General features: G+C 43.5%; 9 protein-coding genes across 14 annotated transcripts in view; 6 read left to right on the top strand and 3 right to left on the bottom strand.

Annotated features, from left to right (window-relative positions):
- The window catches only part of cc2d1b (coiled-coil and C2 domain containing 1B), a 32,998-nt gene extending 13,044 nt beyond the window's left edge, over window positions 1–19,954 (top strand). The window contains exons 9-27 of one of the 3 annotated variants that reach the window (XR_013965058.1): window positions 521–599; window positions 2,721–2,771; window positions 3,310–3,464; window positions 3,814–3,886; window positions 4,168–4,307; window positions 5,545–5,674; window positions 6,152–6,324; window positions 6,978–7,103; window positions 7,208–7,266; window positions 7,545–7,661; window positions 8,493–8,566; window positions 8,725–8,783; window positions 8,878–8,929; window positions 9,394–9,493; window positions 11,143–11,233; window positions 11,521–11,643; window positions 12,660–12,709; window positions 12,827–13,040; window positions 19,830–19,954. Coding sequence is in view for 1 of the 3 variants with exons in the window: in XM_080778343.1 (XP_080634469.1) it covers window positions 521–599; window positions 2,721–2,771; window positions 3,310–3,464; window positions 3,814–3,886; window positions 4,168–4,307; window positions 5,545–5,674; window positions 6,152–6,324; window positions 6,978–7,103; window positions 7,208–7,266; window positions 7,545–7,661; window positions 8,493–8,566; window positions 8,725–8,783; window positions 8,878–8,929; window positions 9,394–9,493; window positions 11,143–11,233; window positions 11,521–11,643; window positions 12,660–12,671 (1,614 nt within the window). In the remaining 2 variants the exon portion in view is untranslated. Of the gene's footprint in view, window positions 1–520; window positions 600–2,720; window positions 2,772–3,309; window positions 3,465–3,813; window positions 3,887–4,167; window positions 4,308–5,544; window positions 5,675–6,151; window positions 6,325–6,977; window positions 7,104–7,207; window positions 7,267–7,544; window positions 7,662–8,492; window positions 8,567–8,724; window positions 8,784–8,877; window positions 8,930–9,393; window positions 9,494–11,142; window positions 11,234–11,520; window positions 11,644–12,659; window positions 12,710–12,826; window positions 13,787–19,811 lie in introns of those variants that run through there. The other 2 variants (XR_013965059.1, XM_080778343.1) reach the window with 2 other exon arrangements.
- Window positions 19,389–27,313, bottom strand: mppe1 (metallophosphoesterase 1). The gene is made up of 9 exons (XM_080778344.1): window positions 26,728–27,313; window positions 26,442–26,550; window positions 26,215–26,318; window positions 24,888–24,968; window positions 24,178–24,286; window positions 22,147–22,224; window positions 21,694–21,816; window positions 20,449–20,589; window positions 19,389–19,991 (listed from the first exon to the last, which is right to left on the bottom strand). Exons 1-9 carry the CDS (start codon window positions 26,967–26,969, stop codon window positions 19,806–19,808), a joined length of 1,173 nt encoding a protein of 390 aa, XP_080634470.1. The 5' UTR covers window positions 26,970–27,313; the 3' UTR covers window positions 19,389–19,805.
- A 3,657-nt stretch (window positions 27,314–30,970) lies between these two features.
- On the bottom strand, window positions 30,971–37,716 carry LOC308325554 (cathepsin Z). The gene is made up of 6 exons (XM_080778087.1): window positions 37,572–37,716; window positions 36,862–37,025; window positions 36,050–36,229; window positions 35,543–35,693; window positions 32,771–32,936; window positions 30,971–32,347 (listed from the first exon to the last, which is right to left on the bottom strand). The coding sequence occupies exons 1-6, from the start codon at window positions 37,709–37,711 to the stop codon at window positions 32,234–32,236; spliced, it is 915 nt and encodes a 304-aa protein (XP_080634213.1). The 5' UTR covers window positions 37,712–37,716; the 3' UTR covers window positions 30,971–32,233.
- Window positions 37,717–48,848: 11,132 nt separating this feature from the next.
- Window positions 48,849–173,035, top strand: piezo2b (piezo-type mechanosensitive ion channel component 2b). 2 transcript variants are annotated; one of them, XM_080777958.1, is made up of 54 exons: window positions 48,849–49,545; window positions 62,929–63,024; window positions 72,323–72,448; window positions 80,277–80,319; window positions 86,532–86,694; window positions 88,510–88,810; window positions 89,666–89,879; window positions 96,451–96,622; window positions 100,318–100,425; window positions 100,764–100,805; window positions 101,998–102,127; window positions 103,106–103,311; window positions 103,448–103,678; window positions 114,056–114,176; window positions 115,015–115,208; window positions 120,917–121,065; window positions 123,176–123,349; window positions 127,024–127,265; window positions 130,978–131,138; window positions 131,620–131,796; window positions 132,408–132,536; window positions 133,359–133,559; window positions 133,991–134,195; window positions 135,612–135,713; window positions 136,082–136,247; window positions 138,559–138,802; window positions 139,799–139,913; window positions 140,122–140,275; window positions 140,632–140,721; window positions 142,024–142,172; window positions 142,596–142,664; window positions 145,218–145,321; window positions 147,260–147,380; window positions 148,354–148,428; window positions 151,090–151,256; window positions 152,186–152,379; window positions 153,555–153,731; window positions 155,164–155,784; window positions 156,194–156,452; window positions 156,889–157,068; window positions 157,513–157,728; window positions 158,598–158,697; window positions 159,044–159,176; window positions 159,367–159,514; window positions 159,671–159,885; window positions 160,544–160,702; window positions 162,067–162,214; window positions 163,834–164,022; window positions 164,833–164,922; window positions 165,234–165,403; window positions 165,588–165,704; window positions 166,952–167,031; window positions 169,702–169,906; window positions 171,233–173,035. In XM_080777958.1, the coding sequence occupies exons 1-54, from the start codon at window positions 49,482–49,484 to the stop codon at window positions 171,483–171,485; spliced, it is 8,859 nt and encodes a 2,952-aa protein (XP_080634084.1). In that variant the 5' UTR covers window positions 48,849–49,481; the 3' UTR covers window positions 171,486–173,035. The 2 variants fall into 2 exon arrangements, with proteins under 2 accessions (XP_080634084.1, XP_080634083.1); XM_080777957.1 differs by having other exon boundaries at window positions 127,003–127,265.
- On the top strand, window positions 109,933–111,252 carry LOC308325332 (serine/threonine-protein phosphatase 2A 56 kDa regulatory subunit epsilon isoform-like; the record flags this gene model as incomplete). The annotated part of the gene is made up of 1 exon (XM_080777820.1): window positions 109,933–111,252. The coding sequence occupies one exon, from the start codon at window positions 109,933–109,935 to the stop codon at window positions 111,250–111,252; it is 1,320 nt and encodes a 439-aa protein (XP_080633946.1).
- LOC308325331 (kelch domain-containing protein 3-like) lies at window positions 168,129–169,280 on the top strand (the record flags this gene model as incomplete). The annotated part of the gene is made up of 1 exon (XM_080777819.1): window positions 168,129–169,280. One exon carries the CDS (start codon window positions 168,129–168,131, stop codon window positions 169,278–169,280), a length of 1,152 nt encoding a protein of 383 aa, XP_080633945.1.
- Window positions 173,036–174,108: 1,073 nt separating the features above from the next.
- On the bottom strand, window positions 174,109–178,654 carry napgb (N-ethylmaleimide-sensitive factor attachment protein, gamma b). The gene is made up of 12 exons (XM_080777959.1): window positions 178,362–178,654; window positions 177,809–177,876; window positions 177,152–177,236; window positions 177,048–177,065; window positions 176,905–176,935; window positions 176,703–176,812; window positions 176,524–176,590; window positions 176,361–176,431; window positions 176,199–176,277; window positions 175,817–175,896; window positions 175,452–175,581; window positions 174,109–174,676 (listed from the first exon to the last, which is right to left on the bottom strand). The coding sequence occupies exons 1-12, from the start codon at window positions 178,415–178,417 to the stop codon at window positions 174,530–174,532; spliced, it is 942 nt and encodes a 313-aa protein (XP_080634085.1). The 5' UTR covers window positions 178,418–178,654; the 3' UTR covers window positions 174,109–174,529.
- A 217-nt stretch (window positions 178,655–178,871) lies between these two features.
- Window positions 178,872–190,520, top strand: rab12 (RAB12, member RAS oncogene family). 2 transcript variants are annotated; one of them, XM_080778707.1, is made up of 6 exons: window positions 179,297–179,967; window positions 181,214–181,274; window positions 186,104–186,242; window positions 188,454–188,543; window positions 189,842–189,946; window positions 190,172–190,520. In XM_080778707.1, exons 1-6 carry the CDS (start codon window positions 179,736–179,738, stop codon window positions 190,277–190,279), a joined length of 735 nt encoding a protein of 244 aa, XP_080634833.1. In that variant the 5' UTR covers window positions 179,297–179,735; the 3' UTR covers window positions 190,280–190,520. The 2 variants fall into 2 exon arrangements, with proteins under 2 accessions (XP_080634832.1, XP_080634833.1); XM_080778706.1 differs by lacking the exons at window positions 189,842–189,946; window positions 190,172–190,520 and adding an exon at window positions 188,641–188,934 and having other exon boundaries at window positions 178,872–179,967; window positions 188,454–188,596.
- A 4,467-nt stretch (window positions 190,521–194,987) lies between these two features.
- mtcl1 (microtubule crosslinking factor 1) lies at window positions 194,988–285,759 on the top strand. 2 transcript variants are annotated; one of them, XM_080778359.1, is made up of 18 exons: window positions 194,988–196,583; window positions 203,048–203,272; window positions 205,632–205,790; window positions 247,476–247,535; window positions 248,654–249,018; window positions 249,550–249,880; window positions 250,017–250,532; window positions 250,925–251,146; window positions 254,369–254,521; window positions 259,031–259,132; window positions 259,704–259,979; window positions 261,638–261,847; window positions 263,210–263,377; window positions 268,785–269,084; window positions 273,713–274,054; window positions 275,658–275,737; window positions 276,341–277,865; window positions 283,507–285,759. In XM_080778359.1, exons 1-18 carry the CDS (start codon window positions 195,642–195,644, stop codon window positions 283,804–283,806), a joined length of 6,276 nt encoding a protein of 2,091 aa, XP_080634485.1. In that variant the 5' UTR covers window positions 194,988–195,641; the 3' UTR covers window positions 283,807–285,759. The 2 variants fall into 2 exon arrangements, with proteins under 2 accessions (XP_080634485.1, XP_080634486.1); XM_080778360.1 differs by lacking the exon at window positions 254,369–254,521.
- Window positions 285,760–288,358: the final 2,599 nt, after the last annotated feature.

Raw genomic sequence — 288,358 nt, 5'->3', positions numbered from 1 at the left:
CCAGGGAGGGAGAGAGAAAAATAATGCGACCGCCCTCTTCAAGAAGCAAGCAGAGCCTGTTTTGTGTTATCCTGTGTTACCCTTTAGCCTTAATGTCTGACTGTACCACATGCTGTTTACATACTAATAATCAATATAATAATAATAATAATAATATAATAATCAATCAAAAACTATAATCTTAAATTGTATCAAAAGTCAAAGAAGTACAAGTGACTTAATTCCCTAATTTTCCATTGATTAGGCTAGACTCATACAAGCTAAATGTATAGAGAAGGAAGCTTAATTTTCTACTGTAAGTGGAAGCAGACTTTGTATCTGTCTCTGAGTAGGGCAAATATGTGACTTGTCTCAGGAATGCAACAGCAGACAACCTGATGTTTGAGTCAGTGTCACTGTCCCTCGGTGAAACCCTCTTGACTGCTGCACTATTCTCCCAACTCTTCAAAACATTCCGTCAATGTAGGCAGACGACAAAGACCAGTATTATGCATGGCATTCTGTCTGTTCCCTGTCACAGAGGTTTGACGCAGTCATCCAGGCATTGGAACAGGGACAGCGGATCGACTTGAGCGGCCTGCCTCCCTCCCCGACACTGGGTAAGAATGAAAGCGCACTAATGTTTGGTTTACTATCACTCCAACGCACAGGAGTAAACAAAGAGATGACAGGAGGACACATTGCAGAAGACCAATGAAACCATGTCGGCACGAGTTGTAGATAGATACCTATATTATCCCGCAGGGATAATAAAGGTATCTATCTACAACTCATTGTGAAAATACAAAGGAGGTCATTCTTGGCCATAATGCTAGATTAGGCTATATCCAGACATCCAGTACATGTGTGCTATTCCCATGGTGAAACCCCCAAAACCACTGCCCGTTAGGGTCACGTTGTTATAACCTGTTGCACCATCCACCACGACTTGCCACCTCGAATGGTGTGCTCATCGACGTGTGAGGCCTGCGTGTGATTTTTAAAAGTTGAGTGAATCAAAACGAGAGCTCTTTACTTCCAAAAGAAGTGGAGTCCGTACACAGTAAAATCAGGAGTGATAATTATGAGTATTTTTCACACATTTAACACTTCAGATTTTGAGCCATGTCAGCTTTTGCTGTGATACAAAAATACATACATAGTTTTCGCTTATGCTACCTTTAAGTCTCTAAATTCTGTTCTTAATTATTGGAACATACCGGTATATATATTCTATAGACGAATCCAGGAACGGGTCTCATGGTCGCAGCTTACGTAATTATATATTGACATTTTATTTCCTTTAGAGGATAGCCCCTTGAGATATATCATCTCGTTTTAGAGGGGGTCCTCGGGCACAACACAATGAATACAGTACATAGACAAAACAATACATTAAACATGTCGACACGGAACAATACACTTACAACATCAACAAAACATAGATGCTCTCCAAACCACTCAAACACTACATCAAGACCAGAAGCTGCCCTGAAACACCTAACAAAATACTAATAGTGATAATAATGAAAAAACAAAGATGAAGATAAAGCTAAAAATAATAATCAAGCATTAAAGTACACGCCTCTCTCCAAAAATCTAAAACAAGTACAAATGGGTTTCAGGTCTACAAGCAAAGAAGCCTTGAAAATATTAAATGATGTAATTGATCTCAAAGAGACAGACAAGTTGTTCCAGTCTGATGAAGCTTTAAAATGAAAGCATATTTCCTGTAGGCGGACTCGACGTAGCTGCGACTGATGTTAGTCTGCCTCAAACATTACTCTTTTACCTGCTTTTTACTAACACTAACATTACAAAGATGCCCAGAACATTGGGATGGACCTGTGTAGTTTATGGCTGCTCCAACAGTAGTGGCAACATAAACAAATAAAGAAACGGTATGTCAAAATATCCACCACGGTGGCTGAGACCAGAGCCATAGAGTAATGGTTGAGACAAAGCAGTGAAAGATACCGGTACATAACGTCAGTCTTACCCAATACCCAATCTTTCTGTTTCATGAACACAAGGCTGCTGTACTATACATCATACTTTAAATGCTTAGTATGAGGTATAAAATACAGCAGCCCTGTTGTAGATTAAATAATCTTCCAAAGATGAAGGAATGACGAAGTATTGAGAATTTATTAAGAAGATTCAGCAGAGAAATAATATACAGAGAGTGAGGAACAGGCCTCCTTGCCCTCCGGGCGCAAGCCTCCTCAACCCCATTCTCAGACAGTCCTTATAGTCATGTAATGTCCAACATTCCCATTACAGTTCATAAAACAGAAAGATTGGGTATTGGGTAAGACTGTCGTTATGTATCTTTCAGGACCTTTCACCGCTTCGTCTCAACCATTACTCAATGGCTCTGGTCTCAGCCACCGCTGTGGATATTTTGACATTCCGTTTTTTTATTTTTATGATACCACTACTGTTAGAGCAGCCATAAACTACACAGGTTCATCTCGATGTTCTGGGCATCTTTGTAATGTTAGTGTTAGTAAAAAGCAGGTAAAAGAGTAACGTTTGAGGCAGACTAACATCAGTCACTCTGCCGTTCACTATAGTAGAAGAGGTGCGCCTGGTGAGGGTTTAAACCCTGCAGCTACGTCGAGTCCGCCTACAGGAAATACATAAGCTGCGACCATGAGACCCGTTCCTGGATTCGTCTATAATATGAAACTACAAAGTTGACTACATGTCATACTGTGCTATGTTCTGCTGCCCTCTAGGGGAAATACAGAGTTCTGCCTCGGTGATGGAACCTGCTGCAACACAGCCAGGTGACTACAAAATACTACAGTAGTGTGGATACGTATATCATGTTTGTGTGGGTTTCATTATATTCTTTGACATCTTTTTTTGGTTGGTTAACCTGGAATTGACCTCCGCTATGGGTTCCTCTTGCAGAGTAAGACATTACTAGTTTATGGCATTTACACATTTTGGTCAAGAAGATAATCACCACAAATCAATTCCAATATTTATATATATATGTTTTTTTAATGAATTTTGACTCACAGACACAGTAATTATGAATAATGTCTTAAATTCACGGTTGATATATTAACCAGGGGTAATAGACGTTGTAGAACTAAATTTGAAACTCAGGCTTGTGTTTATTATTTTCTGCATAAATTGAAAATCCATCAGGCAGAAAGGCTGATTGTAAATCTGGGAGAGGACCACTGCATTATTACTCACTTCCAGCTTTTAGTTGTAACACTATTAATATGTTTACATAATATATTTCCAGATATACAGCATAGTGGAGATGTAATGGTGTGTATTTGTATACTGTAATGTTTCTACGTCTCTCAGTCCCTTCTCTACCCGCTGCTACGTCGGTCCCTGCTCCTCCCAGCGATGTTCTGGAGGCCCTTGAACAGAGGAGAGCTAAGTATGTGGAGGCGTCTGCCCAGGCCAAGGCCAGTGGAGATGAGCGCAAGGCCCGCATGCATGACCGTATTGCCAAGGTAAAGACACAAGTTTTACTCTTTACTGGCCGCCTCATTTATCATACCCACATTAACCTTGACATCCCTGTTTTGGACAAATGTTCTTATTATAAATAAAGTGTTTGAAAAAAGCTTTTAGATTTTAGATACGCTATTTATTTTATCTGTCATAGGACAAAGTTATTTAGAGCTTACGTAAGTGGTTAACTTCTTCATTATGTGGCATTGAAAACACTGTTAATTGTTCTGTAATTAAATAAACAATGTAAGCTGCTAACATTGTATCTCTGGCCTGGTATTATTTGTTAACCATATACATACATAAGTAGCAGTGGTAGAGTAACTTTTCCTTCTCGCTTTATGACAGCAATACCAGAGTTCTATCCGATCCCACAAAGCAGGGAAATCGGTCAACTTCACAGATCTCCCTGTCCCTCCAGGTAAGATTCTCTAGTGTTGTGTCTGTGTACATACAACGAACCAGCATATATTTTCAGTAACATTTTTCATGATGTAAGCTATGTTGTGCATATCTATGTGAATTGGTTGATTGACTGAAAACTTTATTATTCAGAAATGTAAACTGCATGTGGTACAGTAAGACATTAAAGCTAAAAGGATAACACAAATATTTACATGGTGGTCCTATGTATTAAATTAATCAACATAGTATATAAAATGAACACCATAATGCATGTCCTTGTTGTCTGTGTTCTACAAGGCTTTCCACCAATCCTGGGCCAGGAGGAGGCGGGAGCGGAGCAGGGATTCGCCGCTGTGCTAGAGGCAGCCAATCAGCTTGCCAACACCGACGCTACAGAGGTTGGAGATGAGGACGAAGAAGAGGAGAAAGAAGAGGAGGTGAGCTTCTGTTTTCAACTGTATAAACCAGCGCCTCACAATCCGAGGCTCTGAGCCATGCATACGATTCTATGGCTTAACAATATTTGGGTTAGCCAACATGCACGGCCTAATTTGTCCAGCCATAGAGCACCGAAGTCCTGACGTCACTGTCAGTAGAGGGCGTCAGTCCCCAGGTTCGTGTACTTTTTATTTGCATTGTAATCTCCATAGGGGGATTTTAGATCGCCTCATGTAAGAACTGTGTTTGAAAAATAAACCGATCACCCCGGCCTTTTCACTCATATGGATATGAAGCATCGACTGAAGGTGGAAATGTATAAATATACCCAAAGAGTAACAAAATAAGCGTTAGAAACGAGTCAAACAACCCAGAGACTACATTTCCGTGTAGGCTGGTGGCTGCATCTGCCCGTCGCACAACAGAAACTGAATGTTAATTACGTTTATTTTAATTTTAATTTTAATTTTATTGACATTTAATGTTTCGTGTTTAGTACGAGTCGAGTCACCACCAGCTGAGCTTACGTCAACGAGGAATCTCAGGAACGCAATGTGTTGACAGCTGGGCGTGACGTACCGGTATATTAGCAGCGACATTGCCTTCATATGTAGTTTCAAGGCTTTTGCGGCCACATTAATTCCATTTTCTCCATTAACAACGCACAGCCACTCCCCTGACAGAAAGGCTGGGGTGGTCGGTTTATTTTTCAAACACCGTTCTTATATGAAGGGACCTAAAATCGCCCTATGGAGACTTCACTGCAAATAAAAAAATACATGAACCTGTGTATTGGCGCCCTTTACTGAAAGTGACGTCAGACTTCGGTGCTCTATAGCTGAATGGGTAAAGAGGCAGCCTGGGAAACAGAAGGTCCCAAGTTCCCTATGTGTCGAGGAGGTGTTCATGAGCAATGCACTTAATTTGCAGCCATCAGTTGAGTGAAGCAGTAACTGAGGATGAATATGGTCTACAAAGCCATGTTGTTGTAGCTGTCCAGTCATGTAGTTGAGACAGTACAGTAACCTGCTGGAGGGGTAATAATGACCAGATGAATAACACATCTCCTGATTACACAATTCCCAGGCAATGGCTGTAACTATGGGAAACAAGAGTTCTTTCAAAATGACCACTCAATGAAAATAATATTACATCGTCCTATATGTGTGGCAATCACTTACAAATGGGAACCATGCTTAAAGTGTTAAAAAGGCCTTCTGCCTTGTCCTCTTGTAGTCTAAGCCTCCTGTTCCAGACAAGCCAAAGAAGCCCATGTTAGCAGTGCCTCCCACAAGAAGCGTCCAGAAGAGGACCCCCTCTTCTTCCCCCGACAGAACCACCAGCAGGGAGGGACTGTCACCCACAGGTCAGTCCCCAGCGCAAGCATGGAAAACTGCCATTGCAACCAGCCTGGCGGCCCAAGAAAAAAACATTGTGGCAATTGTACGTTCTGCAAACCACAGATACGTTCAATGTTGAAGTTTCCGAACCAAATATGTGCTGTATATCAAAGCACTATGTGAAATAGATTACCATATAACTGATTCCCATGCTATCGATAAGCTAATGGGACGCCACTAAGTCATCAGCGTGGCCATTACTCAAGCCCACCTGCTGACACTGCACCTGCCTTGTAACATTGAGAGTGGTTTGATTCTTGGTTTGCAGAAACGTACGATTAATGCCAAACATTTTTCTTTGGTGATTATGGTTGTTAAATGAAAAAAATAAAATAACGGTTTCCTAAATGTACTTGTGTTTTGGGGGACATAAGGACATGTTTTCGTGTGTTATGATGACACAGGTCCCTTTTTCACCCCGTTAACCCCTTCCATCCCTACAGCCATTCAGCAGGTAGAGTTCCTGGAGGGCCGTAGGAAGCAGTACATGAAGGCCGCCCTGCAGGCCAAACAGAAGAACGACATGGACCAAGCCAAGCAGTTCCTCCGCACGGCCAAGGGCTTCGAACCCATGATAGAAGCAGCACGCAGCGGTAAAGCAGTGGACATCAGTAAGGTGAGAAGAACACCCCTGTAGTAGGTATTTAAACCAGTGGACATCAGTAAGGTGAGAAGAACACCCCTGTACTGTAGTAGGTATTTTGTGATGTTTAATTTGTTTGTCAGTGACTATGTGATTCTAGCACTAGATTCTAGTCATCGTAATAAACTCGCTGAATCTCTTTTAAATTCCTACTGAAAACGCACTTTTATAGATTAGCCTTCAGTGACAACTCCTTAATCTTTTTTATTTTTATTTTTTATTATTGAATTGTTTTCTGCTGCTTATTATATTTTGCTGATGACTATTGAAATGTTTCCTGTTGCTTCTTCTCCTGTTGTTCGTAGTCTGTATGGCATGATGTGTAAAGCACTTTGTGATAAAAAGTTTTATTTATTATTATTATTATTATTATTTTAATAAAGGATACAGAAAACGTAAAATTCATCAAACTAAGTATTTCACTGAGCATTTTTATAATTCACAAGCTTAAAAATGGAAACTTAGAGGTTAAAATACAAGGGGACAACATTAGTAAACACTAAACGGTAAGGTAAAAGACAAGATCAGGGAAAGCATGAAAGCGATGTCTTTGCCTTCAAACCATGCAACAGTTACGATGAGCCACATGAATTGCAACCCCTTCTTAACGCTGATTTGCATCGTAGGTGCCGTCGCCCCCTGGTGATGAAGATGAAGAGTTTGTGTTGGTGCACCACAGTGAAGTGCAGCTCTCTGAGAAGTCAGAGGAGGTCTACACTCAATTGACCGAGATACTCAAAGAGCAGCAGGAGGTAAACCCACCGTGAGGACTTAGAGCTGACCACCAACTCCGGGAGCAGTAGATGAATTCAGTGTCATAATAAAAGATGTCCTTTTTTTCATGTCTGTCTTTTAGAAATGTTTGACTATCTCCAAGCAATTCACACACCTGGGTAACATCACAGAAACAACAAAGTAAGACCCTCAATCCTTCCGTTTGTAATATTACATATTTCATAATATTAACAATATCCGGTATGTTACTGTATGTACTGTAAATAATAACGTAATGACCCAAGACAATGATAGTATGCAGCTGAATGATATCTTAATGAAGACATTTTGTGTGTGTGTGTGTGTGTGTGTGTGTGTGTGTGTGTGTGTGTGTGTGTGTGTGTGTGTGTGTGTGTGTGTGTGTGTGTGTGTGTGTGTGTGTGTGTGTGTGTGTGTGTGTGTGTGTGTGTGTGTGTCAGGTTTGAAAAGCTGGCAGAGCGCTGTAAGAAAAGCATAGATATTCTCAGACTGTCCCAAGCCAGAGGTCTGGATCCGCCTACACACCACTTTGAGGAGAGGACGTATAACACTGTCAGGTTGGTTCTTGTCCGCCTTAACTCACAACCCACCAAGGACGTGCTTTTTTTTCTCTTTCTATTCATTCAGAAAGAGATCGCTCTATACCAGTGGTTCCCAAACTTTTTCATGTCAAGGACCCCCAAAATGATTCTCATTATTTGAAATGATATGCCAGGGACCCCCATGAGAGAATATTTTTACGGCTCCAGCAGTGATCAACCTGTTTAATTTCAAGGACCCCCGATTTGGCTACGGAGCCCCATTCAATGGCATTTCTATCTCTGGGACCCCCAATTTATATTGTAAAAGCAATGTTAATGTAACTCTGAGAGTGTACAAATGGGTCCATTTGATTCCATTTGTGCACTCTCAGAGTTACAGACCCATAAGGGTTCCTAACATTTAGCTAGGGACCCCCTGGAACTCCCTCAAAGACCTCTGGGGTTCCCCAGACCCCACTTTGGGAACCTCTGCTCTATACTCCCGGCCAACAGCGTCTCCGTTGGTAGGAGATCAACCAGAAATGGTCGGTCCGTCAATGAAAGCGTTCCCCCTCGTCCACTTGCATGTTGACTGAAATCTTAAAACCCTTATATCTCAGATTATTTTCCCAGATTGCGTTTCTGATCAAAACGTCGATGTTCACGGCTCATATGAAAACCGCCGCTGGTCACGATTACAAAACTCATGCCTCGGGTGGTCCATTAGTCCATGAGAGAATCCCTTAATTAACTGTAGATCTGCTATTTTCAAAAGCTTAAAGTTACCAATCTGTCCACACCAAATTTGAAAACTTGTTTTATATGTCTGTCTGTCTGTCTGACTGTCTTCCTTTTTTTGTCCCCCAGAATCTTCCCAGACCTGAGCAGCACTGAGATGGTGGTGATGATAGTGAGAGGGATGAATCTACCTGCTCCCAGTGGTAATGCACATGTTCTGATCTGTGTAATGCCTGAGCACCATGTTGTGCACCATAGATCCGTTGCTCTCAAACTTTTTAGTGTCAAGGACCCCCAAATTCATATATTGATATAAAAAAATAAGTAAGTATAACTCTGGCTTTACTCTGTCTGTACCCAGGTATCCAACCAAATGACCTGGATGCATACGTCAAGTTTGAGTTCCCCTACCCCAGTACGGTGAGTGAGTCAACACAAGTGGTTCATTCCAGAAAGCCTTTATAAAAGCCAAAAAAGATGTTTAACCTCTTATTTTGTGTCAATAAACCACCAGGAGCAATCACAGAAGCATAAAACAGCTGTTATCAAGAACACCAACTCGCCAGGTAACATAGGGCACTTGCTTGATGTTTGTCTTCATGCATTGTGGGATTTTATTTATTATTTCCCCCCAGAAAGGTACATTAGGGTTGCAAAACTTGAAACTACTGATTTTTTTAAATATATACCGGTAATTGTTTGAATTGAGTAGAGAGAAGCCTATAGCAGTGAACATATGGGGGAAACATTTGGAGAATGGTTTTTGTTGTCATTCATGTCATGCTGTAAAATGACATTTACATTTTTCCATTTACATTAGTCAGGCGGGAAATTGACTGGTGGTGATAAAAGCATGAAATTTGGCACAGACGATCTTCATATGACCGTAGTCGATAATCAACCTTGTGCCACACAGAATTCCAAAATACAACTATCGTATTAAAATTATCAATTTCCCACCTGACTTGCCGCCAAAAAACTAGTGCTGTGGAATCCCACAGCTTCTTATTGCTGTTTTTCTCTGAACTAGAATACAACCAGAGCTTCAGCTTGTCTATCAACCGCAACCACCGAGGCTTCAGGAGAGTGGTGCAGAACAAAGGCCTCAAACTGGAGGTGCTGCACAAAGGGTGAGTAATGAGCCCTTCCTTCACACTGAACACGCTGTGGTGGGCAGGCACTTTACCTTTGTGCCACCCGAGTATGAAAATTATACCTTTATACCATCATTCATTTAATTAAGAAACATCAATTTGTCTGTTAAGCTATTGATGGAACCATATAACAAACATACGCTACACATATTGGGCCTCATTCATGAAATCCTTCTTACATTTCTGCTGCAGTCTATGTACGTAATATGATGCTGGAATGCAGGACAATAGAACTCCCCTTTCCGCTATGCATTTTGGGTCAGAAGTTTATTAATCACCGTGGGGAAAATGCATCCTTTACATTAACATATCCTAACTATTCTATCTGCTGTCCTCCATTGGGAATGGACACAGTTATCAAGGCTGCATCTTCATCAGATGGTAAGACTATGAATTGTCTTTGTGTGGCGTTCATGTGATCACCAATTGGCATAAATGCTATTAGAGATTAATAGCATAACTACCACAGCCACGGGTGGATATTGTGGCTGCAGTCTGCTGCTATCCTGCAAAATGAAGAAATATTGTAACAATTTGCCAAACTACGGCTACTCTGGCAAACACGCTGAGACGTAATTATGTTCAGGTCGGAATGCTTCAATGAGTCAAAATCATTTTGAATTTGCATCATGTCTATAAACCCAGTTATGCATCGTTTACAGAAAAAGAGCAATAGATCGTTGAGCATGCCTTTTCTTTATATTTTTGAGGCGTGCTAGCCCCTCCTAAGGCCAGCTTTCTGGGTTTGTGTAAACACAAACATTGGCTTGTGATTGGCTGATCACCCCATTTGATTGGCTGAGCAAAGTACATATTTAATAAAAGTGAGAGCGGAAAAGTGAGGACACAAATTATGATTGGCCAGAATGTGATGATGTATGATGATAAGAGCGTCCCTCACTTCACACAGGTGTGATTTCTGTTATTTATTTGACAATGTTTGAGTTAGTCACAGAAACATTTAGTTTGAGGTTTGCTTGATTTTGCATAAAAGGCATTCGAAACACCTTCACACATATTTCCTCCAGACATAGCTGCGTGTCTCTGAGCAGAGGTTTTTGGGTTACCAAGTTCGAACAATTAAGCTAAGAAGAAGAATGATTAATCAGACTGTGTTCGTGTAAATGCTCACAGAAGTGCTTTTAAATCAAATATGATGTTAAGCTCGTAAGAAAGTGCTCCAGTAAAGAGATCCAGTAGAACTAAAAGACACGTCATTTTATGCTTTGTTGTGTGCAGGTGTCCAAGCAAATAGCCACGACACGTTGTGAGCTTGTAGATCTGATATTATCGGTACACTGAGTATAAATAGGGCATTTCAACGCCATCACGGCCTGCCAAAATCAACAGGTCCCAAGAACTCTAAACTGGAGCTGTAATATTTAGTGAGACAGTGACTGTGTGACGTACTGTACCAGTCTAGGGGCGTGGCGTGTGACAGTGACGTTGATTGTGTGTGTGTGTGTGTGTGTGTGTGTGTGTGTGTGTGTGTGTGTGTGTGTCTGTGTGTGTGTGTGTGTGTGTGTGTGTGTGTGTGTGTGTGTGTCTGTGTGTGTGTGTGTGTGTGTGTGTGTGTGTGTGTGTGTGTGTGTGCGCGTGTGTGTGTGCGTGTGCATGTGCACCAGGGGCTTCTTGCGGAGTGACAAGCCTTTGGGGACGGTCCACGTGAAGCTGGACAAACTGGAGACACAGAGCGAAGTCAGGGAGATCGTGGAGGTGAGTGGTACTTTTGTACTGTAATAATCCAACAAGGAGTGTTTCTCTGAGAGTTTTATTGAAGAGTTGAGAGGAAGAACTATTTAAGTCCATACTAATTATCCATAATTAGTAAATTATGCATAAGGGGTCAGGACAGATGGGACTTTTAGGGGAGGAGTCAGAATATAGTATGGACTTAAATGATTCTTCGTTCGTTCGATTTTACAGTGTAAAGAATGGCGGGGTCTGTGGCCTTGAAATGAAAAAGGTTGTGAATCAGTTCTATGACTTGTTCCCCCTCCCAGGTAATGGATGGTCGCAAGGCCACGGGGGGTCGTGTTGAAGTTAGGGTCCGCCTCAGGGAGCCTCTGAGTGGACAGGACCTCCAGACCGTCACGGAGCGCTGGCTAGTGCTTGACCACTCCCAGGTAAGAAAGAAGACAATTACTCATTTCCATTTATGATTTAACTCAGTCCACGACAAAGATTCACAATCCCCCGACTTTCAACTACAAATTCTTAAAAAAGGGGGTTAGCAACTTGACAGACCACACCAAGCACAACGATTGGCGTCAATAATTCAATAATTAGCCCAGTATGTGATTAACAACCGACGGGCTGCCCCTAAACTGGACAGTGACAGACACATCAAGTCTGGGAACAGAGATATTTTAGCATTAACAACCATAACACTTCAATCAGTTATATTGTATATGTATGTTGTATAAGAGTATGAAACAAACTACTGTCCGTACCTTTCCTTCCTCCCATTTGCTCGCTCTATTTTTCTATAGATTTTTCTCACACTGTGTGGCAGGGTAAATCAATGTCAGAATGATTCAGTCCCCTCGTTACTGGCGGGTGCAGGCTTTAGTTCCGACATACTATTGATCCGAAACCTCAATCCTAACCTAACCCTAACCGCAAGCACGGGAGCAGCGCATGTCGGACCATCGCTTTTTCGCATCGCATCGCATGTCCCCCCGCTTCGGATCTTCGGTGTGTCGGAAAAGCGTGCGTACCCCGTTACTGGCTGCCTATTTGACCCTAAATGCACAGCGTTTAAAATTGGCCCTCAGCCCATGTCGGCCTGCTATCCAATACAACGGCAAAGTAGTTACTAGCTATTGTTATTCAACAAAGGGTAAATTAAAGCCTACCCTGGAAGCATTTCCTCCTGGCTTTTTGGGCTCTATACATCAAGACCAGTGTCTAGCAAGTCATTCTCAAGTGACATTAAAGTAAAATAGTTCCGTTTCTCCTGGTGCATTATATGGGTAATTTAGACAGCTGTAATTTGTCTCCTCGACATTCATTTTATTTTATTTTTCAAATGACTGTGTAGTGTGTAAAAAATGGAGTTAGGAGGTTTCCTCTCGACAGCAACGAAAATTATGTGTATGGAAGCACATTTCTAAGTTCTTATTATGTTTTGTTATTCCAGGTTCTTCTTTAGATGCTGCTGCAAGTAGAAAAGTGAACATTTATAAACAGGTACAGAAGTGAAATAAAAAATTCTTCCCCACCCACCTCCCCACTTTGAAGGATTTTTTGTGTTTAGTGTTGAAATATCAAACTACAAGTTGAATGGTCCAACCCTTTATATTCCAGATGAAAGGCGCTCAATGAAAAACCCTCAGAGGAGGAGGACACTGGACGGAAGCAGGGATTCTAATGAAGAAACGTTCTGAGGTTAGGGATGTCTTAAAACTTTTGCACACTTTTTTTGAAAGACATCAGTCCACAAGGAGGCGACATGGAGCCATTCTACTGGAGGACCAACTGTGCTGGTGTGCCCAACAGAATTGCCCAAAACATTGCCCTGGTTGGTGAGTCACTATACCGTCACTGTTGGACAATGCTAGTGTGGCCTTCATGAGAAGGGCCTCTGTGTCAAGCTAGGCTGATCCTGCTGACTTGCTCAACATAGTTTATATCAAAGAATATATATATATCTCTCACCTGGGCATTCATTGTTGCCCGAGATGGATAATAGGGCAACAACGAATATGAGGGAGAGTAATTTGTTTATCACATACCCATAGCTTTATTTGTCCACAATCAAAGAGGAAAAAATAACATTTGATCACTTTTAATGAATACATTATCATTGCTGTCAGTGATGAACTCTCCTTGGCAAATATATTCCTGCTGGGATTCTCTGACAGTGTGGGGAGAGAGATGGCTCAGAACACAGATGTGCTGCTGGTGTCTTGCCTTTGTTGGTATGCAGCCATTCTGTGTACATTGAAGGTTGTGTAAAATAGTATCTCCTCTCAGTCATGCGTTCTACCAAACCATCCGCAGCAACTGTGTTAGGCGGCCCGAAATCTATCCATGTTTGACATGGTATGTTCCTTCAGAAAGGAAATCCATCCATGTTTGACATGGTAGGTTCCTTCAGAAAGGAAATCCATCCATGTTTGACATGGTAGGTTCCTTCAGAAAGGAAATCCATCCATGTTTGACATGGTATGTTCCTTCAGAAAGGAAATCCATCCATGTTTGACATGGTAGGTTCCTTCAGAAAGGAAATCCATCCATGTTTGACATGGTATGTTCCTTCAGAAAGGAAATCCATCCATGTTTGACATGGTATGTTCCTTCAGAAAGGAAATCCATCCATGTTTGACATGGTATGTTCCTTCAGAAAGGAAATCCATCCATGTTTGACATGGTAGGTTCCTTCAGAAAGGAGCTAATTTGTTTTGACAGTTAAAACAGTGAGCATTAGGGGTGACAACCAAAATAGCATATCCACAAGCTCATAACACGTTGTGAACTTGTAGATCTGCTATTTTTTCCACTCAACACTGGCACACTTTTTGGCAAGGTGATTCTTCCATAACTCCTAACTCTCTCCTTCACTCAAGGTAAATAAAGGCTGGGTATGTGATAAAATACGGCTCTGGATTCTAGATTTGCACCTATGCACTAATACCAAAGTAATCACTTTTGCTGTAATATCCTGCATATTTGAAATGCCTTTAGCTGCCGTACTTGTAACGATTATAGTCATAATATATGGTTGAACGTGGGAGCTTCCAAATAGTTTTTCGACTTTGTTACTAGGTTTAACGACTTTATATCTTCCGAAAAGAAATCCACACAATTAATTTACTCGTCTTCAGTTGAAAAGAGAAGATGCTTTGGCAGACATGGCAATCCCAACAGTGTTTACACTGAGCTCTGGATAGCTATAAGCCAAGTTTTAATAATTGAAAAAAGGTACTTAATAAGATGTGTAATTGTATTATAATTTAAGGTGTACCCCACTGTTTTGGCACCAAATCACTTTCATTAATTTTTCTTCTCACTCTTATGCTAAGCATCACCACTCATCAACGTTAGTGGTGACTTATCTTGTACATTATATCTTGTACATTGTTAAAACATATTAAATTACAGGTTTACACTGTATAGCATATCAGAGTCACAAGATTCTGAGCAGTTTGTTTGACCTTAGTTCACGTTGAAATATTTGTGAAAAATAAAACAATATAGAACGTTCAATTTAAAGCCATAATTAATACATCTGTTTTGAACCACTTAAGCCCTTTTTAAAACCAATACCTCCATGATGCAACATTGCTACTACAAGGTTGCTACTGTTACTTTAGGCTATTATTGTTTAGTTGTCACATTTTCGTGTTTTTCCCACGCTACTTTTCCGTTAACTTTCAAATAGTGGTTTGGAGAAAACGGTCCCCAAACCCAAAATCTAATGAGGTTTTATCCAGCTACTGGTTTAAGTGCCAAACATACTGTAGCCCATGTTCTGATTTCCTGTGTTGATTCTTATTTCCTGGTTCGCTATACTTGTTTACAATGAGGAATGATGTCGGAGGGGAAATGACTCAGAATAAAATAAAATGCTACCATTAAAACAATTGCAACTCTTGGATAAAAGGACATTGCACGCCTCAAATAATGCCAAAGAACGTAACGGAAAACAAATTCTGAAACCTAAACTGTTCTTTGCCTTCATTATGTTACATCGTTATCACACAGTGGAGAGAGGACAGAGGGATGAGGAAACTCAACTCAGGTAGAGAACTTGATCACAGTAGTTAACCCACTGTTGCGAGTAAATGTCTCCTTTTTTCCGTTTCCTACATTTAAAATATATATTATATTATCTCAAATGAAGTTTAAGTAGTAGTGAAAATGGCAGATCTATGCTTGTAGATTGGCTATTTTCATTAGTTTGGGTCCCGGGCGAACATCTAATGTCTCTTTTGGATCTCGAGCTAAAACGTTTTGGACCACTGAGTTGACCCATAACCTGCTCTGACACTTAAACTCTGGTTTCATTTCATCAACAATTCAACACACATATCGCAGGGTTCCTACACATGTCCGAAAAAGTATAGTTTCCTACACATGTCTGAAAAAATATGTTGTGTATGCTGTACAGTATGCTTGATTATTCAGGGCCTGAATGAAGGGAGTCAGAATGCTTGCACACTCCGGAACAGCAAAATATAGAATAATCAGTTCCGATATACATTTGAGCGTATTTTATGTAATTGTAGAGCCTCTGTTAATTAATTTCACATTATGTATATGTTGTGGAGCTTGATCCATGGACATAGTTGAGTCATATTACTCTGGTGCAGTATGTTCGCATAAATCACAATGAACATGGATCGTCATCTGAGAAGTATGGATATTATACATAAAACGTAGAAAGTATAGGAACCCTGTAATCAGTTTGAGTAACATTTCCCTCCAGAAGGTCCGTCTATTTCAGTTACTCGAGTTCCACTTGGGTAACTTTGCGTTGGCTCTTCTGCTGACATTCATGTGATTGTCTTGAATGATGCTGATTAATACAAGTGGAGAGATTCCTCCTCAGTTGTAATGACGTCTCATTCTCAAATAAAATGCTGGACTTTATATATTGTGCAATATCATTATTTAGGCTCTTTTGGACAATGATTAAGTTACAACTTACAATGAATACATGTAGGTATTGCTCACTACTTGAGTGGTGATATTTTAGCTGCACATTGTTAAACCACGTCACATATCCATCGGTAATCCGGATTACAACATTTATTTTTGGCCCCGTTAACGGCAGGTTGCCAAAGATGTCCATCTGTCCATCGTTTTAGACAAGCAAAAACAAAACACCATGGAGTACTGTATGTATTGTAACAGTGTGAATAATGCTTTATTTTCCCTAACCCTGTTTTTTATGCTGTTTTGCAGTGACTTATTGCCTAAATCAGTGGTTCTCAAAATGGGATCCAGGGACCCACCAGGGGTACTCAAGTGTATTCCCAGTCACTATTTCAGCAGTTGCAAGTGCTCTTGCTGGTGTGAAGGAGTTAATGATCTCACAATGTGTTGCGCTGTTTACCTATATTCACTATTTGTGGGGAAAAAAATATTTTACATTTTTGAAACCTTTTGGTTTTTGACATGCCCAAAATAGGGATCAATCGATTATTTTATTAAATAACTGATTAAATCAATTATATTGAACTGTTGCACCCATATAATTAACATGTGTGGCGCTGGTTGGCCCTCCTTTTCCATTCCCAATGAATGACCCAGTTAAAACGGTCCAGCTCCTTCCTCAGTGTCCTGCAGGCTCTTTGATGATGCAATTGCTATGATGATTGAAACTAAGACTAGACTAACATGTTAGGGAGGGACTAGTGGAGAAGAGATCCAGTAGAACTAGAAGTCATTTTATGCTTTGTTGCGCTCTGAAAATAGGTCTACACGTTGCAGTGCGACGCGTTGTGAGCTTGTAGATCAGTTATTTTCAGCATGCAACCAAGATCTCAGATGGGTGAACCAATAGGATCCACCGTCTGCCCCTCTAGACCAGACAACAATAACAATGTAACTTTCCTGCTGTCACACAACGCTTTATTACTTAAAAGTTCATCAGAAATGTAAAACATTTGGCCACAGGAAACAATTGGCACAGAGTCATCAATAAATGAATGTACATTTCAATATGCATCCTAAAACCATCCGAGCACCCAGCAGCAATCTTGGTGCATTATCAGACATCAAGAATAGAGGGTATGCACGGATGTTATGCGGCAAGCCCATACATCCAAACAAAGTAAATTCGTTTAATGCAATCTGATTGCATTAAACAACGTTAAAACTTGCCAGTCACATTATGCATCCGCATAACCTCTAAACTAATTTTTTGTTTTGAATGTAAAACGTGCTTACATCAAATCAATAAATAATATCAGTGTGAAGAGACACACCAACATATTTCTCTTTCTGGCCATGGCAGCGTAGCCACTTAAACCCTATATAATGTACAGTAGGTACATAAATGACCCCCATGGCTCCAATCGATGGTTCATGTGGCTAAGCAAAGGAGAACAGAGGAGACACAAATACAATAGTATTTACAAATACAGTAGCTTTCAAGGTTTCTCTTAAATAAATTCTCGATAGTTTCCCTACATCAGGCTGCTGTAGGATAAACCCGAAGTTTAGACACTTGGAGGAATGCATTTAAAAATCAATATAGTATACTATTCTGACAATACTATTTATGTAGTAGATACTACCTGAGTTTCTTAAACAGGCTAAATCAAACGTTGAAAATTATTAACAATACCGTTTGACTCAGATCTGCTTTTTATGTCACCGTTAGTACCTGCAGTGATCAACTTTCAGTCCTTTAAAATGAAACATTAAAATATATGTACCAAGGTGTGCTTCATTAGTGCTACAAAGTGTACAATCAAGGTAGTCTTAGGTCGCATTCACACCTGCTTTAGTAGACTCGATGCGAATGGGCGGAGAAGTTGCATCATTCTTGCACACTTAATTTGCTGCGTTTTCCTTCACACTGGCTGTGTCAAACCGCAGTAGGGAACCACATCAGAGAACGTTAGTGTGTTCAATTCATAAACTATACAGTGAAATATATGGTGTTCAAAAATATAGTTTGAGTAATAGTTCAGACTTAATAGGATGTGAGGATTACGTGGATGTAGTGTGTTGCCGGGGATTGTGTGTGTATGCATGCATGCCCAAAAGATCAGCGCGCACTGTTCTTTTGGGCACATTGTGGAGGCACAACGCAAAATAAAAAATTTAACGTTTATCCTCATTCAACCACATCTATCCACGGTAACCTGACATCTTTGCGCTGCGTAAAATATGGCCTCTCTGTCTACAACTGTGTTTACTCCTGACATTTCATTTCCTTTATTTGATGCGATTGCATTCACACCTGCAGTGAATCGAAGTCAGGTGTCGCTTTGAAGCAAAGCGAAACCCCCGTTTTTGGCAAACTACAATGAGATTGTTTGATCCGAATCGGACTTCGAATGAGCCTTCACACCTGCCAAACGAAACGCACTCTGACAATATGCAGCAGGATTGCAGTAAAACATTCTGGTGTGAATGCGACCTTAGTTTTACTTAATTTGATTTAAAATGTCCTGTTTATAACAGGTTTCTTAAACTTTACATAAAGTTTGTTTTCAACAAGGCAATTCAATGTGCTTTACATTGTAAAGCACATTTAATTGCCTTGTTGAAAAGGTAAACTTATTTTGCCTAGTGTCAAACACCGTTTTACAATGCCATTTTTGCAGATTGTGTTGAAAATATACGTTTTTAAAATATACGTGTTTGTCAGACCTTTGTATGTGCATTATGTAAAGTGCCATTACTGTGTGTACATAAAACTCCATAAAAACCACATTGCGGTGAAAATAGCCCAATCTACAAGCTCACAACATGTCACATTGTGATGTGTTGTGAGCTTACTATGATCAGTCTCATGACCAGGTATGACTGGAGGATATTCATTTGAGAGTTTGTTCTTACAACCCTGGTTGGTTGGTGGTACGTACCCCGCCCCCAAGTAGATTACCAGATAAGTAACCTCGCCTCACCAGGCTTTCCACCGCCTCGGAGGAAAGCCTGGTCTCTGTTTCAAAAGTCCGTATGATCCCGCCTGGGGCCGGATGATGTGGTTACGTCATGTTGTAGTATTGTTTTGTAGTCGGGAACAGGCGGCGACAACTTCCTTTTCCCTCTCAATAAAAGCTCTCGCTTACGAGAGCTTTTATTGCTTTTAGTTGTAGGCAAACCATTGCCTACAACATGACGTAAGCATATCATCCGGCTCCAGCCCGGATCATATACCGAAATGAAATGGTGCCCAGGCTACCAGATAACCAGTTCACTGGTTATCTGGGACAGAGACTGGATCACACCAAAGCAACATAAAAGGATGCGTGGAGGCTAGACTCCTTTGACAGTAAATGGACAGCGACAGCACTCGGAGGCTTTGGGGAAACTCCCATTGTCCACGCGTTCCCAGTCTAGTTGACCCGCAAGCTAGACCGCACAACACAAGCCCGTGCCAAAAGAGCCAGAGAGAGGGCCATCGCATTTCAAACCACCCTATCCCTGACATTTTGATTAAGAGTAGAGTAGTCATCGAAGCTAGAATAATATCCACCTCAAGAAAAGCCAGCGTCACATCAGGAGCTGAAAGTCAAGTGTATCCAGAATGAAGCTGGGGTCACTGACTGACTGTCTCCAGTTGGAAGGATGGCATGCTGATCTCGGGGTATACGTGTCTTCATTACAGATACTTGTGCTTTCCCAGGAGACAGAGGCTGGCACACTGCAGCAGGCCTTTCATCCACAGACAGTGGGCCAGGACCAGGAACAAGACGCCGGCGCCGGCAGAGCAGTACACAGCGATGACCGTACTCTCCTCTGGCATGAAACACTTGGACAAACTGTAGCTGCTAGCGGAGACGGAAGCCTGGACAGGAGAGGAATCGAATAACGTTAGCAAGTGAAAACACTTAAGCCCCATCTACCTGTATATACAGTACTACCGTCTTATACGTCACATTGTCAATTTCTAATGGTCTAATTTCAGACCGACTTGAAGTTAATGCCTGGGAGAAGATGGATGGAATATCATGAGTCAAGCGTTAAATGGAGAATCCATCACTTTGACAGTACTATGTTCTTCTAAATTTAGAGGAGCCAATTATTTCTACACCATTTATTCTCACAGTTCAGCGTTCTATCCATTAATGCAGAGATGTGTAGGGAGAGAGTGGCGCGTGGCACGTCAGCTAGGTCAGGAGGTAACAGGGGGTGCATGGCCAAAAATGTTTGGCATAGACATTGACCGCTGGCATAGAGCCTATTCATGAAAAGGAAAGATATCTGATATCAGGACAGAACATGCTGACAACTAATGTATTCACCAGTATGAAGCTGGGGTTGTTGCGGTTTCTCCAGTTGAAGGACGGCACGCTGATCTCAAGGTACTTGTTGTCGTGGAGCACCTCACAGCCGCTGTGCGTGTGTCCACTCAGAATGAGACGGGGCTCAAACCAGTCCAGCAGCTGAGAGACGACACAGAGACACAAACGGTTTAACCACATGAACCCTAATGGCAATTATAGTCCATCTACAGTTGTAGATCTGCCATTAGCAACGACGGCTACGGCAGTCCGCTCCGGCAACCTGAAATGGATCAGTGCTCGATACATAAACCTGCTTGCCGTCGCAGCCTTTTCAATTACGGCAGAACATACACTACACGTAGTGTCTACAACGTCATGTCATAACCATGTTTATTGAAATTATAGCTGTCATACATTTACACCGATTGCTCCATCACCTCTCTTATGCTGTGTAATGTGTTGCATGCTCTGAATGAAAAAATAACAGATTGCTGCAGCACCTTCCTCTTTCCACTGCTGAACATGTCCAGTGCATGTAATCTTTAAGCAATATCGGCAAGTTAGCTGACGTGCGACTGGGTGTTTTTTTTTTAAATAACGGCTATTATTGCTATAGGGTGGCCGCAGCCAGAGGCTATGGCTTGTTGGGGGTGCTTGGTTTGTAAACCTTTGGGAGCCCCTGCTTGTAGTTAACAGAGGATATAAACATTTCCAATCAATGGCATACAATGCAAATGCATTGTGGTGTAACGTTAGCCTCGAGTAGCCAGCCTTTATCTGCCTTTGCAATGCATATTGCCCCAGGCAGATTAAGTCTGGCCCCTCTCAATTGTGGGAGGACTTAACGGCCGAAATGGTGACAGGCGACGGCCAAACAGATTCGTCTGGAACCAGGCTATAACCAACTAGGGCCCAGTATTCAAATATGACAAATCTAACACTGACTGAGAGGGACGAGACTAATATCCGTCAAATATCTGTCATTGCAGTGCATATATTAGTATTGCTACACGAGGCTAGTGTAACGTGGGGCAAACTCCTGGGGGACCCCGGTCAGTGAAATATCCAATAGGGTTTAAGTGGTTAAAATCAGATCTTAATAGGAGAACAATTCATGGTTCATATATTAATATTTTACATCATACGTTCGTTATGGCTTTGACCATGGCTGGCTCTCAATATCAGAGCCGTCGTTTCATTTTAACAAAGGAAATTCCCTTTTCATGACATAATTGTGGGGTGTTGGCATTACTACATTAATACCTTATGAGAGGCCTCTTTAGACAGCACGTCATACTTCTCTCTGAACAGCAGGTGGCGCTCTTCGGGCGATGCAGCATCTTGTCCTGTACAGGTGGCATCACTCACCCTGTACAAAGGATAGTGCTGTGGAACAGAGTCAGACAGTCAGGGGAATGGTCAGTAGACAGTATGTTGTGATTCCTCTGTACATTGTGCTCCAACAAGATGGTCCACAGATGTAAGGGTGCCTGCTATTGGCTTTGACTTCCTTTTTTATGTATACAACCTGTTGTTTTTAATGTTACAAAGAGCTCCAGACCGCGTAAGTTGCTCTGTATGGCAGCAAGGGCTTACTCTCTTAAGAAAGGCAAGAGGCCACACCACGACAAACAAGATTTAGAAAAGGTTTGGGAACTCAGAATTGGTAGGCACTCTTATCTCCATTACAATGTGTGACTTCTGTCAAAAGAATACCTGTAACATGATGGGTGGTGTAGGCGGATAGCTCTGTGAACCATCACAGCTCTCCTCTGTGCTGCTCGACTGTACTTTCTGCAAAACGACAAAATCAATAGTGTGACCGAGGAAGGCACTGCCGAAAGCCTGTGCCCCAGAAGGCCATTGGAGACCTGAATGTCTTTGTCAGAATTACTGAATGACATCTCATCAATTTATAACTTTCTTATCTCCTCACAATTGTCTTCTATTTCCTAGCTAAAAGATAAATGGGGAAGGGAACTGGGGCACAAATGAAGGGCCACGGTGAGTTAAACTTTCCTGATACGATGACTCTTGTATCGGGTGTTTTTTCTCTCTGTCAGACCACACACACTTTCTTTCACAAAACTTGCTCCTTGCTAGACATCCTTTGTTGTTTCCATGTCCCTTAATTTCCATTTTTGGTGCGTCTCCTGTTTACCAGTTGTCAGGTTGTCCTGCTTTTGTTTCCCTCATAGCCAGACGTCATATATTGCTTCATTGAGGGGTCCTTACCCCACCCTAGCATTAACATCTTCTTGGCAAAAAGATACAATGTTCGTTCTTCTTTAAAAAAATACATTTAAAATATTTCACTGAATTTTGGACCCCTTTCTCTCTTATAACTGTTCATTTTAATAGAATCTAACTGCGATAGACATTTGTCTTTGTTACCCCCTGCTTTTTCTTATTTTCACTTCCTTAGAAAGTGTTATTTTTGCTTCCCCAAGGACATGTGGGAGATGGGGGGCAGGGTACTGTATGTTTCCTCCAGTTGGGGTTCATGACATGTAAAAACAAAAAGGAAAAAAAATCATAATCATCTTTGATGTGTGTATGCCAAACTGTAGTGCATATCGAGTGTACTCTCTGAATACATCTTGTTTAAAGGTGATATAGGCAAGTTTTCAGCCAAAAATCAACATATTTATCTATCTATATTTGTGGCCTTATTCCCTCTATCTTCCCCTATATTTTGATGCTGAGCTGCTGCCCTGTAGACATACACTCTCCCTTTGTCTCCCTCTATGTGTTTGTATCTGTTTATATCCACTGTTGTTTATGTCGCGGGACGGAAGCGTCGTGTTGGGAGGAGGGTCTGTGTGGGGGGTGACGCGGAGTCTTAGCCAATTGCAGCGCGAGGCTGTGACTGTGTGATCGACCCAGCAGTATTATAATGAAAACGCAATGCGATTTCATTGCAACTTGCAATGAAATCGCATTGGTGAAACTAAGATATGGGGATAATATTATACTTGCAATTTGCAAGTATAATATTATCCCCATATCTTAGTTTCACCATTGTTCATGTGAAATAGTATGTTTATGATGTAATATGTAAGCCTGTTGAAATTATGAGAATCGCTATGTATAGCGCATGGTTTGGTGGTCCGGCCGGCTTGAAGCTTGCATTCAACCCGTGCTCGCCAACGGTGACAAGCCGTCGCTGATCATCATAGCGATGAATAACCGTGGACAAAGTAGTTCACATGAACGATGCTGTAGTGGCTGGGGCATTTGAGGGGCAATATGTTTTATATGCACGATTACAAATGAAAGATAATTGAATTGAGAGCCAGTGAGTCTGCTCCACTACTTCCTACTTCCTCATTTGCGGGACTCGTCGTGTCAGTCTTGTGATATTGTGATTACGCTACAGTTACCCTTAAAAAAACATGTCAACTCAATGTCATTGTTGTAACTATGATATCGATAGAAATTCATAATTTTTTAATGTCATATTTAGCCATACGAGCGCAATATCCATAGCGTCCCTCCCAGCAGCAACAACAACCCCATAGCCTGAAGTGACCTGGCTCAGCCAATAGAATGACGGGGGGAGGGGGGTGGAGCTAGATTTTAATTTGTTTGGAAACACTCGATCAATTCTGTGTACAAACACTGAAAACTTGCCTATATCACCTTTAAGTCGATAAACAAGTCAATAAGTCGGGCATCGTGGAGTTTGTCAGAAATGCTGACATGCTGTGTGCAACTGTTCTCCTGAATAATAGAAGGCATTCTTACTTGCAGAGAACAGCTGAGATCCCTGGAGAGTTTGAGCAGTTCTTTCTCCACAGACTGACATATAGGACATCCGTCACCATGTAGTGCCACGCTGTTCACCAGAAGAAAACTAACAGAAAGCACAATATCACAAAATGTCATTCATACTAGCAAAGCCTTGTGAAAGTGAAAAATGCAACAAGTCTGTTATTTCTGGCAAGTAACACGGACGTATGCAACAAGGCATAACCGCATGAAAAGAACCCCCCACTTCAGAGACTTTAGAGACCCTTTTCTGAGGCAAACATTTCATTTGACAAATGCCTTCTAAATAAGTAGTTCACACTTTCAAGATTTTTCAAAAATGTTCAAAATATCTGCTAATAGCCAACACAAAAATCTATGATGTGCCATTTTCGATTTTAACCAGTTTAACAATTATTTTATACTTTGGCTATTTAGAAATAGCAGATCTACAAGCTCATAGCTCATGCCCAAAGTGACGTGCTATGAGCTTGTAGATCTGCCATATTTGAAAAATCGCAAAACTTTGTGCAAATAATTGAATACATGTTTTTATGTCTTTGCTTCTCTGGGTCCCTGGCTGGAACACAATATTTTGAGATTGGGCTCCGCAGCCAAATACATAATTTCGGTGGTCAGGTCTTAAAGTGGGTAAGCAGCGCCGGGCACGCTAGTGTATATAAGATTTACTTAGATTTGTTACTCACTTTACTCCCTTCTTGGTGACGATCCTGGTGGTTGTAGCATTGAACACCTTCTCAAAGCGCTGTATCTTGAACCAGTCCATCCTACAGCGGGGGGAGCAGCACAGTGTGAATAATATAGGCCTACCTTTTTCTTTCCAAACCTGCTGTGCTGTCTATTTTTACAAGGGCTCAGCATGATCACCATTACATAACGCTGGGTCCATTTTGTTCCCTGGTGAAATCGAAGGCCCATTTTTGATACGTGCTAATCTTTGCGATGGAAATGTTCGCATATTTAGTTAGTTCAGAATTATGCAGGTATGTTTGGACAGTAACAAATGAAGATTGTTACTGAGTGTTCTGAAAAGTGTTCTGAAAAACTTACATTTTGTATTACAAAATATTTATATATAAATGAATGCTGCCAGAGAGAGATAGAGAGATGGATAGATAGTCTGCCAGGTAGAAAAGAAACCAAATGGGTGTCTTTTCCGACCAGTCATTGGTCCGACATGCGGAAAATGACCGGAAGGTTGGCGAACATGCTTTAAGGTTGGCGAACATGCGCTGCTCCGTGCTTGCGGTTATGGTTAGGTTAGGGTTTGAGGTAGGTTGTCGTTGTCGGACCAATGACTGGTCGGAACTTAGTACTGCAGTGCACCCCTCAAATGTCCAAAACTGACTTTTCAGGATTCAAATTCAAAAGCATCAAAAGTAGCAGCTATAAACTCAAAGGATATGATACTTGTGATGTTATTGTGTAATGCTGTAGTGTAATTAAAAGACCTTTGGAATACGTGGTGTTTAATGACATCTTCCAGGCATTCATTAACTTTGTGTGTCTAGGAATTTGAGTTTGCAGTTAAACAACCTAGAGCGCAGGCAGAATTTAGATCAACATCGATACTGTCAATGTCACTTAAAGTTAAAAAGCCTGGAGAACACGATTTAATAGGACAAAGGATATTTCACCCAAAGGTTTTTACTGAAACCCCAACTGAACGTGGTGGGGTCTGGGGACTCCTAGGGGTCCATGTGGGGATTCCAGGGAGCCCCCAGCTAAATGATTGATAGTTATGAAATAGGAACCAATTTTGTACACTCTGAGTTAAATGAATGCTCGGGATTTTAGATAAGAATAGATTGGAGCTAACCTGACTCCGCCAGCTGGTGGCAGAACTTGTAAATACTCAATTATCAATACTGCCTGCAATCTGGTGGAGTCAGGTTAGATTGGAGCCCCCAAGATAAAAAAATAAAATAATAATAATAATAATAATAATCATGCATTTCAGACTGGGGTGGTCCTTGAAATTAAAGGGATCGGGAAATCAGTGGATTAACATACTCGTAGTGGAAGCCGATGTCATGATTCCCAACCAGAACAACCAGTTCTGTGTCAGGGGAATGTCTGAACATCCTATGGAAGCGTCGCACATCATCCTCCCAGTCCTGCAGAGTGGGTGCATAACAAACACAGGCAGCATTGTACCACAGGCTGCCCACACAGCCATATTTACAAGCAGCAGCATCATGTGGGATTGACTCTGCAGCACAGAGATAAAATACCCTTACCTTTGGTGAGCTCCACTTCCCTTCGTCAAAGATATCCCCCAAAATAAATACGATTTCGGGCCTTAGCAGCCACAGTGCGGTCTGGAAAGCCCTCTCCATCTGCCATTCCCTGTGTGTGTGTGTGTGCGGGGGGCACATGACACATTGCAGTGTTATTGTTTACAAATCAAATTCCATCTGCTTATGTGCTGCAGCTGCATTGAACAAATAAACGACGGATGATATGGCATTAAATAAGGCTACATGATCAGTAAATACGAAATTGAATGAACGGTCATTAAAATACCTTCGCAGCTTGTCAAACCAATGTCCCCCAACGGCTCCGAGGAGATGGGTGTCCGACAGCACCATCGCACGGACACTGCTGCTGGAGCCCTCGGCGGCGTCCCGCACATGGTGGCCGAGGCTGGGCCAGGCGCACTTCAGTATGGTCGGGAAATAGATGAGGTACTCGCAGAAGACGAACACGCCACAAACGCCCGATATCAGCACGACCACAGCCACCCATTTAGCGCTGCACCTCGGCATGTCTCTGTAGTCGCTCCTCTCCGGATTATTTTGGGATGATGGAGGTGGTGGTGCCCTGAACTAGAACGAACCCTGCTCTGGTGGTGATGGTGACCGGCGGGCGTTTCATCAGACATGCTTCTCTTATTCAATCCAATGTGTGGGTTTCTTTTTTAGGATTCCGATGTGATGCTGATGATCGATCATGACATAATGTCTATATTTACAGCAGCACCGTTAGTCCACCGTGCGAAGAACCATCTCTGTTTTTTAATCGGTTAAAGAAATGTCACATTCTTTGGCGGGTGTGTTGTCTGTCCACAGTGTCCAACACTGCTCTCTCACTGATCAGCCTGCTCGGCAGGCAGCCTGCTGCCTGAGCCAGATGTGATTTCGCAATCAGACTCTCTTCAGTTCAGCCTGAGCCTGGGGTTTGGGTGGGTCCGAGGGTCGAGTTGGGTGGGGGACTCCACTAGCCTGGCTAATAAAACAGATTAATATCACAGTCACACAACACTGTCGCCGGCAGGCATTTTTTTTTTGCCAACGGCTGATTCGGTCTGGCTTATTAGCCAGGCTAGGACTCCACGGGTGCCACTGCCAACAAGTTGACATGCCGAGGCAGAGAAACAACAACAATATTAATACAAACCCCTCGTCAACGGGTTGTTGTTGGGTAAGTGTATTATTATTAACACAGGAATGTGAAACTTCTTCTATACTATTATCCCAACTTGAAAAATGTTAAGGATATTGCTGTCTTTTTTGTGTAGGCCTACTGTTTGTTAGGTATTTTGTAGTCATCCTTTTGTGTCAAATCATAATGCCTATGCACATTTGGTTCACTTTATTAGTTCCCCTTTTTTTGTTTGTTTAAAACGACATAGTCATAGCCATTATTTAAAGAATGTGGTTGACGTTACGTGTGATTGTGTGAAGAAGACAGCAGCCATGCACATTGCAACAAATGACATTATGGTTAAGAGAAGAGAGCAAGCTAATTAAGTAATTGCCTCCCTGGAAGGAATAAGACTGTGCCAGTGTGCATGGTTTCATTGGAATTTGGAAATGCAGTGTATGATTGTTTAGAACAATGCCTGCTGTTCTATAGGCATGATGAGTTACCTGCTGAACCAGTTGGTTTTCAAAACAATGACTGACTGACTGACTGAGGCTGCCACAGTGAATGGCTTCACCAAGAGCAGCTTAAACCATGTTTGACCCCTAGCAGCCCACAGGGTTGGGTCATATATTACTTATATAATATAGTATGTAACATGTTACTGAATCCAAATCCAATTGTCATTTGTTTATATAATAGTAACATAATCCCCTGGATTACAAAAACAAATCTAATTTAAAGGACCACTTCACCACTTTTCAACCTATCTTCATATAATAGGTCCTCACTAATAATCATGGAAAAAAAGGCGCAATTGTTTTCTACTCTGTCTCATAGGAGGGCTGTGGGGAGTTCAGAAACCGTCTTCCAGTGATGGGGAATACAACCTAATAGAAACTGCAGGCTTTCTAGTTCTGAAAAGTTGCAATGCGAAAATGGAATTTATCGTTCTCACGATAATGAAAATCAAAAAGATAATTGCAAAAATTAAAAAAAGGTGTGCCTAATGATGATGTCACAGAAGACTGTTTCTAAACTGTCCACAGCCTTCCTATGAGACACAGACTGAGTAGAAAAAAATCGTGCCATTTTATCATGATTATTAGTGAGGACCTATTATATGAAGATAGGTTGAAAAGTGGTCCTTTAATCTGAATACAAATTTGGATTACTGCAAAGTCAAATATTAGTTAAAAATAAATTTGAGCGTCACCATTCTCTCATAGTAATGTATCTTTAAAATCTCCATTTTGATTTAGCATATTCAACATTTACAGGTGGTCAAATTTCCATAACACAAACTGCAGTTGGAATGTGTGTATCCATGTGGTGTGGGATATGCTGTAGGGCCTATTGCTCTTACTTTTGAATGCATTCTTGTTGCTGCATTATTAAACTGGGAGTTTTCTACTGTATGCAAGTGCAGCAGAAATTATTTATCTGCCAAGTGTGTAGCGGACCCAGCTGGCCAATTAATAAGGTTGAAGACTGACTAATGATTTTAAGTTGCTTTATTAATGAATCAACGTAGAACTAAAATAAAGAAAAACATAATATGCATCATAAATCAGACAATAATCAAACACATCCAACATATAAGCACAAGCTGTTCACTTAAACCATATTTACATAACCAATAAAATCCATACAGTGCAGATATCAAATGCAATAGTAACAAGACCATCAGACCATAATAAACAATACAACGATTTTCACCTTGTCCCCTTTCCAGCTGGGTGCTAATTGTTGAGTCAGTGTGTCCATGGTTTGTTCCAACTGAAATGTACATTATGATTAGAATTATATTACACCTAATGCTTTGTAGATCTGCATTTTTACAACTATCACAAGGTCACTCACTTCTCCTTTACGTTTATACATTCCATCGCCTTTCCTTTGGCCGTCCTTTCCATCCTTATATTCAAGTCCTTGTGTCTCTGATGCTCAACCATGGGGAGGACTGTTTTAAACCAGTCCCCTCCTCCACAGCTGAGTTACCTGGGTTCCAAATCACCATCCTAAACTAGAGCCATGTCAAATTAAAGGGCCAGCATGTCAATACTTCCTGAACATCACAATAAAAGGTAGACTGCGGGTCCATTACAAAGTGGGTACACTTTTTATATTGCAGCTAGCACCTTTCAAAACAGTTACAAAGTGCTTCTTCACACACAATACAATGTAGACAACAACAGACGAAGAAGACATAAAAACATTGGAGATAAATTATAATTAGATGGAATAAACATTAAAGGTAACAAGAAAATGTGTTATAAGAAAGGATGTAAGGGCCGATTCATACTCCTATTTTACCGCTGTTTCGGCGCTGTAGTGCCGAAATGATTTCGGCTCGTCAGAAATGTTCAGTAGCACCGAAGAGCCGACTTTAGGACGGTACCCGCCCCCCCGAACCTCAAATGACGTCAAATTGTAGGCTCTACAGCGCCGAACCGACTTTTATTCGGCTCTAAAATAGGAGTATGAATCGGCCCTAAGACTCTGAGTCTGTCTCCTCTTTGTAGCCAGGTATACAGACTACAGAGTAGATGATTTACTTAGTTTTGGATGTGTCACAGTGATCATGGTATTCTCTGTTGAAGGCCAATACCAGCAACATGCAACAAGCCCTTAGATGGAACCCTCAAGGCACAAGAAAGAGAGGAAGGTCAAAGAACACCTGGCGCCAGGGACCTTGACATCAAGCAATGTAGCCTGACATGAAAACAGCTGGAAAAGAAGGCCCAGGATAGACGACTCAACGGCCTATGCACCATGAAAACCTGCGATAGGCATAAGTAAGTAAAGTATTCTCTGTTTAGTATAGCATTCCAATTTGCTCTGGTTTTTGGTTTCCAAACTAGTGAAAATAGACGATCTACAAGCTCACGACGTCTTGCACCGCATTGTAAGCTTATAGATCTGCCATTTTCACTAGTTTGGGTCACAGCCAGGGAGACATCAAATGTCTCTTTTCTTTGGTTCTCGATCTGATCTGGTTTGGGAACCACTGATCTATACTACTCTGATCTATACTACTCCACTAATTGACTGGATGGGGGAAACTGACTTTGTTGGACGTATACAGCAGGCTTTTTATGAGCTGTCATTGGTAGTGGTATTGCAGTGCAGAGGTTCTCAAACCTTTTTGTCAGTACCCCTTAGTGATTTCTTCATCCAAGTAGCCCTGACATTTTGCTTAGAAAACTAATGTTTTGAATGAGTGATACCCACCTTTTGAAGAATGTAACATTACAAATAAGAAATTACGTGAGAGAATTGCAATTAACCCCTCTTGTCAGCATATTTTAAAATGGCCATAACATTTCAGTAAGTACAGTTTTGTACGTCAATATGTTCACCAAACAGTATAATAGCAAATATGTATTTCTGATTGATGTTTTTATTGCAAATTCAAATGAACATATATTTGTAAATATCTGGCAAAAGTATAAAACACAGAGGTTAGGCTTATTTCCATTGTGGTCCTCCTCATTGCTTTCTATTCAATAACAGTTGTTTTTGATTTAATGTAGTTTAACACTACAGATCAGCAGGATCACAGTTTGTCAATATTTTATCATTAAACAGAACAGTGCATTTTACTTTTCATTTTGTCTAACAAACACTAGTGTAGTCAGCTTAAAAAAAGAAGAAGCTTTTTTCTTCATACAAACCTCTTGGCATGACATCACAAAAAAATAAACAGGTGGGACAAAGCCTCAGTTCATTTTGGCTGCAAGTGTTGGTGATGGCAGTGAAGTAATACTAGCAAAATAATTCACGGGGTACATGTACAAAGGATGAATTGGCAATTATTTTCAAAATGCTACAAGAAACAACCAGTGTTCTTTAACCACAAAGGTAAACGGCAAAAGGCCTGCGAGTCACTAAAAATCCTAAATTACAACTACAAACTTTAAGTTTATGTCCGTTGTCTCTCCTAACAGACGCCATTGTAACATTGTCCGAATACAATGAAGATGGAAGCACATCTACAGTGTCTAATCTGGTGCAAATAACTTTAACATTGTCAAAACTTACAGCAGGTATCCTACCCGACACCAAGGTTTACATTTCGTGGCGAGACGACCTCCATAGATATTGTAATTTTATTTATGTATCTTTTTAGAATCAATAGATGAAATAAGGCCTGTCACGAATGCATTTTGAATAATGTAATGTAACTTCTTGAATACTTTCCAACCAGCAATTCAGATTCAGAATGTAGATTTGTATCTCCCCACACCCAACCCCATCCGAACCTTGTGCAAAACGTATGCATTCAACTGTGACCATATAATTCAGATGGCAGTGTTCTCTGATGTCCTTCAGATAGTGACAAGTCCCACTCCAGGCAGGGTGAGTGAGCCCTCTCCCGTCCCAGTCTATGACATCAGAGACAAATGGCCACTGTGTGAATTTGGTCAATGGGTACCAGATACTCTGGTCCTTAGACTGACTGACAGACACTTACACTGATGATTTGATGAGCTGTCCTATATCAGACAGACACTCTGGTCCTTTCAATGTGGCAGTCTCAGGCTTTTATGTTTCATTACAAATGTTAAATGTAAAAGAGGGGAAAATGATTTCTAGCATCTTATGGCCAGCTGATTAATAATCTGATGAATAGATCCATAACAAGATTATTTGAATGTCCATCCTACGTCACAATAGGATCTCCGTATGCACAGCTCTTCTCAATGGCCAGGTTGTACCAATTGCCCTTTCCTCCCTTATAGGCACTGGTGACGATTCTAGCCCAGCCATGTTCTCCCTGAAAGCATAAATAATCATCTTTTAACATCAGTCCGTCAAAACAGTAAATTGTACAGTAATAGCAAATTGACAAAAACACCACTTTTGCTTTTCTGTAACATTCTTTTCTAATTCTATCCAAAGCCACTTGAACAGCAGATTACATTTTGTTACAGCTTTTACAGCACTGGCAGTATAGTAACTGCCGTATTTATACATAGTTGCGCGGCGGTGTCCCATGCCAAAAATGACTAATCTACAAAGCAAGCATTGCAGTGTGACATGTTATGAGCTTCTAGATAGATCAGCTATTTTCGGTGTGTGACACCCAAGTATATCAAGCTCTTCAGCTACAGTCATGTGTGATTTAACCCCAGTCTTCAGACAGGGTTGGCAGGGTATGGTTAGAGACTAGAGTCTATATATAGAGAAGCAGACCGACCCAGAACTCTCCCCAGGAGTTCCTGATGATCCAGTACTCTGTGCCGTCCTCCGCCACACCCCAGCCAGCCACTGATATGATGTGGTTCATGAGGGAGAGAGGGTGGAACTCTGCAAAGATCCCCCCAGTGTAGGCTTCTAAACCAGACGTGGCCATCACGCCACAGCTAAGAGAGAAAGAGAGAGAGAGAGGCTTGCAAGTTGTGAAGATGCGTGAATCATCATCATGAATCACCACCACAACACTTGAATGATCACAAATTGACCAAATTAGGATGGTACACTGACGATCATAACACTAGTGTACAACCTTGTATGGTGACTAGCAAAAGTTGTAGTTGTAGACACAAAAAATAGGCTATTTTACTTATGGTTGGATATGAAGCATCACATCATGCAGAAAAGCCATCTACAAATGGACTATATCTCCCTTTACGCATGCATCCAAAGCACGGCACTCCCGCTGCACATAATCAGCATCATGTCGCATTGCATTGGATTTGTTTTCGTTCTGTAGCACAGTAGCGTTGTCAGTTCTTGCTAGTTTAATACCAAAACAAATTATTAAATAAATAAAACCCAATCACATGGTTTCCTACTGTATTTTATATTTTATTTTTATCACCGTTTAAAATACAGCAGATAACTGAAATTAGCTGTGACTCCACAGCTCGTCACAACTGACTCCCTGTCACCACACAGTCACTGTCTGGCACACCATATATAATGTACTGTATCACACATATTCTACTACTGCACTGTTTACTTTAGTTTTTTGTCTCCACCAGGCCGAAGGCATGGGGAGAGAGTATGTTCATTCAATATTATTACAAAGATTTGAGCACTATGTGGGACTCTCTGGAACTGTTATTCAGTGGTTCAAATCATACCTTCAGAACAGGAAATACTTTGTCTCTATTGGAAACTGTGTGTCCAAACAGATGGCTATGACCTGTGGGGTTCCACAGGGGTCCATTTTAGGACCCCTCCTATTTAATTTATATATTCCCCTAGGACAATAATTATGCAGATGACATCACAAATCTACATATCAGTTACATCACCAGACTATGGTCCTATTGATTCCCTCTGTCATTGCATTGAGGAAATCAATGAGTGGATGTGGCAACATTTTCTTCAATTAAATAAAACTGAGATAATTGTTTTTGGACCACAGAGACAGAGTGTTATTTCTCACCTTGAATCACGGTCTCTTATACCCAAGAGTCAGGTGAGAGATCTTGGTGTAATCCTAGACTCAGATTAAAAATGTAACAGTCATATCAAAACTGTAATTTCATCTGCCTATTATCACCTTAAAAATATTGCAAGAGTTAGAGGAATTATGTCCAAGCAAGACCTAGAAACACTTATACATGCTTTTGTTTCCAGTAGACTGGATTACTGCAATGGTCTGCTCACAGGACTTTTAAACAAAGCGCTTCGTCAACTCCAACTAATTCAATGCTGCTGCTAGAGTCCTGACAAAAACTTGAAAATATGACCATATTACACCAGTCCTAAAATCCTTACATTGGCTACCAGTGTCCCAGAGAATTGATTTTAAAATGGTATAACTTGTCTATAAATCTGTTTGTGGCTTTGGGCCCAGCTACATCTGAAGCCATATGAGCCCTCCAGAACCCTTAGGTCATCTGAGGCCTACTGATAGTTCACCCAATAGCTGGAACAAAACAAGGTGAAGCAGAATTTCACCATTATGCACCACAAACCTGGAATAACATTGCAGGTTACTTAGGAAATCCCCAACCATAGCCGTTTTTAAGTCCAATTTAAAAACGTATTTATTTAACATTGCATATCCCAGTGATGTCTACTAATAACACCTGTGCTCAGAAGGGCACTTTTTCAATATGACTTGTGATTGCCACCTTTCTATGGTGTGGCTCTGTAGGAGTCTAGCCAACTAAATGATAAGAGCGCTGGGTCTGTGTGTCTGTCTGCAAATATTTAACTTTTATTATTATGGAAGTCAGTGTGGGCCTGTGATCAGGCTGAAACCTTGCCCAAATATGGAGATATGGAAATATGTCATAGAGTGATACTCAACCTGTGGGCCATTTGACCGCCTCTCGGCTGCTGTTTTAATTTGTCAGATGACCATACCGGTTGTGCTTATAACCACACGTTGGCGGCCAACATGGAAGTGCCTCGTCTACAACAACTGCGTAAATATATAACTGGACTACACCACGACGGAGGCCCGCCGTCTCAAGTGAACTTGAGCCACGAGAGACACCACCAAGCGAGTTGCCTTGTCGAACGTTGCGAAGTTCGATTGAGCCGACTCTGGCCCGTTGGAGTTGCGACTCGATGGGCAGAAAATAGTGAATTGTGTTCTGGCCGAGAGCATTTTCCCCGACTGCCACTCAAAGTGGCTACTGGCCGATCACAGCGCGTCCTTGCACAAGTGCACTGACCAATCGAAGCACGTCCTTGCAGCAAGTGGTATAGACTTTCGAAGCACCCGTCATAGACGACTGACGTCACAGGCTGGCTACATAAAGTCCAAGATCCACATTGGAACCATGCTGTTCCCACGGCCATGTGGAATGGATCCCATGGTCATGTGGAATGGATCCCACGGCCATGTGGACTGAATCCCACGGCCATGTGGAATGGATTCCACAATCCACATGATTAGATTTGTTCCCCTTTTGTACATGTAAATACATGTAAATACATGTAACATGAAAAACATACATACATACACGTAAATAAGATTCCAGACAGATGAGCTGTCCTATAGTACCTGATGGGTCCGTTCGTGTAGATCTCAGCCTTCATGTGGTCCCTGCCGAAGACCTCTCCATAGTCTCCCACCTTCCACAGCGTGTAGTTCTTCACCACAGCGCACGCATCAAAGAAGGTGCACGTACCACACTGGTTGAAGAGCTCACACTCTGTAGTGTAGACACACGGAGAAGATTATTTATAATGGGAACCTGCGACACGTTGTCAGGCTGGATTGCCAGCCTATGTGCCCAGACCGCTAGGCCGGCCCGGGCCAACATATGGCATTTTTAACCATAACTGTAACTACAATTATAATAACTATAACTATATGTTGCATCCACTTGAAATGATTAAGATGTTTTTTACTAAACGTATATTTATAGTGCTTGGTGTGGAGTGGACAGCCCTTGGCTCTTAAAGTCTATATAGGCTTAAATACAGAATATATATTTTGTCACAAAATCAAAGCATGTGACATGTCACGAACCAACCCACGCAATTAAAATAGTTACGAGTAGCTCACTTTGATTCTTGGCCTGGTAGTTATTGCAGGTTTCATCAGGGATGCCGTGTTGGTGAGCGTAGGCGTACACCCTGAGGTGGTCTCCTCCGTAGCAGGAGCCCGCCCTGCCACAGTCGATCACATTCTGGACAGACAGGTAGGCCGAGGGCCAGGCTCCTCCACGCTTGATATTGATCCGATCTAGGGCCAAAATATCAGCGTTGTTATACACCAAAAGAATGACATGTAGTTCAATGTTAATGTTATTACCATTAAAAAGGTAGGGTAAGTGATATTTCTTTGTTGAAATACTTGTTAAATCTATATATTCATTTCTGATATAGTAATCATTGCTATAAGTGTTTGTATAGTAACGGGGTTCTGTCTTCTCTTCAGCTCTTTAGTAAATGGAAAATGCCGTTTAAGGCCAGGATGCCAATTATATCCAACCGGCAACCAGGAGGATTGTCTTTAATGTATGAATGACCCGAGCAAAACAAATATCTCTTGTGGATAATAAAGACATATCGTTGCTGTCCATTGCACCCTCAAACTGTCTGCTAAAACAGCTAACTCCACCACCTCTCCCCCTCTCATGCAAGTAATTGACAATAAATAAAGTCACAACACCATCTTTGAGAGGCAGTATTGCTTTGTTTTCAAAATATAAGGTTTTCTACATTTCCTGAAAAATGTATATTTTTAATTTCCTGGGAAAAAAACCACTTGTTTGTTTTAACCAAACAATACCCTCTTTAATTAGAGACTGTAAAGAGACATTTATTCATGCAACAACATATTGTGCCACTATTTATCTAATGAACTTATATGACCTGCCAGTGCACTGGTGGCTCCCATGGCCCAGCATGAGCCACAGTACTGAGGAATGTGTTGGTTTCTTGTGGCGCTCACATAGTTCTTCCCATCGATGTTTCTCCAGTCCCAGGAGGAGGGAAGATCCGAGACATTTACGTATTCATGTGGCCTGACATATGTCCTGCAAAAGGAATGATATGTGGGTTATATAGGCTGAGGAAGAAATGCCACTTGACAGTTTTCAAATCAGCCTCATGGTGGCGCTACAACAGGCCAAGTTGTGTCTCACACACACACACACACACACACACACCACACACCACACAAACAGACACCACACACACACACACACACACACACACACACAAACCCAAACAAACATGTTTAAATTACTCCTAAACATTTTGCCAAATCAGTGTCTTGAATGAGATGTGCTGTGAGTTTGCATATCTGCTATTTTCCAGCATAGGACCGTTGCACAGTGAAGTATAAACAAGGCTTTAGGATTTATAAGTCGTTTTTAGAATCCTCCTTCTCAGGACTCAGAGTAGCCCCACAAGCATGCCCAAATGTAGTAAAGTTTCTGACACTTTTATGACTTAGCTAGGTCCAATCATAAAAGCTTTCGGAGGGTTCCGAGAGGGGCTAGACTCAGAGCTATGTGGGTTCAATGATCTAAGGCTAAGCTGAACAAAGTCAACTAATAAATCTCCAAACTGCAATTTACCTGACATAATCTGGTCTGTTGTCCCTGATCGGTTTGTAGCATGAACCGGATATATTCTGTATTCCATTGCTCTCCGCATATTCCCAAATAAACGATCCATAAAATAACAACAATAACACAGTTATTACTAGCGACGCCATGTTTGTTTATCTCTCCTCCTCTCTTACATGCCTACAGTGCCCCCTATTGTTTGGCATAGAACATGTCACCAGAAGTCATCTCAATCACGATTTAATTATTCCTGGCTTTCTGGTTTAATGATTCCTGGTTTCAACCTGCAGAGGCCAGTACAGCACTACTTTTCTGCACTCAGAAATGTGACTTGTGTGAAGTTACTAGTGTGCATGATGTGTCAGAGTTCCCCACCTCACATGGATATAATGCCACTATGTATGACTTCTCTCATCTGCATTTTACCATTTTTCATGTCAGAACATTTCTCAAGTGGATTCTATTTCTAACTGTTATGAAAGGTCACACGGTACCACCATGTCAAAAGTGCCATATCAATATCAGCTTGAAATGTACATTGTTCTAATTTTGTCTGCATATCTTTTTCATTGATAAATTCCAATTTAACTTGTTTATCCTCTATACTGTGTGCATTCTCTCACCTGATTGTATTGGCTGATGAATGAATATCAACATCCTAATACATACTGCTGTCATACAAATTATGACAGGCAATCGTGCTTTCCAAGGTGTGATTTGGGGTCCTAAGGATGAATACAAAATGTATATCAACATCTTAAAACCAGAGAGGGGACGTGAACCCACAATTGGTTTTAAAATGTCCCCCAGAGAGGACGGGCCTCAGTCATACTTCATCCATAGGACCCCAAATCACACCTTGGAAAGCACGATTGTCTATTTCAGTGTTTTTTGACTGGGACCCTCCAGTATTAGGATGTATTGGGATGTTGATATTCATTCATCAGCCAACACTAATTTAGCTGAATGTTACTCCGATTTGCTGAATGTTTTTCTATTTTTGCCGTTTTGTTTTGTTTTTGTATTTTTTGTCCTATAACAAGATGCCTAGAATAGGGATGTTAGGGTTCAGGTCATTAATGTAACAAATTAAGATGAAATAAATAATCACCTTCACAGCACTAGCACCAATACCATATTCATAGTAAGTTGCCCTCAGTTGAATTTCCAGCAGGAGGCATGCCTCCCTCCCTCCATCGTTCCTTCTGTGTAGTGATTTTATGACAATTATTTGGGGTTGTGTGCCTGTATGAAAAAGAACTGGCTGATAGGGCTGCACAATATATCGTTATCGTATCGATATCGAGGTATGAACATGCACAATATCAGTATCGCAAAAAGGCAACGGTATCGCGATATAGATATATCGTCGACATATCGATATATCGTCTTTATCGACAATATATCGTCCACTTCTAAAGCCAGCCCTCTATTTTAGCCTGTGCCCCTCGGAAAATAAACCATCACTGGTTTGTCCCTCTGTCCTGTTGTAGCCTGGCTCCAGCCCTGCATCGCTAGCCAGGTCCATTAAGAAAATATGTTCTGGCGATTCAGGTCTGGAGTCTCCCGACGACGGTGTCAGCTAGGGCTGCACGATATATCGTCATCGTATCGATATCGAGATATCTGCCATATATATCGTGATATGAATTTTTGTCCATATCGTGCAGCCCTACTGGCTGACAATGGGTGGAATAGCTATGATAAAGGATGGTGCAGCGTTGATTCCAGTTGTGTTTGCAATGCACATGTGAGCTGACTGGGAACACAAATGACAGCAGTTCCCCCATATCTGTCCAAATTGAAAAGTAGCTGCAAAATAGCCAAAGCAAGCTCATCATCAGTTGATGTAAGTCAGTGAATGTAATCACACACTTTCTGTCCCTCTTCTCATTTATTCATAGTTTATATGTAGTTCTTCCATGCACTCCAAGTGGAATGCGTTTCCATGTCTTTCAGTGCAATTTTAACATGTTCTAAAAACATCTTGGGTGACCTCCTCAACCCTCTTGATTAGACCCATTTTGATAGATGCCGATGCGTGATGTCCAAGGACATTGTGGACTAGTGTCCCACTTTCCACAAACAATTTGCTGCTGTTTTGCTTTCCTTTTTAGGCACATGTGTTTTCCACTGTCCCAGGCAATGTAGCAAAGCCAACCCCCCCGGGCTTCTAAGAATTAGACCTACAGTTGTTGTTGGTACAGTAGCTGTCATCTTCACTTCAGGCTGTTCGGAATTTTCCTTTTCAGTTTCCAGGTTTACTCTCCGTACATGAACAGTTTCCATGTCACTGACTCAGTCACTATTGCACCTGTTGACTCCAGTGTGGCACATTACTGAAAAATACATATTCTTCTTGCATTTTCCGCAATCAAAATGACTTTCTGCTAACTGATTCTCTCAGACTTTGCCCCAACTCGTATTATTACGACCTGATATTACAACCTGACCTGTGTGTGTGTCTGTGTGTGTGTGTGTGTGTGTGTGTGTGTGTGTGTGTGTGTGTGTGTGTGTGTGTGTGTGTGTGTGTGTGTGTGTGTGTGTGTGTGTGTGTGTGTGTGTGTGTGTGTGTGTGTGTGTGTGTGTGTGTGTGTGTGTGTGTGCGTGCGTGCGTGCGTGCGTGCGTGTGCGTGCGTGCGTTTCACCATGATGGCCACGGTATTGGCAGGTAGAGAGGCCTGAAACTCTCGATTGTGTGATGTGAAAACATAATTGTGCCATGACAAAGTTTCCCCAGGAGGGATTGATTGATTGATTGAAATATTTATTAACAGTTTGCAGAATTACAGTACATTTCAAGCACAAACTCAATACAAAGACTGTTAACTGTGAGTGGATGAACCAATTAAGCATTACACTTATTTACAAGAGGGTTCACCTTGTTCAATTCATCAAAACATTCAGAGACGGACAAATAGACACTTCTATATAGTCAAAGAACAGAACAGGAATTCATCATAAGGGAGGTAAAAAGGGAAAAGAAACATATACAGTGAGGGGGGAAAGGGTTGGGGGTTGGGGGGGGATTCAGATTTTACGGGGGCCGGTTTCGAATTGCAGGGGGTGTAATCTGCCACTATATGAGTATTTTATTCACACTGACATTTAGGCCTATGTATTATGTATGTACAGTAACAACTCTGGACCACTACCTTGTTATTTCCATAGACTTGTTTTGTTGTTCCTGTAAACTGAGCATGAACACAACAATCCAGTGTTTCCTGTCACATAACCACTAATGTACAGTTATATCAGGTTCACGTTATCTGTACATTATTGGACTCATCTCTGACAGACAGTGGGATGAAAAACGGTTCCAAATGTGATTACTGGTTCCTCAATGGTAGACCCTAAACCTGGGCAACTGCTGGACACCGAAACCTGAACACGGCAATACGCTGTGCATTGTCAGCACAATAACCATGCGATGCCAAGATTAGTTCTACTTTTATACTATTTATGTATTTATTAATTCATATTTTCACGTCTGCTGGCAACGGTTGTCATCTTATAACCTTAGCAACCTGAAAATGCATTAGTAGGTCTTGATCCGTCCAACCCACATGAAAACAGACATCTATGGCCCAGCCTATAGGCTTTTGGGCTACAGGCAGGGTGACTTTGCACTCAGCAGAAAAGTTTGCTCGCATTAAAAGTCACTTTCCACACAGAAGACTAATGCAAAGCCTAATGACCTGTTGGGATTTCATAGTACATACGGTATATCTTATTGACCAAGCGTTATATTACAAGTATCAAGTCCAATCAACTGAGTGTTTTTGCATGCAGAAGCACTATTGCGTTAAAACTTCCAATTAAATTTGATTAAGCGCCTAACAATCATTTCACAGGAATACCATCTCAACCACAAGCACTCACCGGTTGCCGTACATCAGAAATAGCTCTACAAGCCAAAGGAGGGCTTCTGTGTTTCGGAATGGTTGGGTTTCACACCTGATGTCCCCTAATTTAGCACAAAGATGGGCAAAACGTCATTCTACTACCCTACCACCATACTGTGGAATGCCCTGACGTCATCCATTAAATTACGTAACGTGAGTCACTAGCTGGCTTCTTTCAAAACGGCCCTGAAAAAGTATACGTCAGAAAACTACACATCCCCTTGACATGAGAGGACATACAGTACAGTTTTTCCTTTTCTTCCTGTGTAAACTATTTGTCATTTGTTGATGACAATGACATTTTATGTAAATGTGTTAATATTCCATGCTCTGTTGATGAATTGAAGTATAGGACCACAGTGGAAACAAGTGTCTAGGACTTTCATCACAGTGTTTTACTGTACTTCCATGCTTATTACATTTTTGACTAATAAAGTATTCAATCAAATTACCCGACTACATAAGTGTACTCCAGACCATCGTTCCTATGTATGTTGATCCGCAGTCCGCACCCGGGTATGGTACACTAGTGTTCAACTTCACACTAATCAAAACATCTGGCAAGTAGTGTGTTTCGGAGCAAAACATTTGCATCTTTTGTTGTGAGCTTGTAGATCAGCTATTTTCCAGAATATTTATCTGTGGAACCGAGTCTAAATGTAATCCCTCAAGTCCCACATTCAAAGTACTCGTCACTGTCAGGCTGGGGGGTCCCCAGTGGAAATATGATTACTTTGGGGAGTCGCGGCCTGAAAAGGTTGAGAACCACCCCTGTAGACATTTAGTGGATGATCTTATCCACACTTGAATGAATTTGAGGTTGTCTGAGTGTGTCACTCCCGGGTTCATAATCTAGCCTGTCATGTTGATAGAGATCAAATACCAGATGATACATGGAGTCAAGCTTGGCACAATTAGGGCATCCTGCACCATGAATCATTGCTGCAGGATGGGCCTCATGGCTCGGCAAGACTTACTTACTTACTACGGTATCTCATAGTCAGTGGTGGAAAAAGTAAATACTGAAAGGTAGAAATACTCTGGCTGTACCAAAAGTAGAAAATACAAATTTTGCAGAATTAAAAGTTAAGTTAAACATACCTGCCCATGGGACGTGGCTCAGTGGTCCAGGCACCTTGGCTGGTAATCCAGTCTGGCAGTGTGCCGTTGTTTCGACTCCCGACGGCCTTTACTGCATGTCACCCCCCCCCCCCGCAATCTCTCTCTCCATTTCCTGTCAGCCTACTGTCTGTCCCTCCATAAAAAATGGCAAAAGCCATTTAAAATAAAACATACCTCAAAATTGTACTTGGGTACAGATTAGTAAATAGATCTCATTGTACCTATAGTTTACTTTACACCTAGTGCAGTAGCTAACCCACTTTCAACAAGTCGCCTAGAGTAGACGATGTACAAGCTCAGGTTGCTGCTCAGTGTGTAGATCAGTAGCTATTTTGCCGTGCAACACCGTCGTCCGACAAAGTATAGTAGAATATGGCTTAAGTGGTTTAAGAAGGCTGTTGCGTTGTCTGATGTAGGGTTGATGATGAATGGGCCTGGGTGGGTGGATATGACCTTTGACGTACGGTAGATGGACATCACTGTCGTTTTAAGTTACTCAAGAACTCCCTGTTCAGAGACGGCATAGCACAAACAACACTCTGTAATCCACTGGGTCGGGACCCAAACACTGGGTCGGGACCCATTTATGGGTCCCTTAATTTTTTTTTGTTTTAGTTTTTAATAATTATTTCAAAACATTTTCAAAAAACATTCCCAAAAAACGAAAGTTTTTATGAAATCATTCTAAAATCTAAGAAATTCCATAAATTAGAAAACAAATGTTTAAGTAGTGTAAATAGCCGAGCTACAACGCACCGCTTCGCTCAGAGTTGTGAGCTTGTAGATCTGCTATTTTTTGGGTCCCTGGTGAATGTATTATTTGTCTTTTGGGTCACGGGCCTAAAGAGTTTGGGCACCACTGCTTGACATGCATGCTTACCTGAGCGGCAGGCCATCAGCCAGTGATTGGGACTTTTCAGCCTTAAGTTATACCGTACAAATCAATTGTGTTTTTTGTGTATTAACAACTATTTAAATTGTCTGTAAATCTTTGAGGCTTTTTGGAAAATGTTTGCCTATAAGTCATTATAGGAAAACATTTTTTTCTGATAATCTGATTTACAATTAAAGAGGACATCTTATTCAGACTGTTAATGACAGCATACTGTATTTGTTTGCTTGTCTTACTTTGTCTCTTTCCACATAAGCTGTAATGGCTTTCAGAGTCAGCAGGAACTATACGCAGATTAGTATTATTATATTTCGGCACTGAGTACTTTAAAAGTGACATCTCACTTGATGTGTGACATTCCTGACAGAGGGAAAAGTAACTGAAAAGACCACTTGTAATTGGTCAACATTAGCTGAAAATACCATATATACACGTTCAAAATGCATCGTGTAATGAGCTTGTATGTCAGCTATTTTCGGAAAAGAGATTTGGTGTAGGTAGAAAAATGCAGGAGACTTATAGTATAGACCCCTTGGGGGAAACTGGTCAGACTTTAGTATAGAGTTTAAGTGGTTTTAAGCAGGGACACCTAAAAAGTGCATGGAAAATGCATCCATTGTAAACACTGAACACGCGTGGTGTGGATTTCACTTAAGATCAATGTTGGAGCAATTTGAGCGGTAATCTTATTTACACTCACGGTTTCCTTTCATTCCACACTGGTCAAGTCTGGAAGCGAGATCTCCACCGAATTCACATGAAATTCAGTCTCTAGAAATATTTTCCCTCTTTTGCATGTGTATTTTAAGTGGCAGGATTTATGGCGTTGGATTACAGTGAACATAAACAGTACCGTGTTGATCCTCATAACTATGCTAATTTATTTCTATGAGATCTTTCTTGCAGACATGACTATGTAACGAGTCCAGGGTATATTATGATGTTTAGAAAGACGGACAATGTATGTGGTTGGACCTGCCAGGTCCTTCTAACTTAATTGCCAGTGTTTGTCAGAAATCCAGACAGCAGTGGGCTGTGTACGCAAACAAATGTCTATTACAGTTTATCCTTTGTGAGTTTTTAAGTCTTTATTTTATGAGAGAATGGGCAGAGCCTTCAACATTTTGTAAATCATTACTTAAACAATCTGAAGGCTGAGATGGACACAGTATAAGGACAGAGTCGTTTTTACCCACGTGTCATCAGAAAACTGAACTCTAATAAATAGGCTGTGCAATATGTGCAATAATATACTGTGCATTATTATGGGTCTGTGCAATCATATAAATATTCTGTGCAATATATTCCATCATCATGCAGATTATTGTTGGTAGCATATGTACTCTTTTAGTTTCATTTCAACATTTATTTGAATGCGTGGCTAGTGATTCAGGGCTGGAGCCAGGCTAGATGTTAAGTACTTGCACGCCACATTTGGGTGTAGCACCCATCTAGAGACTTCTGCCTGGTTGGCTTCAGGGTCCAGCATTTACTGCCGTATTGGAGAACAGACTCTACCGTTGAATAGAAGAAGCTGAGTTTGGTTTGACAGGGGAGTTTGGAGTTCCATACACTGGCCATGACATTCAGGGCCCTCCATGCAAGTGCATTCCTCACTTTAAGATGCTCTGTTGAGTTGACCCATGAACCCAGGTACTTGAAGTCCTTGACTTCCTTCAGAGCAGTGCCTTCTGTTGTTGTCAGAGGAAGAAATGAAAACTTCAGGCATTCAGACGAAGGCCAACCATGGCACTCTCATTTTGAGGGCGCCTTTCCAAGACAATAGGTTGCTAAAAACAAACTATGTTGAACTATTTGATGAAAAAAGAGGCTTAAAAGCATCGTTTCCTGTCACTCATCATTAACGTGATGATTAGCATGCATATATTAGGGTGAAAAGATCCAGGAGGGAACTTGTCCAACCATTAAGCACATACGGAGTAGGCCTACTTTGGTTTGGTCCATTTGGTCCAAGAACTTATCGATAATGCCCCCCACTCTCAAGGAATTGATGAATAATGGATCAAAGACAAGTGGTTGCTTAAGATACCCATTTATCCAAAGGATTAGACAGAAATAAAAATCAAAGACTGTTCGAATGATTAGCCTATTGATTAGCTGGCTGCCAGTCCGGCACCATGGCGACTTCTATGGCCAGCCACAGCTGTCATAGATCCACAACATCATAGCCATAATGTTTCCAGGGAAAGATTTTGCTCTGAGCCAACCGTTGGCAGTAAATTCCTATTCCTATTTTCCCCCTGTGCAGCATCCTAAATGTTTGTTTTATTTACTTTTATAAACCGTGTCCATTTCAGTGATTAGGCCAAGCGATGATTCATTGGGTGTAAGAGCTACTACAGTACATTTCCATGTCTAGGTGTGGCGGTGGCAGTAGTCCACTACATTTTGTACTTGAGTAAAAGTAGCAATACTCTGTTACAAGTAAAACTACCAGTCATCAAAATGTACTTATGTACAGTAAAAGTACAAACGTATTGCCATCAAAACAGACTTAACTACTACAAATAAAAGTGCTCACTATGCACAATGTCCCATTTTGCAAGTTTCGAAATATAAAATAATTTGAAAATAGCAGATCTACAAGGTCACAATGTGTCGCAAGGCGACCTGAGCTTGTAGATCAGATATTTTCAAATAGCCAAAGTAAATAGGTCTGAACTTAAGTTGTTAATGTATGTTTTACAGAGCTTTAGTAACTAAAGTTTTCAAATAATTGTAGTGGACTAAAAATAATGGCCTCTGAGATGTAATGCAGCAAAGAAAAAAAGAAAAAAAAACGTAGTCAAGATTGTACTTACGGTAAGTACAGTACTTGAGTACATGTACTTACTTTCCACCACTGTCTATAGGAGCACATGCAGAGGAGCATTTGGCACAGACAACAAGACTGCACAACACCATGCAGAGTCTCCTTCCTACATAGCCTAATGGGCTTCACAGGAGACCTCTGAGGGGTTTATCATTTCCTCGTCAATAAAGTCATTAAAAAAATCAAAGCGTGCAAATAATTCATCATCGATTGTTTCTTATGTATTTAGTCCGTGTTAATGCTGCATTACAGAACGTGGTCTTCGTCCGTTGCTCTCAATATTATGGGGACAAGTAAACATGACGTCAGCAGTCGATCATAAATCTGTAAATGTGATTCATCGTAAATGCCAGCTGATTGTTTGGAACTGACGGAAGCAGTGTATAATACATTAATCCAAGTAGAGCTTTGTGATGTTAAATATTTCCGTGAGGAGGACGTCGTGCTAGGCTATATCTTACTGTGTTATGCCTGACCTGTTGAATCGTACTGTATGTTGTATTTGTGATTCGTGAACATTTATTTTTTGATCAGTAGTATATTTTGCAGCATGTATTTGCATTTTGCAGCTGGTACAATACGTGCAATATGTGCAAAAAATAATTCTGTATGACTAGGTTTTAAACTGAAACCTACTGTACAAAAATAAGTTTTACTCTTATGTATACCTGTACACAATATGTAACAACAAAGTACAACCTTGAACCTTGAATTCCTCTCCTCCTAAATCATCCTCACTTCTATTGTATCAGCCACTACACATTTCTAAATATATTGTCATACTAATACCAGTGGTTCTCAAAATGGGGTTCTGGGACCCCCAGGGGTCCTTGAGGAGTTAAGGGACTGTAATTCCGAAACTGTACTAATGGAACCAAATGGATTTGGCTCCATTTGTACACTCTCAGAATTAGGATTTTATAGATTACACTCCCAGAGATCAAATGGAGGTCCAAGGCGGAATGCTTATCAAACTTGAAATTAAAAAAAGTTTGAGAACCATTGCTCTGAACTACAGAGAATAAACCTGCAATCCTGGCAGGGTTGTGCCATTCTGTTATGGACCATGTTGTTTCTATACCAGTGTTACTAAGTTATCTTGTTTGTAAGTAGCCTTGCCAGCCAACAGTTCCCGAGAATTGTCGCCCATACTGTGGGTCAGGAGCCTATCTCCTGTTTCCTTATAGTGTGAGGCAGCTTGCTGTACAAGTAGCCTATACACCCCCCCTGGACATGATGCTAGTAGGCCCATGTCACAGTGATTTACCCCCAATCCAGCCCTGGATGCTGATTGCCAAGCAGGGAGGCAGTGGGCACCAGTGTTATATGTGGTCTTTAGTCTCAGGCCGGAAACTCTAACCACAAGGCCACTGAGCTGTGTGTACTATAGTCTAAGCATAGTCTACAATTTGTACTGTATATTGATGAAGTGTACATTGTATTTAGTATACTCTAAATTGTACCTCCATTTTATGTTGCTTATAAGTTATATTCATTTATTGAGTCACCTTAATTATATACTTCTAAACTGACATGCCCACATATAGACTGTGCCCTTCTTTCCTTGTTGTTGTTGTTGATGATGTGATTGATTGGTGGGGTGGGTGGAAGAGGGTGAGTATGCTATCTGTGTATATATGCATAGGCTACTATCTGTTTCTGTATGTACAGTATGTTTCTATATGTATCTTGTTCATGTTTTATGGGTCCCCCTTGAAAATTATATGCTGTATCTCAAGGGGCTCTCTGTAATACAAATCTGAAATATGAAGTAGCCTAATTATTTCTAGAGCACTGTTGCTTCAGTGTAAACATAGGCAATACAATAATTATGATATTGAGGTACACAGTCAGTATTACACACAATTACGATCCTATTCCCTGGAGTGTTGTGTCTCTTTGACACCCATAGGTGTCGCTGTACCTCTTAACTCCCATTAGAAGCTGTAGATCTGACTTGAATGGAGAGGTGTTGTACTAGTGAAAAGTGAAAAGGTGACTACACAAAAGGCAAAAGTTGTTCATTTATGCCTACTTAAATGGCGAATGTTTATTATTAGTAACTGGGCAACGAATAATTTAATGAATGAATGAATGAACAAAAAATAAATACCATAACCATAATCCAAAGACACCTGTAAATGTATAATTTACGTCATAAATTATATACCATTTATGTAATTTACAAGTGTCTTTGGATGGTCTATGGTGTGATCTATCAAGCTTTCTCCCCACATGATTATCAATGTTGTAGGCCTATATTTAATTTAAAATTGTCTCTGTTGTTATTATTATTATTATTATTGTTGCGTATCATTTCATTTTGATTCCAATTCCAATGACCATTCCAATTACCAAAGGGGCTGGACCACTCAGACGAATTGGAGGCTCACGATTGGCTGTTTCCAGATGTCAATCAACCAGGGCGGTCCTCTCTACAGTTGTGTGTTGGCCAGAAGTCAGAAAGTCAAATTTTATCGATGCGTCAAAAGAGCAGCCGGACTCCAGAGGGAGAGAGACACCGACCGACAAACACACACAGAGAGAGAGAGAGAGAGAGAGAGCCTGCTGTTCTGTTACATTACAAGGTAGTGTGTCAGACCACCGTTCAGTTTGGGGGGAGTCTTTTGTTTACGAACCAAATGGACTTGAGAAGTTGCCAGCTGCGTTTTCCTTAATTGTTTTTAATCCCCGTTCTGTTCCTAACAGACAGTAACCTACCGCTATACTCCCACACCTGATGCAATCCAATTAACGCCGTGCACTTCATTGTAGCCTACTCCGTCAACATGCCGTGAAGAATGTATATTTATCTTTTATACGGAATTAATAATAACTTCTTAAGACATAATGTTTGTCACAGTGCAAACCGGTAACGCAAAATATAATGGCGTGGGAAAACGTGTTACGCGCACAGTTTGCCAGCGTGGTGGAATAGTTGTTGTTGCCACAAATACAACAATGACAATGAAGCCGTCGGGAGGAGGACATCTGGACTGATGTGGTGGCCGTGTGGAAGACACCTGTTTGCTGCCAACTACTGGCCAACTCCTTGACCGTGGACCAGTACAGGACAGTCCCCTCAGTCCCCTTATCCTTGACTGAGGACCAGGACAGGATAGTCCTCTCATCCCTCCACCTGGGTTCTGTGCAGCCGCCCTAAAGCGATGGCTTCTGAGGTGGTGTGTGGACTGATCTTCAGATTACTTCTTCCAATATGTCTTGCCTCAGGTGAGTTTTGGGATGCACCACAACTTGACACCCACCTCTATCTATGCACCCCCAAAAGAGGTTGATTGTGCTTTGAAAATGTAAGGCTGAAACGTAGTCTACCTCGTTGATAGGACTAATTTTCGAAATATAATAATATGCCCTAAGAATAATAATATGCCCTAAGAAAGCAAATTGCAGTAGTTCAGCAGGCTATATAGCCCATTGCTGTGATTAAATAGCCTATAATGAACTACCACTTAAACGTAGTATTATTTTATTCATTTTTATTAGAGGAAAATGCATTGCAAGACAATTAGACAAAGCACCATTAAAGCTTAAATGTCAAGAGTCAAATAGAATCTCGTAATTGCACTTTGCATGGCATGCCATCTCAGACCACATTAATGTATGCAAATTGGTAGACTGGCCAGTAAAACATTTTATGATAAAAAAAGGCATCTTTGTTTGTTCTTTCAGGTTTCAATAAGTCTTCAAAAACAAAACAAACTGATAGGCTATTGTATTAGCTTAACTGATAGGTATAATGTGTTAAAGCCTATTGTGAAGTTTACAACATGTATCTGTTACAGTTTATTCAACACATTTTAAAGTCTGTTCTATTCTGTCGGACAATTTGTTGAATTGCACAAGTGTCTGACAAAAGTAAACTATAGTTAGGCCTATTACTGTGTGTTACAATCCTGATAGGAATAGGGAAGGAAGGATTGCGACATAAAGTTGGAAAGTGAATTGTTGTTTTATTGTTGGCCTTTGATAGGCTCTTTTTCAAAGTCAGAGTTAACAGTGTGTCATCTGATCATATTCTATTATTCATATATTATTATAATAAGTATTAAATAAAATAGCTCTAAGTGTTTGTTCAGTAACATGGGTCTCCCTGGCTGTCTCTTCAGCTCTTCAGTAAACAGAAAATGCCTTTTCAGTTCAGGATAACCATTTTGGTGAATGTTCCCCCCAGACTAGTGGGCATTGGGATTCAAGCGGTTAACATGTTTTGTGGCAATATGTCTTTTACATTTAGCCGAGTGTTCTTTAATACCAGTAGTGGACCTTCTGGCTTCAGCTGCTGAACTGTTGAGTGGACTTGAGTCTACAATTTCATTCTGTTTTAATTTGTTCATAGCACGCTGCAACTTTGTTAAATTGTTAGTAGAAGAAAATATATCTGGCTTGAATATTTGATAGTTATCGACTTGAGTGTTGCACACATCAAAATCAGAAGTGTTAATTAACTGGTCCGGTTTAACCATCTCAGAGTTAAATTAATTTGACTGTGCAGCCAGAATTAGCCACTTTGACAGTTAAAGTCAAGCGGTCTCACTACCTAAATAAGAAATTAAAATCTAATCCTGTGGGTCCACATTGGAACAGCTTGTCTCCGGTGTGAATCTCGGAATTCATGTGGCCACAGGCTGGCCACATGAGGTCATGTGAAGCCACATGAGTCATAGACTCCATACGAGTCCATTTAGCCTATGTCTATGATGTATGATTTAAATTCGGCGCGATGCAATTCCATTATGAAATGCCAAAGAAAAATATAAAATGTGATTCACTGGTCAAAAAAACAAACTAAGCTTGTATGATTGGAGGATGAGGGGAGGGGACGTACGTTCCAGGGAGGGTCGCTGACCCTGGAGTTTTAAATTGGGGAGGAGGTTGTTTGTTTGCAATCGCAGGGAACCTGACAAGAGAGAGAGAGAGAGGAATAGGGGAAGCAGCTGTAGTGTGGAGGTGAAAGTGGTGGTGCTGGGATGCAAAAAGCATAGAGGCTTCTGGATGGTTTGGGCATGGTATAAATAGTGCCAGGTAGGGCGGAGTAAAGGTGTTTTAAGCATTATGTTATACTTAAGCTATTTTTGAAAAATCGTGAAAATGTGGCTTATTTCATATTTATTCCTTCAGAGAGAATGTTTTTAACTCAAATCTTTGCTTCTTGGGGGAGATCCCTGGAACAACATATTTTCAGATGGAGGTAGGCGGCCACTGTAGGGTTAGGGAAACGTTTTTCTGAAAACTATCATGATTTAGAAGACATTTGTAGAATCAGGTCGAAATGGGTTAAGGTCTATTCATACTCCCGTTTTAGGTGATGAGGTGACCACCAAATAAAGAAGTTCATAAGAACTATACTCAAGAGAGGGTGGATCGGATATTCCTTTTTTCATTGTATCTTCAAGAATCTGCACCCAGCTACAGAGACTACTCCACAAGACTCCCCCTGAGTAGAGCGAGCCTTCTCGCTCTACTCAGAGCGAGTCTCAGTTTTTGTTCAACTTATGAGGTGACCCTTTCGGTGGTCACCGCTCATCACCGAAAACTGGACATGAAACAGATTGAGAACAACCACCCTAAAGGTCTATTCATAGTGCAGTTTTCGGTGAAGAGGTGAACACCAAAACGGTGGTTAGTAAAAACAGAGAGGTAGGCCTTAAGAGTTGTGTCACACCTCGATTGCAATCTCGATCATCTCAGAGAGGTTTACCTCTGGTGTAAAGCTGTCATTCGGTGGTGAACCACAATTGAAACGGATTAGCGTACAACCACTAATAAGCTTTCACCGTGGTGTTGTGGTGTCTGTATACGACCAGCGTGAGACTGACTTATGGAGACGACTAAAGCAGAGTACTTTGAAAAGCTAACAGCATCAGCCCAGGGTGCTTTCTAAAGATAAGCCCCGTAATGCATCGCTTGAAAGTCAAGACTCCTCCTTTTATATTTCCAAAAGGCAATTGTTGTGAGGCCACGCGTCGTCTCCATTAATTCGTGGAAAAGTCGTTTTAAACGGTATGAATTAATAATGCGGGTTGTGAGGGGAGGAGTGGAGGCGGGCGGCGGAGGAGGGAATGGCCTTCCTGTTATCGTAAACATACCTTTAATATTTTATGTTTTTTCAAAGTGCAAATGAGCACAAGTCATTCATTGGAAGAGTGTAAGCCGACAGGATGAAGAGGCAGTCAGTGGGAGAAGGAACACGATGCAAAGTCAGATCATCAGTGTTTATTTATCCATTTGTATCACTGAGAGTGTACATATGTAACCAAATGGAACATTATGGGTCCATTGGGTTACATTTGTGCACTCTGAGTTAAATTAAAGGTGCTCTAAGTGATATATTTGTTTGTAAAAAAGAAAAAGAAAAAAGTTTAAGCTCTATATTCCCATAGTGATCATTGCTACAACAGTCTCTGTTTCTGTAACAGGAGTCTCCCCATCTCTCCAGCTCTTTAGTAATCAGAAAATACATTTTCAGGTCAGGGATACCAATTTTAATCCAATCAGGAAGGAGAGAGAAACCTCACAAAGTCGTATCAGCTTCAGTTTGATAGTTTTCCAGTTTCAAATTTGTCTGTTCATCTTTTGTTTCACTGCTTCCAATTCCATGCCTGCCTGCCTGCTAGCCTGGCATATACAGTAGATATTAATCTGGAATCTCTTTGTGGAACCTGCATTTCTGAGGGGCGGATAAAAGCTTCTGGTGATTGGTGCCTGACAAGTTCGGGGGCAACAAAATCCAATCCCAACCAAGCGGGGCCACACTAATCTTAATTTTTAACTGTCACTGGATTCTTCTGGTTTCCAGGCTATCTGTGTGCATGTGTGTGCGTATATGCATGTGTGCGTACATGTGTGTATATAATACTGTATGAAATGTTCAGGAACAGACTGCAGTTGTTAAGGTCACAGGAAGCGTTGAAGCCTCTCCCTCATAAACTCCACTATCTCTATACTGATATTCCTGTCACCAGCATCCATGGATGGTGCATGGTGGTCAAATGATTTCTGGTTGTTACATGCAACATGTACAGCGCTGACTGAAGTTTTAGATGGTGGATGTTTTAACTGTGTGCCGTGCTGTAGCCTACAGTTATGTGCATATGGCTTCAGTTACATGTTGAGGTTGTGAATTTTTATATCAGTGGAATGGGCTATGGTTGGTATGCCACAGCAGTGGGTGTGGGTGGGCCACATCCCTTAATACATTTACTTTATTGAGACAGATGGAAAGCCCAGGGGACACAGGAGAGAGAAAGAGAGAGGGTATTGTGCAGTTTGAGACAGACTGGGGGCTGTTTAACTACTGTTTCATCACAGGCCACAATTGTAATTTTTTAATATACATCTTGCCTCATTATGGCGGTCATTGATCACATCCTCTTCCAAGCAGAGTGTCACTAATTATGATGAATTTTCCATCAATATTACAGTATGATCTCACTAAATAGTCTGCAGAAGTACAGTAGATCAGCAGATCCCTTTTCATCTCTGTCAGACCATTTACTGTACTGTTTATCCAACCCGGTCTCACCCCAACACTGAAATAACACAAATTGGCAATTCCGTACATACACTATTAGAAAATCCCCAAAGACGTACATATTACACTGAAATCCTCCCCATTAACCACAATATAGTTTTGGACCGCGACAGAGGTCGACAGAGGTCGACAGAGGTCGACACCACCGAGCGAGCTAAAGTGAGCGAGTTGCCATGTCGAATGTTGCGAAGTTCGCTTGAGCCGACTCAGCCCTGTTCAAGTTGCAACCCGACACAGAATTGTAGTAAATAATGTTGTGGGAAGCGTTATAAAAATGCAATTCATTATTTGCCCCAACTGAGATAATGGGTTAAAATCCACACCTCCGTCGCGGCCAAAACAGTAGTGTAATATGAACAGATTTTGGGGTATTTTGCCGTGTTGGGTGAGATAGGCTGCTTTATCACACTGTCAGAGCTGGTATGAGGACTTCACGTCTGTAAGGGTCCATTTGGAACCTCCTATAGGAATCATTAAAGGGAACCGTTTAGGTATCGGACCGTTACTTTAAGAGGGAATTGTCAAGGAACCGTAATTGTTCAAATCCTATAGGATCCCAACTCTAGCTAATACTGTTTCCATGACTAAAACTCAGTAAGTTGATATTTTTCTACAAAAAATGCTTATTCAAGCCATTATTCTTGTTTAGTTCATGGGCAAAAGGGATAAATACATATTTTCATTGGTCAAGGGTATAAACCTGGCAATTAGATCAATTTATTTGCTTAGAATATCAATTTTTCCATTTCTTTTTCTTATCTGTTGTCCAATAGAGGGCATGCGCGTGACATCATCATCATACCCGGACGTTGTGCGGGAACACCTACTGAGTGGCAAAAACTACTTTCTGGCCTTGACAGCCCATACATCCATCCGAACAGAAACGTCCTATCTCATTGCATTAAACAACGTTAAACTCACTTTGCCACTCGATTTGCCACTTACTTTATGCATGTGCATACCCTCTATACTGCTGCATTTCATTTCAACCTTTATTTCGTTCTCGGAAAACACACTGAAGGCTGGGACCCTCTTTTCCAGCACAAAACACGAACAATAATATGAAAAAAGAAATAGAATGAAAGACATAAAATTAATACATTAATTTAAAAAGAAAGTATATAAGTATGTATTCAAATTTCTTAGTTTTCTTACTTTCTTAGTGCTACAATGTTGTCGTGTGTTTCTATCTCTCTTATAGTGTTTTTAGTGAAAGAGTTGTTTGGTGACGTTACAGTACATCCTCTGTGTCTCCTATTTGACCATCTGACATCACCTCTATTGAAAAACTGGCCTGTTGAGATCATGTGTACACAGTCCCTCCAGCCCACACGCACACACACACACACACACACACACACACACACACACACACACACACACACACACACACACACACACACACACATACAGTCACACTCTCCATATCATCTGTCAGGTGGAAACCTCATACTGTACTGTATGTCCAAAACGGTTACTTTTCAGGATTCATATTCGAAAATAGCAAAAGTAGCAGATCCACAACCATATCACAAACACGGCTATTAGCAATGGGTTATCATACAGCTGGAGGACCCCTGTTTACTCAGTGTCTCTGTTCGAACAATGAAGAGTTTTCTTTCCAAAGTCACATGTCCCCCATTCACCACCTAAAGCCTGATACAGTATACTAACTTGGTCGTGCAATATTTAGATATTTTTTGCCATTTTTCAAACATTCTTGAAAAACCTAAAAAATTGAGGAAAACATCTTGAACTGACACCCTGGCAAGCATTGGAATTGTAGGTGTCACGATATGAGGTTCACGATAACGATATTTTAAAAATAAAAAAGCTCCCCCCTGAGCTTTTTTCACATTTTTTTGTTAACTACATTGCAAAAGTAGCATTACTTTTCATGTAAAATTACTTAATTTCTGTGCAACAACTGTAAACATGCTTTCTTGTGTAGAACCTAGCTCGGGTTAACATGTACAAAAAAAAGCTTTCTTTATGTATTAATGAGCATCAACGAACATCACCTGGGCACCTGGGCACAAGTGACTGCATGGAGTCTGTCTCATTTCTCTCCAAATCACTTGAATATGATGGAATATGATTAAAGCTCACATTTCATATCACACACACGCCATCATTTACTAGCCCAGATATTAAATCGATTAATATCGTTGGGATTCACGACGATACTCTAATTAATATGGATATATCAATATACGATATATTGTTACATGCCTAGTATCTTCATGTCGCAGGCTTCCATTGGAGCTGCAAGTGTGAACGTAGATATGAAATAATGACTTTCAAGCTGTTTTTTGCGTGTCGTTGATAAAGAACGGTGTGTGTGTATGTGTGTGTGTGTGTGTGTGTGTGTGTGTGTGTGTGTGTACAGTACGTGCGTGCGTGCGTGTGTGTGTGTGCGCGTGCGTGCGTGAACGGGGCAGGACAGCAGGCTACAGCACTTTATCCAGCAGATTAAAGCCTACCGTTGAGGCACACAAGAGGTGGCAATTGACGCGCAGATGCTTGGCCTGAGGGCACATCATCAGCTCTGAAGCACCTCACCCCTAGTGTGTGGAGTTGTGTGTAGTGCTGTTTGTAGCTTATCACAGCACAGCTAGGGTTAATGATAGATCAGTGGTTCCCGAACTGGGGATATTATTTAGTGGGGTTCCCCAGATGATAGCTTAATGTTTAACATTGTTTTCTCACCCAACAGTATAAAAAACAACAAAGTATGTCTGTTGGTTAGCTTAGTTTGTATGTAAGCATATACAAGGCATCTGCACATTTAATGACATTTAAGACAGTTTTACCAAATTGGCCAAATTGTCAAATATTATGTAAAAAAGAGGAAAACATTGTGATTTATTTCTTTCTTCACAACATTCACCTGCGTTACACTAAAGGTAATGCCTCGACTCCTACAATTCCACAATAGTGCTTGTCAGGGTGGGGGGGGGGGGGTCCCCAGACAGAACTGTATTTGATCCTGTGGTGACATTCGGGTGTCATCACCAAGCAAACAGAGCAAACATCATGATCTTTTCAAGAATCTGTCCAGTTATACAGTATGTCAGTTCTATTGTCCATGCAGCTGTTTGCATTAGTATACCATCTCCACAACACTGGTTTACTGTACACATCAACCATGTCCATCAGGGCTGTCCTCCACAACTACAGACATCCTTAGTTGACGGTGACAGTGATGGGGAATTTAACGACTAATTGATTAGTTCATTTAATTAACAAATCTGTAATTGTGTTTACTGTTTGCCATGTACAATCATGCAGAGACCAGACTCTCCAGGGTTGCGAGGTTGAGAACATTCTAACGTTGATTTCACAACGGCTACTGGCTGCTGGCCTATTGACTGGCAGAAATAAAGTATTATTAGTATGCAAGAGATGTGTTCATTGTTTTTCAGGGTATACTGGTAATTTCTTCAGCTTGGGGAAATAGCATGACAATGACTTATCAAAGTCTTGGTCAATTATTTAAGACCAAATTGTCAGATTCATTCATTATTCAAATTTGAAAGGACAAGTCTACTGTTCATCAATGTTAATTGTGTGTGTGTGTGTGTGTGTGTGTGTGTGTGTGTGTGTGTGTGTGTGTGTGTGTGTGTGTGTGTGTGTGTGTGTGTGTGTGTGTGTGTGTGTGTGTGTGTGTGTGTGTGTGTGTGTGTGTGCGCGCGTGCATTCCTGAATCTTCTGAGTAAGTGTTTACTTGACAAAAAAGTCTAGACACACACCATCTCTGCAGTACAGTGAAAGAATCTTTCATGAATTAATAAATGTCTTTCAAGCAGTGATCACACAGTTTAAATTCCCCCGCTATCTCTCCGTGCCGGGTTGGGCCAGGCACCGGCTCGTTTTATCTGCTCTCATGACATTTATCTTTTCTGGACCCACTCTCTAAATCGGCTCGACTTATTTTCAATACCAGATCTAAGGGCGGTTGGCTCTCTCCCTTTGCACTGGGGCTTTTGTGTGTTTGTAATAATAGTGTTTTTGCAAAAGAAAAAAGGACAAAGACCGTGATTCACGAGGGCACCGGGGGATTCTGCTGTAATGTGATGTCTCCAAAACAAAGGCAGTTTATTTTCATTCCTCGTGTAAAGATCCTCTAATGGTGAGTCATCCAGGGAGGCCAAATGGTCAGACTGTGCTGCAGTCTAGTGTAGATGTTAGACAATGCAGACAGATACCCAAAGAGCTCTGGCTTGGGCCTTGAAACACAAAGCAGATAAATAATGGCTGTGCGCGGTAGAAGTCTACAGTTAATCTAACTCTTGAGAGTTATAATTAATGGATACATGAACACAGATTTTACTGTGAACTTCACACTGGCTGTAAAGTTTGAATATTTGTTTTTGTTTTGATTTCATCTTGACGGTGATATGTGACATGATTTCAAGTAGCCTACCCCTCAAATACTGTATCTATACAGTACATAGTACTTAGCTGAAATGTGTTTTCATGTTTTTAACCTTGTCCAAGCCATGAAGTAGTCTATCCGTATACAGTATGTGATCTCCTGTCTCACAAGTTCACAAGTTGTTCACAAGTTCCTTCTGCCTAATAGCCGTTGTGCTTTTCAGTGGTCTACGTGTGGTTAGGGAGAGAACTGTTGAAAAGTTGGCGTAGGGCTCGGGTTCCATGCAGCTAAAGAACATGAGGTAGCCAAGTCATAATGTCAATGAATAGGTCTATTGAACTCAGTAAAGATAAATAATGTGTAATTCTTTTCTGTAGTTGAAGGCTACGGTTAGGTATATCTCGGACGGATGTGGCCGGTCTCACGGTCCTGAAACGGGCAGCGTAGCAGCGAACCAGGTTGTAAACTCCATGCTTGTTGATCTAACCTCGCTGAGAGATCTGTGGTGTCAGACCTGTGTGTGTCCGCGTCTGTATGAAGTTACTGTGCTGCTCGCCCTCCCTGCCAGTGTTGCCAGATTCTGCAAGGGATGTAAGCAACCAGGTCTGTGAAGAAAATCAAGCCCAAAAGAAGCGACTGCTATACAGTAGGCCACATAAGCACTTTAAACCTATATGTATCAGCTATTTGAAAAGATCGCAATTGGTTGTGAGCAAAAATTGGAAATGGCAGATATTAAAAATCACACCTGAAGTGAGCGGTGCAACTGTACCGTGTGGGGGTCCCCGGAGGGTCCCTGCAACATCCAGACCCCCAGGAACTCACCCAGGGGAGAGGCCTGGTTCTGGTGAGCCTTCCCGTGTCTGAAACGGTTCGAGAAATGACAGAGTTACAGTGTTGCAGCTTTCCGTGCTCGGACAAGGGGACAGACACGGGACATACACACATTGCTACTTAATGGAGCGGTTAGGCACCGCTCAAAAACAATTTAATTATTGAATACATTTTTAGCATCACAAATCCTGTACGGGGGTCCTTGTCGTCCGTGGACAAAAACACATTCATTTGGGGGTCCTTGACATGAAAATGTTTGAGGACCACTGGTTTAAACATTAGGAAGCAAGCCTAAATAAGCAACTACCACTTCAGAAACAAGCCCAAAAACCTGCAACTGCCAATAATGTACAAGCAACTTAATAGTAAAACAATCCCAAAGTTGCTTATAATGAACAAACATGGCAACACTGCTCACCTCCCTGCCCTCTGCCTCCCGAGCTAAAAAATACTGAAAGGAAGCGTTGAAGTTACCGTAAGAGGCGATCACATGCTGACTGCATACCGGAGGTAGTTTATGAACATCAGGTTATATGGGATGAGTGGACGGTAAATTAGCCTCCATTTTGGATGTTGGGTTGTGGTGCAAATCTTTCTTTTTATTAACTAGTGCCTTATATCTGTCTCCTGAGATTGTATATATCCTGTTAACTCACTCGGTGGTACTTATCTCTTAACCACTTAAGCCCTAGCTGTTTAAAAAAATATATATTGAAAATGGTAGATCTTCCCGCTTGTAAGGAGGCGCGATATGATGCGTTGTGCTTGTGGTCTTGTAGAACTGCTATTTTCTCGAGTTTGTAAAATATTTTAATTGTATTTAGCCTATTAATGATGTTCTCAAAATCAGGACAACAGTTTGAAAGTTAAATGATAATTCCAGGAAGGGAAGGCAAGGCAAGTTCTTTTGTATAGTACAAGACAATTCAATGTGCTTTACATTACACACATTAAGACAGGTATATATTGTCACTATGGCATTATATTAACCTACTTAGGTGGTCTTCTAATCTAAGGCACTGTTTCCCAAACACTGCTGGCTCCCTTCATTTTTTTGTTTCCTACATTTTAGTTGTAATGATTATTTCAAAACATTTTAAAATAATATTCCCCAAAAAATGCAAAAACTTTCATGAATTAAAAATAAATTCAATTACTTTTTTTCTGTAATAATTTCGATCTACAAGCTCACAACGCGGTACGAAGCGATGCGTTGTAAGCTTGTAGATCTGCTATTTTCACTAGTTTGAGTCCCGGGAAAATGTCTAATATCTCTTATTGGTTTTTGGGAACCGCTGGTCTAAGGTTATCTTAATGTTATCTCTGCTGTTGCCTTCACTGTTACTCAGCTGAATTCCTGACACTGTATTGATTGATGTACTGTACATGATGTGTAATATGCAGGAGGCACCAGATGGTTTGAAGGCAGCATTTAACTGGTAATAACACTCATCTTGGCTGGTAGTCAATCAGACTGAGATAGTGTATAAGTGTTCACAAATCAATAATCAATTACATTTTTTAGTCCTGATGTGTGCACTTGATATTTGGCACCAAAGTCATGTGAAAAGGCCCTGAGAGAGGTATGGATCAGGTATTAGCATAGTGGACACACTTTAGGATCTATAATCTGGAGCGATGCTAAAGTCTGGACACGGTTGCCTGCTGACACATTTTGGGTCTGAAGTCATTTTCTTAAAGTTTATATTTGAACAAATATATTTAAACAAATACAAATATAACCCGGAAATGGGCTTCAAATGGCGGGTTTAGAATATAGGCCTTGTGGACTGTGAATTTCCCTGACAAAACAAACAAACAACTGCTTTGTTGCAAAGGTAAAGCTACAAACCTTTTTTAGTAATATACCAACAGGCTTGAGTGTTCTGTATCATGGTGTGGAAAGTCTTTTTTCTAGTCGTACAAAGAAGGCCTTGGTAAATCACCTGTATGCCAATGCACGTAAATGCACCAGGCTGTCACTGTGACCTGAATATGACATTTCACATTCCCAAACCGTGTTGCTTTGTTTTAATATAAAGCTGTGGCAACCAAAAGTCATATTCCCAGTTTTCACAACTAATATTAGATGGGAGAGATGTGTGACATCACTCTTTTCCAAGATGTGGGCTTACAGTATATAACTGAACAAGTTATACTAAAGCAATTGTTCCATGAAATGCTCGTAAATCTTTTTTTTTATATGATATGTGATTTATGATGGATTATCCCACTGGGACTCTGGGAGAGCTAGAGCAGACCACAGCAAAATATGGAGTGATAATTTCACTGTAAGAACATAAAAATGTAGCCTATACAGTATGTAAGGGTCCATTCTTAGTACACACCCAGTTGAATTAACACTGAGGATTTTATGCGGTTGATATGCTTAACTTCTTTGTTCAAATCACGTTAGGTCAGATGCAGGTTTGACTAGGCCACAACGTCATGATTTTCATTTTGTAATGAAGAGATGTATTTTTTTTAATCGAGTAAATGTCACACATCTTTAGCCTTTTTCTATGTGAAGACTAAACTAACCTAACAAACCTTGTGGTAACCTCATTATTAATGTGATGAATCTCTGGTAATTCATAATTTCTTATTACAGTACTGCAGTCTTTGACATTTGGCAAAACACTATGGTGTAATGATGGCATTTTTACTACACATGGCTGCATTATTCTAATCATTTATTGTTGGTCTGTGTGTCTGTCTGTGTTCCTGTCCAGAGCTAATCTTGCAAGCCGCTGACACTGCACAATATTTTGTACACACTGTGGCCACATACGTGTCATAAATGTCCCACGTTTTATACCATTGGAAATATTGAACTTTTATAATGGAAGTCAATGGGATTCAGTCTAGGCTGAAACCTTCCAAATTTGGTGTCATCAAATGTCATAGACCAGCCACATGAAGTCCGAGATTCACAATGGAGCCACACCGTTCAATACTGGAACACATGCATGGGGGGGGGGGGGTATTGTCTTTATTCAGTACAGTGTGAGGAAAGCTGAGACACCGTATAAGGGACGGAGAAAGGGGCTGGTGGGCTTCAATCCAAGGCCAGCCGAGGTGCATGTTGGTTCAGAAACAATACTGTTGTTATAGTATTTCACCACAGGCAATAATGATTCTGTCAAATGTTGGCATACCGTTACCGGTAGTTAATTAATCCAGCCAGCCCAGAAAAACAGATACGTTGGCTGGCCGAACATTAAGGTTAGAAGGATGTCAGAATGTTGTGACTTGTGATTAGTGAGAGCAGACTCTGGGCTGCAGGAATGCTAATGACCTCCTAGGCTACATCATGCAAGGTTAACCTTATCTTATAGCAGCATTCATCTACTTCATTATACTAGACTAGTACTGACCTTGCCTCAGTTCAATTTATATCGTGCAGAACTCATAATGTAAATAGAATAATATTTGAACCTGATGTTCCTATTTGGGGCATGTCATTATAGAAGAAATTAAGAAAATAGCAAAAACAGCTGATGAGAGCACTTTGCGATTCGATGCATTGTGAGGTTTTATATTGGCTATTTCTGCGAATTGCCGTACAACAACGTTCACAGTGCTTAGGTGGTTATATGTTCATTTTGATAATTTATTCTTTCAATTCTATTTTTGTAATAATTGCACACAATCATCACGGTATGCCAGCATTTCCCTTGTATGGAGTATGGACACACAATGACGAGAGGCCAACTGGCTGCTCGTTATTAAGAAAAACTGTTATTTGTTTGATCAATGATGACTGTTTAATGTGTGTGTGTGTGTGTGTGTGTGTGTGTGTGTGTGTGTGTGTGTGTGTGTGTGTGTGTTTGTTTGTTTGTTTCTGCAGCGTGCGTGTTCAGGTTCAATGGCCTGTCCTTGGTCTACCTCATCTATCTGCTGCTCATCCCGCTGTTCGCAGAGCCTACAAGCACAACAATGAAGGGTAAGTAAGGCCTGAGGGCACACAATTACATATTTGTTGTAGTGTGCCCGGGTAGAGTTCATGCTTCTGCTTACATAATGCAAATATCAAGACGAGTTTTAGTAGACTTAGGGCTCTATTTTCGTCCGAGCTTTCTAATGCCACTCACTCACTATCCTGTAACCCCGGACGGTCGTTGGGACGGTGGTTTGGGCGTTACAATAATGAAACCAATCACCGTGCCACATGCCATTGCCTTTAAGAGATCCATTATCCGTTGCCCGTTATGCCAAGTGCTATATTGCTTCATGGAAGAGTGATGCGTTCCTGTCTTGAAGTTTTTTTAACATTTCAAAGTGCTCTGTAATCTACTAAATTCGAGCTTTCATTTGGTACAGTATATAGATCGTAAGTGTGTTGCGTCTCTACGAAACGGTATCAAGCGAAAAGGAAGGTTCGGGAAATCGGATTAAACCCCATTTGCTGCGCGATGGGGTGATGGAACTGAAGAGCAAATGGAATCACGCACAATGCATGACACAAGTCAAATAACTTCTTTGACTAGACAATTATATAAACACAATGGATACAAGGAATTGACAGGCACTCACTCGCATAGGAGAATAAGGAGAGATGATGCAGCCTGACTCCGCGGACATCTTCTTGCAGGCGCGCGCTGCGCGCCGCTCTATACCCAACTAATTTGGCATATGGCTTACAGGTGCTTCTAAACACCACTATGCGTCTTCCCAAATGTGTGTGACCAAAATAGCAATTAAGGGGAAAGCGTGCCAACACACCCATGACCACACCTCTAGGCGCAAATACCAGTGTCGGCATAATCAATAGCGGGTGACACTAGACCAAAATACCATTTAGGGACAGAGCAAGCTCCTATACTTCTAATCTTCAGGCAGCGGCTGACTTGCGGGTAGCGTCGTGGGTAACGGCGGGGAGGAAAATGGAGCCCTAAATCTACATTTGATCATGTCGATAAAAAGGCATTTACGCTGGCCTTGATTTCACACTTGGTTACTGATGTCTTCTTTTATCTAGAGCTTGTAGATCTGCTGTTTTATACTGATAATATCTGAAAACAATGAGTGAATGGTTTTATGAATGAGTAACTACTTTTCTGGATGGGGAGCAATCATCATAATGGGTTCATCAATTTCTCCCCTGCACCGTCATAACACATGAATGTAAAAATGAAAACAAAATGTAACTATGTTTGCTTTAAACCCAGTTCTCCCCATAGTTATTAAATGAATAACTTTGCTTATGCTAGAAGCCTGTATACGTTGGTGTCAGTATTTAATAGTTATTAAATGAATAACTTTGCTTATGCTAGAAGCCTGTACGTTGGTGTCAGTTTTTAACTGAAAGACTCTCAAGAACTTTTCTACACAACAATACATCACACACCACACTCACATTTACAGATGCCCTACACACACTTGTCACGTTGTTATTTTCTCCCCTTGACGAAATATATCAATATATTTAGTCTTAGTTTTTACTTTAGTCATCATAGATTCGTTTTTATTTAGTTTTCGTCAGTGAAAAGAGGTAGTTGACGAACATTTTTTGTCATAGTTAAGTCGCATAAATGAACACTGCTGTACATAGGGTACAGAATCGTCATAGTGTACCAACCGTCACAGGTGGGGTGATAGTGTACCAACCAGTTTCGTTAGCTAGAAGTGCGACCATACCTGAATTTATAGCAAAGGCGGTTCTATAATGCCTTGATAGGATACAATGTATGTATGTACTATGTACATGTATGTATGGCTCTGTTTCAAAAGCACTCTTCACGTTTTTAGTACCGTTTATTTATTTATTAACTGAAACCATTTTTGTTCATCTCCTTATGTTCATCTCCTTATGACAACGCAAAGTCAACATTCTTTTAATCATTACTTGAATCAATATACTGTGTGGGCAAGGTGCATGGAGAAAAAGGTTCTCACAGTGCAGTCTACGGTACATATCATTTAGTAAATTATGTCAGCTGGGAAGCCCACAGAAACACACGTGTACAACAGAAATACAGAACCACTGGTACTGGCACAGCATTTGGGGTGTATTACAGCATGTCAGGATGGGCAAAACCAGTCGTCGTTCAAACAGTTTAGTATTACATTTAAAAGGAAAGCCACCCATAGATGTGGCTGTGATTGCACCCAGAGCTCTATATTTGCACGCATTTGCTAGAGGCTTAACAGGTTTTGTGGGAGCCTAAGAACTCCATCTTCCAAGGAGATCAGCCCAAATATTTATACTCTATAACAGCTTCCCATAGTCAGTTGCTGGATTTATTTTCGTTATCTACAGACACTCTTGCCCAAGGCCTTGATCACCAGAGATACTGTAGTGTAGATAATTTATTATGTACATACTTTATACTGTAGACTCTACAGTATAAAGTATAATTCAGCCTTGTTTTACTACAATATCAACCAGGAACCAATCTGTAAGATAGTCATTGAAAGAGCATTTTACAGACTATGGTCACATAACAAGCTTTAGAAAAGCCATGCTGAGTTATGACTGACTATAAGGGCTTCTTCAACTTAAACCCTAGCATCCCTATTTTGGGGAGAACATCCGGCAAAGAATAGCAGCTTTACGAGTGTTGTGAGCTTGTAGATCTGCTATTTTCGGCAAAGAGATTTAATGTAGACTGAAAAAAGGAGGGGTTCTAGTATAGAGCCCTTGGGAATCCAGTCAACTAAGTATAGTGTTTTAAGTGTTTATCCTGTATATTTTTTTAATCTATAATCCTTCAACATAACTTTAGCCTCAACCAATGGCTACAGAAAATATAAATCACCGCTCATCTGGGAAGGTTTTTGAAAAGGTCCTCTCTCTTTTACGGGTGATAAATGTGGGCTTGTGGTTTTCGAATAGGGCTTGACGATAGTTTTGCTGCGTCGGTATGCAGCTTCACTTCACCTACACCGCAGAACACTAAACAGGACACCTCCCAGACCGCTCATAATGTGGGCTTCAAGCAGTGTTTAATAATACATAAAGCCATATCGGTGGGGAGGAGGATCATCCAGGCCGTGGGCTGGATGTCTCTCTGCTGTGCTCGTCTCTCCAGCTGAAATAACAGTCGGGAAGTGAAGGATGGGGGAGAGACAGCCGGAGGACAGGACAGGAGAGAGAAAGTGGACCACTTATGTACTCATCAATAGTTAAAGAGAGACATCCTCGAGTAAAGCAGAACTGTCATTGATACTGTATAGCTGGCTGTTGACTACAATACTGTGGGACAGATTCTTGGACATTTTAAAAAACAATGATTTGTGTGTGTGTGTGTGTGTGTGTGTGTGTGTGTGTGTGTGTGTGTGTGTGTGTGTGTGTGTGTGTGTGTGTGTGTGTGTGTGTGTGTGTGTGTGTGTGTGTGTGTGTGTGTGTGTGTGTGTGTGTGTGTGCGCGTGCGTGCAAGTTTCTTACAATAATTAGCTGTCATTATCATAAAATATTCCCTCTTTTTATCCCCATCTCTCCAACAAGAACAAAACCAGTTAGACAAGTAGTGGCTTAATTAAAATGATGTAGCCAAATTACAGCGGTAATGTTGAAGTGTTTCACACTGCATATAGCTCAAGGTTAATTTTCCGTAATTTGGCGTTTTAAACTTTTATAAAGTATATATCCACCCTCTCCTATTTTTTAACTTTTTTGATTGCTCGGATCGTCCCTATTTCTTAAGGTTAGTTTGTGATGGCTGATTTGACATTATAACGTGACCGTCCACGTGCTTTGGACTTGCTTATGTTTAGGTAACCTCTCCAGGTTTTTTTCTTTGCATAGTGTGATGATGGCGAACAAAAGAATAAATGTGAAGTTTAAACTGCCACAGGCGTTGGTTATGGTTATAATTTTGCTGTTTCCAGCTGTGGGAAGCATGCCAGTATATATATACAGTACCATCTGGCTGTGTATTTATTTACTGTATGTCACATTCCTGGGAGAGAATGGACTCATTTCACTCAGTGCATTAGTTTGCAGTCTTAATAGGAGAAGGAGAAGCCATCTATTATGTGTGTGTATTAAATTGTATGAGGCTTAATTTGGCATTTGACACAATGTCGTTGACAGTTCCCAGTTTCGTAATAAATCGTGATATAAAAAATGTAAATCATTGACTTCATTAATTGAAGTGAGCGAACAAAGGCATGACTCCATGTTATCTGAATAAGAAATCTGGATTTATATTTTGAGACGGAGTCATTTGAAAGTAAATTGAGCTCAGTCATGATAATTACACCTGTAGCCACACTGACAGACACAACCCCTAAACATGCTAATTTGAACATACAATATGCACCGACACACTGGATAGTCTTTATTTATATCAATTTTAGAATTAGGAGAACCGATTAGGCCAGATCCTCTTGACTCATGTACTGAACTGCGTTGATGGTCTGCTTCATTTTGGCTATTGAATCTCCAGGGAACCAGCAGGGCTGTTAAATTGGTATTGTTAATTTAAGACAGATGTTGGGCATGAATAATTCATTAAGGGTCATTTCCTTTTAAAAGCCTTGTCAGTTCATTAAGCCTAAAGAATGCATCAGTGAAATTGGACAGGAACATCTTGTGCCATTATTGTTTGGGAGTTACTGTCTGATATTATAAAGACAGTATTTAACCACTTAAGCTCTATTCGAAAACAAATTCTAAAATAGTAGATATACAGTACAAGCTCACAAGACGCCACATTGTGAGTTTGTATATCCGCTATTTTTAACTTGCTAAAAGTTTTAATGTTTTCTCCTATAATGACGTTATGACAAAATAGGAAAGCCAGGGTGAAAGTGTTTCCTTTCCCTATAATGTACATTTCCAGTGAACATGTCAATAATCTAAACTCTCATAAACAATAAAGTCAATAAGCGATACAGAATTGCTATTGCCGTTTTGAATTAACTAGCCGAGGCCTAAAGACAGCAGTACAGTAAGGAATAGATGTCAGTGATTTTATATGAATTCATAAACCTCTTTATTTTATGAAGTAAATTATTTTATCTCAAATGGAGTAATTTAAATAAATTCCAAGTTGCGAGGGTCCACGCAACTTTAAATTGCACTTGTGCTGGTAAGCCCGCTCGAGTTGGATAGATGAGGATTGTTGGTTTGTTTGGAAAAAGCAGTCATTGCTAAAAATAAATAAATAAATTTATTTTGAACAATGAACTCTTTTGGCATGGTTTAAAAGCACTCCAGGGACACAGCAGTTTGTGAGTGAATAAAGAAATAACGGGCGTGCTACTAATTCAGGACGAGTGTCATAACCGAGACAGATGCATTGGCCAGACAGTAAGAGGAAAACAGGGTGCCAGTGCAGTCACATTGTACAGAGCCATAAGGACCGATTTGGACACGAGTAGCTCTCTAGTCCTCATACCGAATCTTTACAAGCATTCTTCTCTTTCTTTGCAGCCGTGGAGGGAATTGCTGGGGGAAATTAGCTCAAATTGTTTTCACTTCAACATTTAATAAGCATGGCATGAGCTGGTGTTGGGCATTTGATAAGGTTACAACGCGGATAGCCCGCACTGCTCAGCGGTAGCGTCTCACTCTCACCTTGGCCAGGAATCGGATACGGTGCCATATCGCAGTAAAACTCTTTAAATGCTCCCCGCAAGGATGCATTAAATTTACGAGGCTCCACCAGAACAGAACCGGCGCGGTGTGGAGATGGAACAGAACTGGAGTGCTGGAGATGATGCTCTGTGAAGAACAATTGAATGCCCGGCGGACCCCAAACCACCGTGTCACGGAGGCCCCTGGGTAGCGATTAGCGAATGCAAATTTTTGTTTTGTTGAAAGGACGGACGTTGCGCCGTAAGGAAGCCAGCGTCACTTCCCTTCCAAAGCAGAGGGCTCTTCCAAAGGGCCCTTCCGTGCCCTGGGGATGAGAATGTTCATTTCCACACTGTGAGGAGGTCGAAGAACCCTACTGTAGTGAATTATCACCATAACAACTCCTGAAATTATCCCAAATACCTTTAGGTGTGCTATAAACAGGCCATGTGTTTCGCAGCTGTCGTGGTTTTCTCACACCCGTCTATGGATGAGGGGTGACTGGGCCGTGAGGAAAACGGTTGCGTTCTTTACTCCCCAGCAGAGAAGGAAGGAAACCAACTCAATTCAGGAATTCATGTTCAGAGATGTGTATGTGTATGTGCTTTTCCTGTGGTCAGGACCCGTCTGATTGACACTTGTATGAGTGAGCACTTTCCCAAAGCCAGAAGTCAGAAAAACAAACCTTTGCACGGTTGGAATAACATCAGTACAATGTTTATTATGGACTCATGGAATGTATGTTTGACTTTTAATAATGACCTTTGTTTTATTGCCAGTACCTAACTAACTACTACTGTGTAATGTATGTAGCCATATCCCCAGAAAATACCCAAAGGTACTTTTCCCCAACTTTCTAGGTGAAACAGCAGCAGAGTTAAGGTTGACAAATAGACATTCTAATTATCGGGGAAAACATTAAGAAATTATTCCTTGATTAAAATATTTTTGAGTGGTGCAACCACTCCAAGGAACAGCAATGTCCGTCTTAACCTATGTGACTATGTTACTATCTTAACCTATGTGACTATGTTACTATGAGTACCAGTAGGGACAAAAGTGGAGAGAGAGAGAGATAGTGCTGCACTAGTGGAGAGAGAGAGAGAGAGATAGGGGGGAGAGAGATAAGGGGAGAGGGGAGTTGCACCACTCAGTTCACACGGGTAAATTATTTTACCAGAGGGATTGAACCTGAGGGAAAACAACCTGAATTCAATAAAAAAGTTATTAAGTTAATTTGAGATGAATTGAGAGAGATTATGCAGATGATGAATCAATTGATTGCCTGATGTTTTTATTGACAAAACGTGCATGTACATTACCACATATGTATAGTACACATTGTGTACATCTTGTCAAAAGCATGAACACAAAAAACATGATGGCTTATTTGTGGTCCTTTGAGTGCATATGTATAAAAACCCAGTGGCCATGTGTTTTTGGACGTTTTAGTGGAGACAAACAGAAAAATGGGAGGTTCTCCATGTAAGTGAGAAATGGTTGCCATATTTTGATATTTTGTAGAAAGTTACATTGACAATCTTAGAACAGAGCTAACCACGGTATCTAGAGCAGTGCTTCTCAAATACCCCATTTCCACCGGGGTTGAACGATCCCTAAAAGTTGGTTTGGAACTGGAACCAAAACAATACTTCTTCTTGCCCTGAAGTGGGAACTAAAGTGGACGTGTCACTATTCAGGTTGGAAGATGCATGCAGATGTGATATAAACCATCATAACAAAATAAAGAACAGAACCAGTTCTAGAACCAAAGTTATTTTGGTGGAGAAGGGGCCTAAGTCGTATCTGGGGAACCCCAGGGGTACATGAGGGGTTTCCAGGGAACCCCAGGGGTACATGAGGGGTTTCCAGGGAACCCCAGGGGTACATGAGGGGTTTCCAGGGAACCCCAGGGGTACATGAGGGGTTTCCAGGGAACCCCAGGGGTACATGAGGGGTTTCCAGGGAACCCCAGGGGTACATGAGGGGTTTCCAGGGAACCCCAGGGGTACATGAGGGGTTTCCAGGGAACCCCAGGGGTACATGAGGAGGAGTTCTAGATCGGTTATTGAAAAATCTTGAAAGAAACCTCTCCTATTATGGGGGTCCATGTGGCACAAAATCTTTTCAGATGGTGGTTCATGGCCAAACACATTCCTGTTTGAGTACCACTGTATCTCAGTTCAGAGAGAGAGAAATTGTCACATCACATGTATTTTGTCAGTGTGAGAAGAGAACAGAAAGAGGACAGGACAGTGGAGTGAGAATCAGAAATCAGGTTAAATCGAACAAAGTAGATAGAAATAACTTCAGATTATGTACAGGTAGCGTATGTGGAAGCAGGTATTGTGTTGATGACGATTTTATTGCGTTGTCTACATTGTTTTCACTGACAAAAACAAAGTAAAAAAACGAAACTATGATGACTAAAACTACTAATAAATATATTGACAATTTCATCAACAAATAAAAGAAGAGAACACATCCAGTAGAACTTAAAGACAAGTCATTTTATGTTTGGTTGTGCTCGGGTGTTGCACTCTGAAAATATAGCAAATCTACAAGTGTGATGCGCTGTGAGCTTGTAGATCGGATATTTTCAGCTTGCAACCAAGTCTGAAATATTACTAAAACTAAGTGGGATTTTATTCAAAAGAAAACTAAATATGGGATTTATTCAAAAGTCTGACTAAAGCTAAATAAAAAATAGCTGTCAAACTGGTACAGCTGGTATTTTGATATCAACACTGGTATACACATGATATTTATATATATACACAGTATATATATATATATATATATATATATATATATATATAAATATATGTATATGTGTGTGTGTGTGTGTGTGTGTTGTGAAGAGGGATCTCATCAGGGCGGGCTTATGGCCGATTCATACTCCTATTTTACAGCTGTTTCGGCGCTGTAGTGCCGAAATGATTTTGGCTCGTCAGAAATGTTCACTAGCACCGAAGAGCCGACTTTAGGACGGTACCCGCCCCCCCGAACCTCAAATGACGTCACATTGTAGGCTCTACAGAGCTGAACCGACTTTTATTCAGCTCTAAAATAGGAGTATGAATCGGCCCTTAGCCTTCAAGCATACTCTTCAGCAAGGACAGATTAAAAAGCCTTTATTAACTAGACAGGGCTATCACATATTAAAACAATAAAAAGCCACCGACGCTATAGGCCTTTTAATCCATCCTTGCCCAAGAAGCCCGTCCCGTCCCGACGGGACCCTTCTTCTTCCCTATGAACTAGTTTTTAATTTGATCAACTCATCACCTGGAGGAGTCGCCACCTGTTTGTATCTCAGAAGCACTCGGCTCGCCTCTGTTCTTTGGTATATTATGTGTTATTTTATTTATTTATAAAAACTGAGCAGTGCAACTATACTTTATTGTGAGAGTTACTGTACTGTATACTCTGTAATGTACGGTACAGTTTTATCATTAGTTATACTTTTATCAGTGTGAATGGCCCTTTGGGCTGCTCAACAGTGCCACTTTAGGTCACCCACCTATTGCAGTATAGGTATTGCAGCTGTTAATATCCCAAACGGACAGACATAAGGAGTACGGACATTGAGACACACGTGGCCAGTCATTGAAGCGGTGTAAATATTTAGTAATGTAGAGATGCTCTAAGTATCGCTACGCGAGGCTAGAGATGTTCAACACTGACTTGTGTTTTTGTTGCTGTGCTCCCCCTGCAGGCCACACGGGGCGTCTGCTCATGTCCCTGTGCTTCACCAGTCTGACCTTCCTGCTGCTGCAGGTGGTCTATCAGATCACCATCCACAGCCTGCTGGCTGCCCGCTCCATCCACTCCCACTTCAACTGTGAGTACAGTAGTACGCTGCGCACGCACGCACGCACGCACGCACGCACGCACGCACGCACGCACGCACGCACTTGCTGCTGTCTGTCTGTTGGAAAGTACTTTACTGAAGTAAAAGTATCAAGGCTGCCTGCAATGTAGAAATACTCTGTTACACATAAAACGTCCAGAATTCAAAGTTTACTTGAGCAAAAGTACTTAAAGCACCAAAAGTAGAAAGTGTGTCCGCCCGACTCGACACCGGGAACTGAACTGTGGAACGCATGTGTCGAATTTGAAGTCGGTTCTCGAGTTACGTGTATTACAGCCATACACACGTACAGACAGACGTACAGAGACATTTAAAGATAGATATTATATTTTGGTCTGAAGTTCTAACTTTTGAGAAACGTCAGCAGACAAAACATTTTCTTTATGATAATGATATGATCAACTGGATTCTTAACTGCGCATTCTCAACTGTGGCTTATTGTCACATTCTTCTCAATGTTTACTTATGTCAAAGGTCCTGTTAATACTCTTATATATACTGTAGCCTGGAGCCCAGCCAACTAGAATAGGATGTGTGTGTGTGTGTGTGTGTGTGTGTGTGTGTGTGTGTGTGTGTGTGTGTGTGTGTGTGTGTGTGTGTGTGTGTGTGTGTTGACGAGGAATTTCCATCATCAAAGCTCATTTGAAGCTAATTGAATACACTAAATTAGTCTAGACGGGCCTTGGAACACTGAACCATGCTGTAACCATGCTGTGATCTGTGGGCAACATTTGGCGGTTGTCACTTAGATCCTCTCCACACCTCCACCTCACAACCCCCGTCTCTTCCTGTCCATGTTGGGAGAGCAAGTCCCCCCCCCCTTCCCTTCTCACCTGTTCCGTCCCACCCCCCCCCCCCCCCCCCCTTCCTCTTCCTTTGTGTGTAAACAAATGGTCCTTTGCTTATTCACCTCCCCATCCTGTCTGCTCTCATTTTGGTCCACCTTGTGGGTGGGGCTAAGACTGTATATAAAGTATACCTCTGTGATTGAATTGCTTATGCTTCTTGGGAGGACCGGCCTGCGAGCCAGTAGCATCCAGTAGCCAGTAGCATCCAGTAGCATCCAGTAGCGAGCCAGTAGCATCCAGTAGTATACTGAGTGCACGTTAAATAAAGGTTTACAAAGGGAACTTGGTCTCACGCGTTTAGTGTCAGATTTCCTGCCATAACAGTGTGTGTGTGTGTGTGTGTGTGTGTGTGTGTGTGTGTGTGTGTGTGTGTGTGTGTGTGTGTGTGTGTGTGTGTGTGTGCGTGTGTGCGTGTGTGTGCGTCAGGGGGGCAGTCAGACAGATATAGTTTGAAGCCACAAGGAAATCGGGATTTCCTGAAAGTTCATATAATTGTTGTGGCGCTGTCATTGGGCCCAAAAAAACCCATAGCCCCATAGAAGTGGTCATGAATACTTTCTGCTTCCAGTCACTAGTTTAAAGTCTCATTTCTAATGTCATAATATTCTTTTTGGAAAATTATGGTCCCATTTATTTAAAAAAATTCCATAAAGTCGCGTATGTTCTGAGGGGCGTGGCTACCGTTACAGTCTATGATCGGGATTCCCCACCCACTCGAGTCAAAATAAAAACCAACTAAGAAGAAGGGGGGAAGTCCCGCCTCGTTGTCTGGGCCAGCCAATGGGCCAGCTGGGCCCAAACGGATCTAGAAAGATGGCGACTTACAGTGCAAGGACTGACAGGCTTCATTTTACGTTCATGTTAGAAGTTAGAACCGGGGAACGCTTTGTCCATATTTTTTACAGTCTATGGTGTGCGTGCGTGTGTTCGGGGAGGGGGGGGGGGGGTCGTGTCCATTAAAACCACTACTCAGTTAAGACATTCTTCTTTCACTGACTGAATTCAGGAATTTTGCGTTATATTTTTAGATGAGTTTAGAAAATGACACATTGACATGCCAATAAATAAATAAATAAATCAGATTTAAAGTGGTTAAAAAACAAAATAAATGCATTAGCTTCAGACTGTGCCATAAGGTGCAGTTTTATGATAGATTTATCATATTTCACGATTTAACAACCTTCCTCCTTGTACCATAAGTATATAGCCATGTAAAAAAATAAGTAAAAGTAATGAATTGTGCTGCCTGCTAAGAAAACAGTGTGATCTAGCGACTGCGTGCATGTTGGGAAGGTGTTAATAGTTGGCTGTGGGCTGCTCATGAAACTCAGTATCAAAACCGTAAAACACAACCGATGTCTAGACGGGACAGCGGCTGACCTTGTGTTTTAATGACACGTGAAGTCTCGTAGTAGCAAAAACTCATTTCCCAGCGTAGACACAACAACAGCCAGCTCTCCTGAAATGGCAGAACGCACTGTATCACCTCGGGGCAAGCAGGCTACACGGGGCCCGCCGCTCTCAATGGGCAGGCTAAATATTTGGTATAAGGATATTTGGTAATAAAGTAAATATTTATTACCCAAAAGGTCTCAACGTCGGATGAAGTCATGGTGGTGTAATTAATTAGAGCGCCTAGTGTGCGCCTAGGAGGTCAAAGGGAGAGAGCTGATCCCATAGGAAATTTTAAAACCAAAAAGTGGCAAATACTGTGTCACTTAACAAGTTAACGGTACAGCGTTAAATCAATACGCCTCTATCAAATGTGGGGATGTTAGTCAGCTTGACACATGGAACATCGACAGACATGGAATACACTTTTATGTTTGACTGAGGTCCAGATGCTCTGTAAAGGCTTGGGTCTTGGAGGCCACTGCACCGGTGACTGTATGTCAATATGTGATACTTTACAGCGATCCTGGCTGTCATTAGACATTTAATGAAGCACATGCTAAGGAGAGAATACATCCATCACCCAGAAAGGCTTCATATTGACTTGAGCCACATTGAACAGAAAGAAAGAAAGAAAGTCCTTTTAGGTTTGATGGCAACATAATAGTTTGTTTAGCAGTCTTCAAGGTGCAAAATTGGAAACAATGTTGCTGCAATGATGCTACAAAACGTCCCACTGTGTCAGAATAAACATAGAGAGCATCTTCTGTAACTCTTTAATCCCTTTAAGCCCTATGGTGAATAGCGAATATAATGTAGCTGATCAAAGCTCACAATTATGTTACTTGGTGCGGAGCAGTTAGCCCTATAGTAATAGTGACCATATCACGCACGCACGCACGCACAAACAGACAGACAGAGGCCAGGGAGGAGAGCTTAGTACAGTACAGTACAGTACAGTACAGTACAGTACAGTACAGTACAGTACAGTACAGTACAGTACAGTACAGCACCACTCACTTAACACATGCTCAAACTAGGGACACCAGGTTGAAAGTGTTCTATAAGCAGTTTTTGGATCTCCACTCCCTGAGCCTGAGGCCTGAGTTTGAGTCTATTTTTATTTGGACCGTCCCACAGTATGTGCAGCGCAGGAAATCAGACATTACCCTTATTTGTCCTCCTACTTCACTCTCCAGACTAAATTCTCAGGTTTCCCCTAGCTGATATCGAATCCCCGCAACTACACGCTTTTCCTTTTGGCAGACGCGTGTAAACAAGGAGCTGCACTGTCGCGCGGGAGATGCTTGTCTTCCCTCCAGATAACTGTGCACCATTTCCTCCGTGTCTTTATTCGCCAGAGCCAAATAAGCCATTAGGGCAGTAAACCGAGTTGAGCGTGAATGAAACCCCTTCCAAGAAAACCAACATCTCTCTCTCCAGCTGTTGTAGCGGGTCACCAGTGATACGTCAACCAGAGGGAGCCCTGCTTCCTTTAGGAGGCGCACATCCCTCATTCCTTTGTGCTGAGCTGGGGTCAAATAGAGGAGTGTGTTTGAAAAACCTCAATACCTAGTGGAAGGAATTATGTCACTTTAACGCATTAAAACAACATTTAATTAGCTGTCTAACATTTTAGTGGATCGGACTGCTTGTATTTGTGAGACATGAAGCAACATAGAGGAATGGAATTAGAACTTTCATCTACAGTATGCTTTCCTGTGATTCTCATTCAAAAGTCAATGCACGCCTGGCTTCTCCATGTAGTCATGAACCCAACTGGACCATGCATTTTCAGTTCTGCAATTAAGCACTTCCAACCTGGTGTCCCTATTTTAAGGCACGTCATTATAGGCAAATATAATCAAAAGTAACCAATCCACAAGTTCACAGTGTAAGCTTGAAGATCGCCTATTTTTGCTATTGGTCGCACAACAAAGTCTATAAGTGATTTTTTATTTACCCAGGGTAGTAGCTGAGCACAAGTGCTCATTTTCAGCAACGCCCTGCACATAGAGACACACAGACAGACACACATTAAAACCTGGGAGCTGACCAGTACAACCACAGTCTTATACTGTTGGCCACTAAGCAGCTCCACTGGAGCAGTTGGGGGTTCAGTGCCTTGCTCAAGGGCACTTCAGGCACTTGTGATGACAATCACTTCCTGACCCAGATTTTTCCTACCTGTCCGGGGAATCGAACCGGTAACCTTTCGGCAACAAGGGCGCTCCTCTAACCCTTAGGCCACCTTAGGCCACCGCTCCTCTAATACTTAGCCCATCGTGGCTTTGGGTAAATTGGGTACCAGCCCACCTTTACAGCCATTCCTTTATTTCCAGCATGCTAACCTTTACAAACTGACCTCACCTACACCATATACTCAATATCCCTCAAATGTGACACATTCATTCAGTGCACCCTCCCTGCACACAGAGTTCACCACATAAAAAATCTGCAGGGCAAAACACTCAAGGTTTTGCAGTGCATGCGTGCGTGCATGCGTGCGTGTGTGACATACAGTACTGCTGCGCTGCCCCGGCAGGTCCCCTCCTCTCCCCTACGGAAAAGGGCACTTGGCAACGTGCCCCGGAGATAGAGAGAAGAGAAACAATGGGATTGCGTGGAGAGAGAGCGTGCTGCTGCGAGGTTAACAGTCCAGCGAGTACAAAGGGCGTTTTACGATGTTCACATCACATAAACTCTGAGAGGACAGGTATTTTCAATGCCTGGCTGGGAAAGAGAATATGGCCGCGAAAAAACTGAACGGAAGTCTTCCCCTTTGCTCAAACTACACAGTAATGTCCTGAGTGTTTGTTTAGAGTGTACAAACGAAACCAAATTGATTAACTTGGTACAATTTAGGCTTCAGACGTTCTTAATCCAACACGATTTACAGCAAGCACGGAAAACACAAGGTAATACATCAAATGCATAGAAATGGTAATCTAGGATCATAGGTAAATCAAGAACCTATCATCAGTCTAAACAGTATAATATCAAAAAATATATAATCTGTGCATTGAAACTATACACTATAGGATACCAGGTCTACAAATGACCTGGCATATGTCTACTGTACATAACATGCTATCTAAATTGCATTTTAGCCTTTGCATAAGCCTGCAAGGTTGTCATGGCTAGGGCAAGTCCTACGGCAAGGTATACATTAGGTACATTGTACTCTTGTGAGTTTAGTGCAGTCAATTTTTATTTCCGGATGTTAGACATATAATGTAAAAAATTAAAAAGTTGAATAAATGTTGATTCACTTGTGCCCGAGGGGAGAGAAGCATTCAGTTAAATTGACAATCAGGATATTACAAGTGCAGGATATTACAAGTGGTGTGCCCTTCAGTGCAGTGTCAAGCGCAAACGTTCCAAAATACCCCAGCATTCCTTTGGATATTAACATTCCAAATAGGGCACACTACAACAACAATGCGTAGCTCTCATGCTACTATGGTATGAATGGATGGGACTGCCCTGCCCTGTCGTTACCCTCTTTGGCATTCCCATGTGTGTGATGTCAGTCGTAGGTTTTTCTGAAGCTTTCATTGTGCACCTGTAGGGTTTAGTTTGGACTGGGGAAAGATAGTTGTTGCAGATGTTTGGTTCAGGCATTCCTGAAATAGCTCTGTTTTAGCCCTTTGGGTATCATGCCGACACTTTGAAGAATTACTTTTATTATTTTGTATTCGTCTTTGTCAAAGCCATAGCCTTTTCTTAGTGAATAAATCAGTATTTTAACCAATCTGTGTGTAGTTTTGATTGAATATTGATTGAATACTTTATTGTCCATTAAACATTCAACACTCAAACAACTGGACAAAACAACTCCACAACAATAGGAAATATCTCTCTCTCTCTGTCTCTCTCTCTCTCTCTCTCTCTCTCTCTCTCTCTCTCTTTCTCTCTGCTCTTCTACTGAGACATTACATCTTGTGGTCACTGGTCAGGTAGGACCACTATTGTTTGGCAAGAAGTGTTGTATGACCTTCAAAGGGAAATACCTCACCTTCCCAAACAAGCTCTAACAATACCGTTACCATACAATGTTTTGATAAGAGCTGGTTTTATTTTTCACGTCGTCGTTTTTGTTCCGTGTCAGTGTGTACATTAGAGCCACTTCAGATATAAATTACCCTGTTCCAACACTTGGGGTCTAACGTCCGTGTTGATTCACGCTCGCCTGCATCAGGAGAGGGGGCTGCCGTCATCGTAGCGTGTCCCGAAATCTTTCACGTTCCGCCTCTGTGCAATGCTCTCTCTCTGCCTCTGTGCAATGCTCTCTCTCTCTCTCTCTCTCTCTCTCTCTCTCTCTCTCTCTCTGAAACTGCTGCAGCGCTGTGTTTCAGAGCAATTCAACAACCAATTAGGTGCCTAATAAACTGACAAAACAGCCCCGCCGTATTGATTTGTCATTGAGTTTGATATTCTCGAGTCACAAAGGGATGTGTTTTCCTTGGCAGAGGAACAAAGGCTAATCAGGGCAGTCACTGGCAGTCCTCTAAGGCAAGCGGAGGAGTTGAATACCTGGAAATGTGTCTCTAAGCATCGGCCTGACGTTCAGGAACACTTCAGTTAAGGCCCAGCTTCCCGAGCCATGCTCAACGTGACATGGTTCATTCTGTTGTTTTTTTTCTCAAACTGACCGTCAATAACACGCAATGGTGTAAAGTAACTAAGTATATTTACTTAATATACTTATGTACAATTTTGAGGTAATCCAATTTTCAATACTTTTACTTCTACTCCACCACATCTCAGAGGCAAATACTTATTTTTACTCCTTACTTACTTACTTACTTACTTACTTACGCCTACTACCCCTTCTGGGGCATAGGCCGTCAACAAGCGATCTCCAGGCATCTCTGTCTTGAGCTGTTCTCTCCAGCTGGTTCCAGGTCATCTTCATGGTCTTGGTGTCTGCCTCCAGGCGGTTTCTTGGGCGACCCATTTTCTGCTTGCCCTGCGGGTTCCATGTTAGAGCTTGTCTAATGATGGTGCTTGCGGGCTTTCGTAGGGTGTGGCCTATCCATCTCCATCTGCATTTTCTTATTCTTATTTTTACTCCACTACATTTATTCGAAAACCTTTTACAAGTTGTTACTTTGATTATTATTATGCATTTCGCCCTATATACATTTCGCCCGTTTGAAAATAGCAAGCTCACAATGCGTCGCATCGGCTTTTTTCAAAATATACACATACAATGTATACATTTGAAAACTTGAAATAGGACATTCTTCATAGTGAGTAGGCTACTTTCTACTTTTGGTACTTTAAGTACATTTTGATGCCAATACTTTCGTACTTTTACTCAAGTAGAGTATTTCCATATTGCAGTGTTGATAGTTTTACTTAAGTTTGAGAACTTGTTTTTCAAACTGACCGTCAATAACCTGTGTATTTCATATTCGGTTAAAAGTCACATGCACATTCCTGCGTGTCATTGTCCTCTGCAACCAAAGAAACTGTTATTGTCATACTCAGGATGCATTCCATTGCACAAAGTGATGCCTAATCAGTAAATATCTTCTTGTTGTTTTGTTCAGGCTCGACGTGGGAAAAATCCATACGACAGATTGGCTTTGAGAGGTAAGACATTAAAGTGATGGAGCCCATCCCTCAGCACAGCAGTACTGTATAGCAGACTGTATGTAATAACAGCATGGGGAAATGCTTGATTATAATGCCACTCCATGGCTGTTGTCTTTTAACCCTCCTATGCCCAGCTTTGTGTGTTCATGTGTACCAAATAACGATGATTTGATTGGCTGAGCATGGAATGTGATGTATGATGATGTATGACGATAAGAGCGCCCCTCACTTCACGGGTACAGGCTTTAGTTCTTGACACTATTGTTGGTCCGACAGTCATTAGACAGACAACCTATACCTCAAACCCTATCCTAACCATAACCGCAAGCACGGGAGCGGCGCATGTTCGAGCGGTAGTCCGACCGTTGTTCCCGCATGTCGGACTAATGCTTTTTATTACCATCAGATCCCCACTTCACACAATGTGTAGCAGAGTGGCTCAGTGCCTCTGCCTGGTGACCTAAAAGTCTAATATGTACAGACTAAAGGTCCTTGCAAACTGGACTGGGGGAAACCGCGGAAAAATGCTGCTGAAAAAATAAAATAAAAACGCAGCAGTGTGCAGGGACCTTTACAGTGAATAATAATAATAATAAGTCTGATTATGTAGTAGAGTGACATCCGCCCTTCAGTGTCTCTGGATGCTAAATAGAGAGTGTGCGCGACTGCGCGTGACATCATCAGAAGTTATGCGGGATCGCCTACTGAGTGACAAAAACATCCAAACAGAAAAGTCATATCTGATTGCATTAAACTACGTTAAACTCACTTTGCCACTCGAATTGCCACTCACTTTATGCATGCACATACCCTCTATTGTTGCTGTGAGGCAGAAACCTTGTCTCTCCATTTTCTCCAACTTACATAATTGGAGTATTACACAAAATAAGTGAAAATAGAAGATGTACAAGCTCACAATAGTGTTTTATTATAAGGAGGTGAGCGTACCTGAGGTAATGCCAGCTAGTAGTCTACCAGCTAGCGTTAGCTATTCATTATTGTCTTCTAATCTCCGTCCATTTCGCGGGTGAATGAGACTGATTGCATAGCATACCATATGTCCTTCTGATTGATTTTTGAAAGGCTGTCGATGTTGCTATGGTTCATAAAATTGCACTGAAAGTGATCCAATCGATATGGTTTACGACTATACTGTAGTTATAGTATAGCCCCCCACCCCCAGTGTGATATGCATTAGATCCCCGCCCCCCACCCCCAGTGTGATATGCATTAGACGCCCGTCCCACCATTTGATATGGTTTTTATATACACTGTAAAATCCTCCCATTTGGTTCCATTTGTACACTTTCTGAATTGTAGTCCTTCTTTCCTATGAATTATTAATTGAAACTGTGTGGGTTTTTGGATTGATTGATGAAAACCAGAAAAGGTTTTCTTTCCTAGTCTAAAAAACCAAAGTGTTGCTGCTGGTGGATTACATCGTAAAAAATACATCACTGTGCAGATTTTGGTCAATTGAGCGTGAATTCTTTTCCCCTAACTGTTTCAAACACTGTTTCAGTTCAGGAAAAGTGATAAAACTCACTTCAGTCACCCCTGTGAGTGCAGGCAGGCTCATGGAAGTAAACGTCAGCAATTATGCGCCAGCTTGCTAGGACTCATACTACATTACTCACTTACATGGTTGATAGACTGTGTATATGTTACAGTAAATGCGAGAAACCAGTACAAGTGAGAAAAACGGAACGGCGGCACCCGTTCTTCCGGCACGGAATGCCGTGGGCGAGTCCGGGACGGGTCCTTTTGAGGCAGGGCCCCCCCCAAGGGAGAAAAAATAACCCCCCGACCCCCGGCCGATGGGAGAAATATCATAACCTATAATATAATAATATCTTTCATTTTTTAAGTAAAATAAATAAATAAGTTTGCCTATGTCCAAGATAGAGACCATAGATTAGAGCATAGACCATAGAACCGCCAGGTTGCAAGGTTGCAAGTGGTTAATAACATTAAACACCACTTTGCACATGTGGCCACACACACACACACACACACACACACCAGCCAAATCACTTGACAAGGCTTGTAAATGCTGCTAACCTGCTCATACAGCGTTATGTATGTGGTTTGCCTTGATGAACGCTAAACCCGATTATGTCCGACGATCAGTTGACAGGCCCTATTTTTCAAGGCCCTTCACTGTCTGCAACTCTCGCCCTCCCGTCTCTCCGTCCATCCCATATCCCATGATCGTATCCAATGTGGTTTCCTGAGTACGGGAATGTCCTAAGTTAGCCACGTCCTTTTTCCAGTACTCAAGAGCCATTCGCAAGCTACATAGTGCGCTGTAAGTGGCGGATGTTGGGGCCATAAACAATTTATCCCTTTCGCATTTACACTACCTGTTTGTGTTGAGGAGCGTACTGTATACCCCTGACAGATCTGCCTATAGCCATAAGTGCTGCTCTTCCCTTCCGTCAATGGCTGTTTTCAGGCCGAGACCTGTAGGAACATAAACCCAACGTTTACAGTAGAGTAGGGCTGCACCATTATTATGGCTAAAATTATGTTCAGATGAATACTGCAATCACAATTATTGAGTATGATTGTTTTAGGTGGAAAAAGATTATCTTTGTTAATATTTGTGCTTCTCTGTGTCATATATTTGATCAAATACTGTAGTGTGTACTGTTATTGCTTCATGGGTGGAGAGATGGGTTGTACCATTTTAAATATGACACCTACACTTTAATACTTGTGTAATGGTGAGGAGACACGGGCAAGTTACAACTTGTTTCCAGATTATATCATTGTGAAACTTAAAATCAAGGTTTTCAAGTAATTATGCAGTAGAGACACACAGTCTCATGTCTAATGTTCCGACATAATGAGAATTCCCAGCTTGTCCGTGTCTCTACAAGTATGATCGACTCCCCATGGCTGCAGACGTGTGGCTGACCTTCTCCAACCTACGAGGAATACCAAATATTTACATGGTTGATCTGTGTGAACATATTCTGTGGTCTGCTGCGTATTTATGTACACTGGAATGGACACACAGGCATGCCAGATTTTTACTGCGTTGTTGAACCTTCTGGAGATTTTATTTGGCCAAATTCAGTAGTAAACATCTAAAAGTGTTTTCTGCACGAGCACTCACCCGGGACAGCGTCGAGGATAGTTCACAGCATCGTCAAGGATTCTTCAGAGCCTGCTAAATAGCACTGAAGCTGTTTTCTTTCTTTTATACATTTATTTATACATTTTGTCGGAGGTGATTGATACTCGCAGTAATTACCCTGGTGGCCTTTCAGCAGCGAGCGGAGGCATTCCCCTTCAGTGTTAGTGTAATTTTCTGAAGCGATAATGAGCGGAATCTAGGAGTTCTAAAGATGTAGCTGGCTCGGGCCCTGGCCAGCGTTTGGAGGGATTCCATCACTTTGATCCATATGAGAACAAGATGCAAGAAGCTGCCATGATGATGGCTATGGCAGATGACTGCAGATCTAATCTGGAGAGAGAGAGAGAGAGAGAGTGGATGAGGAAGGTGCTTCTGAAATACCCGTACTGGAGCCTTCTGCATCTAATTCATCAGAACTTTCTGCAGTGCTGCTAGGTGCCCACATTATAATCCCAGCGGCTCCCATGACTCACCACTCATTTCCTCTTAAGATTTAAACCAGGTTTCCACTTGGTTGTTTTGTCCCTCGATAGCACATGGGACCGTTAAATTAGTTCATGTGTAAAATGCTTATGAACATATTTTGTGGTGTTGTGTGCATTTAAACCACATGAGCCCTAAGCATGTTTTTCTGGGCATGTCATAATAGGCGAACATTTGGCAAACATATCTACAAGCGCACAACGTGATGTGTTGTGTGAGCTTGTGTATCTGCTATCTTCTGTCAAAGAGATTATTCAGGGCAGGAGGAGGAGGGGGCCAAGGACTGGAGATCAATGAAGTATATTGGGTTTAAGTGGTTAAAGGTTTTAACCATTCAATGCTTTCAAACAATGCCATATTTCAGTTGATTATATATAGTGTTCTGTGATTATATAGATCAATTTAATAATAATAACAGTCATGCATGTGGATTCCTTTATATGCACTACACAACTTATGCAACGCTAGGTGCCCACATAATAAGTCCGACTGCATGACTGGTTCCATCCGACCACTCATTTCCCCTCAGATCTAAAGCAGCTTTTCCACATTGTAGTCGACCCCCCAGTGGCACATAGCACAGCTAAATCACATCATGTGCACAGAACGGTTATGACATTTATTCTGTGTAAACATTTTGTTTATGCTTTTTAAATGTATTTATCACAATGACTTATTTTGCCCTCAGCGATGTATCCAGGTCCAACCAGGATGTTTCTAGGGGTCTTATGATAGAGTTATTGCAATTTTATTCACAGAATCCTCGTTTAAAAAGTGGGACACACCGGTTGCATCATTGCTAATCTCTTGAGACATATTTTATTTCTTATTTTTCAACGAATTGATTCTCCAGATTGCATAATTGCAGATATCGATGTTGTCTCAAAGGACGAATAATGGCCGACATGTTGGCCAGAGAGAGAGCGATATAATCCTTTGTTTATGAGGAGTAAAAGTGTAGGTGTCATAAGTTTCTCTGGCCTGGCCATCATTTGAGAATGTGATTCACAGAGCTTCACAACAATAAAGCAGCAATCTTACAGTATGGAAACAGACGGCCTTGATTAGATTAAGCCAGTCAACAGGAGCCAAACAGAACGAACCATTTATCTGAGTGTGCGTTTTCCATTGTGTTGATTAGCGTCGGGTTTTCAACTTGTTAACTTTTACGAGCTTAGTATCGACTCGCTGGCCAGACTGCGATGGGCCAGTTCTTTGAAGGCAGACCATCGGTTTACTGCCGCACACTACAGTCAACATTTGCTCAACGTTTGCTCCGGCAACCTACGTCACATAAACACCCCACCTGTTTTGTTTATTGTCACTTAGTTCTATTCGGAGCTCAGCGTGAATTAAAGAGAAAACACTTTTTGGGGGCATATAACAGGATACTGTGCACTTGTGCAGATTGTTGTAAAAAACATGAAATAGACATCGGGTTTGGATCCTTCGAGGATTTATTTTTAACAGCGAGTCTGTAAGCCATTTTGAGGATGATTCTTATTTATTTTAATCACAAGTCCAATCACAGCATGTCGTAAAGCCTGTCCTCAAGCGACACTGGCCTGACTGGTGGCAGAATGAACCATATGAAGCAGTCCTAGCAACTGTCTCTATGCCACCATAACCATATGAACCCTACAGCAGTCCTAGCAACTGTCTCTACGCCACCATAACCATATGAACCCTACAGCAGTCCTAGCAACTGTCTCTACGCCACCATCATTTGGTTTCCTGTTTGAGGAAATATTTATGTACTTAATTGTAACACTACTCAAAGAGCAATACTCCAAACGTGTTATTTACCCATGGTCATACTTCATGGCTGAAGTGGTTTGGTGTAGACGAGGGGACCAAGTACAGACACCCAGTGTACCCTGGTCAACAAAGCAATGGTCTAAATACCAGTACAAGATGTGCACATAGTCCCCTCTGTGTAATAATAGTGTTGTGAAACAAGTCAATTTCATTGATATAAGAAAGAAGAGAGAGGGGCCTGTCTTTGTTGTACAGTTGTGCATTTGGATTGCTTGATGGTTTTTTTTCCTTCCAAACGTTCCAGATAGCTTTTTCAGACATTTTCTCATAGCCATTCCATTTGTTGTTTTGGTGCAATTTCACTAATTTAACGGGCATACATTAGAGTTACGTGTTTGATACATGTGAGTTTGATGTGGAAAACGGGCGGAACCCCCGTATAAAAGTTGAAAGACGTAAAACACCATATTAAAAGAATGGGAGAAATCCAGATTCCCATGCAGTGGTGTTTACAGTAGTAATTGTTCCAAACGTCTATGGTTGTGATCTTATGTAACTACGTGTATCCTCGCAGTTTACCACTTCGCTAATCTGGAGTGAACATTCAGCACAAATGGCCGATCTACAAGCTCACAATGTCACAACCCGCACGTTTTACTTTTATAGTTAAATAATAATAATAAAAGCGTTTGTTTATAATTCTAGATGGAACAGGAACTCCAATGGACAATTGGCTGCTGTTTTTCTACAGCAGGCAAAGTAATTCCTATTTCATTGTAAAAATGAAATGAGTAACTCTCTTTCTTCTGTCTCGTCTTGTCTCCAGTGTGATTGGTGCAGACGCGGGAAATGGCATCCGCGTGTTCATCCCCGACATCGGCATGTTCGTGGCGGGCCTGGCCACCTGGCTGCTGTGTCGCAGCTTGGTGCAGAAGAGGCCGGCTGAGGACATGGCCCAGTACAACGCTGACTTCCAACCCGAGGACCAGGTGGACCTTCATTTTGTTGTCATCCAGTACACACAAACCACAATGAAAACTCTCTACGTCTGTCTGTTTGCTTTCTGCCTATAAATGTGTGTCTCTTTGTCGTGTGCGTGTACAGTAAGTACTTTATTTGTATGTACTGTACAGTATGTTTAATGTATCGCTGTCTACTTATTTCTGTCCGTCCGTCCACCCAGCCCATCACTGTATTTCTGTCTGTCTCTCCTTCCATTCCATCTCTCTCTTCTCTGTTTCTCCCATGTCTGTATTATACTGACCTGACTTCACCTCATCTCCCAGAACATGTTCTGTGCAATGGCCCATTCATTGGCAGCATGAAAGCTTCCCTCCCATGCTTCATAAAAACTCTGGGAAGTTAGAAACATGGAGAGAGCAGAGTGCTCTCCATGCATGAGTGTTCTCGTACGGTGATGACCTGGAACCCCCCCCACCCCTTCTCCTAACCCCAGTCCCTTGGCACATCGTTACTGTCCTTTTATGACTCGCTAGTAATTAAATCCACATTCACTTTTCACTCCCGACTGTGGCACTCCTCCTGGCACAGATGGCACGGCTCCCCTTCATTGATACACTGCACGAGATCATCATTATCTTGTTGTTCTTCTGTTTTCATTTCTGTCGGTTTGATTTGGACCCCTATAGGAAATATTTCAATGTGTAGTTTGTTTGAAGTTTGGCTTGCCAGATCAGTGTGCTTTGAATGTTTTGACTAATACATTGTTAATACATTGTTACTATTTGACAGCCGGTTGTTCGGGTGTGGCACATTGCTTGGCTCCCGGTATTGCTGCTTTCGACGTTGTCAGGGGTCGTGTCAATTTATAGCATACGACCGCTTGGAATGCGTGGCTGTTTGGGGACGGGGGTATTTGTTCCCAACAATACAACATAAAAACTAAGAAACAGTAAAGTGCAGGGAATCACATGTGAGACCTGTGAGAGACTAGGTGGGGTACTTACAGTCCATGTAAATATTCTATCTAATATAAATTATTATTATAATTGTTTTATTCATACATTAATGCCCTTCTTCATAATTCAAGAGTGTAGTGCAAAATTTGCTGATCTACACGCTCACAAAGCTACACTTCACGGTGCGTTTGTGAGCTTGTAGATATGCTATTTCCACTAATTGGTTTTTTGTTTTGTTTTTGTTTAAAAAATGTATCCCACGACTTTGCAACCCATTTTTTCACCCAGTGTCAATTATCTAATGTAATCCTGGGTGCTACACTTCCTCTGCCAACCTGGGGGGCTGCTCTTAATGTTTAATTATGCAGAGCAGGGAGAAAAATGTAGCAGAGCCGAACACCAAGAAGAAGATAATAATTTGTCATCTGACTGAACTAATGTTTTTGTTCATATAAGGTTTCTGCCCGACAGCGATGATATGCTAGGGCTGAAGCACATCATCACCTGGCCGTAGGGCGCTATAAAAGGTTTCAGTACCATGGACAGTTCTGCCAACAAGCAGTGCACCATCAATCACTGCATATTGCCTAATTTAGGCCTGACCTCGAAATTAAAAAAAAATATTCGAAATCCTCCAGTTTTTCTCACCTCCCGCCCCCCCCTCTGCTCCCAACTCCACACAGCGCAGACAACACTGATGTCACCACATTTGGAGTGACGCCCCTCTGCACTCTTATTGGCTGGGGAAAATACAACGTATGCCAGTTCTCATGCATGTCTCGCCCAGGTGTTTTGTTTTTTTTCTCCTTTGAAAACAAAACGCCTGCGTTCTCCGAGGCTAATGTACCTGTCTGTCTGCCGTGACATGAATCCGTGTCCTCCAAGGAGGAAGAGGAGGAGGTGGATGAGGAGGAGGAGGAGGAGAAGCTGAGCCTGGAGGACAACAACATCCTGCTGGAGGAGGACTACGAGGCCTCCGGGTACGAGGCCGGGGAGGAGGAGGAGGCCGAGGAGCTGGACGAAGATGAGGAGGAGGAGGAGGAGGAGGAGGAGGAGGCCGTGGAGAGCACCAAGATGAAGGTGCTGCGGCTGGTGGCCGGCGTGGCGTCCAGAGTGAAGGAGATCATCGGCAACCTGATCACCACGGCGGGACAGGTGGTGGTCACCACCCTGCTGGGGCTGACCGGTCAGTGGTTCCCAAAGCTTTTAGCTCCAGATCCCAAAGAGTAATCTGACGTTTTCACGGAACCCAACCTAGTGAAAACGGACGATCTACAAGCTCACAACACTTCGCATCGCGACGTGTTGTGAGCTTGCAGATTGTCCGTTTTCACTACTGTCTGTGAGTTGTTAAAATCATTAAACATGCTTTGTATATAAATAATAATGTATATAAACAAAAATAATAATAATTGGTCCACTGACCAATTATTATTATTTTCCGATCCAAATCTTATCCAACAACAAAAGAATCATTGTTTTGGGTGGGAGAGGTTAAATCTCATCAAATGGTGGTCCGTGGCTCAAATGCAGACTGAATAATGGACAAGGACAGCATCATGCTAGCATCATTCATGTAACACTTTACACTAGTGTAATCTGTTCAGTTTAGTCATAGTCACTGAACTGTTTTAGTTTTAGTCGACTAAATATTATGCGATTTCTGTTGACTACATTTACAGTTGATTTAGTTGAATTTTGGCGGGCCTTGATGTCGTCATAATGGCTGATTTTACACTTGGTTACATGCTGAAAATAGCCGATCTACAAGCTCACAGCGTGCCGCACTGTGAGCTTGTAGATCTGCTATTTTCAGCATGCAACCAAACCTAAAATGACTTTTCTTTTGGTACTACTCAAGGTTCAATGTTCAAGGTTGTACTTTATTTTTTACATCTTGTGTTCGGGATAGTTTGAGCCGACGAAATCAACACTAAAACTTCACGTCACCTCACAGGCATCATGCTGATCAACACTAAAACTTCACGCCCCCTCACAGGCATCATGCTGATCAACACTAAAACTTTGCACCCCCTCACAGGCATCATGCTGCCGTCGCTGACGTCGGCCGTGTACTTCTTCAGCTTCCTGTTCCTGTGCACGTGGTGGTCGTTCTGCCGCACCATCGACACGCTCATCTTCAGCTGCATGTGCGTGCTGATGGCCATCTTCAGCGCCGGACACCTCGTCGTCCTCTACCTGTACCAGTTCCAGTTCTTCCAGGAGTCCATCTCGCCAGATGACAGCTACATCAGGTCAGCAATATACAAGCCTTAATCACTTTGGTTGGCAATTAAGTTGAATAAAGAGGTGGTGCTTCAGCGGTGGGATTCTCAGTGGACTGACTGCTGATTCCAATATCCAGCCAGCATATTCCGGATTTAAAAAAAAGGTCAAGGAGGACAGAATACTGACTGTTTCACTTTTTTATTTGGCTCATATTGCAATAGACAAAACGCTTAAGCATTTTGGCACATAGCCTAAACTCACTGAAGAAGTATTGTCTTCCTTGACCTGAAATTTGACGTGCTACCCTTTTCTACATCTTTTTTGGAACAGGTACAGAAATTCTCTTTTCAGCAAGAGTCAGATTTTTGTTTCCAGTAGAAACAATGCAAGCGCCACCTCTATCTTCAACCCGCAGCTCCACCCAAAGATTTCCTAACCTCCTTAGATTATTGCTCTTCTGTACGTTCTAGCTTAGTGAGCTCTATCCAAATATGTTGTATTTATTCTTTCAGCACTAGATACAACATTCATGATTGATTTGTTGTGAGCTGTCGCTTGGGTTGTGAGCTGTCGCTTGGAGTAAGTTTCTGACACTTTGAACCCAGTAAGACCTGTGGCCGATTCTACAAAATCCTAATTGCGACCAAAGGTCGCAGTTAACTATGGAATCGTGCATTTCCCGTCAGTCAGTCAGTCAGTCAGTGTATCACTCAAAATCCCCATACATGTGGAAAGCCCCCATATATGGTGCCCAGGTCTCGTGACATCACGTGACATCATCGGGGATAATAGTAAATCAGGGATCATAGTAAATGCGACCTGCTGTCACAATTAAGCCCATATATGGAGATCCCTGATGTCATCAATATTAGTACAGTATATGGATATATTTCAGCACCTGTTCTGACATTCCATATGTTGATCCTTCCCCATCCATTCTTCCTCTTCGATGTCTCCCTTTTGACTGATACCTACCTGTCCATTTAAACTCTAGACGGGCCTGACCCAAAGTTATTTGTGCAGCCGCACCCGTCAACAGGCCCGAAAATCAGGCCCGGCCCTACCTGGGCCCTCATCAAACCCTGTACACTCATGACACCGCCCCCGCTGCCACCCTTAGATCTCTATATGGAGCTGATCTGTTCTGACATTCCATATGTTGATCTGACATAATCAAACCCTGTACACTTGACTCAAGACATGCTTCATATATGGCCAGTGACACGGCCAGTGACCTCGCCTTTAGGGCGAGGTCGCTTCTCGCCCTCCAGGCGTCTTACTCAGTGGTGCTCAAAACCTTTTTCATGTCAAGGACCCCCAAAATTATATGTATATTGAATATTTATATATATTTCAAAATATGAATATATAAACTGAACTAAAAGTAATACACAAGTTTACTGCTCTAGTGATCTGTACTTTTTATTACATATTTGACAACTTACAAATGTGATGAAATGTTTTAGTTGTAACACAAATAGTAACATATGTACAGGTACATACATACAGAAATGGCACATTATACAGTAGGACAGGACGTCAGAGTAAAGTTTTTATATTATTGCATAACAGCAACACATTGCTCAATGAGAGGACAAATCATAGAAGGTTTTAGCACAGGGATGGATATGCGAATCTCTAGGCAGGCTTGTTTAAACGGCAATAAATATTTATCATTGTTAAAAACAACAGGGCCCGTAGAAAAGGCAAACGCAGCTGGTGAGTCCATGTATCACTCTCTCTACCAGACGTGATTCATCAGCATAAGAGGGCCAGGATAGTGGTGGTGTTATATTATGCATGAGAGCGGAGCCGTTTGTTGGCGCTTACACACGATGGGCAGTCTAGTGACAACGGGGCACTGGAAAACAACGGCCATGCTTGTCCACGCTCTGTGTGAAGAACGTTTCCTTGGATATCATAGCAAGGAACTAAAGACTGGCTCAGTACTTCATCGAGTGTCATGCACCGAAAATAGGCGATCTATTAGGCTCACAACGTGTTGCAACACAAAGCGATGTCAGCTCTTAGACTATTTTCGGCGCTAATTGAGAACTAGGCTCTTGATACCACTACAAAGTGTTATGTTGACAAAAAAATCCACAGAAGCATGAAATTGCAGCTTGAAAGATAAGTATAAGTAAGCAGCCGTAGCTTACTGGGTAGAGTTCTAGTAATCAGAAGGTCACTGGTTTGCCTCCCAGTCAGCCGATTATAGAGGCTATGCGTGTGACATCATCGTACCCGGAAGTTATGTGGGAACGCCTACTGAGTTTTCAATGACGTCCTGCTGCCTCCTGCATAATGTGACATTTATAAACAGGTGGTACGCAGGAAGGTTGAGTGATGTCCAACGAGCGCTTCCAAACTCCCAACGCTCCATGCTGCTCAATGTTTTGCCACTCAGTCTAGATGAGGGGGGAGGGGCGTGTTCCAGTGAATGAAAAGTGATGCATATGATGTGCATACTTTCTATACATGTCGAAGTGTCCCTACACATAACCCCTAGTGTGCCTCTGAGCAGCTATCAGCTGGGTGAAGCTGGAACTGAATTTCCCACAGAATTAATAAAGATCTACATTCTTCTTCTTCGTCGTCGTCGTGACTGATAGCCCTGTGTCCAGATAAACTGAGAGAGCATGCAACATCATATGTACAGTATAATCATGGATCTAAATTGCTCTCTTGCTGGTCATAGCTGCTCATGAATTACAGTACAGCTTGTTCCTGAATTGTACCACATTTAGCTACAGTATTACAACAAGACTTGCGATGATGGTTAATTGTGCTTTTTGGAACTCACAACACAGTTTTCCTGATTGTTGCCTCGCTCTCTCTCTCTCTCTCTCTCTCTCTCTCTCTCTCTCTCTCTCTATCTCTCTCTTTCTGTCTCCCTCCCTCTCTCTGTCTCACTCCCTCTCTCACCCTGTGCTGTGCCCTTGGCGTTTGTGGAGCCTTATTGATTTTATGGGCTCTCATTTGAAAGCTGTGCTGCAGTGTGTCAGGACCAATGCCATTACGTCTATGTATAGCTTTAGACTGCCTTGGATAAACCCTGCTGGTCCCAGCTACTGAGTCCCAATCTCCTGTTAGAGGGCCAAGATGGCATCGCTGATAAACACTGATTACTGCGTTGCATTGACAAGTCGACCATCGGAAAACAAAGTCGTCTCGTTCAGAGTTAATGGGTTCCGCTCATGCTGGCACTTAATTGTGAAAATACTGTAGATTATGATTAGGAGAAATATCTAAAGACACTTTATGTTCAAGATTCAAGATTAGTTTTTAATTAATTGTTACATCTCATACTGTAGGCTACTGTAGCAGTACGCAATAGTAAAATGTTTTGGTTTTGGCTCCTCAAAACTGTAGCTGCAATAACAAGTGTGTGTGTGTGTGTGTGTGTGTGTGTGTGTGTGTGTGTGTGTGTGTGTGTGTGTGTGTGTGTGTGTGTGTGTGTGTGTGTGTGTGTGTGTGTGTGTGTGTGTGTGTGTGTGTGTGTGTGTGTGTGTGTGTGTGTGTGTGTGTGTGTGTGTGTGTGCGTGCGTGCGTGCGGCAGAGAGCTAACAGGCCTATAACATGTTTCTATAACATACTACTGTAAATCTGGAACGTTTGCACTTCCATGATGTGGCTGTTCCTATCTGATGGCTCAGTAGATGAATAGGCCGTCTATGTCATACGTTAACGTCCACTTTCCACAGCTCCGAGGTATTTCTGTCTTCCTCAGTGCAATATGTTGATAAAAGTAGCCCTCCCTCCCTCCCTCCCAACATCCCATGTTTCCTATTCCACAACACCCTGGGCTGGTCAAGAAGGAAACTCCACGCCATAAATACGCTATATCCCTTATTGAACAATAGGCTCGGTTCAGTGGCTTTGCCCTAATTACAGTGGTGTAAAGTAGCTAAGTAGGCCTACATTTACGTACTGTACTTAAATCCAAAGCGCTTTACAGAGATTGTGGATTACATTCACCCATTCACACACACATTCATGCACCGACTTGTTGCCGTATATTGCCGTATTGATACTTTTACTTAAGTAAAGAATGTGAGTACTTTTTTCCGCCACTGGTAACACCCCAGGCTGCTCAAGAAGGAAAGTCCACACCATAAATACATTTGGTCCCTTATTGAACAATAGTCTGGGTTCAGTGGCTTTGGCTTAATTGTGGCTGTTGACAGTGGCTTGGCCTTGCCACGGGGACCGGCGTTGAGTGAGAGTGTTGAGACGCCTGGCTTCCACATCGCTTCCTGACCCGACACGGCCGCCAGTGTTGCCAGGTTTTGTCAGAGAAATAAGCAACCAGTTCCATGAAAACCAGCCCAAAAGAAGCGACTATTAGGTTACACATGAGCACATTTAATCTATATGCTTCGGCATATCTACAAACCCCCGAAACAGAGCTGCTACATTAAAAATCTTGAGAAAATGAACACAAATCTTGCATGTGGGCACAAAATATTTCCAGATGGGGGGGTGGGGGTTTGCAGCCAAATACATAATACATAGTTCATTTGGGGGTCCTTGACCACCGGTTTAAACAACTGGGAAGGAATTGGGAAGCAAGCCCAAATACTGTAGGCAACTACAAGCAAGCCCAAAGAACCGCAACCCACAACTATACCAATATTTACCATCGACTTTACAGACAAGACAAGTCCAACGTTGCTGTAAGCGACCTGCTTGAGTCGCTTATAATAAGAGGGCATGGCAACCCTGGCCGCCACCACCTCACAACAATGGAAGTCCCCGAGTCATGTGACCTGCCACCAGCTGCTGTGGGAGAAGCCGTTCAGGAAGTGATGTGTCAGGAGGGGGGCGGGGCGGTGACTCCTCCACATGGCATGCTGTTAGTTAGAACACCCTCTCTATCTGAAGCTTTTCCCAAACAGTGGCATGTCCTCGGTACACTTCCTGTACAGTGCACGACCTTTCTTTGTTTTACCGGAGAGGAAGGCGACAGCGTCATCTCACATCCTGTCAGACGGTGTTACAACACATTGTGGTGGCCGAAACAAAAAGTTCACATTTTCCAGTTGCTTAAGAAGAGTTTAGGTAGGTAGAGTTTAGGTAAGTAGAGTTTAGGTAGGTAGCTTTATTTTGTCTCCCGAGGAAGACATTTGTCTCAGACAAGGACCTGTGTCTCCGCAGAGCAGCGCCACATACATCTTTCTTGCAACATCAAGAAAGGGAGGGTTGCAGGTGGGGGGGTGGAGGTGTTTCACAGAGAGGGTGGGGGGGGGGGGGTGCAGGGGGTCATACAACACAACACATTACAAGTGCCAGGTGAGGTGCACACAGGTGAAAACAATCATTATCTTACTTTGGCCTGGTAGAGGTAATGCCGGCCTTTCAGAAGTATTACTGTGCATTTTCTCTAAGATTACATGATGGCATTGTTTCTTAAATCGACAATACGTTTTGTACTGTAGATGGACCTTCCATGCGGTCCACCATGCTTTGCTATATAATATTGTACAAGGCACTTTCTCAATGAGAACAATCCTCTCACGGTGACTTCATACCAAGCCGTTCAAATGATCAAATCTGGTCCATAGCTCTAATGCATTGCATTTAGAGCTCTAAACAATTACTCTCGACTTCCGCCGCTCGCATGAATGCAGACCAGCCTCTCGTCTTTAGCGTAAATAAAAAGAACGTTTTTGCTACTCACCAAAACAAAGGCGTGTTGTGTCATTAGAAAGCATACTTTCCTTAGTGGGAGCACTCTGAGCCCCCCACCACACATATAAACGGTACTTTTTGGCCAAAAGGGGATTTTGTTTCCACCGGAAAAGAAATACTTTTAGTTACTCCACTGCGCCTTCTACCGATATTGCCAGAGAACTGCCTCATAGAGAATATTTTTCTTGCTGGCCAAAAAATACCGTTTATACGTGTGGTGGGGGGCTCAGAGTGCTCCCACTAAGGAAAGTAGGCTTTCTAATGACACAACCCAACCCGCCTTTGTTTTGGTGACAAACATTGGTGACAAACATTATTTTTATTTACGCAAAAGACGAGAGGCTGGTCTGCATTCATGCGAGACCCGGAAGTCGAGAGTAACATAGCTCTAAATGCAACGCATTAGAGCTATGGACCAGAGCTACATTGCGCAGAGCCTTTCCAGTGAGCCAACATGCACAATAGTGGTTCAACCCAAATGGAATGCAACCTTAATTAGTATCATTGGTAACACCTGTGAAGGAAGTAAGTAACTATTTATGTAAATACGGCTGCTTTGAAAAAGGTCTATTCTGTGCTTAGATTTTTATGGAGGTAAGCACATTCTCTCTCTGGTTGAGAGGGTCTGTGGGGGGGATAATATCACATTCTCTCTCTGGTTGAGAGGGTCTGTGGGGGGGATAATATCATTGCATATCATTTTAATGGACATCCTTGACATGAAAATGTTTAAAAACCCCAGATGCACTGTATTGTCCACTTGAACCCCAGCATCCCTATTCTCAGGGGAAACATTGGCCAAAAATAGCTGATCTGCTGAGGATTTGAAGTGGTTAATGTGGTCTTCTGTCTGTCTGTCTCTCTGTCTCTCTCTCTCTCTCTCTCTCTCTCTCTCTCTCCTCGCAGTGTGTTTGGAATCTCCACCATTGCTCAGACGGATTGCCTCAGGACATGGAAGCTTGTGGTGAACGCTAACCTGCGGTGGCACCACTTTGTCAACCCCATCATGCTGCTGCTGCTCTACTACACTCTGGCTACACTGATCCGTCTCTGGCTGCAAGAACCCTTCGACCAGCCAGTGAGGACACTATCTGTCTGTCTGTCTCTAGTCTCGCGAGCCAGGCTGTTGCCTCCCACAATTTTCAAATGCTTCCGTCATACGGTCTGGTCTCCGATGCCCTGCGTCCTCCCCTAGATTCCGTTTCGCACTGTAAATCAGATTGAATTGAATATATATCTTGCTGCTAGGCGGATTTCTTTTTTTAATTTTATGTAAAACATTTATATTTTTTAAATATATCTTCATGAATGGAAATGACGAACATATAACGGCTTCCTTTATCGGCTTTCAGGACGTGTAGTTCCAGACTGTATACTACCAGTAAGACGCGCAAACGCGGGAAGCGAACGCAGCTCGTACATATTTGGGTTTTGGACGTATAGCTGCTTTGGGGACTCCTTATATGGTTATGGCTGAGTCATGGTGACGTAATCACTCAGCTCCATATATGGGCACAAAAGCGGGACAGACAGACAGACAGACAGACAGACAGACACACAGACAGACAGACACACACACAGACATGATCTGCTAGGTCTCATAGTAAGTGCTCATTGCATTCGCAATCACTGCGTTCGCAATAACATTCAGAGATTGTTGAATAGTAGTCTGGCTACGCGAGACTCTTTCTCTGTCTCCAACTCTCCATTGCCATTCTCTCTTCGCCTTTACATTTCACAGTTGGTCATCAAATAAAACATACATAAAATGTTTTACGCCAATGTTTACACACATACATTAGAAACCTAGTATTGAACCTACAGTATTACAGATGAAAGGTATAAAATATCACTGCATACATTTGAGTGTGTGTTCTGAAAGAGCAGCATTGTCACCAGTACTACTGAACTATCAAGAAAGAAGACCCCTGTATTCTAAGGTCACTATCTTTTCTCTCCTGTAATAGAGTTATAGATTAGTGTTTTTATAGAGGGGTCGATGGAGCTGCAGGGGCTGTATGCATTATTGATCTCTCCGCAGGAAGGGGTGTGTGTGTGTGTGTGTGTGTGTGTGTGTTAGTGTTGTAGTCGAGACCACCTAAAGCGAGACCAAGACAAGACCAAGACCTAGGAGGGTCGAGACCAAGACCAAGACCAATAGCGATGCGAGCCTATGGGGCCGAGACCAAGACCAAGACCAAGACCTGGAGGGTCGAGACCGAGACCAAGACCAAGACCGCTGCTAGCCTAGGGGGCCGAGACCAAGACCAAGACCAAGACCTGGAGGGTCGAGACCGAGACCAAGACCAATAGCGATGCGAGCCTATGGGGCCGAGACCAAGACCAAGACCAAGACCTGGAGGGTCGAGACCGAGACCAAGACCAAGACCAAGACCGATGCGAGCCTAGGGGGCAGAGACCAAGACCTAGGAGGGTCGAGACCGAGACCAAGACTGCCGCGAGGCGAGACCGAGTCAAGACCAAGACTATTTTTCCCTCTTATTTGATAGGTAGTATTATTAGGTACAGATGACGGGAAAACGTGGATGTTGTTCCTGACGTCTCAGAGTATGATTTTCCACAAAACTTGCACTTTGCACTGTGCTTTTTCCCCCCATTATCCTTGCAAATGTAATTTTTGTGTTCCACAAAGCAGCTGAACAGCTGAATTAGCCGACATCTTATTGACCAGTACATTTGTTGTTCCCCCAAATTAAACCATGTGCATTGCGCATGCACTGAATTAACCTGTGAACTGTGACCTCACCTATCACACTGTCCGTCACTGTCAGTTTGACAGTTTCCGACCAAAACCTTTCAGATTAATGGCTATGGGCTATGGCTCACCTTCAAATTAAAACAATAGTTTATTAGTTGGTTTTGGTTGCTGCTGTTTGAGCCTTTTAGTAAATAAATCGGTAGTGAACCAACAATGTCAATGAGGCATGCATGCATGTTATACAACAAAGGATTTGCACATCGTTTTTATTATAGCCTGACAAGACATGATCACATAAGGTGGACGATGGATGGATTTTAGTTTACTTTAGGTATAGATGTAACGTCAGGTAGGTGGTGGTTCTTTACTCTTCTCATGATGAAACTAAACCGAGGCGATGCTTCATAGTTCATACATATGTCGCGGTCGCGCTGCACGGCTGCAGTGCAACGCGTTGTGATAGTTGTAGATTGGCTATTTTCAGATCAGTATTCAGATCACCGCTCAACCTCGTTTATTAAAACGACTACAGGCTACAAGTTACAACTTACAACACAAAAAGAAAGCTTGCAGTCTTGCACTGTTGGTAGAATATATTGAAATGAAAATGCCAGGCTGTATGCCGGGCGCTGCATGCGTATTGCCGTCAATGCCGTGCGTAACTCTCCGCCTCCCGGCCGACACTTTATTTATTTAAGCCCATTGCCTGAGGCTGATATAATTTCATGATAGAATGATCATAATAACATCAACATGTGCTCTTCTTTGGACCTGTATGAACGTCATGCAGCGCTGTTCTCCTTAACAGCTGTCTTTAATTCATTAATGTGAATGGGCTCCTCGATCTCACTCTCTCAGTCCTTGCGATCGGGTTGATATAATAGAACGTTTTGCATCTCGTCTCGAGTGGTCTCGGTGGGGGAAGAGACCCGAGACAATAAGTCCGAGACCAAGACAAGACCAAGACAAATGAGGCGCGAGACCGAGACGAGACCACAAGACAAAAAAGGCGAGAAGCGCGAGACCGAGACAAGACCAAGACAAATGAGAGGCGAGACCGAGACGAGACCACAAGACAAAAAAAGGCGAGAAGCGCGAGACCGAGACAAGACCAAGACAAATGAGAGGCGAGACCGAGACGAGACCACAAGACAAAAAAAGGCGAGAAGCGCGAGACCGAGACAAGACCGAGACCACGAAAATTTGGTCTCGAGACCGGTCTCGAGACGAGACCATGTCTCGAGAACTACAACACTAGTGTGTGTGTGTGTGTGTGTGTGCGCGTGTGCATGCAGTGTATTATCTTTTTCCCATTTTCTCTTACACTTTAGAAGACAATAATAATGAAGGATTTTGATGTAAATCCCGACCTGACAGGTTTGATCAATATTAAAGATAAGGCTTTACAAAGCAGCTTACTCTGAACAAATTGTCTGACCAGTGACCAGGCTAAATGACCTGTCCGTGGTTCCCAAACCTTTCAGCTCACGACCCAAAAGAGAAACTTGACAATTGCCCGGGACCCAAACTAGTGAAAATTGACAATATATAGGCCGCGGAAGATTAAACTAAATTATTTTATTTTTACCCTGTCGTTTTCATTTCATGTCACTGTCTTACTCCCATTAACATTTTATCAAGTGCCTTGAGTTGATAGCTTTCTTCTGAAGTCATCCTACACGTACATTGATTGAAACAGTCCATGCACACGAGGCAGCCCACACACTCTCTGGCCGAGCTGATTAAACACATTGTTTCTGGAGAGCGTCATTTGTGTTCAAGAACTGAACAGAGATCCCAGTGGGGAAGATATATATCGCCTCTGTCGGGTGGAAAACGCACATGTCCAAAACTGTAACTTTTCAGCCTCTGCAGGATTCTACTGAAAAACAGCAAAAGTAGCACATCTGCTACTTTTCATACTTTTGTGTGACGCTGCATTATCATCAAGTATAGGGAGATGTTAGAAAATGGAGTTAAGAGGTTTCCGCCCGACAGCAGACGATATCTGCTCTGCTGTCTGAAGTGTAAAGTGTCTATCTTTGTTTTGTCAGGACGGAGACGAGGGAGAGGTGAACGAGGGCGTAGGAAACGGAACGAGCTCGGCTGACAAGAAGAGACAGCTGTGGTGGAAGGCCCACCAGGGCACCGACGAGAAGAATGTAATCATATGCACACAACATGCACACACACAAACAACCCTCCACACACATACGTACATACAGTATAAACATGTGCACACACACACACACACACAAACTTTCTGACCTTGTTCCCATAACCAGGTCCGTACAGCCACCTCTTGAGCTTTAAAAGCTTTTAGCGTGTGTAGACACACTGATGAGTGATGCTCTCGATCTACAGACAGAATAGTGCTGTTGTTCTTTGTTCCTGCTTATCGAGACGAGGCCTCCCGTCCAGCTCATCAATAACACACCGCGCTCTCTCTCTCTCTCTCTCTCTCTCTCTCTCTCTCTCTCTCTCTCTCTCTCTCTCTCAGCTCCTCTCCACCACCACACAGGACGGCTTCAGCACCATCGAGGTGGGTGTCTGTCCACTCTGTCTGGACGTTATGCCTTCAGAACATGCCTTTCTGGATGTTAGTTTGATATGCATTAGGCCATGGCCGCCCCCCGCCCCCCATCTGATGCCATGTTTTAATATCTGAGATGCCTAATACACTGTAGGATCCTCAGTGTACAAATGGAAGCAAAATGGTTCCATTTAGTTTCCATTTGTTCACTGAGTTCTGAGTTAGAATATCGTAAGGGCTTATTTGGCCTTGTTGAATCAAGATATAAGGGCTGTAAGGTTTTACACCTCACATTCTTAGCCTATAGTGAGGTCCAGTGCGCCAACATTATTTAACCTAGATAACTCTCTGTTAATTAACACTCTGGACTTTAGTGCGTAGAGTAATTCAATCCCCTTTTCTCCGCAGTGCATGGCTGAGCCGAGCCCCCAAATTGCTTTTTGTGCAAGTTTTGCTTCATAATGAATAATCTAGAATACAATAAAATGACCTGCACACAGTCTACACACTGTCTTGCACAATAAGGACAAGTTGATTTAGGCAACATCCTTAAATAAAAAGAGACAGTAAAGTAACACAAACTACTAAATAGCTGATCTACAAGCTCACAACACATTGTTGATGTGACCCAATGTGAGTTTAGTTATTTTCACTATTTTGGGAACAAATAGGAGACACCATTTTGAAGTTGGTTAATTCTGTCTTATAAATATTTGACCAATAGTATTAATAAGAGTATTAATAAGAGCGTGTGACTAAATAACAACTACATTGGATCCATTGGAACACGTGGTTTTCTTTTTTATATTTTTTCTTTTTTATAATTTCCTGAAAAATAACATTTTGGACATACAGGCTTTCCTGCCTGACAGCGACGACATTAGAAATGAACCAGATTTCCTTAGTCGCCTTAATCGCATCGGTCGGGTGGGGGTCAATGCCTCAATCTGGCCACGGTAGCCTTTGGCTAAAGACGCGCAATCGCACTTTGAAATTGGCATTGCTGTGTGTGAAACGCTTATTGTTAGCTCAGGGCCACTGTCCAAGCGGTCAGCATTCATTCAGTGAGGGCGGTCAATTTTGACGAGCTCTTTTCATGCTCCACTAAGCATTTTATTACCAGCGTGGTTTGGTGTGTTACGTCTTAGACAGCATAAATGTGATAGGCTCAATAATGATTTGTGTTTAATGCACTGTGCAGGGCGTGTACCCTTCCAACGGGACGTCCTTTGACCTGCTCACCACCACCACCACCACAGAGAACGGACCGGTCTGCCGGGACCTCTACTCCACCCCTCAGTACAAAACCGACCGGTCCACGGGCTCCACAGGTGACTTGTCCAGAGGACCACATTGCATATACTGTCGGACAGAAACCTCTTATTACCCTCCTATGTCCAGCTTTGAGGGTTTGTGTAAACAGTAAACACAAACATTGTTTTGCTACCACCACCTATGACTAGTGTTTGTGGAAAACGGAAGCTAACGGAAGCGAAGAAATAGGTACCAATATTTTTTTTTAAATATTTTTGAGGGGCCGACCGACTGCACCTGGTGAAGTGGAACGCATGTGTCGAATTTGAAGTCCGTTATCGAGTTACGTGGATTACACACTGACAGACAGACAGACAGACCTATATACCTATATATGGAGTTCTTTGTCAGGCATGCCCAAATATGGATATCAGAACAGGCCAGCTCCATATATGGAGCAGGGGCCCTGTCCAGAGGCCGGGCATAGGCCTTTTTGGGATGGTTCTTGACAACCGTGGGTCCGACCGTCTCGACACCGGGCACTGCACCCCCTGTGATGGGGTGGAACGCGTATATCCAATTTGAGTCGGTGGGGTGAACGGTTCTCGAGTTACGTGGATTACAGACATACAGACGTACGTACACACAGAGACTTGGTGCATTTATTGCGAACGCAGTGAGCACTTACTATGAGACCTAGCAGATCATGTCTGTCTGTGTGTGTGTCTGTCTGTGTGTCTGTCCCGCTATCCAAATATGGAGTGTGTTGCATCAGCAATCACTCAGCTCCATATATGGGCACAAAAGGGGCCAGGTCCACTCAGCTCCATATATGGGCACAAAAGGGGCACCATATAAGGAGTCCCCAAAGCAGCTATACGTCCAAAACCCAAATATGTACGAGCTGCGTTCGCTTCCCGCGTTTGCGCGTAGTTTGTTGGATGATGGGTGAATGGATGGATAGAGTTAAGAGAACACACTGGACTGGACTATGTGTGCACTGTGACCGTTCAGCAGCATATACTGACACCGTGTCTGTGTGTCCACCACTGTAGAGAAGAAGGAAGATGGCTGTGTGTATGAGGTGACTCTGCCCCCGGAGGAGGAGGAGGAGGGCAGGGCGATGGAAGGAGAGGAGCAGCAGCGTGAAAGTGCAGAGGAGGAGGAAGAGGAGGAGAAGAAGGAGGTCCCAAGTGCTGTGGTCACTGTCTTCCACTTCATCATGAAGCAGAGCTACATCTGTGCTCTCATAGCCATGATGGTCAGTGACTTCACTCTAACTCTATACAATCACTGCCTTATGTATATTTACAGTATATTTTCTCACCCAAAAATAATCATATTTTAACTGGGGATGTGTGTTTTTTTATTACTAATCGGACCTTGGTCCTCCCCAGGCGTGGAGCATCACTTACGTCAGCTGGCTGACGTTTGTCTTCCTGATCTGGTCGTGCACCCTGTGGATGGTGAGGGACCGGAGGCGCTACGCCATGCTCACCTCTCCCTTCATGGTGCTGTATGGCAACCTGGTGCTGGTTCTGCAGTACATCTGGAGCTTCGAGATCCTGGAGCCTGTTCCAGGGTTCTTCCTCAGCACCAAAGTTCCCTTCAGCGACCTGGGGACCAAGGTATCACACTGCAGAATGGGAGGGTGGTTGTTCTAGTATGGGGACCTGAGGACCAAGGTATCACACTGCAGAATGGGAGGGAGGTTGTTCTAGTATGGGGACCTGGGGACCAAGGTATCACACTGCAGAATGGGAGGGAGGTTGTTCTAGTATGGGGACCTGGGGACCAAGGTATCACACTGTAGAATGGGAGGGAGGTTGGCAGTCAAAGATTGTACTAGCGGGGTACCCGATGTTGCCTAGTTTATTGTGAGGGTGAAATGGGGCACAAACAAAGTAGTACTTTGAGTCTAGCTATGTCCAAAATCACTCACTCATTGTCTCCACCAGCTTGGCTGGCAGATTTATTTCTCGTTGAGTTTAGCATCTGCCAGGCTTTTTCGTTATATATTTATTTTAATTATATAACTTTTTTTATTGCTCCCCCGGTCGATCGTCGACACACACACGTGTGCTGTTACGTATCCTGTTGGACTGTGACTCTGGATTTTTTTTACACAAGATGGTGTTGTAGTCCGTGAAATAGTGGATTAATCCGATATGATTAATCAGCAATGATACTCCAAAATCATAATAAAATGACTCTGGAATATTCAAGCTATTTCAGCGCATCACATCAAAAACGTCTCGTCTGAAGACGTGAGTTGTTGGACCGCTTGAATAAATGAAATGTAATAGAATTCCCTTTTGCATAAGCAACATTCAGATATACAATAAATCATGAATCAAATAAACTCAATCAATGTAATAGATTGTACTATCAAAAGGAGTGTTTATTAATATCGATTACTGGTTACAATGGCATAAAAACCACATAGCAATGAGCAAACACGTCATGAATGAAAGAAGGCTACAGTATGCAGCACAAGAATGGAAAAGAGGGTAGGAGGAGGAGGAGAGTAACGCCTCGCAAAGAGAGAGAGAGAGAGGGCGTTCTAGTCTTGGTGGGTATAGAGTGGCTGAAAGCCTCAGTGTATCATAGTCTAATTAAAGAGAGCTCTTCTTTATAACTAGACTACATTATACACCTAAGATCCCTATCGAACCAAGTGTCGTTTTGAGGCTAGATGTTCAATCAGTCCGACCCACCTGATTTGTAAAATCAGCCTTTCCACGGAGGTCCTCAAGCGTTCTGCATTTGCCAGGAAAAGTTCACTTGGTCCAGATGCAGCGCGCGAGAATTTACTTTTCTTCTTAAGTTAAAGTATAACAAGTCATCACTGTCTCAGAGTAAAACTCGCATTAAACTGGTATATTAACAAGGACTGCTCTTAAAGTCCTATAATCGCCGTTTAGACTAGGCGGTTGTCCTCAGGCCGGCTGCCTGTCTGTTGTCCTGCGCGTAGGCCAGCTGGGTGCTGCCTGCCGGTTGGAGTGGCCTCTCCGGAGAGCTACTGCGTAAAAGCGCAATCGACTGCATGTACTCGGGCCAGCCGTGCGTTGATTCGATCTGCTCGCAGAGCTTCGCTAGAAAAGAGCCATCCAAGTAAAAGCTTAGCCAGCCGGTGATGTGGCGACCTGCTCCTTAGAGCTATCGCCGTGAAAGAGCCTTCATAGGCGGCTATCCTGTTCGGACCCACTGCATGCGCATGGGCTAGTTGGGGTTGGTGCGACCACTCTCCAGAGCTATCGCAAAACAAGAGCGTCGTGTCTTAGTTGACACCACATTATATTGGAAAAGGGGTCTGACTGTTTCTCTTTTCCCAAAAACTGGTTTAAACCGGTTCTTAAGCTACTAACTTAAAGAACACAGTCAACAGTTCTTCATTAACAGTTTTACCACACGGGAAAAACATCCTGTGGTCATTATTCATTCTTATCTCCGTTGACCATCTCGCCTCTCGTGCTAACACAGATGCGCGCGTCGCGCACACACACACACACGCACATACACACACACACACACACACACAATGCACACAAATGTCCACACTCAGCGTGCATGTCTGTTGGTGTTCGCGCTAGTTGCATGTGCCATGTGGCAGAGGGTCTCCCTGTTAGGGTCAGCATTTGGTCAAAAAGTCAACCTTGTGGTCACTTCAGATAGCGTGACAAATTGTCCGGTCTGGGTTTTGTCATACACCTGTACTCAGCAGTGTTAACAGGAAAAACGGATCTTTGGTGCTATGTCATCCTTTCATTGTTCAGCACAAATTGTGCCTTGTCAATTAACACCCCCCTCCTCACGCTACAGTGTTGTCGCTAACATATAAACACCATCCCAAAAAATCAAAACGTCCTTCCTTGGCAGCAAGGGCCTTGAAGGGCAGTGAATGAGTTTACAGAGACCTCCTGCCGGTGCGACAACTCATCATTGTGGATATCTGTCCACTACCGTGTCGTCTAAGAATGTCACAATATGGCTGCCTGGATTTTTTTTGCCGAGCAGCATTTCGAGCTGTGGGCTCAGGACACAAGCTTGCGGGGAACCGGTGTTGAGGACGAAGTCTTGCTTTCCTTCAAGTCTTGGTGCAAGGTTGTGCTTTTATTATTTTTTTGTTCTAAATTCTACACAGCACACCGAGTCATCTCAGGCGGCACACAGTGTTGTGAGACCTCGGTTAAAGAACACGCGGGCGCCAGTGTTTCTTGGCCTTCTTCTTCCACCAGTATAGCTTACTCTTCCCTTGTCTGCTCACATAGCTCTTCTCAACAGCCTCAACAGCAGTGCTGTCGTCGGTGGATTCGTTCTGCGATTCAGGGTCAGCTTCTACAGGACCTTGATCTCCTAGTTCTTCAGCCATAGTTGAGTTTTATTTCCTGATCTACTCTGAGAAATCTGTAAAACGAAAGATGCATGTGGTGTGCGCCGGCCTTTATGGACTGAACATGCCTGATGACATAAGCACACATCGGCATATGATATGCCATATACGTGCATTTTATGTGGACTGGACATAGCTGATGTCAGTACAAATCAGTGTTGTTATGCAACGGTTGCTATGGATTTGTTGTATGTGACATCAGACCAGAAGTCGATCAACGTGAGGGAGGGAGGGAGAGAGAGAGAGAGAGAGAGAGAGATAGAGAGAGAGAGAGATATACACACACACAGAGGGAGACACAGAGGGCCTGATTCTTCAACGCGTTTACGCTGATATAATGACGTGAAGCTAGCGGAAAGGCATTTACGTGGATTTCCCACATTAATTTGGAATTCATGGAAATGGCCGTGAACTTGACGCTCACGTAGGTTGGTCGGAAACTCCGTAAAATCCCACGGGACCTCTTTAGGTGGCGGACGAATTTACGGATATATTCAGAAGGCTTTAGTCTTCATGCTGAATCAATAAATAGTTCCCAAATCGCAGATAAAATATGTAGGCATGTGTCCCGACCCTATAACATTGTTCAGCACATAAAAAAATGATATATAAAACTTGCACTTGTATGCCTATGCATGCATTCTAGAGGCAAGTCCCATAAGGAAACTGCCCCTGCAAGCGACACATTTTTATTTATTTATTAGGATTTTTCTATAGCATGCGCGATTGCGCTGCTCACTTGACAGCCTTCTCTAGGCTACTCGCAGTGCAACGTGTTGTGAGCTTGTAGATCGGCTCCCGTGGACTCACGCATGTTAAAAAACAAACTCACAATTATAATAAGAACATAGGCCTACACTTATCTGCATTCTCCACTGTACGAATCCAACATTGTTTAGTGTGTGTTAGTGTTATTTAGTGAGTCAGTTCTCTGACTGTCGGTGTGTGTGTGTGTGTGTGTGTGTGGGGCGGACAGCAGCATGCGGCCGCTGAACAGAGTCCAATCTGGGTGAAATTTACATTGGAAAATTAATATAACGGCGCGGTGAGCCCGGCAAGGACAGAACACGGCCCGGCCCGACTGTTATATGGTCTATCTATGGCATTCTATGGTTCACAGACATGCCGGTCTGACAGACAGACAGCAGTCACGACGAGGGCTATAAATCCACATTATGGCATCAGCGCGTGCAATTTGGCCAGTCAGTTTTAAGCCAGCTCACCTTAATTAATTATAATATGGGCAACGTTGTAGCTGTGTAGGCTATATGCTGTAGGCTAGCTACTACATTGATCTCATCATGAGATGAATCAAGTTTGCCGTGTCCCGCGAATCATTTTAATATGACGACATCATGAAATGAATTTACATCTGATACATCGGATATCTATTTTACTTCTGCAGGCGAGTGTTCTTTCTTTTTTTATAACCCTGCAGTGCATTCATCAGTATCATTGCCGAGTTGTATATAGCATTTGGTCGTGTGGTGAACAGTACAAATTAACTTCTTTCTCATTATGTGAAAGTAACTGTAACATATCAGTTAACTCTGACATTTAAGGATCGAGTGAAGCAATGCGTGCCAAGTTGGCAAGTTTCGTTTATAATTATTTTTATACATATAACTCGCGCTGTTTGCTTGAAGATCTGTCCGTGCAGAGAACCTCCTGTCAAAATTAACTACTCTACAAGCTCATCGCGCTGTTGTATAGAATTTAAAGTTTGGGAATCCTCTGTGCCGGCTATGATGACGTATTTCGAGATTTCCTGTTGCCTTATATGGTGTAGAATGGGCGTGGATGTTCCAACTAACCAGGCGACAACAGGCGAATCGCTTGGGGAAAATGCGGAAAGGATACACTCAGCGATCCGCATAAATGAAGTGATTACACCAGCTTCTCTGAATAACACGTCATCTCAACGTAGCTTGATCGGACGGATAAATACGATATCTGTTTCCGCCACAGTGCAACGGTGGCGTATTTCTTTTTAATGAATCAGGCCCAGAGAGAGAGACCCATGCAGGCTAGGCTCGTCTGACTGGGGCAACCCCACACTTTATTTATTAAGTTGAAATAAAGAATGTCTTAAAATAAAAAGCATACATTGCTGGCCTTATATATGTATATTTATTAGAAAATTAAATTTCACGGGGCTCAGTGGCACATTCGGTAGTGCTGTCGCCTCACAGCTAGAAGGTCCAGGGTTTGATTCCCGGTGTGGGCGCCGGAGGCCGTGTTCTCTCCTCCCCAGTAGGACGTTGTGCGTGGAGGAACACGTTTTTCCAACCTTTTCCTTTCCCCTCCATCAGGCTCCCCAGCTAACCAGGGGGAGGCAGCATAGAGACCAGGATTACTGCATGTTTGTTTTCACTGGGAGAACATGCAAACTCCGCACATATGTTTCTGAGTCTCCTTTATGTCGTGAGTTATTCCTTACTTCAAAGGAAACCGTTTTTATTGTAAAAGAAATAGTGCCTCAAATCTTATCCAACCTTAAGGGATAGTTCACCCAAAAAATTACGAATTGCCCGGACTATGTTTTGCACCATGTCCGTCCGTCTGTCTGTGAATAGCTAATCTTCGCCACAGTTGACCCGGTTCACTGTGAAACTTTGCATTTATTTGATCACAATGGACTGTTTGTGCCATCCTGATAATTCTGTATCGCACTTTTGTGAATTGTATCTTGAATTTATCAAATAATTTAAATAAATCGTGAATAGCTAATCTTCGCCACAGTTGACCCGGTTCACTGTGAAACTTTGCATCTTGGCTATTAACTGCTACTTCTAGGACTGCTCACAATGCACGCCCACAACAAACATTCCTGACCAGAGTTCCGAGGAGCACTTTTTCTAGTTCACTACTACTCTCTCTAGTTCAATACTACTCTCTCTAGTTCACTACTACTCTCTCTCTACTTCCTATATAAGGAGTTCTAGTATGGGAATGTATAGTGAACCCATCGGCACATTTCGGACACTGCTGGCGTCACCATTAATGATGTCACTGCTGTCGTGTGCCAGATAAATGTCTGCATTTTTCTGTTCAGAGCAATGCGTGCATGCTGTATGGGTTTACGATAGCGTCCATAGGTTGTACCCTACTGTTCCTTGTGGGATGAGTCCACCGTACAATATGGACACCACTGCAAGATGGCCTAATTGATGGTTAGATGCTTCTCTGTTATCTGTGCCATTGTCTCAATTCAGTAATATTGACAATAGGATAAATAGATATTAGCATCGAATCGAATACGGTCCAAGGAACGGATCAAAGCCTTGTGGTTCGCGGAACGGAAGCAATCAATATCGGGAATGTACCTTGAGTGACCGGAAACATTTTGTACCGTATTCTGTTCTTAATGGGAGTCGGATGATTATATCGGTAGAGGCTCTTTGCAAACGAGCTGGAAGTAGAATAGTTTACACATTATCCCAACATAGGAAACACTCATTGCACGGCACACACACACACAGAGGAACCATGTCTAAATCCATCTCAGCGGCCATGATGCCTGTGTCTGTGGGCAAAGTGGACGACTCATCGCAGAAGCCAGCCAGGAAGGCCAAGCAGAAGGGGAGCTCCTACCAGCTACGCTCCCAGCGCAAACCCGACGAGCCCCTGCCGAGGGACGTGCCGGCACCGGAGCAGCTGGAGCTGTTCCTGAGGAGGCTACAGCAGTGCTGCAAGGTGTACAACTTCAAGGACCCAAAGTTGGACCTCAAGATGAAGGAGAGCAAGCGCTCGGCGCTCATCAAGCTGGTGGAGTGCGTCACCGTCGGCAAGGTGACGGAGCAGGCCTACCCCGAGGTGGTCAGCATGGTCTCCTGCAACATATTCCGGACGCTTCCGCCCCGCGACAGCAGCGAGTTTGACCCGGAGGAAGATGAACAGGCGCCCGAGGCTTCCTGGCCGCACTTACAGCGGGTGTATCAGTTCTTCATAGAGTTCTTGCAGAGTGAGGACTTCCAGCCCAGCATTGCCCGGAAGTACATAGACCAGACGTTTGTTCTGCAGCTGTTGGGGCTGTTTGACAGTGAAGACCAAAGGGAGAGGCACTGTCTACAGATAGTCTTACACAGAATGTACCGCAAGTTTGTGTGGCTGAGGGCTTTCATACGAAAACAGGTTAACAATATTTGTCTGCGTTTTATTTACGAGACGGAGCACTTCAATGGAATTGCTGAGCTTCTGGAGCTCCAGGCAAGCATAATCCAAGGTTTTACTCTGCCCCTGAAAGCGGAGCATACGCAGTTTCTGGTCAAAGTGTTGATTCCCCTTCACACTGTCAAGAGCTTGTCGATCATACACCAAGATCTGGTGAGTTGCATAATACTGTTCCTAGAGAAAGACCCAGCACTGACAGAACCAGTCGTCAGAGGCTTGTTGAAGTTCTGGCCAAAAACCTGCAGTCAAAAAGAGGTGTTGTTCCTCAGCGAACTGAAGGACATCCTGGAGTTCATCGAGCCCGCCGAGTTTGTGAAGATCCAGGAGCCGCTCTTCAAGCAGATCTCCAGGTGCGTCTCCAGCCCTCACTTCCAGGTGGCAGAGCAGGCTCTGTACTACTGGAACAACGACTACGTCGTGAGTCTGATCGAGGCCAACTCCAGCGTCATCCTGCCCATCATGTTCCCCAGCCTGGACAGGATCTCCCAAGACCATTGGAACCAGGCCATAGTGTTGCTGGTGTGCAACGTGCTGAAGGCCTTCATGGAGATGAACAGCGCCCTGTTTGCCCAACTCACCGCCACGTACGAGGAGCGCCAACGTGACGAGACGAAGGGGAAGGCGAGGACGCCATAGGAGACACGGGGGACGTTGGAGGACCCGGAGAAGTGGAGACCATAGGATGGGATCTTAATCTCAACCTTTTTCATTTCAAGGACCTCCAGATAGATGATTATCATCTTTCATGCAGACTCCCAATCTACACTGTAAAATCCTTTTGTACAATTTCAGAGCTACAGACCTATAATTCTTATAAAGACGCATTGGGGGTCCCTGGGCCTGGACCACACACCATAACCCTGGACCACAGGCTGGGAACCAGTGGCCCCTCCAACAACCTCCCTCTATCAATGCCATGCCATGTGTGCCCCACCCCAGATTCAGTGAGAAATGGACTATTTGGTTGTTTGATTTCTTTGTTGCTCTTTCATTGAAATGAATGGCTTTTTTTCTGCATTGTGCACTCACCACCTCTATTATTATTTCACTCTAAATAAACAGTTTTTTTTACCCTCATATGTTTTAGTTTTGTTTTAGTTTTTCCCCTTACGGTAATATTACTGTGAACGGAAAAAACAAACATTCAAAAGATCACACTGGTGTGAAGTGAGGGGCGGCCACTGTGGCTGCCACATGACATCACGGGGGCATGATGAAAACGGGGGGCTACATAAAGCAAATGTAACAAGTCCATAGATGACGTCATGTCTGAAAGCCAGACGTTGGAGGGGCCTCAAAAATAATAATAGTTTTTATATCCAGAGACTCCCGTCCAGGACAGGCTTCAGACGCGCCTCCTCAGGAGACTTGGCTCAGATCTGAACCCATTTGATTTGGCGTTCGGAACCCGTTGCAACCGCATGCCGTTGCTGACGTCGACCCCAGGCAGGGTGCGAACCCACAGCCTTCCCCATGAAAGGCATATTCTCTAACCACTGAACTCGCAAATGATGCGTATCTCGGGATCCACATAGAAACGGCGTGGCTACAATTGGACAATTCAGACTTCATGTTGTCTATGACGTCATGTATCTCTGATGTACTGTATTCCTCTGAATCTGCTTAAGGCTTCAGCGCAATCACAGAGTGTGAATGATTATTAAATATAAATATTTTAAAAAAGTATAAAACATTTGAAGAAACTTGAAGAAAGTTATTGGAGGTACTATCTAGTGTCAGTTTGGGAGATCAGCTGGACACAGAATGAAGCGTTCTGTCAGTTGGAAAATCCCAATTGAGGCGACGTTCGCTTTATGTTTACCAAAGTGAAGCGATTCAACACAGGGGGTGCTAGGCTTTTGCAGAGCCACGGAATAAAAAGACCAAAACAGAAAAAAAAGAAATGAAAAACAACTTGTGTCGGGGGAGCGGTGTTATTAAAAGGCATAATAATAATAATAATAATAAATTACACTTTTCATGCACACGGAATCAGAGTGCAACGTAGTTAAAATGTATATAATAATAAACGCTTATAGCACCTTTTATGACAAATGCAGCGCAATATGCTTTACAGAGAAATAAAAAATCACACCTGTGTGAAGTGAGGGGCACTCTTATCATTATCATTATCATCATCATGACGTAAAATAGACAGTATATTATTTGCTCAGACACTGAAATTTCTCCATTCATTGTCAATGTGGACAGACACCAATAGCTGGATATAGGATGGGCACACATAAAAGCATTAAAACAATAGCAAAAAACACAAAGTAGCATTAAAACAATGGAAAAAAACATAAAACGGAATAAAGGCAGAACCGTGATACATGGAAAAGGACAGAAAACTCGACCAGTGCTTTAAAGCTCATGTCTACAGAGGGTGCCTGTCTAAGGTGTAGTGGGAGTATATTTAGTACTATGACATGACGCAGCTGGAGGATGGAGGCGCTACTGTACAGTATGTCCTCCCGGTGGGGGCTCCTCACTGGTAGCTGAGCCAGTACAGCACTGGTTCTACTGCATGTCCTCCCGGTGGGGGCTCCTTACTGGCAGCTGAGCCAGTACAGCACTGGTTCTACTGCATGTCCTCCCTATGGGAGCTCCTCACTGGCAGCTGAGCCAGCACAGCACTGGTTCTACTGCATGTCCTCCCTATGGGGGCTCCTCACTGGCAGCTGAGCCAGTACAGCACTGGTTCTACTGCATGTCCTCCCTATGGGAGCTCCTCACTGGCAGCTGAGCCAGTACAGCACTGGTTCTACTGCATGCCCTCCCGGTATGGGCTCCTTACTGGCAGCTGAGCCAGTACAGCACTGGTTCTCAACATCCAGTCTCGGGAACAGTGGGCCAAATTGACTCTGAGAGTGTACACTTGGAACCAAATGGACCACTACACTGAGGGTTCATTTGGTTCCATCTGTACACACAGTTGCAGGCCTGTATCCATTTGTAGCGGTATTGATCCCCAGGCTGGACATTGAGAACCAGTACAGCACGGTACAAACAGCAGTGGCAACACAGAAATGTGTTGGTACTGGGATGTTTAATTACCATAACAACTAGGGGAGAGAAAGAAGGAGTAAAACATAGTTGTCAACTCTGAATAATTAATTGAGTGGTCTAGCCCCTACCACTTACCGTACATTATAATTATGCTAATTATAATCGGAGGAAAACTGTGCAACCGAAATGTCAACTAGTAATTTTGTGCAATGTTTTTAGATTATGGGTTTGTCTAAGCATGCATTTACTATCTGCAGATGCTGTGTGTGTGTTGTTGCGCTGAGGATTTATCGTGTGTGTGTGTGTGTGTGTGTGTGTGTGTGTGTGTGTGTGTGTGTGTGTGTGTGTGTGTGTGTGTGTGTGCGTGTGTGTGCGTGTGTGTGTGTGTGTGTGTGTGTGTGTGTGTGTGCGTGTGCGTGTGTGCGTGCAGATCCTGTGTCTGCTGAGTTTCTGGCTGCTGTTAAGGCAGACTTTGATGGAGAGACAAGACAAGTTAAAGGAAGAGGAGACGTCTCTGTCAGATGTCCATGTAGAGGAGAGCAAGAAGAAGGGTAGGGGAGCACACACCACAGCATGCACTGCAGTATATACACGTGGAAATCCAACTGGCTTTGTACATTTTAACCTATACATTATCATACGCCGGGTGTCACGCAAAATGTCTTTAAGACCCACTTTGGGGCTGTGGTCGATTCCGTCATTGTGTTGGACGTCCCAAACTCTTCTCCGTTCTGGCTCCAAAACTGTGGAATGCACTTCCCATTGCAGTCAGAACTGCAGCATCACTCCCAATCTTCTGCCGTAGTCTGAAAACCCACCTTTTCAGACCCTATCATGGCCCATGGCACTTACCCTACCCCCTTAGATACTGTAGCATTTCTGTAGACTTAAAAAAATATTTTGAATGCTTGTTATCCTGCCAGCCCTCGTCACCTTTCTTTTTATGGTTGTGTCCTGCACCAGTACCTAATTTGTAACTTCTTAGAAATGAGGTAGCTCTAAATTTGGACGTGTTTTGTCTTCTAATTTCACTGGCAACCCAGCCTCCCACATTCTTACCCTGACCAATTAAGCATTAACCATGCCAAAGCCCATATCTAACCTAATGCCTAAACACAGTCCATGTTTGTACCTGAACTTGTCTCTGGCTGTTTGCGCAATGCATCATGGTGGTTATGAATGATACTGTCACTTCAGAAACCTCTACCTTTTGTTAATGCCCTGGTTCCCACGTGAGAGATGAACATACTGTTCTGTTGGTGCATATGTGTGTGTGTGTGTGTGTGTGTGTGTGTGTGTGTGTGTGTGTGTGTGTGTGTGTGTGTGTGCGTGTGCGTGTGCGTGTGCGTGTGCTCATGTGCGTGTGTGTGCGTGCGTGCGTGCCTATAGAGGAGGGGGAATCCGATGAGGAGAAGGAACAAGACATCATGGAGGTGCTGGGAGGGATGGTCATGGCTCTGCTGGTCAAGTACTGGGTCTACATCTGCGGAGGCATGTTCTTCTTCGTCAGCTTTGAGGGACGCATCGTCATGTACAAGATCATCTACATGATGATGTTCCTCTTCTGCGTGGCGCTGTACCAGGTACAGTACATGTACAGTACAGTACACACACCAACACAAGCATGTGCTGCACTGTGTGTAACTCATGTGATGATTTAGGCAGATCTGGTTACTGCAGCGCAAAGTATGGCCGCAGAGTCTCGGGAATGAAACCACACTGACATCAAAGTGTGCTCATAAAACAACGTTATATATGATTTTAATGGTTGTAAATGTATGTATTGTAATGTTGTGTTAATCTATTTAATATCCAATAATGTATCCAATTAATAATAATAATAATAACAACAACAAGAAGAAAACCTTGCAGCTCTTCCTTATGGCAGGTGTCTGTTTTTCAGTTTACATAATTATCTTTCGTAATAATATGTTGGATTCACATTAATGTGTATTAGTATTTCTACATATTTAACCACTCAAAACCTCAATGCTAAATTTGACCATTGGCTCTGTGCTTGGTCTGCTCTTTCCCCCACTCTACACGAAATCTCTACAGTTCAATTCATTTAATCATAAAAAAATTAATCTGTTTTTACATGCGGAGACTGCTACTGTCCAGGACAGGCTTTAGACGTACCTCCTGCAGGAGACTGGGCTCAAATCTCAAACCATTTGATTTTAAGAACCCGTGGCGACTGCATGCCCTTGCTGACGTTGACCCCAGGCAGGGTTTGAACCCATCGACCTTCTGCACGAAAGGCGGATGCTATAACTGCTACACTAGGGAACTTAATTCATTTTTTATGTGTTTTGCTCGTTGAGATAGCACTAGAACAAACACACGTAAATGTTAAAACAGGTATGCAAACGGTGGGAGCTCATCGGCCCGGGGGCAGAGACTATGAGTAACAAACTGGTTCTGTCAGGAGCGTGCACCTCATGTGAGCCGGCAACTGCAGGTTGGCATGCAACCACTGCTAATCTGCCCTTGAGCAAGGCACGCACGCACGCACGTACACACACACACACACACACACACACACACACACACACACACACACACACACACACACACACACACACAAATTACGATAGGGCCACAGTACTGCGGGTGAATCTGACCTCTCTGGTGACAGACATAATATAAATACATTTTGTTGCTGTCGGGTGGAAATCTGTCCAACACTATTACTTTTCAGGATTCACATTCACAAACAGCTAAAATAACAGATCTGTTTTTAGCTTGTACTGTAGATCTGCTATTTTGGCTACTTTTGCCTTTACAGAAAAGAAAAATGTGGAGATAAGAGGTTTCTGCCCAATAATGGCAACGAAACAATAGTGTATGTAAATAATCGCATCATACTGTATGTACATATTGTTCAATGTTTGTCAAGAGGATTAAACATAATGAAGCCCAGGGCTTATTTCCATTATGGTTCTGGACAGTGTGCATGAGGTACAGTAGGAGGAAGATGTATGAAAATGTCATTTTGGTGTAAATCGTCTGTTTTTGAAAGTTTTTCATCCAACGAGGTATACTGTATAGGGCTTAAATCAGGGGTCTTCAACACTGGGGCCGGGACCCCTAGGGGGTCCTCAGAGTTACTACAGGCGAGGCTGCCAAATCTTTGTCCAATAGGATAGTAGAATTGTTTTACATTAACCATCCCTACCATCGCTATTCTAAGGAGAACTTTTGCCAAAAACAGCAGATAGGCTATTTTTTGGGAGCAGAGGGAAACGAGCAGACCAGTGAAAGGTCAAGTTTACTAAATATTCACCATATTCACACTGCGACCATTTTGCTATTAAGTTAATTAAATAATGCCACCCCGACGACCCGTGTGACATTTCTTCCCTACCCACAAATATAACATGGGAGCAAAATAGACAGTCTATGAAGCAACACAATGTTATACAAAATGTAGTTGTCATCTCTCTCTCTCTCTCATATAGGCCTAGGGCATCCTTGGGCTGAAAAACTCAGGCTTAGGTGGAACAATGTAGAGTCTCATCTCGTCGGCTGAATATGCAAAGTCCTGTAGTTGCATGTATACACACACACGCACGCACGCACACAGAGCACAGCACAAAAATACATGTGTGCATGCACACACGCACACCCAGGGTCAAAATGCTCTGAGGCGTTGAGGCACAATGTTGTCCGGCTTCCAATTTCGATTTCTCAATGATGCTGACGTTGACATTTTTACAGAGCCCATAAAGTTGGTGTATAACACTCGACTGTTTTATGTCCGCAGTCACCGTAAAACACAATGCTCCTAAATACAAAATGTCCTCTATCCTGCGTATAACACCGTGCAATGTTGTACATTAAAAGGCTGTTAAAATCAAAGAGAACATATAGGTCACGTACTGTAGCACGACATCGTCCTATCCAGCACAGATTTATTTTTACATACAGTAGTGTTACGCGGTGTCGCTAAACTATGAAGACTCTCTAGGGTTTGTTGCACATAAAAGTCAATTTCTTTGATTTTAGGTTCCTCTTCCCAGCCTTGTAGCAGCCATAGTAAAACAACAACAACAAAGACATTTATAGAGAAGAAGCATGTAGCAGCAATACTGTCAAACAATGACCAACGATAATATACAGTAGTGTGCATGTTGTGCTTGGTTCCTTTATCAAAACGTTCAACGTGTGTGACTGTGTGCTGTGTGCGGTGGTGTAAAGTAGCTGTACATTTACTCAAAGTACTGTATTTAAGTACTGTTACTTAAGTACTGTTACTTACTAGGCAAACATTGTGCTTTTACTCCACGGCAATTATTTGAAAACTCGTAGAATTTGATTATTATAACAAAACAGACCCTATGTACTGTACTGTAAACTGTATGTATTTCGGCCAATTCGAAAATAGCTGATCTGCAAGCTCACAATGCATTGCATTGAAAATAGCCGATCCATTACGGGATGATGTGATGGTGTGACTGTATACCTGGCTGGTGGATATCTCTGCTTAGTGCTTACACAACCAGGCAACCAGGATGTACTGACTGCACATTTGTTGTTTGTTTGCGGTCTGTATTGTGTGTGTATTGTGTGTGTGTGTGTGTGTGTGTGTGTGTGTGTGTGTGTGTGTGTGTGTGTGTGTGTGTGTGTGTGTGTGTGTGTGTGTGTGTGTGTGTGTGTGTGTGTGCATGCGTACACACGTGTGTGCGTTTCCAGCAGGACCCAGCTGCTATAGTGGATACAACATGTGTTTCCTATCAGATCCTTTTCTGTCAACATCTAACCTTGCTCTGTGTGTGTGTGTGTGTGTGTGTGTGTGTGTGTGTGCGCGCGCCTGCTGCTCTGCCCAGCAGTTCTTGCTTGATCTGAATAGTCTAAAAAATGATGTATTTTTTCCTTTCTTAACCACTTTTCCTAGGCGTCATGAGGTCAAGGAAAGATGTGAAGGATAAGGCGTTTTTTTTGATAAACTTGTGAAACGGGACATCCCACTACTGTACACCATATTGTGGTGTAAATGCCTTTGTACTTTTCCTCGAGTTACTTACTTAATACTTCTTCCTCCCCTACATTGCAACTGGTGGGTCAGTGATGGTGAGAACAGCTAATCAAAGATGGACCTGCTGCACACCCTCCATACTTGCCATCTGCATTCTTTCCATGTTATTTGATGTAGGCAAAATAAGCCTGGCCAAAACCAGCAGAAATCCCATCCTTCAAAAAGAAAAAGAAAATATACAGTGTGGCAGCCTAGCTTATGGTCTAGTCATACTTCAAATTAAAATGAAATGGGAGTCAAATTGGTGTCTTTCACCCTCCTGCAGTGCACTCAAACATAAATCCTATTGATATGATTAATTGTATTCAAGATAATATTACATGCGTAACTTTTTCAAGTGATATGTTTCACCAATTGGACTAGTTACATCATGACGTCCTATTGCTTTAAGAACCATGCACTTTGTATACTCTTGAAATGTTGACTTGATTTTGCTTTCAGGAGGTGGTCAGAGAGATGTGGTACCTCAATGAGGTGTTAGGTTTTACTCAAGGAGGCATTTAGTTTGCTCCTACATACCTACATACCTTATATCCTCCCATGACCTCCTTCTTAAGGAAAACAAACACTCCCCCATGCACTGCTCTTTGGCCTGTAGTCGGGGGTGGCAGAGAGCAAGTGGGGGGCATGGTCTCACGTTCAAGTCAGAGCCGGCCGGGCTCTGGCAAAGAGTTATATAGCAATGGAGGTGGGAGGCTGAGTACATGAGGGTGGGAGGCTGAGTGCATGAGGGTGGGAGGCTGAGTACATGAGAGTGGGAGGCTGAGTACATGAGGGTGGGAGGCTGAGTGCATGAGGGTGGGAGGCTGAGTGCATGAGGGTGGGAGGCTGAGTGCATGAGGGTGGGAGGCTGAGTGCATGAGGGTGCGCGGCTGAGTGCATGAGGGTGGGAGGCTGAGTGCATGAGGGTGGGAGGCTGAGTGCATGAGGGTGGGAGGCTGAGTACATGAGGGTGGGAGGCTGAGTGCATGAGGGTGGGAGGCTGAGTGCATGAGGGTGGGAGGCTGAGTGCATGAGGGTGGGAGGCTGAGTACATGAGGGTGGGAGGCTGAGTACATGAGGGTGGGAGGCTGAGTACATGAGGGTGGGAGGCTGAGTACATGAGGGTGGGAGGCTGAGTGCATGAGGGTGGGAGGCCGAGTACATGAGAGTGGGAGGCTGAGTGCATGAGGGTGGGAGGCCAAGTACATGAGAGTGGGAGGCTGACTATATATGGTCATGCCTCACATCACGTGACATCACGTGACATCATCAGATCCCTGATGTCATCAATATTAAGCCCATATATGGGAATGCCATGGAGATCCCTGATGTCATTAATATTGGCCAGCAACTCTCCATCTGACCTCAAACCTCCAGGTTTGAGGTCAGCTCCATATAGAGCTGACCTGTTCTGACATTCCATATGTTGATCCTTCCCCATCCATCCTTCCTCTTCGATGTCTCCCTTTTGACTGATATAGACTATCCATTTAAACTCTAGATGGGCCTGCCCCAAAGTTATTAGTTATTAGTGATTGCAGCATTAGCATAATGTTTGAAAAGGCAGTTGGAGCACGGTGCACTGTGACAAATAAATAGTGTGAACGATGCATTATCATGACTGTTAGTAGTTCTGCATCGGTGCATACAGCTTTGTGGGTACTCATAAATAGTTCTTGCAAAGTGTTGGCAAGTAATAGTGTGCAGACTTTATTATTTATTATGTTGATCTTCTGTTTGTCCTGCATGCAAATCATCACCACAGTGGATGTGCATTCTCTACATATCTAATAGTTTCTCTACATTTATGCTGATTTAGGCTGACTTAAAGGCTGAAAAGATATACAGATAGATAGATATACACTATACACACACCGCGTCACTGCATTTGTAGATCTTCTGTTTTAAGAAAAATTGTGAAAATGTGTGCAAATCTTTGAATGTAAAAACGAACATTTTTACTCATATCTGCTTCTGGGGTGGTCCTTGGAACTAAATATTTTGAGATGGGCGTCCGCGGCCAAATACAATACAGTATAATGTTGGGTCCTTCTATCCTTGACATGAAAAATGTTGAGCACCACTGATAAAAGCAACATAAGGTTTTCAAAAAACCTTTGGAAGCTCTGAAGACATTTTCCTAATTGACATAATTCCACCAGCTCCTGTCATGGCCAATGATACTCGTCCTGGCTTCCACAGCTGGGTATGTCCGTCTACTCTGGTACCTTCCTAATCAAAAACACACTTTTCTACCGTGGCCCTCCGCAGGTGCATTACGAGTACTGGCGGAGGATGCTGAAGTACTTCTGGATGTCGGTGGTGATGTACACCATGCTGGTGCTGATCCTGGTCTACACCTTCCAGTTTGAGACGTCACTGCCCTTCTGGTCCAACCTGACGGGCATGAATGAAGAGAAGTGAGTGCAGCTTATCTTAACCTCAGCTTCTAGTGGCGTTTAGTTTGGTCATGTTGTACGGAGGTTTTAACATTTACAATTTATAGGCATTTAGCAGATGCTCTTAATCCAGAGCGATTTACGGTAAGCAAGGTAAACACAAGGTAATGCATCAAATCAATAGAGACAGTGCCTCAACTACTACTGTCTTAGTCCACACCAGTGCTGAATCAATCAATTAATTCATTCATTAATTCATTCTAGATGCTGTTGGGCAGAAACCTCTTACCTCTATATTTTAACTTTTTGTGTTTATTTGTAAATTAATGCCCTTACTGTACATACAGTAATCACACTACAGCGTCACACAAAGGCATCGAAAGTAGCAGATCCACAAGCGACGCGTTTCGAGCATGTAGATATGAGGTTTCTACCCGACGGGGACGATCTCTGGGTCCTCCCTAATGCTTAATAATGTGCCATTTCTGTCCGTCTACAGACACCCTCTGTGTCTCAGAGGTGGACTGTGGATGGATGGTTCCAAAATGTGCTTAACGAAGACACTCATCGGTGGTAATTTCAAACCTTTCTTACTTTCGTTTCTTTTTCATCGATGCAAGAAAAATGGCTTCTGTTTCAGTCTGCTAACTTTCCAGTAAGAAACGTTGCAGACTAGAGATAACATTAGACTTAGTTTATACATAAATCAGGATTTTATTGATATCAAAGCGATGTAAGAGGGAGGGAGTTTTGTACTGTACTGCATGTACGCACGATCCTTTTTACGATTTGTATCAGTTTAAATCTGGTGTTGATAGTCTGGGTCAGGGTAAACTCTTCTATTCATCTTCACATTTCTACGTCTAGGAGTCACTACACCAAGCCAATCTCCTGCTCAAGGATTCTTTTGATTTATCAACAATAATTTCATATAAAAGTGAAACCTGGCCACAGCCTTGGAAATAAGTGAGCGTTGCCTTTTCCCGTCTAGACAGTTTGTAACTCCTCATTTTGCAGATATTTGGGTTTTTACAAGTGTTTTAAAGGTATATTCCAAATTGTTATAGTCCAACATTTTGCAGGCTAAAACAAACAAACCTTTCCATTTCCATTCAGGTATCATTGTTTCTCTCTTCTTAATGTCATCTCATGTCTTCTCACTTTGTCATTCTGTTCTCATGGTATGTAATGTGATTTCTCATGTCACCTCCTCTTATTTCAACTCATCTCATGTCATCTCATTGTATGTCCTCTCATCCCATTGATCTCATCTCATGTCATCTCATTGTATGTCCTCTCATCCCATTGATCTCATCTCATGTTATTGCATCTCTACTAATCTCATTTCATGTCTCCCCTCAACATAATGTCATCTCAATAGTCTATTGTCATTGGTCTTTTTTTCCCTCTCCTCTGTTTGGACAACAATTACACGATTGGACAATGCCCCCCCCCCCCCCCCTCATACAATTGGACAATACGGTGGCATCACAATACTGCATTTTGAGATGGCAACCACACTCGCAATTCCTTGGGATTGCATCTTTCTAGTTCTTATCATCTCTCTGCAATCAGGCTGAAGGAGCAGGGTTTGGAGAGGTTCTCCGTGTCCAAGCTGTTTATTAGTATTATCTTTCCATCAGGCTGAAGGACCTGGGTCTGGAGAGGTTCTCCAGTTCATTATTAGTATTATCTCTCCATCAGGCTGAAGGACCTGGGTCTGGAGAGGTTCTCCAGTTCATTATTAGTATTATCTCTCCATCAGGCTGAAGGACCTGGGTCTGGAGAGGTTCTCCAGTTCATTATTAGTATTATCTCTCCATCAGGCTGAAGGACCTGGGTCTGGAGAGGTTCTCCAGTTCATTATTAGTATTATCTCTCCATCAGGCTGAAGGACCTGGGTCTGGAGAGGTTCTCCAGTTCATTATTAGTATTATCTCTCCATCAGGCTGAAGGACCTGGGTCTGGAGAGGTTCTCCAGTTCATTATTAGTATTATCTCTCCATCAGGCTGAAGGACCTGGGTCTGGAGAGGTTCTCCAGTTCATTATTAGTATTATCTCTCCATCAGGCTGAAGGACCTGGGTCTGGAGAGGTTCTCCAGTTCATTATTAGTATTATCTCTCCATCAGGCTGAAGGACCTGGGTCTGGAGAGGTTCTCCGTGTCCAAGCTGTTCATCCGGATCTTCATCCCCACCTCCTTCCTGCTGGTGTGCATCCTCCACCTGCACTACTTCCACGACCGCTTCCTGCTGCTCACCGACCTCCAGGCGGTGGTCGCCAAGGAGCAGAGCACCATCTACAGGTGAGGGCCTTCTAGTTTAGTTCACTTTCATTTAGTTTAGATGTTTGGTTTTGTTTGGTCCAGTCTGGACCAGCAGTGGTTCTCAAACCTTTTCATTTCAAGGAACTGGCCCATAACTCTGAGTGTACAAATTGAACCAAATGTTGCATTTGTACCCTCTCAGAGTTACAAACCTGTACTGGACTCTGAGGATCCCTATACGCCACTTTGAGAACCATTGGTTTAGAGTTAACCATTTACGAATTCTGTGTTATACATCATCGTGCGACACAGTCGATCCACAAGGTGTGAACTTGTAGATCTGCTATTTTGTCTCTTTGTTTTTAAAGTTTGTGAAAAAGTATACAAATCTTCGCCTATAATGGCATAACCCAAAATAGGGACCGTAACGAGTTAGTTACGTGGCTGTGTGCTGACATGAACAGGTTGTTGGGGGACATGATGACAAATGGAAAAGTGTTGACAACGAGATACTGGGGGCATCTTCAATCGAACAAATCAACATTGATTTGAAGTAGAATGATATACAGCACAGTAGGATTTCATTCAGGACCAGCCATTCTGCACAACATGCATGTCATTATGCCATTCAGGACTTCTTTACATGACACATGTAGACCCCTACCTTCCCAGAGTCAGTCATACATCCATCAAAACGCTTGGTATAATATATAATCCATGTCTGCTTTGTTGTGGTTTGTACTTTGTACCATCACACATCAGTCACCAGAGGTGGGTAATAACAAGTTAAATGTACTCATTTACTTAAGTCACAAATGGTACGTTTAATTTAACATACTGTACCATTCAAGTACTATATATTTGTGATACCGGTAGTACATATTTGGTTGACTACTTCTGTACTGTAGTTCTAGTCATTAATACTTTTACATGGGTACAGTTTTTGGCTATACCCACCTCTGTCAGACACTGCTAATGTTGACATTCTTGTATTTGATGTCCACCTGTCATTTCTTTAAACCTGTTGTCGTGGACACCATCTCCATCCATTCTCTTTTCCTCATGTGCTTACTTGCTTGCCTCTCTTCTGCTCTGCCACCTTTCTCTCCGCCACTCATCGCCATCCCTTCCTTTCGACTCTCACAGCCATGCTAAAGTCAATGGCCGTGTGTATCTGATCATGAATAGGTGGGTAACTGCTCGCATTCTCTAGCATCCATCAAACCAATCCCAACCAACCTCTCTCGAATGTCAGCCTCCTCTGTCCTGATGCTATATGGATCTACAGTACACCCCTATAGCTGACCTGTCCTTGTTATCGCCTGTTGACATTTATAATAGGCTCTGTGCAGTTCCTGGCCGGGTTTCCTGTTCTGGTTCAATTTCCCATAGTTTTTCTTGATTGGCTCGGCAGCAGATTTGAACCAGAAACACATATGAAGGTGTCATGTGTGTTTCCGGTTCAAATCTGCTGCAAAACAAATCAAACAAAGCTATGAGAAACGGGACCGGAACAGGTATTTCACTCTTTTCTCAGTTTCGCCCAGATGGACATGGTTTTGAGGTTAGGTTTAGGCATAGTTTCTGTGAGGTTAAGGTTAGGTTGAGGCATTGTGTTTGTGAGGTTATGGTTAGGGTTAACGATTAGGTTTAGGCATAGTTTTTGGTTTAAAGGTTTAGGGTTTAGGCGCCACCAAAAGGAAGAGGGAGTCACTTCTGGAAACCTAGCTCTGGGACTGCAATTATGCACAGAGCGTATTATATTGCACCCTCAGAATCTCCAGTGATTTCCTCGTCCCCATTGGTCGATGTGATGCAGGTGGTATTCCTTTTGAATCAAATGCAAGTGTTTAAGTTGTATTAGTATGTCCTTTTTGTTTGTGTCCTGTTGCCTGTAGCCTCTACTTGGGTTGTCCACTAGGTCGCTGGATCTCTTACCCTCTCATCCCTAAAAAACCCATATGGTCTCTGATAGTTTACCCATATGTGAAGTCACCTTCTTTCTCCAGCATGTGTGAGACTTCTCAATAATAACCACCTCCCCAAGTCCCCACCCTTACACGCACGCACGCACGCACGCACACACGCACACACACACACACACACACACACACACACACACACACTGCATAAACATCCCCTCCCTCCACAAACTTTCGGAAAATCCTTCTGCATTTTTACTGCTCCCCCACCCTATGTCTCTCTTAGATGTAAGTTAGTTCCAGGTTGTATATTATAGTATGTCTGTGTCTATCTTGCCGTCTTTTTCTTCACTGTTCTTCTTGGCTTCTTGTGTAACTTCATTGCCCTGAGCACTGTGAGCAGCATCAAGCAAAAAATTCCTACTCAGCCGAGCAAGTAAGTCTCACCTCTCCAGACACCAAATGCTTGCCTTGATAATAGTATGCGGCCGGTTCATGCAAGCTAACCCTAACCTCTTAACCTCTATGACCTCTGACCTCACTCCCAGTCCCATTGCCTGAGAAGGAGGCATTTTATGGTTTTACCACTTCAGCCTGATTTACACTTTGTTGTACAGCGCTGTCGCCGCTGTGCGCAAAACAGCGTCTCTCCTCACAGCGTGACACCGGTGTACAACAGAGTAAAGTAAAGCATGTAGGTCTTATGATGACATGTCCAACACGGGAGGCGCCAGGTTGGAAGTGGCTCCTGTACATTGCCATTTAATACTCAATGTAAATTCACAAAGTGGATCATAATTCACTTCTCTTTGGCTTTATTCCCAGTGGACTAACATGGGTCGAGACGGTTACTTTTCTTCACTGTACAGACGCTACAGCACACTTAGATCTACAGTACTCTGAAGTCTCAAACGGACTTCCATTCCAAGTTCCATTACAGCGCTATTATTAAATAACCCATTTAGACCTGAGGCCGATTAAAAAAAGAATTGCTATATTATATCGTTGTCGGGTGGAAACATTGTATGTCCAAGTTCAACACACAATATTATTATTATATTAAAGAACGCGTGTGTGTTGGGTGCTTGTAGATTTTCACTACTTTTCCGTGACACTCAAATAAGCTTGTTTCTACCGGTCACATTATATATACTGTAGTAACAACTAAAACGACACAGACGTTTTCCCGAATTGAAAGGTATAACAAATGTCTAGGCTTTCCAGGTGTAAATGGGTTGAATGTACAATTATTGTCTAAGTTAGTTGAGGTCGGGACAGGACTTGGACCCAGGCTAATGCACTGGAGTAATTAAGGCCATTGTGAAGTCAACTCTGACCATGTGTTCTTTGGGGGAGAATGTTAAAGGAATGTGCATTGCTTACTGATCACAGTGCCTGATATACAGTGGTGTGTGTGTGTGTGTGTGTGTGTGTGTGTGTGTGTGTGTGTGTGTGTGTGTGTGTGTGTGTGTGTGTGTGTGTGTGTGTGTGTGTGTGTGTGTGTGTGTGCGTGCGCGTGCGCGTGCATGTGCGCGTGCTCTTGTACACACACATACTGTACTGACACACAAACACACACACATCTGTGGATTTGACAGACAGAAAGCACATTCATTTTGGAACCACAACAATGGTTGCTATGGCTGCTGTGCCTGATGCACGCATGTGTCGCCAACACGTCCTTCAAGGACGGTGTCATTGAGTATGTATGTATGTATGAAAGGCCTTAACACTTCCCCCCTCCCCCCCCCCGCCCTGCCCTGTGGTCAGGCTGGCGCACCCGGACGGCAGCCTGGCGGACCTCACCATGCTCAGTGCCTGCTCCGTGGACGCAGCGCTGCCCCCCACGCAGGAGGAGGAGGAGCACCAGGCCCTGGTGGTGGTGACGATGGACGACACCGTGACGGACAAGGTGAAGCCCCACAAGAAGAGCCTGTCGTCGTCCGACCACCGCCAGTCCAGTGCTGAGGACAGCCGCCACTACAGCGCCAAGACAGAGCCCACAGAGCCCAGCACCACCGAGCACAGTTCAGGTACATGAGGAATGAATGGTGCATTTATATACGTATACACGGTAGAGCCTTTATCCAAGGCGCTTTACAATGATTGTGCGTTACATTCACCCATGACTGATGTCTGGATAAGGAGCTGGGCTGACTCTTGGGTGAGGAAGGGTCTAATTCGGCGAATGTTATAAAGTGTAAACCTACAGGATATACAGTAGTGACCGCTGTAATGTGTGCTTTGAATGAGAGCTGACTGTCCAGGACAACACCAAGGTTCATGCAAACCTTTTCAACCTGGTTGGTCCGGTCGGTTATGTAGGAGGAGAACCACTTTAGTGCCATCCCGGCAATGCCTAGATCAGCTAGGCCCAGGTTGTCTATAGGTGTCTAATCTGTCTATAGGAGCAGCATACTACACAGCGTCACACAAAAGCATAGAGTTTGATTCCAGGGCCAGAACGTGTCACCGCCCTGATCCCACTTGTGTTTCCTGTGACTCTACACCAAACAACCCCCCCCCCCCCCCCACCCCCCCCTCCCAAAAAAATAAAACGTGTAGAATCAGAGATTTCTCTGTCTTGTCCGAGCACATCTGTCCACCAGCACTGCCTGGTTTGAACGCTGTTTGATGGGTTGCTCCTGTGTTTTCACAGCTGCATGATTCCACAGTGTGCAATAGTGCACTTTGAGTCACAGATGCACTGGCTGTGCAGAGCTTTCCATCTTCTGTTGGCTCCACCGAGGCGAGGCTGCTCACAGTCATAATGTGGCGGTTCCCAAACGTTTTAGCTCATGACCCAAAAGAGAAATCACACGTTTGCGCAGGATCCAAACTAGTGAACATAGCAGATCTACAAGCTCACAACACATTTTCTAATTTAGGGAATTTCTTTGATTATTTCTATTTTATTAATGAAATTATATTAAAACAAAAAATGTTTTTAACTCATGAAAATGTGTGCATTTTTGTGGAAATCTTTAGAAAATCTTTTATAATAATAATAATAAATAATGGTAAAATGGAGGAAAATTTATCCACGGCCCACAATAGTCATAAAAATAATGTCATATTGTACTATTTGGCTGATAGAGCCCAACCGATCCTAGCCCACCGGTTACCCATGTTTTCACTGAGATTTAAATTTTTCAAATTGCAAAATCAATTCCGATCAATTTGGAAAATTGTTGTCTGTTGTTGAAGTTGAAGTTTTTTAAACTGTAGAAAGTGGGTTAAAATTGGTTTGGGACTGCACATCTGCCAATAATATGAAATGATGGCAAGACTGATATTTCGGTGGAGTTCTATCGGTTGGTTTCAGATGCATGTGTTCCCAGAGGAGTTCACTCTGTGGTTTTGAGGAATGTGCCTAAGAGGAGGATCTGCCATCAACACTTTGAACGACCCAACCCATGACTCATCATGACCGATCGCAAGCTGTGTTGTTAAATCCTACGCAGTGGTGATGTCTTTTTTTTCACGTCTAACTCCACTCGTCTCCCCGCTTTGGTTGATTTGACATGGAGATTGGGTCAAACGGCGGCTTTCACCCATTATGTCTCCTAAATGTTTATGGTCGGCCCGAGGCGGTGTCATTGCAGTATTTACACAGACGTTTGGTGCTGGTCTTAAATCAAGATGTGGTGTGTGTATACACCGAAAATAAAATAGGTGATAAAACACAGCCGAGTATGATAAGCTGTGAGCTATGGTTTTCTTTCTCTCTCTACCCAAAGTTCCAAATCCTTATCCAAATAATGATGTCACGCCAACATCTGAAAATGCTTGCAAACCACTTAGTAGGAGCCGATCTACATGTATAGTATGTGCCATGTCTAATGTCCCTGTCAGTGTGCTTTGTCACCCTCAAGTCTATACACAGACATGGAGCAGAGGAGAGGATAAGAACCTGGCCCAGAGAGGACCAGTGGAGAGGAGAGGATAAGAACCTGGCCCAGAGAGGACCATGGGGGTAGAGAGGAGAGGATAAGAACCTGGCTCAGAGAGGACCATGGGGGTAGAGAGGAGAGGATAAGAACCTGGCCCAGAGAGGACCAGTGGTAGAGAGGAGAGGATAAGAACCTGGCTTAGAGAGGACCAGTGGTAGAGAGGAGAGGATAAGAACCTGGCTCAGAGAGGACCAATAGAGAGGAGAGGATAAGAACCTGGCCCAGAGAGGACCAGTAGAGAGGAGAGGATAAGAACCTGGCTCAGAGAGGACCATGGGGGTAGAGAGGAGAGGATAAGAACCTGGCCCAGAGAGGACCAGTAGAGAGGAGAGGATAAGAACCTGGCTCAGAGAGGACCATGGGGGTAGAGAGGAGAGGATAAGAACCTGACCCAGAGAGGACCAGTAGAGAGGAGAGGATAAGAACCTGGCCCAGAGAGGACCAGTATAGAGAGGAGAGGATAAGAACCTGGCCCAGAGAGGACCAGTAGAGAGGAGAGGATAAGAACCTGGCTCAGAGAGGACCAGTAGAGAGGAGAGGATAAGAACCTGGCCCAGAGAGGACCAGTAGAGAGGAGAGGATAAGAACCTGGCCCAGAGAGGACCATGGGGGTAGAGAGGAGAGGATAAGAACCTGACCCAGAGAGGACCAGTAGAGAGGAGAGGATAAGAACCTGGCCCAGAGAGGACCAGTAGTAGAGAGGAGAGGATAAGAACCTGGCCCAGAGAGGACCAGTAGAGAGGAGAGGATAAGAACCTGGCCCAGAGAGGACCAGTGGTAGAGAGGAGAGGATAAGAACCTGGCCCAGAGAGGACCAGTGGTAGAGAGGAGAGGATAAGAACCTGGCCCAGAGAGGACCAGTGGTAGAGAGGAGAGGATAAGAACCTGGCCCAGAGAGGACCAGTGGTAGAGAGGAAAGGATAAGAACCTGGCCCAGAGAGGACCAGTGGTAGAGAGGAGAGGATAAGAACCTGGCCCAGAGAGGACCAGTGGTAGAGAGGAGAGGATAAGAACCTGGCCCAGAGAGGACCAGTGGTAGAGAGGAGAGGATAAGAACCTGGCCCAGAGAGGACCAGTGGTAGAGAGGAGAGGATAAGAACCTGGCCCAGAGAGGACCAGTGGTAGAGAGGAGAGGATAAGAACCTGGCCCAGAGAGGACCAGTAGTAGAGAGGAGAGGATAAGAACCTGGCCCAGAGAGGACCAGTAGAGAGGAGAGGATAAGAACCTGGCTCAGAGAGGACCATGGGGGTAGAGAGGAGAGGATAAGAACCTGGCCCAGAGAGGACCAGTAGAGAGGAGAGGATAAGAACCTGGCCCAGAGAGGACCAGTAGAGAGGAGAGGATAAGAACCTGGCCCAGAGAGGACCAGTGGTAGTTAATTTGTACGACGTTTTTAGTTTTTGTTGCTGATTCAATTTATTTCACCAAAACTTATAAGAAACTTATTCAACTTATACGTTTTGGACATTTCCTCATTTTCTTTTTTTTTTACATAACATTGGCTGTTCCAAGCCAGTCAGTGTAAAGAGGTGCTCTCAATCAACCACCGCAAGCACACAAAGTCATTGCACACTGCTTTAACCGATTAATAGGAAATCTGTGTCATTTGAGATTTTAGCGTTGGCTATTCAAAAATAGCAGACATACAAGCTTGCAGTGTGGCACGGCAAGCTAGTACATCTGTACAAACTACAGTTTTAGAAGGTATTTGGAGAAACGGCGTCAGGTTTTAACTTTTATGGGGTTTAATAGATGTATGGTACTGTAGAAACAGCGTTGTAATGTCTTCAGATCTGAAGAACAAATGGCACCTGGTGGTGGACCGTCTGACGGTGCTGTTCCTCAAGTTCCTGGAGATCTTCCACAAGCTGCAGCTGTTCATCTGGTGGCTCCTGGAGATCCACATCATCAAGATCGTCTCCTGCTACATCCTTCTGGTCACCGTGAAAGAGGTACGTAATGTAACGTAACGTACACCCGAGAGTGTTTTATTGAGAACGTAGAAATGCACCTGCCAACAGGCAGGGTCGGTTATCTCAATCAACATCATTTTTCGATCGCGGTCGAGATCATGGATTTCACAATGCCACGCCAGACTTCCCGGTCCTTCATTGCCACCCCCAGTTCCTGCTTAGTGATGCTTAGCGATGACATCAGGGACTGACAGTTTTCTACCTCTGGTCTGCTTTGAAGGGCCTGTACTGGCCATAATGGCCAGTACAGAATTCATTCCATATGTTGATCCGACCCCCACATGCCAAAGCGCCAGCGCTCACCCAGCAGTCTGCTGTCACCCAGGCGGATATGTTGATCTGACCCCCCATTCCAAAGCGCCAGCCCTCGCCCAGCAGTCTGCTGTCACGTGACCTCGCCCTTTAGGGCGATTTTGCTTCTCGCCCTCGGGCGTCTTACTGGTTATTATTATTACTGTAGGTGTCTCTGTTCAACTATGTGTTCGTGGCGTGCTGGGCCTTCGCGCTGCCCTACTGCCAGCTGCGTCCACTGGCCTCCAGCATCTGCACCGTGTGGACGTGTGTGATCATCATCTGCAAGATGCTGTACCAGCTGGAGTCCATAGACCCGCCCTCCTACTCCAAGACCTGCAATATGGTGAGTAATATCACCGTGACCGCCACGCACGCACGCACGCACGCACGCACGCACGCACGCACGCACGCACGCACGCACACACACACACACACACACACACACACACACACACACACACACACACACACAAACACACACATCCACACGATAAATCATGGCTGGGTTAAGTACTGCAGTATTTTAACATGATCTTTTAGGTTTTGGTTGGAAGTAGCCTAGTGTACCACATGCAACTTTACTGGAGTGTTTCCGATTTTCAGTACTTTTCCTTCTACACCACTACATCCCAGAGGAAAGTATTGCACTTTTACACCACTACGATTATTTAAATTTTTTAGTTACTAATTATCTTTGTGATTTTGTGATTTTTATGAATATTACAAAACAAAGCAGGCCTAAGAAAAACCTACTTCTAAATGGCCAGTTTTATACACAAACTGACTACACGTTTGCATAAAGTTGTTATTGGTACAAGTGGTACAATATTTTTTGGAAAAAAAGAGAACATTGACATAAATATTAGTAGCATTATTTTCTCTTCATTGTGGATGTGGGCATACAAGACCGTAAAGATAATTCTATGGAAACTTGACGTTCCTTTGTCTCACCAGCCAGATGACTACTCACCGGAGCAGGTGGCGGAGATGAACAGCTCTATGTTGTACAGGAAACCTGTGGACCCAGCCAACTGGGTGGGCCTCAGGAAGCTGGTCCAGGAGACCCTCTTGGAGCACCTCAGGGTACGTGGCATGACCAGGGTGTCTTGTAGATTTGGTGATTTTCAGTGCGAGACACGACGCGCAACTCAAGTTGAAGAAACTACTTTGGTGGTTGGTGTTCAGGACTGGAAAACACTGAACTGAACTGTCTGTATTCATACTGAAAGTCTAGATCAAGCAGGCTTCTGCCCTTCTGCTCCACGGGAGGTTTCTGTCCTCCCTGAGCCCGCCTTAGGACACCTGCGTTACCGTTTGACAGGCAAACTCCCCATTCACACTGTATTGTACATCTCATGTCATGTCTCAAGTTTAAAGATGGAGTGCCGTGATTTCTTTCCACCCTAAAACATGATCAGGTATTATTATTATTATATAAGGAAGAATACTGTTTTCAAAAAAGTGTACAGTATTTGTTAAAATGTTGCTTTTATGTGGACACTAGTATGCCTGGTTTGCCTAGTGGGTGGTAATGGGTGGTGATCCACCTGAACTGAAGCCGCATCCACAGCTGTTGTTGTATGATAAAGGGGGAGGGGTTAGGGGAGGGGATGATATTGTGATATCAACATATCACCGTTTTTTTCATTGCCACGTTTGACTGTCAAGGTTTCAGCCTCCAAGAAGAAACCCTAAATAGAATACAAAGGGAAGACATCATTGCACATAACAACCACACCAAGGGATCTAATGAAGTAATGTGTGTGTGTGTGTGTGTGTGTGTGTGTGTGTGTGTGTGTGTGTGTGTGTGTGTGTGTGTGTGTGTGTGCGTGCGTGTGTGCGTGTGGGCGTGCTCGTGCGTGCGCCTGCATGTGCACACGTGTGTGCGTGCGTCCGTGCGTTTAGAACAACCTGTTGATGCTGGCCATCCTGGCGTTCGAGGTGACCATCTACAGACACCAAGAGTTCTACAGACTGAGGAACAAGCTGTGTCCTCCTGCCGCCAAGATCATCTTCCACGGCATCACTCGGCAGCACCTAGACAACGGCATCGTCAACTTTGTCAAATACTTCATCAACTATTTCTTCTACAAGTTTGGACTGGAGGTTGGGTGTACCCCTCGATGCACAGTACAGTACTACACACATTACACATGACAGCAAAACCAGTGTACGCATTGACTCTTAACCACCGGCTATTTAAAAAGAATCGTGAAAATATGTGAAAATCTTTGAATATATATTCTTTCACAGAAAACTTTAAAAATTTTGGGGGGGGTTCCTGGAGCAACATATTTTCAGATGGGGGTCGGCGGCTAAATACAGATCCTTGAATTTGAGAACCACTGACATAGAAACATAGATTTTCCAGAAAACCGTCATGATTTAGAAGACATTTGTAGAATCTGGTGTCAGGTCTCAGTGGGTAAAATTGACTCCAGATGTTCGTGTTCATCTGTCGATGGCGACAATAAAATGAAACCAGATTTCTCCCATTCTGTCCTCTTCCCGTCTCCGTGCCATGCCCGTGAGGACAGACGTGCCTGCTGCTGGTGGTGAACGTGATCGGCCAGCGGATGGACTTCTACGCCATGCTGCACGCCTTCGCTCTGATCCTGGTGATGTACCGTCGACGGAGGAAGGCCATCGCAGAGATCTGGCCCAAGTACTGCTGCTTCCTGGCCTGCATGCTGACCTTCCAGTACTCGCTGTGCATCGGGATCCCGCCTGCAGCCTGTAAAGGTACCGGACCCCCACATTCATCCCTTCTCCTGACCCCCCTGTAAAGGTACCGGACCCCCACATTCATCCCTTCTCCTGACCCCCCTGTAAAGGTACCGGACCCCCACATTCATCCCTTCTCCTGACCCCCCTGTAAAGGTACCGGACCCCCACATTCATCCCTTCTCCTGACCCCCCTGTAAAGGTACCGGACCCCCACATTCATCCCTTCTCCTGACCCCCCTGTAAAGGTACCGGACCCCCACATTCATCCCTTCTCCTGACCCCCCTGTAAAGGTACCGGACCCCCACATTCATCTCTTCTCCTGACCCCCCTGTAAAGGTACCGGACCCCCACATTCATCCCTTCTCCTGACCCCCCTGTAAAGGTACCGGACCCCCACATTCATCCCTTCTCCTGACCCCCCTGTAAAGGTACCGGACCCCCACATTCATCCCTTCTCCTGACCCCCCCTGTAAAGGTACCGGACCCCCACATTCATCCCTTCTCCTGACCCCCCCCTGTAAAGGTACCGGACCCCCACATTCATCCCTTCTCCTGACCCCCCTGTAAAGGTACCGGACCCCCACATTCATCCCTTCTCCTGACCCCCCTGTAAAGGTACTGAACCCCCACATTCATCCCTTCTCCTGACCCCCCTGTAAAGGTACCGGACCCCCACATTCATCCCTTCTCCTGACCCCCCCGTAAAGGTACCGGACCCCCACATTCATCCCTTCTCCTGACCCCCCTGTAAAGGTACCGGACCCCCACATTCATCCCTTCTCCTGACCCCCCTGTAAAGGTACCGGACCCCCACATTCATCCCTTCTCCTGACCCCCCTTGTATGGTCAGTAGATCTGCAGCCTGTAAAGGTACCGGACCCCCACATTCATCCCTTCTCCTGACCCCCCTGTAAAGGTACCGGACCCCCACATTCATCCCTTCTCCTGACCCCCCTTGTATGGTCAGTAGATCTGCAGCCTGTAAAGGTACCGGACCCCCACATTCATCCCTTCTCCTGACCCCCCTTGTGTGGTCAGTGGATCTTGCTAAACATACATTAACCACTTAAGGTCTATATATATTTCAGGCTTTTCGGCTATTTGAAATATTGCCGATCAGCAAACTCACAACGGAGTATTTCTACGTTGTGGCATTTATACTTTTTTTCAAGTGACTTTTCCACCACTGTATATCGTACAGACATGACCTGTTCACACTTCACTTCACTTTTCCTGATCTTTCCTGATCTGAAAAGCATTGAGACCCCGTCTTGAACTGAGAACTTGAAGCCTGCTTTATACTTTATACAACAAGTCGCGCTGTGACACGTTATGAGCTTGTAAATCATGGTTTTAGGGATGGTGTGTGGAACATTAACTGGAATATAATGTGTATGAAATCCTGGTTGTCGTGTGATTCTTCTATCTAGATTATCCCTGGAGGTTTGCCAACTCCAATACGGACTCTAAAGTGGTGAAGTGGCTTTACGTTCCAGACTTCCACACCGAGCCCAACCCACTGTTCCTCGTCTGTATGTATCACTTTATTCTCTGTTGTCCTACTTGGAATAAATGAGCACTCTTTTACTCTTAATTTTGTTACTCTCGAGTCTCTTAACTGGCTAAACCTATAACTATATGCTATATACAGTATCTGTAAATAGTATCCCTTTTGCTTTGAGTGAGTATCATGCACTCTGGCTGTATTATAATCCCTTTAGTGCAATGGTTCTCAACATTAAAAGTTAGGATTTTACAGTGTAGATTGGGGTCCGTGGAATAATTAAAAAGGTTGAGAATCATTGCTTTTCCGATACATACTGAGATGAAGGTATACTGTACAGTAATATACCTCCTCTGCTCTGCTCTCCTTCTCTCCCCTCCTGTCTCCTCCTCCCAGATGACTTCATGCTCCTGCTGTGCGCCTCGCTCCAGAGGCAGGTGTTTGACGACGAGAACAAGGCGGCCGTGCGCCTCCTTGCTGGAGACAACGTGGAGATCTGCAGAGACCTGGACGCTGCCTCGTTCGCTGTCCACAACCCCGTTCCGGACTTCATCCACTGCAGGTACAAGGGCCTACACTACTGTGGAAAAGGGGAGTCGTTTATTTCTTCCCGGAGGAATGGCAAATTGTTTAAAATATATATATACAGTATATATATCCAGGGACAGTTTAAAATGAATTCAGGGTGAGCCAGGGGTCCAACCAGCTACTTTACGTTTACTTGGCAGCCTCTGTGTCTCGGTGTCTTGCTCAAGGAAACTTGCCAGGTCTGGGATCGTACCTGGGACAACTGGTGACTTTGGTTAGCCAGGCAGGGAACCAGCTATGCCACACACACACACACACACACACACACACACACACACACACACACACACACACGCACACGCACACGCACACGCACACACACACACAGGTTGAGAACTAGTGGATTAGATCCACATCCTGACCTGTCCACAGGCATTGATTATCTGCTCTTCACGTTCCACTTTTTTGATGCACAAAGTGGACAAGTCTTTTATTAACGCACTCTGTGTCCATCAACAACGCCCTACAGTACAGAGGGAGCAAAGCACACACACACACACACACACACACACACACACACACACACACACACACGCAGCGTGTGCACGTCTGTCCGCACCACAGCACCACTTATACCATCGCTTCCCTCCCAGGATCACATTACGGATACAAGGGTGGATGGGGGCGGGGGTGGGGGGTGGGGGTTGAGGGTGGGGCTGGGTGGGCAATCCATAATCCCACAAAAAACACTCTGTCCGTCACTCTGAGACTCAGACGCTTTTGCCCTGTACTCTAACTCAATAAATAGCTTTTAAGTATGGAAAGGTATTTTTTCTCCACACACACCCGCACGCACGCACGCACGCACGCACACACACACACACACACACACACACACACACACACACACACACACACACACACACACACGCACACACACACACACACACACACACACACACACACGTGCGGTTATGAACCAATGCCACTCACTCAGCCTCTCAGACTGTAAGCACACAGTAGCACTATCAGCCCTATCAAAGCCCACTTCATCAGACAACCAGCACTATTGTTGTGTGTTGTTCAGTTTTTTTTAGGGTCCTGTCATGCTTAGTGCTGCCGGCTCCATCGCAGTTAATGCACGCTGACTTCCGAACGTGTATGTGTGTATATGTGTGTACATCCTTTCCATGCGCATGCTTTTAGCATGTGTGTTAGGAACGTCTAGATGAGTACCTGTGCTGAGTGACAGGGGATCGGGTTGCAGAGCCATCGATCACACTCTTCTTACTCGTGTTGTTCTGACTATAAGTGACGTGGTAATTGGGATTGATGGGCCAATTACCGTATTCAAACTCTACTGTGTAAAAGAAACAAAAAAACATACAGTATGGATGCTATTGCATACTGTGTAAAATCCATTATAGGAATCTGAATGACTACATAAATTATTGGCAAAGATTGATAGGTATTAAAACATTTTTTTATTGCATTATAGAAATTATATTGGGTCCATTATCTTTGATAGCACATTATGTTTTTACAGTGTGTGTGTGTGTGTGTGTGTGTGTGTGTGTGTGTGTGTGTGTGTGTGTGTGTGTGTGTGTGCGCGCGCGCGTGCCACATTTCCTATGCACACTCACACTGCCAGTAGGCTGGTTGAAGTTGTTGCCACCAAATACTGTATGTCCATTGTTGTTTTAAATAGCAAAGATCGCAGATCTTCAAGCTCACAACACAACGCATGCAATGCATTTTGAGTAGATCAGATATGCTGCATAACAGTAAAAAAAAATCTTAAACCATTGAATCCATTGAGTTTCAACATGATTAATTAATTATTGGCAGTTCTTCACATTTAACACATTGACTTCCAAGGATGGCGATTTCCGTCTTTTCAAATCCAACGCTTCACTGCCACATAAGGTGATCTAGTCGAATGGTCTTTTCAGTGGGTTACGATAGATGGCGCTCTTCGCCAACGTATGAATGCTTCTAGATTGCTAAGCGACGGAGACCACATGTGACGGATACAACTGGAAATGAACCGGGAGTGAAAATTACACCTGCCATCCGCCTCCATGTTATCAGATTTAGAAAAATACATTTATCTCAGATTCTTTTCCCAGATTGTGTTTTATTCAACGGCCCATAAATAAAGAACCGATGATCGCGGTTACAAAATTTATTTTCCGGGTGAAAGAAAAGACGATCGCCTACATCTCGGTAACCGTGGGACTTCAAAATGAGGGTCTTCTCTGGAAAAGAACTGGCAGTGGCGGAAGAACGAATGAATGAATTAATGTGTTTAATCTGTAACCATAATGTGTGGTGATCCTGTGTAGGTCCTACCTGGACATGCTCAAGGTGATCATGTTCAGCTACCTGTTCTGGTTCGTGCTCACCATCATCTTCATCACGGGCACCACGCGCATCAGCGTCTTCTGCATGGGCTACCTGGTGGCCTGCTTCTATTTCCTGCTCTTCGGGGGCGACCTGCTGCTCAAGCCAATCAAAAAGATACTCCACTACTGGGACTTCCTGATCGCCTACAACATCTTCGTCATCACCATGAAGAACATCCTCTCCGTGAGTGTCCTGTATGTGACACACAGACACAGAGTCACCGTTGGCCTTCATCAGGCCACAGTTGGCCTTCATCAGGCCGGACCTGACAAAGGCCAACTGTGGCCGAAATGGTGTACATTGTAATTTCTTCTCTGTGTTTTAAAGTAAACGGAACACATACAGTAGGAGCAATGCTGTTGTGCACACTTTAATTCCCTTGAACCGTCACTTTGTGTCCAACACCAGCAACGGACTGGATGTATTCAACCCACTGTTTTAACTTGTCCTCGTCCCCACCCTTCAGATTATGTCAAATAATGGATGCAGAATCTGTTGCACAGGGGTGCGCCGTGCTCACACAACACGGCGCAATGTGACTATTTGTGCCAATCACACGCAAGAACAATTACAATACCCAATGGCAAGACTCAAAACTATGGGTGACTGAGTGCAGTAGTCTTTATGAAAACAGTCAGTCGACTGTTTTAAGAATCTTTTAAAAACACACTTGATCAACTTCCACAAGCACTTTATTTTATGCTGCTCTGTTAAAATTATGGTTTTATAATTGTATTTTCTATAGCATCTTATAACGATGTCTTGAAAGGCACACATTTATGAATTAAGTTTACTTACTTAATTACAATGCTGCAGGCATGGTAGAACTTCACTGAAGCAATATTATGTACAATAGTCTTAATCAGGGGTCTTCAACAGGGGGGCCGGGACCCCTAGGGGCTTTTCGGGGGTTACTACAGGAGTGCAGACAAAACAATATCCACTTCTGCGATTTTCGTCAAAGATGTTTGGTGTACTGTAGATGTTTGAAAATACACTTTAACATGAATCCAACATCTTAGAAAAGATTATGTGTAATGAACGAAAATCTTGAAAAACGTTTAATCTGCAACACAGTTTCATACAGTATGTATCTCTCTCAGCTAAAGGCTCCTCCTCTCCTTAAAGACCCCTGGGATGCACTATTCCACTGAGTCATTGTTGTTATGTGTCGTACAGATCCTGGCCTGTGGCTACATCAACTCCCTGATCGTCCACTGCTGGTTGATCCAGCTGTTCAGCCTGGCCTGTACCATCAAGGACTACAACATCACCATGGACCAGAACCTGCTGCGTAAGACACACAGTCCTCTGGCTCAGTGTTCATCACACTTTTACAAACCTCTACCTCAGTGTTTCTAACCAGGGGCTCCTCAGTTATCCCGTGTTGGTCCATGGTTCTCCTACTGTATGTGCAACATGTAGCATTAGTGACCTTTGGTCCATGGTTCTCCTACTGTATGTGCAACAGGTAGCATTAGTGACCTTTCCTTGTGTTTCAGGGGAGCACCGCTGCGAGCTGCCCAGCGACGAGGCGGGCATCATCTGGGACAGCATCTGCTTCGCCTTCCTGCTCCTGCAGAGACGAGTGTTCATGAGCTACTACTTCCTGCATGTGGTCGCAGACATCCGGGCCTCACAGATCCTAGCATCCAGGTACTATACTGTTCATCTAGGGCTCACAGATCCTAGCATCCAGGTACTATACTGTTCATCTGGGCCTCACAGATCCTAGCATCCAGGTATTATACTGTTCATCTAGGGCTCACAGATCCTAGCATCCAGGTACTATACTGTTGTTCTCTGGACCTGTTCACGGTTGACCTTGCAGGAGTACACAGCAACATTGTCATTGTTGATTTAACTCCAAAGGGTGTGTACTACAAATTAGAAACAAATAGACCTACAGACTTCCATGTGTACACGCCCTTCTGAGTTAAATGAATGCCGATGTTAATGCATAAGGCGTACAAAATGACCACTGTGACCTGATGTATGTTCTGGGGTTCCAGAGGGGCGGAGCTCTTCCAGGCCACCATAGTGAAGGCAGTGAGAGCACGTCTGGAGGAGGAGCACAAGTCCATGGAGCAGCTGAAGAGACAGTGAGTGATTGATTGAATATTTAGACAGAATTGCAAAACGGTGCAAAGTACAGTCAAACACCAAAAAAGTCCTTGCGGTCTTGTTTCCATTGGGGTCCTATATCCAATTCATCAACATAATAAGAAATAACACCAGTGATAATTACTGTACCTCTCCCTTTGGCCTCCTGAAAGGGGAGTTTTCAGAGCTGTTTTAAGGGATGGGGTCAGAGCATTCCACACTTGCATGGCAGATGGAAAATGTACCCATGTTTGTTCTATAGGTGGGTGTTACCAAATCGTTGTTTACGCTCCCTCTAGTATTGTGGCTGTGGGTGTCGCAAAAAAAACAATCCAATTTGTTATTGATTGACCCTTGATTTATTCAAGTTTTGTCTGTATGATTGACTCTTCTACCACATTTGTCCCAAAATGTTTGGGGAAAACACTGCCTGTTAAAACGATCCTATATCTAGAATATAATACTGTATGGCTTCTATTTGAAATGATAAAGATACAGTGAGCTTTCAACCATTTAAGGTCCTTACAGTGCGGTTTTCGGAAAAAGGCTGGAAAAAACACTGCCATAAATCTGGAAAAACGCACCAGGGCAAGGACCTTTAGTCTTCTGTCTGACAACATACTGTATGGCTTCTATTTAAGAGACAGTGAGCCTTCAACCATTTAGCCCTCTCATATTTACACAAACACATGGCTTCTATTTAAAATGAAAAGAGACATTATTCCTTCAAACACCAAGTTAAGTACAGTTCAAAACGACACAGTCCAGCTCAAACTGTGTTTCATAGATTACATTTTCCATTTCATATAAAATTGTCTTTGATTTAGTGTATTTTGGGGTTAAACCAATCAGACAACATCAAATGCATTCATGCTTTATTTGTAAATCTAAACTATGTTCTACACCTGTGTCAGATTGACCCTTGGTTATCAAAGTGCCATGCATGTTATAGTATGAAAGCAAAATTAAATCTGTGCTACGGAAAGTATTTAGTGATGGTTAAAAATTACCTATATGCTTACCTTACACCCATTCCAGGAACCAATCCCAGAGTGTACACTAATTGACTAATAGCCACTCAGAATTGCCTCAGGAGTTACTCATGAGTCTTGTTAATATGCACTTACCTGCCCCTAATGAGCACTCCTCTTGGACATAATGTACCCTAATTTCCATAATATGTGGACTATATGTTTATGGACAGTAGTGTTGTTTGGAAGTCAGTGATGATGGGGGGGGGGGGGTGTACAGTATGTGTGTTAATGCTCAGCCCCTCCCCTCCCTCCCTCTGATCAAATCAGGATGGACCGCATTAAGATGCGTCAGGAGAAGTTCAAGAGGGGCAAGGAGAAGATGTTGAGTCTGGTCCAGTCCATGGACGGAGAGTCGGCCCCCAGACCCGGGGAGAGCCCCGTCCAACAGCAGCGTGAGGAGGAAGAGGAGGACGACGGTACAGTATGCAGGGCAGAATGATGATAAGCTGTAAATAAAATAACCCTAGTGATGTATTTATAATATATATCGTCTCTGTCGGGTGGAAACCTCATACTGTTTCCTTTCAGGATTTACAGTAGAAAATGTCAACAGTAGCAAATTCACAAGCTTGAAACGTGTCGTTTTGCGTCGCGTTTCGAGCTTTCGGATCTGCTACTTATGATGCCTTCGCGTGACGCTGAACAAGTAGGGCGTTAGTTTACGAAAAAACACAGAGTTAGAATATGGAGATAAAGAGGTTTCTGACCGACAGCAACGATATGTTATTTTATTTAATCTAAACGTTTGAAAAAAGGAGAGTATTATTTTGCCTTTGAAGTAAAGACAAAGATTTATTTCTTTTTCAAATGTTCTACTGATGTATTTGTGTAAATTTTAGGAGCAGAGCGAACGAAAGCCAAGACCAAAAAAAAGCAGTGGTGGAGGCCGTGGGTCGACCATGCTTCCAGTAGGTTGACCCCACCCCTTTTTACTTCCTCCATTCTGATTGGCCCTTGTGTCCTTGACCAGAACTCAGAGGATTCCCATACTGCCCCCCCCCCCCACCTGGGCTCAGAAGGGACTAGAAAACAATCCCTCTTCTGTCCAGATCTTTTAGTCTTTTTCTGTTTCTATTTAAGGACCCTCATTACCTGCCATTCTCAAATTCAGTAACTGTAACACAATGTGTAGAGAGACACTTCGTTTAAGGGCTGTCACGATTACGACATTCTAAATGGTGATTGATTGATTGATTGATTGTCACAGAAATAATTTGAATGATTTGATTTTGTCGTTGAACACCAGACCAAAAACGTAATAAAAACTAAATTTTTGCATGACCTTTCAGGCTTTGAAGTTGCACTGGGCACTGTAAACCCTATTGTTAACCAGGGTCTGTAATTGGCCCCTTTGCTTTTTGTCCCCCTTTGAGACTACAGTAGATCGACAATCTTTGGTTAATATTTGCCTATTTTTGCCAAATGTTCGCCTATCATAGGCTGCTCAGAATAGGGGATGCTAGCGTTCATATATGATTAGAGCTAATGAACAGTGTTGGCATTGGTGCTAAGGGTTGCCTTAAATAGATTATGGGTCACAAATGAAAAAGAAAATGGCTAAAAGCTTGGACGTTTATAACCGTGGTTCATCAGAAACACGTGCTTACATGATGTGACCCAGCCTCTCCGTCGTCACCCCGATGAGCCCACAGTAGGGAATCTCTCTTGTTGTGAGCAACTATTTTGCTGCAAAGACATGAATTCCCCTTCCCCCTTTCTGTCGATGAATGTCGTAATAAGTGTTGTGCGAGAGAGGGTGAAGGGATTCATTCATTCTTTGCTCATAGACATGCTAACCCGACAGGGTATTGCTGAGGAGAAGATGCTGCAATCAAATTGTAAAACAGCTTTTTACAGTCATAGTTCTATTCACAAAATTGTTTTGTGTATTTAAAAAAGAAGCAATTGCAGCAAATTCTCTGAGGTAACCTGTTTGGTTTTTGAAGTCATGTCTTTGATATTACTGCATTCTCACGTGGCATTCTTTGGAGTAGTTACCCCACTTCCTCCATTTTTTCCATTTCTCTTGTGATTTGACCAACTCATCTCTCATCTTCATGACCCACCCCGAACACCCCCCACCCCTCCCCATCACTGTGATTCTTCTGTTCAAGGACATAAGCCAGCCTCCTCTTATTCTCATTGCATTCTTCTGAATCTAAACATGCTCTGTGAACTATAGCGTATTAACACGCTGCTGTGCTCCTGCATGGACTGTAAAACACGAGTGTCCTCGCAGCACAGTACACTTTTGTTGAGAGGGCATCCTTCATACTGTACGTAGGATTGTTGTCAGTTAAGCTGTCTTTTCCCATCTCTAACATTTCCTGTTTTCTTCACCTTTTAACAGTTCCGTCCATTAATGTGACTAATGTGAGCTGAATGTGTGGATGAATACAACTTGTCCATTTAAACATTTGTTTAATTCAATGTCTGGAGATTTGAGACACTGTATAGGAGTAGTTCAACCAAAAAATATATTTATTTTCTATCAATTACACACCCCATGAAGCCTTGACTTCAAATTAGGAATAGGAATGTGACAAAATAAATCTCCATGAAATCAAGGCTTCATGGGGTGTATTTTGGCTGAACTCCTCATATAATAAGGTTTCGTCTATTCTTATAAAGAATAACAACACGCATTATAAATGTTTATGATCACGTATGACAATTTATAAGGATTATGACGTATTATAAGTCCTGGTGGTCATAATGCATTATAAACTCCGCGGAACTATACCAGTTATGAATTGTCTTCGTCATGCATAATTATAAACAATAACAAATTATAACTAGTGTTATGAAGCTTTATGTGTGCACTATTATGTATTATAGATCTGACCGTAATATACAGGCTTACCCAATCGGTATAGTTAGCACATTTAATATAAATACTTGGAAGTAGCTGAGATAAAGAAATTACGGTTAAGGTGTTCACTTTTGAGTGTAATAAGTGTGGATGAGTGTGAAGTGTGATGAGTGTGTTAGCCCATTAAAACCATGTTGTTTGCGTTGGCTGTTAAAAATTAGCAGATACTCACAGTGCGTCACTTCGTGCCACGCTGTGATTTGAAACTACTGATTTAGAAGGTATTGATAGATAGATAGATAGATAGATAGATAGATAGATAGATAGATAGATAGATAGATAGATAGATAGATAGATAGATAGATATTTTCGTGAACGGAAATGCCAGCTTCTGTGCTAAGATTTTGGGAGGTGTAGTTCCAGACTCTTTTAGCATTAGGAGATTGTGGAATAGTTGTCTGGCTACGCAAGACTACAAGTTTACAGGTAAGAGTTAGCCTGATTATCAGACTGAAGCAGTTCACTCAGTGGAGTGGGTGGGGGGGGGGGGTCTATGGTGTGGTTTTTACAAAAGCAAAAACATCTGAATTGTTGAGTGTCAAGTTTTGACTCTGCATATAACCACCATCCTTCACTCTCTGCCCCTCAGTGGTCAGAAGTGGAGATTATTACTTGTTTGAAACCGACAGTGAGGAAGAGGAGGAGGAGGAGGAGAGCAAAGACGAGGATCCGCCAAAGAAATCAGCGTTCCAGGTTAGAATAATGGGCTCACCTTTCTCTCTCTGTCTCCGTCTCAGGGTGGAGGCGCTCTTGAGCTCTTTCATTGTACGATTGTCATTTACTGTGTTATTTTAATGTACAATTATCTCGACTCCGTCATCACTGTTGCTTTGATCAATTTCCTTTGGGGATCAAATAATTAACTAACTAATCGACTAACACACTGACCCAATTTTGTTGCTCAAATCTGTCTACTACTAACTCTCTGCCGACTTATCCCTTTCTCTCTCTAGCGTGCTATTGGGAAATTTGCCTCTGCAGTATTGGCTTTGCCCAAGGCTATCATTAAGCTCCCCAGGACTATCCTGCAGTATGTAGTGAAGGCAGGCAAGGTATTTAACCAGCACATATAAGAGCTTGTACTCAGTCATACCCCGGTGTGATACTGGCGAAAACAGCCGATCTGCGAGCTCGAGCTTGCAGAACGGCTATTTTTCCCGTTTGTCGTACGACAAAGTATGAATCAAATCAAGCTCGAGGCATGCTTTGTGTCTTTGTGGATATTTGCCAGCAAGCTAGAAGGCTAATGTGTGATTTGCTTGGTTCACCGCATGTCCCTTTTGGCTTACTGTGGGCATAGCTGTACATCTTCAACTACCACACAACATTCTGAATCATAACATGCTATTTGGTGGGCGTGGTTATCCACCATTACCGTCAGTGCATGCTTTTTTAGCAGCGAGGGTTGGTCCCACTGGGATTCAAACCAACAACCCCAGCAGTGTTTACCGCCGTGCTTTACCACAGAGCTAACAGTAACAGTCCCTTTTAAATCAGATTATTAAGTCACATTTTCTACCACTCATCCAATATGCAAGTAGGTGTTCTGCCCCGACTGCCGACAGCAGGTTGTAAATGTCTCAGTGAGTGGAAGGAGTAGGGAGACCACATCCAAACACTTATATTGTATTAACATCCTCTAAAATAACATTTCATTTGATTCTGACATTTTGCACTATTTATTCATTGTCTTCTCAGGAGAAACACAGCTTATTATTTATTTTGCGTGCATGCATGCAAAAATGACAAAATAGTCTGTGGTTATGATTTTTTTAATGCATGAACTGGAGGCTTTTTTTCAAAGGTCTTTAATGTATTTAGTCTCTTTTGGTTTCAGATAATGTCTCTTGAAATGCATGGTGTATGAATGTTTGAAAAGATTCTCTTTCAAAATTTCCCCAATGCTCTCTTAACAGAAAAATATAACCAACCCGCAAGATACAGTATGGCTACTGGCTAGCCACATATACGCACAAATATAATACACGAAGACAAGAAAATACAGAGACAAAAACAAAACAATAACAAAAAATCTCCTCAACCACCTACCCCATCAAACTTAAAAAACACAAAAAGTATTTTGTCTGTTGTGGTGTGTGATTGCGGTCACTATTGACTCTCAAGAGGCTGTCCCTGACGTTTAACAGATGAAACTCAGCATTTGGTAGTTAATGTAATTATATCCTGTGTCCCTGTTTGACCAGAGATTGGGAGGCCGGGGGTTCAATCCCCATCCGACTCAGACTGGAGTTTCTTCCAGCGGTGAAATGTCCCTTTAATATTTAATAAGCTGTGACCAGCTCTTGGTTCTTTGACCAACTGAGCAAGCCCATCAACAGAGTTGCTTACTGTGCTAGCTTCGCCGTGACTAAAATAGGAATAAAACAATTAACAACAATTAGTAATTATGCTGATCAGTGGAGCAAAAAACAAACAAAGATTAGAATAAACATGTTTTCACGCTTTTCTGCTCAAAGATCCCTATTAATTTCATGTACAGGTGTTCAGTAGTATGTAATTGTTCTGTTTACTCGTTGCACGATTTGCCTCGTTTAAATTCTGTTCTTTCTCCACCGTGGTTTCTGTCATGACTGAATGTTTTAGAAGCGTTAACCTCTCTCTCTACCGTAGTTCCTGTACCAGGCCTGGATTACAGACCCCAAAACAGCCCTGAAGGAGCGAGGTAAAGGAAAACGCAAGTTCTGGAAGAAGTACACCAAGGGAGTCAGACACAGGAAGAGCAAGAGAGACAGTAAGTACTAAGTAGGTTCTGATGTATACTATATAGAATATATCGTTGCTGTCGGGCAGAAACCTCTTATCTCCATATTCTAACTTACTTCGGAAATTTACTTACACAAAAGCTAAAAAGTAGCAGATCCACGTTTTCCAAGTTTTGAGCTTGTAGATCTGCTACTTTTTTTTATTTGAATCCTGAAAAGTAACTGTTTTGGACATAATGGTTTCCACCCAACAGAGACTATTATATACAAATGCAATCTCAAAGATAAAGGAGGTGTAAGTAAGTAATATTTTACTTACTTTTTTCTGTTCAGTAAACTCCATTACCAGTGGGTCACCAATTTCATCCAATCAAGAGAGAGAACCCATTTATTAGCTTCAATTTGATAGAATTCCAGCTGTGTCTGCTCATATACTTCGGCTATTTGAAAATAGTGATGTACAAGCCCACAGCGTGTGGTGTGCGATTGTAGATCTGCTATTGTCAAAGTTTTTTTATACATTTGAAAACTTGTGAATTGAGACATTCTGCATAATGACTCCTTTATAGAGCGTTGCAGCCGCCCCTTTCATGACGACGCCAGGCCCAGGAAATAATTCCCAATGCATTTTTCCCATAGACATTTCAAAAAGTATTTATTTAAAGACCTTTTTAGCGTCGTACAAGGCCAACTGGAGTTGTGACAAATCTTGACAACAATTTAGTTTTTTGGACCAAACAAATAATTTCAAAGAAGAAAAACAACCAAAACATGTTGTAACCTGCCGTTTTTTTTTCTTCTTTCTAATTATTTGTTCGGCCCAAACAATTCTGTTTGTTGTCATGATTTTCACAACTCGAGTTGTCTTTGTACGACGCTTAAAAGGTACTTGAATTTCGGACTTTTACTTGTAACAGAGTATTTCTACATTGCATTATTGATACTTTTGTAAAGAAAATGTAGTAGTGATTACATTGCTGTTTTGTTGTTGCGTGTCCACAGGTCATGTGACCATTGAGATAGGTGAGCTGTCTGACGGTCAGGAAGCAGAGGACGCCAAGGCTCCTGAACCGCCAGGTTGGTCACCACACTACACAACACACTACACTACACACTACACAGGCTGTAGTTAGTATGATCAAGGCTCCTGAACCGCCAGGTTGGTCACCGTACATTACACACTACACTACACTACACAGGCTGTAGTTAGTATGATCAAGGCTCCTGAACCGCCAGGTTGGTCACCGTACATTACACACTACACTACACTACACAGGCTGTAGTTAGTATGATCAAGGCTCCTGAACCGCCAGGTTGGTCACCGTACATTACACACTACACTACACTACACAGGCTGTAGTTAGTATGATCAAGGCTCCTGAACCGCCAGGTTGGTCACCGTACATTACACACTACACTACACTACACAGGCTGTAGTTAGTATGATCAAGGCTCCTGAACCACCAGGTTGGTCACCGTACATTACACACTACACTACACTACACAGGCTGTAGTTAGTATGATCAAGGCTCCTGAACCACCAGGTTGGTCACCACACTACACAACACACTACACTACACACTACACAGGCTGTAGTTAGTATGATCAAGGCTCCTGAACCACCAGGTTGGTCACCACACTACACAACACACTACACTACACTACACACTACACAGGCTGTAGTTAGTATGATCAAGGCTCCTGAACCGCCAGGTTGGTCACCACACTACACAACACACTACACTACACTACACACTACACAGGCTGTAGTTAGTATGATCAAGGCTCCTGAACCACCAGGTTGGTCACCGTACACTACACAACACACTACACAGGCTGTAGTTAGTATGATCAAGGCTCCTGAACCACCAGGTTGGTCACCGTACACTACACACTACACTACACACTACACACTACACAGGCTGTAGTTAGTATGATCAAGGCTCCTGAACCACCAGGTGGTGACCACACTACACACGCTGTAGTTAGTATGGATTCTGATAAGCATTTGGAATTGGAGGAGTTGAGGCATTACATTTATTTTGATTCGGTTCCACAGATAAATAATTGTGAAAATATTTTCACAATATTTATCTATTATTGTTTATTATTTGACAATTTGGCCAATGTTTGACCAGTTTTTATGGTTTGTTTATTACTTTTGATACAGTAATGGTATTTTTATTTCTTTTATCACTTAATCTGGGGACCCCCTGGGGGTCCCCAGATTAAGTGATAAAAGAAAGAGAACCACAGTGGGTTTCAGCCTTTTTCATATCAAGGTCCATTATTTATTCCCAATTTGAGGGCTTTAAATTTACGAAAAAACACAAAAATGTGAAACATGGATGAGAGGTTTCTGCACGACAGCAACGATATATTCCTGTAATGACTTGGTCACCATCGTCACATGGTCAACAACCATCCTGAAACAGACTTTTCAGTATTCTAAGAGCCAGCTTCACAAATCTAAAAGAATACAGTTTGTCTCCTACGGTTGGTTAGATTGTACAGCCGGCGTCAGGGTGGATTGACATGGATGATATTAATGTCAACCCCTTAAAGTTTTGACTTATCCAATGATAAGAGCCTTATAATCTTGTTATGCATATAATCAATAAATATTATAATGTAATAATAATGGATTTGAATAGATAACATGGTTGTGGTATTGGCGTTAAGCCCTGATTACAGGGTTTTGATGCATGAGCTCTCAATACTTCTGCGTGCAGATAGGGGATGTGCTGTAGACTGTATAGAATAGTCTATTGTGTATTTCCCTTAGGGTAGGTTAGCCTGGGTGACATTAATGAATGGAAGACCATACAGTATGTATAGTATGTATAAGTACAGAGTAGGAAATAGTCTCTGTAAGAGTTTAAGGGATTTATTGACATAAATGAATGGGGGGGAGGGGGTTGTGTGGCGGTCGTCTTGCAGCATGCATGGACTCACCCCCTGCAGGAACCTGTGGAGGGAGAAGGAGAAAGATAGAAGGAGAGACATAGGGAGGGAGGAAGAGAGAGAGAGAAATGGAGTGGTAGGGGATGCGGCTGAGCTGGTGACAGGGGTGGAGGAGGGATACGAAAAGCATAGAGGATTCTGGGTGGTTTGGGGCGGGTTTAAATAGGGTCAGGTGGAGGGCGGAGAGTGGCGTGAAAGGTATAAATAGGGTCAGGTGGAGGGCGGAGAGTGGCGTGAAAGGTATAAATAGGGTCAGGTGGAGGACGGACAGTGGCGTGAAAGGCAGGATCAAGGCATGTTCCTCCGCTGCCTGAACATCTGTTGTCCATTTTATGTCCTGTCCTGACCTAACCTTACATTTCAGGGAATCAAATTCCAAAATAGCAAAAATAGCAGATCTGCAAGCTCGAAAGCTTGTGGATCTGCTACTTCTGATGCTTTTGTGTGATGACTTGTGTGTGATGACTTTGTACGTTCAAGTAGGGCATTCATTTACGAAACAAAGCAAAACACAAAAAGTTAAAATATGGATATGAGGACAGCAACACTATAGGACATCTGACTGTACCTCTATGTGTATGGAGATTGTGGCCAGACAGTTGATCTGTGTTTAGTTTAACTTTCTACTCCCTCCTGCTGTGACTCACCGACTGAGTGTGACTGAGTTTTAGTTGTTCTCTTTCTTCGGGCCGGTCTAGTATTTGGATGTGGGGCGCACTGCAAAACACAGGACCTATGAACCTTATCTGGTTTACACATTCCCTCCCCAAACAGACAACATCATCAAGAGGGTCTTCAACATCGTCAAGTTCACCTGGGTGCTGTGCCAGACCACGGTGGAGAGCTTCACCAACTGGATGAACGACATGTGCAAGGAGCACAACGACATCTCCACTGTGCTGCGCATCGAGCGCTGCATGCTCACCCGGGAGGTCAAAAAGGTACGCTCAGAATGGACTGTCTGCATTTATCCTGTTCTAAAAGGTAAGCTCAGAATGGACTGTCTGCATTTATCCTGTTCTAAAAGGTACGCTCAGAATGGACTGTCTGCATTTATCCAGTTCTAAAAGGTACGCTCAGAATGGACTGTCTGCATTTATCCTGTTCTAAAAGGTACGCTCAGAATGGACTGTCTGCATTTATCCTGTTCTAAAAGGTACGCTCAGAATGGACTGTCTGTATTTATCCTGTTCTAAAAGGTACGCTCAGAATGGACTGTCTGCATTTATCCTGTTCTAAAAGGTACGCTCAGAATGGACTGTCTGCATTTATCCTGTTCTAAAAGGTACGCTCAGAATGGACTGTCTTCATTTATTTTGTTCTGGCCTGAGCCACTGCCATTCTACCTCCTCTAGTGCAGTGGTTCTCAAAGTTTTTCATGTCAACAACCCCCCAAAATGTATTTGGCCACGGACCCCCCATCGGAAATTATTTTGTGCCAGTGACCCCCAGAACAGAAGATTTATGTACTGTATGCTCATAGCTGCCTAGTTGGCTGGCTCATAGCTGGCTGGCTGGCTGGCTGGCTGTGTGGACAACTTAACCCATTCTGACCTGAGATCAGATTCATACGAGGTTTCCACTGGACACACACTGGTCTGATTAACCCATTCTGACCTGAGATCAGATTCTAAAAATGTCAGTCGCTCTTCGATTTTTCCAAAAATAGCAGACCTACAAGCTCGTAGCGCGCCACTCGGTGGCGCGCTATGAGCTTGTAGATCTGCTATTTTTCAATAGCTAAAGCATAACATGATGCTGACACCAAAATGGGTTCCCGGTCAGAATGGGTTAAAGCAGAACACGGAACTTTATTTTATACAGTACGTTTATTTGGACTCATCAGAGTGGGGGTTGTTTCCCCATGCAGGGTAATGTTCCAAACAGAGAGAGCATCCACGTGTACTACCAGAAGGCCATGAGACTCAACATGTCCAGACAGTCCAGCCTGGACCCCTTCAGCGAGGACGAGGACGGCTCCGGCTCTCACAGGGTCCGCAGGCGGAGGGGAGATTACCGCATGGAGAGCCAGGACTCCATGGCATCCAGGGACAGTATGTCCAGGTAGCGTTTTATTTATTTATGTATATGACCGTGAAGGTCATTTATGTGCTTAGTTGGACAAAGGACTTTTTGGATGGTGTCACACAGAAAAAATAACCTCCTTTATATCTGCTATTGTTGCAATTTGAGCAGAGACTCACACCTGTGTGAACAGAGCGATGATGGAAAGTTTTTGCCAATCTGGGAACCTATATCGGCCAAAAAAAGAAGAAAAATACTGAATCTGTCTTGAGAGATTATACCTATAAAACATGCCTAAAATAGGCATGCCAGTCAGGCTTGCTAGAGATAGCAAGTCATGGTTACCTGTAATTAATTATTGTCCTTGCTGGATACTCTCGACTGTTGTGTCATTTTCATCATCTAGGCATAATTCTGTGATTTTTGTACCGTGCAAATCAACATACATTACATTTGTAATATTATTACACTACAGTGTGTGGGAGTAATAGTGTCTGCACTTTGACACCGTCTGGTTTATCAGACCAAACAAAGTGACCGCATCATTCAGCCTCGCTGTGAGGCGTGTTGATGGTGGACATCATTCAGCCTCGCTGTGAGGCGTGTTGATGGTGGACATCATTCAGCCTCGCTGTGAGGCGTGTTGATGGTGGACATCATTCAGCCTCGCTGTGAGGCGTGTTGATGGTGGACGGCCTCAGTGATTTAGAGGTGTAATGAGGTGTCATGTTAATCCCATGTGGATTGTGCATTGAAAACAAATGTAAATTTGAGTTATCTGTGTAGCAGTAACATTTTAAGGCAATATGAAGTATCAGCTTGATGCACTAGCTGGTGTTGTTTTGAATTTATGGATCGGCTATTTATTTTTACATTGGAAAACCCTTGAACAATGTTTGGATTGAAAAAATATATATAGTTATGAAAGATTCTGTTTCACACATCTTGTGTTATGGGGGTCTCTGGCATGGAATCCTTTCAGCTTAGGTTCCGTGGCCAAATACACATCGATTTGGGGGACCTTGTCATAAAAATTTAATTAGAGCAAACATTTTCATCATAGTTTTCACTCCATGTCACTTAACACTATTGAGGGTTCCATGTCCACCTCTCAGTGCCTGGACTGACAGATGGACATGGTGCTCCAACATGGAGATGCTCCATGTTGTGACCATGTTGTGACCATCATCCCCACCATTCTGTCCATCTCCCAGCGCCTGCACTGAGGCCACCATGCTGTTCTCTCGTCAGTCCACCCTGGACGACCTTGACGGGATGCCCGAGTGCATCCCCAAGACCAGCGAGCGTGCGCGCCCCAAGCTGCGCAAGATGTACGGCCTGGACGTGTCCAACAACTCCTCCGCTGACAGTGGCAGCAGCCTCCTGTCCAGGTGCACAGTCTCCTCTTCCTCCTCCTCCTCCTCCATCACCTCCATCACCCTGCCCTCATCCATGTTCACCTCATCCAGGAATATTTGATGTGCATTATGGCTGTCCCGTCATAGGCGATTAATCATTAATCAGTCGGTTAGGGAGGACTCATTGATTATTTGTATTTACTTATCCAGTTTTCTCTTGTAATCTCTAGATATACCGGTAATCCTTTCATTATTATGATTTATTGACCTTCCATAGGCAGTAGCGTAAAATGTCGACCTGAACATGCAGATAGCATGCATGAACGTATATGCAGAAAACATAATGACAGGTTTGTTGACCAATCGATTAGCGAACAAATTCCTGTGACTTTTAGTCCAGGGGTTCTCAACGTTTTTGGCTGGGGACCCCCGGAAATGCTTTGGCCATGTCTCTCGACCCCCGCCTCGCCCCCCCTCCCAACCCCAATACAAACTGACTGCAAAAATAACCTTAATACTAGATAAAATATATCATAAATGAATACTGAAACCAGATATAATCATTGAGGATAGTTTATGCATGTACTATGTGTACTATGTAAACTCTTCATATCCATTTTCCAGTCATTCAGTTGCAAAAACAATATGTAATAATAATAATTGTTGACAGCCGTTATTATCTACAGTAAGCAGATCAGTGGAGTAACGACAGTAAGACATCCTTAGTGAGTTTGAATTTTGTGTCAGCAACCATGTGCTTGGAGTTGGTGTCACATTTTTCTGTTGGGTGTTTATCACTTTAGTGTTTCAGTATGTGTCCTTTTTTCTAAACCGGTCTTGAATGTGAAGAGTTGTATTTATTGTTGTGTTCTTTTTGGTCATCACTGAGGTCAATTCCCTTAAAATGTTTCTTTGTTAAAGTGTTAGTCAGAAGAACTTCCAACAATGACAGCAGAATGGTATCACTATCAAAACATCTCTATGGAATGACAACCCGTTCTCACTTCCCAGCCGTCAGATTTTGCAGCTCTGTCAGTAGCAATGAAACGTCAAGTTCTTACTGTATATGACGGGATGCCCTGAAAGTCAAGTTTTGACATGTTGGGATACCATGGCAGCGTCACATGTTGACAAAACTATGCCAAAACCTATAACCTTAATCCTAAACCTAACCTCGCAAACTATGGTGAGAGAGAGAAAAATAAAACGGGCGTACCCACAGTGGGATTCGATCACAGCAGGCTGGGATTACTGGCTGAAGTTCTAATGTGTATTAGTTTTTGTAGTCGTATACTATAGGGAGTGGCAATAACTGACGCCTACGTACCTGTGAGAATGTGTTGAGGATGACTATGTAAAGACTTTCCTTTACGTCAAAAGATTTCAGATTGTTGAATTGAGAAGTAAACTTCCATTGACTGTCTCTCCATTTCATATACACTGTATGTTGGTGTCTCTCCTGCAGCGAGGCCACACAGTGCTTCACACTCTACTCCAGACAAGGTACCGCAGACACCATAGAGGAGGTGGAGGACGAACACGACCAAGGGGAGGACAAGGACAAGCAGCCGAGGACAGAGGGGACACTGGGGGCGGCGGAGGGGGGAGGAGGAGGCATCTGGGGAGACATGACGGAACCCGGGGAGGAGGGAGAGCCAGGGCGGCGAGAGGAGACGCGGATGCACCACGACGACGGAGACCCCTGGAAAGGAGCTGAGGAGACGGAGGAGGAGTCGGCCCTCTCGGGACAGGACAGGGACCACCACTACACCACGGAGAGCGAGGAGGAGGGCGGAGGCGCCATGCAGCGGCGGTACATGCAGATGGAGGACGGAGGGGGGCGAGCGGGGCTGCTCTACACCCCCGACACGGACGCCTCCAAAGCCTCGGACAGCGGCGTGGTGGAGGTGCCGCCCAGCTACAGCAAGGCGGTGAGCTTCGACCACCTGGTGAGCACGGACGACAGCGACGCGGACCGCAGGAGGCTGATGGCGTTGTCGCCGAGCAGCCGCTCTGACAGCCGCTCAGACCTCCTGCTGCCCTCCATGACCACCGAGCTGACCGCCGGAGAACTGCTGCTCAACAAGTAAGTGGTGCAGTGCAGTGGTGGGAAAAAGTACTCAAAGTAAAAGTATACTGCAATATAGAACTACTTTGTTAAGTACCGGAATTCAAGATTTACTGGAGTGAAAGTAAAAAATGATTGGTATCAAAATGTACTTAAAGTGCCAAAAGTAGAAAGTAGTCTTTATGCAGAATGTCTCATTTCAAGTTTTCAAATGTTTAAAAAGATGATCTACAAGCCACACACACTGACAGAGGCTGCATAGCTGAAACGTTTGTCCTTGTAAAGGTATGGAGAAGAAATCAAATAAGTTAACTCACTCCTGTCACTCTGAGTTCGACCAGTCACTTGACGTCAAATGAAATGACACTGATGTAATGACAAATTAAAATATCTATTGTTATCCCCCCATACCTAACCTACCATCAAGGATGTTCTATGACGAGGAACTGGATCAGTCAGACAAGTTCTACGGCGGCCAGCCTCTGATTCTGCAGCTGTGCTACGCTCTCTACAACCTCCTGGTGGCTCACTCACAGTTCGTGTGCTACCTGGTGATCATCATCAACAACATGGTGTCTGCGTCCTGCGTCACCCTGGTCCTGCCCATCACCATCTTCCTGTGGGCCATGCTGTCTGTCCCCCGGCCCAGCAAGCGCTTCTGGATGACTGCCATCGTCTACACCGAGGTACTACTGGGTGACAGACACAGACAGCTGCTAAACAACAGCCTCAGCATGCTGTAGAAAAAGGGTTCCCTTTTGGGAACCTCATTATGTCGTGTGGAAACCTCATGTCCAAAACAGTGAAGGCCTATTCATACTTTTCGGTGATGAGGTGATGAATTGATGAATAGTTATTTGGTGTAAAAATCTAATATTGTTTTTACAGTAATTTTGTTGTTGATGTGAGACCTGTACTAGCTCAAAATGTTTCAAGCTTGTGGATCTGCTACTTTTGATATGATATGATCAAGTAGGGCATTCATTTATGAAAAAACACAAAAAGTTAGAATATGGAGATAAGGACAGCAAAGTGGTTATTTTAAACTGGCTCATAATCTTAAGAATTTAATTTGAATGGTGTGCCCCGCTCGTTGACACAAGGAACTTGTCCCCCCTCTAGGTCACCATTGTCATCAAATACCTCTTCCAGTTTGGCTTCTTCCCCTTCAACCAGAACAAGCTGGACAAGAACAAACCCTACCACCCTCCCAACATCATCGGAGTGGAGAAGAAGGACGGCTACGTCCATTACGACCTCATCCAGCTGCTGGCTCTGTTCTTCCACAGATCCATCCTCAAGGTGCTTATACAATACACACATTCTCTGTTCTTCCACAGAGTCTGACCGTGTCTGACATACTGAGACATTCGTTGAAAGGTTAAAAGCCATTATTTGAACATGAAGTTTCAGTTAATGTTTGACCAAAATGTGTAACCTCGACCAAGCTGTCAAGAAGATCTACCATTGGAAAAGTAGGCACGTTTTTTAATCCGGGATTGGCTTTGGCTTTGATCCGAGTTGGCTTTGTCCGCGGCGTAACCGCCTTTAAATAAATTAAATAAGAAGTGCCGATGGGAGAATGCATTGGGTTTTCATTTCCTGGGCCACTCGTTTTTCTGAAAGGGGGAGGGACTGCGGTGCTCTATATCTTTGTACTTTTTTCTCAAGTATATTTTGATTAGCGGACTTACAGAGTGTTTCTACATCGCAGTATTGATACTTTTACCCCCCCCCCCCCGGCAGTGCCACGGCCTGTGGGATGAAGACAGACCTAGAGAGAGGAACGTACCACTGCATCGCAACGAGTCTGAGGACGAAGGAGGGGAGGAGGAGGAGGAGAAGGACAAAGAGCAGTCTGTCTCCATCCCCTCGTCCCGAGGAGGAGGCGAGAGGAGGGGCTCCACTCAGACACTGACGTCCCTCGCCATGGGGACGTCCATGGACTCGGGACACGTCCAGGTCAGAGTTCATTTTGTCTCATAAAACACTGGATCCCAAACATTGGGTCGGGACCCATTTTTATGGGTCCTAAATTTATTATTATTATTATTTCAAAACATTTTCAAAGGACATTTCCAAACAATCAAAAACTTTCATTAATTAAAAACAAGTCGTTTACTTTTTTTCAGTCCTTTCATGGAGAAAAACCTAAGAAATTCCATAAATTAATAAAAATCAAATGTTTTAAAACAAAAGATTTGTGAAAATTGAGAAGCCAATCTGCTATTTTCACTAGTTTGGGTCCTCCTAGTATTTCCGTTTATTTGAAAACTTTACTAGTTACTTTGTAGATTTTGATTATTACAAAACAAACTACATGTCAGTGGGGAGTGTTGGCTGATGAATGAATATCAACATCCTAATACATCCTGATACTCAAATTATGACAGGCAATTCCTGCTGTCAAAATATTTACCCCCCAGTAAAAGAAAACCCACTTTGTTTGAAATAGACACTCATGCTTTCCAAGGTGTGATTTGGGCTGGGAGGAGGAGTAGGACTAAGGTCCCCATACCTTCGTGAACCCTTCCATGTTATCACAGAGGAGATAAGTCAGTTTCTCCAGAGGAACCATTACCTCATTACCTCCTTGTACCAATCATCCAGTGTAGGAACATCTCCATGAATCCAAAGCTTGAGTATAGTCTTTCTCGCTATGTATAAGAGTAGAGATTTGTATACATTTTATACATTTGAAAACCTGTGAAACAGGACATTCTGCATAATGAGTTCTTTCTACTTTTGGTACATTTTGATACTTAATTAAGAAATGTGAGTACTTTTTTCCACCATTGACTAAAACGAATTAAAACTGAACTCTGGTCCAGGTGCATCACTCCACCCAGCAGCAGACCTACCAGCGCCGCAAGAGCTCCATCAGTGGGGGGTCCCACATCTCCCGGAAGTCTTCTGCTCGCTCTAAAAGAGGTACATGCTATGGACAAAATTAGATGCACTGTATTTATGTGGCTCTTTTACACACACACACACACACACAACAACACAGTGCTTCACAGACATGAAAAGACTCACCTGCCCCCCAAAATTACATTTCTTGTTTGGTTGATAATGTATTTTTGAAACTTAATCGTGAAAGTCCTGGTAGTTTCTTGCACTCTGCAATACTGTACTGTACTCTACACTGTAAGTGTGAACATAGCCTTAGACTGGTGGGGTCCAGTCAGTGCCTGAGCATGTGAGTCTAGGTCAGTGACATCATGCCAGTCAGTGGACACGGTTCATTTACCTCCAGCAATGTAAATGACTTCCACAGGAAGCACGGCTTCCCGCAGTAGCAGCCGGCGCTGTGGCAGCGAGACCAGCGTTCAGCCCAAGAGCCGCAAGCAGCTCATCATGGAGAAGATCAGAGAGCAGCTACTAAAGGGGAAGGCCTTCACCATAAAGAGGTACAACAACACAACAACAGCATGTCTGGAAATGGATTCACAGCTTACGGCCATCGCTGGGTTTTGTTTTCAACACTGAGACCTCAGACCGCTGTTTTAAATTATGTCAACTCTTTTTGACAATTTCTTGCATAAAAACAAACCAAAAACAATACTACTTGATTGTTGCTGTGACTGTGTTTTCCTGCAGAGCCATGGAGTTCTACCTGCCCATACGTCAGTTCTTCCACAACATCGTCCATCCTGAGTACAGTGCTGTCACAGACGTCTATGTCTTCATGTTCCTCTCTGACACCATCGACTTCATCATCATCGTGTTTGGATTCTGGGCCTTTGGTGTAGGTCCTTCCTTCTTGGATTTTAGATTGACCACTTAAAAGGGATATTTCACTTATCATTGTATCATGTACTCAGGCTTTTGTGAACACCCAGGACAGTTTTTAAGTTTTGCATTAAAGTTCAGCATGCCCTTCCTTCCTCCCTCCTCTGTCCAGAAACACTCTGCGGGAGCAGACATCACGTCGTCCCTGTCTGAGGACCAGGTTCCGGGACCCTTTCTGGTCATGGTGCTGATCCAGTTTGGGACCATGATAATAGACCGGGCGCTCTACCTCCGCAAGACCGTCATGGGAAAGACCATCTTCCAGGTCATCCTAGTGTTTGGAATCCACTTCTGGATGTTCTTCATCCTGCCCGGAGTCACAGAGAAGTAGGAGCTTATTAAGACATATAACGTCTACTTTAGCCGGCGGCCGGGGACCCCACCAGGGGTCCTTGAGTTGGTTCCAGGAGGTCCCCAGCTAAATGTGTTAATATCGTTGCTGTCGGACATAAACCTCTTATCTCCATAGTCTAACTTTAACAGTATTAAAATAAATGCAGATCTGTGATTTGAGCTTGTAGATCTTGAATGGGGGTAATTGGCACAACATATTTTAATGTGGGGATCCTGGAGGTCCTTGCCCTAAGTAAAGACTATTTTTCTCAGCCTCAGTTTTCATCCTTCAGTGTGTGAGCCCTTTCTTTTTGTTTATTGGGTCCTTGACATGAAAGCGTTTGAGAATCACGGCTTTAGCCAATGCACAGCTCACTGCAAATGAGGTCATTGTAAATTAAAAACTAAGACAACACTACTAATTGTCATTCATTTCAAACGTGGCGACATCACTCTGCATATGTGTCTGTTTGCCACTGCATTGTTCTTGATTCTGCAATGTAATTTTATTCTCTTACTTTTCTATTGAATTGTATCCAAGTGTTAATGCTCTTAACGTTTTTGTTTAAAGCACTTTGAATTGCATTGTGGGAGAAATGAGCTACACAATTAAACATGCTTTCTCTGCCTCGCCTCCATCTCCACCTTGCAGGCGTTTCAACGAGAACACAGTGGCACAGATGTGGTACTTTGTCAAGTGCGGCTACTTCAGCCTGTCGGCCTATCAGATCCGCTGTGGCTACCCCACCCGTGTGCTGGGGAACTTCCTCACCAAGAGCTACAACTACGCCAACCTCTTCCTGTTTCAAGGGTGAGTGAGTAACTATGGAAACGAGGAATGCATCCGTCCTGTCTTGGAGCAGTAATGACCTGGAAAAGAGAGACGCAAGCACTCAGACGGGTAGTTTAAGTTCACAGTACGTGTGTAACGGGTGCACGGTTATGGCAGAAATAGTCTTTTAGAAAGGAAAACCAGCACTCACTCTAGGATTCTTGTTTATTACAGGTTCACCCCCAGCAGCAGAACATACTGACGTTTCGGCCCAATGGCCTTCCTCAGCGTGAATCAAACATAAAGACATGAGTGTCACTTATAAAGGGGACCTTTTTACCAAAAGAGGGTCAAAACAAGAAAAGAACCAACATGAAAAAACACAATAATATCACAATATTCAACATTGGTTTCACAATTTTGAAAAAAGGAGTAATGGCCTAATTAGTATTATTTATTATGCTATTATTAGATTAGATTATCTGGGAAAATGTATATTTTTGATTGACTGAATAATAGATGCTATATAGACAATATTTATCCACTACACTCCACATCACAACACCTCTGGCCTGGGTTCCGTATTTCCCTGTGTCATGTCAGCACTAAAACAGTTTGCACCATTGCAACAAGACACCTGCCTCCAAGTGTCTCTAAAGGGGAAAAACGTGGGGCTGTCGGCTTACAAATGTAAACAAAACAATCCTTCTGGACCCACCAAAATTATTACGATTATTATACCTCACCTTTAAAGAAATATCTGTGGATGTATTAGATGTATTGTTTATTTTTATTGTTTGTCTACAAAAACATGTAATCATCAATATAAAATTTTAATAGATCGACTGGCCCACTCAAATGTTTCAAATCATTCGTTATTTCATTTTGTTATCAGCTGTTATCACGTTGAGAAACAGCTGTGCTTAACACACATAACTCGCCCCGGTACAATAAAACACAATGTACATAGTTATGTATGTACAATATGAAGTGTCATGGCCTTCTGTTGCCAGTGTAGGATGCGCTATTAGCAATGACCATATTAAAATGAAATGGGTTTATGTTCATTTACACATTTACGATGGTGCCAAGCTAGAAATAAAAATGTGAAAATATGTCATCCACATAAGCCCTCAATAATTTGTCAGATGACTTCAAGCTCACACCCCCATTGTGAGCTTATAGCTCAGCTTGAAATTTGTCCAAAATAAAGGATACCACATTGAAAGTAGTTAAGACATAATAAAGGGAAATGAAAGAATAACAGTAAAAACTCTAATCGAGCTTGTAGATCTGCTACTTTTGATGCTTTTGTGTGATGATCAAGCAGGGTGTTAATCACAAACCATGGAGATGAGAGGTTTCTAGCCCGACAGCAATGCAATGCTTTGTATGTCCAACAGGTTCCGCCTGGTGCCGTTCCTCACAGAGCTGAGAGCGGTGATGGACTGGGTGTGGACGGACACCAGCCTGTCCCTGTCCAGCTGGATCTGTGTGGAGGACATCTACGCTCACATCTTTGTCCTCAAGTGCTGGAGGGAATCAGAGAAGGTTGGGCTCATCTGTGGTTTTGTCTGTTCTCTCTCTGTCTCTCTCTCTCTCGCTCTCTAATTTACACATCCTACGTGGGTCACATTTCTTTTCCTCCCCGTTCTGAATTCCCATAGACGTGTTTAATATCGCATCATAAAGGAACTGTGTTTCAAAAATAACAAATCCATCAACTGATAAGGCGAGAAAACGCTAACGTTACCTCAGAGTCAGAACTCAGAAGTATTTCTGTAAAGGCCCTTACATTCCGGGTGCATTTGTTTCATGCATTCATGTATACATCCAGACAGAACGCAAACATAACGAAGTGATAAAAGGACACAATTATTTAGTCTACCACCACGTTCCGTTCAGTTGAACCTACTGAACCCACTGGAGAGAGTAATGGAAGTATTAACAAGAGCTTGTGAGTAAAATAATAACTACAGTGGATCCATCCATTGGAACACAGGTTATTTTTCCAACACTATTGGACATACATAGATTTCAGCCTGACATGCACAATATAATAGTAGTGGTGTTAATACTAAGGAGTTAGTTGACTGTGTAGGGCAGTCTGTGCTGCATCATAATATAATAGTAGTGGTGTTAATACTAAGGAGTTAGTTGACTGTGTAGGGCAGTCTGTGCTGCATCATAATATAATAGTAGTGGTGTTAATACTAAGGAGTTAGTTGACTGTGTAGGGCAGTCTGTGCTGCATCATAATATAATAGTAGTGGTGTTAATACTAAGGAGTTAGTTGACTGTGTAGGGCAGTCTGTGCTGCATCATAATATAATAGTAGTGGTGTTAATACTAAGGAGTTAGTTGACTGTGTAGGGCAGTCTGTGCTGCATCATAATATAATAGTAGTGGTGTTAATACTAAGGAGTTAGTTGACTGTGTAGGGCAGTCTGTGCTGCATCATAATATAATAGTAGTGGTGTTAATACTAAGGAGTTAGTTGACTGTGTAGGGCAGTCTGTGCTGCATCATAATATAATAGTAGTGGTGTTAATACTAAGGAGTTAGTTGACTGTGTAGGGCAGTCTGTGCTGCATCATAATATAATAGTAGTGGTGTTAATACTAAGGAGTTAGTTGACTGTGTAGGGCAGTCTGTGCTGCATCATAATATAATAGTAGTGGTGTTAATACTAAGGAGTTAGTTGACTGTGTAGGGCAGTCTGTGCTGCATCATAATATAATAGTAGTGGTGTTAATACTAAGGAGTTAGTTGACTGTGTAGGGCAGTCTGTGCTGCATCATAATATAATAGTAGTGGTGTTAATACTAAGGAGTTAGTTGACTGTGTAGGGCAGTCTGTGCTGCATCATAATATAATAGTAGTGGTGTTAATACTAAGGAGTTAGTTGACTGTGTAGGGCAGTCTGTGCTGCATCATAATATAATAGTAGTGGTGTTAATACTAAGGAGTTAGTTGACTGTGTAGGGCAGTCTGTGCTGCATCATAATATAATAGTAGTGGTGTTAATACTAAGGAGTTAGTTGACTGTGTAGGGCAGTCTGTGCTGCATCATAATATAATAGTAGTGGTGTTAATACTAAGGAGTTAGTTGACTGTGTAGGGCAGTCTGTGCTGCATCATACTGTACGTCTACCGTCTCTCTTCCACAGAGGTACCCTCAGCCGCGGGGGCAGAAGAAGAAGAAGGTGGTCAAGTATGGGATGGGAGGTATGATCGTGATGCTTCTCATCTGCATCGTGTGGTTCCCTCTGCTCTTCATGTCGCTGGTCAAATCTGTAGCCGGAGTGGTCAACAAACCCCTGGATGTCTCCCTGAAGATCACCCTGGCTGGGTTCCAGGTGCACGCACGCACGCACGCACGCACGCACGCACGCACGCACGCACGCACGCACGCACGCACGCACGCACGCACACACACACACACACACACACACACACACACACACACACACTCCTGTTGATCATTCAGTCATCATCATCATCAATCATTATTACACAATGTTAGATTTATTTAGATTTGTATTAGATAAGATATTTTTGCCCAATGTTCACCTATTATGACATGCCCAGAATATACACTTTGTGATGTTTGATTGATCTTTATTTGAATTGAAAACCAGGTAGAATTAAACTTTAACTTTAAACTTTAAAAAAGTAAGAGATGCAAGAGAGAGCTGGAATGTAAGAAAACAACCGCAATGACCTGCCTATATTTTTGGGAAATGAAGCATGTTGTTTTGTCTCTTGGCTTTATATGATTGAGGTGTGTTGGCAGTACAACAAATCTGATTATGCTGCCTTTGAGTTTTGGTGCAAAACCAAATGCTTGCCTTCTACAAAAGGCCTTCCTCAGCTTTACGAACACAAGGGCTTGTTTGAAACGCTGAGGAAGGCCGACGACGTGCCGAAACGCATCTGTTTCTCTAGTATAGATAGACTGCTGCTGTGTGTTTGCTGAAAACAAACAAGTTCATAAGAAACTATTCAAGAGAGTGCGGGTATTCCTTTCTCTGTGTATCTTCAAGAATCTGAACCCAGCTATTGAGACTACTCCTTAAGAGATGAGTAGAGCGTGCCTTCTACAGGTTTTTGATCCAGTGGGAGATTTGTCCTGCCTTAATAAATAAATAAAATGTCCTTTCTTCCAGCCTGTCTTCACCATGAGCGCACAGCAGAACCAGCTTCAGGATGTAACACCATTTGAATTGAGGAAATTTGTGAATTCGTACATTGATGACGTAAGTGCGCTTATCAGTATTGCATAAGCATTGTACATATTGTATACCTGTACATGAATAGATGCAAGATGTCATTTGTTTCTCATGTGTCTGGGATTAATATCTACAAACGGTGACCATGGGAAGGACATGCATCTGATTATGAACTATTGCACCTTTAGGCAGGTTTGAACTGGAAATCGCAGTTATAAAAGACCATTAGACCGACGCTGTAATGACAGAGATACCAGAGGTGTCACCAAAACCTCTACTACTAAAACATAAATATCACACAGTATGACTTTCAAATTTCACAATGCCTCTCTCTCCAGACCGCTCTGCAGTGGCTGGAGAGTTACACTCACGAGGACCTGACCATCGCAGAGCTGGAGGGAAGCTCCAACTCCCTGTGGACCATCAGCCCTCCCAGCAGGGAGAACCTCATGGTCATGCTGGAGTCCGAGGAGGACTTCCCCATCACCGTGGCCTGGTCCATTCAGAGGTACAGGTTCTGAATGTGCAACACCTTCAAGTTCCAACAACGTTCCAAGTTTACACTCTCACTCGCATTGTGAGCCTGTAGTAGTGTATGTGTTGTGAGCTAGGGACGCCATGTTTAAATGTGTTTAAAATCAAGACTCTGGGTTTTAATGTGTACTTCTGTGCACTCACTCTAACCCAATCAGGAACCTCACGCTGGGTGCTAAAGCTGAAATAGCGACAGGGAAATGGGTGACCCGTCTGGACGAAATCACAAAGATCCAGCTCATTAAACTGCTGAACGGCACCAGGGATGAATCAGTGTGAGTATGGTGGTATAGTGCTCAGTTCAATGCCTCGGTTATCACTATAGTGGCATGGCAGGATGAATCAGTGTGAGTATGGTGGACCTGGTAGTGCTCAGTTCAATGCCTCGGTTATCACTATAGTGGCATGGCAGGATGAATCAGTGTGAGTATGGTGGTAGTGCTCAGTTCAATGCCTCGGTTATCACTATAGTGTCATCACTATAGTGGCATGCATGTTCTTCCATGTGCTGCACAACCACTTAGACTATCCAAGAGCTTTCAGAATCTGTTGTGTTCCGGGTATGACCTGCTTAGTTCTGAAAGAGCTAAGAAGGTACCCTCACAAAAAACATGCAGTAATCCTGGTCCCTAAACTGCCTCCCACTGGCCAGCCAGGGCGCCTGATGGAGGGGAAAGGAACTGGTTGGAATAACGTGTTCCTTCCACGCGCTACGTCCAACCAGGGAAACTACCCCCTGTCAGGCGTAAAGAAGCAACTTGGACACTCATGCATGAAGGAAGCATGAGTTCAAGTCCGTTGCTCTCCCCAGGTTGGCGGAGGCTGTGTAGAGCCCAGGATCACATTAGATAATTGACACAGGGGTGAAAAATGGGTTACAAAAATCAATGTGAAGTGAGTGGTGCAACTCCGTGTGGGGGGAGTTCCAGACCCCCAGGAACGCGCCCAGGGGGCCGGGCCAGTTCCGGTGTGCCGCCTCGCGTCCGAACCGGTTGAGAAATGACAGTTACCGTGTGGCGGTCCCTCTACCTTAGCCTGTACTGTACTGTACTGTACTGTACTGTACTGTACTGTACTGTACTGTACTGTACTGTACTGTACTGTACTGTACTGTACTGTACTGTACTGTACTGTACTGTACTGTACTGTACTGGCACACCCGAAAGCATCATATATTCAGTTAATACGTGCGTGTGTGTTTGTGTGTGTGTTGCGCACAGGTGGTGAAAAACAACCATGCTGTTTTCGTGCTCATACCCACCCAGACACCCAGCCAACCACCCACACACCCACACACACACATAGCTCCGTAAGGGAGTGGTTGCACCACTCAAAAAAAAAAGAGCTAAGAAGCCTCCAAGAACTGATTGAGGCTTTTGAGGTTTGAGGTTGATGAAGTCTCGAACAACGTGACGCCATTTGTTGTATTGTTTTATTATGGAAATACACAGCGGAACAACAGAACTCGATTAAAAAAGGAAATGTGATGGACGTTGAGTTTTGTTTCTCTGCTCTCCTGCAGGATCATAAAAGACATCTTTCCACGTTATCTTCGAGCTCCCAGTGACTCTGACGCCAAGCCCGCTGAACAGCTTTACGAAGGTGAAGTAGTTATTATTGTATTATTGGTTGTTTTCTGTATGGGGACTACAGATGGAAACTAGCATTCTTTCTAAATCTGGTGTATTTACACAACATTGTTTGTGTTGTGTGTTCATTAATATGCGCTGTGCTTCCCAGATAAATGTATATAAAAAAATGAGGGGCGCTCTTGTCATCATCGTACATCAATTTATGTTAGCGGACATTTGACATTGGTGGTCCCTTATTGGCCAAGCGCTCCCACCAACATGTGATTGGTTAGCCGATTTGCACGTTTACATGACGTAGGTTTTCCCTTCGATGTCAATGGCGTTTAATGTTTTGATGTTTCATTTACGTCATATTTTAGTGGAATTATCAGCTCTTATCATCATACATCATCATGGATCATCTCATACTGGCCTATCAGAATGCCTGTTCCCTGTGATTGGTTGGCTGATTTGCTCGTTTAGATATGATGTACATTTTCCCTTCAATGTCAATGGCGTTTAATGTTTTGATGTTTAATTTATATATATTCATAGTCATATTTAGCGGAATTCTGACGTCATTTCTCCGTTCATTCATGTCAATGGCAAATATTGAGACGGGCGGGGACAAGATTTAGCAGACATTTGACCCTTTCATTGTCAATGGCAAATCTTGAGACGTGGGGACAAAAGCTGTTTATAGAAGGGGCTAGCACCCAAATCACACCTGTGTGAAGTGAGGGGCACTCTTATGTAGACGAGCACATAAGTGGTGAACAAATAGAAAGTCGCCGGCTGTCTCAGCCGGGAAGGTAGGTCTCTTTCAGACTAGCCAGCCAGTGACGGGGAGAATCAAACTGCTGCAATTTGTTGAAAATGTTATATCAGTATAGACCCCACCGCCTTACATTGTTACTTTACCTAACAACGACTCTGTTTGTGACAATAAAGTCTCAAGGGAAAGCTTCAAAAACGGCATAAGCTTCTCTGATAGGCCAACCCATCAGATTTGCGGATTGGCTAAGCCTTGGTTGACATTTGTGCCACTGTACCAATATAAACGGTAGCACGTGCAACAGAGACTCATTATTTTACAGATTAAGACTTGAGGAGAGAATTCTGTCCATGATGGTGTGTGAGACTGTGCGCTGGACAGTGCATATAGAAGGAGGACCAAAGACATCTCTCCATGCTGCTGTGGCAGTTGGAGACAAAGTCTACTCCTTTGGGGGGTTCTGTAACTACATGTACGACACAGAGCAGATGGACGTACATGTCTTCAACACAGTGTCTTTGCGCTGGGTGACGTTGACCCCCATGACAAGTGGAGAGAGAAGAGAAGATCTCTTGGGGGTTCCGTCCATGTATGGCCACACAGCCGTGCTGATAGAAGATGTCATCTACATCTGGGGGGGCTTTGTTTCCCCCAGGTGGGAGTACTGCAACGTTCTTTATGCATTTGACGTCGACAGCCACACATGGTTCAAGCCCAGTGTTTTTGGAACTGTTCCGGATGCAAAGGAGAGCCACTCAGCCTGTGTCTTGGGGAAGGTCATGTACATGTTTGGAGGATACAACAACCTGTCTCGGTGGACTAATGACATACACAAGTTGGACACCGTCACAATGGTCTGGTCCGCAATCAACACCACAGGCACTCCGGCACCTGCTTCGTCATGCCACTCTGCCACTATCATCGGGACAAATATGTTGGTATTTGGGGGCGAAGGGGACCATGGGGAAGATTATATTGGCGTGTTTGATACAGACACCAACTGCTGGATGAGCACGTCTTCGGCAGAGCTTCTTCCAGAACGACGTTGGGGTCATTCAGCCTTTACCTACAATGGAGAGCTGTACATATTTGGTGGCCACAATTTTCCTCAGGAGCCCAGGGCCTTTAACGATCTATGGAAGTTCAGTCTGGAGACCTTCTCCTGGAAGAGGCTCGAGCCCAAGGGAAAAGGCCCGTGTGGGATCACCGTAATGTGCTGCTGCAAGGTTGGAGATCGTATCATCCTTTTTGGAGGCTACAGATACACAGCCGTTCAAGTGGAGGTCCAAGATGAAGATTATGTGTCTGACTTGTACATCCTAGACTTAAGTCCTAGTCTGAAGACACTATGCAAGCTAGCGGTAATTCAGTACGGCCTGGAGCAGTCGGTACTCCCACACGACATCAGGTGGGAACTGACATCCATGACTACAGCGACAGATGACACAGTACAGGCTCCCGACAATGAAACAGAAAAAAGAGAGGACAGTGATCTCCAAGATTGAGACCTTCGTGTGTTTTTGTTGTCGTTTTTGTGCGTGCATGCTTTTCTTCTGTGTTACTGTAAATACCTTTCACATGGCGGAAGAGGGCAATGTATAATTTATGCGCAATTGTACGACGGTGGCACGTGCCAAAAGAAAATCTTAATTTTAGTTTAGGAATTGACTTGATCTTTTATTTAATTTTAGTTTATGAGGAATACTTTGATTTATAGAAGCTTAAACAGGTAGTATGAATGAATGCATGACATCAGATATGATGATGGAAAAACTAAAACTAAGTTTTTACTTAGTTTTAGTTAGTTTTGCATTATTCGTTTTATCTTTTTGTTTTTTGACACTATAGGGTACAAGTAGTTAACAACATAATTATTTTTTTAAGTTTCAGTCTAACTGCAATAACCCTATACGTGACTCCCTCTAGATGATTCGCTGATGAGCATCAACCTGAACCTGAAGAGAGCTCGCAACTCCTCCGATGACATCCAGGAGTGGTGGATCGTCAACCAGACAGAGCTGGGACGCATCCAGAAGAGGAACAAGAAGAACCTGTATGAGCCCGGCCTGGAGCTCTATGTGTTCAGTGACCAGGTCAGCCCGCCCAGCCTGGGCTTCCTGGCTGGATATGGGTGAGTGACTTAGTTCACTGCTTCTTAAAAATATATTTTTATCCCACGATTTTGTAACCCATTTTTCACCCCTGTGTCAATTTAGCCGTTACGGTTAGTTCACTGCTTCTTAACGTGGGGTTTTGGGCTGGACGCCCCTGATAGTTAGGAACCAAATTCACCCTTACGGATCTGTTCCTCCCACAGTGTACTAATGAGAGTAACAAATGGTCCCCGTATGGGTCCATTTGGTTCTAGTTGTACACTCTCAAGAGTTAAATAAACACTGTTGATTGGGTAGCGGCTTCGGATGTTATCAGATGACTGATCAGCCGTTAATAACACCTTTCAATGCAGCCAGTATGGACATTCCTACATACTGACAGGCATTGGTCACGTTGTCCAACTATTATGTAATTCCCTTAACCTCATATCAGTTTTAACCGGCCATGTAAGTCAGTTTCATGATGTTTTTGCTTCCGTGGCAGTAATTTCACTTCTGCATTTCCTAGTCGCCTACTCGCGGTAGGCATTATGTGGAAATGTCCATAATGGCTGCATTGCATGGTATTGATAAGAACATACTCGTGATTATCGGTTGATAACATTCGAAGCGGATGGATTGGGGTCCCAGAGAACAAATCTATACAGTCTAATATTGGCAAATATAAGTAATTGAGAAATGTATATCCTATGGTCGAGTAGGACCACTACTGGTTAACCCATTCTGACCTGAGATCAGATTCATACGAGGTTTCCACTGGACACACACTGGTCTGATTAACCCATTCTGACCTGAGATCAGATTCTAAAAATGTCAGTCGTTCTTCGAATTTTTCAAAAATAGCAGACCTACAAGCTCGTATCGCGCCACTCGGTGGCGCGATATGAGCTTGTAGATCTGCTATTTTTCAATAGCTAAAGCATAACATGATGCCAACACCAAAATGGGTGCCCGGTCAGAATGGGTTAAAACCTCTGCACAAATGAGTTTCTGTTGTATAACTCAACTGCAGTCTGCAGGGGACCCGCATTTATATCCCGGGTAAGACATAAATGTTACAGATTGTAACTTTTAAAAAGTTGAGAATCACTGAGTTAGTTATGGGCTGGCTGTCCCAATGGCTTAGTGGGCCACAATGTGTAGTTAGTTGGACTTCATATGATGGAAACTGGCTTGAAGTGGCTTCTAAATGTTTTAGTCAGGTAATCTTCTCGCTCTTTCCTCTCTATTGCTACATATGCCGTCCAATCAATGCAGATGCTAATAGAAAAACATCTTGAAAAGCCTGTGTTTGAATGTTAAAACATTTAACCACATTATTAACTCGACAACCTTGTCTATAGGATCATGGGCCTGTACGCCTCGGTGGTGCTGGTCATCGGCAAATTTGTGCGCGAGTTCTTCAGCGGCATCTCCCACACCATCATGTTCGAGGAGCTGCCCAACGTGGACCGCATCCTCAAGCTGTGCACCGACATCTTCCTGGTCCGCGAGACGGGCGAGCTGGACCTGGAGGAGGACATGTACGCCAAGCTCATCTTCCTGTATCGCTCACCAGAGACCATGATCAAGTGGACCAGGGAGAAGACACAGTGAACCACGCAGGTGAACCCCGGCGCTTTTGTGTGAAGCAACCAGTTCAGAACTGAGTCAGGGGCTTTTCGGTAACCGGCTAGCGCCTCATTCAGTGACGCTAACGCTGGAGGATGGATCTACGTAATGTCGCTGCCGCGGAGCTCTGTTGGCATCAGCGGTGGATGCTGCTGATGTCTTACTGACGCTGAGAAGTGGACCGTTCAGCTAAAGGACTAAATGTTTGTCCTCATTGATTTGCTTTGTAGCTATCTATGACAGCATTTGTGGTACAGTGTTAATTAAGGGCTTCCCACCGACATGCATACGTGCATAATGATGAATAACATACTGTAGGAGCACAGACTTGTATTTTGAACATTTTGAACTCTTGGATTGTGGGATTGTGCAATATAGAGTAGAGGTCGCGTCCTCCAAATCCGGCTGCTTTTGAAAACTGTGGACTTCAGTTCCAGACAGGAAGCCCATACATACCCCACGGCCATTTTTTTAAGTCAGAGGCTACGCTATGAGAGAGCAGGAGCACAACATAAGATGCATCACTAGACAATCTGTACTTGCCTTATTTAGTTTCTATAAAAAGACTAGTTAGTTAACGACTACGTATCTCTCTCAGGAAGAGCTGTTTTCACCATGAAGAGGTTAGATAGACACCGACGTACACTGTGTATGTCCACATTTGACAGATTATATTCTAATCTGATGGGCCTTGAAGGAGCTATGACTAAGAATATGAAATGGTTAAAAACTGAGAACTATTTAAATGGCATGAAATGTAAAACGTGGATGTTTTGTTCGAGAACGCAAAGTGAAAGTCGGGGTCTATATTCCCGTTACGTTTACTGGCGGCACACAGTGGCGGCAAGCAGCTCAAGGTTCTATTTTAAGACGGTGGAGAAAACACTTTGGAGAATTTTACAGACAGCGAATGGGATTAATTGATAATCATATTCTGCATCATCTCCAGTCCAGTCTGACCAAACACTAGCCCAGGGGAGGGCTATTTTTGAATCAGGGTGCATTATCCGGTACACCGCTCATCAATCGTGAGCCTCTCGGTTTTTAGAGTTCAGACGTGAACATTGTGAGACCCTTGGCTATTCATTCAGTCAGAGGACACAGAAATAAAAATACATAAAATAACTCCCATTCATTCATATTACAAGGATCCTCTCTATGGAAAGTCCCCTTTGGTCCAAACTATGCATTAGAAGACATTGTAGCATGAAAAGAAAAACGTCATTATTGTCATGAATAATTTTCATTACATGGGATTTTATGGGAGGGGTTGGGGTCTTGGAATGAAATGTGAAACTGTACCAGTATATGAAAACGTGGTATGGGATGATAGAGGTCTGTGTGATCTGAAAATAAAACTCCTGTAATGGTGTTGGGTTTCACATTTAGTCAGTTTCCTCATGGAAGAGACAAATATGTACCTTTATGATGTGTTTTTAACTTTTTATCCAGGTAGACCAACCAAGATGAAGAGTCTGACGTTGCAAATTACAAACATCATCATCATCCAATCATCCAAATTCACAGTGAATGAACGACAAGTTGAAATGGTTTGTTGATATTTATTTTCACCAATGGCAACATTTATGTACAAGTCCAGTCTTTGAGCTCACTAACGCACAGATACGTCACAGATGGGGGGGTTAAAACATCCGGGAAGGCCGCGCAGCACTGGCGTGTTTTATGACCATGGTGAGGACATCGTTTAACGGGGAGGGATCATTAGAAGACAGAGCAATGGCCTCATCAAAAATAAATACAGTCTTACGAAGCCTAGAAGCCATTTTATGTACTTCCAAGAAACATTTTGGTACCAACGACTTTCCAGTTGCACTCAGGCTTCACGAGGACATGTTTGTCGATTCAGTACAATGTTCAATAACTGGACATTAGTCTTATAAAGGAAGGATGGACAACAGCAAGAAATATTGTAAACTTCCCTTTAATACCATTCCCTTTATGTGGTCTAATGTATCATTATTTGATCATTTGACTGAAACACACGTGATCTCCCATTATAAACAAGTTGCTGGCACACTTACAGTATAGGTTTTACTATATACACACATGGAAAGACTAGACACTGTAAGGAAGGAATGTTTATGGGAATTGTCACCAAATGAAAAACAAAATCAAGTCATAATGGCATGGTTCCCTCTTTTTAGGTCATTGTCACTATTACGAGTTTTACTGTGGAAGACAGAATATTGAAACCCAGCCATTATTACTAAAGCCTATAATTATATGATGTATGTACATTATGTAGCTGCACGCCGGTGTCACGCAATCACACACAACTCTGGCTTTAGTACAACACACGAGTGTACAACCAGCTACAAGTTCCTTCATCATGTATAGTATAGAGTATAGTATCTCAAGAAAGACTAAGTGCTGAACACTAGAGTGCTGTAGTGTCTGTGTTAGTAGTTTATTCATCAGAGCTTGCTATTCATGAGCTTAGCTTAATATTCGTTCACACATTTCTTCCATTCCATACGCACATGCATAAACACAGACTGATTTTGCATATTGTATTGGTGACCTTTCTTAACTAGCGAGAATACTGAATAAATAATTCCTGTACAAATACACACCTATACATCAATAATCCACATAAAGATATATTTATTTTTTCCTTTGCCCAATTTTTGAGATAACGCCAGCAAATCTTGGGAATTTCATCCATAAACAAACAGCAGAATTTACAAACGCACAATTTTCACAATGGACATGAAATAAAAGAACATACAATATATTTTTGATACATTTCTCAACAATGGAGGTTTTTCATACAGTACTGTACACAAATGAAAAAAGGCTGTTGCTAGTTGGACTCCGTGCAGAAAGTATAGTCTTGTGTTGTAATACCTAGATAACCTAGAAGTGGAATTGGTTTGATGTTGTTTTGGTACAGTTAGGATCACAGGGGGACCACTCAGTCATAACAGCCCACTCAGTATGTGTTTGTACCTGATATGGACGTACTGACGATACACAGAGTTACAGCTCCTCTTGTGGCCGACATGTTTCTAACACAAGCCTCCTTCTCCTTCATAGTCATCCTCTTCCTCTGCAGGGCCCGTTTCCCCGCTGGCGCCCCCTTGTGGCGCGGCGGCAGCCTTCTTCTTCTTTACACCTCCTCCGGGTACTCTCAGAGCGATGGCCAGCTTAGCGTACTGTTGAGAGAGATGTTATCATACAGTTAACTATACTTAGTATTTTATAAACATTTATACTGATTTCCCCCCGTGGGATAATACAGGTATCTATCTATCTATCTCCTCTGTCGGGTGAAAACCTCATATGTCCAAAAGACCAAAACTGTTACTTTTCAAGCTCTAAACATCTGGATCTGCTACTCTCTTTTTTCCACAAATCTCCACATCTTATTTTAAACTCAAACTGCGACCCACGTCCGTTACAAAACATCAGTTCACCTTTTAACTCTTGTACAACGCTTCCTTTCTCCCTTTGATCCGATCTCAATAGTCTCAGGCACAAAAGAGACGGGAGAGAAAGTTGCAGGTTTTAAAAGATCACAGGGGAGCTGTGTGCACCAACCAACCAACCAACCAACCAGGAGCACCTGTGTTTGTTTGAGCAGGGAGGGAGAGAGAGGTTGGTTCTGGAGCACAACAAGGAATCATGGGAAAATATATACTGTATAAAGTACATACAGTATATCCTGGAGTCCCCCCCCCCCCCCCCCCCCATTGGCCCCCTGGGGACAGCTTTGCACCTGTCCTTTCTCTCTGTGTGTTTATTGCTTCTAGTTTTTTAATGTCACTTGGCAGCCAGTCAGCAGCAACGTCTCTCTTACAGCAATGTCACGTGACGTGTCCCTTTCTGAATCCGTCATGGATCTGCTACTTTTGATGCTTTCGTGTGTGTTTCTGCCCGACCACAACAATATATACATTATTAGTTTTAAGGCGTTGGATGCATACTCACATCGTTGTCCATGTACTTGAGCAGAGGGGAGTTGCATATGCGATGCACCTTATCCTCGTCCTGCTCGTCGTAGCCCTGCAGCAGCGTCTCCATGGCAACCACATCCTCGCTTGTACTGTACCCTGGGAGACTGGAGGAAATGAAGCACCATGCTCATAGTGTGTTCAGGTTACTAAAGGGGGGGTCAAATCTTTGTACATTAACCACTTGAACCCTAGCATCCCTATTCTGAGGGGAACGTTCGCTGAAACTAGCAGAACCACAAGCTCAGGCAATGAGGTTTGGTGCGGGGGGGGGGGGGGGGAGCGCAGACCAAGTACAATTTTTTCCCACACCGATGTGAAACATTATGAGAGGACTCGTACCTGTAACCTTCTCTTACACATTTATCTGCAGCCACGAAGTCGCCTCTGTGAAGGTGAATCAGCACCTGGGCAGTTGTTTTCTAAAGGATACAAGCACAGATCAACAACTGAGATTAATATTAATATTGTGTAAAACTAAAGTATGTATTTTAATATCTACATATTCAAGGATATTTTCACTTATTCAAACAACGTAAAAAGTTAAAGACAAAAAAACTATGTAATATGCCAAAGCCTGTGACGTTACCAGGACATCCCACAATGGTGACAGTAAATTGAGTCTTACTTAAAGTTGTCATCATGGCTTATATAAAATAAAACTGTTTATGTACAGTCAGTACAGCGTATGCAAGAGTAAGACACAACGTTCAAGTTATCTTACCTTGAAACACATAGGATAGTTTTCTATCTCTTTGTACATGTTCTTCTCTTTCTGAATAGCAACTGCTGCATCGTCAAGCCTATTTGGAAAAGATTGGACTGGCATGAGAATGACGCAGTCTAATGTGCAACCGTGCATAAAACCGCTGTTTTTGCTGTTTACCTTCTTAACCTGACCAGTAGTCTGGAAGCTTTGCCCAGCAGTTCAGCAGACTGCCGCAGGCGGTCTTCATTCTGCAGAAGAAAAACACACACATGCATGGGTGTATTAGATAAACGTGATCAACACCACAGCAGTTAAATCTTTGTCTGCAGCTCAATCTTACCTCAAACACACCAGCTGCCTTCTGATACAGGTCTACAGCTTTGTCCAAGTTGATAGGTTCTATGAGTCTACACAAAGACAGATTTTACATTACTAAATAATATTATATATACATTACTATATAATCCTTTTATCTTGCATCACAACTTTCAATTTCAATGAAAGGCATTCATTACGTACTTTCCAGCCCTATCGAGAGCCATCGCTGCAGTGTCCGGTGTCCCATTCTCCATGTACATCATGCAGGCTTTCTCAATGTACTGAATGGCTTCAGGCATTTTCTTTTGTTCCTGTAACAAAACAAATGTAACAGGAGGTCATTTTCAGTCATAATACCACAGCATTCCAAGTGAATGACACAATTGTAGGACAATTACTGTACCTTCAACATCATACCAGCTTGTTCAATTGCCCTGAAAAAGAAGACACGTTTGCGTTTAACTAAATACAAAACACCCCAACACCTAAACAAAACACTATCATATCTGTATTGTATGTGTATTTCATTAAAAAAAAAAAACTTACTTTGCTGCATGAAAGAGGCTGTGTATAAAGTTATGGAAACTAAAGACATGGTGACAGAAATGTTATATTAACAGTGATGATAAAACTAGCTGCAGAAAGGATACGCCTTATTATCCGTGTGATTGTCTGCTTCTTTCAGATAGGCGTCTTTCGCCTGGTCGTACTGTTTGGCATTCTTGAAACACACAGCTGGGAACAGTAAAGACAAAATCAATTAGCAATAGAGTGGGAGGTGCAATGGTCACTGACGAAGGCTGGATAGCCAAAACGTTTGTTAATTCATCTGACATGTAAAGAATAACAAAAAGGTCAACTCACTCTTACCACTCTGAGTACTACCCACTACTTTAATAAGGTCCAGTGGTATTATCTCACTCTCTGGAGTTAAATATACCACTGAACCTCACTCTCTGGGAGTTAATACAACTGAACCTCACTCTCTGGTAGTTAATAACACCAAACATCACTCTCTGGGAGTTATAACACTAAACATCACTCTCTGGGAGTTAATAACACTAAACATCACTCTCTGGTAGTTAATAACACTAAACATCACTCTCTAGTGACGCAATGACAAAACTGCACCTCACACACACCTCACTCTGTGATGTAAAACCTCATACACACTACAGTACACACACATTTATGACACAAAGCCTTTTAATCAATACTAAATATACTAGTTACTGACATAACTCTTAGTAGAGGTTTACTAACACAGTATTATACTATTTAGCCACAATGGTGCGTCATTATCTTACCTGCTTTGCCATACTCCGATGCAGCACTGTCATAATCTGGCTTCCACTTTGTGAGACTGGTTTTCAGGCTACAAAAATCAACAATGACAAACGGTAAAGAAATAATACGAAGCAATTAATACAGTCACAGTCCACTTCCACATAGAATATTTACAACTGAGGCCAATGGCTGTCTTACTACACAGTAATACATACATGACATGTACATACCGGTACATCACAAGTAAGGCTAGCTTTATGAAGCTATGCTGTACACAGGAGAGATCTGGCATATCATCAAAACAGCACTTATATGGCTTGTATGGTTAACAGTTCCAGTTGTAGCTATAGTAGCAGGACATATGGCCTGTATGTTGGATCCAATCAAGACTGTCATCATAGATTTTCTTTTGATCGATTCTGACATTTTTCTTTAAAGACTCGATCAAATACATCTACGATAGTCTTGATCCAAGGCTAATATGGATCCTAAAAGGTTGTGTAGTGTAGTTACTGTGTAAAACATCTAGTATTATTGTCCAGTGGTTCGTTTGTTTGTCATCATCATTCATACCATTTCTCAGCTGCAGCGATGTGCTCATGCGCTTCGTTGATCTTCTGTGCAGCCATGCTGTGTCCTTGTTGTGATTTATTTTAGAGGTTAGTAATATTTGTGTCTTCTTCAGATAGCGGTGTCACAACAATAAGCGGCTAGCTAGGTAGATGCTGTTGGTTTGTTATCGTCGATGTTTTGGAATGGATTAGAGTGAGAGGAGATCACAGGTCCTTCCTCCTGCTCAGCCTGCACGTCATCGATCCGAGGAGGCGGGGCTACGGGTGCCGCACAGGCTGCACATGCACAGCACACAGGACGCACTGCGCAACAGTGAACACCCGGCCAAAATATCAAAAAGGTTATAGTTTTATAGTTTATATATGAATTGTCTAATTATTACAATAAATATAGGATTATTAGTATTAGTGTTATTATTATTAATAATAATATTGTTATTACATAATGCCGTAGGCTAATGCAGGGGTAGGCAAACTTAGGCACTGTCTGGTGCCAACATTGGCACAGGGGAGGGTGATCAGATGATGATCACGACACTGGCATAAGTGTGAGACAGAGAAGTTTTGTTTTCCTTTAAAATTAAATATTCCAAAGACGTTTAGTCAGTTACATTAAGTCCATTCACATCTACAAATTGCATCATAGCACATAATTGTACATTCATTCGAACTCCTAAACTCCTAACTCATGACTGGGGCGGGATTCTGGGAGATAGGTGGGTTATTTATTCCGAGTTTAATAATCATTACATCATGATCTTACATCATGACCACCAATATTATAAGGTTGTTAACTTGTTATGTGTATCAGAGCCATCTAGGCTCTGGTGTGTAACAAAATCAGCTGAGATTATTTCATTTAGATGTAGTCTCATAATTATATTATGGAACACTCACTGACACCAAAATGAAAACATGCATGTGCAAACATGTGAAAAAGGTTGCAGACCCCTGGCCTAGAGCTATAATGCGGCCTAATTCGTTATATTCGCTCGTTAACTTTCAAAGGTATTTAAGCACATGCGAAATATCCGATCAAATAAACTATGTTGTGGACGAACAGTTAGGAAATTATCACATTTTTATCAACATGTAGCATTTATTTTATTTATTATCAATAAATAACGGCATGCGACGGAAGCGGAAGTACGGGTTTGGTGGTGTGTTGGGTGACGTCACTGGTGTCTGGCTCTAATGGCAGAACAACAACTCTGTGGCGACAACAAAAACTTTGACAAAACTTCAACAACAAACCGCTGGCACAACAAACACATCTTTTAAACAGCCCCATGCGATTCTAACAAGAACAATACTTTAACGTTTTTTAGCTGTTCGTCGTCGCGATTACCCAAATGTGGAATTAAATTTAAAGTGAATGGATCCCAGATATGACATACCGCGGAGGGCCGGTGGTGTGGGTGTCAGCGGGGGCTCCGCCAACTGTTCCCCCGCTCTGGGTGCTGCCTCCCGCCGCAGGAAGATGCCTCCCAGACCCGCTGACTACAAGCTGCAGATCATCATCATCGGGTCGCGCGGCGTGGGCAAGACCAGCCTCATGGAGAGGTTCACGGACGACACCTTCTGCGAAGCGTGCAAGTCAACCGTTGGTAAGCAGCAGGCAAGCAGGGTTATGGGACATGTTTTTTTATTGTGTGTGTGTGTGTGTGTGTGTGTGTGTGAGTGAGACTGTGAGTGAGTAAAGAGCAGTTGTCACATTTGTATCCTCTCAGAGTAATTCTATCATCTATCATTTATTTTCTCTTTTATTTTTTTTAATACTCATCCACAGAGATCAAGTATTTGTGATGGTGGTGCTGCTTTTGTGTATTTTTTTGTTGTTGCTGTTGTTTACAAGTTTCTAGTTTAGTTTAATAGTTGATTGCTTCCCATTGATGTTGGGTTTCCAAGGTCTTGCTGCTGTAGCCTGGATCTGAACTTGGTAAGTTAAGCAGTAATTAGGCCTAAAGTAATTGTGTATGAGGGGCCTAAAATAAGGCATATCTTTAATTTAATTTAAACTCACTGTGCTCCTTCACAGCTTTTGCCTTGCTTTTATTTAATATTTATTTAATGTTCCACTTACTAATTATCATCATTTATTGAGGATAATGGGTTTATGACTTGATTTATGACTTGAATAGTCCCTGTAAGTTTGGCATACATACTGGACATGACCAGGGTTGCCAGTTTTTGACAGAGAAATACCCAACTAAGTCTATGAAAACAAGCTCAAAAGAAGCCACATATAGCCCAAATGGGATTGGATATAATTGAAAGTAGCTGATCTACAACAAGCTCACAACTCATACCCTATTGGCCAGGACTGAATATAAGACTACGTTTTCTTCCAATGGAGATTTGCTATTTTTTTTACACAAAATCTTGGAGAAAAAAAAAGTGAAGCATTTTGAATATTTTCTGGAACATTTTAACAACACAGCTCAAATAAGCAAATACACTTTAGGAACACAGCAAAAAAGATATTCAAGCGACTTTACAGAAAAACAAAGTCGCTTATAATTAGCGGACATGGAATCACGGGACATGACCTGCTTGTGTAGCGGGTATATAGAGTACATCAACAGCTCCATGCCAAGCACAGCAGCGTGCTATAGCCCTCATTCCCAAAATAGTCACACATCCCTCACAAACACACAGGCAAGCAGCTGATATGGCAGACCTCCATTTTATGCCCTGTCATCGGTGTGACACAGGTCTCGGGTTATTTGAGCTGACTTTTGAGCTTTCGTGTGTGTGTCGTTACTACGTTAGTGTGTTTGTGACTTTTGACGACACCAGCCACAGAGGTCATTCAATCACGTATCCATTCCTCTCTGCTTGTTTCCCCCACAGGAGTCGACTTCAAAATCAAGACGGTTGAGTTGAGAGGGAAGAAGATCAGACTGCAGATATGGTGAGGGATCATTCTGAACAAAAAACAATAAAATTTAAATCTTACATTTTGTTAAATAGTTTTTATGCCATAATGTGTAGTTTCCAAATATCCCAAGGTACACCTGTACTTGTCTCATGGGCAGCATACCGTGTGAGCAATATACCATGCACCCAGTAACTTTCTATTGCCACTGCTGCTACCAAGTATAATCACGTAGTTCTCTGCAATGCAAAATCCCCAATTATTAAACGGTGATCATTTAATGATCTGTTTTAGAATGTCATTGCACAGTAAGTCAGAGGCTCTGTAGCTTGAAACATATAGACAACCAACATCATTCCAGAAATGTGGTGTTGTGTATTATCTCTATCTCTATTGATCATGGTTGTACATTAATATCCACAGCGGGCTTTCTAATTCAAATTAAATTATTTCAGCTTTCCCAATAGAGCGTGGCAGTCCTGCCCCCTTTCAGAAAGATAAGGGGCCCAGGTCCCAGAATAGAATTTCCCATGCTTTTTTCCCATAGATGTAAAAGTATTTATTTATTTAAAGACCTGTAAGCCTCAGACAAAGCCAACTTGGATTGTGACAAATCATGACATTTGTCACGATCCGAGTTGGCTTTGTCCAAGGCTTACAGATCTTTTTGAAACATCTATGGGAAAAATGCATGGGAAATTATTTTCCGGGCCGCTCGTCGTCATGAAAGGGGCGTGACTGCGACACTCTATATTCCAGTATTCGTATGAATATTGTAAAAACAATAACAACAAAATAACACTCTAGTCTAATCCATCATGCTTTTCAACACATTGCAACTGTTTGTCTTTTTTTACTAACATCCAACCCTCAATGTCCACTTCTACCTCTCTCCTGTCCTGTCTGCTGTCTTAACACCGGCTCCTCACTCACTCCATCCTCAACATATCAGCTCAGGATGTCGTCTCTGTCAGGTGCAAACTGCAAACCTCCATGTCCAAAACTGTTACTTTTCAGGTTTCAAATTCAAAAGCATAAAAAGTAGCCGATTCTACAGTTGCCGCGATTCCAGCTTGTGGATCTGCTCCTCTGGGGGACGCTGTAGTATGATCAACTAGGGTATTAATTTACTAAAAAGAATATAGGGATAGGAGGTTTCCAGCCGACAGAGACGATGTGTGTGCTGAATGTGTCTTGTGTCTCATGTTGAAGCTCATGCTAACACGAAGCTGTCCAGCTGCACCACCAGCATGCATCCATCACTGCCTGCCCTGCCCTAACCCTTCCATTGCCATGTGACGCTGCTTCTGCTGACTGTGACTCACGGGGGGGAGGGGGGGTGGGGGGGGACAGGCAGGCTAGCAGGCTGCTGAAGGTACAGTAACAGGTCACACTCACAAACTCAATGACATTGCTACTAACCCCACCCTCTGATAACCACTGACCAGTGGCTGAATCATAGTACAACACAGACCGAGACATACAAATATAAAGGCATTACCAAAACAAAAAGAAAGTACCATCAGTTAGTTTCAAACTAACGTTAATTGTGAAAAGACATTCCAGATATTGATTTGTACTTAGACAATATCAAAATGAACGGTATCTGACATGAAGAGTGATTCAGGATTTTTTATGACTAATACTAGGTTAAAAAACAAGTAATTCTTTAATTTAACAAATTGACATTGAGGGCTTTGATCAATGATTCAACTCCCCACTTTTTTGGTTGTTTGACCTCAAGTCTGTCGGTCCCGTCATTCAATGTCAGCTCAGCATCACATTTATATTCATTTGTTTTTTTGTTTGTTTATTTAGGGACAATGCACATTAATCAACAATTTTTTTTTCAATTCATGTAAATGGGCCAGAGTTAGCCAAAAGCTAATTTTCATCTGTAGTCCATGAGCAGGCTGTTAAAAGTGGCGATACAACTATCCATACAAAAACATATACAATACAGTACAATACAAAACAAGTAAACCTGGTACAGGGGACAGAACAATTACAGTGTGAGAGGTGACATCAGTGACAAATGGATCTGATAATTACTCATGATTACAATTTTGGTTTGCTTTATGCCACAAAACTACTTTAAGCCTCCAACTACTTGAAGGTCAAGTAGTTGGAGGTCTCTCTTACATTTGTAGGGAGACTGTTCCAGTCACTGGCAGTGATGGGAGGCTCTAACAGAGAAGACTGTTACCAAACAGTAACGCACTACATCTGGATGGTCCTTCACAGTCTCCTCTGGTAGTTACCTTTGTTACTCTGTCAAAACCACTGTCCCTTCGACCTATGGACTGTTTACATTTAGAATCTTAAAACTGACACAGCATCTGCAACGTTTGGGCTTTTAGTGTGTTTTTAATGTCTGTCTGTAAAGTGACTTTGCGTTTTTAAGTTGTCAGATTTGTCTGTGACCAGGTTTGAAACCGTAGGTTATGTGTCAGAAGATCATAGCTGCGTCTGTTGTTAGATATGGTCTTATCTATGTGCCTGAAATTAGATAAGTTTAATTTGATTTAACATCTCTATAACTATATTGTAACCTGGCTTTGAGAATCAGCTTTGAATGTAGATTGTTTACACAGTTATCACACATGGAATCCAATTAAAATTAAATAATAATATATAAATAATATACTCGCTGTAAGCCTTTTTAGGTCTTTTTGACAACCATGAACATATTAATTATTTTTCATATTACTCACTCAAGTGTCTTGCTTATGGGAGAGCACCCCCTGGAGTGATCACAGAAGCATTTATTATACACTTCCAGACAATGTATTGGTTGGATCAAGGTCGTGCCAGGCCATGGCAGCAGAGTACCACCCCCCCTTGTGCTTTGTAAGGGACTGTCCTGGCTCAGCGCCTCATTCAACATTTTCTTCTCGTGTGTATCAGTCTGAGCAGCAGTCCAGTAAGGCCAGATTCTAGAAATGTCTTCTTAAATCCTGATGTTTCTATATCAGTGGTGCTCAAAGTTTTTCATGTCAAGGACCCCCAAAAATATATGTATTCGGCTGCCGACCCCCATCTGAAAATATGTTGTTACCGGGACCCCCCAGAAGCAAAGATATGAGCTAGAACGTTTGCTGTGAAAGAATATACAGTATATTACATGATTTGCCCGCATTTTCACAATTAGCTTGAGCTTGTATATCTGCTATTTTTCAATAGCAAAAGTTTAAAATAATGGTTAAAGTGGTTAAAAGCTAACAGTTCCCCTGGACTGGAGCGTATGTTGGACCGATTGCTTTCTGAGGTTTTAGCAGCAGTGCAAAAATCCTCTTCTCTTCTTCAGAGAATCTTTTTTGAACAGAAGTAGCCATGTTGTTAATTTATAAGATCTGTGCTGCTCCCAATGCATTCCTCTTTCATTGTCTTAAAGTTAGAATCCATAACTTTTATATCCTGCCCAAGAATCGAATCGCCTGTGCACCTCAATTTCTACTGGTGAGACAGAAGTCTGTTTGGGGAGTGCTTTGAGCTTCATGCACTGCCTGTTAAGTCATGTATTCACTCACTGAAATATGTTATGGATTGCAGCTTTAAACCTGATTTAAACTTAGCCCAAAAGATTGCAGCTCTACAAGTTCACAACGTGTTGCAGCACTATGACGTGTTATGAGCTTGTAGATCGCCTCTGCTTCATTCGGCGACCACCGGATGCTCATCCTCCCAAGAGGTTGAAGCCCCCCTTTGAATGTTGTTTTTGTGTCACACTGGGAACCAGTCTTTAGAATACAATTCCATTCAGATTTAATTATATCATTTTCTTTTGTCTAGTTTCAGTCGACTAAATATCATTTGTTTTTGTGACCAAAAATGTATTAGGCCTTCATGGCGTCGTAATGACTTGATGATTGTACACTTAGTTGCATGCTGAATATAGCCAATCTACAAGCCCACCCCACATGCGACGCATTGGGAGCTTTTAGATCTGCTGTTTTCAGAGTGCAACACCCAAGCACAACTAAATATAAAACTTGTTCTACTGGATCTCTTCTCCACTAGTCTCTCCCTAACATTTTAATCTAGTTTTTGTTGACAATTGTCTTACCGTATATGTTTAGTCTTATAGTCATCATAGCCTATTTTGTATTATTTAGCTTTTATTTCGTTTTTGTCAGCTAGCAAAGGTAGTCGAATGTTTTTCATTATAGTTTTAGTCATCAAAATTATTTCTGATAACTCACCAAAAAGTTCACACTCGCTTATAGTTGATCGAAAAGGCATAGGCCGAAGCTCAAAGCTTATTGATGCCTAACCCGTACATGTAATTGTTCTCTAACATATTTTAAACTCTCATAATGAATAATCCCCCTATATAATTATACAATTTTTACATTCACATTCCTTCCATTGTTCGTTAAAACGAACATTCAACATTATTATTATTCAGTATTTTCCTTCGAAAATTCATTCTTATACCTCCAATCACAGTATTATTTTCCTACATGTACCATACACATATACACACACATCCATCACGTATCATATCTGTATTTCTCCAAAAGCCACATCTTGTACCTTTTCTTAAATAGAATTAAATTATTGCACTGCTGGACATTCTCTGGTAAACCATAGCTTCCATAGCTTTACTCCACTGACAGATATGCACATGCTCTTCAGAGTGGTGCGAGCACCAAGCTGTTTGAAATTTGACTCTCAATTTTTTTGTATTGTGCATAAGGGTTGAAGATTACTTTGGTAAGTATTTCCCCACACCTCCACGCAGTAGGTCAGATATGGCGTTTAGGGTGTTGTATAATGTGTTCAATGACAGTGTTGTGATTGTGTGTCAGTAACTCGTTGGTTGTACAGTATGTGTGAGTAACTGTGCGTGTGTGTGTTTTCAGGGACACGGCGGGACAGGAGAGGTTCAACAGCATCACGTCAGCGTACTACCGAGGGGCCAAGGGAATAGTACTGGTGTATGACATCACCAAGCAGGAGACCTTCGACGACCTTCCTAAGTGGATGAAGATGATAGATAAGGTGAATGATGATACGTTCTAAATATTATTACCATTATGCCAAAGTAGAGCTGGGAGATATGATGCTCGGGTCCGGTAACGCCAACCTCCTGAAGTACCGTACCTGGGGTGATATGGCCCCAACCCTGTGGAACGCACTCCCCAATACTACCAGAGAAGATATGGCCCCAAGCCCCCAACCTGTGGAACGCACTCCCCAATACTACCAGAGAAGATATGGCCCCAAGCCCCTAACCTGTGGAACGCACTCCCCAATACTACCAGAGAAGATATGGCCCCAAGCCCCTAACCTGTGGAACGCACTCCCCAATATTACCAGAGAAGATATGGCCCCAAGCCCCTAACCTGTGGAACGCACTCCCCAATATTACCAGAGAAGATATGGCCCCAAGCCCCTAACCTGTGGAACGCACTCCCCAATATTACCAGAGAAGATATGGCCCCAAGCCCCTAACCTGTGGAACGCACTCCCCAATACTACCAGAGAAGATATGGCCCCAAGCCCCTAACCTGTGGAATGCTCTCCCCAGTATTACCAGAGAAGATATGGCCCCAAGCCCCTAACCTGTGGAACGCACTCCCCAATACTACCAGAGAAGATATGGCCCCAAGCCCCTAACCTGTGGAATGCTCTCCCCAGTATTACCAGAGAAGATATGGCCCCAAGCCCCCAACCTGTGGAACGCACTCCCCACTATTACCAGAGAAGATATGGCCCCAAGCCCCTAACCTGTGGAATGCTCTCCCCAATATTACCAGAGAAGCCCCCCCCTCCCCACCCGCCAATCCTTCAAAGCTCCTCCTTGAGATATTGTTATTATTGCGACCGAAGGTCGCAGTTAACTATGGAATCGTGCATTTCCTGTCAGTGTGTTGGTGGGGCACATGAATGTGTTGGTCGGGCACGTGACATCATCAGGGATGGAGATCTGACCTCAAACCCTTAGATATATCCATATATGGAGCTGACCTGTTCTGACATTCCATACGTATGTTTATCCTTCCCCATCCATCCTTCCTCTTCGATGTCTCCCTTTTGACTGATACCTGTCCATTTAAACTCTAGACGGGCCTGCTCCAAAGTTATTAGTGCAGCCGCGCCCGGCAAAAACTAACGGGCCCGAAAATTACGATCTTACGGCCCTCAGGCGTCTTACTGGTTATTATTATTATGGACAAAATCAAATTTCACTATTTTTGACCAGATGCCTCGATATTGTGACGATATTGTGAGGATGGCTAATTAAAAACTAACAACCAAATGTAAACACATCCTGTAACCACAGCCTGTATGTCTTGCATATTAAATTTTTGGCGTGCCACAGTTTTCCACTCTTGGCCTGGGTGATTATTATCTCAAACAATCTGAGATACCAGTTTTTCCTTCCCGATACCGGTTCCGATACCCATAACTTGTGTATGGGTCGATACCGAGTACCAATCCGATACCAGTGTGTAATTTAAAAATAATCGATTGGTTCTCAAAGTGGGGCCCGGTCCAGACACTCTCTGTGTTCCTTCCCTGAGGGGGTTCCAGGGTCTGTATATGTGTTTCCCAGCCCTGTTCCAAAGCTATTCCACTGAGGTGTTACTTTGTGGGTTTACATTACAGTGAGTACTCTGAAAATAAGTTGTTATTATTCTGAGAGGAACAGTACATTCACCTGAATGGATATCTCAATGCGTTTTGCCTGTTAATACAAGTTTTGAGTTTCCACCAGAAACAAAACTGCAAAGCTGCAACATCATTATAGCACTGCCTGGGGTGCTGAATTACTTTACGGATTGGTGGTTTGCTTTTACCTCGAATATACATTTACATTTTTATGTCATTGCAGATGGTGTTGAAATTACTTGCAGAAAAACAATATGACACAAAACACAATTTGCAGTGTCCCTTTTAAGACAGATTGTCATGCGGAACCATTTTGTCAGCATGAGAAACGAGATCAGTTGCAAATCATTGCGGTGTGCTGTTTCCCCAAGGTTAATATACTCTTGAGAAACGGCACATCATGACATTCTTGAGTCTTAATACACTCTTGGGAAACGGCACACCATGACATTCTTGAGTCTTAATTCTTACACTGGGAGTGGAATAATTTACCCTTATGGTTCAGTTTTTTACAGTTTCAGAGGTAAACAAAGGCTCAGGATTACAGTGTGCAGGTGTTGAGATGAGCCTGTTTTTCTCCTGTTTGTTTTGTGTCAGTATGCGTCAGAGGAGGCAGAGTTGCTCCTGGTGGGAAACAAGTTGGATTGTGAAACCGACCGCATCATTGGTCGACAACAAGCGGAGAGGGTAGGTTCAACCAAATCCTCAGTGGATTTTACTGTGTGTGTGTGTGTGTGTGTGTGTGTGTGTGTGTGTGTGTGTGTGTGTGTGTGTGTACGTTTAGTTTATACATTTTTCCAGTCAAGAAAATATTGAAAGAAAAAACTCCCACTCACTGTCTTCAAATACAAGAAAACAAGTTTAATGGGAATGTCTCTTTTTCCCCCCTGGCATTTGAAGACAATGTGTGTCAGTTTTTTCTTTCAGTACTAGTCTTCCCCTACCCACCTGTCACTTTTGTAGGTTTGAAGAAGGACTTTACACCAATAACATGAGAATAGCATATGAAGAAAGAAAATGTAATATTAATTATTGTCCTTACATCTCATAGTCCAGTCTGACATCACTGATGCCCAGAGTTATTGTCTCCACCAGGCCGAAGGCACTCTGTGTGCATGTGTGTGTGTGTGTGTGTGTGTGTGTGTGTGTGTGTGTGTGTGTGTGTGTGTGTGTGTGTGTGTATGTGTCCGTTCGTCCGTCCGTCTGTGACCAGCTAATCTCCGGCACCGATCCATGCCAAACTGCACACACACTCCCTGGATGTCAACAATGAATCTCTGCCCCAAATATTCGGGCCTGTTATAGCACCACCATGAGGCAGATTTTGGCAAAACACATTTCTGTAGATTACTACACATTTTATCCATACATTACACAATTCGGTATATACACTATCTCTATAGTCATGTGATCAACACGGATCTGCACCATTTCCCATCTTCCATCCTGATTGGCTAAGATTGGCTTCCAAAGCTCACATGATTGGTCCGTTTCGAACAAAATGCCACAAATCACAAACACAGTGTGCAATTTCCGTGAAATTATACACGCACATTTCCACTAGGCCGAGGACGACATGCCACTCATTCTTTTCCAAATCAGCCTCAATGTGGCGCTTTTACCTATAACTGCATCGATCTGTGTACAACTTAGTAGTTTGGATTTCTCAGATTCTACAATGATTGGCTAAGATGGCCTTCCAAAGATTTCAGGAGTGGCCTGCATTTCCTCAACACAATGAAGAAAATTGTTGCAAAAAACAAAAAAACATGTTTATATTACTCCTAAACATTTTGCCAAACATCACACACTCCTATCCTCCTGCTGGAGACCTGTGCCCAGAAGGGAACTTTTTCTAGTTCTTAATCAAATGCTTGTCTCATGAAAATAATGAATGAAATTTTGAGTAAGAAATGACACATAGTTAATTGAGATTGTCATACACAGAGAATCTTAGAGCTTAATTTGTCTATTTGTTTTGACAGTTTGCGTCTCGGATAAGCGGCATGCGCTTCTGTGAGTCTAGTGCCAAGGACAACTTCAATGTGGACGAGATCTTCTTAAAGCTTGTAGACGACATTCTTGCCAAGGTTGGTTTCTGAAAAAGTGCCGTCATCCACTGAAAGTCGTTATGCACACCCCAGAAAACTCTGTAACACTGGTTTCTCTAGTGGTAAAACTCTGTAACACTGGTTTCTCTAGTGGTAAAACTCTGTAACACTGGTTTCTCTAGTGGTAAAACTCATGAATAGTACAAACTTATAGTAAAACAAAACTTTTCCCCCCGCCTTCGTCCTCTGTTTCTGATGCAACAGATGCCTCTGGAAATCCACAACAACGAGCTCTCCAACAGCATCCTGTCCCTGCAGCCGGATGTGGAAGTGCCTCCAGAGTTGCCGCCTCCCCGCATGCGCTGCTGCTGAGACACAGTCCCCCGTCCCCAGAAACCCTTCCCCCGTCCCCAGCCCGCCTTATTTTGTCTGCACATATGCAGTGACCCATTCTGGCCACGAGGGGGCAGCACAAAGCAGCAGTACAGAAACAGAGGAGTTGATGGCTGTTGTTAGACTCTGCAACTATTCACACACACACACACACACACACACACACACACACACACACACACACACACACACACACACACACACACACACACACACACACACACACACAGTCCTCTCAAAAACCTGTGTTGCTGAACACTTTCACATGTTAAAAGAACACACACACACACACACACACACACACACACACACACACACACTAATACCTTGTGAACCACTCACTCCCTAGCACCCCTCTGTCCACACTCGCCCCAGACTACCTCATTTCCAGGACAGTTAGGCTGTGTGTACACACTGGGAACCGTCAAGTCAAGTACGGTTCTTACAGTTGCGTGTTTTCCAAAAGGTGCTGGAAGCTTCCTGTTTATTTTTAGCGCCTTTATCAGCACTAAGCCCTGGTATAGGTAGTTCAACACATTTTCACTCTTAACAAAGGAGTGCCAGGTTTTTAATACCGCTTTCCCAGGTTCCATGCCCACTATCGGCACTAGCCAGCCACAACCGACGCGCCAAACGTTTAGCACCGCTACTAGCACAAAAAACAAAAAGATGACTGGACAGGGGCTTATGCTAGCTGTGCCTTGCAGGTGCCTTATAAATGGAGTACCCTCTGGTAGCTGATACACATCTGCTCAATGAGGGGTACTGTAACTGTAATGTTATCGAGAGTGGAGACAGCGTGCGAAATTTAAACCAGCCAAATGCAGGTAGATTTAGCTTGTGGCTACTGGCTAGTAGTAAGTTTGTCCATTCTACAAGCCACTTTGGCAGATAACTTGATCATTATCTGGAGGTACTGCTCTGTCCTAAATGTCTCTTAGGCTGGTGATTTAGTGACAGTAGCTGGTTGAATTCCAAGGGCTACTCTGTGGCTCCACTGTGGCTACTGGACAGAAAGGATTGTATCTTCCTGTCATAGGGAGTAAGGCTATTCATTTGGTCTTCCATGCTTTTGTTTTGACGGTCATCGTTGCACAAACTGTACACTAAGTTTGATACAGTACGTTCTGTGATATTCTGTATCACACATATCCTCAGTTTAATTTGAAAGCTGTGCGTAGACACAGTAGGTTTATATAAATGCTAGGTATTATTACCCAAGTGGCTGGGTTAAATTGAAGGAGGAACACAACAGCATATATTTGTAAATTCACTTATGTAAATATAGTTATGAATTTGGCATTGACTGGACTCTGATTTGAAAAGCTGCAGGATTACAATGTGTGCGTTTACACCCTGCATCGCCACCAAAAAGTGGCTTTCTGGGTTGTCGTCACACCAGTTTTGTGTCCTTATCGCCTTAAAAGTGTTTTGTGGCTGGAATGGCTCATGTTATATTTGTACAAATTGTAATGTTTTGCACTACAATCCTTGAGAGCTAGTTAAGCTGACATGCTGAACTGTGGGGAGGCAGTGTAATAGAAAGTACATTACGGAGTAGTAGTAGAAGTAGTATAGCACTAATAGATCAGTGTTGTTTCAGTGACTCCTCTTTAGTATCCCATTCTCTCTCTGGCTGAAATGAATGGAGGATACAGAACCCAAATAGTCTATGGAAATGATGGTATTGTTGTCATTGATTCTGATCGTGTGGGGGCATTTCTCCACATGCAGTGTTACATTTCTAGGGAGTTAAGGGACAATAAGAAAGTAGTGTATTTTCTTTCTCTCTCTCCCTTTATGACCTCTTTATATTCTAGGCCTTTCTTCGCCGCTCTTCCAGTGTCTTTGTTTCTCTCTTCCTCTGCCTTGTGTACGGTATGTACGGTACAGTACACAAGGTTCTTGCCTTTGCTTTGACTTTCCCAACTAATCTTATCAGTGTTTTGTTTTTTGTTATTTTCGTCATCTGACTGCAGTGCAGATACCACTTAGTACAATATGCATACAGAGAGTACTACTCGAAGAAAGGTTTGAAGTACAAGAATGAATAGGTCCAGATTTGGTTAATTAACAAATTAAGCCCTGTATACTTAATCGTGAAATAGTGAAAATAGCAGATCTAGAAGCTGGGCGCATTGTTAGCTTGTAGATCTGCTATTTGTGCTATTTTGGGAGGGAAAGTTGAAGAATTTGACAGATTTTGAAAATCTTTGATCATTTGCCCAAGATCGGGACACCAGGGTTAATGTGGTTATGGTTGGTTGACTTGGAATGTCAAATTGATTTCCCAAGTATAGTGCCTTTGATAGATTAATGCAGAAACCTGTTGGTTCAAATCTTTGTCGAAGGGCAAAACCTAAATGTGTGGCTAGGTTTAGGGTTTAGTTTTATTACCTTCTTTTCTAATTAATATGTTTTAGATCAGTGAGGATGTCCCAGATCTTGCACATTATTTCAATACAGGCTATGCATGTTAATGCAGAGATTAATGATTCAAATCCAAGCTATAACAGGTATCAAAGGACAACATGAGGTGGTGTGTATCTACCGGTATTGGTTATTATTTTTTGTAATTTATGCAACAGTTAATAAACATTGTTTTGTTTGACAAGAAATGAGCTGTATCCTGATGACTGACATTAAGCTGGTACCAACAAAGTCAAGAGGGGTTTCCTTACAGCAGAGTAATCAACATCTCTGAATAATACATAATGTTACACAGATGAGTCCTAGCAATATGTTGTGGTATTAATGCAAGATAAGGATTGTGATGTGATGTGATTGACTGTTTGTGTTCTGACACGTTCAGTCAATTAGTAATGATAAGCCCAATTTACACTTTGTCAACGACGAAGTTGCATGCTGAAAATAGCAGATCGACAGTATGCACTGTGTAGGATCAGCTATTTTAGGTGTGGCTCCGTAGTATGGGTTGAGGTGAAAATCAGCTGATGGTCTGTGTCTGACGGTGAGAAGGAAACGGAAGCGCCCCTAATGACATTAATTCAATTTTCTCAATTTGCCAAGATTCGTGCAGCATCCTGCATGATTTCCTGTTCTTTTTTTGTTTGTGTGGGTCCTGTGTGCAAAAGCAAAGTTGCTCAAGGTAATTGGTGACACATAGTGTTTTGGGACTGTTGCAAATAATTAGCAGGTTAATCAAATTATCCACCCTTTTGCTCTTAAAGACAATTAGAAAGTGGAAGTGTAACTTACCATATGAGTTGTTTTGCCATGCATGAATCATTAACATACATAAGACAGTTGCTTTTAAGCTTGCTGTAATTTTTTATGATATAAACCAGTCATTATTTTATTTGCTGTCAATAGAAAAGGTTCTTACTTTATGGTTACATTTTTAAATCCCATTGGGGACACAAAGACCATGACACTCTATCCCCACAAAATAAATGTACAATATATGGTGTTATGGAATGAAACTTCTTGAAATGTCCTCCAACTTAGCAATATATTTGGCACTGACTTGCCTTACACATACTCTGTTTTAAATCAACTCTTTCCAATTAACGAGCATCCTTTTATGATGGAATACTGTACTTTGTATTAAAAACCTGTTTCCATTATTTGAAAGCAGTTTTAAGGCATGATGTTTTAAGGCAGATTTGTGGTATTTATAACTTGTGGCATTCTTAAACTAATGAAGTGCAAATAAATATATATATTTATTACCCAAAATGAATGACTGGAGTCGTTTTTACTGTGAAAGTGACACACAGCTCAGTTTTGGTTGATTATATACATGGATTTGTAATGACAAACACTATATTCTCAAAGGGGTCCATGCATTTGGACCCTTATGGCAATGCTTCTCAACCTGTGACCACATGATTTGGAGGTCCCCAGTTGACAGTGGAGTGACAGTCTAATGATTTTTTAATACCTAAAAAAGAAAAACATTAATAAAGAAGAAAAAGGCCATTACTGCACCATCAAACTATAGACTAATATTATAACTGGTCAAACATTGGCTAAATTGTCAAATAAAATGTGAAAATTGAACAATATTTATCTATGTAACTGAGTCAAACTATATGTAATGCCTCAACTCCTAAATTACAAGTGCTTGTCAGGGTGGGGACTGGGGAGGGTCCCCAGTTCAAAACTTCAAATCTGATTATTTTGGGGTGTCTTGGCCTGAATAGGTTGAGAAGCCACCACTGCCCTATGGGACTCTAACTCTGAGAGTGACAGTGTACAAAATGGACCATTATTCTGTCCATTTGGTTCTATTGGTAGGCTTATCTCTCCAAATTAAATTAACAGGATTTCATAGTGTAGATTACTGTTGCAGAGATCTGTGGCCTAGCCAAATCCCTGAATGCATATCAAACTGGGAGTCCTTGAAATTCAAAAGGTTGAGAATCACTTCAATAAATCTCAAAGGTGTCAAATCTGTCAGGAGATGCTGCTGTATGATGATGATCTATGAACTGCTGTAAATATCCTTGGTTGGACAGCCTGTGTGTGTGTGTGTGTGTGTGTGTGTGTGTGTGTGTGTGTGTGTGTGTGTGTGTGTGTGCGCGCGCGCGTTGTGTGTGTGCTGGTCTGTGAGCCTGAGACACGCGCGCATGCGCCCCGCAGAAATCACAAGCAATGAGGCAGCTGGTGGAGGAGACCGCAGCGATCTGCAGATTTTACATGTCAGAGAGAGAGAGGAGGAAGGGACACGCACGGTGACGGACGGGAGGGACGTGCACGGTGGCGGTGGTGGTGGGGGTCTGTCGGGAGACACGAGGGGTCCAAAAACACTAACCAATAATTTATTGGTTAGTTATTGGCAATAAACACCGAGGAGGAGTGAGGAGGACCACAAAACAGAAGGGCTGGATGATGGATCGAGTCTCCGGCTTTTCTCCAACTTAAAGCAGCCTCCTTTTACAAGCAGCAGCGACTGCTGCAGCCTGCAGATGCAACCTGCCGTACGTCTCCCATCCTCTCTCCCCCTCTCTCTCTCTCGCTCACACACACGCGGCACGCACACGCACACGCACACACGCCACACACACCAGCCTCTTTGCAGCAGCGTTTCCTTCAAGGACTCGGGGGGGAGACAGACTGTACGGAACCGACCGACCCCCCCCCCCCCCTCCCCCCAAGCAGCCTGCAGGACCCTCCTGGCACAGAGGGGACTACAATGGCAACCTGCTGAATTAATGAAGGAATGAATGAGAGTGGCAGATTGGGATGGAATAAAGCACGATGCGTAGCCTCAGCCCGAGCGAGGAGAAAACGTGGAACGAGCCTGATGTGGTCCGCCGCTCTGTCAGAGTCAGAGGCTACTGTACTAACACTGTGTTGATCGTCGTGTCGGTGTATAATGGAGAGCTCCAATGGCTCTGGGAGCGACACCACCAGCACTAAACCACCGCAGCAGAGCCACCAGTTGGAGAAGAAGCGTCTGAACAGAGCGCCCTCCCCGGCCAGACCCTTCCTGAAGGACCGCGGCTCGTCCAAGCCACCTGCCATCGTGCCCAAATCCCCCAAACTGAGCAAGCAGCAGCAGTCCTCTCCCACGCCGGCGTCATTGCCCGGCCAAGCCCGCAGCTCCAGGCGCCATGTCCCCGGAGGAGCCAAAGACAGACCCACCACCACGGCCACGGGGAAAGGTCACGGCAAGTCATCGGCGGTGAAAAAGACCCCCAAGGTGGTCCCGCAGCAACATGCAGCGGCAGCCCCGGAGCCCAAACCCTCCGTCAGGCCGGACAGCAGCACCAGCAGTCCGGTCCGTCTAGCCAAAGGCAAGAAGGCGAAACTAGTGTCTCTCTCGCACCACCAAGGACCGCTCGGCCATGGATCTCCCATTCGGGTTCCGACCGGCGCCGCTCTCAGCAGGGTCAGCCAGACGGACAGCAGCTCGGACCTGTCCGACTGCCCGTCCGAGCCGCTCTCCGACGAGCAGCAGAGACTGGCGGCGGCGGCGGCCGCGAACAGCGACGCGGAGTCGGGGAGCGGATCCAGTGACAGCCGGGGGGACCAGGGGGCAGATCCTCCTCCTGCACTGCGGGGAGCATCCTCCTCTGAGGCGGCCGGAGGATCAGCCTCTGCTGCTGCCGCACGTTCTGAGGCTCATCACAGTCACACCGGCAGCAGCAGCAGCATGGCTGCTTCACAGCAAGACAAATGCAAGCAGCAGGACAAACAACCACCTCCTCCGACGATAAGCGCACAATCTAGCCCGCACAGAGGCACCAAGGAGGTCCCGGAGGAGGATTTATTACGGGAAATAGAAGACCTGCGTTCTGAAAACGACTACCTCAAGGTAGGCTCTACTGCTGCTCCATTAAGTGTTGAAAAATACAACATGGCATGGGGGGGCTTCCTAAACTCTCCCATAACTCTGAGAGTGTGTACAAATGGACCCAGTCCATTTGATCCCTGCTAATGATAATGCAAAGAAAAAGCTGTCAGCTATTATAAAATGTATGAATTTGAAATCACATTATGCCTATAATTTGGGGGAGTTAAGCCTAATGCTGTCATAACCTAAATGCATCTCCCTGGCTGCTGGCTGTTCTGTCAGCTCACACGCCTGTCGTCGATGGCACATCCATCATGTATTTTTATTTACATGTATTCTCTCTCTCTCTCTCTCTCTCTCTCTCTCTCTCTCTCTCTCTCTCGTCCATAGTGGATGTTATTCTTACTGATCAATTAAGCTTGCACTCAGATATGTTCCCGTCCACGTTTTGACATTTTGCATAGAAATAGAAAGCGGTATCATTGTCTACACGCTCTTTTGGGTGTTCTGTTCACATGAACACATTGATTGTACCCATCAGGGCTGTGGAGGGTGAAGGGTCAAGTTCAGATTTATTGGTGAAATGCATTTACCTATCTGCGATTGTGCCCTATAAACCTGCTAACATTCCAGAGTAGCCCAACCCCCCTAAATCACTCACTCACTCACACACACACACACACACACACACACACACACACACACACACACACACACACACACACACACACACACACACACACACACACACACACACACACACACACACACACACACACACACACACACACACACACACACACACACACCAGACACAGACACTAATTTTTCATTTGGGGAAATGTAATGGATTCATCATCTGCATGCAGCATGTCACCATGGGATTTCCCTCACTTGATCACATCTCCCTATCCCCATCAGTCTCTCTCTCTCTCTCTGTCTCTCTCTGCGTGGATAGACAAGAGAGTTAATCAGCTTTACTGGATTTCGCCATAATGGCTCAATCCCATAGGACTTGATAGCAGTCAGATGTCCCGTGTGTGTGTGTGTGTGTGTGTGTCAGGGGGGCTGTGTCTGTCAGTCTGGCAGCTGGGTTTCAAAGCAAGCACTCCTCTAAAGAGACCCCTTCCCCCCTCCCTCCACTCAATTCTGGGAGTCCCCACTTCTTCTGCTTCTGTTTGTGATTGTGCATCATTCAGTTGTTTCAGACTAGAGGATGGAAGCGGTTTCAAAGAGCAGGCTCAATTTTCAGTCACACTGACAACCCAATAGGGTTGAGATCTGGAACCGGTGGAATCGGAGGAACCATGATCCAACATTGAGGAACCAGAATCAGATCCATCACATTTGGAAGCGTTTTTTAATCGGTGGCAGGCTGGCAGCAGTGACTTGGGGGTAGAGTGGCCGCTTGGGAATCGGAAGGTTCCCAGTACGATCCCGGGCTGCCCCAGAGTTAGTGTCCAACTCCAAGTGTCCTTGAGCAAGACACTGACTGAACCCCTAATTGCTCCCGATGAGCAGGTTGGTGCCTTGCATGGTTTCCTCCGCCATCTGTGTGTTTGTGCGGTATGAATGGGTGAATGTGATGCACAATCTATGTAAAGTGCCTTAGATAAAGGCGCTATATATACCGCAAAATGGCGCAAATGGCACTATTTACCATTTAATCACACTGTCAGAGCTGGTATGTGGACATCACAACTGCTACCGGTGCTTCTCTAACGTTTTAATTTCAAGGACCACCATAACTCACATGGTTCCAGTTGTACACTCTCAGAGTTACAAACTTGTAAGTGTCCATTTGGAACCCCCTCAAGTCACCCTGTACCTCTCTTGGAGAACCAGTGAGGAATTGTTAAAGGGAACCGTTAAGGAATCGGACCGCTAAGAGAGAATTGTTATGGAACCGGAATCGTTAATTCCGTAGTTAAAATCCTAAAATTACAGACCATGTAAAGCAACCCAATGTTTCTCAGTGGTCCGACTCCGAGGACCACTAGGGGTCCAAACGGAACCTATGGGTCAGTAACTCTGAGGAGTCTCCCAGTCTCTGCAGCACTTTAGTAAAGACCAATGTTATCCAATCAGAAGAGAGAGAACTCATACAGGAAGGATGCAGGATAAACAAGTGGAATTTGGAAGTGACGACACAAAGAAAGGAGCAGACAAATTTGGAATTGGAACACTATAAGAATCTGAAGCTGATAAATAGGTTCTCTATTACTGAACAAACGCTCTAGTCTAGTCAGAACATAGAGATTAAACTTTTAAACACACATTTAAATCACAACACTGCTGACTTCACTGTGTAGATTGGGGTTCCAGGGATAACACATTGTACACTCTCAATGTTACAGACCCCCGTAAGGGTCCATTTGGACTGCTGGTGGTCCCCAGTCCCAAAGTTGAGAACCAGTGTGTGTCGACTCAAAATACCCCACACACACACACACACACACACACACACACACACACACAGAACCATTTCTATTCGTGCTGCTGACAGCAAAAGTAATTTTAGTCTGATGACGTAAAAGTTAACTTTAGAGTACAGCAGTACCAGTAGGGATTTCAATGTGTAGCATGTGTGAGTTGTTGTTATTGGTTCTCTAATTAGTCTCAGCAGTACCGGCTACTACAACAGACTGGTGGTGTTAACATACTATTAAAACACACCCTCCAGCATAATGCAGTGATGCTCCCTAGCCGCGCGTTGACAGACTTTAAACCTATATATTATGCATTGGCTATTTGAAAATATAATATTTTCCAAATATTTTTCAAAATAATCTTGGTGGGGGGACATTTTGAGTAGTTCATTTGCCCTTTTTTTGACGCATTCTTGTCCTTGCTTAACATGAACCACTGTTTGACAATTTGATTTTGATTTGAGTTATTTGATATTATTCATGATACAATTCATAAAAGAGCACTACAGAATTATCAGGATTGAACAAAAAGTCAGAGGACTTCATTCCATTGTGATCCAAATAAATAGTTACAGCATATGGTAAGAAGAACATGTGTGTACTAAAATCATAATAATGATGAACAGACCATCATAGATCAGTAAACAAAAGACAATAAATAGATAAATACAACACTATACTAACTTGCCCATCAGCCAATAAGCAACATCGTTACAACTTTACAGAAACATAAGCCCAAATTTGCTTATAATAAGCATACATGGTGTTTGCTTCACACGCACGCATGCATACACGCACACACACACACATGAACACACATTCTCTTCACGTAACTTGGCCATTGATTGGGTCAAGCCCTGCAAATGGTCATTAAGCTGTTGTCCCCCCAGGGCTTCCCTCAGTTGACAGTGGGGTCCATCGTTCCTAAATGAGGATAGATTCAGTTTTTGATTAATTAAAGTTTACTAGAGCGGTGCCCGTTGGAGCCTCTACAGCGGTGCCTGTTGGGCACTGGCCTACTGTACTTGGAACAATGCAAGTTGGAACTGCATGCCCCACCCAGATATTATGTCTTTGTCAAGTTCTTTGTCAAGCATGCCCAAATATGGAGTCTATGCAGACGTCAGAATGATGTCAGAACAGGCCAGCTCCATATATGGACACTGGGCAGGGGCCCTGTCCAGAGCACGGGCAGAGGCCATTTGGGGCAGTTCTGGACAACCGTGGGTCCGACCGACTCGACCACCACGGGCACTGCACTCCCTGTGGGGGTGTGGAACACGTATGTCAAATTTGAAGTTGGTGGGGCGAACGGTTCTCGACGGTTAGGTGGATTACAGACGTACAGACTTGCATACAGTACCGTACGTACACACACAGAGACTTGGTGCATTTATAGTTAGATTATCATGTCACAAGTAGCGGTACACTATTTTTTACAGGTATAAAACAGTGAGTGAGATTATTTTGTGCAAACTTCTTAATATCAATTGCGGTACATTAAATTAAGAATACAAGTGGAAAAGTGTCATTCATTAGTAATAGTATGTCGTATGTACAAGGATCAGACTGTTTTTTTTTTTTTTGGCTTTTGCCTTTATTGTTTATTTATTTAAGTGGAGTGACATGGAGCAAAGGTCATCGGGATCGGGAGTCGAACCCGCAACATGCTGTCAGTGCCTGGACCACTACCCTAGCTGTCCGGGCCAGAACAGATATTAAACATACATAAATGCATGAGAATGTATCTGTGGTCACTGAGTAATTGATGCCCCCTCATGCATTGGCCTTCCAGCATCTCGTTGTGTTTTTATCAGGTGCCAGGCAGGCGCTGTCTATATCCCTGATTCGTCCCTGAGGGAAATCTATTGAGAAAACTCATTTCACAGGACAGGGAGTCCAACAACCGATATCTAAAAGGTTGGAGAGTAGACTCTCAAAACACTGCCGATAAAACCTTCAACCCAACCACTGTCGCAGCATCACTCTTGTGTGAACTTCTTTTATATTGTTGCTGTCGGGCATAAACCTTGTAATCTCCATATTTCAACGTGTATATATATTTTCTCTTTCTCGTAATAATGCCTCATACTTCATCATACTACAGTGTCACCCAAAAAGTAACAGGTTTTGGACATATACAGTGTAAGGTTTCCGCCTGACGGCAACAATATTGTAGTTAGTTTAGTTTGGAGAAGTCGTGATAGCACAGATCAGAAAGTCTTTCATCCTTACTTCTGTTTGTTTTTTAGTCTTGATAAGAGATGAGGAAAGATTTATGTCACAGATAAGAGGCTTATTGCTTCATAAGAATGTTGCATCATAAACCCTGGGAGTACTAAGGGAGCATGAGGGCATATTGTCGCTGTCAGTGCAGAAACCTCTTATCTCCATCGTCTAACTTTTTGTTTATATATATTCTTTCCCCCCGTAAATGAACACCCTACTAGATCATTCTACAGCGTCACACAAGATCATCAAAACTAGTTCAAAACATGCCACAGAACCACACGTTTTGAGCATAGATCTGCTACTTTAGCTATTTTTGAATTTGAATCCTGAAAAGTAACAGTTATGGACATGTGAGGTTTCCACCCGACACTGACGGTGACAATATGGTATCATCACTCAAGCAATCACCCAATGTGCTGAGTCACGTAACACGAAGGATTCTAACCCCAGTCTCACGCACATGGGGAAAACAAATATCCTCCTTAGCCTGGGTCAGGAGAGAGAGACATTAGGCTTATGCGCTCCAGGCGGTACTACTTGTCAGCCAGTAGGTGTCATACCCAACACCCAGGGTCTAAATGTGTCAATGGCAGAGTAGGGAGAGACCACCTCCAACCACTGCAGATGTACTAGTTCTATTGGAGCAACATACTCCACCATACAGATTGGTTAAACAAAAAACCTTTTATTCGTTAAAATAAGTCCCAGATTTCAGATTTAAAAGGAGCCCTTCCACGGTATCCAGTTCGATGTCACATCCTGAGTGATAACTTAACTTAACATGCACAGACTGTCCAATCGTAAACTCTCAAGAGTTGAATTAGGACTCAATATTTAACTGTGTCACACATTCCTTAGTCCCTCCTCTGCACAACATCACCGAGCAAGTGCCGGGCGTGGGGCGTCTCCCTCTCGCCCGCACAGGTGTGGACGATCTAAATCAGTCCAGCTACTCCACATCGCCATCGGAACACAGCCTATGAGCTGCTGAGAACTGGTGCCCGACGCTTGAACACTGTGGCTCCCTCCTCGCAATTTATAATTTACAAATTTAGCAGACTATCTTAACCCAGAGTGATTTACAGTAAGCAAGGTATACACAAGGTAATACAGCCTCTAATGCATGGAAATAGTCATCTAGGATCATAGGTAACAATCTATCATCAGTCTCAATTGAAACAAAACAATACAAACACTAGGATAGATGCCAGGTCAACAAATGAACCTGGCATCTGTCTACATAACATGGACATCTAAATTACATTTTACCCGTTGCATAATCCTGCAAGGTCGTCGGGGCTAGGGCAAGTTCTACGGGCTAAGGTGGAGTCTGAAGAGGCGAATCTTCAGACTACTGTGGAAGATTGGAAGTGAGTCTGCAGTTCTGACTGCTTTAGGGAGATCGTTCCACCTTCAAACCCCAGTATCTATTATCTAACTATCTACGGTCAACTCTCTGGATTTCCTAACCCACTCACCTCCCCCCACTCTCTGTTACGTAGGGACTTCCCCCTACGTAACATTTTAGTTAATTCAATTTGTGTAACCTGGCTCCTTTGTCTCCATGTCTTTGCCCCTGGGGTACCTTGCATATTTCGCTTTTGGCTAGCTTAACAAGAACATTAGTGGTTCCCAAACTTTTCAGGTTGAGACCTAAAAGAGATTAGACGTTTCCAAAATACTGAAAATAGCAGATCTTTAAATGTAGGAAAAGAAAATTAGTACTACTTGAGTCATGACCCATACACATTGGTTCGTGACCCCACAAATGACATAAATGACATGATGATGATCAGCTTGGTTTGTGTGGTGTGACTCATTCAGGATGAAGTGGAGGAGCTGCGGGCGGAGATGGAGGAGGTGAGGGACTCCTACCTGGAGGAGGAGGTGTACCAGGTGCAGGAGCTGCGGCGGGAGCTGGACCGCTCCAACAAGAACTGCCGCATCCTGCAGTACCGCCTGCGCAAGGCCGAGCAGAAGAGCCTGCGCGTGGCCCAGACTGGACAGGTGGACGGAGAGCTGCTACGCAACCTGGAGCAAGACCTGAAGGTTAGGCGTGCGTGTGCGTGCATGTGCGTTCATACGTATGTTGCACAGCACGTGTATCTACGTATCTTGCACATCTTTTTCCTTTAGGCAGCATAGTTTTGAATTGCTGCGTATTTACAATAGAAATACCAGCCACGCAACAAGGCTATGAGGAATTGAGGATCTATTCTGAGAGTCACAGAGAGTTGAAAAACTTTACAAAAAAGCCTTGTGTTTTCAGCTGGCAAAATAAAACAGCCTTAGCCTTAGGCACTAAAGTGTAGGCTTGTCCGTAATGGGTCACCTATTATATTTGGAGTAGCACATTCATTACTGTTACAAAAACCCAGTTACCTAATGTGTTTTTTGGGGCGGCAATGGCTCAGGAGGTAGAGCAGCCGTCTTGGAATCCAAAGGTCCCAGGTTCGATTCCCTGCTCCTCCTAGCTAAGTGTCGAAGTGTCCTTGACTCCTTGAGCAAGACACTGAACCCCTAATTGCTCCCGATGAGCAGGTCGGTGCCTTTTTGCATTGTAAAGTGTATTGTAAAGCGCTTTGGAGAAAAGCGTTATATAAATGATCAACAAAGTTACTGATATCAAATGGTTAATGGGTGGGTAATTTTTTTTTATTGATGCTTCAGAATCAGAAGAATCAGAATCAGAAGCCTTTGACATGTAAACATATTAGGAATTTGGTTTGGTGGACAGCAGAGTGCAGTTACAACATTAGGACAAGTGCAAAACAGAACAAGACAATGCAATGAATAGTGAATAAATATAAAGTGCAGAGAGTTCAAGTGTTCAGGTCAGACAGCACAAGTCAGTCCATATTCACTCTGAGTGGGGATGTTGGGAGAATAGAAGGGGGTCAGGGGGAAGCTGGATAGCTGTGGGGAGAAAAGCTGTATGAAGGCCTGACATTCAAACAGTATCGGTCGATACCGAGTCGCAATCCAATACCAGTGTGTAATTTATAAAGAATTTATAAAGACCTCAAAGTGGGGTCCAGGGATCCTCAGGTGGAGTGTACAAAATGGTACACTCTCAAAGTCCTTAAATTAAAGAGTTTGAAAACTACTGATCTAGGAATAAATAAAGACGACAGCTACAGTACAAATAATAATGTAAATAGTACAGTAAAAGTATAAAACACCATTCAAAATACAAAATAATTGATGACAAATTACATGATATTGTATCGGAATGGCACAAGTTCTCAGTCCTCGGGACGGATTTCAATCCTGATGATTTCATAGGGGTCATTTAATGAGATCAGTGCAGATTTGCAAAAAAACATTTTCAGTCTGACTTGGGATGTTTTTTGGCTTTAAGCCCTGTACTCGCACGCAGATACTGGTATCGGAACACCTCTCAGCCACACACAGTTCATTAGGACGAGGACAACAATCCAGGGACAGACGCTGTCTAATGTGCACTGCAACTTATTCCAAGCAGTGCCAACTGCCAACCCCTCTTCTCTCCAGTGGTGCCGTGTGGTCTGTCGTGCCTCATTGTGTTTTCCAACTGTCTCTGTGTGTTACGCTGTAAATCCTCCCCTGGCTGAAACTACAACTAGTCAGTCACTATAACCATTCATCTATGACTATAACGGTTCCCTAGCAACAGTCAAACTGTCAGTGTCACACTGGGAATCCTCCCCAGATGAAGCCAGTCACTCATTTTTATGAGTGACTTATTATAACATTATATATATATCATATATATATATATATATATCATTATTATAACAGTTCCCCAGCACAGTCAAACCCATGACATCATAGCCGGCAGCAAACACGCACTCACGCACGCACGCACGCACAGACAGACAGACAGACAGACAGACACCTGCTCTGAGACAAAAAACATGACTCAGCCAAAGGGAATTTCAACTGTCATAACAGAGGGCCCTTTAATATAGTTACGTTATCAGATTAGAATTTAGAACATAACAATATTAATCATCAACTATCTGCATGTGAACTCATTATATGATGTTTTATGTGATTTAATTTACATCGTGGGCGCATGTGTGTGTTGGTGTGTGCTTGTATTACTACAGTATATTTGTGAGGGCGAATTGTTCCCACAAGTATAGTAGAATTTGAGAAATACTCATTTTGAGGACAATGTTTCTGGTCCAATAAAGTATTGTTTTTATTGGTAAAAGAGAGTTAGGCTCACAGTTGAGAAAGAATCATGTTATAGGGTTAGTAATCTGTGTTTAGAGGTTATGTTTAGAGGTTAGGGTTCCAGTATCAATGCCGGTGTCATGCACTTAGACATGCTGATGTGTGTGTGTGTGTGTGTGTGTGTGTGTGTGTGTGTGTGTGTGTGTGTGTGTGTGTGGTGTGTGGTGTGTGTGGTGTGTGAACCCAGGTTGCCAAAGACGTGTCGGTGCGTCTGCACAACGAGCTAGAGAACGTGGAAGACAAGCGCAGCAGAGCTGAAGACGAGAACGAGCAGCTCAGACAGAAGATCATCGAGGTGGAGATCTCCAAGCAGGCTCTGCACAACGAGATGGAGAGGGTCAAAGAGGTAAGGAGACTCATATGAGCTTTATCCTCATTCTAGAATGACAAAAAGAAAACCATCTCAGCGGCTCACACCCTGTTACCGTTGCTCACTGTTAATGCCGCTATAACATCTGTTCAGGAATGAACAGATATTATAGGTCTGTGGATAAGAGCTTTAAGCAGTAGCTCTCAACCTTTCTCATTCCAAGGATCCCCGTTGGATGGATTTGATATTGTGTTTTTTTCATCTCTAAGACCTACACTCCAACCTACACTGTAAAATCAAACGATTAATTTGACTCCCAAAAGGGTCCATTTGGTATGAACCCCTGGTGGTCCCTGGACCCGATGTTGAGAAACACTGGCTAGCTACATAATGTTACTTATAATGATGACATCACTTCCACCCATGATCTGCACATTGTACTGTATCTAAAGAGGACGGAGTACAGTAACTATGGGCTGTTATTGTGAGACTGGCCAATTATTGTGATGACAGCCCCGCTATAAGCCTTCTCTGTGCTGCTGAGTGATTATGTCTTTTATATTCCTGAGACGATTATCTGACCCAAGGTTGCAATCATTCAAAAATATAGTTTGTCCATAAGCTGGTCCTGGCTGTCATTGACTTCAATGCATTCCATTGAAAGTCCAGTTCCATTGCATGTCACCATCCCTCTCTGCTCTCTCACCATTAAGACCTGACTCGTACGCATCTATGTCGCCTAGTGTGGCACTCGCTATGAGCTTGTAGCTTTTTTATCGTGCAAATGTGTCTTTTATATATTCCTTCCCAGCGAATGTTTTTAACAAAAATCTTTGCTTCTGGGGGTCCCTGGAACAAAACATTTTGAGATGGGTGTCTGCTGCCAAATTCGGATAATTCTGGCCGTCCTTGACATGGAAAAGGTTTGAGCACCACTGAAAGAATATGGTCTCATGTCTTAAAGGGTTTTAATAGGCTACCTGTCTATCTATCCTGTCATGTGGTCTCATGTCTTAAAGGGTTTTAATAGGCTACCTGTCTTATCTATCCTGTCATGTGGTCTCATGTCTTAAAGGGTTTTAATAGGCTACCTGTCTTATCTATCCTGTCATGAAAAACGGCTACTGAAAGGGTCTCAGCGGAAGTACAGGATGTACCGGCCGAGGAAGTTACATCCCTAGTCAAAAAACCCTATAGAATTATGAAAAATCCTATTAAAAATCCCATTAGAATTTGGAACCAATCCTAATGGATTTGTTCCAAATTCTAATAGGACTTATCTCTTACAGTACACTACATTCCCCTAAAGTTAAAGAGTGATACGGAGTTGGGGTTACGTCTGGCGTCATCACGTCAGCCGTCACTTGCGTCTCGACTTGCTTAGTGTCCTGCTGGGCAAGCAGGGTTGTTGTGACATTTCAAGCAGGCCTCTCCAGTGTCATACTATAAACATAGCCATCTAATATTGTTGACATAACAGGAGGAGCCCATCAGAAAACAAGAGCAACAAATTGCAACAATGTTGGAATCACACAGTCAATCAGACACAAGTTGACACAGTTTGATGCAAATGAAAAATGGTTAGTCAGTTCCAAGATGACATGCTAAAATAGCCTAGGAATCTGTCATAACTAAATTATCCATAACTAACAATCAATATATATATTGATGAAAAACGTGTTGTGATTGGTAGAACAAGACAGCTTCTGGGGGGAAGTACTGTACATACTGTAGGACAGATGACACTTTTTGTTTTGGGTGGTTATCAGGCTTCTCAGGCTGGGAGCGAGGTTAGTCATGAATAGACTCAATGTTTTATTGAACTAGAATCTGATCTAGTGCCGTTTAGTAGTCGCTGAAATATTTGCCGTTTTTGTCTTGGTAAATGATTTTGAACACTTGAGAAGTCATTGATTTATGATAGCTTTCCACCAGTCAGACAGAACCAAACAGATGGAGAGAATCTTAACCAAAATGCTGCTCTTTGCCATGAGAAGCAGAATGTACTCAGACCTTTGAAGCTTTTGTCTTCATCTAATCCACTTACTCCAGACAGATATTCAATCATAAAATAAAGCAGAAGATTAAAAAAAGGTTCACTGTTCATTGATGTGTGAGTGTTGGCAGCAATGCTGCAGTGAAATTGACAACGCTGCTGAATGTTGAAATGTGATTCTGGTGATTATTATGCTGGTAACGATTGACATTTTGGAGAGAAATCCACAGTCAGATGCCGTAGTTGCACGATGCAACATTCAGCCTCTGTGGTGGATATAGAGTTGAAGGTCTGAAAGAAATGGTCTGTAAAGTCACAAGTGATGCCATTTCAAATGGACTGGGGGATCGTTGGCCCAATCACTGAGGTTGCCTGAGTGAATTCAATTCATTCATGCCCGGGAGCCCCGACCATACAAAGATGATCCAACCTGTTCGTTCAACTGGATTTCTTTCAACCTTTACATAACCTGTCTTAAGCAAACTGAAAGAACATTTTCTTATTTACAGAAGAAGCCCTGTGGAGAGTTAAAACCCTTCACCTGTAGATAGACAGACAGCTGACTAGCTGACTGACTGGCTGGTTGATTGGTTGATTGATTGATTGCACTTTATGGGAGGACATTCAAGCGTTGCAGTAAACGAGCTGGTAGAAAAGAGCGTCGCAGTCCCGCCCCCTACCAGGGCCCAGGAAATGATTCTCCGTTCATTTTCCTCATAGACATTTCAAAAAGTATTTATTTAAAGACGTTTACGCCGCGGACATAGCCAGCTCTTGTCGTGACAAATCATGACAACAAACACAATTTTTTGGGCCGAACAAATAATTAGAAAGAAGAAAAAAACTGCACTTTTTGTTGTTTTTCTTCTTTGTAATTATTTGTTTGGTCCAAAATATTGTGTTTGTTGTCATGAGTTGTCACGACTCCAGTTGGCTTTGTCCGCGGCGTAACCGTCTTTAAATAAATACCATTTGAAATGTCTATGGGAAAAATGCATTGGGAATAATTTCCTGGGCCTGGGCCTGAAAGGGGGTGGGACTGCGACGCTCAAGTCTATAGGGTACATATACTGCATAGAACAACAACAAAAATACAAGGTTACATGATAGAACAATCTCATTATCAATCCCAATCGGTCATAGTACTTAATGTACATGACTAGGATGAGCTCGCTGCACACCAAGGAAAGGCTGACTCTGGTGCTTCTCAGGCACAGGGCCGTTTAATGAGAAACTTCAAAACAACTTTAACCTGCTTTTCTTGTGCAAACAGAACTCCCAACTAACTGTCTGTACAGCTACTGTGTCTTCATCAGTGACTAAATGGACCTTTTTACACTCTCAGTGAAATTCACTGTAGGGCCACATAACTACCCATTATTATCCTAGCGATTATTCTATCGATAATGAATTGATGAACTACTTGAGTGTGAATTTATATTGCATCGCACACAACAGTGTCATGCAAAGATTTGGATTTATTTTAACATCTTTTGAAACTTGTAGCCTATAATGACATCCCTAATAGGGAGCAATTGTCAACTATTATTATTGTTATACTGTTATTTTATTAACGTAATGTTTATAGTTTAGGTTTAAATGATTTAAATATGTTATTGATTAGATCGATACGTCTGTTGCAGCCCTATGTAAACTGCATGGTGATATAATAATGAACCTTATCACTCCACACAAAGTGTGGTTGCCTTGGCGACTCTTCCGTGATGCATTCTGTTGCTAATGAGATGAGAGGAGGCAGCTATTCTGGGCACTGCTGTGTACATGGGGCTTGAGCTAGCTTAGCCTAATGGACACTGGCAACAGTGGCTAACGCGACGCGTCTGCCACCACGGCAGGAAGTAGTAGGCTACTGCCACACAGTCAGTAAGCATGACTCGGCATGTGTGGGTAACTGGGTGTAGTACCAGTGGTGGGAAGTGACAAATAAGTGCATTTACTCAAGCACTGTTGAGTACTTGAGTATATGTCCATTTCTCAGTACATCTCAGACCACGATTTAGTTTACTCCACTTTTTGACGTTGTTGGCTCCTACTTGCATTGCGGATTTAGATAATTATTTGGAAACCTACATTAACCACTTACATCGTGTTTTATACTTTGGCTGTTGGAAAATGACAGATCTAAAATTTCATAATGCATCGCATCACAATGCGTTGTGAGCTTGTAGATCAGCAATTGTTTGAAAAAGTGCATTCATACATTTACCGTGGCATCTAAGTACATTTTGATGCCTTTGTACTTTTACCCGAGTAAAATGTTTACTGCTCTGTTTTTACAGAGCGCTACTTTTACTTCTATTAGTAATCAGAGTACTTCTTCCACCACTGGGTACTCCCAGTTTGTGTGACAATCACCTTTTGTCTTCTGTCTGTCTGTCTCTCTGTCTGTCAGACAGACAGACAGACAGACAGGGGAGACTATTGATTGGTCCTTCCCAGATTAGTTATATTTGTATCAGCGTTTTTTTGTTTTGTTTCGATAACATCAGTACAAAAGATCAGCACAAGGACATTAGGTTTTTTAAACCGTAATGGTCTGCAGCACTTCAAATGGGGGAAATTAACTATAGATTGGTTGTTTTTCTTCTATTCTGTGCTTGTTTACAACATGCCATCTGTTTAAAGCAGCTTTTTCACCGGAAAGAAAGGGAGATGGAAAATATGTTGTTGTTATTGTGTCATTAGTGTAGAGCTAGGCACTGTTAGCCTTTTTTTGAGAGGACTGCGATATACAGTATGTGTGGGTGGGCAGTGGGCAGTGGGCACCATGACTGATCTGACTCAAAAGTCAATCTCTAAGGTTGTTCAAATAAGGTTTTTTGGGGAGGCAATTGGGCAAATACAGATTGGAATCGGATTGTTTTTAGTTTTTGTTTGCAAAGGAATGTAACGGAACCACATTCATAGGTGGTTTGAAGTGTGATCCAAATCCTTCCTCATCAAGCAGATCCCAAAGCGATGCGTTTTGAGCTTGTAAATCTGCTACTTTTTCTATTTTGGAAATCATTTGTGAGGTTTCCACCCGACAGAGACGAATAATACAAGGTAGTAGTGCTGGCATTCCATGCTTTGAATGATGGAGAGAGAGAGAGAGAGAGAGAGAGAGAGAGAGAGAGAGAGAGAGAGAGAGAGAGTGAGAGACAGACTAGACAGAGAGAGAGAGAGTGAGAGACAGACTATACAGAGACAGAGAGAGAGTGAGAGACAGACTAGACAGAGACAGAGAGAGAGAGAGTGAGAGACAGACTAGACAGGAGCTGCTTGGAAATGAATTGAGATTCTTCCGTGTTTTCCCCATGAGCTTTGTCCCAGAAAACCACAGGCAGTCTTTAGTGCCATACAGACAGGCAGCATCATGTGGTGTTTCTCTACTCTTCCTCTCAAAAGAAGTGCTCTTTGTTGTACCAACTCCATACGTTTACATTTAGAAAAGAAAATCACAGATAATTGATTCATCTTCTTGCACTGTGCTTTTCACCCAAAATAATTTAATAATTTATCCCTACGATTTGAACAAGTGACTGGGATGTTGCAGACTTAAATGTTTATTAAACGTTTAATTCCTTCACAATCCAGATGGCATAGGCGCGGCCGCGCGGGAAAGTTAGAATTAGCGGCGTCGCAGTTAATCAAAACAATAGATTTAGTCGATTATAAAACATTGATTATCAATAATGTAATACAATAATATATATATCTTTGAATATCCAATGCACAAATGGATGAAGTGGTTAAAATGATTGTGAAGTTGGATTAACACATTTTGCTGGGGACCCCCTGGAACCCCCCAAGGACCCCTGGGGTTCCACTTTGAGAACCACTGTTTTAGACTACTTGTCTTATAAGGAAATATTCCATTTAATAGGTTGAGCACAAACAATGATGCATAATACAAAACAGACTTTATGCGCATACATAAAGTGAGTGGTAAATCATTGAGTGGCAAAGTGAGTGGCAATGTCAGTTTAACGTTGTTTAACGTCATTTAATACAATCAGATAGGGCTTTCTGTGTGATGTATGGGCTGTCAAGGCCAGAAAGTAGTTTTTTGCCACTCAGTAGGCGTTCCTGCATAACTTCTGGGTATGGTGATGATGTCACGTGCATACCCTCTATTGCTATTCTCACCGAAGGTTTTCCCCAGAATAGGAGCGGACAGGTTCATTGGCCTGATTGAGGCAACATTTATGTGGATGGATAACAGAATAACCTCCCAGTTAATATTGAATTATAGTAATCGATTTTCATTTTGGACACTTTTACACATCCCTACGATGGTGGTAAACAGGCATCCATCCAGCCCAGATACCGTGCTCTGTATTGGGGGCTTTAATGCTGAGTAGGAGACCGGCGGGTGTCTCTCATCTTGTCCTTGGGCTGTTCCCGCGGCCGTCTGAACTCTGCTATCAAGGCTCCACAGTGAGACTCTGGCCCGGGGATTGGCACGGATCCCTCCGAGCCATGGATTAATCCAACTAGAAGGCCTTTTATGAAATGTCCCTGGCATGTTTCAAGTAACACTCCCTCACCGGGGAGGAAGAGAGACGGAAGGGGAAAATAAGAGGAAAGAGTGAGCTACATACAAGCTAGAGCCCTGCCCTGACCCATATACAGTATTGGTTTGGCAGACATACCAGTCATTATTTGACTTTTTTGACTGTACCTGGCATAGGGTTGCGATCCTTTAGGATTTTAAACGATTCCGGTTCCTTAACGATTCCCTCTTAAAACTCATTGACTGCCCGACTTGACCCCCAGCCAAATGGCGGTGCCTGCCACGGCTGCAGCCTGATGTTTTACTCTGAAGACCCCCAAATTCACCCAACAGTGAATTATGACGGGCTACCGTCATAAGTCAAAGCGTCATTAGCGTTGAAGCGTTAATATTGTGACCGCGAGGTCACAATAGGTCGAGACAATAGGTTGACAATAGGTTACAATACAAAGGTTGAGAAAGGATTCAAAGAAAAACGTTCCAAAACGGTCCATTTGCACACACTGAAGAACTACGAGGTATTGTAATTGTATAGCAAACGTGAAGTCCACATAACCAGCTCTAACAGTTTGATATAACCGACTTCCAGATCCACGGTTCCAAATGTGATGGAACCGAATCTGGTTCCTCAGCGCTGGATCTGGTTCCTCAGGTTCCCCATCCCAACCCTATTCTGGGACTGGCCGTCAAAAAAGTGTTATCAATTATTATTTCTTCCGCGGTGGGCCTGGGCCATGGCTGAGCGAAAGGCACAGAAACAAACATAAAAACAAAAACATCTGTGGTCTAGGACTGTCCCGAATTGGGTTCGGCGTCATATCTAACAACGTGTCACCGGTGGTGCTCTGGGAGAAAGGAGAGAGGTGGTGAAACAGAGGAGAGAACACGGAGCTCATGAAGAGGCTTTAATCAGATGGCTTCAGGCTGTGATAATAATAATGGTCACAGCTCTGTTCAACAGCTCAGGCAGGCCGGTTGACAGTCAGGACCTTCTGTTATTGGCTCGCGGGGTGGGTGGGGCCACATTGCAGCCACGGCTGTTTCTCCGTGGTCGCCATTGATGCAGAACGGCAGATCTAGGGGGAGCTGCTTGGTTGTTGGTGCAAACAGGGATTCCATCGCGCTGGCGTTTGAAGAAAAGAGGCCCTTTGCTGATGTGCTAATGAAGTGCCACTGAGCTTGACTGCTGTGCAGCACCATTGTGATCTTCATAAGGCGGGTTTGTGTTTGTGTCGAGGCGAAGAAGATGGTTAGAACTGTCTCGTCTGTTCTGTCTTTGTGGCGCTTCTTCGGTTGACATGCAGTTCCACAGGGACTGCACAGCGCACACAACACACACACACACACACACACACACACACACACACACACACACACACACACACACACAATACATCTCAGTATTTCATCATCATATATCTGAACATGGTTTCGCTGCACAAGCAAGCATCAATGGGAATACCTAATGGGTACCCCCCCCCCCCCCTAACAGACAGTAATGCTTAATTTAGGATGCTCACATCCGTGTTCCCCGTTCATATATATTGCTCTCTGTTTTACCTCCCACCTACTTTTATGCTTTTAATCTATGCGTGCGAAAGTCTTTACTAATGGAATAAAAATATATATGAGAGGGAGATTGATGTTTGAGTAAATGTTGTGGTGGTCTCCTCTTATCTGTCTCTGGGAGGCAGGAGTTCTCTCCTCTCTTCTCCTCCCATGTCCTCTCCTCCCATCTCCTCTTCATCTCCTCTCCTCTTCTCCCATCTCCTCTGCTTCGCTCCTTTCTTCTGCTGCGGTGTTCCGTTGGATAGCACATGAAGGAATCTCATTGACCTAGTTAATGTCTCATCATTTTCTGATCCACTCCATGCACCAATGAAAGGGAGCCGAGATGGAGGAGTAGTGTGTGTAAGGGAGATTCTACCGCAGTGACACACATCCATATAAAGCTCACCAGCAGCCTGGCAGGGAGAAGTGGATCTTTACAAGAACCAGCTTTCCATGTGCAAAAAGGCATTTAACTCAAGGTGGCCGTACGCTAGCCGATAATTGCTAGGGGGGGTGCCCGACTCAATCGGGAGCGATTCTCGGGCATAAATTATCGTCTAGTGTGAGTGTATAAAAAATCCAATTGTAATCCCTCCGATCTGCTCGGGGCCGCTCACAGCTCGATCGGGATCGACCCGATCAACATCAAGAATGTTTGATATTTGCGACCGAGGTGCGCCCGAGTTTTAAACTCGTGTAGTGTGTGCTGTATAAAATAATCGTATAAAATAAGGGGCACGGTGGCACAGTTGGTAGTGCTGTCGCCTCACAGCTAGAAGGTCCTGGGTTCGATTCCCGCTCGGGACGCTGTGAGTGCGGCGTGTTTCCTCCTCCACGTCATCAGTGCCCACACCCGAAGGCGGGGTTGGCAAAAGGGCCTTTCTGTGTGGAGTTTGCATGTTCTCCCCGTGTCCCCTAGGGTAGGTACCCTCACAAAAAACATGCAGTAATCCTGGTCACTAAAACTGCCTCCCCCTGGCCAGCCGGGGCGCCTGATGGAGGTGAAAGGAACTGGTTGGAATAACGTGTTCCTTCCACGTGCTACGTCCAACCAGGGAAACTCCCCCCTGTCAGGTGTAAAGGAGCAACTTGCACACTCGGGCATGAAGGAAGCATGAGTTCAAGTCCGTTGCTCTCCCCTTGTCCCCCATATATGGGGACTAGGTTGGTGGAGGGTGTGTAGAGCCCAGGATCACATTAGATGATTGACACAGGGGTGAAAAATGGGTTATAAAATCGTGGGATGAAAAGAAAAACATTTATTCTGTAGTGTTTAATCTGCTATCAGATTTCAGATTGAAAAAAATCGGCTAGTGTAAGGCGGCCACCTTACACACACACACACACACACACACACACACAGGTGAAATATGTCTTGTTGAATTCCCCAGAGCTCTTGTTTACAGTAGTATGAAATATATAATCCTGGTCGCTTTTTGGTTGGAGGTGAAGACCTCAACCCTGCTGCCCAAATAGATCCATCTAGAGTGTGTAAGCTCTTAATCTGCTCCTCTAATATTAATCCTATATGACAGGAGAGATGAATATTTCAGTCCCATTTGGGGTGGAAAACCTCCCCACACAGTGAAGCAAGCTGTCCATGAATATGCACCTGTCAGTTCAAATCTAGGATAGTTACCGTCGCCGTCAGCCGCAGAAACCTCTTATCTCCATATTCTAAAACGTACATTACTTACGTACGTTACTTTTCCATAAATGAAACGAATACTTGATCGCATGACGGCATCACACAAAAGCATTAGAAGTAGCAGAGCTTTGAGCTTTGAGCTTGACGATCTGCTACTTTTGTGCTATTTCTTTATTTGAACCTTGAAAAGTAACAGTTTTGGACATATGAGGTGTCCTTCCGACAAACGATATACACGTTGATTAAGTAGTGTGACAGACCTGCTACTTATTCTTCTCTCTGTCTGTCTCTCTCTGTCTCTCTCTCTCTCTCTCTCTCTCTCTCTCTCTCTCTCTCTCCCTGTCATCTCCGCTCCGTTGCGCTCTCTCTCTCTCTCTGCTCTACAATCTGTCTGTTTTGATAAACAAAAAACAAGAAGACAAATAAGAGGATTTCCTTTTCTTTTTACTATCTAGGCGGAATTCCTTTGGAAAAAGCAGAAGTGCGTTTAAAGCTACAGTCCGGGGCTTATTTTAATACATTATTTCAACGTATGAAATTATATTCATGTATTCAATTATAACTAGCACATCTGCAGTGATTGGAGGTGGTCCATGGTGTTGTCACGTAGGACTGTTCGACAATGTCCATAAAGTTATGTGACGCAGACAGCGTACCGCCGTCTTTATTGCAGATCGGTCATCATTGCAGTTACCTCTCAGGAGGGGATAGAAAATTACGGATTGCAACTTCAATCTGACGCCCAGAGTGCAAATGCTTAAAAGCATCTAGCCGTCGTGCCTGCGTTATCATAGAACTGGAGATAGAACATACATGTTGTCATAGAACTGGAGATACCAGAACATTTCAACTCAAATCTGGGCTTCTGGGGGTCCCTCCCTGGAACTAAATATTTTTGAGATGGAGGTCCACAACCACAGCCTTGACATCAAACAGTTGCTGCTCTACGGAGGCAGTGGTTCCCAAACCTTTTAGCCCGTGACCCAAAAGAGTCATTTGATGTCTCCCCGGGACCCACATTTGTGAAAATAGCAGATCTTCAATAGCTTCACTTAACACTGTGCCGGAACTGGCACTTATAATCCTTATCCCATGATTTTGCAACCCAGTTTTTTCACCCAGTGCCAATTATCTAATGTAATCCTGGGCACTACACTTCCTCTGCCAACCTGGGGGGGGCAGCGGACTGACCTCATGCGCTGTCACATCTGATCTCTCTTTAGAAGCGGGGACGTGTTGGGCACAAAAACACATGTATTGCCTTTGGCGGAATAATCCCTCATTTAAAATCCAATCGATATGAAACTGTCTCGCTGAAAATAAACATTTAACATTGACCCAGTTGCTAGGCAACGCCTTCGTCACTCCAAGCACAAGGAGACGTGCGGTGCACATTCCATAAGATCCCATTAAAAGTGGAATCGTCTTGGGCTTGAATCTCTGAAACCCACGAGCGCTGTCCATGGTGATGATCATCCATCCGACGTTGCGGATGTGATTCCCCCCCCTTCCCCCACAGCTCCACTGGCCGAATAGAGAACTGGCCTACAGGCCAAACAATATAACTTAATTCTGGGGTTTTTTTCCCCTGACGTTGAGGGTAGGTTTTACTTTCCAGGAAAACAGAGTGAACACTGAACATTTGCACAGTGAGTCCCTGGAAAGTTCTACTTACTCTGGACTGACGTCTTAGTGGGAGCTATCCGAGTCATCCTCTTGAGTGAGCCCCACCCATGTTGTGCTCCAGGGAAGGTTTTGAAACGACACTAAGAACCACAGTCTCACCCAGGAGACGATGAGCTCTACAGTGACATCTGGTGATGCTTATTTGGTGTGTCATAGTTTTGTCAGTGTGTTTGTCATTGGGTTTCTGTATAACAACAATACAAAGCTTATTCTAATACATTCAGGGAACCATTCAGGGAAAACAAGTGCAATCAAAGCGGGGATCTCTGTTTTTTTCTCATTTCATGCAGCCTGTATACTGTTGCATTCATGCTTGGTTTTTCATTTCCAGAACTAGCGAGCTATTTAGAAACACATCCCAGGGAGTGAGTGCATCCCTGCCTGGTCACGATCACACGCTCACTGCTCCATTTCTGTCCATAGATCAACGTGAAAGCTGAGCAGTTTAAATCCCAGCGGTGATTTTTCATATAGGAGCGTATATTTAGAAGCCTGTGTTTGAGCATCGTGGGGAGATACAGTATGGAACGGTGTGATTCCATTTGAAGTAAAGTACTGTCTGTGTATGTGCGTGCGTGTGTCTGTGTGCGTGTGTGCGCGCGCATACGTGCGTGTGTCTGTGTGACTGTGTGCAATGTGCATGCGTGCGCCCTCTGGTTCCACAGCGGGTTAAGTATTACTGTAGCAGGTTAGATGGTGAGTACTTTTATCCTAAGTGCCTTGCCAGTTGCCAGAGTCCTAAATGCATGCAGAGCCTTAACATGGGTGTCCCCTGGGGGAATTGAACCAATCACCTTGCAGCTTCAGCGCTGCGGTGCTATCAGTTAAGATGTTGTCTATATAATATTCACAGTGAACATGACAGTTGCACTTACAACCTATTTTTGTCACATCATTATAGCAGACCAGGCCACGATGATGTGGTGCGGGTCGTGACCTTGTACATCTGGGGGAAAAAATAAGTTTATATATCAAAATCTTTCATGTCAAGACCCAAAGTTATATGCCACGGAATATTTTCACTTTAAAAATGTATATATTTGCACAAATGTTCACTATAAAAAAAAAGGCAGATCTACAAGCTTGTAGCATGGCACGAAGTGAAGGCCTGACACCAACAACCACCACCTCCCCTATGCGCCCCTTTAATTCAATGACCACTTGACCCCCACGTGTCAAACTCAAGGCCCCAAGTGTAAGTGTAAAGTGGTTAAGACTAAACCACCTGAACCCTGTATATTTTCTCTCCTCCCTTTTCTAAATCTCAGCTTCTCTGTGAAAGAACATTTGAAATATTGAATTATTAGGTTTAGCTATTTGCTACGTACCTAGTTTTTGGAGGTAAAAAAGTAGTATTGTTAACATGTTAAGTATTGTAAGAGACGGCTTTCGATGGTGACGTATATGTCGATCAGTGTCGGGTGGATTAAAGGAAATGCCTCTATGTATATGTATATGTAATTTGTAAGTTGATTAGCGGTATACTGTGGTTACTTTGCGTATGCCCCGTTTGATGCGTATGTACCGTAGCAGCATATGACGTCAGGTATAACTGGTATAACTAGTTCTCAATGATGACGTAATAAAGATGTGGATTAAAGGACCCAATGCCAGGGAGTAATTGGTTTTCGATGGTGACGTAATGACGATGTTTTAGTGCCTTTTAATTACTTGCTCGCTCTGCTTGTGCAAGTAATTATCTGGGCCAATCAGGAGTCTCCATCTAACAGCTGTGTACTTTACACTACAAACTGCTGCTGACCTGAGGGTCAGGCCACTTCGTTATGTTTTTATAAGCCTCGGTGGCGGTGGGCCGGCCTGCTGGGCTTTGGTAACGGCACAATATATCTCAAATGCCTCCCGACGGTTCTATTCGGCCTCCCCCGCCCACCATTTGCTCGGGCCACAAAAGACCCCATGCGTGCAGAGGGCGCGGGCCCCTCCCCTCTGCTCCCTGATGGTGAAAGGGGAGGTGGAGGGCAATGGGGTTGGGGGTTTGGGGGGGGGGGGGGGGGGGGGGTGAAGTAGGCCTCATTACCAGCCAGCTGGACACCACTATACACTGACTGTCCCCTCCTCCACCCCCACACCCCGTCCAAGCCTGTCTGACATACACTAATAAGGCTCCATTGTCTGGTGGTCCCCATTAACGAACAGAGAGGCCATCCAGGCCGCCACTCCTGTGGAGTCTATCGAGACAGATCAAGATTTATAATGTTACTATCACACGGATCTGAGATGTACGCACGTTTATCTCCGCTGACATGTGCTTCGGTGGTCACAGAGGAGGCGAGGAGGACCACAGACACCACTTTAAAAGCAACATGAGTCGATGATACATATATGAGTGCTCTCCAGTTCATAAACGAGATGCTAATCGTGAATCAGGTTGTAATTAGCTGTTAATAAGAGCTTTAATGTATGCCCGGCAGCCATTCTGAAGAGGCTGTTTACAAAAAGGGGCTGGATATTGTGTGGAGTGGCCCAAATTAATTTATTGTGTTTTTACACTCACAGCTCCACCAAAGAAGAGATTTGATCCAGGGAAGATAATATATCTCGTATGATAAACACTTTTAACAAGGTTGTGTCGTGGCTTTCGCAGCTGCTCCAGTGATCTGTATTCTTCACTTGTCTTAGCTCGTTATATCTGCTCTGGCACTGAACACCATGGCAGATGTATAATCTCTTTGGCCGCTCTTTGATTTGTCAGTATTATTTTACCTTGGGGTCCCAAGTCTGGCTGGACGGTCCAATCTAATCTTCCTCCTTGGGAGTGTGGTGAAAAGTCCCCCCCCCCCCCCCCCCCCACACACACACACACACACACAGCCACCCTGCCAATCTCACCATCCCAGAATATCTCACAGGATTTAGCTGGGGAGTTTGCAAGGTTGACATCACAGGCTCTCCTTCCGTCATTTATAGCTGTTGGTGTACCCTCTGTCCAGTCTCCACTCTCCACCCCACCTGACGTAGTGCAGGGGTGTCAATCATTTATAGTTGTTGGTGTACCCTCTGTCCAGTCTCCACTCTCCACCCCACCTGACGTAGTGCAGGGGTGTCAATCATTTATAGTTGTTGGTGTACCCTCTCTCCTGATGTACGGCATGGTACGGTACGGTACGGCACAGCGTCTTCTCTGTATGCCGGGCAGGACATTTATATCACCACTCTGCTTATAGATCAATGTTCAGAGAGTGGAGGGTTTTATGCATTTGTCATGACTCATGCAGTGGATCTTATTGCACAGAGAGACCCAGGTTAAGCGTCTCTCAGGTGTCAGGTGTACAAACTGTGTAGCCTGTACCTTTATTTTTCCAGGAGAGAATTGTGCTGAGCATGCTGGGTCTTTTTCAGCAACGTCCCTGCGCTGCACATTCATAGTGCACACGCACACTGTTATAGTGCACACAGGTGGGAGCCGGACTGTATGAGTGTAGCCAAAAGCCTCAGAGATGCCTCAGAAAATAGATCGTGAGCTTGTACAATAGATCTGCTATTTTCTGTGAATATCTTTCCTATTTTCACAGAATATTCTGTCATGCTAGTCCTACTACAGTGTTGTTTTGTCCTGTTATCTTGGACTTAGTTCATTCAAAACCATGTTGGCGACATTACCAGACATGCGTCGATTAGTATTGTCTTGTAGATGATTGTGTTCAACCTGTGCCAGATGACCTGAGAGGTCTGGATGGTTCATGATGCATGTAGAACATCAGAAATGCATTTTGGCCCTAAACCATTCAGTGCTTTATGAACCAACAGTAATATTTTTCTGAAACAATTATTTGACAGGCAGCGAGCCACTGTAAATATCTGAGAACTGGATTTATGTGATCCACTTTATTGGCTTTAATGAGGACTCGAGCAGCAGCAGTGTTCTGCATCAGCTGCAGCAGTCTGATTGATTGTGTTTTTTTTATTTTGGGCGGCGGGGTAGACCTGTAAAGACTCCGTTACAGTCTACTGAAGGTAGACCTGTAAAGACTCCGTTACAGTCTACTGAAGGTAGACCTGTAAAGACTCCGTTACAGTCTACTGAAGGTAGACCTGTAAAGACTCCGTTACAGTCTACTGAAGGTAGACCTGTAAACACCGTTACAGTCTACTGAAGATGAATGTAAAGACTCCGTTACAGTCTACTGAAGATGAATGTAAAGACTCTGTTACAGTCTACTGAAGGTAGACCTGTAAAGACTCTGTTACAGTCTACTGAAGATGAATGTAAAGACTCCGTTACAGTCTACTGAAGGTAGACCTGTAAAGACTCTGTTACAGTCTACTGAAGGTAGACCTGTAAAGACTCCGTTACAGTCTACTGAAGGTAGACCTGTAAAGACTCCGTTACAGTCTACTGAAGGTAGACCTGTAAAGACTCTGTTACAGTCTACTGAAGGTAGACCTGTAAAGACTCCGTTACAGTCTACTGAAGGTAGACCTGTAAAGACTCTGTTACAGTCTACTGAAGGTAGACCTGTAAAGACTCCGTTACAGTCTACTGAAGGTATAGACCTGTAAAGACTCCGTTACAGTCTACTGAAGGTAGACCTGTAAAGACTCCGTTACAGTCTACTGAAGGTAGACCTGTAAAGACTCCGTTACAGTCTACTGAAGGTAGACCTGTAAAGACTCCGTTACAGTCTACTGAAGGTAGACCTGTAAAGACTCCGTTACAGTCTACTGAAGGTAGACCTGTAAAGACTCCGTTACAGTCTACTGAAGGTAGACCTGTAAAGACTCCGTTACAGTCTACTGAAGGTAGACCTGTAAAGACACCGTTACAGTCTACTGAAGGTAGACCTGTAAAGACTCCGTTACAGTCTACTGAAGGTAGACCTGTAAAGACTCCGTTACAGTCTACTGAAGGTAGACCTGTAAAGACTCCGTTACAGTCTACTGAAAGTAGACCTGTAAAGAGTCTACTGAAGGTAGACCTGTAAAGACTCCGTTACAGTCTACTGAAGATGAATGCAAGGACCTCCCTTTAATCCATGATATGAGGTCAGTTTGTCCGGCATGACCTTTCCTATCCTATCCTGTTTATATCACTCAACACTGTCCCTGTATGGCCAACAGTAGTGGGAACTGTGGTGGAAAGTACATTTACTTAAGTACAGTTTTGAGGTGTTGAGTATTTCCAATATCCAATACTTTGACTTCTACTCGGATCCAAATATTGTACTTTTACTCCACTAAATTCTTAGTTACTAGTTACTAGTTTCTCTGTAGATTTTGATTATTATTACAAAACATACATTAACCACTTCAGCCCTATATATTCATTTTGTATTGATATTTAGGGCCCCTAATCACACCTTAGAAAGCACAAGTGTCTATTTCAAACACAAAGTGTTTTTTGACTGGGGTCATATTTTGACGGCAGTAATTGCCTGTCATAATTTCACCCTCCTCCCTATCTAAGTATTGGACAGTATTAAGATGTTGATAATATACATTACCGCCATTTGAAAATAGCCAATCTAAGCTCACAATGTGTCACGATGCGACACATTGTGAGCTTGTAGATCTGCTATTTTCAAAAGGTTTTTCATGCATTTGATGACTTGAATGGGACATTCTGCATAATGAGCACTTTTGGTACGTTTTATGCCAATACTTTTTTACTTTCACTAAAGTACATTTTGAAATCCAGACTTTTACTTGTAACGGAGTATTTATATATTGTATTGATACTAAAATAAAACGTGAGTACTTTTTCCACCACTGCCCATTTATAGCAGTCTATCACTCAACACTTTCCCTGCATGGCTAATAGCAGCCTGGGACAGCAGCCATGACCCTTCTGCCTGTCAGACCAGCAGCAGTGTGCTCTTTCCTTCAGGACCAAGGACGGGGTTGCCGGTTCTGTCATCTCTATAGATCATCAAGCAGACTAAACCAGGCCACTGTATAGCTGGCCATTTATCAAGGATGCCATGGTTGGCTTTTAAAGAGCGAAGACTCCTTTTGTGAAAACGACGCTATAGAAAATAGACAAATCCAGGGCGCGCCTCTCGGAAAATGGTAGAAAAGGACTATTGATTGGCAAGGGCAGAGTCCCATACTCCCAAGAGCATGGTTATGTAATAAATGAATTAGATTTTGTCCAACATTGTGATGTTCAATTCTCTATCCATGTGTAATATTTGATGTCATGGGGTTCAGTCTGCTTCCTGATCTGTGTAGCACATCTTTCCCCTGCCTGGATGGAATCCCTACAGTGCTCTCTCTGCTGTCTCCCTCCCTGTCAGTGGGGAGAGAGTAACCTACTTCCCTGCCTTGTTTAAAAAGAACAGGCCCAGTTGACTAACCAGCTTCAAACACCATTTCCAGTCCTGACTTTTCGATTTCCCAGTGTCCAGCCATTTGTCACAGTCGTCTGGTCATTACTTGCTGTACATGTTGTAAGTTCACTGTACTACATGACTGTGAAAAGAAAAAAAATTACATACTTACCTGACCGGGGTCAGATACCGTTTAGACTTTAGAAACAGGCCTGTTTGGACCATCTGCTTTGGATGCAGCACATCTGGACAATTCGGATACATCTGTCTGTAAAATTGTCCGTTACTTACTTTTAAAGGTTATTGTGTTTGCATCCATCTGGTACAAGGAGGTTAGATAAAAACATTATGTTGCATCCATCTGGTACTCTACAAGGAGGTTAGATAAAAACATGTTGGCAAATCATTTATTTCTTAGCATAATGAATAAAATAATTTACAGTGTGCAATGAACTCTAGTCTACTCCACATGAACTCTAGTCTACTCCACATGAACTCTAGTCTACTCCACATGAACTCTAGTCTACTCCACATGAACTCTAGTCTACTCCACATGAACTCTAGTCTACTCCACATGAACTCTAGTCTACTCCACATGCCAGGGTGTTTTTACTCTAGTCTACTCCACATGCCAGGGTGTTTTTACTCTAGTCTACTCCACATGCCAGGGTGTTTTTACTCTAGTCTACTCCACATGCCAGGATGTTTTTACTTGCAAAAGAAAACATCAGGCCTTCGTGATAAACATATTAGTCATGCACAGTGGTGCACGCTCACACACGCACACGCGCTCACACGCACGCACACACACACACACACACACACACACACACACACACACACACCATTGTTTCTCAACCTGTAGGATTTTGGGAGGGTGACAATGACAATGAAGATACAATAAAAACTCGTCAAACATTGGCCAAATTGTCAAATAATATAAGAAAGAGGTAACAATTGTGAAAATAGCCGATCTACAACACTTGTAGATCTGCTATTTATTTAATTATCCCCAGTTCAAATAATATGATTGTTTTGTGGGGTCACACTCACAGCCCGAAAAGCCCTCTACAAAATATTGTAGTGGCCATCGTAGTGACCTGCTGTTTGATAAATGATGTCAGACAGAGAGGAGTCTAGCCTGTCCCGATACTGGAAAGGTCCATCATTCATTCATTCATGATTCATTCACCTTCTCCTGAAGGTGTAGAACTGAGAGGAATTATCTTTGTGTCTCTCTATCTCTCTCTCTTTTTCTCTCCCTCTCTCTCCTCTCGCTGTCTTTCTCCCACCCTTCTTTCTGCACTGTGGGATCCTGCTGATTCAGCACTATTTCCTTCTTCAAGGGGCAGCCACCAGCAGGCACTTAATGCATCATGCATCATGCACGCCATGCATACATTTGCGGACGCGCGCGCGCACACACACACACACACACACACACACACACACACACACACAATACACCCTCTGCATTTGACAGGCTGACAAATGACACTGCAGTATTAGCAGTCTTACTGTAGCAGGCAGACAGGTGCACAGCCTGAGGCCTTTCACTTTTATTTTTATTATTATCTGCCAGCTTTTTTTCTGTTTGGGAACCTGTTCAGATAGAATCCCATAATCAGTGACGTTAGCACCAACGTAGCGCATATAGCCAAGTCGTTGATGATATTCTATTTGAAACTAGCATGAAATAAATATGCTGTGTATACAAAGGGACGAGGACTAGTGGTCCCTCCTTTGATTCACGGAGAGTTGACATGTGATTCAATCTAACAATTGTAAGGTTCTGCACTCTGTGGAATCGTTCCATTCCCTCAACCTTTTTATGTAGTCACTATAGTCTTTCGGTCGGTGCCAGTTGGCATATCGGGCTGCTCCATGCCAGTCTGTGTCTGCGCCAAACATTTCACAGGCTCGTGTTTTGTCTTTGTTTGTTTTTTTGGTAAATGCCATACGAATGGCCCAATTTTTATGCTTTAGTACGACAGTTGTCACTTGCAGAATGGAACTGTGGTGTGATGCGATGTGGTTCTATAACACCTTTCTGCAATGTGTTTTTAGAAGGGACTGAAAGGGAATTAACAAAAACAAAACAGCTTATTAGAGACAAACAGCCCTCTGCTGTCATGTGCCAAATATGTGTACAAGGACACACACACACATGCACGCACGCGTGAACATTTTGTGAACATTTCAGTTGTTTGTGATGATATACATGCACTGCGTGCTAGTGCACGGTGTATCACTATAGATACAGTACCACCGTTCATCCATCTGAGAATGACTGTTTGTTTACCCCCGATAATCGGTGGCCATGCAGGAACAGGTCCCCGCAGTGGCAACCGAGAATAGCAACACTATTGACGCCCATTTTATTCACCTGCTCTGTGTTTAGCTCTTTAGAGGACAGGGGGGGACATCCAAGGTTAACCTGAGATGTGTTGATCATTTTACCCGGAGTGAGGGCCCTCACCCCGTGTAAACTGAGCCAGACAACCGCAGCCATCCCCGGTTTGATTCCCCGTCCCGGAGACGTGCGTCACACGTCATCATCCCCTCCTTTTTTGCCCTTGTCTCTCTTCTTGTGACCTGTCCTCTCCGAATTAATCAATAGTAATTGCCGTAAAAACATAATCTTTAACCACTTTTGACCAGGGTCCCCCAGAGGTCTTTTTATGCCTGTAGTCCTGTAGTTCCCAAAGATTTTAGCTCAAGTCGCAAAAGAGAAATGTGATGTCTCCCCAGGACCCAAACTAGTGATGATAATAGACCATTTGAGTTTGTATATGCTATTTTCACTATTTATTAGAAGTATATATATTTAGTAGTTTGAATTTGTTTTTAACTTGTGAATTGTTTGGCAGTAAATGTTGTAAAAATACAGGGGTATTTACGCGTAACCCATAGAAATTGGTCCACAATCCACATTAGCACCAACGTAGCGCATAGCCAAGTCGTTGATGATATTCTATTTGAAACTAGCATGAAATAAATATGCTGTGTACAAAGGGACGAGGACTAGTGGTCCCTCCTTTGATTCACGGAGAGTTGACATGTGATTGAATCTAACAATTGTAAGGTTCTGCACTCTGTGGAACCTTTTTATGTAGTCACGGGAGGCATAATCTTCCATTACTACCTCGTGCTGTCACATCTAAAGACTCTGTAGAAGCGTTTATATTCCAAACGAGATGCTCGATCCCGTTTGATATCATTAAAAAGGTCCTAAAGACGCCTATCCACATCATAGGCAACCTCCGGTTTGATTAGAAAAGATATACACGTCCTTTAGTGAGGACTCGAGCAGCAGCGTTCTGAATCAACTTTAAAAATCCCTGTAAAGACACCCTTTTTTTATTAGTCAAGTCTACTTAATGAATGCATGAACAACTTTTTACCCAAATCCTCCTGAGACATGAGTCCTTTAATCCTTGATATATAAGGGAATAGTAGGCCTATAGGCTTACGTTGGAATTATGTTAATGTGTAGTCCATGACTACACCAAGGTTTTTGGTTTGGGTTGTGGTTTTTAACATTATTGAAGCTGCGTGCTTACTTCTACTGAGTGCTTACTTCTACTGAGTGCTTGCTTACTTTACTCACAATCAGCTCATCTTGTGTTCACCAATAGTTTAAACATTTAATACATTTTACAAAAAACTGTTTATGATCCTCTTTAGTTCTGGAGTCATCTGTTAACCCCTTAAACGTTGATGTCAATATCTCCATATTTGTTCGAAAATTAATGTCATACAACTGTTTCGGCCCGGCCGGCTGGTGTAGCCCTACGGGCACCTAGGCTGCTAATGCCGCCTGACAGCGTGTCGCGGTTCGGCGCCCGAGCCCGACGACCTTTGCTGCGTGTCATTCCCCATCTCTCTCTCCCCGTTTCCTGTCAGTCTACTGTATCTATCAGGACATACAAGGTTTCCAGCCAACATATGCTGACCGGAGGTCCCCAGTGGTCTAGACTAAGCCCCCTCATTTTCCCCCCTCTCTATACTAAATATCTGTCGCATTGCGACGCGTGTAGATCAGCTATTTTCACCGAATGTTCCCCCCTAGACTATAGGGAAGCTATAGGGTTCGTGGGGTTCATTCACAATGGATGAGAGAAAACCTGTTTGCTAGATGCTCACACACACACATACACACACACACACACACTGGGGCTCACTCACACACACACACACACACACACACACAGTGGCTGGGGCTCGCCTGGCATTGGAGTGACCTCCAAGTACCGCATCCAGCCTGTCTCACTACCAGACATATGCACACGCTAGCGTACAGCCGTACACACACACACACACACACACACACACACACACACACACACACACACACACACACAGGCGCGCGCACACCAGTACACTAGTATACACACACACACTGACACACACATACACTACTGTACTGTAGCACACAGTCACATGCATGGAAATAGAAATGTGTAAGGGAACTTGATTAATGCAGAAACACATGCATGGATGGGCATACACAGACACAGTCATTGCAGACATGCACACACAATTATGCATGCACACGTGTACGTATGTGGGCGCACACATACACACACACCCTCAGAGCATACTCAACAGGATTATTTTAATGCAGTTAACTTTGATTGGCTTAGCAGCGCTGTTAGAAATATCGCATTCTGTCCTGTCCCCACCATCTGCATGCATTCTGTCTGTCTGTCCCCACCATCTGCATGCATTATGTCCTGTCCCCACCATCTGCATGCATTATGTCCTGTCCCCACCATCTGCATGCATTATGTCCTGTCCCCACCATCTGCATGCATTATGTCCTGTCCCCACCATCTGCATGCATTATGTCCTGTCCCCACCATCTGCATGCATTATGTCCTGTCCCCACCATCTGCATGCATTCTGTCTGTCACCACCATCTGCATGCATTATGTCCTGTCCCCACCATCTGCATGCATTATGTCCTGTCCCTACCGTCTGCATGCATTCTGTCCTGTCCCTACCGTCTGCATGCATTCTGTCTGTCCCCACCATCTGCATGCATTATGTCCTGTCCCCACCATCTGCATGCATTCTGTCCTGTCCCTACCGTCTGCATGCATTCTGTCCTGTCCCCACCGTCTGCATGCATTCTGTCCTGTCCCTACCGTCTGCATGCATTCTGTCTGTCCCCACCATCTGCATGCATTATGTCCTGTCCCCACCATCTGCATGCATTATGTCTGTCCCCACCATCTGCATGCATTATGTCCTGTCCCCACCGTCTGCATGCATTATGTCCTGTCCCCACCATCTGCATGCATTATGTCTGTCCCCACCATCTGCATGCATTATGTCCTGTCCCCACCGTCTGCATGCATTCTGTCTGTCCCCACCGTCTGCATGCATTCTGTCTGTCCCCACCGTCTGCATGCATTCTGTCCTGTCCCCACCATCTGCATGCATTCTGTCTGTCCCCACCATCTGCATGCATTATGTCTGTCCCCACCATCTGCATGCATTATGTCCTGTCCCCACCGTCTGCATGCATTATGTCCTGTCCCCACCATCTGCATGCATTATGTCTGTCCCCACCATCTGCATGCATTATGTCCTGTCCCCACCGTCTGCATGCATTCTGTCTGTCCCCACCGTCTGCATGCATTCTGTCTGTCCCCACCGTCTGCATGCATTCTGTCCTGTCCCCACCATCTGCATGCATTATGTCCTGTCCCCACCATCTGCATGCATTATGTCTGTCTGTCCCCACCATCTGCATGCATTATGTCTGTCCCCACCATCTGCATGCATTATGTCTGTCCCCACCATCTGCATGCATTATGTCTGTCCCCACCATCTGCATGCATTATGTCCTGTCCCCACCGTCTGCATGCATTATGTCCTGTCCCCACCATCTGCATGCATTATGTCCTGTCCCCACCGTCTGCATGCATTATGTCCTGTCCCCACCATCTGCATGCATTATGTCCTGTCCCCACCATCTGCATGCATTATGTCCTGTCCCCACCATCTGCATGCATTATGTCCTGTCCCCACCATCTGCATGCATTATGTCCTGTCCCCACCGTCTGCATGCATTATGTCCTGTCCCCACCGTCTGCATGCATTCTGTGCACCATTAATTTTGAAACAGCAAATTGAATTCACATTAGGCTGTTATAGATCCACCCCACCATCCCAGCAAGCTCGGCCAGGACCTGGACCAATTAGAGACGTCTGGATTGTGGCCAGATCAAGTCAAACCTAGACTAATCCTATCTGATCCAGATCAAGTCAAACCTAGACTAACCCTATCTGATCCAGATCAAGTCAAACCTAGACTAACCCTATCTGATCCAGATCAAGTCAAACCTAGACTAACCCTATCTGATCCAGATCAAGTCAAACCTAGACTAGTCCTATCTGATCCAGATCAAGTCAAACCTAGACTAACCCTATCTGATCCAGATCAAGTCAAACCTAGACTAGTCCTATCTGATCCAGATCAAGTCAAACCTAGACTAGTCCTATCTGATCCAGATCAAGTCAAACCTAGACTAACCCTATCTGATCCAGATCAAGTCAAACCTAGACTAGTCCTATCTGATCCAGATCAAGTCAAACCTAGACTAGTCCTATCTGATCCAGATCAAGTCAAACCTAGACTAGTCCTATCTGATCCAGATCAAGTCAAACCTAGACTAGTCCTATCTGATCCAGAATATCGCCTGATTTCAACCAACATAAATTCTGCCCACTAAGACGGACATCCCTGGATGAATCCGAGAGAGACATTTTAATACAATAATTAAAACCAAAATGTAGGAAATGGAAAAATAAAGGGACGCCTATAAATGTGTCCCGACCCACTGTTGTGAAATCAGGGTGTTATAGAGAATGAATAAACAGGCCAAGCCGTGTAGCGTTAGTGTAAGTACACAGAAACACAGCCTTATTGTTCCTTTTAGGTTTTGGCGAACCAACGTCACTGCGTGATGTCATTGGGATTAGGTTCTGAGGAAAGTGCCCCTGGTGTCTCATGAAAACATGGCAGTGCGGATTTTTTTTCATTGGAGAGGAAACACAAATAATACATATAAAGTAATATAACTAGCATACCACAAAATCTACAAGTTCATGGTGTTGAATCGCGATGCGTGATCATGGTCTTGTAGATATTTTGGCTTTTTGGTTATTTTGAATTTTGCTTTTACTTTGTCTGTATTCCTTTTTGTTTTTCTTCTAATTTCATTTCACAATCGGGGGGCTGCAGCTTGCAGGCAGCCAGAGGCTATATGGCTATTTCGGGGTCCTTGGCAAAGCAAGCATTTCTTGCTTTGCTCATAATCCTCTCTCCCCTAATGTATTTGTTTGTAAGTTATTGACGCAGACAGAAGGACAGTGTGATAGTGTCAGTCATGACACAAGTCTGAAGGCTTCTTGTGGTGGGTTTTGGGGATTCTGGACCAGACCGTGTCGGTCTGGTTCCACTGAAAGACAGACATACAGGGGTGTGTGTGTGTGTGTGTGTGTGTGTGTGTGTGTGTGTGTGTGGGGGGTGTATAAGCCACCGTGCTATTTCTGGGGCTTGGTAGTAATGTGATTTACTCCTACACTGAGCGCCAAGGTACTGGCTGTATGATGCATGTTTATTCAACCGATGAAAACACTCCCCATGAGTCCCCGTTTCACACATGCACGCACGTACGCACCATAATAGCAGCTCGTAATGCTATGTGTGTAATACTTACACACATAGACGGATCAAAGGTAGAGACAGGTGGATAGACTGGTGGGGAGACACACTTTGCATGTGCACGCAGTCGCACACACACACACACACACACACACACACACACACACACACACTAATGTTGGTATTACTTGTGAGGACGCATCGTGATGCGTCGTGAACTTGTAGTTTGACCATTTTTGGTGCACAACACCGGCATTCAACTATGTATAAATCATCCATAACCCCCAAACCACCACAACCCCTCAACCTATCCTCTAAACCCCAAACCACCACAACCCCTCACCCTATCCTCTAAACCCCAAACCACCACAACCCCTCACCCTATCCTCTAAACCCCAAACCACCACAACCCCTCACCCTATCCTCTAAACCCCAAACCACCACAACCCCTCACCCTATCCTCTAAACCCCAAACCACCACAACCCCTCACCCTATATATGCTCTAAACCCCAAACCACCACAACCCCTCACCCTATCCTCTAAACCCCAAACCACCACAACCCCTCACCCTATCCTCTAAACCCCAAACCACCACAACCCCTCACCCTATCCTCTAAACCCCAAACCACCACAACCCCTCACCCTATCCTCTAAACCCCAAACCACCACAACCCCTCACCCTATATATGCTCTAAACCCCAAACCACCACAACCCCTCACCCTATCCTCTAAACCCCAAACCACCACAACCCCTCACCCTATCCTCTAAACCCCAAACCACCACAACCCCTCACCCTATCCTCTAAACCCCAAACCACCACAACCCCTCACCCTAGTATCCTCTAAACCCCAAACCACCACAACCCCTCACCCTATCCTCTAAACCCCAAACCACCACAACCCCTCACCCTATCCTCTAAACCACCACAACCCCTCACCCTATCCTCTAAACCCCAAACCACCACAACCCCTCACCCTATCCTCTAAACCCCAAACCACCACAACCCCTCACCCTATCCTCTAAACCCCAAACCACCACATCCCCTTATAACCTCTAAAATGCGTAATCATAACAACCAGAATCTTGGCCTAATTGTACGCCTGTAACTTCACAAACAACCATTTTCTCTGGTAAAGAGCTCACAATGTCTAGTTCTCAAATTCTACTATACTTGTGGCAGTATTTGTCCCTCAAAGTATAGAAATGTAAGCACACACACACACACACACACACACACACACACACACACACACACACACACACACATCTATTTTTTTTTCTTATGGCTCACGGCCCACCAGCGGTTGAGAATGGGTGCAGGGTGCTAGCAGGCAGCAGGCAGGCTGACTGCTTCTGTAGGGGCAGAGCCAGCTGGTGCAGTTAGTCAGGCAGACAGTCAGTCAGCCTCCCTGGCCTGCTGCCAGCCAGTGGGATTTACAGATTGTAGTCATTCATTACCCAGTCTGGACTTGATGAACCGGGAGGGCCTCCCGGGCGCCATGGGACCCTCCCTGACGGTCAGCCTGTGTCTCTGTCACGGCCTGTCCGCCTCCTCCTGCCTCTGTTCTACTGTAGCTTCTCTGTGTCCTCCTCCTGCCCAATTGTACCGTACTGTACTGTAGCGTCTCTGTGTCCTCCTCTCTCTGCCGTCTTTCTGCTTTCCTTCCTTCCCTCCTTCCGCCTCCCATTTCCTGCCACCACCACGTACAACATCTCCGGTGAAGGACACCGGAGATGTACTGTAGGGGGAAGGCTAAGTGTGTGTGTGTGTGTGTGTGTGTGTGTGTGTGTGTGTGCGAGTACTTGTACTGTATTTCTGTATTTGTGAGGGCCAAATGATCCCACAAGTATAGTAAAATGTGGGGTTAAGGCTTAGGGTTGGAGTTATGCCTATAAGTGGGGCTTGTTGTAAGTACGCAACGACGACGCACATCTAGGTAGGCTTCAGTGTTCGGGTTAGAAGTGGTTTCATACGTGTATAGACTGGCATTTATAAAGTCCTAAGATTGTTGACGTCCTCATAAGTGTAGTGATGCAAGTGCATGTGTGAATGTATTAAGGGCGTGCCTGTCTTTTTATCAGCATGCAGCGTGCTGCTGGAAGACAGAGACATCAGATTGGTGAGGGGAGCAGGGTGGCAAGTGGCAACCTGAGGGCCATCTTGTATTAATGACTGAGCGTTTTATCGGTGCACATCCTGTTGCCACTCCAGGCATACTCAACACTCTCCATCTGTTACGACTAGTATACTCCTGCACACCCAGCAAAGACCCCGAGCGTTCGTTTGCATTTTGAAAAAAAAAGTGGTTCATGGTTTCACTGCGTATTACACTGGGTTGGGACCCATTTGTGGATTGTTTTGTGTCTTTATTGTTTACACTTTATGTTGTTTTTAATGATTATTATTTCAAAACATTTTCAAAAACATTCCCAAAATGGAAAAGAAAATCGTGAATTTAAAACAAAATTCAATGCTTTTTTTTCTTCCATGCAGTGATCTCATGAAGAAATCTAAGAAATTCCATACATTAGAAAACAAATATTTAAGAAGTAATACAAATAGCCAATCTACAAGCTCACAACGCGGCGTGAAGCGACGCATTATGAACTTGTAGATCTGCTATTGTCACTAGTTTGGGTTCCGGCCCCGGGCAAACATCTAATTTCTCTTTTTTTGTCTTGGGCTAATACGTCTGGGAACCATTATTGTAGTGTACACAGATCTCTTCATGTGGTGTCTTCTGGCGCTGTCCCTCTGTAGGCCACTAACTGTGAGGTGTTGTCTTTGTACTGGACTGTGAAATCTGTCAAATCTGGAGGTGATATCGGTATATCTCGACAGCAGCTTGTCAAACCACACAGAAGACACAACCGTTCATCTCCTGTGCTGCATTACAGTGGAAGTAATGGATTGTGTGATGTTTGGTAGTGTTTATGCTTTTTCATATTCCCCTCCTTACCTTTATCGACTTTTGTCTCGCACTACTATGTTTCTTCATATTTCTCTGGCATTATTAATGAGAACAAGAAAAATGCCAGAGTCCTATTCTCTACCATTGAACGACTTTTAACCCCCCCCCAGTCCTACAAGCAGTCATTCCCGGCCTCTAAAGCTAAGTGTAATGAGTTTGCATGCTTTTTTGATAACAAAATTTTTAACATTAGAGCTGATATTATGAATGGTGCTGCTGCTAGCGCAAACCCTCAAACAGCAGCTAATGGTCACAGAGTAGATCTCTCCAGGGGGAGCCTATTAACGTTCTGCGCAATTGATGAAGATGAACTCCGCAAAACCATATCACAGATGACATCATCCTCCTGTTCATTGGATAAAATTCCCACCACCTTTCTCAAAGAGGTCTTGGACAGTGTGATTGGAGATATCCTAAAAATTGTAAACAGCTCTCTACAATCAGGTGTCTTTCCAGACTCACTGAAGACTGCTGTAGTTAGGCCCCTACTCAAGAAACACAATCTTGATCCCTCTGTTTTGGGTAACTATCGACCCATTTCAAATCTACCCTTTCTGGGCAAGGTTTTAGAAAAATGCATCTTTCATCAATTGGATGTGTTTCTACAGAACAACAATGTGCACAACAAATTCCAATCTGGCTTTAGGAAAGGTCACAGCACAGAAACAGCACTTGTAAAAGTAATTAATGATCTTAGGGTGTCTGCTGACAAGAAACATGTATCTGTTCTCCTACTCCTAGATCTAACGGCTGCATTTGACACGATTGATCATTCAATTTTAATACAGCGTCTGGAGCACTGGATAGGCCTGTCTGGTACGGCCCTGTCCTGGTTTTCCTCCTACCTATCAAACAGAAGTTACTTTGTCAATCTAGCCGAGTTTGACTCAGACAAACACGACATCAGCTCTGGTATTCCACAGGGCTCGATTCTTGGCCCTCTGCTTTTCTCCTTGTACATACTGCCATTGGGCGAACTCATTACCAATCACGGAGTCAATTTTCATTTCTATGCTGATGATACCCAACTTTATCTTTCTGTGGCTCCAGATGATCCATGTGCTTTAGACCCGCTGTTGACCTGTCTGTCTAGCATCAAATGTTGGATGAGTGAGAACTTTCTCAAGCTAAACGAGGATAAGACAGAAGTTCTCATAATCGGTTCTAGTGAGCAGAAAGAATCAATAATAAGCAGACTTGGTAACCTGACTGTAGAAAGTAACAGTAAAGTAAAGAACCTGGGGGTTATTATTGATTCTGAATTGAATTTCAATTCACACATTAATCATGTTACCAAGATTGCCTTTTTTCACCTTAGAAATATTGCACGAATCAGAGCCTATTTGTCCTTGGACGATGCAAAAACGCTAATCCTCGCCTTTGTTTTTTCTCGGCTTGACTACTGCAATGCACTTTTTTCAGGACTGCCTAAGAAAACAACTGACAGACTACAACTTGTCCAAAATGCAGCAGCCAGAGTTTTAACTAGAACTAAGATGAGAGAACATATTACTCCAGTTTTGGCATCACTGCACTGGCTTCCGGTTGTTTTTAGGATTGATTTTAAAATTCTTTTACTTGTCTATAAAGCTCTCAATGGTCTCGCACCTTCCTACCTACATGACTGCTTGCCTAAATATGTCCCAAACCGCCCCCTAAGGTCTTCCACTGCCGGCCTGCTCGCTTTGCCAAAAAAAATGGCAACTAAAAAACACGGGGAAGCAGCTTTTTGCTTCTACGGGCCGTCGGCCTGGAACAAGCTCCCACTGTACCTTCGTCAGGCAGCCTCTGTAGACATTTTTAAAGCTCAGCTCAAGACCCACTTCTACAACATTGCTTTTAATTGATCTTTTATTTTTTTATTTTTGTTATTCAAAAATGTCCTCACTGTATTGCATTACTGCTTGTTTTTAATGTTGTTGCCTTGCTTTTCTTTTATCCTCCATTTCTCTGTAAAGCACTTTGAGCTGCATTTCATGTCATGAAAGGTGCTATACAAATAAAGTTTTATTATTATTATTATTACTACAGTATAATGGAACTGTACACACTTGACCTTGGCATGACCGCCTTTACCAACCATGAGCCCCGTTTCATACGTTATGTCAGGTTATGAAGGTCGTGTGCGGCAAAAATAGCCTATCTACAAGTTCACAGTCGGCTATTTACACCTGGTTGAAAGTGAATAAACACGTAAGCCAAAAATGAGTTACTGTTAAGTTGCCTTCGGAGGGTAGCAGGGCCCTCATATTGTGGTGTTTTAATTGAGCTTTGGAGAGATGAAAAGCCCTCATTAGACTTTATTATTTAAAAAGAGGGGGAGATATTGTTGGCCCCAATGCAAATGTTTTATGCCATGTTATGCTCATTATGGAGATCCCTGATGTCGTTTTACTGAGTACTATGTACTATGATAAAGGGTACAGCGCTAGGTACTCGGGTACAACAGTGGGTATACCAGCAGGTACAACAGCGGGTACACTGGGCACATCAGTGGGTACAACGGGTGTTGCATAACCAGAGGGGAAAGTGTTCCAAACGGGCATCGTTCCCAAACGCCACGAGGCATCGCCCCCCCAGGCAGTGACTACAAATTTGGGCAAGCTTCCAGCCGAATCCGAGACCCATTGACTTCCATTATGGAATTAAAGTGAAATATTTCATAAAGTACGAAACATCATGTCCTCAATTAGTGGAGGTACTTATGTGGCCTACTGGCAGTATGTACAAGAAATGTGATGCTGATTGATCGGTGCAAACGGTTTGCGACATTAACGCTGGACACACACACACACACACACACACACACACACACACACACACACACACACACACACACACACACACACACTTATAGACTGCTAGCATGCTTTGAGGACAGTGGTTTTCAAATTAGGTTTTTCATACCAAGGCCCATTGTTTATTCAGCATTTGAGCCACGAACCACCATTTGATGACATTTTACCTCTCAAACACAAAACGAAAGAATATTTTGTTATCGTTGGATAAGATTTTGTCCACAATTCCATGCTATATTGATGTGGTACCATAGAAGAGATAACGGGCACACTTTGATCGAAATAACAATTACTTTACATTCTCTAATTGTGTAGACTAACTTCTTGTAAGTAATGCATATATGTTTAACAATAATTTCACTCTTGTGAGCGAAAAATTGACTTTTCATTTTACACTCAAGAGTTAAAGATCTATAAGGGTCCATTTGGTTACCAACTCTCCATCGTTTAGCTGGGGACCACGTGGAACCCCCTCAAGGACCGCTGGTGGTCCAAGGGCCACTGGTTGAGAACCACTCATGCCATATAATTATAAACCAACAAAGACATGGATCACTGTGAGCCTCCCCGACATTGTTGATAATATTCCTGAGGCATGTCACTGTCGTCCTCGTGTCCCCATGTGACTTCAGATTTACTACTAAACGCATTAAGCAGGGATCCCCTGTAATGGTAGACAGGGCTCCCGAGGCGCTGCGTGCAAGACGCTGTAATCCGCTGTCTCCCTGGAGAGATTAGCTGTCACCAGCCGGAGAAATTAAGCCATGGCTGTTAAAGCGCCGACCAGACGACACACGACTCGCCATCACCACCACCCTTAGAGGCCCTGCCGGCCGCCATAGCACGCCTAAAAATAACCGTATGCATAGATTAGCAACTCTGTGATACAACTTTCACATTCATCACGAGTTTTCACCTCGCCAAGCGTTTCCCTCCTTCATGCTGAGTTCACTTAATGGTCCCCGAGGGTGGTTCTGTTTCATGCATCTGGCACCGTGAGCTTGTGATGGATCTACTTTTGACAGGGACAGGCATACAGACAATCCCTTTTCTGGACGGCTTTGGCCTCTGGCCACACCGTAAAAACAATTATGACTGCTGTGAAAGTGTCGGAGAGAGATCCTGACACAGCAACAACCAACCATCCCCACTGGCAGTCTAGAATGGACGGATGGCTTCATGGCTTGCTAGCTTGTTATGGCAGTGTAGGATGACTTGTTTTCTAACTTGTTATGGCAGTGTAAGATGACTTGTTTTCTAACTTGTTATGGCAGTGTAGGATGATTTGTTTCTAGTTTCTATGCGCATTAGGTCTATTAAGCCTGATTTATACTTGTATAGTGTAAAATGCCAAGATATTTTAACTCTGAAAGTGTGAAAATTGTCCACATTACTGTGTAACGGCAAATGCACCGACCACTTCTAAAGATTATACAGCTCAAATACTTTCCTTCTCGCATGGAAGAGGGAGGAAACAACTAGAAGTCATCCCCGCCCACCCACCCACCTCTGTTTTCATTCATGTTTTGGGTACGGTTGCTAAGTGGACTTCCTGTCCTTGTCGCAGCGCCAGCCGGTGGGGTGGGTGGGTGTGTGTGTGTGTGTGTGTGTGTGTGTGTGTGTGTGTGTGTGTCTTCGCCCGCCCTGGGCAGAATGGGCTCCACCTCACACTTTCCATCTGCCTGGCCATGAGGACTGACTCAAACTGCTCGGCGGTCTGTTGAGGCCGGTGCCACGCTGCTTCTTGTGTAATGAGTTCTCCCTTTTTTTCTTTTTGTTTTTATAGAAGTGACTAACTGAGAGAAGCTTGATGTCCACAACAACGGTCATATCAGTGTGACCTTCAGTCGCCTTGTGACGGTTCCAGGTGACCTTGACTGTACTTAGATAGTAAAATCTGTAGCTACTTTAGCCCTATTTTATGCTTATAATTTTATAGTTTTTGACCATTAAATGTATTATTTATCAGAGGCATTTTTGAAAAATGTGGAATATTTTGAGCAATTTAGAAAATGTTTGTCTATGTCACATCTGTACGTGACGGACCATATATAAGGGTGAACCTTTACACACCTTTAGCGTTTATATGTTAGTCTTCATTGCCATGTCAATTAACCTCAATTAAACCCAATCAGTCACAAGCATTTGTTTTAACAAAGTTTGTTTTTTTAATGAAATGGAGGGACATTGAAGTGGAATCAAACATCTCAGCTGGTTGGCTTTCATCACATCCTGCCAATATCACCCCCATGCCAGCAATCTGCCTGTGGAACAAACACTTCACCCTGGAAAGCACTACACAGGATTGTGTCATTCATTCAATTACTCTCTCTCTCCCTCCCTCTCTCCCTCCCTGTCCTCTCTCTCACTCATTCCCTGTCACTGTCCACCCGGGCCGTACTCTAAATCCCCTTGCTTCTCTCACCCTCTCTGCTGCTTGCGCCCTCTCGTTCTCTCGTTCTCTCTCTCTCTCTCTATCTCTCTCTCTCTCTCTCTCTCTCTCTCTCTCTCTCTCTCTCTGTTTCTCCCTCTCTCTCCTTCCCTCCCTCTCATAGCCTTTCAGGGACATTAATGTGTGAAACGCTGTGAGAGAACTGACAGATTTTAAATGAAAATGAATGGTTTAATTTTAGTGTCTTATAAGTCTCTGTGCTAGCGTGCAGAGCGGCCTCATTTGATCCAGGCTTTGTGTGCTCTGAATTAGTGGACAGATTTTGAAGCGTTGAGGCAGATGCTTCCCCCAGAGAGCATCGTGGGAATGAATGAATGAATGCTGCGTGTTGTTGAATCTGAGCCGGGAACCAAAACAAGTCTGTATGTCTGTCAAACCGAGCCTCTCTCTGTAATATGCAGTGGTGGAAAAAATACTCAATTTTTTTACTTAGTAGTTCACCCAAAACATAATTATTTTCTATCAATTACACACCCCATGAAGCCTTGAATCAATGGATATTTTTGTTTTGTTCTTTGGCGGCAGTGTATTTATGACCCCTCATTTCAATGCAGAATTAATATCCATCTCCACTTGTAGTTTGCTGATCCTGCACCCACTTCGAATGTTATCAACCGATATGAACCAGTAGTTTACTTATCAAAACGATGCAATCAAACTAGCTACTGCATACTGGAGCCTCCTGGCTGCAATTAGGAAACTGCCTCACGTGGCCGGTTAAGGTTAAGGCCGGTTAAGGTTATGATATGACTCATGAGGTTAGGGGACTTACCTGGCCGGTTAAGACTGATATGAGGTTAGGGGACTTACGTGGCCGGTTAAGAATGATATGAGGTTAGGGAACTTACGTGGCCTGTTAAGAATGATTTGAGGTTAGGGGACTTGCATGCCCCGTTAAGACTGATAGGAGGTTAGGGGACTTACGTGGCCGGTTAAGAATGATATGAGGTTAGGGGACTTGCGTGGCTGGTTAAGACTGAGGTTAAGGTTTGAAATAGTCGGACAACGCGACTAGAGATGCACCGATCGATCGGGCCCGATCACGTCATTTTCAAAAGATCGGGATCGGGAAAAAAATATCGGGAAATATTTATTTATTAAATATTTTTTATTTTTATTTTTATTAAATCATTTCATAATTGTATTTAACGTTACAGAAGAAACGTGACCATCTATAAGTCTTAAAGTCATCCTCCCGAGTCTTTTGTTTTGTTTTTTAATACAGATTGGTTCATAATAAGGGACTGATCGTTATTTATCCACCAGGGGGGGGTGGTGCAGATGTGATTTCATTTTTTTATTTGACCTCATCCCCCCCCCAGCCTCCAAATATTTTTTCGGGACCCCCCCTCAGGGACTGGAAGAATATATATGACCTCCCCCCCCCCCCCCCCCCCCCCAACAAACACCATAGACCATATTTATTTTATATTCACACCAACAGTATAGCAGCATAACGTAATCGTTTATTAGGCGGCGGCCGTCTGGGGTTCATTTGGTTCCATATCCGTCATTACATTATAGTCAACACTCAACACTGATGATATGCCATTGCATTCTTCCAACTAAAGATGTAAATATGAATCTGGCAGCTTCGAAAATAGCATATGCAGACCTACAAGCTCACAACAACACGCTGATGACGCAACGCAAATGTATGAGCTTAGATACATGGCTATTTTTAAGGTGAGCCTCGTGCGTAAAGTCATTCTAGCCAAGCTGCCAAGGCAGTGGGCACCCCTCGCCTCTGTGCCCAAGCCCAGGATGATGAAAATGAATGAATGCTAAATAAATATGTCACGCAGTCGGGCAGTCGCATACCATAATACTACAACGTCATACTCCACAGAGAAAAGCACAATTTGCGCAACCCCAACGTTCAACTGCCTGCTCGGCTCATTTAGCCAGCCAGGCACCACCGAACGAATAGTATAACTCTTTCTTTAATCTATTACAACCACATACGCAGACAAAAGTACATGGCACCGCAGGGTTAAATTGCGTGACTGTCACACTCAAAGGGTGAGACATGGCAGGCCAGCCCTGGCTACTGTGACGCACACACCAACAATCCACCATTGCAATGCGAGTGCGCAAAGATGCACACGATAGCTGGCATTAGCTGCATGCTTTTAGACCAGCCCTACCGTATTCTGAATGAGAATCTGTCTCGCCTGCCACCATGTTGAGTTGTTGACGATGCGTTGTCCAAAGACGGTAGAGTCTCTTCCATCAAAATGTTCCATGCCCATCAACATAAAGGCCTCAAGGTGTTCCTGTGATGTTTTGCTACTTTCTCTGTGGAGGAGCTTCGTTCACAAGCAACTTCAGTCACAAACAGTAACTTGTGAGAAGTTTATATCTTAACATCATCCACGACCTCAGCCCCAAAATTATTATTATTGTTGTTATTATCATCTCAGTCTGACATTTTCCTGACTCAGTGATGCGGCGCAACCTCAGCAGTCAACCTGCTGGCTAAGCAGCTCCTCGCCTTCCTCCTCTCTGACTCTGACCGACAACACTCGCTCTTTTCAGCGGCCTGCTGCTGCTGGCCCACAATTCAAACATCGCGGTTCATAGCTTGAAACATTTTTCGCTTTTTCTACTGGAAATGTTATGAACGCAGAATCAATCTGTCCCGCGCTGTTTTGAAGTGGGTACACGTCAGACGTAGCAAACTACATCAGCGGCCGGGGGAGGGACCTTTGCTGGTAGAACAGAATCAGATCTACAAGCTAACAACGTGTCACCAAGCAACACGTTGTTAGCTTGTAGATCTGTTCTATTTGCATGCGCAGTTGCGCACACATGGAATATACCAAGTACACTCGCCAGAGTCGCCACACAGGGTAAACTTTATATAGATAGATATAGTGAAACACTATGAAAAACAAAATAATCAAAACATTTTTTAAATACAAAATTCAGCAAAATAAAGTTGTACAACCTCCCCCAAGCCAAAATAAAAATAAACATATCCCCCCCTCAGGCTCAAAAATAGTTTAATGACCCCCCCCTTTTTTGCACCATACCAACCTTTGATAAATAACGATCAGTCCCTAACAACAAAACATCCTCCTCTGAGTCGAAACAGCCTCTTGCTGCTGCTCCTAGGAAAACTTGTTGCACGACAGTGACGTTGGCCCTAAACAGCAGATCTGCAAGCTCACAAAGAGTTGCTTTCGCAACGCGCTGTGATCTTGTAGATTTGCTATTGGGCGACGAATGGCGACGTTCGTGTACCTTGCGTGGCTAGTAGGCTAATAGCAGAAAGCTAACGACAACAAGCGGCAGCGGCTGCACTGAAACAACCGACACTTAAAGCGACTTTTAAAAAGAAGGAACCACAGAGAGAGAGAGAGAGATGATGAGGAGAATCCAGCCCTCGTAAAGACCACTCGGTGGAATAATTATTGATCGTCATACACAGAGACACACACAGCGGAGTAACCTCGAATCAACAGGCTTCTAAGCACCGTCTTGTTCAGATCTGCTTCTGCATCTGCACTCGCTGTTTGAGTGCTAAAAAGGGAGAGAGAGAGCAAAAACAACTCGTTGTTGTTGCTCTGTCCACCCGGAGCAGGAGAAGAACATTCCGTCTGAAAAGTCCCAACAAAATACTCTATGTCCAATCCATGACTGTAGATAGAAACCCTTCTTCTAATAATATAAGCATAATATCTCATGCAGAGATCTTTATTGTAAACTTTTGTAAATGTTTCTGTGCGACACGGAATCCCTCCTCTCCCCAGTGAGCTCTCCTCTCCTCCCTGCATGTGCTGCGACTCTGCACCACGTGTGAGCGCATAGGTGCATTATTTTTCCCTTGAACATAATGATGAGGCACATTAAAATAGCAATATAAGGTTTTTTTTCCCCCTTTAAATAATGAAAAGGCAGAAATGTCTAATAAAATAATATATGCTAAAAAAAGAATAAAAGATAATGCTATAAATAAACTTTTTGAGTGGTGCAAGCCAGTCCCTTGGACTTATGTGTGTGGGTGCCTGCCTGGCTGGCTGGGTATGAGCATGAAAACAGCATGGTTGTTTTTCACCACCTGTGTGCAACCTAACACACGCACACAAACACATGCCCATATTAACTGTATATGACTAGAATTTCGCCCCCCTTCGGGGGGCTCAATCCTAGTGTCGTTGCAGCGCAATATGGGAAGAAGGAAATTGCGGGAATTGACTCCAATTCATGTTTCAGCTGTGGTTTTAAACTCAGTAGTGTGCCCTGCACACAGCGCACACTCGCAATTGCAGCTGGAGGGCGACGCGACACACACACACACACACACACACACACACACACACACACACACACACACACACACACACAGCGATGTGTGGATAAATCACTGAGATTTGGGAAATGTGTTCAGAAGTACAACGATGAAGCACGCACAGGCAAATGTCAGAAGCATCTGTTTCGGTTTCCAAACAGGAAGTTGTAAATGTGCTTATTAGACGGAGGCAGCGTGATGCTGGCATCTATTGTGATGCCAGCATCACCACATTTCACATAGAAATATAAGCACCCATTTACTCGCTTAGCGGAGACTGTGGGGTGGTAGAGGACATCTCCCCGGACGCGTGGGTATGTCCAGATAGTTGCCTCGCGGAGGCCTCTTTGTCCAGTGTCCATTCTGGGTCTGGAAACGGCACTTTTTTGAGTGTTGACCCCAATAGAAGGTCTGCTGCTCTGAATTTTACACCTCTCCCGCTTAGCGGAGACTGTGGGGTGGTAGAGGACATCTCCCCGGACGCGTGGGTATGTCCAGATAGTTGCCTCGCGGAGCCGTCTTTTGTCCAGTGTCCAGTCTGGGTCCGGAAACGTTAATTTCTTTTGCATTGACCCCAGTAGAAGCTCTGCTGCTCTGAATTTTACACCTCTCTCGCTTAGCGGAGACTGTGGGGTGGTAGAGGACATCTCCCCGGACGCGTGGGTATGTCCAGATAGTTGCCTCGCGGAGGCCTCTTTGTCCAGTGTCCATTCTGGGTCTGGAAACGGCACTTTTTTGAGTGTTGACCCCAATAGAAGGTCTGCTGCTCTGAATTTTACACCTCTCCCGCTTAGTGGAGACTGTGGGGTGGTAGAGGACATCTCCCCGGACGCGTGGGTATGTCCAGATAGTTGCCTCGCGGAGGCCTCTTTGTCCAGTGTCCATTCTGGGTCCGGAAACGGTACATTTTTTTGCATTGACCCCAGTAGAAGCTCTGCTGCTGTGAATTTTACACCTCTCCCGCTTAGCGGAGACTGTGGGGTGGTAGAGGACATCTTCCCAAACGCGTGGGTATGTCCAGATAGTTGCCTGGCGGAGCCGTCTTTTGTCCAGTGTCCACTTTATAAAGTCCATGCACTCCAGTGAATAGCATTTATCCATTTAGATAACTTTTTTATGTTATTTAATTACTTATTTTTACACAGAAACATAATGTGTGTCTTTACAATAACTGTAATGTAATAATAATACTAATAATGTAATGTAAAAATTATTTAATTAACGAATTAAATAACCTTATTTTATTCTGAAAGCAACCGGATGTCTTAAATCTGCTAGCTCTCAGACCGGAAGTTCTAAATTTGCTCATGAGACGGAGCCTTAGACGGAGCCAACTCGCAGGCAGTGCGAGAGGCTGGTTACAGGAATCTATAGGTCACCCGTTTTGGTGTGACACACACGGCTTCCACATTTAGCTTGATACTGGGTGAAAGTGTCCTTCCAAAAATTATTATTTCGCTCGAAATTCTTATTCACAATGACATCGAGTTGAGGTGTTTGTGTTTTAGGGTAATTGTTGCATAAGCGCTATTTCGCACTATTTCTCCCTCCCCTCCCGTGTCTGAAGCAGCTAGCATGGAAGCTATATGGATTATGGAAGCTTTCCCTCCGATCATTGCACACAACCATGCCGTTATCCACGCGTCCATCCGATTGCTTTTAATGTAAATGTCCCATCCACTGAGCAAAAGCGATATAAGCGCCTTATTCATTCATTCGATTCATTTGGGTGTGGGGCTGTGCAGTGCTGTGGGCAGCCTTTCTGACGGAGGCTCGGAGCTGCTGCTGCTGACGCTGTTCGAGTCGCATGGAGCAGTATAGAGTAGGCGTGGCGCAGCATTAGAAGGGCGCAGCAAATGCACGACATTGAGGGGTAGAAACCATCCCGGTCGCGTGGTTCATCTAACGCGTGTGTCACTGTGAAGGACTGGCCCCATTAAGTGAACGTAGTTGGCGTGTGTGTGTGTGTGTGTGTGTGTGTGTGTGTGTGTGCAGGCGTGTGTAGTCGGCGGTGGGCTGGCAGGCGGAATTAGCAAAAGCTATACGTGTAATGTAAATATTTCGGCCCAGTCCAAGTAGGGACAATGAACAATGTTGATTTAACTAAGGGATTCGCTGAGTGTTTTATTTTGTAAATACAGGGATTTAGAAGGGATAAGCACTAATTTCTCCCCTTCCTTCTTTCTGTTATCCTGCGAGGGCCCTAAAAAGCAAGATGGCTGATTGTGAGACTGAAAAGGAGTGTGGGGGCGGGGCTGGTGGGCCTATGAGAACACGGAGCAGTGTTGCCAGGTTTGCGAATTGTAAGCGAGTTGTAGTGTGTGTAAGTAGCCTGGTTAAAAGGCCTTGTTTCTGCCCGTGTTGGGGCAACAGCATAATGTCCACAGTTTCTGTCCACCGCTTTTGGCACGTGACCAACTTAAGCCTTGTTAAATTAGATGATTTCGTGTGTGCCAGTACAGTACAGTAGAGGGTACAGTAGAGGGACCGGCACACAGTAACTCTGTCATTTCTCAACCGTTTCGGACACGGGGTGGCAGTTCGGAACCGTTTTAGTCCCTTTTTTTTTCTTACTGCATTGCCAAAATGTATCTGATCGGGAAGAATTATCGGAAATGATCGGAATTGTATCGGGAGCAAAAAAAAGTGATCGGATCGGGAAATATCGGGATCGGCAGATACTCAAACTCAAATGATCGGGATCGGATCGGGAGCAAAAAAACGTGATCGGTGCATCTCTAAACGCGACCAATGACACGTCGCATGTCTTTGCGTATATTGTAGCCAGTAGACTCCAATATACATGTACTGTACATGCAGTAGGTCGATTGCATCATCTCGATAAGTAACCTGGACCCTTTACCCTCTGTCTCTGCACGAAGACCCAGATCCCAGCCAGATGTGAGCCCTTGATATGGGCTATTAACAGAGGCCACATGTGTCCCATTGAGACTGTAATTATTATGTCACGTGATCTCTGCAATCTGCATGGCGAGTAAATACATCCTCATTAAATGCAGATTTGACCTGCCAATGGGCCATTATGTAAGACCGCCTCATAGATTAATGTCCCCTTCGTCCCTCCATACATGACGTTGCATAAACCAACAGAGCCCTGGTTTTCATCAAGGATGACTGAGATTATGCACTCTCATGCAGGGCGGGGTGTTTTCACCTGCCAGCGGCATAAAACCACGTTTAAACTGTTGACCACCAGTGTCACGCACAGGAAAGAATTCAAAGCTCACTGCTATTGTGTGTGTGTGTGTGTGTGTGTGTGTGTGTGTGTGTGTGTGTGTGTGTGTGTGTGTGTGTGTGTGTGTGTGTGTGTGTGTGTGTGTGCAATAAGGTACATCAGGCCCCTAAAGTTGCTTTGATTTTATGTGTCCGTGATTTTAATATCTTTGCAGGCATATTGGCCAGTCTTTTGTGTTGTAATGTAATGTAGATAAATAAATGTCACAAATGTTGTCGATTATCTACCGGGCCAACTGTTCTCGTCTTTTATGTGACGTTATGCTTCCTGCATAGGATGCAATGGAGAGACATTGTCATCACTGTCATCGTCAGTTATCGCAAATGTCTGCACAAGACCATCCGAAACGGTATAGAATCAACGTGAGGTAATAATGTGGGCCTGTGTTCCCAGTGGCACTCGTCACAAGCTGCACACAGCGGCTGAGTTTCAGGTGAACGTGAATCGCATTAGCTGGCATTTTGTAGTTCTGTCGTGGTTGTGGTTCTGTGCACAGCGCTCACTGTTGTCCTCACACTCTTTAATGGTTGTCTTTCTGTGCACAGCGCTCGCTCACCTTTCATTCTCTCTCGTGTCTCTCCACAGACTGCACTCAGAAGAAGAGCAAGCAGGGAAACGTTCAAGGACAAGAAGTCCACTTCTCAGGTGAGAGATTAAAGGAGAATTCCATACTAAAAGGCTTTCTTACCTTTCTTTGTAGTTGTTACGTCCCCATCAAAGAGGTCCAGGTGTTATTTTGTGCAAAAGCTCCTTATTGGCTATTTCCCCTACCATAAGCCCTAAATGAATTGCATTTAATTGAATGGGGTGTTGTGCTAATTCGCTTATTTACAACGAAATACGTAGTAAAGTGTGCCGCTTGGGTTATTATTTACATTATGAAGAGAGGATATATACAAAAAAATTATAATTTTGAGCGATGGAAATAAGCGAATTAGCACAACACCCCATACATCCCATTCAATTCAATGCAATTCATTTAGGGCAATTTATTTAAAGCCGTGATTGTCTCTCTCCTCCCATAGTTATTAATTAGTCGGTTAACGTGAGGTCATGATCACATCTAGAATCCCTTAATGCCTGCTTTATACTAGAATACCTTTTTTTAAAGACTTTGAGAAGACTTTGAAAATACTTTAGACACCCTTTGACATCTACCATAATATGGTAGAAGACTTTTAAAAGAGAAAACTTCGACACTCACTTACATCTAAAGTGTTTGAAGTCATAGTTATCTCACGGTCACTATTAAGAATACAATTATATTGCCTTTGAGATTATTTCCCATCATAATCCTGGTGGAAATGACACAAAGAAAAACTGTTGAACAATGGAGCAGAAAACAGAGGTTGCATGGACATTGAATTGCACGTGAAAATGTGACAACTAAAGATCTTTGATCATATTTAAACATCTTGGATTTTTATCAGAGGGTCAAGAGGAGAGAAATACTCTGTATTGTATATCTCTGCTGTTCATTTGTCAGGAAATGAAAAATATGCATTTTTCAGGAAATTATGAAAACAAAGCAATACTGCATCATCAAAGTTGGTGGTGTGACTTTATATATTGCCAATTGCTTGCATAAGAGGGGGAGAGGTGGTGGAGTTAGTTGCTTTAGAAGACAGCTTCAGGGTCCAATGGAGTTTCAATAGCACTGATTTATGCAAAAACAAATCTAAAACCTCAAAAATGGAGTTGGGTGGTTTCCTCCGATGTCGATATGTAAGTGAGGCCTTACACTGTCTTGTCGCCACCATCAGGAGGACAGCGCAGACCTCAGGTGCCAGCTCCAGTTTGCCAAGGAGGAGTCCTCGCTGATGAGGAAGAAGATGGCCAAGCTGGGCCGAGAGAAGGACGAGCTGGAGCAGGAGCTCCAGAAGTACAAGTCGGTGTACGGGGACGTGGACAGCCCCGGGCTGCCGCTGGCGGAGTGCGTGGGCGGCGGCCCGCACAGCACGCGCGAGGCCGAGCTGCGGCTGCGCCTCAAGCTGGTGGAGGAGGAGGCCAACATCCTGGGCCGGAAGATCGTGGAGCTGGAGGTGGAGAACCGCAGCCTGCGCGCGGAGAACGAGGACATCCGCTGCCAGTATGAGAGGGACTGCTTTGGGCGCGAGCCCTTCTCAAGGTTAGAATAGTTTTGTATATATATATATATATATATATATATATATATATATATATATAGGCCTATATTCAAAATCTTTTTATTGAAATTTTCAGTGATCTCAGGGGCAGGCATACACAATTATTTTTATGATTTATGATCTCAGATCCCATTCCTTACGTAAAATGACAGATTAAACTGGATACAACATGAGATCTGAGGTCTATTGTTTGCGTGCAAAAGGCACAAAAACGAATAATGAAGAGACTATGCTGCTGAACACCCCATGCCCCACACAGATAAAAGAAAATATTTTCTCCCCTTTCTTATCCCAATTTGATAATAAGCCAATTAACTCTCTACGAGTAATAATGTATTTTTAATTTTAGTTTTATTTATTTTTTAATTCAGCTAGTTTTAATTGGTATTATTATTATATACTGTATATATTTTTAAATGCTAATAGTTTTACTTTCATGGATATATTATCATAGAAAAAAGGGCTACTCCGAAATTGTCCTTTAACTAGAACACCCTTGGCCCCTCCCCCAGCATGCCCTCGTCGCCCTACGGTGGCGACGCCCTGGAGTCTGCGGGCGAGCTGCGGCGACATCTCCAGTTCGTGGAGGAGGAGGCGGAGCTTCTGCGGCGCTCCATCTCGGAGATCGAGGACCACAACAAGCAGCTGACCTCCGAGCTGAACCGCTTCAAGTTCGGCCCGAGCAGCAGCGGCTCCGGCGGAGGCGAGGAAGGCGGCGGAGAAGGTATCCTGTACAAGCCCGGCAACGGGGGGAGTGGCGGCAACGGGTCGGCCGGCGGCGGCAGCTTGACGCTGGAGGAGCTGAAAGCGGCCAGGATGCAGATCAACGAGCTCAGTGGCAAGGTGAAACCCTTTACTTGTAACTTTCATTGGAAAAAATGAGACGATGGGAACTATGGACAAAGACTAATTTCACCCACTATTTACTTTTTAAAACTGTGATGTGACAATAAGGTTGATTCTCATTCTGATTCTGAAGGTGATGAAGCTGCAGTACGAGAACCGCGTCCTGCTGTCCAACGTGCAGCGCTGCGACCTGGCCGCCCACCTGGGCCTCCGCACGGGCAGCCCGCGAGACAGCGACACGGAGAGCGATGTGGGGGGGCGCCGTGGGGGGGAGGTGGTGGCAGAGGACGAGGAGGAGGTGGCGGCGGGGCGACTCCTCCTGCTCCAGCCCAAGCGGGAGGGACCCGTCGGGGGCGAGAGCGACTCGGAGGACCTGTTGGAGAGGACGGCCACCACCTCTGGGTTCGGCAGCAGCATTAAGCCCTCGGAGGGCAGCGAGCTCGGAGGCGCGCACAGCGACTCGGCCGGGCGCAGGAGGGAGGACCGCGAGTCGCTCAGCAACGTGAAGAGGGAAGCGGAGAGGCTGGGGAAGACGGTGGACCGCTTGATCACGGACACAGACAGTCTGATCTTGGAGGGTCGGCTGCTGGTGACCACCGGGGATGTCCTGGAGGCAGGCTCGGGGGCGATCTCCAAAGGGGACCCCCAGGTAGGGCTGTCACCGTTACAAATGTAGCTTGACGATTCATTGTCACACAAATAATTGTGATTGATGATTTAATGTGTTTTGAACATTGTGGGAACATGTGAATATAAATGTAATCTGTTTAGCTTTTAGGCTACGCGAACAAAAGGTGCAATGTGCAGATACGACAAATAACTTAGATAATCTAATAACTTTATACTTTATATGAACAGTACAATTAAACGTGGCACAACGTGGCACGTTTCTTCAAGCTCAAAGCATGTCACAACGTGACGCATTTTGAGCTTGTAGATCTGCTATTTCCAACATTTATCCAACATGGAAATGATTATGACGATTACCTCAAATAATTGCGATGAGACGATGATGTAATAATAACTGTGACCCCCTACCAGGTCCTGGACACCGTCAACACGCGCATGAAGGCCTTCCGCAGCGAGCTGCACACGTTCGTGGAGAAGGTGGACCACCTGGGTGATGGGCTGAGGGACAGGGCGGAGGACCTGTCGCCCATGCCCAACCTCACCGAGTCCAGCAGCTTCCTGTCCACCGTCACCTCCATGTCCCGCGACTCGCCCATAGGCACCCTGGGAAGGGACCTGGTGACGGACTTCCAGGTGAGCGCCACAAATAGCCCACCTTGTATGTTGTACCTTGTCCCCCGTGTATGTTGACACGACCTGCGCTACGTCTGGACGTTGCCTTTCGCTGGCGGCTCTCTGCTTATTTCTTTTGCAAAAAATATATATATATTCAAATATATATGCATAATTGCGTATAAATAAGGGAGGAGTACGGCAGTATGGCAGATAGCCAGGATGAATAATTCAATACCCTAGCTAATCATGGCTGGAGCAAAAAGATGGTTCTTTTAAAGGCATGCATTGTAATATTGATTAGCGTTCACCACCTTCAACAAAGCACTGTTTAGTATCACAACCTACAAGGGGGAAGGACACTAGAGAAAGGTTGAGCTCATGAAAATATCGAGCAAAGACGGTGTTTGTGACAAGCGACTTTGGGCTAATACTGGTTGCTCTTAACATTGATCCACGGGAAGAGCCCCGATTTATAGAGCCTTCGAAAAACCAGCGGGTTGTTGCCGGAGCCCTGTTTATTTGAACACACCCAAGGGAGCAGTCATTAATAGATCATTTTAGGGATTTTAAATGTTAATGTTTATGCTAAGGAAGCAAGGCATGCAAATAAGGAGCTATAATTTAAGGCACTGGCGGTCAGAGATACTATACAGCCCACACAGAAATGTCTGCCACAGCTTCCACAGCACAGGTCACAGCTTTGATCCTGAAGAAAGAAGACATTGGTGCTGCTTTAGCGCACTGTGAAACATGTTAATGAATGGCTAAATTAACCCAGAGCCCTTACTATCTGAACATGCACTTGCAGTAGCCTCAAACATTGTGTACCGATAAAGCCAAACAAGCCTCTGTGGAGCCACCGGACATCCATTACCGATCCATGGTGATACAGCAGCGCGCTGTCCCACCGCGAGCCACCCAGCTCAGCCCCCCTGGCACCACCACCACCCACAGCCCCCTCCCTGATTCACCACCACCACCACCACCACCACCACCACCGCCATGGCTTGCCGCTGCACTTGCATCCACATCCGCATCCCCATGCACACACCCACCCACATAGCCTGCCTCCTTCACCCTGTTGCATACAGTAGCATCTGTAACCCGCCCTGCTTCCAGTCAGCCATGGCCCTATAGAGGAAGTGCTTGGGAGTGTGCCGGGAAGGTGTTAAGAGAGTGCACGAGGGCAGATTCTTCCATTTGGACTAAAAGCTTTTCTTTTTTTTTTTCTACAGTGTTGGTTGCTATAAATGCTATAAATAACTTTCAAATATGTCCATAATATGAGCCCTGCTACGCCCTGACGCCTTATAACGACATGACAATTGGTGTCACTGCTGCTATCTATGTTCGTCCAACACATCAGCATGTGTGTGTGTGAATAAAAGAAGAATGCCGTTGCCACGAAGACGATTCACAAAGACGTGTGTGTGTGCTCTGTCTGTCTGTCTGTCTGTCTGTCTGTCTGTCTGTCTGTCTGTCTGTCTGTCTGTCTGTCTGTCTGTCTGTCTGTCTGTCTGTCTGTCATGCTGAAAATAGCCGATCTAAAGCTCAAAGCGCTCGTTGTGAGCTTGTAGATCGGCTATTTTCAGAGCACAACACCGGAAGGCACCCAAACATGAAATGACTTGTCTTTTATATCTACTGGATCTGTTCTCCACTAGTCCCTCCCTAACATTATAGTCTAGTTTTAATTGTTGATGAAATTGTCAATATTTTTAGTCTTAGTTTTAGTCATCATGGCGTAGTTTTTATTTAGTTTTCGTCAGTGAAAAAAGGTAGTCGATGAACATTTTTCATCATAGTCGACTAAATCAACAGTAACACTGGCTTAGACTCAAGTCAACCTGCTGCTTTGTGGGAGTCAGCTCGTCAAAATACCGCTTACAAGTTCACAATCAAGTTTTTCGCATGATTGGGCTGAAAATGTCTTGGGTGTCATTTTTGTTTTTGTGTTTTCTTTCTTTGTGTTTTTGTGTTTTTTGTGAACCAAACTGTTGAATGTAAGAAAGACATCAATCCAGCTTTTCATGTTAAATTTCATGTTTCATGTTAATTTAAAGGGCGTAGGCTATACCGTACTTTTGCCGCCGTAGATTGAAGCTGCTTCCATGTTCATTCTATCCAATTCTATTTTTGTTTTTATTTCTGCTTTTGCTTCACGCAAACAACGCTCCCTGTTTTTTGCTTGGCGAAGTTGGGTGGAAGGGACAAATGTCTAAGCTAACCTCCGTAGTCATGTGGCTCTGACAAATCGAGTTCCAGGAGTGAAACCTCAAACATGCCCATATACAGTGTATTTAAAGTACTATTATTGTTTTGAATAACACAAACTTGTGTGTCATTTTCACCTATAGGGTGTAAGATCCGAGCTCACGCTTCTTCAACTTTTCACGTGCACGTGCGGCTGTGCACGGCCATGCTATTAAAACGAACCTTTTTGTCAGCGTGCTACTCTAGCTAGCTAGCTAGCTGCTGCTCTGCTGCAGTCTGCCGTGGTCTCTCTCTCTCAGCTGTTGGTTTGGAACTCATGTATCCCTCATTGCATGCGCTTCATAACCAGTGTTTTGCATTCTTTTCCTCCCCCTTGCCCTTGGACTCCCTCTCCTTTGTTCCTCCTCGCTGTACGTGTTCCTCAACCCCTCCAGATGTTTCAGCCCATGATTTTGTTCATCCTCATCCTCGTCCTCTTCTCATCTCTCTCATACGCCGTCGTCTTTAAGTTGGTCTTCCTCTTTGCACTCTTCTTCATGTTCTAGCTTGTTTTTGTCTCTCTCTCACTCTCCACGCTGTCGGTTGATTTTTATTTATTTTTTATTATTATTATTATTATTATTATTATTATTATTATTTTTACTTCTCCATCTCTGCTTGCATATTCTTGCATAATCTTTTTTTACCCATATTTATTTTTAGTTTTTTTGCTTGCCTTCTTTGCTCATAACCCCGACCCCCCCGCCCTTACTACCACCCCCGGACCCTCCCTCTAGTTGGTTTGTCTTATGTGTGTTCATGTCCATGGTTTGCTTCATGCTCTCCCCACCTCCCCCCTGACACCCATCATCCACCCACCACTTTGTAACTCATACACCGTCCCGCCCCCCCCATCTTCCCCCATCATCCCTTCTGACCCCGCCCTACCCCTACCCCCACCCTCTAACCCCTGACACCCCCCCAAACGACCACCACCTCAACCGCACCCGACCCCACCCACCCAACCCACCTACCTCACACTCACAGTCCAGTCAGAGGGATGAGCTGGAGTGGCGTCTAGGACAGGAGCGAGGTGTGATGGAGACTCACAGCCAAGGCGGGGGTCCTTCTCAGGCCCAGAGCAGGGCAGCCCCGGGATTCACTAGGTACCACATGAGGCCCCTGGCTTTAAGAGCAGAGGTCAGTGCCTCCAACCTCCCTTCCCTCCCTCTCTCTTTCTCTCTCCCTCCTTCCCTCCCTCCTCCCCTGTGGGACAGAGCTGACACTGGCTCTGCCAGCCCCACACACAAAGCCTGTTATGTAAAAGGTTAGAGTTGATTTATTGCCATAATACCATAATATATATATATATATATACCGTACATAAAACGTAAAGGGAAGCATACAAGTATTTAATAATAATCCCCGGCATTGCCTCCTGAAGTGTTATATATGTTTTATTTATTTGCTCAATAACGATGAAACAAAATTGTTAGATTACGCAACACGATGGGAAGAAAACAAGACTTATGTAATGGTCAGTCATCAACTCATCATCGATGCACTGCAGAGTGCATGGATTCAGGAGGGCAAGGGGGACATAGTTTAGGACCTAAACTTTAGGTCATGAAGGATGATAAAGATAAAAGAACGTCTTAGTGACACTCCAGCCACGGTCACTTAGATCAGTGGTTCTCAAACTTGTTCATGTCGAGCACCCCCAAATTGATATGCATTTGGCCACGGACCCCAATCTGGAAATGTATTTTACCATGCAGGGACCCCCAGAAGAGAAAATGCATGGTATTTGTTTTTGTTATTATTCAAAATCTTTCAATATATGAAATAGCACATGTACAAGCTCTCAGCGTGGCATGAAGTGACGTGCTGTGAGCCTGTAGATCTGCTATTTTTAAATAGCCATATTTGATCCATATACATTGATGTACTTTGTTTAAATGACCCTGTGGTACCCCCCCCCCCCCCCCCCCCCCCCCCAGACCCAACTTTGAGAACCACTGACTTTGAAAAAGATCTCACTTCATCCACACTCCACTTTGTTTTCCCACTAAATCTTCACTTCCCTCAGCCACTGGTGTAATTTCATTTAATTTAGCATTTTGTTATCATTTTATTTCATATTATTGTTATTATTATTATTATTATTATTATTTGTTATTATTATTATTTGTGCCATGCGCCACTGGACATTTTGTGTTGTTGGTGGTAGCAGTAGGCTGTTACTTGAGTGTTCAAACTTGCAAGTATCTGTTTACTAGTTCTAAAATCGGAATAGCAAATGGAGTTATTTCTAGAGCAGAGATTGAATTGGCGTACAGCCGTACACTGTGAAGACAGAGACGGTTGCTAAACATTCAGGAAGTTGTCCTCTAAAATCAAACGACACAGCGACCGTGCACTGCTGTGTTGACATGAATGTTTGTGCTTGTGTGTGCAAGTGGTCTATTATGTGAATCTGCACACTGCACGTTAAATGCTTTCTGACATCGGCTCACTGCCACGTGCCCCACCGCGGTGTGATTTGACTCAGCAAATCGTCTGGAATCAGCCTTAATCAACATAGCCCATAATGGCTATTATCTACCATAAAATACCCTTTAATCTGAAAACGTTTTCACTGGTTTAATTTATTATGGCTTTGCTCATGAATTTTAGCGTACTCGTTTTGACAAAATGAATTATTAAGTACGATTCACGTCATGCCAAAATCGTTTCTACGGAATGAAACGAATGAAAAATATATTAAAGTACAGTAAGTGGAAAAACATTAGCCCTTACTACATTTTGAATCTGACTGACATACATTTCGTTGTCACTGACCCTTCATTTTTCTTCCCGTTTCATCTTTCGAATGTCCATTTAATATTTTGTAAGACGTGCCTCATCATGGGCAAGTGATGAGCCGTGGCCGGTGTCAGCGTTTTATTGGATCCATCGATGGGATCAATCAATGACTGTGCTGCTGGTCGATAAATGAGCTTAGTCACAGAGCACACTGCAGGCCGTGGTCGCTCGCTAGTCGCTGCATCATCATCATATGGGCTTTCATAGAGAAGTTGCACACCGTTGTATAACACAGTGTCCTGACAGGAGTGGATGTGAGATCCAGACACCTCCCCGACACCTCCCCTCGTGCTAAAGAGGCAGTGGCGTATATACATTTACTTATTTCCAATTTCCAATACTTTCAATTGTACTTAACTACATCTCAGATTCAAATATTGTACTTTAGTTACTAGTTACATTGTAGATTTTGTATTATTACAAAACATGAATTAACCACTTAATCCCTATGTACATTTCGGCAACAAACATTTAGCTGATCTATAGCTCACTGAGCTTGTAGATCTGCTATTTTCAAAAGATTTGTATACATGTGAAGATGTGTGAAATGGGACATTCTGCATAATGAGTACTTTCTACTTTTGGTGCTTTAAGTACATTTTGATACCAATACTTTGGTGCTTTTCCTCAAGTAATTTTAGAATTCCAGACAACGGAATTGCAGTATTGATACTTTTACTCAAGTAAAACATTTGAGTACTTTTTCCAACACTGAACAGAGGATACACAGTATATAATGTATGAGGTACAAGTAAATGAATAGGAAAGGATGTATGCCTAGCAGGATTAGAACTACTATACAGTACTGTACTGCGCTGTAGGCCTACTGTATGTAACTAGGAGGATTAGATCTACTACTGTATACTGTATATAGAGTACTCATCCCCTGGATTGTTGCGGAAGTAACTGTCTCTGCCATATTGTCGGGGAGGTCGCTCTGTATTGTTTACGATATAATTCACTATTGTCACTCACATTTGATAGTCTTTTTCTTTAGTGTTATTTGAAACCGTACTAATTCACCAGTGGTCACATTAGCGTTTTCTCACCATCAGTTGATTCTTCATATTCATAATAAGTGAAACCGCTGGAATTATTATTATTATTATTTTCATAACGCAAGCCAGGTAGGGGGAGAGAGAGCGAGATAGGGAGTGACACGCAGCAAATTCCGTTGGGGATCGGGGACTCGAACCCGTGCCGCACTGTCAGGCTACATCGGAGCCTAGGTCATGAATTTAAAAAGTCATATAATGAATAAATAAAAGAAAAATCTAATAATTTCCATACATTTTAAAACAAATGTTTAAGAAGTAGTGAAAATAGCTGATCTTCAACCTTGCGACGTGTTGTGAGCTTGTAGATCTATTTTCACATGGGCTTACTTACTGTACAGTATAGTGCCGGGCGGCATTGGAAGCATATCAACGACAAACTAGCTATTTTCAGGCCGTAATTATGAATTGTAAATGACAGGCGAGGGTATTTTTTATATTGTCCAGGGTGTCTGACAGACCCTCCCCCTCTTTTCTATAGTCTTCAAAGCACCATAGGCATTAAAATACTAGTTCCCATTCTGCATTTTCCTTTTTTTGTGTTGAAAGAAGTCAAGTAGAAAATTGCACCTGCCTGTATCTCCGTTTCTATCTCAACATTCAGCAAATAAAAGTGCTAACCTATATGATGCTCGGTCATTAGTTTGCTCAGCCGTAGCTCAGCACATCTATAGATTAAGAACCCATTTATAAGGTTATAAGCCTGCTGCTCAGCTCAGTATGAGGTATTAACCGTCCCACCATCTATGGCTGCCAGCGCAGCATGAATTATTATTCATTATTAATTATATAGCGTTGGGTTGAATCAGAAAGCTTTGATGTAGCCGAATAGCAAACTAATTAGTCTGACGGAAACCGGGTGCATTTAAAGTCCTCTTGTGTCCTCTAATGAATCTGTGCTCGTGACTGAGGAGATCAGATCTTGCAAGTGATTGTTGGTTTTCAAAGTTTCACTCTAAAAGTCCATGGCTTTACAATGGACTTCCACGGGATATGTTTTTAACTTTTTGGCTGTTACATATTCAACAGTGGTGGAAAAAATACTTAATTGATTTACTTAAGTAAAAGTATCAATACTGCAATGTAGAAATACTTTATCATATCACTTTTAGAAGCAAAAATCCGGAATTCAAAATATATTTACAAAAGTACAAACGCATTGGTTTCAAAATGTAATTAAATTACCAAAAAGAAAAGTAAAAGTAGTCAAGTCATTGTGCATAATGTCCCATTTCAAGTTTTCAAATGTATAATATTTTGAAAATAGCATATCTGTGAGCTTGTAGATCATATCTGTGAGCTTGTAGATCGGCTATTATATCTCCAGTAAAGTACCTCAAAATTGTACTCAAGTACAGTACTTAAGTAAATGTACTTAGTTACTCTCCACCACTGATATTTAACCCATCATGACTGATTTAACACTTTAAGACCACCGGGAAAGCATATTTGTCGTTTTAGATTTAAGCTAAAAAGCATTCATTATACGGTTTTATATGAAAAAAACTGTTAAAGATTTGTGCAAAAAATAAAATAAAATAATAATAATATATATATTTCTTTTTTTTACTCAAATCTTTGCTTCTGGGGGTTCCTCGATTAAAATATTTTCAGATCGGGGGGTCGGCAACCAAATACCAAAGCTTTTGAGACAACTGACATAGAGAAAACTGGATTTTAGACGACATTTGTAAAATCAGCCTCAGGTCTTAATGGGTTAAATTGTTGTTGATGTTCATTGTTAATGTGGGTAACTGTGTGCTATGCTGTCATGTGGTTGTGGGCTCAGCTGCGGGATACGTCTGCTTCCGAGATCCAGTTCCGTCTAGATCACGAGCGGAGGCTACGATTGGCTCAGGAGGAGAGGGAAGCTATTGGTTCTTTATCCCAGGTACAGTAAAATAACCGCCGTCATTGGTCGGATGTCCTTTCACAGATAACACTTGGAACACTTTAATGTTCCTTTGTTACTAACTGAACTGTATGTTGTATGTTGCTGATTCTGTAACGGGTCCATTTGGACACTCAGTTATGGGGGTCCTTGCAAATGAAACATTTGAGAACTACTAGTTGGACTCCTAATATGCCATAGTGTCGTAGTAAATCAGTGTCATACATATTCTAGATAGAAAAGCCAGATACTGACGTTCAGTAGTTGGGTCTTATGACCAAAATAAGAACATTATAATGGTGTGTAAAAAAAGAGAAAATAAAAAAATTGACACAGACAAGACCAAGTCTTGCCAAGGACACATTATGTCCGTCTACGAACATATTGATGACCCCCTCCTGCTCTGAGATGTAGTGGAGTAGTAGTAAAAGGTATTGAAAATGGAGCTTTACTGGAAATACTCCGGTAAAGTAAAAGTGCCTCAAACAGTACTTAACAGTACATATAAGTAAATGTACTTAGCTGCTTTCCACCACTGCCTGACTGACAACGACCATGCATTAATCTCCAGGAGGACGAGGCGCGCCTCAGGCTGGAGGCGCGTCGCGGGGCCCTGGAGCTGCAGGGCCTGCAGGCCCCGCCCCCCTGCCCCTCCATGGGGGGGGGCGAGGTCCCCTGGGCCCAGGAGCGCTCCCTGCTGCAGCAGGAGGTGCGTCTGTTCAGGCACAACACGGTGGTGTGCTACATGAAGCTCCGCTGGATCCTCATCCACTGGAGGCTGGGGGGCCGGGGGGCGGGCCGCCAGGACCCCACCGCCGACGACACGCCGCCCTCGCCACACCCAGAGGTACGGCGGGATGGACAGACACGCACACACACGCCGCAACACCAGTGTTTATGTTGTCGACTTAAGACCGTGACTAAAAATGTTCATCGACTATACCTTTTGTCACTGACGACAACGAAATGAAAATTAAATGAAAACTAAGCTACGGTGACTAGCCCAAAAGTACTTTCAAACAGCCGAGTTGAAAATATTTCAGCTCTCCGCTAGCAGAGAAAAACGGCCAGCACCACACTCTGCTGGGGTTTCCAAAACTGCCGCGCTCCCGATTATAGCCGCATGAATTACGAGATCCACATTGGAGGCACATCCTGAGAGCCACATGATTAGTTTCTGTGTTTTCCCTGCTTTATTTGGCAGTGCAAAGGATGAAAAGCAAAGCTTTTGCACACCTACAGGCGACAGGTGCGTAGGATAGGGTACGGTGCCCCAAAAATGAACAAGGAAAACAACCGCACACTGTCTTCAAATGCAGTGACCAACTTTTATTTACAGGGAAATAGCAACGTTTCGGCCTATGCGGCCTTCATCAGGCTATCTTTATGAAGTCAGAATCAAGAATCAAGCCTGTCTTTAGGAGCAAAATGATGAGGAAAAAACCTGCTGCATGTCTGATTCCTCACTACTTCAGACAGGAAGGAGAGGCTCAGCACACACACAGCCCCCCCCACCCCTTATCTCTCTCTCTCTCTCTATCTCTCTCACACACACACACACACACACACGCACACACACACGCACAACCACATGATGAAGAAATATGTAGCATTACAGGACTCATTGATTGTTTGGCTAATTGGTTTCTCCTTTGTGTGTGTGTGTGTGTGTGTGTGTGTGTGTGTGTGTGTGTGTGTGTGTGTGTGTGTGTGTGTGTGTGTGTGTGTGTGTGTGTGTGTGTGTGTGTGTGTGTGTGTGTGTGCGTGTGCGTGTGCATGCGCCAGATGCTTTGAATCTATTCAATTAGTCTAATGATTATCATTTTGTCCTGTCCCGTCATAAGCCTCCATTAAAGCAGTAATCAGTAATCCGGGACGTATTTGAATGGATGAAGTAGATAATGTTTTAAACCAACCTACAGTATATGGTAGACTAGAGTATGTTAATAGTCTTCAATTTAACTAGTAGTAGTATCCGCAGTGGTAACTTGGAGGTGGTCTCCATTGACATGATGTAGACACTGTTGTCGCCTAGCATACCGACTGGTTGACCTAGGTGTTACCACTGATACTAATGAAGGCTCTGTTACATTCTGGTCAAGAGTCAGGGTGCTACTATTGTGCATGTTGGCTCACTGGAAACACTCAGTGGGTCTCAAAGTGTCCTTGAGTAGGTCCCAAATGGCCCCGTACGGGTGTGTAACTCTGAGAGTGTACAAAAGGAACCAAATGGACCCTTATGGGTCCATTTGATTCCATTTGAAGTGTCAGAATTATTAAAAAGTTTGAGAACCACTGCACACTAAATGGAACAGAGCTTTAATTAGTATCATCGGTAACACCTGTGAAGGAAGTAGGGAAGCGGCCCGGAAGTAGGAAGAGTTATTCTGTGTGCATCTGTGCATTATAGCCCATTCAATCCAACATAATTATTGTGCAGCCGAACTAGACCAAAACCAAAGTGGTCATTTCAAGGCCATGTTGTAACGTGTTGTTCCGTTGCAGTTGGAGAAGCTGGAGGGTATTCCAGAGCTGGGCTCCATGATGGATCCGGTGGAAGGGGAGCCAGAGCGAGAAGACAGACTGTGCACCCCGCAGACCCCAGGGGGGGACATCAGACTGTGCACCCCGCAGACCCCAGGGGGGGACATCTGTGAGGCGGTGCCGGTGGTCCTGCTGCCGTCCCCCGAACGGCTGCTGCAGCACCAGAGACAGGTACGCTTCACTTCCTGCTTACCTGGAACGCATTTGTCACCTTGCTTGTAAAGTCGCCATTAGAGTTCCGCCCCTCGTTAGGAAAAAGTTGAAGTATGAAGGTGGAATGTTTTCCAGAAGTGTTCTACTAGAGATCTTGCTGTATTTGTTCCCAGAAACATAGCAGTGATGAGTAATATGGTACATGCATTTGCATTTGAATATTTTTTCACAAAGAATTAATTTTACATGTTGCCTATTGTTATTGAGCACAAAGTAATGTTTCATTAGTGCTGTTTAGTTTGGCGCAGTATGCAAATCAGAGTGACGACCTAGATAGCATCGGGAAGGCAGCGATTCCTTTACTCACTGTACTCACATTGATGTACTGTACGCTGTTCAGACAAAAAGCAGACGATCACTGCACTGTAGCCACAGAGGACAAAGGAGGCAGTGTTCTTCCGTTCCATTCAGTACAGCGTTTGTATTCAACAGTTAGTGGGATAATATTATGTCACAGTTTTTAATGTATCCACAAACGTTCTATGCCATCGTGGTCTACTTAGTCTCTGTCCGAAATGGGGGGGGACAAAAGAAAGTGTGGACATATTCCGGCTTGAATGCATTATTTAGCAGCTCTAAGTGCTTCTGCTTTGTCATGTATATTTTGATTTTGTTTTTGCCACAACTCCACTGTACAGAATTTCTTCTTTTTTTTTTTTTACAGTCAATGTGATGCTTTGACGAAAGGTTTACATCTTCATTTTGTCTCTGGTTTTCCAATTTTCAAGTACCAAAAGTAACAAAAGCTTGAAATGATTGAATTTGGTTTTGAGTTACCTGATACTGCGCATGCATGCCTGCATGTGTGTGCATGGCTGTGCGCTGATGGAGCTGCTCCAGTTGTACATGTGTCCTGACGGTCTGGTGTGACCTCTCTCTACTGTACATGTGTCCTGACCGTCTGGTGTGACCTCTCTCTACTGTACATGTGTCCTGACCGTCTGGTGTGACTTCTCTCTACTGTACATGTGTCCTGACCGTCTGGTGTGACCTCTCTCTACTGTACATGTGTCCTGACCTCTCTCTACTGTACATGTGACCTCTCTCTACTGTACATGTGTCCTGACCGTCTGGTGTGACCTCTCTCTACTGTACATGTGTCCTGACCGTCTGGTGTGACCTCTCTCTACTGTACATGTGACCTCTCTCTACTGTACATGTGTCCTGACCGTCTGGTGTGACCTCTCTCTACTGTACATGTGTCCTGTACAGTCTGGTGTGACCTCTCTCTACTGTACATGTGTCCTGACTGTCTGGTGTGACCTCTCTCTACTGTACATGTGTCCTGACCGTCTGGTGTGACCTCTCTCTCGTCCGCAGCTGGGGGAGAACCGGCGCATGCTGCAGGCCCTCCGGGGCCTCCTGGAGGAGTTCCGCATGGAGCTGAGGGAGGAGGAGAACAGGCGCTGCCAGCTGCAGCAGTCCTATGCCAACGACAAGGCCGACTGGGAGGTCAAGTGGGCAGAGATGAAGTGCCAGGTTGCCCAGGTAACGGAGCAGAGGGCATAGGATCACTGTCTATGCCGCTATTGGATCACTGTTCGCGACCCATTCGTGGCTCACGGACGCATTTCTGTGTCCCTTTATTAATTATATATTTTTTTAAACTTATAACATTTCTTCGATTTGTTTGTTTGTCGTTTCAATTGTTTTTGTTTAATGATTTTTGAGGGTAGAAATGAGAAAATCTCTCTCACACTGTTTTTCCTTAATTTTTTGACAATGGGTTCTCAGATTGGGAGTTCAGAGACAAGATGAGACTCACTGTACTAGCATAATTCGGACTCGTTGAACTTCCCTCATTTCATTGTCGGTGAGAGGACAGAACAGAAGTTCATTGAGTGCGAGGCTGACCCCAGCCTGATCTATTAATACAAGCTTTGGCCTCAGCCAAAGGGTCTAATCAACCCACAGTCACAGGGTCCCGTTGGGGCCCGGCGGGCTTGTGCAGTGGTGGGAAAAGTACTCACAATTTTCACTTATGTAAAAGTGTCAATAATGCAATGTAGAAATACTCTTTTACAAGTCCGGAATTCAAAATGTACTTGAGTACAAAAGTATTGGCATCAAAAAGTACCAAAAATAAAAGTTCTCATTTCAAAAGTAAAACAAAATTGTCTACTTAAGTACAATACTGTGTGAAGTGAGGGGCGCTCTTATAATCATACATCATCTCATTCCAGCCAATCACAATTTGTTTGTGTTTATTACACAAACCCTCAAAGCTGGACATAGGAGGGGCTAGTGCCCCTCAGAACTTACCAGTATAACGAATTTAGTTTTCCATTAGAAAAGAGGTTTAACTTTACATAATGAAATTGCATTACAGTATAAAAGGGAGCATTCACATATCGTAGGCTATATAGAGCGTAGGCTACGGTAATTTGCCATTTAACAAAAGCAAATGGTGCTGCGCGGCACGGCACCACGTGCCCACTAGTGCCTTGCTCCAGGGTACTTAACCACATGAACCCTAGCATCCCTATCCGGGGGTGCTGTGACGCATTGTGAGATTGCAGATCTGCTATTTTCGGCGAAGACATTTTAATGTAGAGCCGAAGTGTAGGACCTAGTATAGAGCCCTGGGGGAACTTCAGGTCAAGTATCGATTTGAAGTGCTTATACGTTGGGTTATTGAAGGAGCGGCGAGTGTCGCTCGTTCAACTCCCTCTGCCCACAATAGTAAAATAATGTAACGACGAACCATAAAGCATGGCAACGAACTTGTGCATAATATAGTCGTGTTACAGAGAGTTATAGCACGTGGGCCTTCCGTGGAGGCTTTGCTGTTATTGTCTGCAGTGTCTGGTGTTTTGCCTCCAGACACTTCATTGCAGAGGAACTTGACAGGGAGATGAGTGTGTTTCTCACCATCCTCTCCCGTTCAGCTTTGCACAGTAAAATACAGAGTGTTCGTTTACAAGAGCTGAGACCGATTCTACAAATGCCTTCTAAATCAGTTCTCACCCCTTCAAGATTTTTCAAAGATGTTACAAATAGCAGATTACAGTATTGTAATATATCTGCTATAATCTGCAACAACATAACATCTAAAATGACACAGATTCTTTCCCGGTTTTCATGGGTTAACTCTTGGGAATGTGCAAATGTGACCGAATGATCCCATCATCTCAGAGTTTCAAATTGATAGATTAACAGTCGGTCATTTTGGGGGCACGGTGGCACAGTTGGTAAAAAAAAAAACAGTCGGTCATTTTAGTATGTAATAATATGCGTGCAGCTCTGCAAGGGGTAGAAAAAAGTTCCTGATAACTACATGAAACAATGTTCCAAAATAAATAAAACGTAATCAAAATAAATCTCAATGAATTCAAGGCTTCATGGGGTGTGTAATAGATAGACAATAAGTTATTTTATGTGTTTTACGGATACTGAATAATAAACTGAATTCAAGGTTGTTTTGTTTTTTTGTTTTCAAAGTTGTATACATAGCATTTTGTAATATAACCCCTCATATAACTCTTCACCTATCACGCATAAAAATAGTCATTCATTTTAAGCATCCAGTATTAATGACGACCGGACCGGACGGTCACTTCTTAAACCAGGCGACCTCAACACGTTCTCTATTGGTCACTGGCAATAAGTCAAGCTCCCCTAAATATCGGTCTAAATTTATGAGTTACAGCCTGACTTCCACTTAAAACTTAAAACACTGACTAACCATTACTGTGACCACATTCGCCACACATCTCAGGTTATAATGAATAATTAAGATTTTTAAATAAAACATTTATACGAGCACGAATGAGAGCTATGTAAACTTAGGTTTGACTGTCACTGTAGATCAATCTATCACTAGGCTGGAGTTTCTGACTTCTGTTCAGCACTGCTTTGTGCCACTGTGTTGTTGTGGGATCAAAGCCTGTGTGCAGATTAAGAAGCTCCATTCTGCTGCAGGCAGGAAAGACTTTGAATTTGGGAGTCTCTCCCTCACTCTTCGTAACTTCTTTGATCATCGTTGAATCGCTACTGTAAGTTCGTGGCCTCTCTCCCACGAGTTTGACAATCCCCACTCATGTTCCTATTGATTATCTCTCTCTCTCTCGTTCTTTCTCTCCGTGACATATTCGCTGTCAAATATGGACGGCCAATTATCTATCTCCGGGTGAGAGATTACGTTTTCACCCCTGTGTGTGTCTGCCTGTATGTTCAGGGCTCATCTCGTAAACCACTTTTTCCAATCGGCGCCAAACCGTCTGTGCACACTGGCACTAGGTCAAGGTAGACACTCCCTCCCTGACAATTGTTGTTTAATATTTTTGTGAATGCATTACCGCCGTCCTACTGACCGTACTGTCAATCCAGACTACTAGAGAGGAGAGTCCTGTAATGTCCCTGTTCATACGGAAGTGCTTCTGACTCTGTCAGCCACACATGCAGGGCTGTGTATGCCAGTGGTGACATAATTGACTCTACCTTTAGTTTACTTTAGAGTTACAAGCTGACACTTTTTTGTCATATAAAGTGTCATAGTGACCCTGGTTAACTATAACGCAACGCTTTCATGCTTACCCCCCACACACATACAGTACACCGAGTCACCACGACACAAGCTGCACACATCTAGGAGGCCTGCAACAACACAAATAGACAGAGACTACAGCGCCACATGGATAGACAATCCTTCCATCAAAGCTGGGGTGACCAACCATCATCCGGTCTTGACACTAGGGATGCGACCCTAATGGGTCCATTTGGTTCTATTTGTACACCCTCAGAGTTAAATTAACTTTGATTTTACAATATAAATTGGGGTCTCAGAGATAGAAATACCATTAAATGGGGGTCCATAGCCTAATGCATATCAAACTGGGGGTCCTTGAAATTAAACAGGTTGAGAATCACTGCTAGAGCTGTAGAAATCTTAATTTATGGGGGTCCCTGGCATATCATTTCAAATGGGGGTCCGCGGGCTAATTAGTGTCAATTTGGGGGTCCTTGACATGAATAAAGTTTGGGAACCACTGCTCTACAAAGCTTACAGATTGTAGCTTTAGCTCTGAAAGAGTAAAGATGACCCAATTTGTGTGTATGCATCTTGGCCCACAAAAAGCTGTGAGTGGAACTCTCTCTGGTCTATTTTGATCCTAATTAATTATACCAGTGATGTGTAGAGAGGCTTGCTTCAGACGAATACATTAACAAACAAACTAGGACATCAATGGCTGTTTACTTTGACCTTTGGTACGGCGATATTGCGTGGAAACCTTGTACTGTATGTCCAAAACCATTACTTTTCAGGAAATGGAAAAAGTACCTGTAGTAATTATTTTGTAGTAAGCTCCTTTTTATTAAATTTAATACTCATAGGTTAAATATTTATAAAAACCCACAGACTTAACTACATTCAATCTTTCAAATACAAGCTCGCCAGGCGCAACAGTACAACGTTGCGCCATAAAACCCCCATGGGGAGCATAAATAACAGAGCCCACCGGTGGTGCTGGGAGCAAACATCACATAACAACCAGGAACCATATGCAGAGGAAGGCAGGAAGAGCATGCAGTCTAGTGAGCTTAAGTAGCCCGTCTAATTGGTCAGCTGACTGCCACATCAGCGAATGACGTGTGGGACTTGCACACACTTACTGTACACCCACATAGTAATGCAGCATGTCAACCCCTTGAGTATAGTATGCGCCTTTGAGCACGGCATGAACCCCCTCGAGTATGTCTGACTGAACTAACTCCGCAGGCTACGCATCATTTATTAAGGTGTGTCTTAATATGGAATTTAAAAGACTCAGTTCAGGGGGAAGACCTATAATAAAAGTGGTAAACTATTCCAAAGCCTAGGGGCAGAATGATAGAAGTCAAGGTCACCCTTATTTTGTAACCATAACCGAGGAACAGACCGTAGTAGAGTAGGTACAAAGGAGGTCAGAATATTATTTTGGTGCCAGGCCATGTAGTGCTTTAAAAACAAATTATAAAACCTTAAACTGGATCCTGTATTTAAGAGGCAGCCAGTGAAAAGAGGCCAGTGCAGGGGAGACTAGCGGCTGTATTCTAAACAAAAGAATGACTGACTAGGGAATTACAGTAATCAATATGGGAAGAAATTAAGTGTATCACAGTATCGCAGTCTCCAGATCCTTAGATTAGAGGACATTTTTAGTTTTTAGTTTGACAATGGCTCTAAGCCATTGTCAAACTATATTATGCCATTGGCACATATTATGCCAATTATGAAAATTGCTCAACATGCAAGTTAGCATCCGGCAGTTTCTACATGCTGGGGACCCATACTAAACATTTCTAACATAAAACTTTGGTATACTCAACATGTCCGGGTTCACAATGGGGCTCTATAAACTTTAGTTTTTAATTTTTGTACCATTTTGAAAAAAAAAATTGAATGTTCAAATTGCCTATCTACAAGCTCACAACATGTTGATGTAAATCGGCTAGTCATTTTTATAAAAATGGCAAAAATGTTTAGGGATAAGGGGGTTAGCACTGACAAATAGGGCCCCTAGACTTTTTTCATTGTAGAGTATGTGTAGATGTAAAGATTAACGGCCTAGGTTGGTGGCTGGCCACGCCTCTGGTGGAGTCAGGAGGACCAGGGGTTCCGTTCCAAGCTTGAACGGTATACCACCCTATAGCAGTGGTCAGTGGGGTCTTGGGACCCCCAGGGGTCTTCGAGGGGGTCCCATGGAGTCCCTAGCTAAAAGATTGATAGTTGGAAACCAAATGGACCCTTACATGTCTGTAAATCTGAGATTGTACATTCTGGAGAACCCATAGCGCAGAGTTGTGGGGTCCCTGGTCTAATGCATACCAATCTGAGGGTCCTTGAAATAAAAAAACCTTTTTTTGCACTCTCACGACATGTTTCTCTTCATGGCTTCTCTGTCTTTTTGACCAGCTGGAGGAGGCACGAGGGGGGTTCCGAGGGGAGGCGGAGGAGGAAGGAGAGGAGGAGAACCCAGAGGAGGTGCCCCTCGAGCAGGTGCTGGCGCCCGGCGAGGAGCCCTTCAAGCAGGAGCGCGAGGAGCACCGGCGCCTCCTGGCGGACAGCCACAGCACCTCCCTGGACCTGCGCTGGAAGCTGCAGCACGGCGAGAGGAGGTGGAGCCGCGAGAGGATGGAGCTGCTGGAGCGCTTCGACCGCGAGAAGCAGGAGTGGGACGGCAGCATGAGGGAGCTCCACCGCAAGATGGAGAGAGTAAGAAGAAGCACAATGTTAACCTAATCACTGTCGTCTTCATTTAACCAATTAAACCCTCTACACATACTTCATTGACCCCCAGACCTCTATACTTGGTGGTCTCCTCCTATTAACAAAATAGTAGATCGACACGCATTGTGTCGTGACCCGTGAGAGAGAGAGAAATAGGAGTGTAGGAGGGAGAGATCTAACTACTAATTCTAGAGATTGCGTCGTAATAAGCCCAAACCACACCAATGAAACTCCATGAGTTGCATTTGGGTGGTTGACCTTAAAACCGGTTTTGTTCCCGACGCGACCCTTTGGTGTGGTTTGGCCTTTAGAAAGCGTCATCAGAATGCGTTCTCAGACATTCTGCGCTGTGATTGGCTGACCATCGCAAAACGGGTGTGCCACATGAGCCAATATAAGTTGCAGAGGGAGAGAGAGGGGAGAGGGGGGGGGGTAGAGAGTACAGTACAGTACAGTACAGTACAGCCGCCGGCCCGTAGAAGCTGCTTCACCATGTCTTTGAGGGGCGATAGCCCCTCCTATGCCCAGCTTTGTGTGCTTGTGAGGATAAAAAGTGTGGACAGAAAAGTTAGGACACCAAAAGTGATTGGCTGAGAACGGGATGTGAGGATAAAAAGATAAAAGATAAAAAAATGGGCGGAATATAATCATGTATGATGAGTGTCCCCTGGCACTCCATGGCACTCCCTCAGGTCGCTGTGAGCGACCTGAAGTTTGAGTTTGAATTGGACAATTCTTGAGATACATTAACTACAGACAAACGTACAGACGGACGGACGTACATATTTTGCAAATGTATTGTGCGATGTGAGACGGGTGCTGTGTATAGGCGAGTCCACAACTTATGGACACCATATTTGGACATAACGGATAACGGTCAATTTAAGATTCTATATTTGGAGATGGATGACTCATCACGACTTGGGTCACCACGATGATACATGTTGATGACATGTTGGTCTGTATAAAGCAGGGGCAGATTCAGTCCGGGCAGAGTTTGAATTGCGCCTTCAAGAACAGTGCTCTCAAGTCAACCTAATTCTTCCACAGAGTAGACGGCTGCTCTTCTGAGATAATCTTCCAATTACGTGGAAAGACTTCTACTATACCCAGATTAATCAAGGACCTCACTGCAACAAATCCTAACCACTCGACTAGCAATCAACCTTCTACCTTTTCAGAATGGCTCGGAATGCGGGCGTTATTCAAAAACTGGACATGATGAAAAGTGAATTTGCTAAAAAGATTGAAAAAGTTATGCAGGCAATTCAAGAAATTAAAACAGAGATAGAGTGTGTGAAGAGAGAGACGCAGAGAGAAGGGAAAATGGTAATCTCTAAGGAGGACATATTATCCACCACCACAAACAGACAACTTCCATCACAGTCCATGTATAGCAGCAGCATTGATGATGAACGACCGCTCCTGAAAGGAGTGAAATCCCAATTTATCCTGACTCGGGCTTCCTGTTCTGAGTGTACGTGTGCTTTGAAATCTCTCTTCCAACACATGAAGGAGAGCCACAACGACCTCTACTGCCAAATGCTGAGGAATGAACTACTCCCGTCAGCCGGTCAGAAGATCAACAACTCCGTAACCAGCCAAATCCAAGGAGACACAGACGAACCAAGTCATGAACGGGTTCCCAAGACTTTAGCTCATCCCGGAGAGTCAAAGGCACATCAGCTGTCTTCCGCAGGAGGGACGGCGTCTCTCATCTGTAAAGAGTGTGACAAGAGTTTCAAAAACGTATGGACGCTGAAGAGACACCAGCTCGTCCACAGTGGAGTAAAACCCTTCCACTGCACTCAGTGCGACAAGAGTTTCAGTCAGCGTGTTCATCTGAAGACACACAGGCACACCCACAACGGAGAAAGACCTTTCCAATGTACGCTGTGCGACAAGGGTTTCAACGACAAACAGAATCTGAAGCGACACCAGCGTATCCACACTGGTGAAAGACCGTACAGCTGTAAAGAATGCGACAAGAGTTTCCGTCAGTTAGATTACCTGAGGACGCACCAGCGTCTTCACACTGGGGAAAAACCCTTCGACTGTGCTCACTGTGACAAGAGATTTAGTCAGTCGGGTACTCTGATGAGACACAAGCGTATCCACACTGGAGAACGGCCATTCTACTGTAAAAGCTGTCACCAGAGTTTTGTTCGGTTAGCTCGCTTGAGGACACACCAGTGTCTTCGCACTGGAGAAAGACCCTTCCACTGCAAACATTGTGACAAGAGTTTCAATCAGTCGGGTGATCTGGAAAAACACCTGTGCATCCACACAGACCTTTCATCACGGTGTGACAAGAGTTTAAAGTGTATTATGGAACCTAGAGTGACACCAGCATAATCCACACTGGAGAATAATCTCGGACACTGCTAGACTGATCAGCATCAAACTAAAATACATTTTTAGAGATGCCCTTCTTCCTTTTAGCACATTCACTGCCATGTATTCATCATTCATTCATTCACCAGTGCCGAGGTCTTTTCAAGGGAAAATAAATTACCCCAGGTCCGGGAACCGGAAGTGAATGACGGAAATGTTAAATGTATAGCACCGCTATAAGTCACCTGTAATTGTCAGGGCCGTAATTGTAGTCTGGACCCTGCTAATGCATGGTTGGCTGTGGGAGTAGCATTGACAGACAAGCCAATCAGCGTAAGCAATCAGCCATTCAGTCTCCAACCTTAGAACGACTTATTGTGCATATTGCGTATGCTGCTTGCAGCTATATTATTATCATTGCAATCTTAGTGTTTTGTCAATTATTTTGGGACCTGCATACCCTGTCTGTCCTCACAGCCCACAGGTTGGGAATCACTGCTGTGCTCTGTATGCTTGGTGATGGCTGATTTAAGCAGTTAGGACTGTGCATTACAAGATAAATCATCCACTCACACACACTCAGGCAGAGGCGAGTTGACAGGTTGTTTTATCTGCTCTTGTTTTGGATCTTTTTTCTGTGGTGACTACTACCAATTATACTACCAGGCATTGGCAAGCAGGTGAATGTGGGTTTCTGTTGCAGCACAGTAATAATGAGAACTTTGAAGAAGCACCTGCTGTCATCTGTTCCCTGCTTTTGAGCCTGTTACATGATTAAACCAATCACAGAAAACTACACGGCTCAGCTTACGCACTGCTACGCCAGTCGCAGCCTATCATTGAGCCTTTGGACTAAGAATTGTAAACGTTGTAGTGTGTGCGTGCGTGCGTGTTTTTCACTTCATCATCTGTCTTCACAGTGATCAGAGCATTGTAGAAATGTTTTAAAATATAGAAGAGAGAGGAGAGGTAGGGGGAGGGGCTTTGGAACTGTGATTCTTTTGTTTGGTGTCTTCATCTAAATGTTCCTGTTTTAATCGAGTCCTTTTTTCTTCATGAACTCATTCACTTCCACGTAATGCGTCCCGATACAGTAGACTGGCTGGAAATGGGGAGAGAGAGGGGGAGTGATACGCAGCAAAGGTCGCCGGGATCGGGAGTTGAACCCACGCCACACTGTCAGGCTGCAGTTGGCTTTGCCAGCCGTCCGGCCCGATACTCCGATAGTCAGAGACTTTTGAGTTCTTCACAGAAAGGTCTCAGTGAAAAACCTGCACGCCCAGAGACGGTGTTAATGGAACTTGCGAAAGTGTCACAACGTTTTGACACTCTCACAAGTTCAATTAACACTCAGTGACTGGCCGTGACACCTTGACTATAAATATTCTCGCCTCACACCTGGTGGTACACACCTGCACACTGGCTCCCAGGAGCGAGAGAGAGAGAGAGAGAGGGGGCTGGGGTGTTGTGAAAGCAAGATGGAGTAATTCGTCAAAAATTAATCAAGTCAAATGGACTCATGGCCATGTCCCTTAAAGGGACATTTCACCGCTGGAAGAAACTCCAGTCACTCAATGTTAACCCAATCCAAGCCAAGGAACGACAGGTTACGTTTTAAGCACTATAACCCCCTGTGCCAGGACGTAATTTTGCGTCTTAATTTTTTTTAAATAAAAACGCTGGCCACTGGTCTGCGTTTCTATTGTAGTGTACTGGCATGGATTGTTAGTATTTGTAGTAGACAACAGTAGCACAATTTGAAATTTGAACTCTATGGCCAGAAAAATAATGTAGTCTGTGTGTTTGACTGGATTGCTGGATTACTACAAGGACCATAAACTATAATGCTTTGGTGCACTCACCCCACCTTGTGGAGAGGGGGATGGCTGTCATCTATAGTCCAGGAAGGAAGTGAGACCAGTGTCTGTGACATCACAGACACTTTGAAATATCTAAAAACACATATCACCCACATAAAACCCCCAGGAAAGTGTTTCTTGTCTCCCAAACATCATTAAAATAAGATCTGGTTGCAGAAGGGGTGAAGTGGCCAAAAATAACTGATATTTCATTCATCATGATGTGAATATCATTCACCTGTGTTCATGAAATACTAAACTGAACCATGTCATTGTAATTCACAGAAATAAACTTTTCATTCATGCATTCATTTATGGCAAGCGGCACCAGCGCGTGCAATAAAGTATAAATAAAGCCTAATATTAGTAGTAGTCACAAACTAGTTAACTCATTTGTAATTTCACAATCCTTTGGCACAGTTGCAGAGAGAGCTCGGTGCCCGGCGAGGGGAAGGCAGCGACACCAAGGACGGCAACGGCCACCGGCCGGTCTTCCCCCCGCAGGACAGCCCCTGTAACGCCCCTCGCTCCCCGCGGTCTCCCCGGTCGCCGCGGTCTCCTGTCCCCGCTCTGGTCCCCACCACGCGATCCCACTCCGACTCGGAGGCCATCCTGGAAGACCAGGGCGCCGCGGCGGCGAGGCTGAAGCCCCCGAGCGAGAGCCTGTTCCTGGACGCGCTGTCTCTGGACCCCATGGGTGGCCTGGAGCTGGCCCCGGCCTCCAGACTGGACAGCGAGAGGAGGTTTCCCTGCATGCAGGAGGTAAGCAGCATACCTAGCATAGATCTAAACAATTTGAGGAAGAAGTGCACATAGTGGGTCTACCAGACATGGTATAGAGTCAGCAATGTCACCAATGTTAAAAGAAAGACGTCGCACAGCTCATAGTCATGGTGCCAATCAAAGAAAAATGTCATGAGCACAAAGCTATGCTAACGTATTCTTCAGGGTTGGATTGAAACCTTTTTTTTTGTATATGCATTGTTTATTGCATTGTGGCTTTATTATCATACAACACTGGTGTGTGTGTGTGTGTGTGTGTGTGTGTGTGTGTGTGTGTGTGTGTGTGTGTGTGTGTGTGTGTGTGTGTGTGTGTGTGTGTGTGTGTGTGTGTGTGTGTGTGTGTGTGTGTGTGTGTGTGTGTGTGTGTGTGTGTGTGTGTGTGTGTGTGTGTGTGTGTGTGTGTGTGTGTGTGTGTGTGTGTGTGTGTGGCCGGTTCCTCTATACATGTTCATTAATATTTGAGGTTACTAGTGAACGAGAACGTCAGCCTAAAGTCTAAATGCAGATTGTAACACTGAATACTCACTCCGGAATTAAATGTGTTCCAGATGGTCATTATTGTTATTTAATGACACCTCATCTAGTGCCAGGCTCTCATTCTAGCTAAGAAGACCCTCCTGACCAGTGATTATGCATTATGAAGACGAGATTCATTCCAGAATGAGATAATAATAATAATGAGTCGTTGTGATCCATACGCTTCTCAGAACAGACCGTTGCGTGAATGTTAAACTTATTATTAGGGGCAGCTCTTCTGCAAGTCCCTCTTGTATTTGTGTTCCTTCACCTTTCTGTTCCTTCACCTGGCTTCCCATGCATGAAAATCAGTTGTGGAAGAAGTAAAATTACACAAGTATTGGCCAATACTGTCAGTATTATACTGACAGAAAAAGTAGTATGTTTGAAAATAGCAGATCTACAAGCTCACAGCGTGTTGCAAGGCGACACATTGTGAGCTTGTAGATTGTCCTCTTCCTCCTCCTCCTTTTTCATCCGTTGCTGTACAGCAGCTATAATCTGGATTGTTATTGAAGCTATTTTATGACCATAGTGAGTGAGATAAGAACATCGGGGAGCAACTCAACAGCTCTAAAACACTTTGGACTCCAATTTATTTTATTCACGTAAATGTTGGAAAATGTGCATAGTGAGTGAACTGCCGAGACAGGCTTTCAAAGGGGCATGAGCACCCAAATCGTAAATGGTGCATTTACTGTATATAGCGCCTTTATCCAAGGCGCTTTTTCATAGATTGTGCATTACATTTACACATATAATGACAGAGGGAACCATGCAAGGCACCAACCAGCACATCGGGAGCAATTAGGGGTTCAGCCCTTGCGGTTACCATCCGGCCACTCTACCCTTGAGCCACCACCGCCCTATCACACTGCTCCCCTCCAGTCCTAGGAACCGCCCTATCACACTGCTCCCCTCCAGTCCTAGGAACCAATGAGAGAACATAACTGAGAAGGGCAAAGCCAATACACAACTCATAACCACAGAACCTAAGAGTGAAACAGAATAGGTGACATAACTAATAAGATGTTCACAACATCGCTGCGTGGCCTTTCTATTCCAGGCCTTGAATGAGCTGTCGGAGAGAGAGGAGCCACCCGCCTACGGCGCAGAGGAAGACATGGGCACTGGGAGCCTACACAGGTACAGTACAAGAGAAAAGCCTTTTAACAGGTAGTCCAGCGGTCATCCATTGTACGATCAATCTGCTTTGCAAATGAGGCTCATTGGTGTCAACAGCGAACAGACCTCTGAATTATTTCCGCTCATACAGTGCATGCACATGGGCAAATCCACCGGGAGAACGTCTGGTGCCTCTGTTTCCACAGTAACCAGAAGTGAAGTCCGCCCTGGTGATATTTTATTAAAACTGATCTTTTGGAGGGCGTTTTATCTGGCTCACAATGCTGCTGAATAATTCAGCTCAAAACACTAGAGGGGAAGATAACTTTCAGACAGAAGTTCAGACTTTCTTTTCCTTGCACTTTATGAAATGTCACTGTTCACTCTTCTGATTTCTGTTTTGTGTGGAGACTTGACACAGACACCTCCAGTCTTGTTGATCCTGTTGCTGTGTGTGTGTGTGTGTGTGTGTGTGTGTGTGTGTGTGTGTGTGTGTGTGTGTGTGTGTGTGTGTGTGTGTGTGTGTGTGTGTGTGTGTGTGTGTGTGTGTGTGTGTGTGTGTGTGTGTGTGTGTGTGTGTGTGTGTGTGTGTGTGTGTGCGCGTGTGCGTGTGACACCCCTCAGAGCCAAGTCCGTGTGCTCCATGAGTGACTTCCAGCGCTTGATGGACAGCTCGCCATTCCTCCCCGACAAGGATCACCGCGGTGACGGAGGCGTGGACGACGTGACCCCGCCCCTGTCCCCGGACGACCTCAAGTACATTGAGGAGTTCAACAACAAGGGCTGGGACTTCCACGCCTCTGGCCCCTCTGGCCCGCCGGGCCCCTCCCTGGAAGCGTGGTCAGAGGCCAGGGGGCCGGACCCCGGCGCGCCCCTCGATTCATTCCAGCCTCCCGCCTGGCTCCTCACGACCAGCGCCACCCTGACCACCAACACACTGAGTGGCAGCGAGCACTGCCATAGGTCCCCGCTGAGGGGCAACGGGGTCCACCTGCTGCACAGCCCCACCAGGACGGGGGCCGCAGAGCGACCCTCTGCTGCCGACTCGGACTTCCTGTACGCCAAAGGGCGGGGCGGGGGAGAAGCCGGAGCTGGCGGGGACGACGATGGGTTTGGCGGCGCGAGGTGGCCGTGCGGGCTGCTGGGGACTCCTCCCACGCAGGCCCCCGTCTGCTCCGCGGTGGGCTACGCCACCTCCCTTGACCTGCAGCTGTCCCGGAACTTGAGCGACGACATGAAGGAGGTGGCGTTCTCCGTGCGGAACGCCATCCGCTCTCCGCCGGGCCTTGCGGTGCGGGACACCGCCTGCCAGACCAACGGCTTCACCACGCGCGGCACGCAGACCATGCAGAGCATCAGCGTGGGCCTGCAGACGGACGCGCTGCGGAACCTGACCAGCAGCCCGCACCGCTGCCTCACCCCGAAGGGCGGCGGCTCCACCCCCATCTCCTCCCCCTCGCGCAGCCTGCGGAAGATCCAGTACTCACCCGTGGTGCAAAGCAAGTTTGAGCGGCCCTGTTGCTCTCCCAAGTACGGCTCGCCCAAGCTCCAGCGCAAGCTGTCCACCTCCAGCAAGGCGGAGCTCCCCGCCGTGGCCAGCAGGGCGCCCACGCCCACCACGCCCCAGAAGGGCAACAGCGAGTCGGCCTGGGCGCGCTCCACCACCACCCGCGACAGCCCCGTGCACACCACCATCAATGACGGCCTCTCCAGCCTCTTCAACATCATCGACCACACCCCAGTGGCCTACGACCCCATGCAGAAGTTCAACAAGTCCCCCAGCCGCACTCGCGCCAACCCGCCCGCCGCCACCACCACCACGCAGTCCAGCCCGGCACACGGCCCCGCCGGTGGCACCACGGACCCCAAATCCCCGGCGCAGGAGCTCTTGAGGACCGCCCGCGGGCGCTCGCCCAGCCCCGTGCAGCTGATCGTGGAGATGCAGGGGGGGGAGAAGACGCCGGAGGTGGTGAGCGTGAGGCAGGACCTGTCGGCACCGCCTGGCTACACGTTGGCGGAGAACGCGGCCCGCATCCTCAACAAGAAGCTGCTGGAGCAGAGCTTCAGGGAGGAGAGGAGGCTGCAGGCTGGGGGACGAGACGCCCGGACACAAGCCGACTCGGACAGAGGACAGGCTGGATGCATGGAGGTAAATATGTACACTCACTGGATTCAAAACTTCAAGCATATGATCTCTGGGTTTATGACACGGTGACTTTTGGATTTTTCCTTGGAATGGGTTGACGACAAACTATGTGTGTATATATATTTATTTGTATATATTTATATGATGAAGCATGTGATGAGGAATCTGCAATGATTAATGAAAACAAAACAAAAAAAAAACAAAGCTAAACGATAAATTAGGTACATACACCATAACGACAATAGTCATGTCTTTTTATCAGATCGAAAGCACTGATTGATGCGATGGTAATGTTTAAAAAAAAAAAGAATAAGTATCTCACAATGTTTCTACTTGGCAGTGATGCTGTACTCTTTGCTTCATTATAGAAACGTCAAGGCTTGTGCTGTATCTTTTAACTGTCTTGTAGTCAGGACTTCCATCTTTATGCTTCAAATGCTACCTGCTAGCCTCTAGGGTCCGGCCGATACCTTGATTTCTGCACCCAATAACTACAATGATGACCTATGATTACTCTGTCTAAGTTAACCCTTTATACCTACCTGCCACATTATACTTGGCACTTACATGTCCCACATAGCAGTGGCGGACATTTTGTGGTTGCACCGATCCAAAGTCCTTTTGTTTTTAGGGTCAAGCCATCTGGTTCATGACCATAAAACAAAGGGTATTTATTCAATATATGATGTCGTATTATTACATATTAAAAGTTTTTTCTTTTCTTTTTCACAGAATCAAATGTTTTATGGTCATTCACCAGGTTGATTCTAGTCTTAAAATAATTGATATAAATATATATATATATTATATTTCTTTTGGTTTTGAATTTTTTGGAAATCTCTGTGAGAATGAGAATGGGCTTTCAATCGGTGGAATCACAAAATGGCCGCCACTACAATGCGCTATATTCTTAACCAGAGCTCTATACCACAGATTTATTCTGGAATTTAGCTTGCACAGTAGTTATTGCTTATTATTTGTTATAAGTAAACATTATAATCTTATAAAAACAACGCAAAGTTATCGTGCCAAAATGTAATTTCAAAACCAGCACATAATAACTTCCAGTTTCATCCTCCTTATAGTATATATGACTGGGAGAGGCCAATATCGCCTGAGAAATCGGTCAGGCCCTAAACTCACCACCCATTCAGGCCCTATACTCACCACCCCATTCAGCTGAAGTTGAGGACAATAAATAAATGATAGATGATGTAAACCAAGTGGGAAATACTGCTGGTTATTTTGTAGATAATGATATTAAGAGGCATAAGGGCTTTAATATGGGACATATATGCTGCTAACATGTCTAATGTTGTCTGTAGCTTTGATCTTCTCAGAAGGTCCTTCCTTAGTTGTTGATTCTGTGTCCATTTGGAGTGTCACAATGATTTGGAAGTCAAGAAGAAAGTAGACCATGTTTTATATACACTAACTAGACAGATAATTGTAATCTGCAATATGTAGAGTGAGAGGCATAATCCAATATGTAGAGTGAGAGGCATGATCCAATATGTAGAGTGAGAGGCATAATCCAATATGTAGAGTGAGAGGCATAATCCAATATGTAGAGTGAGAGGCATAATCCAATATGTAGAGTGAGAGGCATAATCCAATATGTAGAGTGAGAGGCATAATCCAATATGTAGAGTGAGAGGCATAATCCAATATGTAGAGTGAGAGACATGATCCCTGATAAGATGGTTGTCTGATGCCCACATTAGCAGGAAAGATTTGCTAGCTGCTGTCTCGTGTGTGTGTGTGTGTGTGTGTGTGTGTGTGTGTGTGTGTGTGTGTGTGTGTGTGTGTGTGTGTGTGTGTGTGTGTGTGTGTGTGTGTGTGTGTGTGTGTGTGTGTGTGTGTGTGTGTGTGTGTGTGTGTGTGTGTGCGCGGCGCGCGCACACAGTGCACCATAATGTCGATTTTTATATCATAATGTGTCAAATGCTGTTGTTGTTTGCACCACCCTGAAAACATTGACACACAGGGAGAGAACAATATAATTGTATTAATCCACTGCATTTTCTGCACATGGATCTTTTTATTTATTTTTTATTTTTTTGCCAACACAATACTGGCATTTTGACGTGTATTTGTGTGAAGCCAGACAAATAGCAAAATGTGTTCGGTGGTGAAGTGGCAACGCCCACTACTGTGTATATGAAAGGATGGCATCGTCACCCACCCACATGGAGGCCATGCCACACAGGCTGCTTGAGGGCATGTTGATTTCATGGTCTTTGGCCAAATAGAAATAGCATTATAGCAATCTTTTATCATTATTTAGTATTTACACTCATCCACTGCTATATGACATTCAAACTTCCAGAGTTTCACTTTGGGGTTTTCTGGTTGCTAGTCCATGTCTTGAGGACACATACAAGCCCACAAGCCCTGTTACAGTATAGGTGGCTTGGCCATCATGTACAGTGTAAAAATAAGAATATATATATTGTATACAGTATTATCCTTGTGTAGACACTAGACAGCCCAATCAGAGATTTCCGCCATCCGATCATCTGGGGAAATCAAAATTCAAAGCTGGGCCTTGAAACGGAAACAAAGCCATATGGCCACTGCTTTAACAACCCATCCTGATACTGTCCCAATAGAGTACCAAAGTCCTTCATCCCCTGGGTCACCGGAGTCATTTATCTATGGAGAATAAGATTGGGTCATCTTAGAATTGTCTCATATAAGAATTGTGGTCCAAAAATAAACAAATTGTCCCGGCGCTGTTGTCGGGGAGGTGGCTCTGTATCGTTTACGATAGCCAGTCACTCATATTTTATGTCTATTTTTGAAGAAAGATTTATTAATTCAGTGGCGGTAACATTAGTGTTTGTGTCAGTGATGCTTCATATCCATATGAGTGAAACCGCCATGATAATTTGTTTATTTTTGGAACACAGTTCTTATATGAGACAATTCTAAGATGACCCAATGTTATATGACGCAATATTAAACACATCTATGGGAATTCAGAATGGGGAGAAAAAAGGAGACCCAGGTGGGATGTGTAAATTAAAAAAGGAGACCCAGGTGGGATGTGTAAATTAATAAAGGAGACCCAGGTGGGATGTGTAAATGACTGTCTAAATAACATGCTATCTAAATTATTGTAACTTTGTGTTAGACTGCATGGTTCTAGAGACCCGGTATGGCATTTTGATGTCTCCAAACGTATCGGTAGGTGGCGAAGTCTGCGTGCTGTCTCTTTGACAGCATTCTAAGGCACACTGGGTAGAAGGTGAATCAAAATGTCCCCCACACATACTCAGATGGCCTGTGTCTCTCCATGGCTCTGTAAACTCCCCTTCAAAGTCCTAGTGTTTCTTCCAGGTACCTCAGTGTTTCCTTATTGCCATCTGTGTAGTGCTGAAATCAGTTACCTCACTGCCAGCAGTCAACCTCTCTAGCCGATATGCTAGCCGTATCCTTATCCATACCCTTTCCTCTGTCCTCTGGCCCTGATTTCACTGATTAACATATCCCACTTTCCGTTTTCCTCTCCCCTCTCCTTTTCCCCTCTCTCCTTTCCCTTCCTCCCCTCCCCTCTTATCCCACCCCTATCCTCTCCTCTGGTCTGGGCTCTGTCTCTCCCTTCCTGCTTATCTTCTGTGTTCCGATCTAGAACCACACTGTCATACTAACAGCTCCTTGGGGACTCTAACCGCTTGTCTCCATGATGTAAGTTCCTACTCCTGCCTCTAGTCTGTGTCCTTTGACCTTCCTCAACATGGTGGGTGGGTTTCACAGGCCACACGGACCCTCCCTCTCTCTCACCTCACCTCACCTCCTCCTCATTGACGCATGCCTCACAGGACACTGACGACTCTGACAGTGTGTGAACTTGAAGCCATCGGAGTGGTGCGACGCTGTGTCATGCATCTGTGTTGTTGTTGTTGTTTTGTTGTTGTTGTTGCTATTTGTGTCTTTTTGTTTCTATGTCTGCATGCCTCGTTTCCTCTGTATTGATCACTGTTCTCTCAAAGTTCAGAACCGCAACTCACGTGACCCAAAGAGTCATCAAGAGACTTGACATCAAGAGTTTGTCCTAGCCTTCAGTTGTTTCTGCCATGCCTTCTCTCTCTCTCTTTCTCTCTCTCTATCTCTCTCTCTCTCTGTCTCTCTGTCTTTCTCCATCTCTCTCTCTCTTTCTCTCTCTCTCTCTCCATCTCTCTTTCTCTCTCTCCTCTTTTTACAGTTTCGCCCCCCCGCCACCTCTCCTCCCGCGCACTAACAAGCCCTCGAAACGACTCGACGAAGGCGGTCCTCTTAACACATCGGCCATTTCCCTGTTCCCTCTCTCACCTGAGTGTGTGTGTGTGTGTGTGTGTGTGTGTGTGTGTGTGTGTGTGTGAAGAGGCGTCTGGTCTCTGCTTTGCGGTTCATTGTTGCATGCTGGACCCAATGGCCCACACAGCATCTACGGAGGAGTGGGTGAGACGAACAGCAATGGCGTTCGTTAGGTCACATTGCTGTTTTTCAGTCGGCCGCCCTGGTTGTTGACTTTGTTGTAGGCGTCAGAGCCGCATGATTGGTGGAGTTTTGTGAGTTGGTGTTATTGTCAAGAACACACGACTTGTGTGTTATCACCCAGGCCACAGAATGTGTCATTTTAATAACCTGGTTAAACATGCTGTGCACATCATGGACCCATCATATAGTATTTATTCATTCATTCATTCTCTCTCTCTTACTCTGACTCTGTCTCTATCTCTCTCTGTCTCTCTCTGTCCATTTCTCCTCTATGCTCCTCTACGTATATGCTCTGTATCCATCTGCCTCGGCTGATCCAGTCATATAAACAGTGTTTGGCATATCATCTATTGCTGACCCAATCTGTTCTGTGTGCACTCCATCCGTCTTTCTTGACCTGATTTCCTGTCAGTTCGTCTGGGTCATCGAGTTCATCATCGCTGCAGACCGTCTGACCAGTGTCTCATTTCCTTCATCCCTCGGCCGAAATCTAACACCGGGGGACGGGGGGGGACGGGGGAGAAAAAAGGACTAATTCTGAATCAGGCCAGCGCGGTGTGATGTCCTTGTGCGATCGTTCACCCAATCATTCTGTGTGTGTAGTATGGCAGGAGTGACTAACGCAGTGGGTGGTTCTCAAACATCTGGAGGTGCACTGGTTCCGACAAACGTTCTGAGACCGCCCATCAGAACTTCATAGTTATACTGTATCACCTCCCTTAAAAAAAAAAAAAAAGTTCGGACGTTGGAGGTCTGTATTGTGCTTAAGGGTCCATTTGGAAACCCCTGAAGGACCCCAGAGTGTTCCCTAGACCTCACTTTGAGAACCACTGGACTAACGGCATAGCAGCAGACCTCAGACACCACTCACAATTTCTCTTTAATCATCATCTCATGAATCCTAATCAATCATGATGCTCATCCTCTCTTTAATCATCATCTCATGAATCCTAATCAATCATGATGCTCATCCTTTTTTGCCCATAGTTCGTTTCCCATGCCTCACGGTGAATTCTCCCAGGATGGATTTCAACATCCATTTCTCGAATTCACGTCATTTCTGTTTTTGCTCGTCTTTTGCTCCCCCCGTCCCCCCCGTCCCCCCTCCCCCGTCCCTCCTCTCTGACGCTCCCCCCTCCCTTCTTGTCCTATCGCTTGCCAGGACCTGCCGCGCTCGCCGGTGGCCCCGCCCCTGGACTCCTGCTTCCTGCGGCCGGCACGCCCCGCCAACCGGCGCCCGCCCTCGCGCTGGGCCGCCCACTCGCCCTCGTCCTCGCCCCAGTGGGCAGACAGCGGCAGCGGCATCCACACACCCCAGTGGGGCGACAGCAGCCACGGGTCCAAAGGGCGAAGGTTCACCTACCCCCCGTCGCACGGCAGCAGCAGCAGCAGCACCATCACCATGCTGGAGACGGAGGAGCCAGCAGGACGCGGGCAGGAGCTGCCTCCTCCTCCCCTCTAATGAAGGCCTTCTACTCCGCCCTGCTCCTCTTCCTCCTTCCTTCCTTCCTTCCTTCCAGTGTTGATTCCGTCGACTAAAACTATGACGACTACGACTAACATCCACTGACAAACAAACCACAAACTTCCAAAAAACAAACACATTAAAAACTAGGCTAAAATGTCAGGGAGGGATGTGTGGAGAAGAGATCCAGTAGAACTAAAAGTCAAGTAATTTATGTTCGAGTACTGCGCTTTGAAAATGGCCGATCTACAAGCATCCTGCTGCATTGTGAGCTTGTAGATCGGCTATATTCAGCATGCAAGTGTAAAATCTGCCAATACAGCGCCGTCAAGGGCCGGCGATATATGGCAAAATCAACTGTAGATTTAGTCAACTAAAAGTAGACTAAACATTTCAGATGATAAAATATGACTAAAACTAAAGGATTCTTTTTAAAAGAAAAAAAACGAACTCAAAATTTGCTGTCAAACTCAACACTGCGTTCGTTCGTTCCTTCCTTCCTCATCACTCAAGTGTCATCATCTCCCCAGCCTGACTCTCCTCTCAGAGGTTGAACAGACCCAACCAGTACCTCATCTACAAAGTTAAGCCCTGTTTAAGTTTCGTCATGCGACGACAGTGCCACCCGCCGGAAATCATAGACCGGCTTTATTTTCGGCTTGCGGCGCCATCGCACGACGGGGAATAAATTAGGCTTCACCTCTCTCCAGAGACACTCCCAAAGAGGGTGGGGGTGACGGGCGGGGGGGTTGAGCTCCACCCACAGTAGCACCAGCCGACCAATGAGGAAAAAGAGCCGAGAAGTTCCTCTGAGAAGAACCTGGATTGTACTGCAACACCGACAAGAAAGAAAAATGACATTTCCATAAGAGGTGCCTGTAGACAGTTATTCACAGCCCTGTGCGTGTGCGTGTATACATTATATACACACACACACACACATTATATGTATGTATATGTTTTATATGTATATATATATAGTATATACACACATTTCAATCACACTTCTGAATCTTTTTCTTTTTTCTCAATGGAAAAACTGTAGATCAGCTGTTGTATTTGTCCAAATCTGAAGTTTACACCGTCTAATGTCTATTTTTATTGTTTGTTTATTTGTTTGTTTCCTTTCTTTCTTTGCTCGGGGTGTATTTTATTTGTTATAATCGGTCCTGTGAAAAATTCACGTTAAAAAATATTTTTTTATGTTAAGCGAGGGCATACCTTAAAATGTTGTTCCTGGCCTTTGAATCTTGAACTTCAAGAACTGCTCATGTTTAGTTTCACGGGGGATGAAAAAGACAAACAAAAACATGCTCTGCTTCACTGGGACTGAAGCAGGGATAGCAGGGACACATGATGTCAACTACGATACGCTTATGTACTTTATTTATTTTATATGTTCAGATGAATGTCCCGCTCTGTACTTCGACAAGGGGGGTGGTTGCTAAAAGAACAACTGAATAACCTTATTATGCATATTTGGAAGGCAGTTGTACAAATATCGGTCAAATATTTGCATGCCTTTTTTTTTAACACTAGCACTTTAGTGCATGTACATACAAGCTGTAGTCATTTGTGATCACACAGCGCTGCTGTAAAAGACGGAGAGAAAAGAAAAAAACAACTCATGAGGGTACGCTAATGGCTTATTAATACTTTGTCACTCGACTAACAAACAAACAAAACATCTGGAGCGTCGAAAGGGTTGTGCCGACAAAGTACCAATTAGCCACAAAGCTGTCGTTTTGTTGCCACATGATTTGCATTGACTTTAAGTAAGAACATTTTTAAGAAAAATAATATAATCTACGGAGCTGTCTTTGTACAGTTGTTACAATGGGATATGAATTACTTTTTCTTTTGAGAAGAAAAAGGGATTGTGGCTAGGGTAAAAACAAAAAACTATGAATGTTTTAAATGAAAAGTCTATGTCGGAAGTCTAACGATCTATAGTCTCTGTTTAATTGTCAATAAACATGAATGTGTATTTACAAGACCTTCTCCTTTGTGTTTATTGATGATTGGCTTGGCTGAGTGGAATACCGTATCATATGTACTTACACAGTACACATACTGGTATATATACAGTGTATATAACCCCCGGGATTCGAACTCAGGTCTCGCGCGTGAAAGTCCAACATCTTAACCACTAGACCAAAGGGATATCCCTATGGAGCAGGGGAGATATTAGACTTCAGGCAGAGGCTCTGAGCCACTCTGCTACATATATATTTGTTCTCTGGCGTGTCCCTTATGGAAGGGACTGCACTCAGAACAGAGATGGACAACTTACTACTGCATCCAGGGATGTGCAGACAATGTTAGAGAGGCAGGGGCTGAAATTCCGCTTTTGGCAAATGGCGACAAATAGTGGATCTACAAGCCCACAACGCGTTGCCACATGTCAAGTGCACACCTCTGTTCTCTAGACCAGAGGTTAACCACTGGTATGTGTATCTGTGCTGGTATGCGGGACATGTCCCACTGGTACGTGAGAAGGGAATCCCAAGTTTTCCCGACCGTAAATCTATAACCGTGAGTCACCAGGATCAATGATCTGGTCAATGACAATGATATAACATTATGTTGTGATATAATAATATAGCAGCAGGTAAGCTACTTGAGACCATGGTCAACTGTGTTTTGGTATGATGATCGGTAATAGAAAGGTTGGGAACCCCTGTTCTACAGATTGCAGTCCCTTCCTTACAGTCGTATGTCTGCTGCTTAGACTTGCACCTCCTACAGGGTTTTATGATGTGCACGAATCCTCTTTTATTGTAGAGAGATATTATGTATGTGATTGTGAATATATACATTATGCACGAGTCTGCATATACCCGTGTGTGTGTGTGTGTGTGTGTGTGGATTACAGCAGAAAGCACAGGATTACTGTCGGTCAAGGTGGTACAGTGAACCCTCTTGCATCAGTCAGATTTGTTTTACCGTGGTCATTACATACTAACCTCTTTGTTATCCATCGCAGAAGATGGTCAATCTACACGCAACACGCTTGTCGATCGGCCATGGAGTGACACACATTGTACGATGATGTATGAATTATATGAGATCATCGCTGGACCATGGAGGTCAATTTGTCTGTTTGCTGTGCCAACCGTAACAATACTGTATACTGTAGATCACTGTTGGGGTCACGCTGTTCATGAAGGCTACAACAATTTATTAACTTTTTCAATAATCAATAATCTTTCGGAGAGATGCATGTTTCTATTTTATGAACAAGTCACCACCAAAGAATTGTAATATTTTTTAAATAACTGACTAAATCTATAAAACCGCCACGTAACCCCCATTTTGTACATCATACAATGGTGTTGCGTAAAAATAACTAATTATGAAAGTAACGGATCGGATGTACATACAAAGTCACTTCGCGATTTGCTATCGTTTCATTTATTATCTTTCAATTTATTACTATTCAATTTCATCGGTTCGGTTAACCCTACTGTTCATATGTCAACTTGGAAGTTTACATTTTTGGAAAGTATCAAAACTGACATTGTACAAATCATGTCCTTTACACTTGCAAGCCAGCACTTTTGTTGGTAAAACCCGATCCCTTTATTTGTCTCTATGGGAAACACAGACTGGATGATAGCACAGGAAAGATGTTGATGAAGACATGGGTGGAGAGTAGTAGAGAGAGAGAGAGAGAGAGAGAGAGTTATAATGTTTAATAATTCATTTGGCCCCAGGCTCAGCTGGATGGTGGTGGCTACTGATGGACCAGTATCTAGAACTAGTGGTGGGCCGCGATGATTTTGCAAGTGGGCCCCCAAATAATTGCCAAAAACATTTAACCGGTTCTCAAATTTGGACCCCCAAAATGATGTGCATTTTGACCCCCAGAAGAGAAGATTTGTGCGCTTACAAGATCTTTCGAAGAAGAGAGAACCACTTCTAAATCCTGAGAGTTTTCTGAAAAATGTTGCTAATATACATTCCTGGTTTTAATGGATGTTTAAGTAGTCAGATGGGTGAGCCGCGGACGCTTTCCTGGTTTTAATGGGTGGTTAGTAGTCAGATGGGAGCCGCGAACGCTTTCGAGACTTTCAAGGTCCAGAAAAGGTTGAGATCCACTGGTGTAAAATATCCTGCATTTTTGCTTTACTTCTCCCTAAGAACCAGGAGGAGATGAAACCAGACTGGAACCAGACCATGAATTATCCAAGCAGAGCTTACATGGCCCCGAGCAGTGTGATAGAAGTGTGACAGACAGTGACCTGGATGCAGTGAAGGAAGAAGTACTCAAATGTTAGCACAACTTGTGCTTACCGTAAGTAAAACCAACGATACTTGTGCTGCTCAAGTAGCAATACTGCAATGTAGATATAGGCCTACTCTGTTACAAGTGGGCTATGGGCTATCGACATCAAAATATACTTGAAAGTACCAAAAGTAAAATTACTCACTGTACAGAATGCCCAGTGAGTGCCAAGTTCAAAATCTACTTGTAAATTGGCTATTTTCAAATGGCCAAAATATATTACTGTATGGCTGAAGTGCATGTTTTATAATGATAATCAAA

This window comes from Protomyctophum bolini (assembly GCF_963924005.1).
Source record: "Protomyctophum bolini genome assembly, chromosome: 12".
Classification (NCBI taxonomy): Eukaryota; Metazoa; Chordata; class Actinopteri; order Myctophiformes; family Myctophidae; genus Protomyctophum; species Protomyctophum bolini.
The sequence above is the reverse complement of the archived record's forward strand: the minus strand, read 5'-3'. Positions and strand labels throughout refer to the sequence as shown.

Coding starts and splice junctions, on each gene's coding strand:
- mppe1 (XM_080778344.1), bottom strand. CDS start 26,969: ATGCCGAGGTGCAGCGCTAAATGGGTGGCTGTGGTCGTGCTGATATCG. Junction 26,319..26,441: donor GGAAGTGGAGCTCACCAAAG/GTAAGGGTATTT, acceptor CCCACTCTGCAG/GACTGGGAGGATGATGTGCG. Junction 20,590..21,693: donor CTAAAGAGGCCTCTCATAAG/GTATTAATGTAG, acceptor GTCGTCTCTCAG/CTGCTGGACTGGTTTGAGCC.
- LOC308325554 (XM_080778087.1), bottom strand. CDS start 37,711: ATGGCGTCGCTAGTAATAACTGTGTTATTGTTGTTATTTTATGGATCG. Junction 36,230..36,861: donor AGCCACCAGTGCACTGGCAG/GTCATATAAGTT, acceptor TTTTGGCCCTAG/ATCGGATCAATATCAAGCGT. Junction 32,937..35,542: donor TACACGAACGGACCCATCAG/GTACTATAGGAC, acceptor TTTCTCTCTTAG/CTGTGGCGTGATGGCCACGT.
- piezo2b (XM_080777957.1), top strand. CDS start 49,482: ATGGCTTCTGAGGTGGTGTGTGGACTGATCTTCAGATTACTTCTTCCA. Junction 103,312..103,447: donor GTGCTCTCATAGCCATGATG/GTCAGTGACTTC, acceptor GGTCCTCCCCAG/GCGTGGAGCATCACTTACGT. Junction 140,276..140,631: donor TCACAGATCCTAGCATCCAG/GTACTATACTGT, acceptor CTGGGGTTCCAG/AGGGGCGGAGCTCTTCCAGG.
- napgb (XM_080777959.1), bottom strand. CDS start 178,417: ATGGCTGCACAGAAGATCAACGAAGCGCATGAGCACATCGCTGCAGCT. Junction 176,591..176,702: donor GCTCTCGATAGGGCTGGAAA/GTACGTAATGAA, acceptor GTCTTTGTGTAG/ACTCATAGAACCTATCAACT. Junction 174,677..175,451: donor TCAAGTACATGGACAACGAT/GTGAGTATGCAT, acceptor CTCTCTCAACAG/TACGCTAAGCTGGCCATCGC.
- rab12 (XM_080778706.1), top strand. CDS start 179,736: ATGGATCCCAGATATGACATACCGCGGAGGGCCGGTGGTGTGGGTGTC. Junction 186,243..188,453: donor GGATGAAGATGATAGATAAG/GTGAATGATGAT, acceptor GTTTTGTGTCAG/TATGCGTCAGAGGAGGCAGA. Junction 188,597..188,640: donor GTGTGTGTGTGTGTGTGTGT/GTGTGTGTGTGT, acceptor GTGTACGTTTAG/TTTATACATTTTTCCAGTCA.
- mtcl1 (XM_080778359.1), top strand. CDS start 195,642: ATGGAGAGCTCCAATGGCTCTGGGAGCGACACCACCAGCACTAAACCA. Junction 250,533..250,924: donor TCTCCAAAGGGGACCCCCAG/GTAGGGCTGTCA, acceptor ACCCCCTACCAG/GTCCTGGACACCGTCAACAC. Junction 251,147..254,368: donor ACCTGGTGACGGACTTCCAG/GTGAGCGCCACA, acceptor TCACACTCACAG/TCCAGTCAGAGGGATGAGCT.